We start from the raw sequence: 288,358 nt of genomic DNA, 5'->3' as shown, positions 1-288,358 counted from the left end.
AGTGCTGGGATTACAGGCATGAACCACCGTGCCCGGCCCACAATGTGCTTTTAATGCCTGGCTAATGTGAAAACTATTCAAAAACTGTGACGACTTGGAGAAACAAACTCCAGATCAATAAGAAGACATTTATGGATACTAAAGCTACTTGAGTTTTTATCTTGGTGAAAATAATGAGGAATGTGTGCATCCCATATCACAAGATGAAAACAGCTGAAATTTAGGGGAAGTCATTAATTACATGAACTATTTTTTCTCTTTAATCCTTGAAGCCTACTACTAAAAATGTCTCGTATTTATTTAGTACTATTTTTCAGATTCCAAAACCATTTCACCTCTGTCTCATTTGAGCTCACAGATCTATGAAGTAGATGGGGACATTATTCCCAATTTACAGGTGAGACTTAGCGAGGTTGCAGAGTTGCCTAAAGTCACATGGTCACTAAGAAAAAGAAACAGGACTCAAACCCATGTCTTCTGATATCGAAGCCAGGACATTTTCTATTCTACCTCATCAAAACCACTCTTGCTTGTAATAGTGGCCAAAAGTCCCCACATGATCAATTACAACAGGCTTGACCATGATCCCCTAAAGCTTTCTAAAACCTTCATAATCACTCTGGGAAGGGTTATGGTATCTTTCTCCTCTGGTTTCACATTTCTTAAATTCAGTAAAAACCCATGATAGCTAGTTGTTGTGCAGACTATTCTAGAGAATCCAAAGTAATGGTTTTCAAAATGTTTTCCACAGAGCCCTAAGGTGCCTTGGTGTCTACCCTAAGAATCGGATATAGGGCTCAGGGCCTCTCTCTCCTGCTTAGCCATAAAGTTTCTGCTTATATCTGTTTCATATATTGAATTTCCTTATAGGATTTGATTTGAAAAACTAAGACTGAAATAATATAGAGTCTTTAGCTGCCTATCAAAGGGGCCAAATTGTTCACTTAAGAGCAGTCCTTTCTGGAATAGAAGACAGAGCTTGCACTTGGCTAGCTTGATGAAGATAGCAGTAATCAGTAATAAGTAAAGTGGTCTACTACCAACTCTTCTGGTTTAGTCTGACAAGAGATCCCCAAAGTATTTATCCCATCTAATAAGTATATATTGAACACAAATACTGGGAAGGTTTCTACAATAGGGTATAGAAAAGCACATGTTACACTCTATCCTGTCAGGAAGCTCACAATCTAATGGGAAGACACAGCACACATCCAAACAGCAGCAACAAAAGGAAGAATAGGATGCATGAGAAATGTAAACAATGACTATCAGATCTAGCATACCGGGAAAATCATTTTTAAAATAATAACTGTTATTTATTAAAAGTCAGCTGGGTGCAGTGGCTCATGCCTGTAATCCCAGCACTTTGGGAGGCTGAGACGGGTGGATCACCTGAGATCAGGAGTTCAAGACCAGCCTGGCCAACATGATGAAATTCTGTCTCTACTGAAAAATACAAAAAGGCGTGGTGACAGGCACCTGTAGTCTCAGCTACTCGGCAGTCTGAGGCAGGAGGATTACTTGAATCTGGGAGGCAGACGTTGCAGTGAGCTGAGATCACGCCACTGCACTCCAGCCTGGGCAACAAAGCGAGATTCCATCTCAAGAAAAAAAAGAAAAAAGAAAAAAAGAAAATCTACCCTCACCTAGTTGTTCTACATCCATTAGCTCAAATCTTCACAAGAACTTTGCAAAGTAGAAGTCACTATCCCCATTTTACAGATACAGAAGTTGAGAGGGGTTAAGTAACTTTCTCAGGACCACACAGGTGACATGCAGTAAAACTAGGAGTTAAATTCAGGTATATTAGATAAAAAAGTCAGTGGCCCCCTAAGGCCTTCACAAAGAAGAGAAAAGTCAATATAAGGACATGGGGGTGTCTCATGGAACCTGAAGGGTGTAAGGCTGGTAGGTTCAGAAAGGAATTGAAATGAGGAAGAGGAACATGGTAAGGGACACTGGTAGCCCTTTCTGCCCATTGCTTAACTTCTCTATGAATTCTGTCTTCTCCACAGTTCCCATAGTAGGAGCAGATGACCGTGATGTAGCTACTGAATTTACATGGTTCAGGTTCACTTGCTTGAAGACAAAATGTCTAGCTTTACCTGGGTTCTAATTCCTAACATTCAGGAAAAAAGCACGTTTAGGTCAGTGCCCACATTCATCCAATCAACAGTTGGTGGGGAACAAGGGCTTGGTAGCATAGAGAACTATGTGGTAGCTTGTGGAAGGTAGAAAAATGTATTCTAGAATGTAGGTGGGTTGAAAGCTTTTAAAAAAAAATACACATTTCCTGCAGAATCTGTCTCAGGCTCACAGAATTCAAGAGCTGATGAGGTTCTTATTGCTAAAGGCTGGCTGTATCTCTTCCTGATCAAGGTGACTGAGAAAAAGAAACTTTGCTAAAAGAAAAGAAAATTTGATAAACCACACTCCATCACTGTTCCTCTCTGAAAGATATTAACTTCATGAATGTTTGAGCTCTATTGCACAACTAATTTTACCTGAGGTTAGAATTATACACCCAGAAAGGCCATGTATATATTAATTATAGAGGAACTGGGAAACAAAAATGATAGGTTTAGCTTTGCTATGCTCAGATATATGCATGAATGAAGAATGTGCAAACACAGGATTAAAAATTTTATGAACCCTTCCAACCTTTTCTTTGGGTAACCAATATAATCTAGTTAGGGCATGCCATAGGGCTATGACATCTCAACCTACTCAATTTTCAAGATCAAATTTAAATCTTACGAAGCTCTCTCCAAGAATTCATTGCACTGTAAACATACTCACAAATACACATTGCATCAAACATTATACTTAGTAGTGAAACACAGAAAGCATTCCTTTGAAGACGAGAAACAAGGATGACCACTATCACATCTTCTATTAATCATTGCATTGGAGGTTCTAGTCACTACAGTAAGAAAATAAAATGAATTAAAAGTTATAAGGATTGAAAAAAAAACCCTTGTCATTATTAGCAAGATATATGATTATGTACAGAGAAATTCCAAAAAATTTAAAGATAAACTAGTTGAGCTTTTAAAATTTTATGGATTTCTTTATACTAGCAATAATTTGTTTTTAAAGTAATATTTTAAAAAGAAACCATATGACATCTCCTTTTAGCATTATGGCTATCCAAAAGCACTGAAGGGGTCCATAACTCACAACTACTATATTCTGAGAGGGACATTCTTTTTTTTTTTTTTTTTTTTGAGAAAGAGTCTTGCTCTGTCGCCCAGGCTGGAGTGCAGTGGCACGATCTTGGCTCACTGCCAGCTCCGCCTCCCAGGTTCATGCCATTCTCCTGCCTCAGCCTCCCAAGTAGCTGGGACTACAGGTGCCCGCCACCATGCCAGGCTAATTTTTTGTATTTTTAGTAGAAACGGGGTTTCACCATGTTAGTCAGGATGGTCTCAATCTCCTGACCTCATGATTCACCTGCCTCGGCCTCCCAAAGTTCTGGGATTACAGGCGTGAGCCACTGCGCCTGGCCTGAGTAGGACATTCTTAAGGCTTCATTGATCTAACAAGTCATAGAGAGGGTCTCAAAAGATCCAAGACTTCACTCTCTCCACCAAAAACCTTAAGCTGAGGCCACAGCAACATATAATGAGGAGGGACAATGTTACCCTGAAAGCAATGCCAGCTGAAGCACCCAGTCAAGACATTGAGACTTGGGCCAACAAGGAAAGAAGTTAGGCCTGAGACTTTTGCCCTAAACTAAGAACCCCAAAATTGGAACCAGATTAGAGGCATCTCTTGGCTACAGAAATAAGAACTACTTCTTTTCTGAAGAAGTATATCTATGAATTAGGTCTGGAGGACTCTCAATGATTAAGATTAAAAGGTAGATATCACAATAAGATATCAATAAGCATATTATTATAGGAGGCAAGACATTATGAATGAGAGCCACAGATACAACACATGTAAAAGTTATAGACACTCAAATAATGTAAACACTGCACTTTCAGACACAGAAGACAGCATCTGTGGGCAAAAATGCTTAAAGAAGTAAGAGCACAGTTACAATGACCAAAAAAAGCAACAAGAGAGTATCAGCAATTAACAGAAATTTGGGAAAAAAATGGAACTCTCGACATTAAAATATAGCTTTTGAGCACTATTCACAATAGTGAAGACATGGAATCAACCTAGATACTCATTAATGGTAGAGCGGATACAGAAAATGTGGTACATATACACCATGGACTACCACACAGCCATAAAAAATAATGAAATCATGTCATTTGCAGCAACATGGATACAGCTAGAGGCTACTATCCTAAGTGAATTTACACAGGAACAGAAAACCAAATACTGCATGTTCTCACTCATTAGGAGCTAAACATCGAGTACACAAGGACACTAAGAAGGTAACGACAGACACCAGGGCTTACTTGAGGGTGAAGGGAGAAAGGAAGATGAGGGCAGAAAAACTACCTGTCAGGCTCTGGGTGATGAAATAATCTGTACACCAAACCCCCGCAATACACAATTTATCCATATAATAAACCTGCACAAGTACCCCCAAACCTAAATGTGTGTATATGTATGTGTGTGTGTGTGTGTGTGTGTGTGTGTGTGTGTGTGTGTGTGTGTGTGTAGCTGTTGAAATAGAGTACTTAATGGTTGGGTTAAATAGCAGATTCATTGTGGCTGAAGAGAGAATTTATGAAATGGAAAATTCACATGAAGACATTATCAAGAATTTGAAAACAAAGAGATGGAGAACATAAGAGAAATGTAAAGAGGTATAAAGGACAGAATAATTGGGTCTAAACTATATCTACGTGGAACACCAGTGAAAGAAAATAGAGAAACTGCAGGAGAGGAAATTTAAAAAGATAAGGCTGTGAATTTTTAAGAACTAATGAAAAGCTTGATTCCAGTGATTCTAGAATTATAGCATATTCCAAGCCAGATAAGTAAGAAACCCGCACCTAAGTACAATGTAGTGAAACTGCAGAATACCAAAAAGAATACCTTAAGAGAAACCATCAAGAACACTAGAAAACTAATAAAAGAACATTTAGAATTTACTGACTTCTCAATACCCATAAGAGATAAAGAGAATAATGTTTCAAAGTAATGAAACAATTATTATTATTATTATTATTATTATTATTATTATTTTGAGACGGAGTCTTGTTTTGTCACCCAGGCTGGAGTGCACACTGCAACCTCCATCTCCTGGGTTCAAGTGATTCTCCTGCCTCAGTCTCCCAAGTAACTGGGATTACAGGCACCTGCCACTGCGCCCGGCTGATTTTTGTATTTTTAGTAGAGACGGGGTTTAACCATCTTGGCCAGGCTGGTCTCGAACTCCTGACCTCATGATCCACCCGCCTCGGCATCCCAAAGTGTTCGGATTACAGGCATGAGCCACTACACCTGGCCTGTATAAGGAACTTCTAAAAGTATGCCCTTCAGTCAGGCAAGAGAAAGAAATAAAGGGTATTCAAATAGGAAGAAAGTCAAACTATCTTAGTGAGCAAATGACATGATCTGATATCTAGGAAACCCCATTGTCTCAAACCAATAGCTTCTTAGGCTGATAAGCAACTTCAGCAAAATCTCAGGATACAAAAATCAATGTGCAAAAATTGCTAGCATTCCTATACACTAACAACAGGCAAGCCCAGAGCCAAATCATGAATGAACTCCCATTCATAATTGCCACGAAAAGAATAAAATACAGCTAGGAATACAGCTAAGAAAGGAAGTGAAGGACCTCTTCAAGGAGAACTATAAACCACTGATGAAAGAAATCAGAGATGATACAAACAAATGGAAAAACATTCCATGCTCACGGATAGGAAGAATCTGTATCGTAACAATGGTCATACTGCCCTAAGTAATTTATAGATTCAATGCTATTCCCATTAAACTACCATTGACATTCTTCACAGAATGAGAAAAAAACTATTTTAAAATTCATATGGAATAAAAATAATAGCCCATATAGCCAAGACAATCCTAAGAAAAAAGAACAAAGATGGAGGGATCATGCTACCCGACTTCAAACTATACTATAAGGCTACAGTAACCAAAACAGCATGGTACTGGTTACAGACACATAGACTAAGGGAACAGAATAGAGAACTCAGAAATAAGACTACACACCTACAACCATCTGAAATTCAACAAACCTGGCAAAAACAAGCAATGGGGAAAGGATTCCCTATTTAATAAATGGTGCTGAACTGGCTAACCATAGGCAGAAGATTGAAACTGAACCCCTTCCTTACACCTTATACAAAAATTAACTCAAGATGGATTAAAAACTTAAATGTAAAACCTCAAACTATAAATACCCTAGAAGAAAATCTAGGCAATACCATTCAGGACATAGGCACGGGCAAAGATTTCATGACAAAGACATCAAAAGCAATTGCAACAAAAGCAAAAATTGGCAAATGGGATCTAACTAAACCAAAGAGCTTCCGCACAGCAAAAGAAACTCAGAGAAAACAGACAACCTACAGAATGGGAGAAAATTTTTTCAATCTATCCATCTGACAAAGGTGTAATATCTAGAATCTACAAAGAACTTAAATTTACAAGAAAAAAAACAACACCATTAAAAAGTGGGCAAAGGACATGAACAGACAGTTCTCAAAAGATGACATACATGTGGCTAAACATGTGAAAAAAAAGCTCAAACATCACTGATCATTAGAGAAATGCAAATCAAAACCACAATGAGATACCATCTCACATCAGTCAGGATGGATATTACCAAAAAGTCAAAAAACAACAGATGCTGGCAAGGTCATGGAGAAAAATGAATGCTTTTACACTGTTGGTGGGAGTGTAAATTAGTTCAACCATTATAGAAGACAGTGTGGTGATTCCTTGAAAACCTAGAGGCAGAAATACCATTTGACCCAGCAATCCCATTACTGGGTATATACCCAAAGGAACATAAATCATCCTATTACAAAGATACATGCACACATGTTTCCTGCAGCGCTATTCACAATAGCAAAGATATGCAGTCAACCTAAATGCCCATCAATGATAGACTGGATAAAGAAAATGTGATACATATACATCATGGAATGCTATGCAGTCATAACAAGGAGTGTGATCATGTCCTTTGGAGGGACATGGATGGAGCTGGAAGCCGTTATCCTCAGCAGACTAATGCAGGAAAAGAAAATCACATACCGCATGTTCTCACTTATAAGTGGAAGCTGAATGACGAAACCACAAGTACACACGCGGTGGGGGAAAAGCACACACTTGGGTCTGCCAAAGGGTTGGGGGGTGGGAGGAGGGAGAGCATCTGAAAGAATAGCTAATGGATGCTGGGCTTAATACCTAGGTGATGGGATGATCTGTGCAGCAAACCACCATGGCACATGTTTACCCATGTAACAAACCTGTACATCCTGCACATGTACCCCTAAACTTTAAATAAAAGCTGGACATTTTTTTAAGTTGTATTGAAAAAATGATTGTGATTCTAATTGGGATTGTACTGAATTCATACATCAACTTAAATATTTTTAAGAATCTGTAAAATACTGATTTTTTAAATCCAAGAACCACACTTCCATTTGTCAATGTCTTTTTTAGTATGTTTCAGTAAAATGTGATAATTCTCCTATCAAAAAAGTATGCCCAGCCGGGTGCAGTGGATCACGCCTGTAAACCCAGCACTTTGGGAGGCCAAGGCGGGTGGATCACGAGGTCAGGAGATCAAGACCATCCTGGCTAACACGGTGAAACCCCATCTCTACTAAAAATACAAAAAATTAGCCGGGCGTGTTGGCACGTGCCTGTAGTCCCAGCTACTCGGGAGGCTGAGGCAGGAGAATTGCTTGAACCTGGGAGGTGGAGGTTGCAGTAAGCTGCACTCCAGCCCAGGTGACAGAGCGAGACTCCGTTTCAAAAGAAAAAAAAAAAAAGTATGCCCTTCAAGAAGAAGGAAAATAACCCCAGAAAGGAGGCTTGAGATACAAAAATAAATGGTAAGCAAATAAAAGGAAACATGAATGTAAATGCAAACAAATAATGTCCATAAAAGTATTAATACCGATGATGATGATGTATAAATTGTGGTACTAACAACAAAAGGTAGAATTAAACTATTTCGACAATGATTGTACATGACTTTTGAGGAACAAGATAAGAGTTGTAAGAACAATGACTTGGAGAGAAGATTAAGATATTATTTAACTACACAAATGGACAGCAACAACAAAGTTCAAACAATCAGAAGATAAGGCAAGGAAGGAAGGTAAAAGGAGAAAGGAAATAGCAAGAGAAATACAAAACAGATGATGATAGAAATATAACCAAGGAAGAAAGGGAGAGTTATCATCTTATGGGTATAGACTTTTGGTCTCATAGGAGGAAGAATTTCTAGAGAATAGTTGCACAACAATGTGAATATACTTAATATTACTGAACTCCACACTTAAATGGTTAAGATGGTAAATTGTATGTTATGTATATGTTTACCAAAATTAATTTTTTAAATAATAGGAAACTCTCTTCTGCTAGTATGAATGTTAAGTAGTGCAGCCATCTTAGAAAAAAAAAAAAAGTTTGGCATTATCTAGTAAAGTTGGTGTCCAAACTCTATGATGTAGGAGCTCATTTCTACATATGCCTTAGAGAAACCCTTGCGTATGTAACCAAAAGACACGTACATGTAACTGAATTATAACCAAGTATACTTGGTTAAAAAACTGAATCCAAGATGTTAATCATTAACAGTGAGTAGACATTTTTAAAGATATTTGGAAAAAAATCAACATCTAGAGGCTTCCAGCCATGTAGAATGCTTGTTATCAGACTTGTGCTTCCCTCTACTATATACAACTAGAAACTGGGTAGAACATATGAAGCATTGACATAATGATGGGAAAAAAACATATGACCAGCTCAATGTGAAAAAAAATCTGACAAAATGCAACATCCTTTCAAGATAAAAATATTCAATAAACTCTGGATATAAGGAAACTATCTCAATATAATAAAGTTCATGTATGAAAAGCTCATAGCTAACATACTCAGTGATGAAAGACTGAACTTTTTTTCCTCTAAGATCAAGACCAAGATGAGGATGCTCAGTTTTGCCACTTCTACTCAACATATTAATAGAAGTGTTATGTTGTATATTAGAAGTCCTAGCCAGAGCAACTGAGCAAGAAAAAAAAATAAAAGGCATCCAAATTGGAATGGAAAGAAAACTGTCCCTGCTTGCAGACAACATGATCTTATATGTAGAATACCCTAAAGATTACACGTGTGCACACATGCCTACACATACAAACTGTTAGAACTAGTTAACTTCACGTGTGCACATGTGCCTACACATACAAACTGTTAGAACTAGTTAACTTCAAAGTTGCAGGATATAAAATCAACACACAAAAATCAGTTGTGTTTCTATAAACTAACAGTTGAACAATCAGAAAAGGAAATTAAGAAAACAATTTTATATACAGTAGCATCAAAAAGAGCAAAATACTTAGGAATGAATTTAACCAAGGAAGCAGAGGACTTATACACTGAAAACTCAAAGGCACTGCTGAAAGAAATTAAAGACAACACAAATAAGTGGAAAGTCATCCCGCGTTCACGGATTGTTAAGACTTAATATTGTTAAAACAATCTACAGGGTCAATATACTTCCTACCAAAATCCCAATGGCGTATTTTTTTCAGAAATACAAAAACCACCTAAAATTTATACTCAGGGTCTCAAAACCCTGAATAGCCAAAACAATCTTTTTTTTTTTTTTTTTTTTTTTTTTTGAGACAGAGTCTCACTCTGTTGCCAAGCTGGAGTGCAGTCAGCTCACTGCAACCTCTGCCCCCAGGTTCAATCAATTCTTCTGCCACAGCCTCCCAAGCAGCTGGGGCTACAGGCACGTGCCACCGCACCCAGCTAATTTTTGTATTTTTAGTAGAGACAGGATTTCTCCATGTTGGCCAGGATGGTCTCGATCTCTTGACCTCATGATCTGCCTGCATGGGCCTCCCAAAGTGCTGGGATTACAGGCATAAGCCACCATGCCCGGCCAACCAAAACAATCTTTAAAAAGAAGAGCAACATTGGAGGTTTCACACCTTCTGATTTCAAAACTTGCTAGAGAGCTATGGTTATCAAAACAGTGTGGTCTTGGCATAAAGAGACATATAGACCAATGAGATAGAATAGAAAGCTCAGAAATAAACTCTTGCATATACAATCAAATGATTTTTGACAAGGATGCTAAATCCATTCAATGGTGAAAGAATAGTTTTTTCAACAAGTGGTGTTAGAAAAACTAGAAATCCACATGCAAAAAAAATTAAGTTAGAGCATTACTTTACAACATATACAAAATTCGAAATAAATTATAAGACCTCAAACCATAAAACTCTTAGAAAAAAACAGAAAGAAAAACTTCATAAAATTGGATTTGGCAATGATTAAATATGATACCAAAAGCACAAGCAACGAAAGTCAAGGTAGATAAATTGGATTACATCAAAATATAAAACATCTGTACAAAGGACACAACAGAGTGAAAGACAACCTACCAAATGGGAGAAAATATTTACAAATCACCTATATGTTAAGGGGTTAATATTCAGAATAAAGAACTCTGTAACTCCACAACAACAACAAAACCCACACAACCTGATTTTTAAATGGGCAAGGGAGTTAAATAGACATTTCTCCGAAGAAGACACACAATTATTGAAAAGATGTTCAATATTATTAATCATTAGAAAAATGCAAATCAAAACAACGAGTTATCACCTTACACCCATCAGAATGGCTACCATCAAAAAGAATATGAAAAATTTACAACCCTTGTGCACTGTTAGTGGAAATGTAAAATGGTGAAGCCACTATGGTAGATGGTTATGGCAGTTCCTCAAAAAAATAGAGTTAGCATAGGATCCAGCAATTCCACTTCCGGATATATATCTAAAAGAACTGAAAGTACAATCTGAAAGAGATATTGGTCATCCATGTTCACAGTAGCATTATTTATAACAGCTAAAAGTGGAAGCACCCAAGTATCAGAAGAACCAAGTCAATGGATGAATGGATAAACAAAACATGGTATATACATACAATGGAATATTATCCAGCCTTAAAAAAGGAAATTCTGACATATGCTATAACACGAATGAAACCTATAAAACTGTCACGAAAAGACAAATACTATGATTCTACTTATATGAGGTATTTACAGTAATTAAATTAATTGAAGCAAAAAGTAGAATGGCAGTTGCCAGGGGCAGGCAGCAGGAAGAAAGGGAGAGTTATCATCTTATGGGTATAGACTTTTGGTCTCACAGGAGGAAGAAGTTCTAGAGACTAGTTGCACAACAATGTGAATATACTTAATATTACTCAACTCCACACTTAAATGGTTAAGATGGTAAATTGTATGTTATGCATATGTTTACCAAAATTAATTTTTTAAAAGAATAGGAAACTCTCTTCTGCTAGTATGAATGTTAAGTAGTGCAACCATCTTAGGGAAAAAAAAAAAAAAGTTTGGCATTATCTAGTAAAGTTGGTGTCCAGACTCTATGATGTAGGAGCTCATTTCTACATGTGCCTTAGAGAAACCCTTGCGTATGTAACCAAAAGACATGTACAGGAGTATTTTTGTATGAATAACAAAACAATCCAAATGACTATTAACAGTAGAAAGGATAAATTGTGGTCTATTAATAAAATGGAATAACATACAGCAATTAACTTGAGTGAATTATTAGCTGGATGCAGCAACATCAATGAATCTCAAAAATATATTGTTAAAAAATGAAGCACTTTACAGAAGAATACATGCCATGTAATTTTACTTATTTATTTATTTATTTGAGAAACTGATGTTTATTTTCCATCAACCATTTTTCCATGTTGCTTAAGAGCCCATGCAGGGACAGCTTAAGACCATTCAGTGGTTGCTCCTACCCATTCAGTGGCCTGAGCAGTGGGAGCTGCAGACCAGTCTTCCGTGGCAGGCTGAGCGCTCCAGTCTTCAGTAGGGAACTGCTGAATAGGCACAGAGGGCACCTGCACACCTTCAGACCAGTCTGTAACCTCAGGCTGAGTAGCAGTGAACTCAGGAGCTGGAGCAGTCCATTCACCCTGAAATTCCTCCTTGGTCACTGCCTTTTCAGCAGCAGCCTGCTCTTCTTTTTCAATCTCTTCAGGATCTCTGTAGAAGTAGAGCTCAGGCATGACCTCCCAGGGGTGTTCATGGGAAATGGTGTCACGCATGCGCAGAACTTCCCGAGCCGGCATCTACCACATCAGACCCACTGAGTGAGCTCCCTTGTTGTTGCATGGGATGGCAATGTCCACACAGCACAGAGGAGAATCTGTGTTACACAGAGCAATGGTAGGTAGGTTAACATAAGATGCCTCCGTGAGAGGCTGGTGGTCAGCCCTGGGGTCAGTAAGCACAAGAAGCGGTGGCTCCGGGAAGGCTGCCTGGATCTAGTTCGTGAAGGTTCCAGGAGTAAAGCGGTCAGCAATTGGAATGGCTCCAGTGGCAGCAGCAAACTTCAGCATGGCCCTCTGGCCAGTATTCCAGGAGGATATAACGCTGACATCAGCAGGGTTTTCAATGGCAACAATGGCACGAGCTGCCAGCGGAAGCTTCTCCCAGGTCCTCTTCAGATTTATGATGTAGATGCCATCACTTTTCCTTTTATAGATGTACTGTTCCATCTGGAAGTCAAGTTTGGTGCCACCTAAGTGGGTTCCTGCTGCAAGGAACTGAAGGACATCCTCCTCCTTCATCTGCAGGACATCAGGGGCTCCAGACATTGTGAAAGTTTCCCTTTAAGTTACGACGGGAATCCAGAACAACAATGTATGGACCCCTCTGTAGGTAGTGCGGAAAAGCGTAATTTTATTTATATAAAGTGCAAAAAACCATGCAAAACCAAGTCATACATTGTTTATGGATACATATATGTATTATAAAAATTTATATAAAATCAAAGGAAGAATTAGTGAAAGATAATGGCCACCTCCAGGGGACAGGGAAGAGTGTACACACATAAATAAAATGGATACATGGGTATTTGTTGTATTAGTCATATTTAAGTTCCACATATACATAATTTTATATTCTTTTATATGCATGTTTCACAATTTTAAAAAGTGCTCTTTTCATACTTCATAGTGTGTTATGGCTCTAGTACAGAAAGTTATATTCCCGGTGTTGCCAAAAAATTATGAACTTTGAGATTAGACAAGTAATTATTTAAGATACAATCCCTGCTCTAAAAGAGTTCATGGTGAATAACAAACAGATGCCCTCTAACTATAATACAGCATAAGAACTAAAATAGACAAAGAAACTAGCATAGTTACTGATCTTTAATAGCAGATGCACAGTAAATATTTTGGTGATTTATAGAGGAAATGTTCTTGGAGGAGATGTGTTTCATATGGCTTTGAAATGGTGATGGGATTTTCTCGTTGATTTTAATGAAAGCATACATAAATGGCATTTTGTAAGTTTCCTAGAGCCTTGCTATTCTGTTTGTTTGTTTGTTTGTTTGTTTTGAGATAGAGTTTCACTCTTGTTGCCCAGGCTGGAGTGCAATGGTGCAATCTCGGCATACCGCAACCTCCGCCTCTCGGGTTCAAGCGATTCTCCTGCCTCATCCTCCCAAGTAGCTGGGATTATAGGCATGTGCCACCACAACTGGCTAATTTTGTATTTTTAGTGGAGACGGGGTTTCTCCATGTTGGTGAGGCTGGTCTTGAACTCTCAACCTCAGGTGATCCGCTCGCCTCAGCCTCCCAAAGTGCTGGGATTACACGCACGAGCCACTGCAGCTGGCCAAGACTTGCTATTCTAAATGTGGTCATGGACCAGCTATATTAGCATCATTTGGGAATTTTTTAAAAACGCAGACTCTTGTGCCGCCCCGACAAAACTTACCAAATCAGATTCTGCATTTTCATAAAATACCCAGGTGATCCACATGCACCTTAAATTTGAAAAGTGCTGCTCTATGGTATATTTATGTTATTTTTAAACAGAAATAGCGATCTAAAATGTTTTCTCAAGAATGTCTAAAAAAATGTTCATTTTGCTGCCTTATCTCTGTGATTTCATTACATTTTATTTATATATACATATATGCTTCATATAATGTATAATGTTATTATATATATACATATATACACATATACATTATGGAAATATACTGTACCCAATTTTGACTCCCAGATTCAAACCCTTCCTCCCCACTCTACTTCCATAACCTTGTTTATACTCTGGCTGACCACGAATTTCATTCCTTATTGTTTAAAAGAACACATTCCTTTAATTTTTTTTTTTTTTTTTTTTTTTTGAGACAGAGTTTCGCTCTTGTTGCCCAGGCTGGAGTGCAATGGCACAATCTTGGCTCACCGCAACCTCTGCCTCCGGGGTTCAAGTCATTCTCCTGCCTCAGCCTCCCAAGTAGCTGGGATTATAGGCATGCGCCACCACACCCGACTAATTCTGTATTTTTAGTAGAGACAGAGTTTCTCCATGTTGGTCAGGCTGGTCTCGAACTCTCGACCTCAGGTGATCTGCCCACCTCGGCCTCCCAAAGTGCTGGGATTACAGGCGTGAGCCACCCCACCCAGCTGCATTCCCTAATTCTACAGAACATAGTCATACATTGCTTACAGATAGGAGTATGTTCTGAGGAATTAGTCATTAGGCAATTTCGTCATCGTGTGAACATGTACTTATACAAACCTAGATGGTACAGCCTACTATACACCTAGGCTATATGGCATAGCCTGTTGCTCCTATACTATAACCCTGTTGAATGTGTCACTATACTGAATTCTGTAGGCAACTGTAAAACAATGGTATTTGTTTATCTAAACATAGAAAAGGTAATGCACTACCCTATGACTTTAGGATGGCTAAGACATCACTAGGTGATAGGAATTTTTCAGTTCCGATATAATCTTACGGAACCACCATCACATAGCAGTCTGCTGTTGAAGTAAACATCATGTGGTACATGACTATACACAAGAAGTTGTTGTCTGAGAACTTATTCAGAAGTGACTTGAATATCTCTTCTCTGTAGAGCAATCCATCCATTAATTTTTTTCACTTCTTAAATGTGACATGTCACAGACCTAGTCCAAGCTCTGGGAAAGCAACAACGAACAAGACAGACAATGTTCCTGTCCTCGTAGAGCTGGCATTTGGCTGGGGAATGAAATGCAAAAGAAAGTATTATTATATTAATGTTTTATTCAACATGAAGGCAATATTTCACAACTTAACTTGGCTGAGTTTTCAAAACAGAGAGTTAATAGGTTTGTAGCTTTCTGTCTGACATGAGCTCATAGGATCACAGAACCTTGAAGCCCAAAGGTACCTTAGAGAATATCCAATTCAACAGCTTATTTACACCTGATACTTAGAGATGTTAAAAAGCCAGACTGGGGTCCAAATTTTGTGAAATTACTATGAAGTCCATTTATTTAGATTATTAACTGTATATATTAAAAGTCACGTTCAGCGGGATTTCAAATCATAGCATTAGTAACATTCCAAGAGAATGTGTTTATTTCTTGTTCTTTTCTCTCGAGGAAATCGATTACACTGACTTTGAGTTACTTATATTCACAGCTAGCACCGAACAGATTTAATAAATATAAATTTGGAAACATGACCAAAAGCCAAAGTTTGAAAGAAAAGTTAAAGAACACAGAAGGCTCTTTTGAATTGTCAAATCATAAAGAGGAAACATTGTTTTGTTAATTTAAAGTATGGCTCTTTGGCTATATACCCAGTAATAGGATTGCTGGGACAAACAGTATTTCTAGTTCTAGACCATGGACACAGGGAGGGGAATATCACACACCGGGGCCTGTTGGGGGATAGGGGAAAGGGGAGGGAGAGCATTAGAACAAATGCATAATGCATGCGGGCTTAAAACCTAGATGGTGGGTTGATAGGTGCATCAAACCACCATGGCACATATATACCTATGTAACAAATCTACACTTTCAGCACATGTATCCCAGAACTTAAAGTAAAATGTAAAAAAAAAATTCAAAAAAGAATATTGTGAAGAAAAATAAATAAATTATAGCTCTTTAAGCTGAGCTGTTTTTCCTTCATTTAAGCACCTCTTTGTTTTTATTGGGAGACTAATGACTACTTGCATTAGAGGACCAGACCTTAATGGGGAGAAAAACAGCCTTGAAATACAAACTAAATAAGATTTCTTGGGTCGCAGGTTAAATTCATCACGTGCAAGTTCAAGTTCTGTGGGTAAGATTCATTCAAAAGATTGGATGGTATTTTGACATCATAAATATCTGAATTTCCACCTCATAACCCAAGTCGTTCCCAGCACCTGTCTATTTATCAGTTACTACATAATGCACCCCATTCTTTTTCCTAAAGTGAAATTACTTCAGAGGAACAAAGGAAGAAAATTTACACTAACACAAAAGTTGTGCTCTAGCATTTCTTTTACTCATTCATCACACAAAAAAAGCCACGGTATTCTGATTTTAAGTTTTCCGTTAACAAGAATCTTACATTTTTTATTTTCACATCGTGTGAAACATAGAAAATGTTGAAATAATAATAAACCTCCAATCTTCAAAACAAAACGTTTTTCCATCAGTATGCAGAAATTTTGGCTATTATTAGGTTCCCCAGGAACAGTGAACTATCCTATTTTTATGTGGTTTCTGAAAATATTTATTCCCCTGGTTGGGAAGTACTCAACCCTTGCCATTTTTCTTGGGAAGAACCCATTATATAATAAGGTATTTATCTTTCCCTCGGAGCTGGCTTCCCAAGAAATAAAGAAAACATGCAGAACGCTTTGAAATGATGGTGGAGCACATTTTTAAGAGGAAAAAGGAAAAAAAAAAGAACAGATTCTGAGAACATTAGTCTGAACCCAAAAGAGAGAAACACTTGTAATCAATTTTCTTTTCATTAATGTAATAAATGCCGCCTGCACTTTGTGTGCCTAAAGAGAACCATTCTGAGATAAAGGATGTCTCCCCAACCTTTTATACTGAACCGGTGGTTTCCCAAATTTAATATGCATGAAGAGTGCACGTGAGCCCTCTTAAATCCAAGAGCCAAACCCTGCCTGTGCAATAAATCTCACCACTACTCCACTATTAGACAGGGGATTAAAACTAATCTAGCAATCCCCAAACCAAGCACTGAGTGGATTAAAATGCAAAACGCATGGGAGTAGGAAGATGCTTAATGCTAAATAACAAACATTTCAATCATAGAAATCATTTTTATCTTCTTGTTTATGCTAAGTAGATACTATTAGACTTAATATCTGTATTAACACAAGTGGAGAAAAGAAACAGTATTACCAAGACCCAAGTATTTTAATGCCTTAGAATAGCTGGCCCAAAAAACAAAAGCAAACAAAAATGAGCTTAATAAAAGGACTACACTGTGATCTTTAGATTAATTGTCTACTCCTTTAAGGTCAACTCAATGATGCTTGACCTTTTTAATTTTCCTTTAAGCCAATGCAGTACACACTATAAAGGTTGAATCAAGAAAGACAAAAAAGTTTCCAGGGTTCCCAGGCTGAAAGTGGAGCAGGCTTTCTCTGAGTAATGCCTATGTAATATTTAAGTCAGCAAATGCCTTAACCATCATCTTCTTTGCCAAATTATCACAGCACAACAATAGGAGAGTCCCCATTGCAGTGAACCCAGAAGAGGCCCTTATGAGGCCTGCACCCCGTAAAGCTGTAGCTGATTGCAAATGTAGGAAAGTGAACATGTGCAGGCTCTCATTAGCACTGTCTATCCAAAGAACACAATACACACACACATCTGGCATCTCTAACGGCTGTGGAACCCATTACACACAAAACCAATGACTTCGCTCCAACTGCAATCCATATAATGCTGGAAGGAAATCCATAAAGTTTTATCTGAAACACTGTTGTACCTTTCAACTCTGTCATCTTCCTCAATTTTCCACTCCTGGGTTCTGTTATACCCTCTCTCAGACATCTGCGTTTCAATTTGAATCCCTTCCCCGGGCCCTTCCCTACCCCCACTTCCCTATAAAATATTCTTCAAGTCTCCCCTCCTGTACCATGCTATGCGATTCCTACCAAGTCAGGCTCAGTCTTTCTTACGTAGAACAATTGCTACAAATGGTTATAACACTGACATGGAGGTTGGTCCTGGGACGCTTACCTCATCCCCAGCATTTGTTTCCAAACACAAAATCTAGGAGAAAAATTGGACTATTATACATAAGTGCAGTATAAAATGGAAGGTATGTACACAAAGCTTGGACTAGCCTAGGCATTCATAACTTGTTTTCAGTTTTCAAGTATTGGTATTCATTTCATTTCCTCTCAACCAAGTCCTCATGGTTCAGAAAACTTTACACATTACACAGTAGTAAGAGGAGTTATGAATTAACACTTGGAGTTATAAAATAGGAATAGGAAGATCTCTGATTTCAAGCATTGTGATGCGTAAGTTTCTGCAGTGAAATCGCTAAGTCATCTCATGTTTGTAACAACAGAAAAAAGAAGTTGAGATTCAATGTAATGTGACTTCCTCAAAAAAGCAGGTTTTGTCATATATGTATATATATATAATTTTTTGTCATATATATATAATTTTTTGTCATATATATATATATATAATTTTTTTTTTGAGACTGGATTTTGCTCTTGTTGCCCAGGCTGGAGTGCAACAGCGCAATCTCAGCTCACTGCAACCTCTGCCTCCCAGGTTAAAGCAATTCTCCTGCCTCAGCTTCCCGATCTTTCTTACATTTTAAAGGGTCATAGAATCACTACATCTTAGGGAAACAATAAAAAAAAAACTAGGTACTGGGAAATTCTTCAAGCACGGCTCAGTCAAAATGATGTGAACTTTCATTTATGAGGACAGTTTTGTAAAAATATTCCAATGTTTCTAGTTTCTGATAGCATATCTGTCTCATCAGCAAAGACCACCAACGAAGTCCCAGGGATCTTCAGAAATCACCCCAACCCCTCAAGCAAATGGACTTCTCAAAAAGCAGCTGATTTTGTGGAAGGAGTTCCCAAATCCCAATCAGTTGGCCAGGGCTGGTCCATGATGAAACTTTCACCAGCCTTCACCAAGTTAAATTTGTTTAACATGCAGACAAATAATTGTTTATTCTAAGATTATCTCCTCCCTATACTTTCAGTATTCAAATCTCTTTTATGAAGGGATGATTACAATATGTGACGGTTGATTTATTTTCTGTTTGCTTTCTGCATTTTGTTTTTTCACGGGGACACATCTTTGTTGGAAAAATTTTAATTGGCAACATTTTGAAATTTAATGATCCATGAAGTCCAAATTGCTGGGACTTTGTGGAATAAGAAAAATGTTCTAGGGACGAAGTTTTCATCTTTCTTTCCAAATACTAATCCATCTCATTGGTCTAGTAATCAGATGAGAGGATGAGAAAAAATTGTTGTGTTGGCTTAGTTTTAGCTAACTTGGATTTAATAACCAAGAACAATCACCACGACAGAATAAAGTTTTCTCCTCGAGATCCTGACTGATAGATTACTCAGCTCATGGCGGGATTGATTCTGTGGTAGGAACAGAGAGAACAATAGGAAAAAGGTATGGAATCTGGGTACATAAATCCCCACACACAACAATCTTGAAAATGTAGGCCTGTCATTGCTGATTAGAAAGTTCCCCATCTTCTTGTTTCCACCTTCCTTATTGTTGCTTTGAGAAGCTGGAAGATTACTTACCTTCTTGAGATTGGAGCTGTCTGGCTCCCAAAGGTTTGTAGAATTTCTCCACGTTCCCATCTGCCTGCTGTGAATTTCACTGCACATCCATTGCTGCTCACCCCGTGTATCATGGATCTAGAAAATATTCACTAGAAACTCAAATGCCCATTTCTCATCTTTATGTGATTTTTGTGGGTATGTGTATGTGTGTGTGATCTTACGATGCTGTTTATAAGAAGATATCATTCGTCACTTAGAAGGCACGTAGTATTTTATTTTCAGGATCCTCCGAAAAGCTGGGAAAATCTCATCTCCATTATTTTTAGGCACTGTCACTGTCTCTCAAGACATAGGTTTTAATATGGTACCGTACCAAAAATGATGGCAGTGTAGCAATTTTGGGCCAATGTATGGGCATCCTTTATCATTGCCTAGTGCAGCAAGTCATTTGAAGTGAGGGCATTCAATACCTACAGGCATTCCTAGTTGAAATTCCAATTAGAAAGGAAAATAAAGGACAATTGTACAGCCTGTTAAAAGTTGGACGATTCCAAATAATACGGAGAGAAAGAATGTCTGATGGCTTTTTGGATCTCTTGAGTATTCCAGATGATACTCTACTTGCAATACGTTTTAAACCCCTAGGAAAGACCATTTCTATGACCATTGAAGATGCAGGTAAAAAATCATCCAAAGAAAAAGACATTATACAAAATTGGTCTTAACAAATACTTATTGGCCACCCTCACCATGCCAAAAATGAAATCCCGGTATCAATCAGGATGATCAGAAAGGACCTCTGGAATATGCGGCTCTTTGACTTGGTTTTTAATCAGATGTCCCCAGAACTCGGAGCTCATGAATCACAGAACTGAAAATGATCCTCAGCCATCACAGAACTCATTCGCCTCCCTCTGAGAGGAGCAGTTCAGAAAGCATTGAAATCAAACCACCTGGCCTTTTCTTTCAAATGCCCTGAGAATGTGCCACAACTCTGCTTTCATCCCGTATCCCAGTGTTTCACTGCTCTTGCTGACAGAAGAGAATTCTCCCCGCGAGTGGATGTCTAACCTAAATCCTTCATGCTGCAATGTACGTCCACTCCCTTTGTTCAAAATGACTGTTTCTTCTCACACCTGCTCCCCATTAGGTGACTATTACATACTTCTGGGTAATCATTCTAGAGGAGCGAAAGGCATAAACTACTGCAGCTGAGGGTAGTAGCATATTTTTCCATGCAGATGTGTGAGTCATCATCAAATTGTGAAATCTTTGTGAGTAGGAGCACATGGGAAAGATTGCCTTTTGCCAGCTCTTCTCCGATTACATGTTATAAGGAAATAGACAACAGAAGTGCAGTTAGAAACAGAGTAACATTGGACCTACAAACACAAACACACACACACAATTTATGGGCTTTAGTTGGAATGAAACAAGAATTTATAAGCTGGTAAGTGCCTTCTGTTCTAAGCACTGCTGAGTTTCTGATGCTTGGATACCATTTCTTATGCCTCTGCTATCTAAAGCAGTCTATCATTATGGGTGCATGAAACCAGTCTAACTTGCTAATTCTGCTAAAACTCAAACCTGTCACTCTGGTTGTTTTATGCCATATAGTCAGAACAACCAGTAAATGGTATGCTTCATAGGTTAACTGTTCTGAAACAATTTAGATATAGCCTCGCGGAGAAAACAACATGGTTCTGCTTCCTGAGGCTATGGGGAAGTACTGTTATCTAATACATTGCTCACTAATGCACTGTGTGCCTAGATGATCCACATCTTAGAAACTCCCAATATGGGTCACAGATTGGCAGCATCAGTACCACCATGGAGCATGTTAGAAATATAGTCGCAGGCAGGCCGGGCGTGGTGGCTCATGCCTGTAATCCCAGCACTTTGGGAGGCCGAGGTGGGCGGTCATGAGGTCAGGAGATTGAGACCATCCTGGCGAACACAGTGAAACCCCGCCTCTACTAAAAATACAAAAAAATTAGCCGGGCGTGGTGGCGGACGCCTGGAGTCCCAGCTACTCGGGAGGCTGAGGCAGGAGAATGGCGTGAACCCAGGAGGCGGAGCTTGCAGTGAGGCAGTGAGGGGACGTGGCGCCACTGCACTCCAGCCTGGGCAACAGAGCGAGACTCCGTCTCAAAAAAAAAAAAAAAGAAAGAAAGAGAGTCCCAGACCTCCCTCCAGACTGCTTTTTTTTTTTTTTTTTTTTTTTTTAGACAGAGTTTTGCTATTGTTGCCCAGGCTGGAGTGCAATGGCACAATAACGGCTCACTGCAACCTCCACCTCCCAGGTTCAGGCGATTCTCCTGCCTCAGCCTCCCAAGTAGCGGGGATGATAGGCATGAGCTACCATGCCCAGCTAATTTTGTAATTTTTTTTTTTAGTAGAAACAGGGCTTCACCATGTTGGTCAGACTGCTACATCTTAACAAAATTCCTAGGCATTTCATGAATACGTTTAAATTTGAGAAGCACTGACTTGCTTCACTCCTCAATGCCTCTATTTCCTCATCTATAAAATGGGTATCAGCCGGGTACAGTGACTTACACCTGTAATCCCAACACTTTGGGAGGCTGAGGCAGGAGGATCACTTAAGGCCAGGAGTTCGAGACCAGCCTGGTCAACATGGCAAAACCACATCTCTGCTAAAAATAGAAAAAGTAGCTGGGTGTGGTGGCACATGCCTGTAATTCCAGCTACTCAGGAGACTGAGGCACGAGAATCACGTGAACCTGGGAGGCTGAGGTTACAGTGAGCCATGATCACGCCACTGCACTCCAGCCTTGGTGACAGACTTTGACTCTGTCTCAAAAATAAAATAAAATGGGTATCAACTGACACCTGTTACTTGCTTCGGAGCAAAGGAGGATTAATGTCAGAGGTTTTTTTCCCTCTCCCAGGAATAGTCTCTACATAAACACAGCATGGGGGACTCGTTTCATTTGCTGGAACAGGCAATGACTGAACATGTTTTGGAAGAAGAGCCAGGACTCCTTCCTAGATAATACATCTGTCCTTCATCCAAACTTCTCTTCATGGCCTCATGGCTCCAGAAAGCAGCAGAGCCGTTCAACCCACTGCCTTTGGAGAAACAACCAAGCCTGATCCCAATGAAAACAGCTTTCCTGCTCCCTGTCTTGGCTGTCAAACACAAACACAGACACTCTGTGGGTGAAGTCAGCCCAGCTGGATGTCTGCTGCTGAGCCATCTGCAGAACAACTTGCAGACTAGTAGCTTGACTCTGGCTAAGACAAAAGGCAAGGGGGAAGCTGGGGGAGAAAGGCCACAGCCTGACTCCAGGGACTTTCCCCCTCAGTCCTTCCTTCATTCCTTCCCTCGGAAGGGATAAGAATGGAAGGAACAGATGAGGACTTCATGCAGCTAGCATGCTTTCATGGCTGTCAGGCAAAACCCTAGCCAGATGCCCAAGGGACGCTACAGAGCATTCACATCACACCTACACCCCAAGAGCCATGTCATAGGGACAGAAAGAGGCAACCCCCATAGCATAAAAATTCAGAAATCAAGAGGGCACTGAGGCTGGGCATGGTGGCTCACACCTGTAATCCCAGCACTTTGGGAGGCCAAGGCAGGTGAATCACTTGGGTCAGGAGTTCGAGACCAGCCTGGCCAACATGGTGAAACCCTGTCTCTACTAAAAATACAAAAATTAACTGGGCATAGTGGTGGGCACCTGTACTTGGGAGGCTGAGGCACAAGAATCGCTTGAACCCAGGAGGTGGACGTTGCAGTGAGCTGAGATCGCACCACTGCCCTCCAGCCTGGGAAACAGAGTGAGACTCTGTCTCAAAAAAAAAAAAAAAAAAAAAAAAGAGGGTACTGAATCACTCTCTCCACTCATAATCCCAACCCTTCCCACCCCCGGGTTTGTGCAGACACTAGACAATAAACCTTTTAGACTTACGAAGAAACAAAAACAGATTGAGCCCTTGACCTCCCAGTTACCAGTTCTTTTACATCTAAAGACCTGGGTTAGACAGAGCACATGATTTCTCTGCCAGAGAGGCAGTGGTAGACTCAGTTTCTTTAGGTTGAAGTGACCTGAATAGCAATGTCAAAAAATGTAAGATCAGTCTTGCTGACTTTGGAACCACATAGACAAGATACTGTGAATGTGTCATTTGATTCCACTAGTGGTTAATAAAGGCAACCCTGAATACTAGTAAGGTAGGAGGAAACTAACATTGAATTCTGAGTGTACACACACACACACACACACACACACACAACACAGACCAGGTTTCCAGAGGTGCCAGTTGTTCAGTTCAAGCCACAGAACAGCCCTTAGCATGCTAACCTGCAGAATAACAGCCATCCAGATTCCCTCCCAGCCTGATCCCACTTCATTTATCCTCTTGACCTCCTTACCTCTTACTCTTTCCTTTTCCCTCCTTCGTTTTATCCGATCAGATTTCAAGATTGAAAAAGGGGCAGCTTTGAGAAAATGAATTGCTACAATCAACAACCAAAACATCAACAATAAAAGGCTGGAGATCAAAGGAAAACACCCTCAAACAAAATGATCTGAAGAGTTTCAGTGAAAGGAACTATTTCCAGTCCGATGGGTTTTTAACATAGACAACATCTTGTGTATTTATTATGTACAACATGTTGTTTTGAAATACATATTCATTGCAGAATGACTCAACTAAGCTAACATATGCATTACCTCACATACCATTTGTGTGGTGGGAGCACTAAAATCCACTCTCAGCAATTTTCAAAATAAGACACATGATTATTAATATAGTCACCATGTTGTACAATACACCTCTTGAACTTATTCCTCCTAACTGAAATTTTATGTTCTTTGACCATCTCTCCAACCTGCAAGTAGGCACCATTCTACGCTCCAATGAGTTCAATTTTTTTAGATTCCACATATAAGTGGGGTACTGAGGTATTTGTCTTCCAGGTTCATCCATGTTGTTACAAATCACAGGATTTCTTTCTTTTTTAAACCTGAATACTATTTCATTGTGTGTATATATACATATATATATACATATAGAAAGTATATATACATACAGAAAGTATGGTGTGTACATATATATCCATACCTTCTGGATTAATTTACCTACTGATGGACACTTAGTTTGATTCCATGTCTTGGCTACTGTGAAAAATCCTGCAATGAACAAGGAAGTGCACACATCTCTCTTTAACATACTGATTTCATTTCCTTTGGATATACACCCAGTAGTGGGATTGCTGGATCATATAGTAGCTCTGTTTGGAATGTTTTGAGAAACTTCGTCTTGCTTTCCGTAGTGACTGTGCTCATTTAGATTCCCTTCAGCAGCTCCAGCACAATGTTTCCTTTTTGCCCCCACAACAGGACAGAAATCAAGATATAAAGAGAAACATGGATAGAAGAGATGCTTTCCCCTTTCCTCCCTCATTAACCCATGGCTGCCTCCATAAATGGAAAGAAGACTGGATGTGAGCATTCTATGATGTTTCAGACACTCACTGAAAATTACATAGTTAAAATAAAGACCAGAGTTGATGCTACCACTTCTGCCTGAAGCTTATCCTGAAAGTAGCTCTGGGGAAAGAGTTCTCTCTCTAGGATCCAAAAGTCATGGAGGTAGGCTTGATGTCCTACTATGTCCCACTACTTGTTGCCTCTAGGTTGGGAATTGTCATGTGGTTTAGGTGCCTTAAGATTCTTCCGGTGTGAGATGTGGAAAGCTGCTCCTTGTGACTTGCTCTGCCTTTTTCCTGGTGCCAAATACCATTCTCAACCTCCAACCTCCCACTCCAGGCAGCACATCCTGTCTTTGGACAGCCCGCCATGCTAGTGTCTGCCATCCAATAGTCACAGGCCATCTTCCCTCAGGTTCCCAACAACCTGAGAGGCTTATTAAGGAGACAGCAACAGAGGCTCAAAGAGGTTAGTAACGTTGCTTTCAGTCACAAAATCAATTAAGGGGAGAGTCAGGATGCCTATGCTTTCAAGTTCGGCTGGCTCCAAAGCTTGTCTTCTAAGCCCACAATGCTATTTCCTTAAAAGGACAGAAGGTTCTCCCTTCATCAGGAGCTCATTCATTCATTTTCTTCCCCCTGAGAGCCTCCATGTCCCAGCCTGGAGTTGGGCATGCTGCATAATCTCACCCTGGTCTCCTGGAGATAACGTTTCCTCCTTGCTCTCTTAGAGTAGGCAGGAGAATATGATATTTACAAGAAAGTGCTTTGATGGGGGTGTGGGGATAGCTTGGATTTGAATCTCAGGTCATCTACCTATTTGCTGTAGGACCCTGCACTATACTTCCTTATACCTGTTTCCACACTCTTCAAGTTGGCATAATAATATTCTATTTCATGATAAGATACAAAAATAAGTTTTGATTCTAAACCTAGAATATAAAACAGTGCCTGGCACAAAGAATAATATATATACACCTACTAAATAAAAACTACACTCCTTCTCCCCCAAGATTGTCGTGATAGAAATGCATCATTCAGGGAGCAAGAAAAAAAGACCCCACCACAGTTCAAGATGCCACTCAAAGCATAACACTCAGGCCATGGCCTATTTGGTTTCTACATCGGGTCTGCCCCACCCACCTTTAGCTTTCAGTGGACTAAAGACAAAAAGGGTCTAATGCATTCCTGGCGGTTTTTCAAAGCATGGCAGAAGTGAGTCGGGTTTATAAGATTAATTCTTTTCACTCTAGGCAGTGGGTCGAATCAGAACCTTCGCTCAACCAACTCAGTGGATAATCTCCTTTTATTACTTTCAATCAAACTAAGTGTCTGCAATCTGTACAATGGCCACGAATTTAGTGGGAAACAATAATTTGTAGAGCATGATTATAAAAAGATGAGATAGAACACAAGGTCCAGATAAGCATCCTGTAAGTTTGTTCCTATCTCATTGCATAGAAAGCTTTTATGACCCAAACTACATTAGGGACATACAGCTGTTCTGCTATGCTAAAAATCAAAGAAAGAAATAGACATTGTTCACAGATCAGTTTCTTATTTAAATAAGAGAAACAGCCTATTGGTTAAATTCATATCCTTTGTCACACTCACATGGAGCGATCCATCGCTCGTACAAGTTAAACATGAAAAGATTTCATTGTATAAAAACCAGAAGCTTCTTTTAAAAGATAATAAAATTCTAGTTACACAACTGGACAACATCACAAAGCCGTCTGGATTGTGGAAACCACTCTCTTCCCGTGATGGATAATAAGGCATGGGGTTTTGCTTGCTTTGATTAATTTCAGAATATTGCAGAGAACCCGCATAATCCCTAAGATAGCAAAGGAGAGAAGGAGAAGCGATGGGCAATGATAAAAGCGTAGTAATGGAGCAGGAGCTGTGTTTCCTCTGCTGTAGGAATGCTCCCCTCTGCACTGCCGCACCCACCCCACCCCCGCAAAAAAAGAAACCAATTTCATTTTGGCAAGTACTAACCACAATAAGAGTCGACACACAAAAATGTCCTCTGGCTCTGGGGCTTAAATTATATGCACCGAGGCCGAGCAATGCAAAACAAAAACTATGAGATGTCTCCATGACTGTGATCAGATATATAACATAGCTGGAAAACGTACATTTCCCTTTTTTCAAAGCACAGCAGCCATTATTTATACAAGTACTGAATATGGAAAAGGCTCTGACAAATTTACAGTGGTGTTTGGATGGATGAGGATGGCGGATGATGGATGAGGGAGACGGAGGATTCCCTTATTAAAGCATCAAATTCTTCCCTAAATATCAAATAGACATCTTAGCCACAACTGCACTGCTTCTTGCTCAAAATTACATAAACCAACCCTGTTAAATGTTTTTCTTTAATAGGAAAAGGCAGGATTTTCTCCTAATAAATATTGTTAATTTGGACTCTGGCATTAAGTACCTTTCCTTTTTTGCATAATGTGGACTTCAAAGTGTATGCCTGTCAAACAAGAATAAATGTGACAATTCACAAATATAAATGAATGCCAGCAAAAAACTGAGGCGCAATCTCAAGCATGCTATTTTGTTCTAAAATTTTAGTAAATAATTTCAGTAGATATAATCTTCCAAGTGTATTTTTGGTGTCTTTTTGACAGGAGAGAAGCTCTGAAGGGGCGGAAACTCACCATTCACTATATGATTTTTTTATCCTGTGCCCAGATTTTAAAATATACAGAACGTTAGAAGCACTGCAGTGCCCACTAGTGGACACATCAGAATCACAGCTGCATCCTGGTTTTCAATGAAAACCAGTCCAAAGGCATTCACCATAGTGGAGTAAAAAACAGGAAGAAAGAGTATGAAATAAAAAGCATCTGCTTTAAAACCCGTTTGCGTGACCATTCACTTCTTATTTTATCTTTACAGTGATAACAGAGGCATGCACAAAGAGAAAAACTTTCTTCTGCGAGGCTCAACTTTTCTATCATTTGATCCTATTGTAAAGTCAATGGTACACAGAGCTGTATTTGGCGGCACTGAAGATACTCTTTAAATGAATAAAATGTTCTGTGTTTAATGACTCTTGACCTAGAAGGAGTTAGGATATAACATTTAAAAGTTCGTCTCAATAAAAAGAAGTGCCTCTTTACAAATTCTAACCAATCCTACTCCAATCAAGTTACCCCTTGTTACTTGGGGTAACCCTTGCTCTGCAGCGAATTGTTAGCACCGTCTCTTTTAATAGTGACAGATCCTGTCTACTCATACCCTGTAATGACATCACTAGAAAAAAATCTTTGAGCATTAGCACAATGTACATGTAATCCAACAGCAATCTGATTATAATTTACCAGGGAACAATGTTTACACATTGCAAGTGTTACTGATTCCTTTTTTAAAAAATGAAAAACAAGCCTCATTTTGTATTTTAATGTTTCTGTTTAAAAACAATGGTGATTAAGTCCCATAAAAAATATATTTGACAGATAAATCAAAAGTTATTACTTTAACTTGATTTCTAACTAACTCGTTGATTTTTAAGCAGTCATATGAAGTCTGATTTAGAAGAAATAGGAGACATTTATAAAACATCATCCATAAAACTGTAAAACAACAAAACATTCCTAATTCAATTTGACCCAAGACATCTTATTTAAAAGCATGAGTCTGTTAAAAGAACTAACACAAGCCATGGAAACTAAGGCTATAATTGTTTTTAAGATTCTAGAAGTACATAGAACTTAGGCTAGATATTTTATTCTAACACATGTGAACTGGAGATATTATAGTTTATCAGCAAATCATCTGGGCTTTACTGCTTACTTTATCTTATAGAGCACTTTAATGGGCCTAATCTGCATTTTGGGGAAATGAGGAAACAGTGTAAAGACCAATGACCCTCCCCAGAATTTATTCCTCAGGTCCAGTCCCCTGCTTTGCTATACCTTCTCTAAAAGGTCCCTGCCCTGGCAGCTTTCAAATCCATTAGAAGCCTACAATAAGGTACCATCCTACTGTAATAAACAGTGTCATGGGGTGGTGGGGAGAGGAGGGAAAATTAGAAAGTGGTCAAAGATAGTCTTGGGAAAGCTATCCTAAGAAAGAACCTTTGAGGAAAATCAGCCGGGCGTGGCAGCATGCGCCTGTAGTCCCAGCTACTCAGGAGGCTGAGGCAGGAGAATCACTTGAACCTGGGAGGCGGAGGTTGCAATAAGCTGAGATAGTACCATTGCACTCCAGCCTGGGCAACGGAGCAAGACTCCATCTCAAAAAAAAAAAAAAGAAAGAAAAGAAAAAGAAAAAGAAAACCAAAAAACTAGCATGTTCACTTTTCCTTCAGCCCTGTAAGAGGAGGGAGGACAGTGATCTTATGATCCTGGAAAATTCAATAGGGGGCACGTAGGTGGTGTGTAGCTTCCTCCCCTTTGCCTTGCTTTTGCATTTTGTTCTTGGTTCAAAGCAATTAACTCGTCAGACATTTTCATGGGCTGTTTCTGGTAAGGAATAAGTGTATGGAAATAACAAAATACATATGAGGGGAAAAGGGGACAGGGAAAAGTCAGTATATCTCCTAACAGCATTCCCCAAATTCCCAAAATATCATTCCCAACTACAATTGGAGTTATTTGAAGAAACAAAAACAGACAGTAAATAAACTATGATAAATACCAAGAAGTTAGTCTTCCTACCTTCAGGAAAAAGTCCAACAGGGCTTCTATGAAATGAATCAAATTTTGCCTTGGCACCAGGCTACAATATCAGCACCAAAAATAGGACACTTTTACTTTAAAAAAAACTGCCTCTCCTTTTTCAATGGCTTAAATTACCTGAATGTGTTTGCAATTGGTGGCAGCTGTTTGGCTAACGTATGGTATGGATTTTTTGATATATTTAAGGGATTCTTTTTTAACTAATCAGAGAATTCTTACCAACACCACTGTCTGTGCTTTAGCTAACCTCTGTTTTCAAACACTCCATTAAGAATATACCTTCTTGGGATGTCTTCTTGTACTCTAATTCTTCCTGTACTATATATAATTTTTACAAGGATTGTTCCTCAAATTGTCTTTTATGGAATACTAACTGCAGATTTCAATATGTATTCCTTAGAAAATGAGGGAGCTCAACGGACAGGTGAGTTTGGAAATCATTTGCTTAAACAGTTTGTTTACAGGTAAGAGCCTTGAATACACTAATAGATGCTGTCAACCTCCAATAGGTTAGACAGAGGATGTCCTTGGATGTTCATTTCAAAATAAAGCACAGATTGGAAAATATCAACTTCAATCCATATAATTCAATACCATAGTAACAGTAACAATAATAATGGTGATAATAGAGCAGCAAATAAGCCCCTAAGAGTACAGCACTAGCACTGTTCTCAGCACTTTACCGACTTTACCCCTTTAAATCCTCACAACCACCCCCAGAGGTTCCCTAGAAATGAAGAAACTGAGTTCCAAATAAGTTAAGCTCCTTTCCCTGGCTACTGTGTGGTGGAGATGGGATTTCAACCCAAGCACATCTGGAGACTATGTTCCAAAACACTTAGAACATAGAGAGAAACTGGGCCCAGGAAATAATTGTACACCCACAATGGCTGGAGTTGTCAGGTTTCTTCTCCGCACCTACTGCCTATGTCTTAGCCTCCAATTTCTAGTCCTCTATTCCACTCTCATGTGAGCAGCTGGACTCCAGCAGCAAAACCCTAAGTGACGGCTGACCAGAAGCAGCGTTGAGGATCCCCACATCCACGGTGCCTTCATCCATGGGAAGCAGAACAGAGCATGGATAAGGGAGGATCTTTGCTGGGCTTAGGGAACTGGCAGGAATGGGAGGAACCAGTGTGCACTTCCAGAAAAGCATATTTGACTGATCCCCACATGCAGCTGCTGGAAGAGAAAGTCTTCAAGGTCCAGTGAAAGAGTTGAAGACATGGAGAGCTATAGTTTGCTCATGGATGGCAAGACTCTATTTCAAGATGGAAATGCACCTTCCAATAATCTATTAATTAAATATAATACCAATCAGCGCTCCAGTTAGAATGGCAATAATCAAAAAGTCAGGAAACAACAGATGTTGGAGAGGATGTGGAGAAATAGGAATGCTTTTACACTGTTGGTGGGAATGTAAATTAGTTCAACCATTGTGGAAGACAGTGTGGTGATTCTAGAACTAGAAATACCATTTGACCCAGCAATCCCATTACTGGGTATATATCCCAAAAATTATAAATCATTCTACTATAAAGACACATGCACACGTATGTTTATTGCGGCACTATTCACAACAGCAAAGACTTGGAACCAACCCAAATGTCCATCAATAATAGACTAGATGAAGAAAATGTGGCACGTATACACCATGGAATACTGTGCAGCCTTAAAAAAGGATGAGTTCATGTCCTTTGTAGGGACGTGGATGAAGCTGGAACAATCATTCTCAGCAAACTAACACAAGAACAGAAAACCAAACACTGCATGTTCTCACTCATAAGTAGGAGTTGAACAATGAGAACACATGGACACAGGGAGAGGAACGTCACACACCAGGGCCTGTCGGGGTTTGAGGGGTTAGGGGAGGGATAACATTAGGAGAAATACCTAATGTAGGTGACGGGTTGATGGTGCAGCAAGCCACCAAGGCACGTGTATACCTATGTAACAAAACTGCACGTTCTGCACATGTACCCCTGAACTTAAAGTATAATATATATATATACACACACACACACACACACACACACATACACACACATGAGCTCCAACAGGGCATTTCTTAGCAACTGGTTAGCAAATCCTAATATTCATATTCATATAGAAGCAAAGAGTAAAGAAGAGCCAAGGTAATTTTTAGAAAGAATTAATAAGGGAGATGGTCTTTTCTTCTTACCTCACTAGATGTCAAGACTTATTAGAAAACTAAAATAATTACAACCACGTAATATTAGCATAAAGCTAGACATGCAAAACTTAGAATAGTCTCATACACTTGTGGGAACCTGTTATATGACAGAGCCATGCTGCAAATTGATGGGAGAAATTATGGACTATTCAACTACTGGCACTGGCACAATCAACCACCCATGCACAAAAGTAGAAAATTAGACAACTTTCTTTCAAAATGCAAAAAATGAGTTGTATGTGGATTAAAATTTAAACATGAAAAAGCAAAATCATCCAACATGAAGAATGTAACATGGAACAATAGCCTTAGGACATCTCAAAGGGAAGAATTTCATTTTTTTTTTCTTTTGTAGAAACAGAGTTTCACCATGTTACCCAGGCTGGTTTCCAACTCCTGGGCTCAAGCAATATGCCCACCTCAGCCTCCCGAAGTGCTGGGATTACAGGCATAGCCACTGCAGCCAGCCTAAGAATTTTTATTTTTTATTTTTTATTTTTTTATTTTTGGAGACAGAGTCTAGCTCTGTCACCAAGACTGGAGTGCAGTGGTGGGATCTCGGCTGACTGCAAGCTCTGCCTCCTGGGTTCACGCCATTCTCCTGCCTCAGCCTCTCGAGTAGCTGGGACTACAGGTGCCTGCCACCACGCCCGGCTAATTTTTGTTTTGTATTTTTAGTAGAGACAGGGTTTCACTATGTTAGCCAGGATGGTCTCGATCTCCTGACTTCATGATCCGCCCGCCTCGGCCTCCCAAAGTGCTGGGATTACAGGCGTGAGCCACTGCGCCCGGCCCAGCCTAAGAATTTTTTAAGCTAGACAAAGAAAGTACAAACCATCTTGGTTGCACTAACGTGTAAACTTTTGTATAACAAAACATACCATAAACAAAGTGAAAAGACAAGCCATGGATCAGATGAAGACATTTGCCACACATATGGTTAACACAGTATTGTGCTGCAGAATTTATGAAGAATTCCTACACATTTAGAAGAAAGAAATACTTGATTTAAAAAATGGGCAAAGCAAATGAACAGGCAATTAACAAGTCCACATGAGCAGTTAATTTATGAAAAGATATTCAAACTCACTAGTAATCACAAATTAAAACAAAAATAAAATGTCATTTAAGGCTTAAAGCCCATTGTTTTAAAGAAAAATAAGTATGCCTAATTCCATCAAGTGTCAGGAAGGAGGAAATTTGAACTTTTATATACTAGAACTTCAGGGGGAAAGAAAATTGGGGAGCATTTGGCAATTCCTGTAAAACTAGTTTACTTATTCAGTGGAATACTATACAGCAGATAAAATAAACTATTTCTAAAAGTGTAAACATGGATAAATCCCCAAAATAAAATGCTGAACAAATTTTTATTTTTGTTTATGCATATTGAAAACAAAATTTTTTTATTTATGCATATTGAAAACATGAAAAAATTTTAAAACATGTATTATTTCTAGATATATACGTTGGTAGCAAGAATCAAAACACCACTGGGAATGAGAGAGACAAAATTAGAACAGTGGGGACCTCTGGGGGAGAGAGAGGGGACTTAGATGTCTGTTATGCCTTATTTTTTAAAACAAAGCAATAAATATGGCAAAGATCTACAAAAGCTAGGTGGTAGGTGATATTTTCTGTTTCATATATTTGAAATATTTCACAATTAAAAACTTTTAAAAGTATTAAGATTCAAGGAAGTGTGGACAACACAATTATCTCTACAGTAGGCTGACCAGGAAAATAATTTTGTTCTTCTAGTCTGAGTGCCCAAAGGAAATTAAGTGTGTTGAGTCAAAAACAGGAAATAGCCTCTCACTAAACTATCTCAGGATTTGATGACATTTGGGGGAGTTTTGATGGGGGTCTTTGTTTCTAAGGGATAACTAGGCCCCTTTGAGAACTGCACAGGGATGATCCCAGGTGGAGGGAAGGCAATCATCTTGTTGAGGGCATGAGAGTCAATGTGAGAAGGAACTTTGTGAACTTGGCAACCAGGTGAAGAAAGTGTGCTTCTTAACCCAAAACTGCTCTGTTTCAGCCACAAACTAGCTTTATATGTTTGTGAGCATGTCACTTAAGTTCTCTGAGCCTCAATTTTATTACATGGAACATGAAGGGTGTGGGAAGGATAATAAAAGGATTCACACAAGATTATTGCAAGAATTAAAGAATACTAATATATGTAATGACACTAACAGCAGAATAATTTTCCCGAAGATATATTTCATGCCACATGTTATTCTTACAATGTGACATTGACACTGTGCTGGGAGATGAGGTCTATGTCTCTACCCTCTGTGACTCTGGTGGTAGTGATACTGTATGATATCTAAGACTAAGTTATAAATGGAAATACAGCTTCTGCTTGGCCTTCTATCTCAGATTCTCACCCTTGGGATCCAGCCGCCATCTTGGGAGGAAGCCAAACACCACGTGAAGAGACCATATGTACATATACTGGCCACAACCCCAGCTGAGGTCCCAACCAATAGCCAGCATCAACCACCAAACATATGAATGAGCAAGCCTTCAAAAGATTCCAGCCCCAACCTTCCATCCGTCTCAACTGACATATGAGTGTTCCCAGGAAGCCCTGCCCAAACCGTAGATTCATGAGCAAACTAAATGTTACCATTATTTTAAGCCCCTAAGCATTAGGATATTTTATTTCATAGTAATAGATGACTAGAACAGTGCTCCTAAACCATTATTATTATCATCATCATCATATATGAAAACGAGAAGGACAGACTACTTTAGAATTCTACAGAATTTAGAAATCCTAATGTCACCTTCATGGCTTTGGTATAGCCTATACCATCAAAGTGCTACCCAATATTTCTTCTTAGAACAACTCACTTTTTAAAACAATTATTTTCACTAAAATTAATCTTTAGAAAAAAGTTTTGATGTCAATTATACTTGTCTAACATTTTGTTAAATACTATTAACTATTAAAATTTCCTATTTTAGCAGCATTTTAATACATCAATATTTAAATAAGTCTTATTATGTATTAAACTAAATACTCGATGGTTAAAATTTAAAATGTTCGGCTATAAGCGAGTCAAAATCATCTTGAATCACCATGGACTAGAAGACAGCAAAGGACAGGATTCATTTACCTCCAAAATTCTATGGATCATATCTTGATTCAATCATTCTGTTACAATCTTCCCCGGGTAAATATGTTTTACCTTTATAAACTGCTTTATTCAAGAAGCATACTTTCTGGGTATAACAATGCAGTCAATGGCAGCAAGACTGCAAGGGAGGAAAAAGATTTTGGAGGTGGCCTCGAGGCAAGAAATGGGTCATAATCCCCTGTCTTACCAATGTCAGGAGCTAGCCCAGCAACTACAGGACATGGATTTTTCTCCCCAGGAATCAGGGTTTCTCTGCCACAGCACTATTAACATTTTTGGACCAGATAATTCTCCATAGAAGAGTGGACGGGTGCCGTCCAATGCATTGTAGGATGTTCAGCAGCATCCCTGGCCTCTACCTACTAGATACCAATTGTATCCCCTTTCTCTCAGCTATGAAAACCAAAATGTCCATAGTCGGGAAGCAAAAACAGTTCCTTCTTGAGAATCAATGACTTAGAATAGAGTTGGAGGAGTGTTCCAGAGTCCCACACTTGTCCCTGCCCTCAGTGTAGGTACAAGAGAAACTTTTGATGATGATGTCAATGATGACAGTGACTTTATCTTTCTTTGCTTCTTCAAGGACAAATTCAGTCTTTTTTCTAAAATAAAAGCCAAAGATAATGTTTAAACTCTATCTTGTATTGTCAGCTCTTTTTTCTTTTTTTTGCTTAGCCCTTGGTTAATGAACAGGGCAAGAAAATAGCCACTGAATGATAGGCAGATCTTCCCACAATTGCATACAAAATCTGCATGTGTATCCTATCCACCATCAATGATTCACTGTAGATTGAAGGAACCATAGCAAGGCACATGGGTTCCTTACAGTCCTTATCTTAATTTGCCATACATTGGCTCTGTTGTTTGATGGAACTTTTGATGGTGAATGGAGTTTCATGGCTACAATTAAGTAATATTTTTCAAAAGAGATTGGAATAACCACTTCCAAAGGTACAAGCACCTCCTTGAAATTGTGTATTCAAGGGGAAAATTGGAAATGACATTTAATAAGAGAAGATCATGCCTCCAAAAAAAAGAAAAAATGCCTCGTTCAGAATTGACAGACCCCGGGTCTGGGCTATCCAAAGTGCTGAACACTGTCATCCCAGGAGGTTGAAACAGTCAGGGTAGCAAAATCTGCTGACCTCAATATCCCACAGCTTAGTAGTGACACGCCACACATATGACAATGTCAATGATACTGACAGCCAGCATTCACTGGGTATTTCACATGAGCAGAAACAACACCAAACACTTCACTTGCACTGTCTCTTAGAATCTTCACCCCATGAGTAGATACTGCCATCATCCCTTTTTCACAGATTAGAAAACTGAGGCTTAAAGCGCTTAAGTAACTTGTCCATGGTCACAAGTCTAGTAAGTTATAGAGCCAGTTATATATATACACACACACATATGTACATATACATACACATACAAATACATACATACACATAGATTTAATGTTGACCTACATCAGCAAGTAAAAAAATGTCTCTCTTCCTAGACCGGGGTCAACAAAATTTTTCTATAAAGGGCTATATTAGTAAATATTTTAAGCTTTGTGGGCCATATGGCCTCTGTTGCAATTATTCAACTATCATGTATCTGCCATTTGGTACAAGCACATGCTGCAAAAGTAGCCACAGACAACACAAAGACGAATGAGGACAACTGTTTCAATAAAACTTTATTTACAAAAATGGGCAATGGGCTAGATTTGGCCCACAGGCGGTAGTTTCCCCACCCTTGTCCTAGACCAATACCCCCCCAAGTGTGGCCATAGATCAGAATCACCTGGGCTATGTATATAAATTGCAGATTCCTGGGCTGTAGTCCAGAACCACTGAATCACAACCTACTTCTATTTTAACAAGTCCCCTGAGTAATTTGTGGACAAACAAACCTTTGAGGACCACTGTTCTAGACCCAGTTTTTCCCCAGTCCCCATTAAAGTTGTCCTTCCAGCTATCAAAGATAGAACACCATTCAACGGACAGGCAAGCCAAGTGATACAAACCAAGAAAGGAAAATTGGCTGCTTGTCACAGCTCACCATCTTTATCAAGATGTCAAAATACTGACCCGTGACCATGATTCTCCTAGCTGGAAGATATCCTTTAGTTTTACTGATAGAAAAATCTCATAAATCAGAAAAAAATCTTTTGTTCCCAGTGGAATCACGCTGATCTTTTAATCAACTTTTTGCACACAAACACACACAAAAAAGACAGTTTTGCACTGTGCATACCTCGTTTTAAATCTGAAATTCAGTCGTGCTAAAATGGCTTTCATGTTATTGAGGGGAAATGAACACAGGGCCTTCAGAAATAAGAGGGATGGAATAATATGTGAATTTGTACAGAATTCGCCAGTACACATGCTGCCTGCTTCATGAATACATGAATGCAACTCGTTTTATCTTTTCTTGTTTCAGAACTAAAGGTATTCACATAAATCTGGATCTCCTTTTCTTTGGGGAATTAAGGCTGGCACCATCACTCTGTGCCTTTACCTATATCAGCATGGGAGAGAAAAGGCCAACCCTTCATTGTCTTTTGATAAAGGATTGAAAAAAGTGAACAGGAGTGCAGAGAAATGAATACTAAGGCACACGCTGTAATAGAGCTGACCAGGTCGCCATCCACCTGGGATAACACCCCTCTCCAGCTGGCAGGCACCAGTGATCTGGTTTCAGTCGCCAGCACCCCAAACTTATTAACTCACTCTGATCTTCTCTGTAATGCCAGGAGCCTCCGCCACCCCACCTTGTATCATAAGACTTTAGTTTATAGACCCCTTTGCTTCATCTCACTTTTTATACCTTTCCTCTGATCCTACTCCACCAATGACCCAAATGCCTCCAAGGCACAACCCTGCCAGTGGCGATGGCAGTCCCCCTCTGAATGCTGCGCACAGCTGGGATGTCCAGGCCTGGTTGTAAAGCCTGACTCAGTCCCACCACCAGGGTCCCAGGGGACTGAAACGTGTCTACATATCAAACAGCAGTTGGCTTCTACTGCTTCCTTTTTTTCTCCCACTACTTTGTATCCCATGGCCACTACGGTTATTTTGAAAGCATATTTTAGAGCTGGGTGATGACATTTAAATAAAGTAATCTCAATGAGGAGTTAGGGATTAATAAAAATGTAGCAGAGGGCCCACAAGGTAGCACAACTGTAACAATTGGGGTTAAACTAGCACTGAGCTCATGATGCATTTTTATGTAAGTGAATCATGTCTTGTGTCTACACTGGCAAGTAAAGAGGGCCCTTCAGAGTTGAATTGAACCTGATCTTGGCTGTGTGTCATCATGTGTTAGTTAATTAACCTCTGTAGTACCAGACCATTTGAGCTCCAAGGTTCCTTTCAACTCTAAAATTCTAGGCTGAGGTCAAGTCTATTTGAGTAGGCACACATCTCTTACAACTGGCTTTTCTGGTGAATTTCCAAAACTTTTTTTAAGCAAAGAAACGCTAAAATGGACATAGACCAAGAAATTTGGTGGAATATTTTAGCAGGAGGAGCTACATTATCCTCAGATCTTTTACAAAACTGGATCTTTAAAGTTATCCCAAACTGCAGCCTCTCTTACAAGCTTAATTTTAATTGATAATGATTTTTTTAAATAGACACTGTAATTTTTACCAAATGTTTCAGGACAAAATGGAATCTTTTTCCTAAAATGAAAAGGTGTAGTGATCAAATAAGTGAAGATTTAAAGAGTTGTTAGAGGCAATGCTGATGACCCAAGCTATCCGATTTTCCTAAAATTAGGGCTTCCTGTTAGTTGTTGGGACACCGTGGCAAAGCCACCAGAGATTTTGTTAATATAAATAAATGCAGAATCATTATTCATTGTCACAGAGGGCCTTACTATATTCACTGTATCACAACTGCATAATAAAATGAGGTGTTATTTTAAAAAAAAAAGGCAATAGAGAAAAATCAATAGTAAGTCAACAAGTATTTATAGAATACCTACCAACAGCATTGTGTTAGATGTGGGGTGAGTATAAGACTTGGGTTTTGTCTTCAAGGAGCTTATGATTTAGTTACAACAGCACAACAAATCCCCACCGAACAACACAAGCGTATACACAGTCAAACACTAGTGCAATTTTGTAGACACTGCTCCAAACTAATTCTACAAGTAAGGAAATCACAAGCAAATCTGCCTGCTTTGCAGATTTGGCTAAGACCCTTTATTTTAGTATCATAGGGTCTCTCTTCCATTGCACAGCTTCAAGTACCTGCATTTAAAAAGAGGATTCTGTGGCTAAATCTATAAAATCTGCAAAATCTAGAGAATCTGCAAAATCTAGAGAATCTGCAAAAATAAGCGTCAATACTGCCAGATTCAAATATTCAGTACTAAAAAGCAACTCAGCTGACCCAAAGCCCATTGTTAAAATATCAGATTTAGCCCATATATGAATGGTAACACAACATTAAGGAGACCAAAAAAATCATGAGCCCGTCACTAGTCTCCTGAACTCATACGTTTTAACATTCTTAGAATTCAAACTTACTGGAGCATTTAAACATAGCTATGTTATTTGACCCTTTATTATTTCATAATACCTTGTGATTCCTATTCATAACTTTTCTGTTTCCACAGGCCTTAGATTTGCAAGAAAATTTAACACATTGTAACAAAAATATCTTAATAACTAGAAACTATTTAGTGCTTTTGTGAACATTCTCTTACAGAAACCTCAAAAAAAACCTGTGATGTATCATTATCCACCTTTTGCAGGTTGCCGAAAGAATCCACAGAAACAAAAGCTAATGTTTATGCAGCAAGCGCTCTGTTTTAAACCTGCACTGTCCAGGACAGTAATCACAGCGCCACACGAATATTTAAATTTCTTTTTTAAATTTTTTTATTTTTTGAGAAAAAGTCTTACTCTATCAGCCAGGCTGGAGTGCAGTGATACAATCACAGCTCACTGTAGCCTCAACCACCTGGATGGACTCAAGCGATCCTCCCACCTCAACTTCCCCAGTAGCTGGGACCACAGACATGTGCCACCATGCCTGGTTAATTTATTATTATTATTTGTAGAGACAAAGGTCTCACTATGTTGTCCAACCTGGTTTCAGACTCCAGGCCTCAAGCAATCTTCCCACCTTGGCCTCCCAAAGTGCTGGGATTACAGGCATGAGCCACCATACCTGCCCTAAATTTAATTTTCTATTAATTAAAAGTAAACAAAATTAAAACTTTAGTTTCTCAATCACATCGGCCACATCTTAAGTGCTCAATAGTCACATGTGGCTTGTAGCAACCATATGCGCAATGCAGATATAAGACATTTCCATTCCATCACAGCAGAAAGTTCTACTGGGCAGCAGTATTCTAGTCATTCTACCAAGCGCTCTACATGCATTCTCTCATTCAACTATCCCAACAATTGCCTCAAGAAGAAGGTACTATTAGTAGTACTATTATTAGTACTATCATTATTATTATCCACTTTACAGATGAATAACGTTAAGTGGAGTGATTTGGCCAAAGTGAGAGTGGGGCAGAGATTCCGAGTCTAACCCAGTGCTGCTCAAGAGTTTCCTGCAATAACAGAAATATTCCATATTTGCAATGTCTAAGATGGGTGCCGCCAGCACCGTGTGGCTATTGACCACCTGAAATACAGGAGGTATGACTAAGGGACTGGAAGTTTGATACTTTTAATTAATTTAAATATCAGTAGCCACACGGGGCTAGTGACAACCACCTTGGGAAGCTCAGATCTAGCCCCTTTTCTGACCCTTCACCCCCACTGTATCTAATGCACTGGCCATCTCATCATTCCTACTAAATACATTGGAGAAAAGACGATACAAAAGAAAAAAGAATGAGCCCTGTTGAAACTGTAGCTTGGCGAGAAATTCCCTGGAGCTGAGCCTTCTCTTTGGTTTCAGTCCCTAAGGCAATCTATGCTGAGAGAGGTGGGATTAAATCTAGAATGGGGCCTGGCAGAGTGGCTCATGCCTATAATCTCAGCACTTTGGGAGGCCAAGGTGAGAGGATCACTTGAACCCAGGAGTTTGAGACCAACCTGGACCTGGGCAACATAGCAAGAGCCCATCTCTCAAAAAAAAAAAAAAAAGACTAGGCATGATGGAGTGTGCCTGTAGTCATAGCTACATGGACAGCTGAGGCAAGAGGATCACTTGATCCCAGGAGTTTGAGGTTGTAATGAGCTATGATTGCATCACTGCACTCCAGCCTGGACGACAGAGCAAGACCTTGTCTCAAAAAATCACAATCTAGCGTGGAATCTCTTTTCAGTATTTCCTCGATATTCTGGAATTACCTCTTTACATGAGAGCCGATAAAATTGCACTTGGCCTATGTTTTCCATGAAATGCAATTGTTACAGAGCAACCCAATGAATTATAACATGGGTCAGGCCACAATTCTCCAGCGTGCTCAGAGGATCAGGCCAGGGGAGCTGCAAGCCAGACACACAACTCCACGGTGGTTCCGGCAAGGAAGGTGAGATGGGCTGGCCTCAGTTCTGCAGAGGCTTTCCCCCGCAACTTGAAACCTTTGCTTTCTTATGTTTTAAGGTATCTAGAGCCACTTACTTGGCTTCCCTTGGGTCATTTGTTCTGGTATCCGCTTTTTATCTGCTTGGCATTTCACACAGATCTTCTAGAAAATGTTGCCATGGAATATTTAACAAGAAGAGGAAGCAAGCTCAAAACTTTCCACTTGCACACAGAATTACTGCACGTTTACGGAGTGTTTCTTCCTCCAAGTTTTATGATGGGATTGTGATTTTAACTATTCCTCCTAAGAGATCTTCTGTCTCTATTCAGCAAATGCCATTCTAGAAATTCACATCAAATTCTAATGATAGCTTATGCTCTTCGAGGCTGAAGTCACAGAGCGGTAGCTGGTAGAACTGAGAGGCATAGGCAGCTCTGTCATGTCAAAGGGAATCTGCTCCTGTCTCTCTAGCTTCCTCTTGGGTTCCTCCCTCAGCAGAATTAGCCACCAACATGAATGTTAGAAGTGAAAATGACAGCCATCATTTTCAATTTCAAGCATAATAAGGTTGAAATAATCCAAGAGCTCATTCCAGACATTTGGGACGTTACCATGTGGCTATGATGGGCCCAACCTTTGGAAGAACAGGTCGGTTTTGCCTCAGAGCCTTGGCATAAACTCCATCCTGATTTAGCCAATTCTAGAGAATAAGCTTAGCAACATCTTACAAACCTACCTCACTTCTTAATCAAGAATACCCTCTAAAAGCCAAGATGAGAACAGTTAAATACAGTGACCTAGCTTGCACAGCCTATGTCTAAGTTGAACAGATCAGGGGGAAAAAATATAAAGGCTTCTTCTCCAATCCTACCAGCCTATTACTTTTCAATAGATGCATACACACACAAAGGTTTTCTGAATGTAGGAAAACAAGTTTATAATTACATAATTATGCAGACACACCACAATTTTTCTTTTATGTTACCTTTATCTTTAAAAGGCAACAGACAGGGCTGTACTAAAAAGCAATAAAGCATGGGTAATTTAATACCAAATTACATCCATATTGAAAAGTTTACATGCAGTTGAGAGCAGACAGAGGTCAGGTTTTCAACAGGACTGTCTTTAATTGTGGCCATCAGTTTTAGCAATCCCGATCTGTGGATCAAAGACAGATATAATGGGCTTCCTCAACGCTGAATAGTGAAAGCAGACAGCAGGAATGGCGCTATCTGGCACCCAAAGGTCATAAAAAAAAATTACCAGAAAGGGAACGTGTCTCATTGTAAAATTATATATCCAAGATAAAATACATTTTTAAAATCATTCTCCCTTGCCCAGTTCCCAATGAGCTACTTGAAGTGAAGATTTTTTTTCTGGACAGGGGAGGGTCACTCCATCACAGGTGCAAAGTTTTCCCTCTTTTTCCTCTAATAAATGTGCAACCTTTGCATAAATGCTTCATTTTTTTCAGCTGCTTTCAATCATGATTTTTCTCCAACCTGTACAGCAATCCCTCTTTCTTTAAGGAAGGGTAGGTGAGCTCAGACAGGGTTTTTTCTTCCCCTTTTCCTTCCCCCCACCAAATCAAATGAGGAGTAAATTATCAGCAAATCAGATAGAAACAAGTTTCCTGGATCTGCAGATTTATTCTCTAAATGAGGCAATTTCATCTCTGCTGGCTCTGGGGTGGGGGGGTGCTAGCATGGGAGGGGGGATTTTAAGTAGCCAGGGGGGACTAGAACAGGGATGCCGGCTGGTGAAGCATCCCCACGCTTACGTGAACAGGCCACTCAAATCTGCACCAAGAGAGTACTTGAGAGAATCCATCTTTTTTCACTTAACAAGATACAAAATATAAAACACATTTGCCTCTTATTAAACCTCTGCTGTAAGTGGTTCCAGGTCCACCATTTTTAGAGAGGAGAGGGGAGCTGAGACCCCCTTGGGAATTTCAGCAGAGTGACTGGAGATGAGGCACAGGCTGTGAGCCTTTATTACTTTAATTTTATTTTTTTTTCTAAAAGCACAGAAGGAATAACATTTTAAATCATTAATGTTTGCTTTAAGTAGTTATTTCTTCCAACTGTAAGAATCTGTGCTCCCAGCCTCCCTCCCCATTAGCACCCCTCCCAGATCCTGCACAGAACTGCCCAGATGAAATTTCCCTCCACCGTGCAAATCTGGAAGATGCTTTTAAAGAATTTCAGGTTCTGAATCAAGGCAGCCATGGAAGAAACTGTAATCACAGTTTTTCCTTAAAGCACTTGGAGAATAAGGCTCTTGTATTTGTGGCACCTGAGACTGAAAGCTGACTATGTCATCTCGAAATTACTTCAGTGGCAGCAGTTACTGTTATGATAGAACACGATCTTCTCTGTTAAAAAACAGAGTTCTTAGTAGTTCCCATTCAACTCAAAATGCTTTGTGTGAGTGACATGCAGAGCGCTTTTAAGTGGTAAAGTGCAAAACCTAAATTTTTTTTAGAAATGGAATGAAATCAGCCACCTTATTTAATTTAAGACGATTTATAGTTTCTATCAAGGGAGCAGCAAAAGGTGAAGAAATTTGCAAAACCAGGAAAATAATCTCAATTCTGTGCTTCTCAAGTTCAAAATGGCAGGAGGCCATATGCAGGCACAGGCTTTTTTTTTCTTTTTAATGTTCAGTGTCCCCTTTCATCATCTGGTGGTTGGTTTGCTGCTCATGACCCAACGATATAAAATAAATCACTGATTACTTCTGCATTTCAACTTTGCTCTGCCAAGAGAAAGATCCTACTTGAGGCAAGGTTATTTTCCTCATCGACAAAGAGCATGTGCCACAAGCGCCATGTGACCAGAAAGGCCTTTAGTGATGCTGCGTAGTGAAGGAGTCCTATTCAACCATGTTTCCTGTGATATATAAAGGACATACAAACCAAGCCAGAATTCTAGAACAGGATGGATGAGCTGTGTTCTTTTGGCCAGCAATAATCAGATGCAATAACCAAAAGTGGGGTGTAGTGGTATTTCACACCCATCAAGATTTAACGAATGTAGTCTTTGCTTGCTACACTACCCAAACCACCAGGCTGATGGCACGAATGTGCCTCCTGTACCACCGTCACTCAGCTTCAACACCACGACAGAGGGAGGTGATGGATGGCTCTCTGCTGGCCTGCACATTCTCATCAGCACTGGAGCTTACTTGTTGGGCACCAACAGGGCACCCAGCACCATCCAATATGCGCCTGCAGTCATCAGGCCTGAAGCGAGGCATACCTTCCATCTACCACACAGAGAATGAAGGCCATTCCTGTTGCAAGCAAAGCAGGAGCTAATAAAAAGCGCCAAGCATGAGTACAGATACCAGACCTCATGCTTGCACAATGTGTGGAAATAAAGAATTGTAATTATTGACGGAGTGCACAAGGGAAAAGGGAAATAGTTTCTTACAATAGAAAGAAGAGTAACTTTGTATCACAATTTAACAAAATTGAAGGGAAATGGAACTCAAGAACAAAGAGCCAAGAAAGCTGCTCTGGACAAAGCGGCCAGTGCCGTCAATGTGGAGGACAGGGATCAACAGCCCGCCTTTGTTCCAGAGACCCCCCAGTTCCTAATTGGATAGGATGGGAGGGATGGCCAAATCCTGTCCACTGGAAATAAAGACGTGGGGTTTTTTTCCTTGTTTTAAGCATTCATTTCATGTTTAAATGACTTGGGAAATTTAAGAGAAATCCAGTCTTGAGAAGCTTAATAATGCAGAATATAGACTTACAATTTCATGTGATTACTGAGTCCACGCCTCCACGGTACCTGAATTTCTTCATGTTCTGAACAGAAAGAGATCATGAAGAACCAGCGTGCAGTGATGTCAAGGAACAAGATCTAATGACTAGGATGAGGACGTGGTTTAAACATAAAATACAATCAAGGCAATGAATCAAAGGCAAATGAGCCTGGCAAGCTGGACGTCGGCTGAGGACTCATTTCAGAGAACCCAGCACTGAGTGTGTGGTTCCTGTCTTGGTAGGAGATCCTGCCAGGTTCATCATGGTTTTTGGTAACAATGTCCATGCTGGGATCTGCACTATGTCTGAATAATAACAGCAACAATAGTAGTAACTTATAACAGCTATCACTTAGCATGCATGTCAAATGTTTCATATTATCTCATTTAATTCTCAAATAATCCTGTCAGACCAGTACAATCTTTATGCTCCTCTCACAAAAATACAGCAAAAGCTATGATACCATCTGGAGAATTCAAAGACCTCTGTTAAACCTGAACTGACACAAATGAGATCAACCCATTTGGGGTATTTAGAGCAACAAAAAAGCCAATCTAAATGTATTCCAAAACCTGGCAGATGTTTGTGACACCACTGACTTCCTTACTCCCCACGTCCAATCCACCACCAAATCCCGTTAATTCTACCTCTCAAGCAAGGCTTCTCAACTTCTTTAAAAGACTGAAAATTAATAAGATAAGCATCCAGTTTAAGAAAGTAGAAAAAGAAAAAGCCAAAGAAAGTAGACAGAAAGAAACAATACAGATAAATGCAGAAATTTGGTAATATTTTTAAAAAAATTTAGATCAATAAAACCAAAAGGTGTTTCACTGGATGTTCTATAGGTTAGCAAGGTGATGTAGCTACCTTAGCCCAGCTTCACTGAGCTTTGGAGTGAGCTGGTGAATCAGCTGAGCCCTAATGGTCTCACTCATATGTCTGGTGGTTGCAGCTTGGGACCCCAGCTGAGATTGCTGGTCTCTGCTTCACCTGGTCTCTCATCCTCCAGCCTGGGCTTCTTTGCATGGTGGCCTCAGAGTTCCAAAGAGCATTCAGAGAGGGAAAAGCTTAAACGTCTAAGCACTTTACAAGCCTCTGCCTATGTCACATTTGCTGTCGCACCATTGAACAAAGCAAGACACACAGTTAAATCCAGAGCCAGTATGGGTATGATCATGGGAGGCAGGAATATTACGGCAACCATCTGCCACACCCACACCAGGTAGCCGTACCACTGGTTCTGCCTCCCTGCATAGCTATTCAGAGGTGAGTTAAGATCTCTGACAGTCAGTTATGATCTCTGCCACCAGATCATAACTGTTGCTTTAGTCTAGCCACATTAGAATTAATCATGGTAGGTATTCTACAATGGAGAGTATGGAAAAACAAAATAAAACTAGAACTAGAATTTTTAACTTGCTGTAGCATTTTCAAGGAAGGGATGTTGAGTCCATTGAACAAGAGAAATTGGACCCAAAAGTGAAAAATTCAAAGACTCATGGCTGCAAGACACAAATAAATCTGATACCTCTTTTTAAGGAGGGCTGTACTGGCTCCAACTCTGAAAACAAGGATGAGAGATACAATTATTTACCCTGGATGCTTTAGGTGTTAGTCCACTTCAGTGTCAAAGGGCTAAGCAAATACTTTCTCCTTGACCTTCAATCTATAGCAAAAGGAAGCCTAACCTTTTCAGGTAGAAATAGGTATGATTGCCAAGTCAACCATGTCAATTGCAATATCAAAAGGGTGCTTTTGTTTGCCCTGCATATTAACTGGACTTTCCAACTTCAGTTCCAATTGTATATTAACATGTTATTGAAAACGACGCGTAGCTAACATAAAAACTTTTGTATCTATTCAAAGAGGAGGCTACTGAGGATCTAATTTCCTTTTACAAATACCAATGTTTAAGGTCAAGCACAAGCACAGAGCTCAGAACTATTGGTATTCATTGATGGTGTTCAATGAAGTCAATTTGGAAGGTGAATTTGAGGAATTTTACCAGGAGTTTTCATTCAACCTGAGTAATTCACCCATCTTTACTCATTACTTTATCAACTGTTGAGTCTAGATTTTTCCCCCCTAGTGCTGTCAAATACTGTATTAATGGACTTTATACAGAACAACTGTGACATCAAGTGGCCAGCACACATCTATGTCTCCTGGCAGTCCCATCAAAATGGAATCCAGGTTCAATTTTCTGTACGTAGAAAACTAGGCAGATCCTTGAGTCACCATCAATGGTCTTCTCAACCAAGAAAGAGGGTAACATGATGTTAAAAGTTTTTCCCAAAAATTATTTCAATGGTCAAAAAAAAAAAAAAAACCAAAAACAAAAAGTCCGCTGTGCTCAAAGAAGCAGCTAATTTGGAACATAAATTTTTCTGGCAGATTTTACATCAGAAAGCTTTGAATTTAAATATAAAAAGCGAGGATTTGCTTTCTAGACAGAATGCAATTCTAAAACGTCATGCAAATTTCTTTTGGAGGAACAAATGCAAACATTTTGAGAAGAGCTCTCAGTATGCACATGGCTTTGGGGAAACCATGTGTGAAATACTATTTTGCCTGAGGCAAACTATCTCCCACATTTGTTGAGGAAGAAAATAATAGCCAATATTCTGCATGACTGTTGATGGTATGAATGGTTTTTATCTGCATGGTTCTACAATACATTGTCAGCTGCTTTTCTGGGAGTTCTGAAACATCACAGAATCCACAAACCGTGCACTAGACCATGTCTATTTTTAATATGTACCCTCAAGCACCTAGTATAGAACTAAGCATCCTAGGGACACTCAAATACTTATTCCCTAACTACCACGTTTACCAATACATCCTCCCCACAACCTCCTTCTGCTGCTTTCCATGTGCCGAGATGAAGAGATCTTTCCTTTGTTTCCTTATTCCCTGATTTATACACACTCAATAATTTGCTACCTCCTCCCACATGTTGAAGTACTGGATTCATTGGTATTGCTTTCTGTTCCACTACCTCATTTTCTTGATTCCTTTTTTTCATTCTTTGGCAAATGCACAGGTAACAAAGGTATTAGACACTGGACACAGGCTGTCTAGCTGCCCTGTTCAACAGAACCTCTGCAATGACCGAAACGCTTCACAGCTCCACTATCCAGCATGGCTGCCACCAGCTGCAGGTGGCTATCGAGCACCTGAAATGTGGCTAGGGTCACTGTTAGAGAAGGTAGTTAGGCAGACTTGAGCAGCGCAGGAGAGAGCCTCCCTCACCCCAGGAATGTCAAGTGACCATCAGGAGATGGTCAGGCAGTTGTTAAGCTGTCTCTCTAAAATAATAATTGGTCACAGCCAGCAACAGGGAAAGGCAGTCTCCCGATAGATAGATAGATAGATAGATAGATAGATAGATAGATAGATAGATAGATAGATAGATAAAGAAAGAAAAAGAAAACACCTGAAGCTGCTGATCAGCAACCTCCAGATAAGATCTCAGGAGATGGGTGAGTGGGCTCAAGCATGCGCACTAAGAGGAAAAACGGCAGAGTTTAACTGGTATAAGATCTTCCTCTAGGAACACTCAACTGGTCAGGGAAAAATGCCCCAAACGAACACGTACACGGCCTGGGTAAACACACTGCGCATGCTCCCCTCCCACGTGCCAGCAGGCCCCTGTGTGTGCGAACAGTCCACCCAAAGGGAAGAATCAGAGGAGAAGAGATACAAACCTGGGGATCATGCCAATGTATAAAAATCCCAGCATTTTGGGAGGCCGAGGTGGGCGGATCACCTGAGGTCGGGAATTCGAGACAGCCTGAGCAACCTGGAGAAACCCCGTCTCTGCTAAAAATACAAAATTCTTTGAGCGTGGTGGTGCATTCCTGTAATCCCAGCTACTCAGGAGGCTGAGGCAGGAGAATCGCTTGTACCCGGGAGGCGGAGGTTGCGGTGAGCCGAGATTGCGCCACTGCACTCCAGCCTGGGCAACAAGAGCGAAAGTCCATCTCAAAAAACAAAAAAAAACAAAAACAACAACAAAAAAAAACACCACCTATGTCAAGTACTGAACAGCACACTTGGATCTCTCAAGTTGCCCGCCTGGCCCTCCTCCAAGTGTATGTTACTTCCTTTTGTTCCTGCTCTAAAACTTTTTAATAAACTCTCACTCCTGCTCAAATTTGCCTTGATCTGTCACTCTGCCTTACACCCCCGGACAAATTCTTTCCTTCAAGGAGGCAAGATTCGAGTTGCTACACATGGATTCGCTACTACCAACATGACTAAGGAAATGATTTTTGAATTTCATTTCAACTTAATCAGCAAATTTAAACAGCCATATGTGGCTAATGGGACACCATACTGGACAGCACAAATTTATAGTTTCAGATTAAGAATTTCCAGAGGTTAACATTGATGGTAGCAAGAGTGTTAAATCGGAGACTCTGCTCTGCTTTTCTCTGTATGCCCCTGGGCTGGCCACTTAGCACCTGTGATAGCAGCCTCCTCAGCCATAAAATGGCAATAATAAAATATACTTACATGGTCATTGTGACGGTTCAAGAAATAAATTTTATAACATGGCCAGCATATAGCGACTGAGCAATAAAAATAGTGTCCTTTCCTTTTTTGTAAATCTACAAAATGAGACTCAGAAAAAGATGTTTTTCAGGGTAATCATAATAATCACATGAAATCATGAATATATTTATAAGCCACAAAGCATTAAATATGATGTATTGTTAATGTCCTTAGCTGGAAAAAAAAGTTTAATGTACTTTTTTTTTTAGTGACCATTATTGTCTTAAGTCTTTCTATTCTTTCTAGAATTTTGGCATCATCTTTAAACCCAAACGTTGTATTTCCTTCCGAATATTGTAGGGTGTCACCTTTCCCAGAGACGCCATGAACCCTGGTGTCTCCAGCCCTCCCCTGCATTCATTTGCACCTCCTCACATTCTGCTACTCTGACCTTCCTGTGAGTTTAAGCACCTACAAGTACTAGAACTTTCTCAGTCATGTAAAGAGATTCCATCTCATAACAATTCATTCAATGCCAAAGATGATGGCAGCAAGATTTCCTGGAACTCGTGTACTAGTGTACAAAAGATTAGCATAACATCTCCCCATTTATCCTAGTCTTCCATTATTGGAACACTAAGCATGTGGGAGTTATTTATATCCTACTGCTCAAGGTCATTTCCAAAGTCTGATGGCAAAAATTCAAAAAATTGCAACCTCAGGCATCAATGGGTTAATCCTCATATTTTCCATCTGCTGATTCAAATGTTTCCTCTATTCTTTTCTAAACTTTAGTTTTCTCGTGTGAAAGAAATGGAGCTTCTGAGGTGTACCTCTTAGAAGACGACTATAACAAGGGTATTTTTAAAGCAACTTGGGAAATGTGGAAAGACTTTTTTGCAAATGGGTCTGCGAACATATAAAGAAAAGCTTCATTCTGAATGTGGAAAATGCCCTGCCTAGGGCAGGGAATAAATATCCTAATTGTCTCATTCAGCTTATAGACAGGTAACCATTGATGAAATGGAAAGTCCACTAAGGCAAAGAGAACTATAAAAGACAAAATATGAAACAAATATGGCAAAATGATAAGCTCTGAGAAATCTGATTTTAAAACATAAGAGTTTATGATCCCTTAAACATTTTGGCATATTAGAAGTATTTCACAATTAAAAAGTAGACAAATTTATAATGCATAGCTTCTCCCTATTCTCTCAGAGAGTTTGCTCTACATAATAAAGTAAAAAGAATCTTCATTCTTCATTTATTGCCTGGCAGTTTGAAAGGGAAGGGTGATTAAAAGTGGGCTGGATATTTCACATTTATTAGGATGGCATCAAAAGAATGGAAAACAACAAATGTTGGTGATGATGTAACAAGATTGGAACCCTTGTACATTGCAGATGGGAAGGTACAATGGCACAGCCACTGTGGAAAACAGTAGTTCCCTACAAAGTTAAACGTAGAAATGCCACAGGATCCAGTAATTCTGCTTCTAGGTATATACCCAAAATAATTGAAAACAGGAACTCAAACAGATAATTTTATGCTAATGTTCATAGCAACATTATTCACAACAGCCAAAAGGTAGAAACAACCCAAATGTCCATCAACGATAAGTAAACAAAATGTGGCGTATACGTTCAATTATAACAGATCCTTGCCAGCATTTATTATTTTTTCGTCTTTCAGATTATAGCCATTCTGACTGGGGTGAGATGATTATCTCGCTGAGGTTTTGATTTGCATTTCCCTGATGATGAGTAGAGTTGAGCATTTTGGGTGTTTGCGTGTCTTCTTTTGAGAAATGTCTGTTTAGATCCTTTGCCTATTTTAAATCATGTACATGTACTACAACATGGATAAAACTTGAAAACATTATGCTACGTGAAATAAGCCAGGCACAAAAGGATATTATACAATTCTAGGATCAGATACCTAGAACAGGCAAATTCATAGAGATAGAAAATATAACAGTGGTTACCGGGGCAGAAGATGGGGAGAATGAGGAGTTACTGTTTAATGGGTGTGAAATTTTTGCTTGGAATGGTAGAAAAGCTGGATACTGGTTATGGTTGCCTAACATGATGAATGTCCTTATTGTCACAGAATTGTACCCTTAAAAACAGTTAACATGGCCAGGCACGGTGGCTCATGCCTGTAATCCCAGCATTTTGAGAGGCCGAGGTCGGCAGATCACCTGAGGAATGGGAGTTCAAGACCAGCCTGACAAACATGGAGAAACCCCGTCTCTACTAAAAATACAAAATTAGCTGGGCGTGGTGGCGCATGCCTGTAGTCCCAGCTACTCGGGAGGCTGAGGCAGGAGAATTACTTGAACCCAGGAGGTAGAGGTTGTGGTGAGCCGAGATTGCGCCATTGCACTCTAGGCTGGGCAACGAGAGCAAAACTCCATCTCAAAAAAAAAAAAAAAACTTAACAGTTAACATTGTACATTTTTTGTTACCTATATTTTACCACGATTTTTAAAAATCAACACTCAGGAAGGAAAAAAAGAACTGACAGAGAGGCCTCTCTCCCTCTTTGGGAACCCTGGAATGGAGAAAAGAAAAAAATACAAATGAAGGAATTGATAAAGAAAGAGACAGTGAGCAGCAGCAAGCCAGCAACATAGCTGGGCTTATGGTGAAAAAGCTGGTGACAAATCCTCAGGCAATCTGTGAACATTTATAAAGAGTGAATGTTAGTCTAGAATTCCAACTATTCCTCACTGTGCAATGTAATCACTCTCCCTGACCCTCAAACCTTGACTAAGTCTGCCACACACAGCAGCCATGTTTTTCTGGTGATGTAGAATGAAAGGAGAGAAACAATGTCTGGCAAATAAGCAAAGTGGAGGTAGGAAAAGGGTAGAAACTAGACTGAGGTGCCCCAGAAATTTTGAGAATTAACACTGAGTGTAAGACCTCAAAAGTCCTCAGAAAACTTGAATGGACATGTATTAGTCCATTTTCATGTTGCTGATAAAGACATACCTGAGACCAGGCAATTTACAAAAGAAAGAGGTTGAATTGGACTTACAGTTCCACGTGGCTGGGGAAGACTCACAATCATGGTGGAAGACAAGGAGAAGCAAGTCATGTCTTACATGGATGGCAGGAAGCATACAGAAAGTTTGTGCAGGGAAACTCCCATTTTTAAAACCATCAGATCCCATGAGGCTCATTCACTACCACGAGGAGAGCACAGGAAAGACCTGCCCCCATAATTTAATTACCTCCCACCGGCCCCCTCCTACAACATATGGAAATTCAAGATGAGATTTGGATGGGGACACAGCCAAACCATATCAGGGCATAAGATTTGAAACAGACACAAATTAAGATTTAAGTACAATTCCATGCAACAAGACAATGACAGAAGAGTAGGACAGAGTGACGCAGGTGTCTGGGAAGTCCAGGCAATGAGTAAACATCAAAACATCCACACAAGATGAGTGGAATAAAGCAGAGACAGTAGCAGATTCAAGGCACTCAAAATTGAGGGAATTTGCCCATTCTCATATAAAATGGATTAGAAATGATCAATCTCAACCTCAAGGCAAGAGTTATGCCCAAAGTAGAAAACAGGCAAACAGGAGATTCTAGCTGAGGTGAAAAATACTTTTTAAGATAAAGTCACCCATTTGGCAGGAAGATCTCAGCCACTAGATCCCTGTGCTAAGATATGGGCCTTGGAAACAGAGACCTTGGTGGAGAATCATTGAAAGGAAGCGGATAGTTCTATGATACAAGCAAGTTGCCAGAGCAGCAAAAAGTTTAATAGAAAGAACCAGAGAAGAGAATAGGTCTCTTAGGATCACATCAGCTCTGGGGAATGGGAAGACTATGTGCATGCCCTAGGCTACATCAGCTCAGGGGCAATCAGAGACAGGCAGGAGGCAGACTTGAAAGTACTCTCCAAACTGCATACAGACCCATCAGCTAGGGAGGGAGTCTCACTAGCACATGGGCTTAAACACAACCTTTGACCAAACACTGAATGAACAATCACCTACTGTAAACCAGGGCAATCCTAAGTAGCCAGGCTAAAGGACTTTTTTTAAGGGGTGAGGAAAGGTGAGTCTTAGCAAGGCCATCAGAGAATACACACTACAAGAGAAATAGACTTTGCAGAATTATTTCAGCAAAGTCACTAAACAAATTTTAAAAACGACCAAGTAAACAACAGCAAGAACCCCCAAGATAAGGTGTCAATATCCAGATTTGCTCCATTATCTGATCTTCTCCCAAAAATTATGAGACATGCAAAGAAACAAGGAAGTGTGATCCATACACAGGGGGAGAAAATCAGTAAATAAAAATTGCTTCCAAGTGCCCCAGATGGTAGACTATGCAGACAAAGACTTCAAAACAGCTATTATGAATATGTTTGAAAATTACAGGAAACCAGTCTTAAAGAATTGTAAGGTAAGATGACAATGACTCATAAAATGGAGACTATCAATAAAGAGATAAAAACCATTACAAAGAATCAAGTGGAAATTCTGGAATTGAAAAACACAATAATCAAAATGAAATATTTACTAGGGGGGCTCGAGAGGGGCTGGAAGAAGAAAAAATGTGCAAACTAGAAGAGATATTAATAGAGATTATGCAATGTGATAAGCAGAGGAAAAAAATGAATAAAAATAAGAAGAACTTCAGAGAAATGTAGGATACCACTAAGTGCACCAATATACACGTCATGGACTACCAGAAGGAGAGTTGTGAGAGAGGAGAAAAGAAAAAATATTTGAAGAAATAATAGCTGAAAATTTCTCACATTTTGTTCTGATTTTTTTCATTTTTAGGTGACATATAAAACTTGTATATATTTATGAGATTCAGAATGATGTACCAATACATTTATACAATGTATAATGAACAAATCAGGGTAATTAGCATATCACATCAAACATTTATCATTTCTGTTATGAACATTCAAAAGTCTCTCTTCTAGCTTTCTGAAAATATATGTTAAATTATTGTTAGTCATACTCACCTTACAGTGCCACAGAACCCTTGAACTTATTCCTTCTTTCTACCTGTAACTTGTATCCATTATCCAACCCTTCTCTATTCTCTCCTCCCCCAACCCTTCCCAACCTCAAATAACCACAATTCTATGCTATACCTCTATGAGCTCAATTTTCTTTTAGCTCCCACTTATGAGAGCATGCAGTATTTATCTTTATGACTTATTTCACTAAACATAATGTCCTCCACTTTCATCTATGTTGCCACAAATGACAAGATTTCATTGTTTTTTATGGCTGAAGAGTATTCTGTTGTATATATATATGCCACATTTTCTTTATCCATTAATCTGTTCATAGAAATTTAGGTTGATTCCATATCTTGACTATTATGAATAGTGCTACAATAAACACAGGGGTGCAAGTGTCCCTTTGCTACACTGATTTCCTTTCTTTTGGATAAACACCCAGTAGTGAGATTGCTAAATTTTATGGTAGTTCTATTTTTAGTTTTTTGAGATACGTCTATGCTGTTTTCCACAATGGCTGTACTAATTTACACTCTGACCAACAGTATGTAAGACTTTCCTTTTCTCCACATCCTTGCCAGCATTTGTTATTTTTTGGTCTTTCAGATAATAGCCATTGTAACTGGGGTGAGATGATTATCTCGTTGAGGTTTTCATTTGCATTTCCCTGCTGATGAGTAGAGTTGAGCATTTTGGGTGTTTGCATGTCTTCTTTTGAGAAATGTCTATTTAGATCCTTTGCATATTTTAAATCAAATTATTTAGAAAACTTCTCAAATTTGACAAAAAAACACATTAACCTATACACAAAGAATCTCAACCAGCTCTAAGTAGGAACAACTTAAAGAGGTCCAAGTCAGACATATAATCAAAATATTGAAATCCAAAGATTAAAAAAAATATTGAAAGCACAAGAGAAAAACAACTCCTCATGAACAAGGGAATCTTAAAATGATAACGCCTGACTTCTCATGAGAAATAGTGGAGGCAGAAGGCAATAAGATGACATTCAAGTTACTAAAAGTATGAACTGTCAACCAAGAATCTTATAACCAGCAAAACTGTACTTTAAAAATGAAGATAAGAGATATTCCCAGATGAACAAAAACTGAAATAATTTGCTGCCAGTAGACCTGCCATACAAGGAACACTGAAAGAAGTTCTTCAGGCTGAAAGCCAATGACTGACGTCAGACAGAAATTCAAAATTACAAAAAAATTGAATGCCAGTAGAGGTAACTATGTAGGTAATTGCAAAAGACAATATAATTCCATCTTTCTTGTCTTAACTAATTTTAAAAGCAACTGCAAGTAGTAAATATATAATTGTATTGTTGATCCTGTAACATAAAAATAACAGCACAAAGGAGGCAGGTGGGAAGACTTTATATTGGAGTAAGAAAATAATATCAGATGGTAAATGAAGTCTACATTACAAAGTAAAGAGAAGCAGACGCAGTAAATCAAAAAAATTAACATAACAAGCTCTATAAACATAATCTTGCCATCCCTCCTTCTCTCAGTTTCTTTAAAGGAGATACAATGTAGTGTTGGGTTAATAAAATGTATAGCTTTAATATGTATAATAATAGCACAAAAAGGAGGAGAACATGTTCCAAATTAGGAAAAGTTTTTAGAGTTCATTGAAACAAAGTCAGAATAAATCTGAAGCAGATTCTGATAAGATGTATAATTGTAAACCATATAGTATATACAAAATAACCCAAGAAACAGAATTTGAGTCTTTAATGGAATTAAGATGTTACACTAGAAAATATCTAATAGTTAAAAAGAACACATGGAGGAATACAGAAAAAAACACATGAAACATATAGAAAAACAAAAAAGCAAAATGGTAGATGTAATTTCAATGATCCAAACAGACTGAAGCAAGATAACAGAAAAAGACACATCATACAAACAACAATAAAAGAGATGCAATATGGAATAGCTACCTTAATATTATATCAAACTGACTTTAAAAACAAAAAAGCCGCAGATAAATAGGGATATTTTATGGAGATAAAAGGGCCCAGCCATCAGGAATATGTAGCAATAATAAACATGTGTGCCTAACAACAAAACCCCAAAATACACGAAGCAGTCTTCAATTTTACAAAATTAAAGGGAAAAATGGACAGTTCAACAACAATAAAGGAAATCTTTAATATCTCATCTTCATTTATGCATAGAAGATCTACAAGGAGATAGATATTTGAACAACACTATAAACCACCTAACAGACTCCTATGAACACTCTACCCAATAGCAGCCAAATTCACATTCTTCTCAAGTACACATGAAACATTCTCCAAGATAAACCATATGCTAGGCCATAAAATGTATCTCAATACATTTAAAAATACTGCAATTATACAAAGTATGTTCTCTGACCATAATGGAACTAGATTAAATCAATAACAAAGAAATTTGGAAAATTCAAAATATATGGACATTAAACAGCATGTTCCTAAATAGCCAATAGGCTAAAGAAGAAATCACAAAGAAAATTAGAAACTACTTTGAAAGAAATGAAAACAAAGGCACAACATACCAAAATTTATCGGATGCTGTTAAAGCAATACTCAGAAAGAAATTTATAGATGTAACTACTCATATTATAAAATAAGATAGATCTCAAATCAATAACCTAGGCTTCAATTTAAGAAACCAAAAAAGAAGAGCAAACTACTTTGGGAGGCCGAGGCAGGTGGATCACCTGAGGTCGGAAGTTTGAGACCAGACTGCCCAACAGGGAGAAACTCCATCTCTACTAAAAATACAAAAATTAGCTGGATGTGGTGGTGGGCACCTGTAATCCCAGCTACTCGGGAGGCTGAGGCAGGAGAATGGCTTGAACCCGGGAGGCAGAGCTTGCGGTGAGCCGAGACCATGCCATTGCACTCCAGTCTGGGCAACAGAGAGAAACTCCGTTTCAAAAAAAAAAAAAAAAAGAGCAAACTAAACTAAAACCTAGTAAATAAGTGGATAAAATAATGAAGACTAGACTAGAGACAAAGAATAAAATAATAGAGAAAATCAAGACAGCCAAAAATTGTTTATTTGAAAAGATTTTAAAAATTAACATTTAGCTAGACTTGCCAAGAAAAAAAAGAAGACACAAATTATTAAGATCAGAATGACAGAAGGGATGTTGCTACCCATCTTAAATAATTTTTTCTTTGTTTTAGGGGAATACTATGAACAGCTGTATGCCAAAAGTTAGGCAATTTAGAGAAGAGGGGCAAAGTCATAGAAGGACACCAATTACCAAAACTGGTTGAAAAAAAGATAGAAAATCTGAATAGACCTATAGAAAGTAGAGATCAAATTAGCAATCTTACAACTTTCCACAAGTAAGGCCCAGGCCCACATGGTTTTACTGATGAATTCTACCAAACACTCAAGAAAGATTTAGTACTTATTCTTTCACAAACTCTTCAAAAAAGAGGAGAGAACACATTTTCACCAATTGTATGAGGCCAGTGTTACCCTGACACCAAAACAAAAGACATAACAAGAAAACAAACCACAGACCAACATCCCCTATGACTACAGACACAAAAATCCTCAAAAAAATACAGGTGGCCCTCCATATCCATGGGTTCAGCATCCATGGATTCAACCAATTGCAGATCAAAAATATCCCAAAAAATTAAAACTAATAATACAACAATAAAAAATATATAAATTAGGCCAGGTGCAGTGGCTCATGCCTATAATCCCAACACTTTGGGAGATCAAGGTGGACAGATTGCTTAAGCCCAGGAGTTTGAGACCAGCCTGGGCAACATGGCAAAACCCCATTTCTACCAAAAAAAAAAAAAAAAAAACCTCACAAAAATCAGCCAGGCATGGTGGCATATGCCTGTAGCCCCAGCTACTTGGAAGGTTAGGGTAGGAAGGTCACCTGAGCCCTCTGGGGATGTCAAAGATGCAGTGAGTCAGCCTGGGTGACGGTGAACTACCTGAGGCTGGGTAATTTAAAAGAAAAGAGGTTTAATTGGCTCATAGTTCAGCAGACCTTACAGGTTCTGGGGAGGGCTCAGGAAAGTCACAATCATGGCAGAAGGCAAAGGGGAAACAGGCAACATCTTAGATGCCAGAGCAAGAGGAAGAGAGCAAAGAGGGAGGTGCTACACACTTTGAAACAAACAGATCTCATGATAACTCACTATCACAAGAACAGCAAGGGGGAAATCTGCCTCCATGATCCAATCACCTCCCACCAGGCCTCTTCTCAATACTGGGGATTACAGTTCAACATGAGATTTGGTTGGGGACACAAATCCAAACCATGTCAGCATCTGATGAAGGAGCAATATCCAGAATCTATGAGAAACTTAAACAACTCAACAAGCAAAAAACAAATAACCCTATTAAAAAAGTAGGCAAAAGACATGAATAGACACTTCTTAAAAGAAGACATGTAAGTGGCCAACAAACATATAAAAAAATGCTCACATCACCAATCATTAGAGAAAAGCAAATCAAAACCACAATGAGATAGCACCTCACACCTGTCAGAATGGCTTTTATTAAAAAGTCAAAAAATTACAGGTGCTGGTGAGGTTGCAGAGAAAAGGGAACACTTATACACTGCTGGTAGGAGTTCAGCCACTGTGGAAAGCAGTCTGAAGATTTCTCAAAGAATTTAAAACTGAATTACCATTCAGCCCAGCAATCCCATCACTGGGTATATACCCCAAGGAAAATCAATCCTTCTACAAAAAATACACATGCACTCATATGTTCATCACAGCACTATTGACAATAGCAAAGACATGGAATCAACCTAAATATCCATCAGTGGTAGATTAGGTAAAAAAACAAACAAACAAAAAAAAACGTGGTACATAAATACCACAGCCGTAAAAAAAGAATGAAATTATGTCCTTTGCAGCAACATGAATGCAGCTGGAGGCCATCAGCCTAAGTGAATTGATGCAGGAACAGAAAACAAAATATTGTATGTTCTCACTTATAAGTGGGAACTAAACATTGGGTACACATGGACATGAAGATGGGAAAAACAGACACTGGGACTACTGGCGGGGGATATGGTGAGAGAATCAAGGGTTATAAAACTACCTGCTCACTACCTGAATGACGAATCATTCATACCCAAACCTCAGCATCGTGCAATATACCCATGTAACAAACATGCATATGTACTCCCTGAATCTAAAACAAAAGTTGAAATTATTAAAAAATTAAATAAAGTATACAGAAAGAGGCATGTAGGCTATATGCAAATAATATACCATTTTATATAAGGATCTTGAGCATCTGCAGATGTTGGTATCCATGGGGAGTCCTAAAATAAATCCTCCACAGATGCTGACAGACAACTGTACTGGCAAATCTATTAGGTTGGTGCAAAAGAAACTGAGGTTTTTTCCATAATAATTCAGCAACATATAAAAAGAAATATACACTGCCAGGCGCGGTGGCTCACTCCTGTAATCCCAGCACTTTAGGAGGCCGAGGCGGGTGGATCACAAGGTCAGGAGATCAAGACCATCCTGGCTAACACAGTGAAACCCTGTCTCTACTAAAAATACAAAATATTAGCCGGGCGTGGTGGCGGGAGCCTGTAGTCCCAGCACTCAGGTGGCTGAGGCAGGAGAATGGCGTGAACCCAGGAGGCAGAGCTTGCAGCGAGCTGAGATTGCGCCACTGCACTCCACTCCAGCCCGGGTGACAGAGTGGGACTCCATCTCAAAAAAAAAAAACAAAAAGAAAAGAAATATATACTATAACCAAGTGGAATTTACCCTAGGAATACAAGGTTGTTTTAACATCTAAAAAATCAATTAACGTAATATACTACATTATCAGAATAAAGGGCAAACATAATCATCTGAATAACAGATGCAGAAAAAGCATTTGACAAAGTCCAACACCGTTTCATGATAAGAACAAACTAGGATTAGAGGGAGTTTATTCAACCTGATAAAGGTCATCTACAAAAAATCCACAGCTGACATTGTACTTAATGGTGAAAGGCCAAATGTTTTTCCTATAAAATCGGAAACAAGACAAGGATATCTGCTCTCTTCACTTCTATTCAACATTGTACTGGGTGCTCTAGCCAGAGCAATTAGGCAAGAAAAGAAATAAAGGGCATTGTAGATTGAAAAGGAAGAGATGAAACAATGTGCAGATGACATAATCTTATATATAGAAAATCCTATGAAATACACTAAAAATTGTTAGCATTAATAAACAAGTTCAACAAGGTTGCAGGGTACAAGGTCAATATTAAAAAACCAATTGTATTTCCATACATTTGAAATGAATGTTGCAAAAATTAAATTAAGAAAATAATTCCATTTACAACAGTATCAAAAGAATAAAATACTTAGGAATCAATTTAACAGAAGAAATGTAAAACTAGCTGGGCGTGGTGGCTCACGCCTGTAATCCCAGCACTTTGGGAGGCTGAGGCAGGCAGATCATGAGGTCAGGAGATCGATACCATCCTGGCTAACACGGTGAAACCCCGTCTCTACTAAAAATACAAAACAAATTAGCCAGGCGTGGTGGGAGGCGCCTGTAGTCCCACCTACTCGGGAGGCTGAAGCAGGAGAATGGCTTGAACCCAGGAGGCAGAGTTTGCAGTGAGCTGAGATCACGCCACTGCACTCCAGCCTCGGCGACAGAGCAAGACTCCGTCTCAAAAAAAAAAAGAAAAAAAAATGTAAAACTCATAGACTGCAAACTAGAAAACACTGCTAAAAGAAATATATTTTTCTTCATCTTTAAGAGACATGGTCTCACTCTGACACCCAGGCTAGAGTGCAGTGGCATGATCATGGCTCACTGCAGCCTTGACCTCCCAGGATCAAGAGATCCTCCCACTTCAGCCTCTCAAGTGGCTGGGATGACAGGCACTTGTACCCATGCCCAGCTAATTCTGAAACAGAAAATTTCCCTTGACCCCTTTGTGGGCCTCGTGACAGGGGTGCCTTACGTACTTAGCCTGCAGCTCTCAACCCCTCGCAGGAGAGGGAGCAGGCAGGTGAGCAGGTGCAGGAGTCAGAGTGAGCACTTTTGGGCACTGATGGGAGAAAAACTTCGTGCAGGTCCCACGGCAGCATCTAAGGGGGAGTACCCATGACCCTGGAAGTCCCAGAGGGCATGTGTTACAGTGCTCATTTAGTTTTGCTGTCCACAGATGGCTTAAGTGTTCAATAGCTCAGTGGATGGACCCTCTGCCTTTTTGTGAGGGCAGAAGGTCAGTGTGACAGATTTCTGTATCCTGAGCTTTCTGTATCCCAAGCTCTTGTCCAACATCCAGGAAAAAATCAGGATACACAAACAAATTGAAGTGTAGTGAATGTGGAGGATTTCATTGCCAATGGAAGTGGCTCTCAGCAAGAAGGGGAGTTGGAAAGGGGAGGGAGCCGGAAGCTATTCTTTCCCTGAAGTCTCACCATCAAGCCATTCCTCTGAAATCAAACTGCTTATCTTCAACGTTCAGCTGCTACTTCTCTTCTCCCCTTCTCCGCTCTCTGGCAGTGAAGCCTGGGGTTTTTATGGGTATGGGAAGGGGAGCGGGGTGGGCCAGGGTGGTTTTGGAAAAGGGAACATTCGAGTAGGAAAATGGGGATGTAAAGTTCTCACCTTGGGCTGCAGTTCTAGACTTGAGGGTGGGGCTTTGCCAAAGACCCTGACTTTTCTGCCTAGAATTTCCCTACCGCCTGTCCCTATCAATTTTTCTTTTCTAGAGCTATGTTGCCCAGGCTGGTCTTGAACTCCTGGCCTCAGGCAGTCCCCCCCACCACAGCCTCACAAAGTGCTAGAATTACAGGCATGAGCCACTGTGCCCAGCTCCCGGAAATATTTTAAAACCTAATGAAATGATATTCCATGCTCATGCATTGAACAATACTGTTAAGATGGCAATGTTAACCAAATTAATGTACAGATTCAACATGATCTATATCAAAATCTCAGCTGGCTTTTCATAGAAATTGATGAGTTGATCCTAAAATTCCTATGCAAAAGCAAGGGATCCAAAATTGTGAAAACAATTTTGGAAAAGAAAAAGTTCCTACTTTTTCTTACCTATCCACTTCCTAATTTTTTGCCTACCCACTTCCTAATTTCAAAACTTACAATATTCTAGTAATCAAGATATTGTGATACTGATAGAAAGGTAGATATGTAGATTAGTGGAATAAAATTGAGCATTTAGAGATAAACCCTGACATTTATGGTCAATTGACTTTTGACAAGTGTCAAAACAATTCAGTAAGGAAAGAATGATCCTTTCAATAAATGCTGCTGGGACAATTAGCCACACAAAAACATTCAGAAAGGGGCTGAGTGTGGTGGCTCATACCTGTAATCCCAGCACTTTGGGAGGCCAAGGCAGGTAGATCACCTGAGGTCGGGAGTTCGAGACTAGCCTGACCAACATGGAGAAACCCCATCTCTATTAAAGACACAAGATTAGCCGGGTGTGGTGGTGCATGCCTGTAATCTCAGCTACTCGGGAGGCTGACGCAAGAGAATGGCTTGAACCTGGGAAGTGGAGGTTGTGATCACGCCATTGCACTCCAGCCTGGGCAACAAGAGCGAAACTCCATCTCAAAAAAAAAAAAATCAGAAAGGATCATAGACCTAAATGTGAGAACTAAAAGTACTGAAGAAAAAAAAAAAAACCTCTTAGAAGAAAACACAAAGAGTAAAGTTTCATGATCTTGGATTGGGCAAAGTTTTCTTGGATACAAGAAGAAAAGCACAAGTAATAAATTTTTTATCCAGCCTATATAAAGAACTGTTGCAACTCAATAATTGAAAGGCAGCCCAATTTTTAAAATGGGCTGGGGATCTGAATAGACATTTCTCTAATGAAGGTATACAAATGGTCAATAAACACATTAAATAATGCTCACCATCATTAAGGGAAATGCTAATCAAAACCAAAATTAGAGACCATTTTACCCCCTCTAGGATGGCTATAATCAAAATGACAATAGTAAGTGTTGGTGAGCGTGTGGAAAAATTGGTGCCCTCACACCTTGCTAGGGAGAGTATGAAATGGTGCCCCCACAGTGGAGAACAGTTTTGCAGTTCCTCAAAGGTTATCATACAGAGTTACCAAATGATCCTGAAATTCTACTCCTAGGTATGTATTCAAGAGAAATGAAACATTTCTATTATTCTCTCAAACTTTGCCTCAGAACTTGTTATTTCATGGTCACAAAATGGCCACCTCATTTCTTGACATCACTTCCATATTCCAGGATAGAAGAAGGTAAACGTAAAAGAACAAACTTCAAAAGGTGCTTACTAGTTAGGTAGGCCACTTTTCTTTTCCAGAAAAGCAAGAGGTTTACCAGCAACTTCAGCGTGTTCATTGAGTACAATGCCATGTGGCCACGCTTGGATAAAGATGACTATGGAAAAGAGGGTGTGGGTTCAGATTGGGGCAAAACATCCAGCACTGTCTGCCACTGTAACTCATGTATGCATTGCTTTATTTAGCACTGTCTTATACAGATTACTTCTCCACCGGACCTTATAAATTTATATAGAGTTAGGCTTTGATGACAACCATGTGTGGGGTAGGGTTTTAGATATCATCTGGTCTAATATGCCCCACCTCATTATGGGCAAGGCGTCATTCACATTTCACTCGAATAACTTTATAAATCACCATTTCATTGGGTAGTCCATCCTGGCCACAGACAGCTACCATTACAAAAGTCCCTTTTTTTTTTTTTTTTTCTTTTTTTTGAGATGGAGTCTCACTCTGTTGCCCAGGCTGGAGTGCAGTGGCACAATCTCGGCTCATTGCAACCTCCACCTCCCAGATTCAAGTGATTCTCCTGCCTCACCCTCCCAAATAGCTGGGACTATAGGCATGTGCCACCATGCCCAGCTAATTTTTTGTATTTTTATTAGAGATGAGGTTTCACCATGTTAGCCAGGATGGTCTCGATCTCCTGACCTCGTGATCTACCCACCTTGGCCTCCCAAAGTGCTGGGATTACAGGCTTGAGCCAGTGCGCCTGGCCAAAAGTCCCTCTTTAAGCTGTATCCAAGCTATATCCACGTGGGTTCATTTATCAATAATATTAGTAGTTACAGGGCCAGAGTAATTAAGATATAGTACTATCTCATTTAAACCTTGGAACAGCTATTTAAACTGATAAGCAGGCATCATTCTTCTCATCTACCCAAGTGGGAACCTGAGCCTCGCAAATTTCACAGACTTTAATCCAGATTGTGCAATACTGACTCTAGGCCAGTTTCTTTCTATGAGACAGCACTTCACATATTTTAAACAGGGGTTCTTAAGTTGGGGTTCACAAACAACCCATGGATCAGTTTCAGATGGTCCATGAAGCTCTGAAAATGCTATTCAATATTACATATGTGAGCCTGTTTTTATAGAGAAGGTCTAAAAGAATCTGTGACTGACCAAAGAGTTAACAATTGACTGAAAGATGATGATAAAGCACGTCTTCCTGGAGTTTTTACTTCCCGAGATGAAACATCTCCACTTCCTCCAGTTATACCTCTTGATTTCCCCTACGCTACCCCACTCAGATGTGTCCTTCCCCATTGTATCAAGGGACAGTCACCTGAAAGTCATGTTTGATTCCTTGCCATCTCACACCCTACCTGCATTTTAACACAGAAGCTGCCAATTTTTCTTTTCAGTATATATGAATTCACATGTATTTCTTCATCTCAGCTACCATGACCATTTCCAGCCTGGGCTCATGTAGTCTCTTAATCGCCCCCATTCCTGGCTCACCTTTCTTCAGCCATTCTTCATGTGAGAGCCAAGAACAGTCTTTCTAAAATGTCAAGCAGATCATGTCACTCCCTTGCTTGAAAACCCTCAGTGGCTTCCCATGACACTGAGTAAATTTCAGCCTCCACTTCAAACCTTGAGTGGTATGACCCAAGCCTTCCTCTGTGATGCTACCTCAGTCTCCCTTCTCCTCTCCTTTATTGCATTAGAGTGACAGCAGCCTGCCACTAGGGCATGCCAAATTTCTTCCCATCTTAGGACTGTTACACTCTTCCAGAATGCTCTTCAACCTATTTTTCCCATCCTTCCGCCCTCAGTTTAAATATTATTTCCTTCTAGATATTGCCTCTGACACATTCTAAATTAGGACCCATTCACCCCACCTGTATATCACAGCTCCGTCATGAGTTTTCGTTAGCTAGATAGATAGCTTGTGTGTGTGCCTGTTTAATGATTTCATTTTCCCCTTTAGACTGTAAGCTCCATGAGGGTAGTTTTCATATTTGTCTTTTACCACTGTATTTTCAGTGGTTGGTAGTGTTTGGTGCCTGATAAATATTCAGAACGTCACTGAAGAAAGAGTTGGTTTCAAGTCCTCTCACCATCCTGGACATACACTAATTTGAAATATACAACTTAAAATGTGGTCCCCAATACTAAACTCAAATTTGCAGGTGTATTCTATTTCAGAGAGGTCTAGGCATGCCACATTTACCTAATTCTTTTCTCTTCTCCAGGATCAGAATAGTCCACTTCATGAACCTAAACAAATGATCTAATAAGGTCTGTAGCTGTCTGTCTCTGCCACTGATAGATGTGACCATTCACATATACAGCTACTATAGTCTCAATGTCTGTGTCCCTGTCAAACTCATATGTTGAAATCCTAACCTCCAAGAGGATGAAGTCAGGAGGTGGGGTCTCTGGGAGGTGATTAGGTCATGAGGGGCAGCCCTCATGAATGGAATTAGTGCCCTCATAAAAGAGGCCTGATAGAAACCGCTCACCCTTTCTACCAGGTGAGGACAGAGCAGGATGGCACCACCTATGAGGAAGCAGACCCTCACTAGACACCGAATCTGCCTTGATCTTGGATCCTCAGCTTCCAGAACCCTAAGAAATAAGCTTCCATGGTTTAGAAGCTACCCAGTTTATGGCATTTTGTTATAGCAGCCCCAATGGACTAAGATACCAGCAAATCACAAATTAAAGAAGGATTCTGAATAAAATACCAGCACCAACACAAGTCTCTGGCTCAAAAATCAGCGCTCTTTATGCTGCCTCGCTGAAGTCAGGTGAAACGTCCTCAATTAAACTTTAAGATATGAATAAAGTATTTCAATATCTTAGCCATGGGTATGTGTACAATGAAGAACTCTGTTTCTATGATCTGCCTCCAAGACACATGGATGGCTCATCCCATCCATGTTTCCCCTTCTTTCTCCGTGCTGCAAAGCACAAAGGCACCAAGATTCCCCAGTATCCAGGCTGGACACACAGATTCAGCTTATTTTCTGAGTGACAGGGGTAAATTCAAAAGATGTTCTCTGATTCAGATATGGAAACAAGCTAGAGCTGGAAGAGGCTGCTGAGAAATCGACTTGCCATCTCAGCTTTGTGAGATAAGCAAAACACAAAAGCAAACCAGTCTGCTGAAATTATTACCATCTCCACACTCACCAACAATGATGTGATAGATGGCAGGGGAGCATTCATCACCTGAAAATATCTAATCACAGTAGAGACCTTTCATATTATCATTAAAATTCTTAACTGCCCCCAGCCTGATTTCTTTTAAGCAAAGGCCCACAGGCCTTATACATTTCATGGTTATTTTCTCTGGTTATGGAGGCTGTACTTTTTTCTAGTGTCTCATTTTTGTCCTCCTCCTCCTTTCATTCTTTCAGTTCAAATGGACACAACCTGGTTCCTATCACCTAGAGACGTATTAACCTTTCCAAATCCTGACATTGACTTCCTAGAAAAGTTCCCTGGAGCTCTGTAGCTGTTGGGGAAGAGAGGCAGCTTGGTTTTGACTTTAATATACATTTCGAAATACCTTTTGCAGGACGGCTGGAAATAAGGAACTAATAACAAAGCACTTCTAAAATTACCGGTACATCTGAAGCATTCCACCTGGTGCACAGCCTTTGAGAGTCTTTAATTCATCAATTAAGTGATCAAAGATCTTGTTCAAGATACGATTACATTTCTTTGGTTCTGTTTGCGCAATCGTACTAAAATTGATAGCATTCTGAAAATCAACCGGGTTCCAAAGCTAAAAATAAAAACAGACAAAATGACATCCAAACATTCATCACTTTCCAAAAGCAAGGCTATGATTAGTCCTTAACTATCCTGGAATATGAATGCTAGGACAAACCATTCCACAATGATGATGTCAAAGGAGGAACTTGAAGCTTCCACCCTCTTTAAAGCAGCTACTATGCATTTAGGTTGTAGCCAGGCCCTTTCAGAACTAGGATGTGGGTAAGAGGCTAGACAGAGAAGTCCTGGCTACTGGCCAAAGCCAACTCCAAGAGCAAATAATTTCAGTAATATAGAATAGAGGTCTTTGAGTGACTGCCGATGACCTTTGTCACGTACACAGGATTAGTCTTCCTTATACCACTAAAATCAAAACAATGCCGTGGCCCAAGAATCAGAAGGAAATGTTTCTTAAGTTACCACAATTCTTCTTAATCCTTGTTTCCCAAGGGCCAGTTATTATGATTGCATTTTGTCTGAATAATCTTGATCATCTAAAAGAGGAGTTAGTAAACTATGTCTGTAAAAGTTAAGATAACAAAGAAACTGTGGGCCCCTCAGTCTCTTTTGCAACCACCCCATTCTGCAATCGTTTCATGAAGACAACTAAAGATGACATGTCAATGAAGGGGCATGGCTGTGTTCCAATAAAACTTTATTCACAAAAATAGGCACTGGTCCAAATTTGGCCCGTAGTCAGTAGTTTGCTGGTCCCTGCTCTGTAACATGGTCATGACTGTAATCCACACTTGGAAAGTTTAGTCTACATCACTAAGTTTGCATGGACTTCAAGAGCATTCTTCTTCTTGTGCTGGGTAGTTTGAAGGAGGATGCTTGCTGAGTGTGATGGTTTTGGGACAAAAATAGATTTGGTCTGATAGGGGGAGAAGTTACTGAGCCACCAGTGTAACTTCGTATGATTTCCCCTTCAAAAAGTTCATTTTACTCTCCAAATTTTTAGGCAACATTGTTTCTTTTTAAAGAACATGAGATTTCACATTGCATCCCAGTTATTTACTACCTGAGTTTTGGTCTTAACAAATAGGATTTTGTTATTCTGTCATCAACGGAGCAAGCACATGTGGTTTTGATTGACAAAATTGTGATAAAATTCACTGTATCCTTAAAAAAAAGTGCTTGAAAAAATTTCAGACTGCTGCAGAGAATGTAGGGGGGAAACGAGGGGATTGAATTTCAACCAAAGACATGCCAGATTTTTTTTCTTGCTCTTAATATTCAACATTCTCCCACTACTCAGTATCTAATTAGATACTGGAACAATGCAGGGATCATGTGTTTCTCTTTAAGCTTTTGGCACAGTCCATCACACTCTAGTTAGCATTGGATACACTGAGGTGCTCCTCCAGAAACCAGTACTGAGTGATATCATGTGCTATGTCACAAACAATGGAACATAAATTAAGTGCGCATGCTCTCAGACATTCAAAACACTTGCAGTCATTTCGGTTTTCCCTCTTTTCATTTACTTCAAATCCACATTCATTTTGATGCTTGAAAACCCTCCCTTGTCGTCTCCCAACTTTTTTTCAGAAACAGGTATCCCTTGTTACCCAGAGTATTTTCTGCTTCTCAGAAAAATCACAATTCAATTTATTTTAAAAAATCATATGGGCCACTTAATAGTTATTGTTTGAGCTCTGTGGAAATGATTGGCTTGACTTATGACTAACAACAATAAACACAGTGTATTTACTGCAAACACCATGGCCAGCCACCATATAACATATATAGGTCCTTACATACAGATAGTCAGAAAGTGAGAATGGGTATCAAAGCTGTCTGCTATGTGATTGTTTCCTTCACAGACTGACAATATGAATATCTGAGAACCAACATCCCATCTTCATGCTATACCCTTTCGAATAGAAAACTAGAGAAGGAAACTATGTAACTCATCAATTGCTAGAGAAATGTTGAGGACGCCAAAAAAAATACACAGACATACTCAGACCTTTTTAAATCTGGAAACATGTGTTGTTTGTGAAGAAGCATAAATATCCTAAAACTCTCTTCCATATGTCTGCTTTCCTCCCATTGGGCTACATTCCCAAGAGGCTCTAGTAGTTCCAAATTTGGCTTCTATGCTTGTATCTAAAATATGAAAAATTAATGCTGAGCAGGCTTTATAAATGGTTTTCATCACAGTAATATTAAAATATTGCATATAATTGTGTTTTAATTAAAATGATGCCTTAAAATTTTAATACATATTTGTACATATTTATGGGATGCATGTGATATTTCAATACATGCATAAAATATGTATAATGATCAAATGAGAGTATTTAGGATATTCATCATCGTGAACATTTACCATTTCTGTGTGGTGTGAATATTTCAGACCTCCTCTTGTAGATCTATTTTAAATATACATTGTTAATTTTAAGATATATATTAACTATAGTGACTCAACTGGGCTATCAAACACTAGACTTATTTCTTCTATGTAATCTTATGTTTGTACCCATTAAACAACCTCTGTTTATCTCCCACCCCCCACCCCACACACACCCTTCCCAGCCCCTGCTATCATTCTACTCTCTACCTTCATAAGATCAACTTTAGCTCAGACATGAATGAGAACATGTTATTTATTTTTCTGTGCCTCTTATTTTACATAACGTAATGACTTCCAATTACAGCCATGTTGCTGCAAATGACAGGATTTCATACTTTTTATGGCCGAATAGTATTCCACTGTGCAGATATACCACATTTTCTTTATTCACTCATCTGCTGATAGACATTTAGGTTGATTTCATATCTTGGCTATTGTGAATAGTCCTGCAATGAACATGGGGTGCAAGTATCCCTTTGGTTCACTGATTTTCTTTCCTTTGGATAAATACCCAGTAGTAGGATTGCTGAAATGTATGGAGCTCTATTTTTAGAGCTATTTTATTTTCCATAATAATTTACATTCCCACCAACAGTGTATAAGAGTTCCCTTTTCTCCACATCCTTGCCAGTTTTTGTCTTTCTAATAATAGCTATTCTAATTGGAGTGAGAGGATTATCTCATTGTGGTTTTGACTTGCATTTCCCTCATGATTAGTGATGTTGAGTATTTTTCTATATACTTGGCTATTTGTATGTCTTCTTTTGAGATATGTCCATTTAAATCCTTTGCCCACTTTTTAATGAGATTATTTGGGATTTTGCTTTTGAGTTAATTGTATATTCTAAATATTAGTCTCTTGTCAGATGAATATTTTTGCAAATATTTTCTCCCATTCAACAGGTTATTTCTTCATTCTGTTGATTATTTCCTTTGCTGTGCAGAAGCTTTTTAGTGTAATATAGTCCCATTTGTCTATTTAAGTTTTTATTGCCTATGCTTTTGGGATCTTAGCCATAAAATCTTTGCCTAGACAAACGCCCTAGAGCATTTCCCCTATGTTTTCCTCTAGTAGTTTTATAGTTTTGAGTCTTACATTTAAGTCTTTAATTCATTTTGAGTTAACTTTTGTCTATGGTGAGAAACAGGGATCTAGTTCATTCTTCTGCATATTGATTTCCAGTTTTCCCAGCATCATTTATGGAAGGGCGTTTCCTTTCCCCAATGTATGTTCTTGGTACCTTTGTCAAAACTCAGTTGGCTATAAATTCAATTGGATTTGTTTCTAGGTTCCCTGTGCTGTTCCACTGGCCTTTGTGTCTGTCTGTTTTGGTTGCTATAGTTTGTAGTCTATTTTGTGGTCAGGTAGTGTGACACCTCTAGCTTTGTTCTTTTTGTTCAGTACTGCTTTAGCTGTTTGGGCTCTTTTGGGCTCTTGCGATTCCATATTAATTCTATAATTGTCTTTTCTGTATCTGTGAAGAAAGTCATTGGTATTTTGCTAAGGATTGCATTTAATCAGTAGATTGCTTTGTTTTATGGTCATTTTAATAACGTTAAGTTTTCTGATCCATGAATATGGGATGTTTTTTCATTTGTCTATGTTCTCTTACATTTCTTTCATCAGTGTTTTGTAGTTTTCCTTGTAATGGCCTTTCATCTTCATGGTGACATTTATTCTTAGCTATATTATTTTTTTGTAGCTATTGTAAATGGGATTGCCTTCTGGATTTTTTGGCTGTTCATTATTGGTTACATTTTTTGACTGTTCATTATTGGTACAAACACTACCAACTTTCATACTTTGATGTTGTATCCTGCAACTTTACTGAATGTATTAGTTCTAACAATATTTTGATGGTGTCTAGGTCTTTCTATAGGTAGGATCATATCATCTGTAAAGAGGGACAATCTGACCTCCTCTTTTTCAATTTGCATGTTTTCTTTCTTTTGCCTGATTATTCTGGCTAGAACTTCTAGTACTATGTGGAATAGAAGTGGTGAAAGTGGGCATCCTTGTCTTTTTCCTCTATGAACTCATGGAAGAAAGGGTTTCAGCTTTTACCCATTCAGAATGTTAGCCATGGGTTTGTCATTTATGGCCTTTATTAAGTTGAGGTATATTTCTTCCACGCCTAACTTGTTGACAGTTTTTACCATGAAGGGATGTTAAATTTTATGAAATGCTTTTTCCATATATGTTGAGATGATCTTGTGGTTTTTGTCCTTCACTCTGTTGATGTATCACATTTATTGATTTACATATATTGAACTATCCTTGCATCCCTGGATGAATCCCACTTGACCATGGTATATTATCTTTTTAGTATGTTGTTGGATTCAGTTTGCCAGCATTTTGCTGAGGAATTTTGCATCTATATTTATAAGGGATATTGGCCTCTAGTTTTTAGTTGTTGTGGTTGTGTCCCTTTCTGGTTTTGTTATCAGTGTAATGCTGGCTTTGCAGAACAAGTTAGGAAGAATTCCCTCATTTTAAATTTTTTGGACTAGTTTGAGAAGAATTGGTGTTAGTTCTTGATAACTTTGGTAGAACTAGACAGTAAAGCCATCTGGTCCTGGGCTTTTATTTATTGGGAGGTTTTTTTAAATTACTGATTTAATCTCATTATTCATTATTGTTCTGATTAGGTTTTCTATTTCTTTATGGTTCAATCTTGGTAGATGTTATGTGTCCAGGAATTTATCTGTTTCTTCTAGGTTTTCCAGTTTGTTAGCATATTGTAACTTATAATAGTGTCTGATGATCTTTTGCATTTCTGAGGTATCAGTTGTAATGTCTCTTTTTTCATTTCATTTCTGATTTGGGTCTTCTCTCTTTTTCCTGGTTAATCTAGCTAGTAATTTATAATTTTATTTTTTAAGAAAACCAACTGTTCATTTTGTTATAATAATTCTTTTTAAGTTTCTAAGAAAATTACAGGCCTGCTCTGATTTTTATTATTTCTTTCCTTCTAATTTTGGGTTTGGTTTATTCTTGCTTTTCTAGTTTCTCAAGGTACATGATTAGGTTTTTTATTTGCAATCTTCCTACTTTTTTGATACAGGCATTTATTGCTATGAGCATTCTTAGTATTTTTTTTTCTTTATCTCACAGGTTTGGCTATTTTGTGTTTCCATTTTTAATTGTTTCAAGGCATTTTTATTTCCTTCTTAATTTCTTCATTGAGCCAATGGTCACATTCAGGAGCATACTGTTTACTATTCATGTATTTTTACAGTTTCCCAAGTTCCTTTTGTTATTGATTTATAGTTTTATTCCATTGTGGTCTGAGAACATATTTGATATGATTTCTTTTTTTTATTTTTTGACTTGTTTAGTGGTCTAACATATGTTCTATCCTGGAGACTGTTCCATGTGCTGATAAGAATATGTATTCTGCAGCTGTTGGATTAAATGTTCTATAAATGTCTCTTAGATCCATTTGGTCTACACTGCAGTTTAAGTCTGATGTTTGTTGATTTTCTGTCTAGAATATCTATCCAGTGCTCAAAGTAGGGTGCAGTAACCAACTACAAATGTAGAGAAGTCAATCTCTTTCTGTAGATCTAATGATATTTGCTTTATATATCTGTAGCTCCAGGGCAGGATGAATATTTATTTACAGTTGTTATATCTTCTTGCTGAATTGATCCCTTCATTTTAATGACTTTGCCTTTCTTTACTGGTTTTGATGTAAAGTCTGCTTTATCTTATATAAGTATAGCTACTCCTGCTCACTTTTGGTTTCTGTTTGTGTAGTACATCTTTTTCCATCCCTTCAACATTCAGTCTTACGTGTCTTTACGGGTGAAGAAAGTTTCTTGTAGGCAACATATAAATAGATAATGGTTTTTAACCCATATGGCCAATCTGTATCTTTTAAGTGGGGAATTTAATCCATTTACATTCAAGTCCATTACTGGTAGGTGAGAACTTATTTCTGTCATTTTGTTATTTTTTTAATTGCTTTGTATATCCTTTTTCTTATCATTTTGGTTTAGTTGGTTTTCTGCAGCATTAACATTTGAGTCCTTTCTGTCATTTGTGTGTCTGCTCTACCAGTGAGTTTATAATTTTTTTTGAAACAGAGTCTTACTCTGTTGCCCAGGCTGGAGTGCAGTGGTGCAATCTCAGCTCACTGCAACCTCCGCCTCCCAGGTTAAAGTGATTCTTGTACCTCAGCCACCCAACTAGCTGGGATTACAGGTGTTCGCCACCATGCCTGGCTAATTTTTGTATTCTTAGTAGAGACGGGATTTTGCCATGTTGGCCATTCTGGTGTCAAACTCCTGGCCTCAAGTGATCCTTTTGCTTCAGCCTCCCAAAGTGCTGGGATTACAGGTGTGAGCCACCACACCCAACAAGTTTTATACTTTCATGTGTTTTCATGATGGTAGGTGTTGTCCTTTCACTTACAGATGTAGGACTCCCTTAAGCATTACTGGTAGGGCTGGTCTGGTGGTGATGAATTTTCTCAGTTTTTGCTTATTTGAAAATGATTTTATTTCTCCATCATTTTTGAAGGATAGCTTTGCTGGGTATAGTATTCTTGATTGACGGAGTTTGTTTTTTGGTTTTTTGGTTTTTTCCTTTCAGCACTTATACTATATCATCCCATTCTCTCCTGGGCTGTAAGGTTTCTACTGAGAAACCCATTGTCTGATGAGGGCTCTCTTACATGTGACTTGATGCTTTACTCTTACCATTTATAGAATTTTCTCTTTGTCTTGACTTTTGACAGTTTGACTATAGTGTGCCTTGGAGAAGACTTTTTTGGGTGGAATCTATTTAGGGATCTTTGAGCATCCTGTATCTGGATGTCTATATTTCTTGCAAGACTTGAGAAATTTTCAGCTAGTATTTAATTAAATCAATTTTCTATGCTTTCACCTTTCTCCTTTTGGAACACTCAAAATTCAAACAGTTGGTTGATTTATGGCTTCCCATGTCATATAGGCTTTTGTTTGTTTGACTGGGTTATTTCAAAAGACCTGTCTTCAAGTCTGTACATTCTTTCTTCTGCTTGGTGTAGTCTACTGTTGAAGTCTGACTGTATTTTTATTTAGTTCATTGAATTCTTCAGTTTTAGGATTTCTGTTTGATTTTTTATGATATCTATCTCTTTGTTGCACTTTTCATTCAGATCATGATTTTTTTTCTGATTTCTTTGTATTGTTAATCTGTGTTATATCTGAGTTTTCTTAAATCATTATTTTGAATTATTCAGGCATTTCATAGATTTTTCATTGGAATCTGTTGGAGAAGTTTTTTTTTTCCTTTGGAGGTGTCATATTTCCTTTCTTCTTCACATTTCTTCTGTCTTTACATTAATACATGTACGTCTAGTGTAATAGTTGCTTCTTCCAGTATTTTGGATTGGCTCACATAGGAAAAGACTTTTTTCCTATCAATTTATCGACAGTGTTGGCTAGGTAGGGAATTCCCACTTTGATTCTGGGTGCATGTAGTAGTGTAGTATCCATATGATTTCTCCTGCTGCAATCAGCAGCACTGATATCTCTGAGTTTTTCAGTTGCTCAGGTTTGTAGCTGTTAGTGGAGGCCGTGGTGAGGCTTTGCTGAGAATGGAGATGCCAGGTAGGACAGTTTTCAGGCCCCATTGGTGGCAGTGGTGGGCTGACCATACCCATCCTTTGGCCCCAGGTGGCATACACAGGCATTAAGATCAGCAGGTCTAGGTGGGCTGATTCTTGGGCCTCCAAGTGGCCTGCTTGGGTGCTGACAGTAGCAGTGGTGGGTCATGGCAGGTGGGTGTGTCCTTGGGCCCTTGAGCAGTGTATGTGGCATGAGTAATGGCAGTAGTGTTGTCAAGCCAACCCTCAGGCTTCCAGGGGCACATGTGGGCTCTAGCAGTGGCATGGGCAGGCTGGGTAGGGCAGTCCTCAGACTCCGAAGTGGTGTGGGAGGGTGGGTGGATGCTGGGAGTGGTGGTAGTGGCAGGCTAGGTGGGCCCATCCACAGGCCCCTGGGAGGAATGTGCAGGCACCAATGGTGGCAGGTTGATCCCCAGACCCCTGGATGGTACATTTGGGTACCAGAAGCAAGCAGACTGGGCCTGTTGTCAGACATGTGATGATGACACATGCATACACCAGAAGTAGCAGGCAGGGCAAGTCAATCCCAAGGTTCCTAAATGGCTCACTTGGTCACTGGCAAGGGCGGTACCAATAAGGGAAGACCTATCCTCAGCCCCACCCCCATCCCGCCCCGATGGTGTACATTAGCACAGGCTGTGGTGGGCAAGATAGGGCAATCCTCAGGCCCCTGGACAGTATTCTTGGATGCTGGTGGCAGGCAGGCTGGATCTTCATTAGGCTCCCCAGTGGTGAGGTCACATATCAGAAGTGGAAAGCAAGGCAGGTCAATACCCATGTCCGCAGATGGCATCCTCAGGTACCAGTGGCAGGCAGGTTAGGCCTGCTATCCATGCCCCTGATGTGGTGTGTGTATGCCTGAAGCAGCAGGCAAGATGGCCCAATCTCCAGGCCTGTGGCTAGCATGCTCAGGCATTGGCAGCACGTGGGCTGGGCCTGCTGATAGTGGATGCATGGATTAGGAGCAGCAGCCAGGGTGAGTCAATTCCAAGGCCCCCAGCTGGCATGCTCAGGTACCAGTAATAGTGTGCAGTGTGGGCCTCTCCTCAGCCTTGGAACAGTATTCATCAGACCAGTCTCCAGGCCCACTGGAGGCATGTGCAGGTATGCAGCTGCCCTGCGGCCGAGGGTGGGATGGGTTCTGTCAGTAGAGCAGCCCCAGGCAGGTAGCTGCCTTTGGCCACCTTTATCCAAGGGGCCGTGTCCCCTGTGAGCTTCACTGCCTGTTTTATCGGCTGTAAGGCATTGTATGGGCCAGAATGCTGGGGACCCAGCCACACCATGGGGTCTACCTGGTATCATGATGCTGTAGCACTCTGGGTAGGTACAGTGGGGATGTCAGCAGGGATTCAGAGATATGGAGATACAGGGGCTGTTGGGCCACAGAACAGGATGTGGTCTGGTGTGGGCTGGACTCTCAAAAGGCAACATGCTATAGCTGCTTTGGTCTCAGGGTGGGTGTGGGACTTGGAACAAACTCTCCCTCTGGAATGATGCTCTCACATGGGCATCAGGCAGCTCCCTCTACTAGCCTCGGGATCCTCAAGGGCCGAGGGGCTCTCCCACAGCTAGGATTGCAGAAGTCTGCAGTGAGAATGTGGACAGCTGATGATCTCTCACTTATCCTTTCGCTGTACCGCAGAGCTTCTCCTGGCTCCTAGTCTATCCCAGCCAGACTGGCTACCTCACTTCCTTCTGCACCTCATTTCTTCACTGTCACTTCCCTGCTAAATTCCAGTGTTCTCTCTTAGATGTTCTAATTGATGTGTGATGATCTACTCACTGTTTTGGTCCTTTTTTGTGGAGGAGGCAAATGCCAGGCGGCTCTACTCAGCCATCTTGAAGCCCCTTTCCATTAAGTTCTTTTTAAATTAATTTACCAACAATCGGAATTTCTTAGGTCATTTCTGATTTGAGATATACTTTGAAGAGCCATTTATCAGATGATCTTCACCTACTGGTATTAGGGAATAAGAACTTTATTTATACCACTTAACACAAAACATCTATTTAGTAATATTGCCCTATAGCTACAAATATTGGACTATTAACAAAAATTCTTGACATAATATATTAAACATTTTATTTTTGATGACCTCTTACAAAATATCCTTTTCAGAGTTGAAAACAATAAAGTACAGAACCTTTCACTGGGTCATCACCTATATGCAAAATATCAAGATATATTATGGTCCTGCAATGCACGTGCATTCTGGTATCAGACATTTTTGCTTACCAACACCAGAAGGTAAGCCATATCACTTATTTGGTTTATTGAAAGATCCTAGTAAAGTGACAATCACCCCATATGGTTCCCACAAGCCACACTGAACTGTTCAACTGACCTACCACTAACTAATCAGTTCTTCATTTCTTACTTGCTTTTCAGTAGTTCTTTTCAATTTTCTCTTTTTCTGTATCTTTATTTTGTGCTATTTCATACTATCTCCAAAACAGAAATGTGGGCTTTGAGCATTTAAGAAAAACAATTTCAAAACTGTATGAAGTGAATTCAACTCAAAGGATGGGATGGGCATAGTTTTGGTGAAAATATGAATAATTTCTATTATTTCTAAAGCCAAGTGAAGTATTTAGCCAGGGCCTGATTCAAAGCAAAAACACAATAAGAAAATGATCTCAGCTCATCTTCATCTCTCTGGTTGAAGGAGCAATAATAGCTATATCCAATTTTTATAGGAGTCAAAGAGATGCATGTAATGATTCTTCTATATATATAAATTAACAGTGTTTTAAAAAGGGAATTCATTATGTTATAAACAATTAAAAATGTATATAATGTGGCTTTCTTCGATCCAGAGTTCTGTTCTGTGAGTGGAACTACCAACCTATTATTTTAAAGTTTGCCTTTACATTGAAGTTTCTCAACTGCTTTTAATTATTTTCATTTTTCTTCCCTGAATCTTTTCTAGGTACATTACACTTTTACTCAATTACAGTAAACAAAGTAACATAGGATGGCAATTCTGGCAGCAGATACATTATGGTCTTAAAATAGTATATTGTTATATGTTAAAAGGCGTAATAAGTCCTATATACAAGTCTGCACAAAATCTCAAATTGTTTTCTGCCTCAATTCTCAGCTGCAGGAATAGGTGTAGTTTTTTCTGGCTGGCTCCTACAGTAACTGGCAAGAGTCAAGATGGAAAAAGGTTCCTTTCCTTACTCATTAACCCAGAGAATGCTGCCAACTACTGTTTTGTTTAAGCTATTATTTTGGTCAGCTTTGAAAATTAAAAATATATATACAGTAATAAATGCTTTGGGAAAAAGCATGGTCACCACTTATAGAAAATATATAGAATATATTGCGAAACTCCACCTGAAAAAAATGCTGATGAAAATTAAAATGAGTATATAAGTCATGATTCAAAAGATAGGAAACAGTGAAAATATATTCTAAAAAGCTCCAAAAGAAATCAAAGTAATATAGATTAAGCTATCTATCATAATAATACATATAAATAAGTTAAACACTCAGACAAAAATTCCTAGATTACATTTAAAGAAAAAATACAATTTACCTAAGCACTTACAAAGTGACACAGAAAAGTTGAAAAGTAGAAGGACAGAAAAAGATATGGCAGACCAACATAGACCAAAAGAGAGTAATAGTTCCTATGTCAGTAAAAGCAAAAAACAAGGCCAAAAGTATTCAATGAATAAAGAAAGTATTATGTTCACAAAAGGTACAATATATATAATGCTATAATAGTCATTAACACTTATACATGGAAAAACATTGCCCTGAAATAGAAAAATAAATTTAAAAGAAGGAAAAATTAATAAACATAAGAAACACCAGGGTATAAATGTGACACATTAGTCAAAATGTAATAATACCTTCACACAAATCAAACATTTTAATAACAATGGAATTTAACATTATTTTGCTACATTACCTATAAAGAAATACTGACTAAATTCCAAACAGTAAAAATTACACAGGAAGTATTTTTCATTTTCTGTCCACAGTATAATGAACATTTAAGCATAAGCAAAACCAAATAGAACAAAACAAAAACCTTCAGCAATTTCAACACTTTTTTAGACCTCCTAATAGAAATTCTCAGATTATTTAGGAACTAATCACAATGATCATACCACCACAGCAATGCTTAAGCTGCACCTAAAGCTATGCCCAGAGGCAAATTCATAGCCTAAATTGTTAGCTTATTAGACATTAAAGACTCAAAAGAAATGGCCTAAAATATTCAAATCCAAAAATTATGTAAGTGTGTGCATATATTTAATGCATATGGTATAATTTTAAAGAACCCCATGTGCTAGCCCATCACAATCAACCTCTATACTTACAGGGGAAATATTAATACTTGGTGGTCAGCTGCTATCTACTATCTGTGGATGGAGAAAGGAAGACCTGCCAATAATGCACCACTGATATGCTTGGAGAACACTCTAACAAGAAAAAAAATGAAAAGAAAAAAATACCACTAAAACCAACATGAGCCTACGCTAGCGATAAATACTAAACGACCTGCATCAGAAGTTCCCAAACACTGGTCTATACAAATAGTATCAAAGTATTGGGTACCTATTGTAAAAAGTAACATTTGCACGTCTTTCCCTGGAACTTTCAAATTAGAATCTCCATGGGTAGTACATAAAGGTCTGTATCGTAGTTACTTTTGGCAACCCACTAGATGCAGATCTTAATTTGTTAGTATCAGGCAATAAGGAAAATTTACCTCGTGTTAATGCAGGAAACAATAAAGAACATTTAACTTCAAGTCTCACTGAGATGAAAGAGGATATTTCATCACTGAAGAAAGAGTAGAATAGAAAAAAAGGAAAAAGGAGGGGGAAGAGAAGGACAAGCCACCATCATCTAAGAACAAAAATGAATTCTGTGAAATAAAAAAAAGAATGAGGGTGTTTAATAATGGCAGTGAAGGGCAGAATAAAACTTACAAAAACAAAATGAGTGAATCAGAGGCCAGGAAGAATTCTCCATGCATAAGAGTTCTTAAAAGAGCAATTAGAAGAATAGGACGGCTTTGCAATGTGTTGGTTTGGTGAGACTGAACTACATTTCCCAGAATTCCATTTCTTGTATATACATACATCCTAATTATATACCACTGTTCTAAGTAATTATCCATCTAATCTTCACAGCCATGTTACAAGCTTGATTCCATAACTATCCACATTTTAAAGGTAAGGAAACTGAGGCACAAAAGTTTACATGGTTTGCTCAAGGCCTCACAGCTAGTAAGTGTTGGACCTGGGTTTGATACCACCTCCACTGACTCAAGGGTACATCTTTTTAATTACTACAAATCACAGAGTAGTTAAGCCAGTAAAACTATTCATTGTCTAAATACTTGTTGCTAATGTGCTCCTGAAATTTAATGTATTTAGTCATGAGCCACATTATGACATTTTGGTCAAGGACAGATGTCTTATGGTGGTTCCATAAGATTATAATGGAGTTTGGGCACTTTGGCTCATGCCTGTAATCCCATTACTTTGCAAGGCCAAGGCAGGTGGATTACTTGAGGTCGGGAGTTCAAGACTAGCCCAGCCAACATGGTGAAACCCCATCTCTACTAAAAATACAAAAATGAGCCAAGAGTGGTGCCACATGCCTGTAATCCCAGCTACTTGGGAGGCTGAGGCAGGAGGATCGCCTGAACCCAAGAGACAGAGATTACAGTGAACCGAGACTGTGCCACTGTACTCCAGCCTTGGCAACAGAGACCCTGTCTGAAAAACAAACAAACAAAAAAAGATTATAATGGAGCTGAAGAACTCCTATCACCTCGTGATGTCTTAGGTTGGAATATAACCTTTTCTATGTTTAGCTACATTTAGATACACTAATATTATCTTTGTGTTACAATCATCTACAGCACTCAGTACAGTAACATGCGGTACAGGTTTGTAGCCCAGGAGCAACAGGCTAGACCACATGGCCTAGGATTGTAGTAGGCTGTACCATCTAGCTTTGTGTAAGAACACCCTGTGATGTTCACAGTACACCAAAATCACCTAGTGAGGCACTTCTCAGAGAATATTCCCATTGTTAGGCAACACATGACTGTATATAGCAAGTCTACTGTGTTTGTGTTTTCCAATTCATTAGTTAATTTCTATTGCTGCAATGTAATTAACATGGTTGGTCATTTTCATTTGTAAATGTATTGTTTTTCCTAAATGGAAAAAAAAAAGTATACTCCTAAAAAATCCAAACTACAAAGAAATGAAGAAAGCGAAAACACCCCATCATTCCTGCCTCTGCTATCACTTTGTTGTACGTAATTCCAGACATTTTTTACGCATACCGCTAGAGGGAAGGCAGGGAAAGAATTTGGGGAGAGTTACACAAGAGGCTTCATTTGAATGATGAGTATATAGGTATTCATTTAATTACTACGTATACCCTCTATATCTAACATTCCTTTGTAAGAATAATTTGATTGAAAAAATAAACAAGCTGCCTTTCACCACAAATGGCATGTTTATTAATATAATCGCTGAGTTTATTAAACTTTCTAACAGTGATCAGATATAAAAGTGTATCTTGCTACTCTGCAATTCCCAGGATTACCCTTAGAAATCTGAACTATATGCTATGGAAGTGCTTAAACAATAAGTAAAGAACGCTTGTACTCAGAATTGCCAATTACAACTCCGTAACTTTATGTACTCCCAGGAACAAGCAAGACAACATATTCTTTTCCAGGACATTTTAATAAAAATAATACGAAACAGTCCTATGCTATGATAAAAGCACAGTTACTGTGTGCTCAAACACTGAATATTCCCATTGTGCTGCTTATTTAAAACAAAAACAATAAAAACAGGATGCGACAAGCACAGATCTAAGAACCTTCACACATATTAGCTCATTTAATCTTTATGCTGAACAGTTGAGATGGGGAACGTTGTCCCCATTTTACAGATAAGAAAGCCGCAACTCAGAGAGGTTAAATCATATGCCCCATGTCACATGGCCACTAAGTGACAGCTCCTGTCTCCAACCCAGGCTCCTGCCTGCAAGTCCAGTGTTCCTTCCATTACATCATTGAATAGGTTGGTTTTCCTAGTGGGAAACAACAGAAGCCAACCATGGCTGATGAAAAATGAACAAGGATAATAGGTAATGCAGAGAACTTGGGCAATACAGACAAAAAGACCCCAAATCACACCACAGAGCCAGTGGAGAGAGAGCACTACTGTCACTGCTAAGCACTAAAGAATACAAGCAGGGAACGCAGGATATTCTCACTAACGCACCAGCACTGCCGTTCCAGGAACACAGTCTTCATGCAGCCACTGCCCCTACCAAGGAGATGACCTTGAGAATGTGCCTTCCTGTGACTGTGGGGGTAACCCCTGGACTCTAGATGATGCCCACTTGTACTCCAGCTGCAAGAGGGCAAAAGGTGATCTGGTAGGAAAACAAATAAGTGGCATTTTCAGCAAGAGGTAGACACCGCCTGCAATGAGACTCAGTAAGATGAGAGAGAACACAAAACATAGGAAGGAGACCCAGACACTGGGTGGTCAAAAAAGATGACAAGTGCTCACTGAAAGACCACCCTTTGACTGGTTCACATCAACAAACATTTTTCTTCCTCATACTTTTTCTCCCCACCTCCCAAAATAAAGCTCTTACCTAACATAATACAACCATCCTTATCTAATCTAAAAGCATTCCTGGCCGGGTGGCGTGGTGGCTCACTCCTGTAATCCCAGCACTTTGGAAGGTCAAGGCGGGCAGATCACCTGAGGTCAGGACTTTGAAATCAGCTGGCCAACATGGCAAAACCACGTCTCTACTAAAAATACAAAAATTAGCAGGGCGTGGTGGTGTACACCTGTAATACCAGCTACTCAGGAGGTTGAGGCAGGAGAATTGTTTGAACCCAGGAGACGGGTTGCAGTGAGCCAAGACTGTGCCATTGTACTCCAGCCTGGGCAACAGAGCGAGACTTCGTCTCAAAAAAATAAAAATAAAAATAAATAAATAATAATAAAAGCATTCCTTCCTTCCTTCCTCCAATGATGAAAAAACTAAAGGCCTTTCAGTTGATGCCTCCAGCTACAAGTCCAAGATCTTCTCTGGTACTCTCACTCTTCAATATTCTATTATCTACAGACTCAGCTGTAAAGTTAATCCCTAACATACACAGTGTCAGACAGTAGAGAAAAGAAACAGGAAAAGAGAATAAAATGTGTTAAGATATATAAACAAACATGAGACATAGCAGGTAGGAAAATATGGGCCGATGCTACAGTCATCTGCAGATGGATGTGAGGCTGTAGTGGGGGCTTTGTCCCTCCACTCTTTTCCTTCCACGTTCTCTTCAATTTCATTCTACTACTCAGCTGACCAGGTTTATCTACCCAATATGACGACCTGCCTTCATTCCTGAGGGGTTTGAGATATTGATGTGTTCTTCCATTAAATTTTAATCACTGGAGCAGTACAAGGTGGCATCCCAAAACATCCCTTGGGTTCCATACACCTTGTTGCTATTACATAGCAGTAACCTTATTGACCAGAACAATCTCCCATGCCAACCCAGAACATCCTTTTTCACAGATTTGGCCAATGGCACGAGAAGTCTGCGATAGCTAGGTGGGTTGGTTCACCCTCTCATTCAATGCAATCACTGCTGTTCCCTGATGGAAACCATCTTCCTTTGGGTATTAAGCCTCTAAAGTAGCAGATCACAGGGTTTCAGAGATGGGAAATGTCCCAAATATAATTGCTAGGCATTCACCATTCCAACCATTTCTTTATTTCAACTACCTGACTCCAGAATTTTATCTACATGGGGTTTTCTTGAACTTAACTATTCTTGAAATGACTGATTCTTACTTCTCCAGTATCTTTTTTTTTTTTTTTTTTTTGAGACAGGGTCTTGCTCTATAACCCAGGCAGCAGTGTAGTGGCATGATCATGGCTCACTGCAGCCTTGACCTCCCAGGCTCAAGCAATCCTCCCACCTCAGAATGCTGAGTAGCTGGGACCACAAGTACATGCCATCACACCCAGCTAATTTGTTTTTTTTGTTTGTTTGTTTGTTTTTGTAGAGATGGGTCTCTCTGTGTTGTCCAGGCTGGTCTCATTCTGGGCTCAAGCAACCCTCCCACCTCAGCCTCCCAAAGTGCTGGGATTGCATGCATGAGCCACTGCACCTGGTCTCCAATGATTTCATAAGCATCTAGTTACCTGCATGAAAGCCCTTTCTGCCTAAAATACCTGAAGTGATTTTTTGTCTCCTGCACTGAACTCTGACTAATACAGAAAGTAACTTTTGTGAGTGGGTCATTAGCTGTACTTGTGAGAGATACTATTGCCTTTTTCTCTCTCGGCTTCCAAACTTATACATTCGTTGTATGACTGACACAGGATCACATGCTGACCACTAGTTCAAAGCACACATCATGTCCCACAGGACAGCACCCCAACTTCACAAGGTAGTCTCTAATCTGAAGCTCTAACAGAGTCATCAATAGGCCTTTCTACCATTCTGGATGATTGCATAAATTGTAGGAAATGGTTGATCCGTCCTTAGTATCCATTCCTACCATTTCATATATGTTTTCCTAAGCTACAGAGGTTAGAAAACTACAATTTTATTTCACAGACTCCACTGCAGCTTCTGGGAGACTGCATGAATCTTTTGTGTTATATCTGCTGCCTTACTTCTTTCAATGTAGAGAAACTATGTTTAGAAACTATGTGCTGTGGGACACCATCATGGGAAGTAAAGCCTTCAATCAATCTAAGAATGGTAGGCTGGCTAAAGCATGGCAGGTAAGGAATACAAATGCAAATTCAAATTCAAAATTACTTTTGCTCCTTGATGATCTCTACTGATAATTAGTTAGGTTCTAGATGGTCCCCATTTCGCATGGTACCATATTGGGGGCTACAGCTAGCAAGTTGAGCATTCATTAATGGCAGTTGACAATGGTGGTTAAGGTAAAGTTTACAAGTTGAGGCCAGGCTACCACTGAATGTATTTATAATGCTAAAATAGTCCTCTTTGAGTTGATGCTAATTTATGCAAAATCAGGGGTAATTAAGTGTCCACTTTTCCTCTTAATCGTAGGAACCTCCCTTGAAAACACAAGTGTGAGTTGAGAAAAATCTCCTTGAAGTAGATGCCATATATGGCACTCATATGATTTGGCTGTATCCCCACCCAAATGTCATCCTGAATTCCCACTGTTGCAGGAGGGACCCAGTAAGGGGTAATTGAATCATGGGGGCAGGTCTTCCCCTTGCACTTCTCATTTTAGTGACTAAGTCTCACGAGATCTGATCGTTTCATAAGGGAGAGTTTCTCTGCACAAGTTCTCTTTTGCCTGCTGCCATCTGTGTAAGACATGACTTACTCCTCCTTGCCTTCTGCCATGATGGTGAGGTCTCCCCAGCCATGTGGAACTGTAAGTCCATTAAACCTTTCTTCTGTAAATCACCCAGTCTCAGGTATGTCTTTATCAGCAGTGTAAAAACGGACTAATACAACCACCTCTACTTGAAAACCCATTGCAGTTTAGTATACCCAAATACGTGGCTAAGTGACTCCTGTGACATGTATCATGGGCAGCTCAGATTGAATAGTTATCTAGTAGGTCATGGTTAAGCATTTAGTCTCTGTAAGACCCTTGAAGCAAGGGGAAAGCTGTTTCTCAATAAACTAATTGCTTAACTAAGAGACCATGGCTTCAATCTCAAACCCCAGGGCTTTTACTATGCTTCTCCTAATGAGACTTAATACAGTCTTCATACAGCATCACAATATGTCAAGACACTTAGAGTAATAAGCAATAAGGTATGTTCTGGCAGTCAGAGAAATCCCTCAGGAAAAAGAATTTCAGTTCTGGAAGTTGCAATTTTGAAGTAGCGAGGGGTTATGGGTGAGGCCCTGACAGCACTGGCTATATCTAGTGAGTGGCTTCAAGCAGCATAGCCCAATGTGGGATATGCTGCCTTCAGAATGAAAATAGACCCATCAGGTGCTGTTTCTTTGTTAGTGGTAGAGGATTCAAACTGCAGCATATATTGTGAAATGTTCCAAACCAATGAACCCTCAGAAACCCCTATAGCAACTATATCCTTGTATTTTCAGGAATACATCTCTCATTCTCTAGCACGCATGTGTGTTGCCAGAGCATCTAGAGTGTCTACTGCTTCTATTCTCCTGATCATATCAGCATAGTGTCATTGATGTCCTGGACTAGTCTGATATCTTTTGGGATAATGAGATGATCAAGTTCCCTAGAGATTACATCATGGCTTGAGGTCAGAGAATTTACATAACTCTGAGGCAAAGTGGTAAAAGTATATTGCTATCCATGCCAAGTATAAGCTAAATGCTACTAATGTTCTAAATTTATTGTGATAGAGAAAACAAGATTTGCAAGATCAGTAAAGGCTATGTTCATTTGCTTCAGTAAAGACACCACATTTGGAACACCTGATTTAAGGGAAGTTATCACCTGTTAAGCTTATAATACTCTACCAGAATTCTCCAAGTATAGTAGAGAGTTATGTCAGGAAGCAACAGGAATCAGTTTCTCCACCTCTTTCAAGTGGCTTCTTATGACATTTGTCACTATGGTTCCCCCAGGGATGTGGTATTTCTTTTCATTTACTCTTGGTATTGAGAGGAATTCCAGAAGTTTCTTTCCATTTAGTCCTTTCTAGTATAATAGGTGAGAAGCCAGTATGAGGTTCCATCATTGTTGATTATATATATTCCAATGGTACATTCATGAATTAAAGAAATACAGTATGTATTCAAGGTCCCACTGGGCCTACAATGAGACAGATATGAGTTAGAGCTCCATCACCTGAATTCCATAAAACCCATACTCAGAACCACAGAAGAACCACAGTGTGTTCTGAGTCACCAGGACTTAGTGTTAGCCCAGAGCTAATGTCTAACACTTTCTGAAAGGTCTAAACATTTCACTTCTCCCCACCAAGTTCCCATTTACTCAGGTAAATGGCTTAGGTCACTTTGTAAAAGGATAAGAAGATGTATAGCCACTAATTGAGATGTTATTGTAGCTTACTCTTTCTCTCAAGGGTATTTGACTTCCCCTTTATTTAAAGAAGTCTGGAACTATAAACTTTTATAGATTTGGGACTTTGTTGAGAGGTCGTGACCATTGTGGTAATTCAAGTCAGGCCTTGATTTATCAAGTATGCAATTTCTGTTACTCTTATTGAGTAGAACCTAATTGGGCTAACAATCTATTATAAATCTAGCTACTTCCAAATATTAAAGTTGATCAAACCATTATCCCACCAGCTATGATGCATATTACAATAACCATAACCACCTTGTCTCTAATGGTTTGGAGCTGCCACTTAGCCTCTGCCACCCTGGGATCCAGTAAACTCCCTGAAATCATGGAACCTTGCTGTATCTCTCACCAGCATCATTAGCTTACAGAGAATGGCCACTTTAGCACTCTTCCAAGACCTGGAACACTCTCATTCCTGTATTTCTAAATAACTGAAGAGATTATCTTCTGAATCCTCTTAGAGAACGTGGTACAGTTAGGCAAAGATGATAAATCCATTCCAACGTTTCTAACTTCCTGAGGAGTTGAATGCCTAGTGTGGCATCTAGCACACTCACTCACTTGAGGCTACCATATTGAATCCAGAATCTGTGCTAAGTTAATCCATATCAACAAATTCAGCCAAATTTAAAATTATACTCTTTCCTTGTTCATTTGCCTTCAGAATCCATTTAGCAGATTTTTGCAAATAAAAATTATCAACATCTTGCAGTTTTGACTTTGCAGTTGGTATTCCAAGGCATGCTGAGATCTGTCTTTAAGATAGGGATCTGGGGATGGTGCATGATGTTGAGAATGGGCAATAAGGAGGATGGAATTCCCTTTGCAAAGGGGGTCATTCTGGTTTTCGAGTAAGACAGGCAAGAAGGCTGCTCCAGCCAACAAATGAGACTCATGAGGCTGGGATCTCATCACACTCTGTTCCTTCCCCATATCTCTACCCCAGTTCTGAGGTTCTCCTCTCTCAATCAAGGCAAGAAGGCTGCTCCAGCCAACAAATGAGACTCATGAGGCTGGGATCTCATCATACTCTGTTCCTTCCCCATATCTCTACCCCAGTTCTGAGGTTCTCCTCTCTCAATCAATACACTTTCACACCTGGCTGTAAATTCAACTGACTTGGTAGCTCAGCAACCTTGGGATTCAAGTCTTAATTTACTTTTAATTTCTTCAGCTTTGTGCCTGCAAGAGAGAAGATATTCTTTTGATACTATTATAGAAAGTCTCTATCTAAGCCAAGAATTTAGGACTTCGAGCTTGTTCTTTTTTTTGGATACGGAGTCTTGCACTGTCACCCAGGCTGGAGTGCAGTGGCGCAATCTCAGCTCACTGCAACCTCCGCCTCCCAGGTTCACGCCATTCTCCTGCCTCAGCCCCCCGAGTAGCTAGGACTGCAGGTGCCCGCCACCACATGCAGACAATTTTTGGTATTTTTAGTAGAGACGGGGTTTCACCATGTTAGCCAGGATGGTCTCAATCTCCTGACCTTGTGACCCACCCGCCTCAGCCTCCCAAAGTGCTGGGACTACAGGCGTGAGCCACTGTGCCCGGCCCGAGCTTATTCTTTTGCATTGAACTGTCCAGCACATTAGAAGCAACCAGGCCTAGTACTACTTATTTATTTATCCATTAATGTCTTAAGTTGCAAGTAACAGAAACCTACATTGGCTTACTGGAGCAAAGACGATGCTCATTAAAAAATATTATCTAGCTCACAGAATGGTTGTGGAAGCTGAAGATCCAGGTTCAGCAATACAAAGCTAGGTTTAATGCTAGCGTCACAGCAGAGAACTCTTCCACTGAGGACATCCCTGCTGCCACTGCTGAGTCCTGGTCAGTGCAGTCTGCACTGCAGACATACCCATCAATAGACACTAGATGCCGTGACCAGCACTATCACTTTTGCTCCCCAGGAACTCAGTCTTTCTACAGCTCACCTCAACTCTGAAATGAGGGTGTCCTATGAGCAAAACCTGGGAACACACCTGTATTCTCACTGTCAGACAGCTTTGGAAGTGTTATTTCTCTAGTGGGAGGTGAGCGCCACTAAGACTCATAACATTGCAAAATTCCCCCCAAATACAAAAGAGATTCTGATAATAGAGATTTATCAAAACACCAATTATATATCCCACAGAATAAAATGAAGACAAAAAAATGTTAAGGGGTTTCTAGAATTGAAGATGATGCATCGAAGTAATAATTTGTCCATAAAATTGACAGATTTAAAATGTTAAAACACTCAATGCTGGTAAGATGTGGGGAAATGGCATTCTTACACCCTATAGAAGTGAGAGCTTTCTGGAGTAATAAAGCAGCACAGTGCTCACCCCAAAGCCTTTCCATTTCTTCTTTTGTGCCCATCTGTCATCTCCACAAATTTTCTAACAAGTATTATTTAACCCCAGAGAAGAAAATGTATTATTATTTCAAAATTTAAGAAACATTACCAAGCATTCAGGCAAAACAAAGTTCACATTTGGAACTTCTCTTTTGGAGAAACCTACCAAATACTATTTTTTTCTTTCTTTTCCTTATATTCATGTATGCATTAAGCAAGTACTTATTGAGCACCTGTCCATCTACCTGGTATCAGCACTTGGTGATTGTGAAGATATTGATATTGTTTTGTCAGCTACATTTTTTAAGTTGGTGGAGAAACCAGGATGCAAAGTTGACAACTTCACATTCTCAGGTTGAACTTGAGTTGGCATCTCAAGTCCTTTTTAACATTTTTAATATACTCCAATTGCTCTGCTACAAATTAAAGTGACAATGAGCACTGGATATTTGTATAGCGTAGATCCTCCCAAGTATTAGGAGCTGAAGCCCCAGAGATCTATACATTTCTAAGCCTCAAATTTATTGCCTACAACAGCAAACTCTACTCAGGGTATATCTGATTACAGATCTAGAATTCCTGAGCTATTGTCCTTAGACAACACAAAAGGTCAGTTGCAAGATAAACACTGTATTTTAACAGAGACTGATTTCACCTCTAGCCACCACCCTCCAGGTGTTGGGTTCGCTGGTGTCTAGCGCTGATAGAATAGCTCAACATTAAAGAGCTATGTAAGGAATGTTGAGAGTGTGCTTACCTGGTCTGGGGCTTTAATATTTTTTTCTGTGAAATTGTTGAGTTCTCAATCATTGTTTTTGTTATTTGAAATTCTTTTTGGAGAATTCGAAATTTGTTAATAATTTCAAGGAGTCTTCCTGGCATGTGTTCTAGATGGCTCTGCACATGAAAATGATAAATCAAGAGATTTATTTCCTCCATAGGTCAAAGTCATCATTACCTTCCCCTTGCCTTTTGGAAGAAAGGAACTTTATTCTTCTATGTGATTTATTCTTTTCATGGGCATCCATTCAGCACAGAGCTATTGTTTCAGAACAGGGAAAATGTATTCCTTTTACAGGTTTATTCCTCCAACTGGAATTTGTTTAAGTAGGTTCCACTGCACAAACACAAAAAGCCCTAATACATGCAGACTGGGTCGGCCTCATGCCATCAGATGTCACTGCTGACGGGTGATGGCACTTATATAGATTTACACAACAAAAACTACATTAAAAATGTTAAGGTGATGAGACAAAGGCACAAAGGCCTAGAAATTCACAGCTCAGGATTTAAACATACTATATCTAAGAGGAATGGAGTGCATTAGGGTAATGGGAAGGTGACAGCGGCCCTATTATACCTACAGTACTAGACACTTAATCCCTAACTGAATTGCCTGGTGGTGTTGGCTTTGTCTCATTCTTGGGGGCTTATGTTTTTTAATGACATTATTGTTGTGTAAATGTTCTTGTTTTATAAAGTAATTTCGGGTTGATTATCATCTGTTTATGCAATTAGATTAATTACCCTAATTACAGAGTAGAAACAACATATATAATTAGTTTATTAGAGGCATAACTGTGATATGTAATGATTTTTAAATCTTTATGAAACTTTGTTAACAAATATTCCACTCATGTGAAAGCAAAATATTTAGATGACAAACTCTTTTACCTTATATATTTTTTCATATGCTCAGTAATCATTAGATTTATTGCCTGTCAAATTTAGTGTTAAAAATCATAGTGCCATATTAGAGGGAATACAAATATTAAAACTGTGCTTAAGAAAATTAGAAACACTCCCGTGTTTTCCTTAAGGTCTGGTTTTGTAAATCTCTCTTCCATTAAGATTTCTTACCTACAGAGTGTCACCCTCAGGTGAATTTTGATGGTAGTTAAAAACCTAGTAAAGAGATTTATATATAACATCATGACATATAATACACACATGTTCTATAACATTCCTAACAAACTAAGAATATTACCCCCGATCCCCATATTGGATTTCTTCCTCTGCCTCTGAACCAAAGGAGAACTAGAAGATGAACCAAAAATGCTTCGACATTAAAGAAACAGTGAAGAAATAGATCATGAAATAAGATGATATATGCTTCCAAAATCAGTCAAGAGTGCTATCAAGGAAAGTTAAATATAGTTGCTGAAAAACTAAATTCAAATACAAGAAATGCATATTAATGTAGATTATCACCATTTATTTCCTTATTACATTTATTTCTCTGTTATTGGTAACTTAAGAGATTATTTAACCATTCCTTCACTCCTCAAAATATTGAAACTAAAAAATGCAATATAAGTAAACTGAATGCAGAGATCAGCTGCTTTTGAATTATGCAGCACATTCTCTCATGTGGATAAAAACCATCAAATATCCTCAATTATTGCTTACTGCTGAGACAAGGATTAGAAGGTCTAATTTACACCATTGGAAATTTCAGCAATAATATCAGAAAAGAAACACTAAACATTAGCAGCACATTACTGTAAAAACGCTATGCTTCTTTTGGATACAGAGTAACTTTCTGAACAGTGAATTCCATCTTTATCAGAAGGCAAATACTGTCAGCATTCAGTCTACAAAAAACTTGCATGGAAATGGTGCCTGGACTTCAATTATTATTGAAGCAAAATATCAACTTAAAAGTTTAGTCTTTTAGCTAAGACAACAAACTTTTTAGAATCACTCTAAGCATGTCCAACACATAACTTTATTTAATGAATGGAACAAAATTTCTTAAAAATTCAACTTCAGGCTGGGCTCAGTGGCTCATGCCTGTAAATCCCAGCACTTTTGGAGGCCGAGGCGGGTGTATCACGAGGTCAGGAGATTGAGACCATCCTGGCTAACACGGTGAAACCCCATCTCTACTAAAAATACAAAAATAAAATTAACCGGGCATGGTGGGGGGCGCCTGTAGTCCCAGCTACTCGGGAGGTTGAGGCAGGAGAATGGCGTGAACTTGGGAGGCGGAGTTTGCAGTGAGCCGAGATCGCACCACTGCACTCCAGCCTGGGCAACAGAGTGAGACTCCATCTCAAAAAAAAATTAAGAAATCAAAAAAAAAAAATTTAAGATTGGTGGGAACAGTTGGGCACAGTGGCTCATACCTACAGTCCTAGCACTTTGGGAGGCCAAGGTGGAAGAACTGTCTGAGCCCAGGAGTTCTAGACCAGTTTGGACAAGATAGTGGTCTCATGGTGAGACCCTGTGCCTACAAAAAGTAAAGTTTTAAAAAATTAGGTTGGTCGTGGTGGCTAATGCCTGTAATCCCAGCACTTTGGGAGGCCGAGGTGGGTGGATCACCTAAGGTCAGGAGTTCGAGACCAGCCTGGCCAACATGGTGAAATCCCATCTCTACTAAAAATACAAAAATTAGCTGGCTGTGGTGGCCAGTGCCTGCAATCCCAGCTACTCAGGAGGCTGAGGCAGGAGAATCGCTTGAACCCAGGAGGTGGAAGTTGCAGTGAGCCAAGATCAGGCCATTGCACTCCAGCCTGGGCAACAAGAGTGAAACTCCATCTCAAAAAAAAAAAAAAAAAATGAGCTGGATGTGGTGGCACGCACCTGTAGTCCCAGCTATTTGGGAGCTGGTTGTGGGTGGTGGGAGATCACTTGAGCCCAGGAGATGGAGGTAGCAGTGAGCCATGATCACACCATTGCATTTCAGCCTGGGCAACATGAGAAGACCCTATCACCAAAAAAAAAAAAAAAAAAAGGTAAAAAGAAAAAGACACGTAATAAAAAAAGATCAGTGGGAACTATCATTACTCTGGGAAAAAAAAAAGACAAATGTTTTCATTTGTTTCTTGATCTCTCTGTCAAAACAAAAAAAATCTTGATCCAGAAATTTTAGTTGTTAACATATATGAAAATTACAACACATCCCTGGAAATGATGCATATTAGGGTATACATTTTATGAGGATAAGGACCGTGACTTACAGTTCTTCTTTGTTTATTTGTTTGAGACAGAGTCTCACCCTGTTGCCAGGCTGGAGTGCAGTGGCGCGATCTCAGCTCACTGCAAGCTCCGCCTCCCATGTTCACACCATTCTTCTGCCTCAGCCTCCCAAGTAGCTGGGACTACAGGCGCCCACCACCACGCCTGGCTAATTTTTTGTATTTTTAGTAGAGACGGGGTTTCACCATGTTGGCCAGGATGGTCTCAATCTCTTGACCTTGTGATCCACCCGCCTCGGCCTCCCAAAGTGCTGGGATGACAGGCGTGAGCCACTGCACCTGGCCTGACTTGCAGTTCTTTTATTCCCCCATGATACTATGTATGAACATCTTGCATAAAGGGGGTACCCACTATATAGTTATTGAATGAAAAAATGAGTAAAGGAATAGAAGATCAAAACATCCAACCATTTTTTCACAGAATGAACTAGCTGACAGTAAGCCTTTCTTCTTTTATTTTCTTCCTGCTCTTCTTTTTAGAAGGATCAAGTTGGTATTTTAAAAATCAAATATTCAGACTTTTCTCCCCTCAAGTACATGGAACTGTATAAAGTAAAGCAAAATTCTAACAACATGTCTGGCACAAAACAATCATCCGGAAATGTTAGTCTATGAAAGTTCATAAAGAGATACTGATTCTCTGAAAAGTTCTTAGTCAACAAAAACCCCTTTAAACAAAGACACGATCACAATGGTTAAAAAAAAAAAAAAAATGAGTACCATTTGGTCCTGGCAATGCCTGGCCACTAACAGGTGCTTAATAATTATTCATTTCTTCCCATCCTCTTCGGACTTTACAATGGGAGGCAGAGCCCATGTTTTGGGGACAGACTACCTGGGCAAAGAAGGTAAACTCATTCTGTAAGGGAGCCCACAGTGACTCTCTTGAGCCCTCCTTAGCTCAGAATCTCCCTCTGTACACAGGTGCGCTAAGAAAGTGAACCAGGCAAGGAAACGCAGAGAATCTCTGCCTGCCACTAGAAGGAGGCAGCAAAAGGAGATGAGCTTGGGAAGGAAGGATGAATGTGACCATGGAACAGCTAGACCCAAACATACTTGTTTTTACTTTCCTGCTACACCCATAAATGGTTAAAAATGTAACAATCAACCTGCAGCTGGCATTAATCTATAAAAGTTGACATAGATCAAACCAAAAGAAAAATTTCTTTTCCACCTGGACTTTGGAATCCTAGGGCAAAGTTAGCAGAATAAGGAATGGGGTATGCAAGACCAGCCCTCATTTCTTCACCTGGGAAGCGGATAGTCCACAGTCGTGCCTGGGCCCACCATATAATGCACTACCCTCTTCCATCCCATGGCTCAGACTTGAACCTTGTTGCGCAGATAAAGGAGGTGGCAAATGCATGCTTTTCAGACAAAAGTAACACAGCTGAAAGTTTGCTGACTTGTTTCAGCTGTGCCTAACTTCTGGGAAGGTGGCGTTACCCTAACTTAAAATTTGCACAAGGCCTAAGCCAGATGGGATGGAATTCACAGATAGTACTGACAGCCAGTGATTAAACAGAAGCTTCCATGATTCCCCACATAAGAACTGAATTTAGATTGTGTCTGACCCCTTCAGTGATTTAAAAAAAAAAAAATCTTGCATGATGTCCTAAGAGGAGATGAGGCAAAAAGGGCTAATGCTCACTGGATTACATTAGGTCTTTTTACGCACTTCAGATGACAAATGTATTGCTTATCTTTGTTCTTTGAATTAGATCCCTAAGTGTGAAAATCCTAACAACTTCTGGAAGGTTAGTTAGTTTCTACCTGGTTCTGGAAGTACTGCCCCTTTCTGTCTTGTTCCGTCATTACTTTTTGAAAGATGTCCGTCGCCCAGGACAGCAAGATATTAAACTTTGAAAAATGCCTTTCCATATTTTCTCCCATAAAGGATCAGTTTAAAAATTGGAGATTAAAAATGGAAACATTTTGCCAGCTTTATACTAATGTGGCATTTACACATTCTTCCATACCATTTAAACGCACTCACTAGACTGGCATCCATTCTAAGCACAGTGTAAAGCCCAGAAAGGCATTTTATTCTTTCCAGGTGTGCTTGACTGGTTTATTTATGGTCTGACTTCCTTTCATAGTGTGAGAAACTTTAGCCTTCTGCCAGCTGCAAAGGATTGTTCAGAAGAAGCATTTTTAAGTTAAAAAATAGAGAGCAACACTTTTTTCTCCTGCTGCCCTCACCTCCCCCAGCCCCCTGCCACACTTCATGCACCTTCTTGCATTGGTTAGTCCGTGACATGTCTAAATAGGCATTTAACTGTATTCGCCATCAAAGAAGGTGCCCCATGCAGGCAACAGTATATTAACTTAATGAATACCAGAAAGGATAAGAAGGAGGGTATGGAGCTGTTATCTCCAGCCCAAGTTATCCTTCCTGAGAGCACTCATCACATTCAGTAGAAACACACACGCACACATGCGTGCACATGCACACACACACACACACACAAACACAGAGAGAGAGAGAGAGAGAGAGAGAGATTTTTCTCTCATTCTTCCGGTTCTGGAGAAGCTGGGATGATGTCCCTGAAGCACAGCTGAAAGGCACAGCCCTGATTTGCAAAAAGGCTGTTTGATGTGAGATGCTTCTGTTCTCTGCACACAGCCACACAAAATAAGTCTAAATGTTTTCTCATTCATAACTAACATCAGAAGGTTCCCAGCAGTATTACCATAAGGAGGTCCAATGAAAGACCATTATCTACCTCTTTGCTGGCCACATTATGCTCCAAAGAGGTAGGTATAAAAAGATAAAGTGATTCTGAAAGATCATTTTTTACTGCATAAAAGAAAATGGCATTTCCTAATTTAAATAATTTTCCACTTATTTGCAGAGCTAACTAATTTGGGCTGAAATAACTGACTCCACCCTCAAAAAAATTGCACTCAATACAGACAACTTTCTAAATGCTTCTGAAATGACTAAGGTTTTTCAAAAAATTATTTGACAGAGTCCTTTATGACAACTGTGACTTTAAAAAGACGAAAGCATGTGAATGACAGCAAAGATGAGACAAAATTGACTCTTGCAATAAAAAGGTTGACAGGACTTGAAATTTTTAAATAAAAAATTATTGAATCCAAATGACATAGATCCCAGGAAAATTTAAGTGCTTCAATAATAAGATCACAGAGTAGGTATGTTTCTTGGAAAAGAAAACTTGCTTTTACTGGGTAGGCGTGGTTTTGAAAAATTACCACATAATTTAGAGATCCACGGGAATCTTTGGCATTTCAAAACTTGAGTGGAGCCTTTGGAAAAAGCTCATCACAGCTCTTTTTAATCTTTGAGGAAGCTGGCACTCTGCGATGCAGTTGTTAAACAGCCTGGCCATGCCAAAATTCATCATAGCACTGCCCCAGGGAGGCTGCTAGCTGCCTGACCCCAGCAGTTCAGAGTGGGACTGGAACAAAAGGCTAGCATCCATTTCAAAAAGAACCCCAGGAAGCATCTGCGGGAGGATGAAGAGTGTTGAGGTGGAAGCCAGAAGACAGTGGGAGTGAGGAAAGCACTAGCTAAGGAAGCAGAGAGGGCTGAGGAAGGAAGGAGGCTGAGCCAGCAGGTTTATTGGCAGAAGTCACACACATGATTGCTAGGCAATGGTCAATTTCCAGACAATAACCACAGAGTAACAGCAAAGCAGTAAAGAGGAGAGATCATGAAGAATGCACCTTCACACAGAGAAATGACAAAGAGAGGAAAAGGGAACAGGGAGGAAGGTGTGGAAGGAAGGAAGAAGAAAAAGAAGAAAGGGAGAGAGAGGGAGGAAGGAAAGGAGAGATAAGAAAAAGGGAAGGGGAGGAAAGCATCACGGGGAGGAGGGAAAGAAAAGGGAAGATGAGTAAGGGAAGAGAGGAAGGAACGGAAGGAAGGGGAAGGAAGAAAAAGAACATGAAAGTAGCAGGCGAGACACTTGAAGAAAGTAAAGTTTATCAAAATGAATTAGCAGGAAATCTTTCTATTTACAGACTGTAGAATTTACCTAGGCTGGCAAATGGCCTGCTATTCCTTTTTTTGTGCTGTCAACAAGTGTTACCAATTGTTAATAGCATTAAAATCTTTATCGCTTAATTTATTTTATTAATCCCATTCAGGTTTAACATTACTAGCACAGGACTGTAAATAGCAATAATAATGCCACCGAGGTTGGTATCAACAATGCTAAAGGTTATCATGTAAAATCCAGCCTACCAGCAGCGAGAAAGGCTCTTGCAAACCTTTACATTAAGGAAAAGCCTTGCACAGATCCACAAAACTGTGATCTTAATATGATATAGCATCCCCTGTCCTCCGATGAATTCTCCAATATTTAAAAAACAAATCTCAACATCCAAGAAGCATTTTAGGAAAGGGTTAATGTATATTTAAGTAATGCACAATCTTTAACCCTTTCCTTCTGTTTCTGCTCTTCTTCCAAAGTCGAAGCAAGTTTTTTTTTGCATACAACTTTATCACATACATTTTTAAAACAATAATGCCAGTGTAAAATGGGGTTATTACTTTAGATAATTCTTATTTTCATTTATTTATTTATTTATTTGAGATGGAGTCGCCCTCTGTCACCCAGGCTGGAGTGCAGCGGCATGATCTTGGCTTACTGCATCCTTCACCTCCCAGGTTCAATCGATCCTCCTGTCTCAGCCTACCGAGTAGCTGGGACTACAGGCGCGTGTCACCATGCCCAGCTCATCTTTGTAATTTTAGTAGAAACGGAGTTTCTCCATCTTGGTCATGCTGGTCTCGAGTTCCTGATCCTAGGTGAACCGCCCGCCTCGGCCTCCCAAAGTGCTGGGATTACAGGCCTGAGCCACCGCACCCTGCCTAGTTAATTTTTTTAATTGTTCACTCCAGTATTTTACAGTCACCTAAGTTCATGCGATTAAGGACTTGAACTGTCTTTGGGAGTCAGGGGCAAGGGCTGGGATCCTTTCAGGCCACCTTCAATCTCTAGTCCAAACAAATTGGGGGCAGCCATTTCAGCACAACCATCACCCCAAAAAGGTCATTCTGCTTTTTTCTGCCCAACTTGTGGAACTTCTCTGAATTTTTATACATCTTTATTCATAGATGAGACTTGTGAGTGAAAGCCATTCTGATCAGCTCCATGGGTTTTATCTGATAGGCTGCATTAGGCTGCATCATAGCATGTGTACAACTTCCCCCACTCTAAAAGTGAGGCGGGACGGTGATTTTAATAAGATCAGTGAATCCAAGGGTGGGAATTAAGAAATCAGCATGGTTGAAAGCAATTATCTGGACAATTAAAAACTTCAACTGTGGTGAGGTTTTGTTAAAACACAAAGTTGATAGAAATTCGATTTGGGGAAGCTAGGTGATTTCACTTAAGGAAGGCTCATCTGTGATGGAGAGCAGCAAATAAACCCTGAAAGGAAAACACTCAAGAGGCGTTCAAGGCGGTCCAATTAAGTTGGTCAAGATATCTGAGGAAGCACTACTAAGGAGTATCAGTTTTTTTAAATGATGAATCTGCTATATAAACATTCAGACTGCACTAGGGACTTATTCATTTAATTATTTTATAGTTTGCCTTAGCACTGAGTTTTGGAACTTAGGTTAAATTCAGATGTGACTTCTAAAGAGAAAGGGAGAAAGCTCTATCTGGCCATTTAAAGCTGTTTCAGGTGACTTCTAAGTCAAGTACTGTCATCTTCCAACATACCTTTGAGTAGTTATCCAGAAGTATCTCTATTTTTAGAAGCTTTTCCTAAACCATACAACTCCCTTGAGAAAACAGCTGCTTAGGCTAGGCTTATTGTCATTCACCTGAGGCCTCAATCAACCAATGTTTATGAGTAGAGACTAGAGGAATTACAGCTAACATTGCTAGTTTACCAAGTGCTATGATAGGCTTTTATTTTATTACATTTCACCAGACTGCAGGTGGATTTTTGTCCCCACAATTACAGACAAGTTGAGGCTCAGCTTAAGTAGAAGAGTTATCAATTTCCCTGATGTCACACCAACTCAAGAGGCAAGATTGGACTTTGAGCCGGGCTCCAGCACCAAACCTTTAGATCTCCTGGGGTGATACAAAGCAGTCCAAACCAGGGTTCCAGGCTTTGATGACTAACAACCAGGCTGTGAAAAGAAATATGGTAAACACTACATAACATGAGATGTAAATCACACTTTAAGGCACAATACATGTCAAAGCACTTTGCATCCACTTTGAAACCAAACACCACCACTCACTGGAAACAACAGTCTTCCAGTAAATCTATCTTACTTAAAAGAAAAGGTTGAATAAGTAAACAAATGCCAACGAGCATTGTTTGGCTAATGCAGGGAGGTGGTCTTAGCAATCGCCTAGCCTCTAAAATGTTGCTAATTGTTTTACCAAGAAGAAACGTTAAGTCTCTTTCTAGCACCATCTTGGGTAAGTATTGCCATGGGAAAGCCTGGGTATGCCACTTTTTATAGCGGTTGCATGGCTACTGTAAAATGTGCAGAGAGGAATTCGTGTAAGCAGCTGCCAGCCACACCCTAAGCCCAGGCAGCTATCTCACTATATGAACTACTGGTCATGACAAGAAGTGTGAATGGTGGATAAACCATCACCGTTCAGACAACGCAAAATAAGTTTTCCCAATTGTGGGCGGAGGTAGATGTAGGGTTCAGGAAATTATATATAGGTCTACTCTTGCCACCTAGGAAGATAAATGACAGGGATTCATACACATATGCTTACTTAAATGTTATTCTTCAACAGACTGGTTAATCAAATGCTCCTGTTCAGCAAATAATAATGAGGCACACACATTCCAAGTGTAAGGAGGGAACGAGTTATTTACCCTTCATCCTTCTAAACATGTCCTAAGTGCTGTGGCCAGAAAGCAAAGGAGAGAAACAAGGGTAGACTCCCAGCCACTCTGGTAAAACCTTCCAAATCACCAATGCAACCTGCACCTTCATTCACCAGTCCCCCCCATCAAAGGACAAGGTTGCGCAGGGGGCAACCCCTTGCAGGACTCCAGCAATTAAGAAACAAAGCAGAAATCCTCTGTGGAATTCAGGAAGGCACCTGGGTAAAGCTGTTTGAGAGCCCGGAATTCCTAGTCACACCCTAGGGCAGAGTGCCCAGGGGCCAAAGGGCTGTGTCCGGCTTGGTGCACTTGGGCCAGGTGATTTACTGTCCTCACCCCTTGATTTTCAGGGAATTGGGGAAAAAGAGTTCAGGCTGTGAACTGCCTTTCTGCTCATTTTTCTCTGCTACAACGTCAGAGGTTACCAAAGTCTGTAAGGGCACAGAATGTAAAAAAAAAAAAAAAAAAAAAAAGGTTTCCCGCTGCAGATGTGGAAGGCTGGGCCCTCGAGTCCTGCCTGAGTGGGCCATCATCAGAAGCCCTTCTCCTTTTGTTCCATTTGCTAGGCCTTCCTCGAAAGAACTGAATGAGATAGACAGGAAGGGGAGGGGGTGGGCCAGGGTGGGGGAGGGAAGGCTGGCTGGTGCAAGAATATATTTTCTATGTCTGGATAAGAGAACAGGATTCTAGGTAATTGCCTGGTTTTCTCATTGTTCTCGGCTGCCATGCCGAGATTCATAGAGGGGCTGAAAGGATCTCTTTTTTTTTAATTTCCCCTCTAATTCTTCACTCCCCCAACACACACATACCCTCCAAATCACCGATCCCCCCACCTTAATCCTTTTCCCTCCCCTCTCTATGGTGCTTATTCCAACCTAGGGAAAAAAAAAAGTAATTTGTCTGTTTTATTTATGATGCAATGAAGGTATGCTGCTCTCGTCGGGATAGCCTGACACTGGTCAAACTATCTGACAGCCGAGAAGAACTGCCTTCATACTCCAATGAGTGTATATTTTAACCATTTGTCCACCAAACCACACCACGAGGTTTTGTCAGGATTCACAACATGCTCTCTTTTGTTGTTTAAGTCTATCTTGTTGCATCCCAGTTAAAATCAGAACATGAAGTGTGTGCATGGACTATTGGGTCTTGCATTTGCACCCTAAAATACAGAGATACTATACGTCATCTGGCAAAAATGAAGATTGTCTGAATATTCTGGGGGAAGACAGACCACTGGGGATGGTCTTAGAACTACTCTGAATTCAGGAACCTAGAACAGTCATGCTGCAAGTCTTAAATCAAGACACCCCATTTAGTTATCACGTCCATAAAGTGGGATTAGCGCAAATGAAACTGAAATTCCAAGCTCTTCCTCCCAGAATTAAAAATAAAAGCACAGGTCAAAGAGCTAGGGTAGTTCTGTTATGAACAAGATTAGAAAAAAGCACATGTCCAGGTAAAAAGTCCCCAAGCATATAAAGACTTGTTTCTCAGATGGGACCAAAGTTGCTAAGTAGTTGATATTCCATCTTCTAAGTTTTAATCAGAAAGTTGTACCCACCATTTGTAAATTGGGACTTTTAAGAAAGAATCTGAGGGCAGCAAATGCAATAGCCAAAGAGACCATGGTTTTGTATGTATTCCTTCTCGATTCTCATTGCACTGTCCTCACCGGGTCCCATGATATACCTGCCAAATGTATACTCACTTGTATACACTCTGAAGGGTATTCTCCTTTACTTTCAACCACAAACTCTCAATTCCAGAGGGCCTGCCTCACATTCTCTCTCTCCCTCCCTCCCTCCCGTTGCCTTGCCACCAGCAATTTAATTCTCCTTTGCAGACATAAAAGGACACACTGGGTTTTAACAATTATACTTTTGATTTCCTCATAAAAAAACAATGCTCAGAATTAGGCCCCAGACAATCTGTTCTTGTCCTGCAAAGGCCTGTGAGGCAAGATTTCCAGAAGAACCAATGGGATTTCTGCTGACTGAAAATATTTTTAATAAACTACAAAAGAAAAATGCTAAAAAAAGAAAAAAAAAACTCACAACAGGTTCAGAAATGTAATGTAATGCACACAGCATGAAGCAGAAACAAAGACCCAGCAGACAGAGAGTGTGGTGAATGGTCCTAACCATATTGTATTTATTTATTTTTTAAAAATCTGCATTTGCCTTTCATCTGCAAATGAAAGGAATAGGGAGAAAGTGAGTAGGCATTCCAAGGAATTTCTTCGGTGTAATAAGAGCAAACACAAATATTATAAACTCAGACAGAATTAAAGTCTAGCAGCAAAAAAGATATAGAATGGCTGAAAAAATCAGAGCTCCCACTGTGTTTTTTTGCACTCAGCTGTGGAAGGTGGCAAGAAAATCCAGTACAACGCAGACTCAAGACAGAGCAGTGACCACAGTGCTGGATGCTTCTGCTTTTCCCATCAAATGTGAAAGTTAGTTAAATTGAATTTTCATGAGATGGCAGGGAAAAAAAAATTTTAGAAATATTTATGAAATGCTTTTTCATAATGTAAAGGTATACTTAAAATTCTCAACAGTTCTTTTCAAAAATTAACGTGGTAAGATCACTCAATAACACATAGATATACGAGCTGGAAGATTCTGTAAATTTTCAAGCCATGTAAAAGCCGCCCACCCACTCCTCTGTACACATTGTTCCCAAGGTGTCAGGAGGCACTGGGTGAACCCAGCTGTATTATTTCATAGTATGCATGGTACACTTGATAGGCCATAAAAGTTAACATATTTTGGCAAGGGTATTAATTTATAAATAGTTGATTAAGTGTACTTCATTAGCCATGGAAGAAACTAAGAATATTTTCTGGTAGAAAAGGGTGTTATGCATTATATATGTGCATGCACACATCCCTTCATATAGATACACAGAGTACACCATTTTCATCAGTTGTATCAATATTCATAACAAAATGCACATGAATTTCTCAGGTTGGAAGTCGTCCATTTTTAGTGAAAAATAACCACTTTAACTTTATAACTAAATATCTAGATAACTTAATACTTTACACATTTGTTATATTTAATTTTTCATATTCAAGGAGTTTTAAGCAGTGTTCATTTCAAACAAAAGGATATGGCACAAATAACTTTTTAAGATTCGTTTAGATTAAAGGGCAAAAGCAATGTTTAACTGTTAATGCCAGCACAGGAAAACATACCCCTCAAAGATAAGCTAGTTTGGTGTATATAAACATTTTATAATTATTCTATAGTTCTGGAAAAGAGTTATATGTTGGGCTTGGCAATGATGATAGAACAATGTCAACATCAACATCAAGAATAGGCTAGTTGATCATAATAAACTTGATAAAATGAAATTCTTTCTTAATAGTCGACACTAACAGCCATGATTATATGTGCAATATCCACATAACATAGAATGGGTCATTTGGTTAAAATAAACTTGCTTATATGAAAATTCATGGCAGCAAAAATAAACATCTGGACGGTAATATATGCAGTTCTGACTCTACCTATGTTTTAAATTTTGAAAGGTTTATAATTTATATTTTCAAAATAGTTTCAGAATGGGCTAACAAGATAGATCACATCACTCTATGTAACCTGATTAAATTTCACGTTGGAAACTGACAGAGGCCTCTCTATGATCCTTCCTTACAGTAATTGTCCTGCCATTTTGCGGCTCCTGCTCCACCTGGCTCAACCACAGCCGTCATAAATCGCAGACTACAAAGCTGCATGATTTGAGAGCCAGCTCCAAAAACGCAAGTTTCAAAAATTGAACCACTCACAGTTTCTCCTCTTCATTTTGAGACAATAAATTTTGTGCTCACATTATCTTGTTATATAATTGCCCGTTAATAAAAACTAGGTAGTGAGAGCCAAATAAATAAATGGCATTTCACAAAATCATCTACACACACACACACTCTCTCTCTCTCACACACACACACACACTCACATTTTCTAACTGCTTTGGAAAAGAAATGGAGAAAATGCTTGCAAGTAAATAGGCAGGCAGGCAGCAAAAGAAATTCTCAAAGGTATTTCCAAACTTGCATTCACAACGTGAAAATTGGTGTGAGCTCCAGATTCCTGGAATATTCCCAAGACATAAGTTTTTGAGTATTACCGCCTTATATTAGTTACTGTATTTTTAAAGAGTTATTTTACACATTTCTTTTTTGTTGTTGTTGATTTTCAATAAACAAAAAACGCTTAATTTTGGGGGGGGTTATGAATTTCTGCATCTGGAAGGTGATTTGTTTTGCCCATTGAAGCTGATGTATTTATGAGCTTTTGCAACTTGATCACTTTTTTCGTGCACCCTTAGAAGAAGCCTTAACGATATCTCTAAGCACTTTTTCCAGGGTCTGCAGAAAGTGGGACGTCTCCTTTAAAGTCCTGGAAAACCACGATTGAACTGTTTGGGAATTCTGTTGTCGCGTATTTATCTGTGCCTCTGTTATAGGCGTTTCAGCGCCTCTTCTTGAAAAGGTCCGATTCTCCTCTGGACTACTGGCCTCTATTTAATTCATTCCTCTCTCAGACAGAGACGTACATCAAACAGGAGAGAAATATGACTGGAAGAAATACCTATTTTCTCTCCCTTTTCAGATTAAATATCTCCAGCCACAGATAGAAACCTCCTTAAACTGAAATTAATTTCTGTATTTAAGAAAATACATCAGGTGGTATGTTTTACTTTCATTGCATTTCTGGTGCAATTGGCAGACCCTCAAATTCTTACTATAAATGCATTTTTAATCTACAACCCAGCCTGAGGTTTCTCTTATTCTCCCGATTATCATTTCCCTCTGTGTTTGGGACCTTGTTTGTTATCTCTCTTGCTCAATGCTTATTCAAAAATGCCTTCAATCTTAAAAAACTGGTAAGACAATATATAAAAGGCTGACAGGAAAACACACACATAGAGCTATACACAATCTATAATTTTCTAATATTAGAAGATTTTTTCCCCATAGTCTCATCCAAAAGAAAACGAATTATTTACATTCACAGCTTAAAAAATAATTATACATACTTGTTCTCTACGCTCAAATGCTGCTGGGGACTGGGTGTATTTTATAGAGGCACACTGCCCTCTGCAGGGAAAAACAGCTTTTTGACAACTCTTTGGGGCAACTTCAAAAAAACAGTATCGCTCTGGGGCTGAAAATATAAACAAATAGTTTCTTAAATGGGTTTGCTTATAAGCAATTAAACTGTATGTATGCACCTTAAAATATACTTGCTCACACTCTTACTTTTCTTACGTGTTGGCTTATTCCATTATACTTCTAGAAACACAATAGGAAAAGGGCAACATTCTTTATCACAAGCTGAGCCACAATACTGAATGGAACACAGAATTGCTCCAGCTTCATTTCTTTTCCAAATTACAGTAGACTCGAAAAAATTTAATAGTCATTCAAGTGCCTTGTGAACGGTGTGCAATAGGGCCCTGAATTTTTCAAGGAACCTCTCTAGATTTCTGCTCTGGGTTTGGGCTGTGGGTGGTAGAATTTCAGGATTCTTAAATCCCCAGGAAATTGCTTTGTGGTTCTTGTATTTTCACTTCAATACTTTGGAAAATGAAATGAGCTGATATTGATAAAGCCTCATTGTATGTATTTTGAACAATAAATTAAGATGCTAATCAAGAGAAAGTTTGATGACCCAGTCGTAACTACTCAAAACTTAAGTGTTGTGGTGGAAATTAGCAATAGTTAGGAGCTACTGAGTTAAGTTCATCGAGGCTTTCATTCCAGATTGGGTCTACTTGTCTTTGCCAAATACCTGAAAACCTTTTCCAGCAATTAAATGAGAAGGGTTATCTTTTTTTTTTTTTAAGGAATTTTTTTAAGGTTGTCATGGAGTAGATTCTGTAAATTCAAAATGGGTGAAAAGATATCACCATTTAGTGGCATTTGCCAATTCCCAATAAAGTCTTAAGGGGTAATTCCTTCCACTGAAAAAGAAAATTGTGACTTCTGCCTTCATTGTTCCGCCTCCTTTCCACCACAGAGCTGTGCCGTCCCCACAAGAGCACACTTCCTTCTTCCAGTCTCTAAATGTGACCAGCAGGGGGGCTGATGAAGTGCTCATTTTTTACATCAGTCTTATAAATTGCTTTCCCCATTAATTGTGTCCATGGAAACAATACATTTGGCTGGTAAAGGACTCCTGAATAAAATTTAATGGGATTCTCAAAAAAAAAAAAAAAAAATTGCAGGCTGGGGGGACATGCTATGGCTGGCCATTCTAGCAATCTAAGTTTAGCCCAGTGCAGGACTAATTTCTTGTCTTCAAAAACTGTAATAAACTGAATCCAAATTAAACTGAAGACTAAAAATGTTCCTTTACTATCTGGAAAAGAAATTTAAAGAAAAGGGCAAATAAAAATTACACAGCAGTTCTGGGGAAAAAAAAGAAAAAGAAAACAGCACTGAAAAAAAAAAAAAAAGAATTCCCAATACGTCCCAGCAAAGAACAATCGTCAGTGCTCGCCATTCAGGCAATGTTTAGTACCCCAAGTCCTGGTAATATAAGCATGGTTTGTTCAGGATAATTGATCAGATGTCCTAAGCAATCCTCAGGCACTTACAGTATTCTAAGAACACCCCTGCGATCTCCTCCCTGTTCTCCCCTAAGTGGATATTCTACAGGGTCACACACATTCTCTCTCTGTGGCTTTTTTATTCTCACCTCTCCCTCAGTGCTTGTAATCCTTAGGGCAGTTTTGGTTTTAATTTTTTTTCCTTAGCAGGAAAAGTGTCTGTATTATAGGATCTTAAGCCAAGCCAGCATATACCCATATTTAATTTGGAAAATGTGTGGGTAAATACCACTCGTTATGGGATTAGTCAACAGCTGCAAATCTACCACTGTGAAAAGCCGATTTGTTGTTGTTGTTTCTTTTTAAGTGTCATTTCTTTACATTAAAAAAAAAATCATTCAAACTCCTTGGATGTTTCTCTTAGAATTAAACTGATATGATCTAGATGAAGAAAGATTTGACTTTAAATAGAATAATAACGCATGGATTTCAAATTACCTGTCTTTTTCTATGCCTCAGATCATTTCTGCCTCTGGGTAAATAGGTTAAATTTTTTAAATATATAAAAATTCTATTTCAACATTTCCTTTTATGCAAATTATCCTTTCCCCGAAACCAAACAATGATCTCACTCTATGAAGCCTTTCTGCACACACGATCTGAAAAAAGGTTGGTTACTGCTGTGTTCAATGTTATAGGCTGTTCCTCCAACCAGAACGCAAGGTTAGCCTGTGAGAAAGGATATGGGTGCTGGTTCTTGAGTGTATCCCTGGCCAACTTCTCTGTCCCTTTCTCTTTAGGAAAAGGTCACATGCAAATGAAATTCAGGACATGTAAATCTGGCAAGAACCAGCGATACAAAAGGCCCTGCATGATAGAATATCCAAGCAGCCGAGACCCAAGACAGAGTGTCTGAAAGGCAATTCTCTTAAACAGCATGGTGGCCTGGTCCTGTTATCCACCCGATTTGATTAACCCTAGTGGGTTTTTTGTTTGTTTTTGCTGTCATCCAAAATTCTTTTCTTTTTCTTTTTGAGAAAGAGTCTTGGTCTGTCACCCAGGCTGGAGTGCAGTGGTGCAATCTCAGCTCCCTGAAGCCTCCGCCTCATGGGTTCAAGTGATCCTCCTGCCTCAGCCTCCTGAGCAGCTGGGATTACAGGCACCCGCCACCACACACCCAGCTAACTTTCTTTTTTATTTCTTAGTAGAGATGGAGTTTTGCCATGTTAGCCAAGCCCGTCTCAAACTCTGGACCTCAAGTGATCCACCCACCTCGACCTTCCAAAGTACTGGGATTACAGGTGTGAGCCACCGCATCCGGCCGAAAATTCTTAATAGAAGGATTCGTTTTCTGAGCCATCAACAATGATTCAACTGCAACCAAATAAATATTTCTTCTCCACGATCATAGATACATTTATAAATTTATCTAAAGCAAAAATATATCAAGGACCTTGAAAATGTTTGTTCCTTTAACCTAGTACTTCTTAAGGAATTTACCCTAAATAAATCTTTGCACAGTTGACGTATCATATGCAAAAGCATCATAGTATTAGTAATGCATAGTCTATAAAAGCAAATTAGAAACTACATGGCTAACAATGGGTTACATAAACAATAGTACTTTCGTAAGATGGAATCGTTCACAAAGCAAATAAAATTGGGTTTATTAAAACTTTTTGCTCCAGGTGCAGTGGTTTACTCCTTTAATTCCTGTGACTTGGGAGACTGAGGCAAGAGGAGAGATTGAGCCCAGGAGTTGGAAGCACAGTGAGCTATGATGGCACCACTGCATTTTAGCGTGCACGACACAGCAAGACCTCATCTCTAAAAATAAATTAGATATAAAACTTTGTCACGGCCAAAAAAAAAAAAAAAGTGCCCACAATGTGTTAGGGGAAAAAAGCAGGATTTACAAGTCATTTATATAATATACATGGAGAAGAAAGACTGAAAGGAAATGCAAACTTTTCACAGTGATGATTTTCTTTGTACTTTTCTATACTTTCTAAATTTCCACAATGAGTATCTATTAATCTCCTGCATTAAGAGAATCAAAATTACCATAAATGGATATGAATATATACACTATTAGATCTTAAGACCCACCCTTAGCTTAGTCTTTTATAAACTGAAATGATCAGAATGAGCAGAGAAATATTTCCTGGAATCTGATACAAATTCATTTGGTAGATGCAATGTGGAGGAAGATTGCCTTGGGAAACTGTTGTTCTAAAGATGGGGCAGCCATGTAAAAATAAAACCGAGTGCCTAAATCTAAATTTCAGCACGAGATACAGACATAAATGAGACACAATCCCGGCAATTCAAGAGAGACCGAAAGGTTATCAAATAATTGCTATGTGGTGTGAGAAGTGTTGCAACAATGACTTTCAGAAAGCAATGGTCTTCAAATTCAAGCTGTGCAGGGGTATCTCTGGAGTTACAAAAACTCTTATTTTAATGTCTTCCTTTAAATAGTGCTTATTTCAGAGATGGATGTTTTAAAACATGCATACTCAAGATTATAGGTCAGTCTTAACATTTTTGAAACTTTTAATACATTAGAATGTACAACCCAATTAGCTTGCTTTTCTGCAGACATTGAATGAAGGTTTTTTTCATTCTCATTCAGGATAAGAAATGAAAGATTGCAAAGCAAGCTGCATAAGCAAACAAGATCCTTCAATCTGCAACTACTTATCATGAATTGGAATTCTTTCAATATGGGAATTAAAAAAAAAAATTAGAAAAATCAGTCACTTGCTACAGATGACCTCAAACTGCAACGGACATGCATCTCCAATTATAAATTTAAAGTTCTAAAATCAGCTTAACCTAATATACTATGACTTTTTGGCAGGAGAAATAGGTGTTATTTGGATTTTTTTTTTTTTTTTTTGAGACAGAGTCTTGCTCTGTCGCCCAGGCTGGAGCGCATTGGCATGACCTTGGCTCACTGCAACCTCTGCCTCCCAGGTTCAAGTGATTCTCGTGCCTCAGTCTCCCGAGTAGCTGAGGAAATAAATTTTTTGAAGTTTAAAAGTAAGTGAGGAGCAAGACACAGCAAAGGCACAAAGGGAAAATTTCACAGAAAAACAGCAAAGGATAAAAGCCATCACTTCACATTTGAAAACAAAGTTTTTGCTTTTCATTATATTTGGCCTCAAGTGATTTTTATTGTTTTTCTCCTAATTTTCATGGCAAAGGAATTGAATAGGAAATACATGGATTAGTATTGTGTGCTAGCAATAGTCTTCTTGGTTTAGGTCATTCAAAAATCAGCTGGGAACCCTGTGGAAAATCAGCTGGGAACCCTATGTTTAGGCTGAGAAGGGAGGACTGGAAAGAGATTGTGATAGAAGAATGCAAACATCCACTTATTCCACTGGCTGTCCAAAGGCAATAGACAGAAAAGCAGCCCAAGTCAGCTAGAATCTTTTTTGCACCTCTGCATGAGACACCTTAGTAGGCTTCAGTCATTGTCCTGAGGCCACAGTGGAATCCTAGGGTACAAGTGTGAAGCCTCCCCAGCTTACCTTCTGCATCAGTTAGGAAGATTTTGGCTTTGGGTAATAGAAAATATAATTCAAACCATGTGGGCATTTATTATCATAGTGTTTTAGGCAGGGCAGCCTTCAAGTTCCTCCTTTTCCTCTTAAGGTTGCCTTCTCCCATGTATTGACATTAGCCCAAGACTGATCACAAGATGACTACAATGGTTTCAAACACAGCATCCAGACCCAACAATGGCCAGTGAATAAAGGACCTCCTATCTTTCCCCTCCTCTAACAGTGAAGAAATCTTTTCAAGAAACCCCTCAAGAAACTTCAATGTATCTCTTTTTGGTGGGGGTACAGCATTCAATTCACAGCACAATCTTTTCAGCAAGATTTTCCTCCTGCCTCAATTACATCACGTGTCTCTGTCTAGAACAGTCATGAGCAAGAGGAATGCTCTGTGACTGACTTGGATTCACTGGGACCCCCTAGCAGGGGATGGGCCTAGCGTCCTGTGAAGCATAGAGCCATGCGTAGGAAGATGTTGGAAAACCGGAAGAACTGCATTTTCTGGTGGGAAGAAGAAAGGAGGGGATGACTGTTGGGGTGTGGCTGCTGTCAGGAAGCTAGAGAACAACCTTAGTAGTGTTGCTCTGGCTGTTCACGTGGTGACAAACCATTTGGACTGGGAGTGAGCTCTGGTAAGAGGCCATCCACTTCTACAAGGAAATTCTTGTTGAGATAACCATACTCACAAAATTATTAACAGAGGCAATTATTCCTCCTATAACCATGTATGTGTTCATGTGTTGCCTGAGCTTTTTTTTTTTTTTTTTGTCATTTTAAGGGTCAATCGTCATTTGATAGATACCGTCCCATCTCCAATTTGAGTAGATCCTTCTTTCAGATCTCGTACCACTTTCTTGTGACCTTTAGTAGATATTTATTTATGTCTGCCTTTTTATTTGTTATTTGTAGTTCTATTTATCTTCATTGAGAGTTCACCTTTATTATTCCAAAGAACAGTAAGCGTGACTTATTAATGATCCCCTCACCCATTCCTTATTATACTTGACATAATGTCTAATACTTGTATGAATGAACTAAATGAAAAGAGATATGAAGCTTGCAATGTATAAAGTTCTAATTTGTTGCACTTCCATCCTCTTTTTACCTATCATTTCTTAATGTTTGGAATTCACATGACATATCCATTTCACACTATTACTGTTTCAGTCATTCAAGTTATGGAGATCCTATCCTGTTATATGGTATTTTTTTTCACTTCCAAGAAGATAGCCCTAGCAGAAATGCTCACAAAGATATATAAAGATGTTCACAAAAGCATTATTTATAATAGCAAAAAAATGGAAACAACTCAATATACAACAATCAGATTGCCTAGATAAATGATACATCCATTCTGTGGAAAATAACTACTAAAAAGTTATGGTTTTGATTAATAATAAAAGGCTCATAGTAAATTCTTAAAGTGAAAAAATAACATATATAGTAGAATCCAAATCTAACGAAAAGAAAATAACACGATAAAAAAAATGGGAGGCTCTTCTAGCCAAGATAGCAGATTGAGGTGAGGTATAAAGTCTCTCTTCCCCCTTTAAACACATCTAGAAAGCCTAAATAAAATTTAAGGAAAATTTTCAAAGCCCACAGCTGGACTCGAAAATAAGAAAAATACATTTATAGGGGCCACAAAAATAAGCCTTTGTGTCCTTCAGAAGAAGTAGTGGAGGCAGATTTTAGCATAGACACAGAAAATCAAGATGGCAAACCCTGGCCAGGCGCTGCAGCTCACGCCTGTAATCCCAGCACTCTGGGAGGCCGAGGCGGGCAGATCACGAGGTCAGGAGATCGAGACCATCCTGGCTAACACGGTGAAACCCCGTCTCTACTAAAAATACAAAATTAGCCGGGCATGGTGGCGGGCGGCTGTAGTCCCAGCTACTAGGGAGGCTGAGGCAGGAGAATGGCGTGAACCCGGGAGGCGGAGCTTGCAGTGAGCCGAGATGGCGCCACTGCACTCCAGCCTGGGCGACAGAGCGAGACTCCGTCTCAAAAAACAAAAAAAGAAAAGAAATAAAAATAAAAAATAAAAAGATGGCAAATGCTGGGCTTCCTCCCTGAAGCAAGACAAGGTGGCCACTGTAACTGGAAAGCTTCCTCCCATTATCCTAAAGACGAGAGTTATTTTAAGGAAGCAGAGTCAACTACAACAATTTGAAACTCCCTACCCTGCAAGGCTTGCAAGTACGGGGCAAATTTTGAGCCACAAGGAAACCCCAAACCCATTAACGTAAAAATTGGCCCAAAGCTGGGAAACCGATACATCCATGGCAGAGTAAAGAACATAATTGCCCCACAAGGATTCCTCCCACAAGTCAGCACATAACCTATAAATATATAACTACTACTGAACCCAAATGAAAACATTGCAAAGAAATCCAATACCGTGAGAGTTTGTAAAGGCAACAAAAGGTTATACCCAAATAACCTGTGATAATAAAACAGCCTAAAAATAACTTTAAAATAAATGTTTATAACCATCAAGAAGATGAAAAAGATAAAAGATTATATATAGTGGAGACAAAATGTTACAAAAAATAGAAAATTTGACAAAGAATTGTGGAATTGAAACCCTATCACTAAAAGATAAAACAATGATATATTAAGCATGCAATATGTAGAGGAAAATATTTAATAAACTGGAAGATACATCTAAGGAAATAACCTATAATGTATCACAGGAAGTTAAAATATGGAAAATATAAGAGAAATTTAGATGGAGAGAAGAGAATTAAAAGTCCAACATATGAGTCATCTGAGAAAAGGAGTCTAAAGAGAATGAAGAAAGGGATAAATATTAAAATTCTCCAGAACTAAAGATATAAATCCTCATATTGAAAGAATTCATCAACTCTCATACTAAATAAGACAAAGCCAAAACAAACACTGTAGTGAAACTACACAACACCAAGAAAAAGGAAGAAATAATTGTGAAAGCTATAATAGGAAAAAGATTATCTTCTAAGGAACAAAAATCAAACCAACAGGAGTCTTACCAGCAGCAACAATAGGAACACAAAGACAATAGTAACCTCAAAGTACCAAGTAAAAATAACATAACCTAGAATGGCACACCCAGCTAAACAATCATCTAAGAGTTAAAACAAAAGACTTTCGAAGGTATAAAAACTAAAAGCTCACTAAGTACAGACCCCCTCTGAAAGAACTACTAAAGGATGTAACCAACCAAAAGGAAAATGAATACCACAGGAAGGAACAGGGTATAAGAAATGATCAGAAGAAAAGAAATTGGTAAAATGTGTTGGTAAATCTAAGCCATTAACTAATTTGGGAGAATTTCAAATCGCAATGGAATTCTTGATAATGTGAGATGGGGAAAGTGAGTGTTAGCTTCCAGGACTCTTGTCCTATTTAAGAGCAGATAAAATTTTCAACTCTCTACTTTGTTATGAAAATCAAAATTTAAGTATGCATCTTAAATATTTTAGAGTAAATACTGAAACAATTAAAATAGAATGCAAATTTAAAATTCAGTAAAGGGGAGAAAATATGCAAGAGAGAAACAATTCAACTAAAGGCAGGGAAGGAGAGGGGAAAAAAGCAAAGAAACAACATAAATAGTAAAAAATAGTAAATAAATACTAAATAGTAAAAAATAGTAAATAAAGAGTAAAACATAGTAAATAAAAAGCACTTTTCTGTTTTCTAATATTTCACTAGTAGTAAGATCTGAGAAAGACAACCATATCCAAATAGATTGTAGTTCTAGGCATGCATTTTATAGGCACAATTTCAAAACATGATTAGAAATACCCTAAGTCTTCATTATTAAAAGCTGAATAATACGTTTCAAGCTTCACTTTGCTAATGCCACCTGGAAGCATTACTACTTAGTAAGATAAAAAAAATTTAGGTACAATTATCAAAATTAGTAAGATAAAAAATATAGGTACAATTATCAAAACAAATGCAAATGACTTAAATTGTCTTTTTAGAAGACAGAGACTCTCAAACTGAATCAGAATTAAAGTACAGTTATATGATGTTTACTCGAGAGATTCCATGGCATAGCCTGAAAGATAAAAAATAGGGTGATAAGGAAAGGTGTGTTAGGCAAATGCTAACAAGAAAGTAGAGATGCTAGCAGAGAAATGACTTACAAGTAAATGCTAATAGTGATTATCTCTGTGGGTAGTGCTGAATGATTTCTATTTTTTTGTATCTTTCTGTATTTTTTAAAATTCTTGAATGAAAATATATTTTTATAATTGAAAAAATGCATGTATTTTTAAGTATTAAGGAGTTTACCAATATGGCATAATTTAGAATAAGCAGGACCATATATCATTTTAATCCCTTTAGTAGGTAACGTGTATTAAGTCATTTAATCTTTATAACAATGATTGAAATTGTTATAAAAATGTTGAAATTGTTATAAAAATGAGGGAAATACTACTTTTGCTTTATTTTTCAGATCAGATAATCAAGGCAAAGAGAGCTTTCAATAATATATCTAAGTATGTATCATTTTATAATAGATATGATCCTATTTTTGTATCTTGATTGCTTCCAGGCGGCATTAGCAAAGTGAAGTTTGAAACATATTAATCAGCTTTTAATAATGAAGACTTAGTATTTCCAATTATGTTTGGAAATTGTGCCTATAAAAATTTATGCCTAGAACTATATTCTATTTGGATATGGTTGTCTTTCTCAGATTATACTTCCCTTTTCTTTTAAGCACATATACAGTTTAGAGTAAATTTTAAGATAATACGTAGTATATTTTGAAATAATTTCCACAGCTACAAAAATAGGAAAAAAAACCCCTACATTATTAGAAATTACCTTTTACCTGTATTTACAGTAGCCAAAAAAAGAACCATCATTTATCAGTAATGAATGCATTTCTAACCAAATGGATTTTGAAAGAAAAAGGGACATTTTGCAAGCTCTATCAAAAAAGGCCTTGCAAATAGCATGCAGACAATTACATTTCTGGGAACATTCAATTGGCCACCTATCTTGGCTAAATTACAATAATGTGCATTTTGGCAAATCATATCATTTTACTAAGTCATTTTAAATGGACACTGTACATTTCTTCTCTTACCTCTCAAAATACTTCTCTAGAATGCTTCCAACTTAAAGGAATATGCAGATACACCCTGGATATCCCATCATAACCAGGCCTGCTTTGTAGGAAGCCATAGGAAGCAACAGTACCTTTCTCCAGCTAAACCTCATATTCCTAGAGGGTACTAACTAAGCTAAGACCCACCTCTATCTACACTGTCATTGCCATGGTAGCATGTTAAGCATGTTAGAGTGATGACATCTGTCAGAGGCCCTATTTAATGAAATAAAGACAGTGGTAAATGGTTGATCAACACCTCTCCTTCCGTTGTCTTAGGCTGTCAGGAAATTGTCCCTTCCATGTCAACGAGCTACGTTTATCATTTTCAAAAGCTAAGGGCCTTTTGTACAATTTCATTCACTATATAATACTGGTTCATATTCATTTATGATATCACATTATAATGTATGAAAAAGTGATTTTGAGAAATGGGGATGGAGGCATTCAAATGCATAGCTATAATAGATGTGCATGAGGTCCTGGAATATAAAACTAATGATTTCATTTGTCTACTCTTGATGTTGTTGAAGAGTATTATCTTATGCATAATTAACAAGGTTTTGAAAGGTTGAATATAAAACATTACAGCGTTAGTCAGCTTACATCGGGAACTCTGCTGTGACCGATACAAATAACCTATAAGTGAGCTTTCTACCTAATCTGAAAAAACGATCAATATTATTCTTTACTGGTACATCTTTATTTTCACAGGTACATGCTCTCTCTCCGTGAGTAACTATAAAGAGTGAAATAAGATCTATCTGAACACCATTTTAAATTCTGGCTCACTTATATTTCACAAGTGACACTATCTATTGACCTTAAAATTGTAGAAATTAAATTACTGGCATGACCATAGGAATCTCACGTGCAACTACCCAAAACCATAATCATCTAGCTCACTAGCAGGGGTCTCACCACATATGCCATTGCATCAGTCGAGTAGGACTTGCTAAAAACATCGTAAGCCACATAAAGCATATTTATAATAAATGAGGCGGCTCATGAAGCCTTACCAATAGCCTCACTTTTATTCACAAATACGGTCACCCAAAAATACTGCCTTCTGTTCCTTCCTATTCAAACTAGTCAACGCTTTCAAGTCTTATATTTATCTTGCAATTACTACTCTTAAAACTGCTCATTGTGGGCTAGACAGTAACAAGCAGATTGAATGGTCTGGGTCAAATTGGAGCCGAAGCACCAAGACTGAAACAAAGGCCCACAGAGCAAACAGATGGCCAAGGACAGCAGGAACGAAACTGCTGGATTCTTGAGTCTGGGACTATGGCACACCCAGCATTCAACAAATGTGTGTGCCAGGCACTGTTCTACGTGCTGTTTTCAAACATTTGAATGGGGTAATTTAGGAAAATTAGAATTCCTGTAATTGTACATAAGCCAGGATTTTAAATCAAAACATTTTCAAAACCTGATGTCAAGGATGACTCTAAGATGAAATATGACTTACTCAAAACAATTAAGCCTAAGCTTTTAATTGGAAGAGATGACAAATTTGTAGAAGTGGAAACATTTTGATTAATATATTGTCCCATTTTACAAAGTGAAAAATAGGAATATTCTATAAAAACCATCTTAGTATGGCACAAGGTTGCCTTAAGCCTACTTTTTTTCAAGAACAGGGTTTGGCACAAACCAGGCATTTAGTAAATAGTTGTTGAGTGAATGAGCAAATGTCTTAGCAACTTTTTATTTATCAAAGTAAAAATGCGACATAATGTTCATTTCAACGGACTTCTGAATAGGTAACTATTGGATGTAGAAAACAAATTAGGACACAATTTTACTACCAATGTTTAGGGCAAGCCAGACAGCATAATATCTTTTAATTTCAAAATACCCCTGTAGGAAGAAGGCTGTTCAATCATGATATTGTGAGAACTTCAGAACAAATTTATCTTACCTAAATAAAAGCCATAAAAAGGAAGGATATTTCCTACTTCAGTGAGAAAACATCCATTTTTGTAACAACGTATAACCTTTTTGTAATCGTGGGTGTGCAGAAGATAAAGATTACTACCCTAGTTTTGGACATGGCCCTGGAAAACTTTTAAAAACAACAGGTATACCCCATGAGAAGTACTGAGCAGGCAATGATACAGTAAGAATTCATTCAAGCCACGCATAAATCAGTAGGACATGACCAACTCACACCTTTTCTAAACCATTCACGACAATTTTTTTTTTCATTTTATGAAGACACACAAAGGAAATTCTAGCTACTAACTGCATAAAAATATGAGGTATTTGCTGGAGAGCTGATAATATTGAGGGTGAAAAAAAGTCAAACATCCTTGCCTAGTGAAAAAGCATGAAAAAAAAAAAGTCTGACTCTTACAGTTACCTTCAAGGTAAAATTAATTATTAATTGGAAACGCCGGGATATGGAATGATTGCCATCAATATTTTAATACTTTGAGTGCTAATTTCATTCTCACCATCATAGTTTGTCTACTGAAGAAGAGAGAGCTGTTTACTTTCAGGGAGGCTTGCTATAATGATCACCTTAAGAAGGTTTCCAATATTTTGAAATGCTTTGAATCTTCCTCTTCTTTAATTTCTAATATTAAGCAAACTGAAAAAAAAAACTCACTTCATTCACACAAATGAACAATTCTATCATTCCTAGCTGGCTCATGAAATATTAGATTGTTAATTTCTGAACAACATTAATTTTTTAATTCCTACACACCAGTGCTGCAATTCACATTGCATTCAGATTTCTGCTTTCTCGTAGAGGATTTGCAGTGGTTCATAAAACTTGAACTTTGTGAAATTAGAAGATGAATGTATCAATTAGCTGAATTCAACCTAACTCATCTCCAGAGTCAAGCTCATAGAAAAGCCTAGCTAAAAATGCACCTTTAAATCTAGCAGAATGATTTAAAAGAAACCTTCACGTGTTGAGGATTGGATGTGTCAAAAATGGGATGTGGACAAACAGGAAGAATTAAGCACTCTCCACTTTAGCTCCTCAGGGTCCACTGCTGCAGAGGGAAGAGATGCTGATGAACATCTTTGAAACCTGGAAGTATCAGCCCAAGAAAATCTCACATTCAAGGGTGAGGTCCAATTTTCCTTGGGGATAGAGCCACTACCCTAACTGCTAATACCAACATTCCAGGGCAGATAAAAGGAGTGTCAGAGATTTTTTTGAGACAGGGTCTTGCTCTGTCGCTCAAACTGCAGTCCAGTGGCACCAACACGACTCACTGCAGCCTCAATTTCCTGGACTCCAGTGATCCTCCTGCTTCAGCCTCCCGAGTAGCTGGGACTACAGATGCAAGCCACCATGGCGGCTAATTTTAGTATATTTTTTTTTTCGTAGAGATAGAGTTTCGTCATGTTGCCTAGGCTAATCTCAAATTCCTGGACTCAAGTGATCCTCCCACTTCAGCCTCCCAAGGTGTTGGGTTTACAGGTGTGAGCCACTGCGCCTGGCCTCAACAGAAATTTGGCATTGCCCAGGGCATTTAAAGCCTAGAGGAGCTTTTCTGGGGACAACACTACTAGAAAAGTATCATACTAGGGTTTTTTTAAATTAGAAGGCTGCCTAGTGCTGCACAGAACCCCATCAGTGTGGGGGCAACGTCCTATGCTCTCCTGGACTCTGGCCCCAGATTTGCCTTCATCTTCTATTTTTGACAGCACACACCTGTTGCTTCTACACACCCTCCTGTCCTGCAGCCTGTGACTAAGTACTTCAGTCTTACCTGGGATGCTGTCTTGTTCCAGACAACAGCTTATCTGACATTACTCCTGTAAGCCCATGGTCCCCCTCAATACCCAGCACCTGTCAGGGAGTGAGGCAGTGTCCTGGTCAGCCACTGCCAGCAACCTGGCCGTCAGGTCCAGCACTCATCTCTCTCACCCACCACATCTCAACAACCACTAGTTGCTACTGATTCTACCTGCTTAGTGGGTTTCAAACCTGTCACTTCCCTATCCCTACCAGCATGCTAACCTGAGGCAATCTGGTCACCATCACCCTTGACCCTTTTATTATTTTTTCAATTGTTTTCGGGATACAGGTGGTTTTTGTTAAATGGATGAGTTATTTAGTGGTGAATTCTGAAATTTTTGTGCACTCGTCACCCAAGCAGGTACACTGTACCCAATATGTAGTCTTTTATCCCTTACCACCCCCCAACTTGCCCCCTCTGGCCCCTGCCAAGTCCCCAAAGTCCATTATATCTCTCTGTTTTTGCATCCTCATAGCTTAGCTCCCACTTATAAGTGAGAACATACAGTGTTTGGTTTTCCATTCCTGCGTTACTTTACCTAGAATAATGGCCTCCAGCTCCATTCAAGTTTCTGCAAGACATATTTTGTCTTTTTATGGCTGAGTAGTATTCTATGGTATATACATTCCATATTTTCTTTATCTACTGGTTGATCACCCTTGCCTCTTCACAGCCTCTTAAGTCACTTCCTGTACCTGTCAAGGCCCCTCCAATCCATTTTCTATACCGCACAGTGGTGTTGCAAAAAAAAAAAAAAAAAAAAAAAAATCTCAGCAGATCACTCTCCAACTTAAAATCCTTCAGGGGCCTCCCCTTCTGCTCTCAGGACAGGGCTAAACTCTTTATCATGCATTGAAGATTAGCCCCAGCTTACTTACCTCAACTCGGCACTCCTCAACTTAGAGGCCCCTGCCCCCTCTCAACTTCAAGCTTTTTTGTGCTTAGTCTAACCTCACCTTATGAGGCTAAAGTAAGACTCTTCCAAGACATGAATTGCCAGACACATACATAGCTCAAGTTTTGCTCATTTGTTTGTCTGAGACAGTCTCACTCTGTTGCCCAGGCTGGAGTGCAATGACACAATCTCAGCTCACCGCAACCTCTGCCTCCCAAGTTCAAGCAATTCTCCCACCTCAGGCTCCCAAGTGGCTGGGATTACAGTGGTGTGCCACCACACTCAGCTAATTTTTGTGTTTTTAGTAGAGATGGTGTTTCACCATGTTGGCCAGGCTGGTCTCAAACTCCTGACCTCAGGTGATCCGCCCACCTCAGCCTCCCAAAGTGCTGAGATTACAGGCGTGAGCGACTGCACCCATCCAGCTCATTTACATTTTGGTCATGCACTAATCTTGTTCATTACAGTACTCTACTATTACCATGTCATTGGAGCTAAAAGTTCTCAAGACAAGAATATTCATCATCTATGCATAGAAATTCTAATCAAAATTTATTGAGCACCTACTATATTCTTGTCATGATTCTAAGCAGTTATTTATTTACATTAACTTTTTTATTCCTTCAAGCCCTACGAGTTGATGCAGTTATTCCCATTTTATAGATGAGAAAACAGACACAGAATGACTGAGCAAAGATGACACAGCTAATAAGTGCAGAAACCAAGATTCCAATGAAGGCCAGAAGCTTCCAGAGTTAACTACAAAACTTGACTACTACTCCAGAGACAGTCAAGGAGTACAAACTGTGTTTGAATTCATGATAGGTAATGACAAATGTGTGTCAGCTGACAGTAATAAAATCATTGTGTCCTGGTTGAGGATGGTAATGATGACCAGAATGTCTAGGCTGCAAATCTCTGTAAAAGTTACTTCTGCAAAGCAAACATTACATCCTCCTTCCTTAAGGCACACCTCACCAGGGTACATTTTTCATATAATATTAATTTTAGGCCTATTTTGAAAAACAAAGTAGCAATATCACACTGTAGAATTATGTTGCTGCCCAAACTAAAAACTACATAATTAATGTTACAGAAACATGGATTCCTGGTGCTTTGAAAATCTAAACTATATGTCTACCATTTATAGTTTATTAACAAAATTAGATGCAGCTTTTTTATATTAGCTGTGATACATTTTTCTGATGTTAAATCAATAGTTTCCATTTTTCATCTAACAGAAATTTACAAAATTAAATACATCAGACAAATGGTCATAATGTAACCATAAAATGAAATCTGAAAGATTAAAATGATGGGTATTATTCTTCATGCATATTTGCATCCTCAAATGTAAAAGTCCTAATTGATTGCCTTAGGTTTTGATACGTATAAAAGTAAAATATGGATTAACAAATTGGCCTTTTTCTTCTTCCAGAAAAAAAAAATCCTGGGCACAGAATACATGGTCGATAAATAAATGATTGATTGATTACTGTAATAAGCTTGTTTAGTTGCTAGAACATCTGAGGATATTTTAAGTAACGGGGGAGAGGACGCCAACTACTTATATCTGGTTATAGTGAACCATAGTTAAAAAATTTGAATGTTACAGGAAAAAAAAAAGAACATTTTAGAAATTAACTGAAAAAATGGCTGTGGTAGTACAGAGCAAAACATCTTTATTGAGCACATACTATGTGCTGAGCATGGTACTAGTTGCTTGGCAAACACCAGTGAATGAACAGACTTTGTCTTTGCACAGTTTATGGTCCAGTGGGAGATTTTGCCATCACACTGTGAGAATCTCAACATGGTAGGTCACCACCATGAGGTTAAACTACCGAACCATGAAGTCACTGGAATATGTCTTCCTACCTTCCCTTTCTGAAATTCCAAATTATACTCTAAGCACAGCCTAATCTCCTTTACAGAGAGTTTCTACTCCAAAACCATACTTCTCTCTCTTATTCCAGATTTAAATTCCATTCTTTCAAAGCTCAATTCTGAACTGGGAAGGAACCACAAGATGATTTGCATCAGGGCGTGAGTGAGTGACAGCTACTTGCATTTTTTCTAATGGGGTTTGCTAAGAGGAATGACTCACTAAAAAATGTAGGCAATAGTAGCAAATGTTATGGGCAAAATAGAGCTATTTGGGGAGATGGGTTTTCTGCATCCTACAACAATCTAGCTAGGAATTTTTTCTGCCTCTGGCTACACACAGGTTTACCTTGAAGGGCATCATCTTTATGAAGAGGCTATAGCCCAAAATGTTCAGGGTTTAAAAAAAAAAAAAAAAAAAAAAAAAAAAACCATCACAGAGTGGGAATAAAGAGTGAAATCCCTAATGAGTAAGGTAGGAAATTTGGACAAAGCAGGCCTTAATCACCAGTAACAAAACAAGCCCAGAATAATGTTTCCACTTATTTGAAAATTATGCAGCCAGGCCAGGTGGCTCACGCCTATCATTCCAGCACTTTGGGAGGCCAAGGAGTTTGAGACCAGCCTGGATAACATAGGAAGACACAATCTCTACAAAACACTTAAGAATTAGCTGGGCATGGTGACGTGCACCTGCAGTCCCAGCTACTTGAGAGGCTGAGTGGGGAGGATCACTTGAGCTGGGGAGGTTGAGGCTGCAGTGAGCCATGATTGTGCCACTGCACTCCAGCCTGGGTGACAGTAGGACCTGTCTCGAAAAGAAAAGAAAAGAAAATCATCCAAATATGCCTCTTGGTCCTAAGATCCGGCTTTTCAAGCATCCCTTAAATCCATTTTATTTTATTTATTAATTAATTTATTTATTTATTTATTTATTTTTTAGATGGAGTCTCGCTCTGTCACCAGGCTAGAGTGCAGTGGCGCCATCTCGGCTCACTGCAACTTCCACCTCCCCGGTTCAAGTGATTCTCCTGCCTCCGCCTCCCAAGTAGCTGGGCTACAAGTATGTGCCACCACGCCCAGCTAACTTTTGTATCTTTAGTAGAGACAAGCTTTCATTATGTTGGCCAAGATGGTCTTGATCTCCTGACCTCATGATCCGCCTGCCTTGGCCTCCCAAAGTGCTGGGATTACAGGCATGAGCCACCGTGCCCGGCCCCTTAAATCTATTTTAATTTACTATCAGGGTCTTTTAATCACAAAGATTTTGAAGTCAGTAAGAGAATTTATTTAATGCTCTAAATTGAAAGCATTCTCTATTTAGAGGATAGGTGTTTTTCCTTCTGTTGAAAACTGAACATGTGACTCTGAAATCTTACCAGGTTGACAATGGTATTAAATCTTCAGGTTGCTCAGGTGCCATGAATTCAGGGGATGGATAATAAGTATAAGGTATTTGAGATGTGTCAGCCACAAAAAGAAAGTTCCTTACCTGTCATCCTGTGGTTTCCTGACTGTTCACAACCTTGCCAACTACCACAACACCATTAATTTTATGTCCAGAATTTTCTTTTTCCTACAATAAACTGAGTTTTACTGTAGGAAAAAGTTAGGGCAAAGTCACCCATTGAGCCCAGGATAACCACTGGATAAGCTACCAGCACCAGCTTTTGTAAGACTCAGCTTTTTTCTCTTAAAAAATGAGTTCCAGGAAAATGTTCTATTTCACAAAGGCAGTTTTCCTCCAACTCACTAATGTTTGTTGATCTGAACAAACTCATGCTTTGTTAATAAATTAAGCAAAAATGCTTTTAAAATTCAACCACAAAGAAACATTTCATCCCGACCTCATTATTTGCCATTTCCATGCCTCGTCAGAGTTTCTGAGAACTCCCCCGTGTGCACCTAAGTGACAGCAGAAAAATCTGTTCTCGAGCTACTTTTAGCCAAGTAAATACTTGGAAATTCACTCTGTAGCTAAGAAAGCATATTATTATAGCCTTTCCAAAGACATCTGGTAAACATCCAGCACTGAGCACAGTAGATAAGCTTTTTTAGACAAGAGGCGAGCCCTACTTTCAATTGCAGTGAAAGCATAGCCACTGAAAAGAGCCTCCTATATGTTCACCCTGAACTATCTCAGGGGAATTCTCATCTTTATGTATGTTAACTGCCCCCTCAATCACCTGTATAGTCTACTAGATGGAAAGGCATGGGCTTGAGGGTATGGACTATGTCTTGGTCCCTATCGGGAACAATGTACCTAGCATACGGTGCGCATTCAGTATCAACATTTGTTCTGTGAATGAATACCTCCCATAGGGGCGATGGAGAAAAATTAACATCAGGTAAGATTTAAAGGCATTCTAGAACCCAAGCTCTCTGGACCTCAGGGTCCTTTTCTTATCTTCTGGGGCTGACTTCCCCTTAGGGCATCAGTAAATTAGTGGGGTTGGCTTTCTGAGGGGTCAGAGGCTGGTGGTGACTCTTGGCAAGCGCAGGCCTGTTGGTAGTCATGGTCTTCTTAGCAGATACAAGACGCTGGTTTTTTGGCTAAACCAAGGCCTAGGAGTAGAGATAAGTAAGAAAGGAATAGATCCATTATTCAAAATTTGAATTCTCAAATTATTTAGAGGCCGCATGTGTTGCCTGATTAATTTTATAGTTCTGAAGGGCCAGATAGCCTGTGGGATTGCCACATCTATTCACTTGGGGTTATTATCACAATGTCTTCTTCCTTTTGAATTTATAATCAAGAACTGACTCTGTAACGTATGCTAAGTTAGGAAAGGGTCTAGAAAGATTTTAGATAGGAAGAGGAGGAAGAAGAATAAGAAAGGGGAAGAAGAAATAAAAGGGGCAGGAGTAGGAGGCAGCAGCAGTGGAAGGAAAAGAGGAAAGGTGAGAAAAAGGAGAAGAAATCTCAGTTGCTTAGAGGGTGACATCAGCCATAATTACATTTTTTGCAATGTCCTCCAATCTGGTGCTGAAGATGAGCTTGGCATCTACTTTGCCAAAATCATAAAACCTTAACAAGAGGCCAAACCATGAGCTCACAGAGTAAGAAGAGAGTAGAAAGCTTCTAAGAATATGAACTGTGGTTATTAGAAGATAACCAAAGACTGAATCTTGCCAAGCAGAGGACTGACTGGGTAAAGGAGATGATCATGACAGTGATGGTGGTGGTGGTAACCATGAGCTTACCATGGCCAGGTAACCCCTTCAGTTCTCACAACTACCCCCATATCAAGCAGATTTTATTATTGTTATTCCCATTTTGCAGGTGAGGAACAGAAAGGTAAGTTAAATGTACATGGTCACACAGCCAGCAAACGGTAGTGCCAACCTATTCATCCAGGAAGTCTTGATACAATGCTCTCACACATTGTATTCATTTCTTGTAGTCACTGTAACAAATTTCCACAAACTTGGTTGCTTAAAACAACAAAGCTATTCCCTCATAGTTCTGGAGGCCAAAAGTCTGAAATCAGTCTCACTGTGCCCAATTCAAAGTGCTGGCAGTGCTGTGCTCTCCAGAGTCTCTCTCCAGAGTCTCCAGGGGGTAATCCATTCCTTGCTCCTCCTGGTGGCTGCCAGCATTCCTTGGCTTGTGGTTGCATTGCTTCAATCTTTAAGGCCAGCATCTTCAAATCTCTCCCCACTCCAAATTCACATGCTCTTCTTCTCTCACTGTGTGTGTAAAATCTCCCTCTCTGTCTCTTCTAAAAACGCTTGTGATTGCATTAAGGGCCTACCCAGATAATCCAGGATAATCTCCCCATCCTAAAATCCTTAACATAACCATACCTGGGAAGACCCTTTTTCCAAATAAGGCAATATTCACAGGGTCCAGGATTAGGATGTGCTATCTTTTTAAAAGGGAGGGCACTTTTTAGCCTACCACACCCATTCTACTCTGCTGTAATAGTTTTTAATGGCTTGTATACACTTTTTAAAAAATGCATATGGTTATTGCCAATAAATGAATTTAAGGACTCCATTATGGCAGATAAAAAGGCAAATATGAAGCTGGGGTGATATTAATAGTTTGTCGAATTATGTCAACATTCTAAAGACTCTGTACTATAATGCAACCCTCTCCTTTAGATCACTGATCTGTCCTTTAAAACCTCAAACATGGATGATAGTGACAGGTCTTAGGAAAATGTTATCTTGGCTCCATCCTTAGCCACTGTGAGTCAATTAGCAACAGCCATAATAACACCTTGATAGCATTTATCATATAATCCCAGGGCTCAAAACTCTTCAGGAGCATCCTAGGATGAACAGTGTAGTAAATGCCTCAGTGTGGGAAACACCCAGTGTGATGAGTGACCTCATCAACAGGCGCCACATACTCCCCTCTCTACTACCTTACCATCCCCTTTCCTTCAATGTGATCTGTTTTTCTCCCCATTGATATGTCTTTTTCCCTGTTTTTCTCATGGCCCTTTGCTTACTTTGGGATACCTTTTCATCGGTTCAATTCCATGATCTTCTATAAGCTTAGCTTAAAACTTACTTCATGTGAAAAAATGTTCAATATCACTAATCATTAGGGAAATGCAAATGAAAACCATAGTAAGAGATCACTTCACTCTCATCAACATGGCGGCAATGAAAAAAACAAACAAACAAACAAAAAATAAAACAAAAATAAAATAGAAGCCAGGCACAGTGGCTCACACCTGTAATCCCAACACTTTGGGAGGCCAAGGCGGGAAGATTGCTTGAAGTCAGAAGTTTAAAACCAGCATGGTCAACATAGCAAGACCCCATCTCTACAAAAATAAAAATTAAAATGTTAGCCAGGTATGGTGGTGTGTGCCTGTATTCCCAGCTACTTGAGAAGCCGAGGTGGGAGGATCATTTAAACCCAGGAATTCAAGGCTACAATGAGCTGTGATTGCACCACTGCACTCCAGCCTGGGTGACAGAAAAATCCTGTCTTGGAGGCAGGGGCAGGAAACATTGGTAAGGATGTAAAGAAATGGAGAAATTGGAACCCTTGTGCACTGTCGGTGGGAACGTAAAATGGTATAGCTGATATAGAAAATATGTAGGTTCCTCAAAAAATAGAATTACCACATGATTCAGCAATTGCACTTTTGGGTATCCAAAATAATGAAAGCAGGGTCTCAAAGAGATATTTATACACCCATGTTTATAACAGCATTATTCACCATAGCCAAAAGGTAGAAGCAACCCAAATGTCCATCAACAGAAGAATAGATAAACCAATTATGGTGTATACACAAAATGGAATATTGTTCAGTCTTAAAAAGGAAGGAAATTTTGGCACATGTTCCAACATAGAAGAAACTTGAGGACATTATGCTAAGTTAAAAAACAGGCAATCACACACATACACACAAAAAGACAAATAGTATATGATTCCACTTATATGAGGTACCTCGAGGAGTCAAATCCTTGGAGACAAAGCAGAACGGTGGATATCAGGGGCTAGAGGGAGGGGAGTTGCCATTTAATGGGTATGAGTTTTTTTGTTTTTTTGTTTTTGTTTTTTGAGACGGAGTTTCACTCTTGTTGCCCAAGCCGGAGTGCAATGGCACAATCTCAGCCCACTGCAACCTCCACCTCCCGGGTTCCAATGATTCTCCTGCCTCAGCCTCCCGAGTAGCTGGGATTATAGATGCACGCCACCACGCTCAGCTAATTTTTTGTATTTTTAGTACAGAAGGGGTTTCACCATGTTAGCAAGGCTGGTCTCGAACTCCTGACCTCAGGTGGTCTGTACACCTTGGCCTCCCAAAGTGCGGGGATTATAGGCGTGAGCCACCACGCCCAGCCCTGGAGTTTCATTTTTATGAGATGAATAAGTTCTGAAGATTGGTTGCCTAATAAAATGAGTATACTTAACACTACTGAACTGTATATTTAAATGGTTAAGATGGTAAATTTTGTTATGCATATTTTACTGCAACTTTTTAAAGTTAATACAAAGAATCTTTATTTCATTCAAAAAGCTTGTTTGCCTAATTCAGATGGCTCTTCTTTGTTTATGCTGTTTCATTTTAATTGTAGAGAAGAAATTTGAGGTCAAGGAATTGATGCCTGCCTGAATAGGTTTCCCTCTTTCTCCCTAAGGAAAAAGATCAGGTTTTCTCCTTCATTGTTCTCCAAAGCACTCAATGTGGCCCTCTTCACATAGAAAATTGAAATGTCACAAAGTGATCAAGTCAAAATAAAATGTTATAATGTCTAAAGACAATAGGAGACTGAACAATGACAAAATTGGCCAGGAAAAAACAAATTCCTAGAGGAAGGCAAATGTTAAAAAATGATATAAAAACTAGGAACACTTTTTTTCCACTGCTTACCAATGATAAAAGAGCAAAAAGTACTTGATAAGTGGTTATGCCTACGGAAGTGCCTAATTTGTGTTTACAAAGGAAAATTTGGTTCGGTACTGATACCATTTAGCTCTTTGTCCCCACCCAAATCTCATTTCAAACGGTAATCCCCACATGTCAGGGAAGGACCTGGTGGGAGGTGACTGGATCATGGGGGCAGTTTCCCCTATGCTGTTCTCATGATAGTGAGTTCTTACAAGATCTGATGGTTTAAAAGTGGCACTTCCTCCTTTGCTCTCTCTCTCCTGCCACCCATGTAAGACATGCCTTGCCTCCCCTTTGCCTACCACCAAGATTTTAAGTTTCCTGAGGCCTCCCCAGCCACATGGAACTGCAAGTCAATTAAACCTCTTTCCTTCATACATTACCCAGTCTCAGATCTATCTTTATAGCAGTGTGAGGATGGACTAATACAAATACTTAATGGTATAGTTGAGATCCGTTCTCAAATTTTGCATGCCTCAGAATCACCAGGAAGACTTGTTAAGGCACAGATGGCTCAACCTGATCCCTAGAGATTCTGATTCAGCGGCATTGGGGTGAGACCCAAGAATGTGAATTTCTAGTAAGTTCAAGTGATACTGATCCCATTGGTTCGGGGACCACAGCTTGAGATCACTAGTTTGGATCTGTATTTTCTTGATGAGGACACCAAAAAACATGAAACTGGAAATGTCAGTTCAGACTGGGCTCCATGCAAACTCAGAGGAAGACCCTTTGCATCTCACTAGGCTCTTTCCTCCATCTACATTTTTTCCTTTGGCAAAGTTCGGAATTTTAAAAGCAGCATATATATTTAGCAGTTGCAGTTTCAAGTAAATCAGAGATGGTTTTATTCAAATAAGGTACAATCCTTCACTTTTAAAGGAAACTCAAAACAGGACTTCAGCTAGATTTAATTGCAATGAGACGCATTTAAGTGAGAAAGGATTGCAGCACCTCTCCCAGGATTAAAGGGAGTTCAGGACAGCAGCACCTCTACCAGAAATTAACATCAGATACCTTGATACCCAGCAACTGGTCATTTTCCACTTTGATGGCTCCTAAATCAGAAATCATGCACTTAATGATACCTTTCTTAAAATTACCATCATGTCGGCTGGGCACGGTGGCTCACGCCTGTAACCCCAGCACTTTGGGAGGCCGAGACAGGCAGATCACGAGGTCAACAGATCGAGACCATCCTGGCTAACATGGTGAAACCCTGTCTCTACTAAAAATACAAAAAAATTAGCTGGGTGTGGTGGCGGGCGCCTGTAGTCCCAGCTACTCAGGAGGCTGAGGCAGGAGAATGGCATGAACCCAGGAAGTGGAGCTTGCAGTGAGCCAAGATCGCGCCACTGCACTCCAGCCTGGGCAACAGAGTGAGACTCCTTCTCAAAAAAAAAAAAAAAAAAAAAAAAAAAAAATTACCATCATGTCTAAAATAAGGCTGGTTGTGATAGCAATAAAACAGAATAATACTATATTTAAAAATCAGGAACAAAACTAACTTTGAAGAAACTACTCTCTTCAGCATGAGAAAATAATTCAATTCATAGGTTAAGTGGTACATGAAGTCACAAAATATGGTGCAAATATTTTTATAGAATATACAGTGAGTTCATGGACACCATCATCTATTGAAATCTGTATAGGTATACCTCTACACGCACAGCATGACTTAACAGTACAGTACTGTATATATCAGCAAAATTCCAGTTCATATTATCTTAGCTAGAGACACAAGACTGAGTAGTTTATGGTTACATTAGACTCTTGAGATGTGTCCATCTTTTAGTCACCATTTTCTATGATTACAATGAGTACAAGTGTATATACAAGTTCCTACAGAATTGAAAATAAAATGTATGCCTTCTATTAAAACTCAAGTGAGAAATACACCTGAAACCGACTACATTAATCTTTTAATGGAAGATTTCACTTCTGGGAAACTCTTTGCCAAAAATATTAAGTCTGAAGTTTATTTCCTAGAGTAGTTCATATATGTAAAAGCAAACAAAATTTACAATGTATCTTACTGTTGCAAGGATTCAGTTAGAATGAATCAAGTCATGTGCCACCAAGCTTCCCATTTACACACAGCAACTCTCACACCATAACCCAGCAAGGCCATAATAGAACAGGTGCTACTCATTCACCAGCATTATAATGAGTTTCTACTGAATTCTTATTAATGGAAGGGAACACCATTCATGATGTCTATGCTATTTTCTGCATAGGGATAGAAAAGAACAAAACCCAACTGTTCTAGCAGTCCCGTTCAGGAAGCTGAGTCACAATGACAAAACCACTTAAAACTTACAAACAAGGGGCTGGGCACAGTGGCTCACACTTGTAATCCCAGCACTTTGGGAGGCTGAGCCGGGCAGATCACCTGAGGTCAAGAGTTTGAGATCAGCCAATACAATGAAACCCCGACTCTACTAAAAATTTTTTTTAAAAAATTAGCCAGGTATGGTGGTACGTGCCTGTAATCCCAGCTACTCAGGAGGCTGAGGCAGGAGAATCGCTTGAACCCGGGAGGCAGAGGTTGCAGTGAGCTGAGATCGTGCCACTGCACTCCAGCCTGGGAAACAGAGTGAGACTCTGTCTCAAAAAACAAAAAACAAAACAAAACAAAACATTTACAAACAAGGATGTGAAATACCAAGAGACTGAATGGTTGACATAGGGATCTGGCTAACAAGAATGACACATACTTGCTCTAGAGCATACAAAAATTGCCTAATAACAGCTTCCCAATAAAGGAAAAGGATGACTAAATAGACCAGTGAAGACCAAGAGAATGCCTAGAAACAGATCCGACATTTATGAAAACTTGATAAAAGGGCAGGTTCTACAGGCCAGCAGAGAAAGGATGGAGTATTTAATAAATGGTGCTAGGTTAACTGATTGTCCATGTGGGGGGAAAATGAATTTGGATTCCTACCTTGTACCATACACAGGCACCACCCCCAAGATGATTAAAGATTTTACCACGTGATATAGTTTGGATCTGTGTCCCCGCCCAAATCTCATGTTGAATTGTAATCCCTGACGCTGGACGTGGGCCTGGGGGGAGATGATTGGATCGTGGAGGTGGATTGCTCATTAATGGTTTAGCACCATCCTCTTGGTGCTATACTTGTGAGATTGAGTCAATTTTTTGAGATCTGGTTGTTTAAAAGTGTATGGCATCTCCCCACCCTCTCTCTCCCACTCCTGCTTTTCCCTTGCAACATGCCTGTTCCCCCTTCACCTTCCACCATGATTATAAGTTTCTTGAGGCCTCCCCAGAAGGGTAGCAGGTGCCAGTATCCATGCTTCCTATACAGCCTCCAGAACCATGAGCCAATTAAACCTCTTTTCTTTACAAATTGTCCAATCTCAGGTATTTCTTTATAGCAACGCAAGAATGGCCTAATATACCAGGAAAGGCACAACTTTAAAATATTCAGAATTTAAAACATTTCATAAAATATGGGAGACTATTTTTATGAGTTCAGTGTAGGGAAGGATTTTTTTTAAAAACAAGATACTAAAAATCCAAACCAGAAAGTGAAAGACTGATACATAAGAATTTATTAAAATTAATAACTGTTCTTGATCAAAAGACATCATAAAGAGCATGAAAAGGCAAGCAACAGAATGGAAAAAAACATCTGCACACACATAACTAGCAGAGTTAATATTCAGAATATATAAGAAAATTCTACAAAATGGTAAGAAAAAGACAAATGAGTTGGTAGAAAAATGGGTAGAAGACATAAACAGGCCCTTTTCAGAAGAGAAAACAAATGGCTAATATTCATATGAAAAGATTCTCAACCTCACTAGTATTCAAGGAAATATAACCACAGTGAGATAAAATTTTAAATCACCAGACAGACAAAAATTCAGGATTCTGACGTTTCCAGCACTGGCAAGGACATGGAACAATGACAACTGTTATGTAGCGCTAGTAGGGATGTAAACTGGTGCTACCATTTTAGAAAATAATTTGGCATTATCAAGCAAAGTTGAAAATGTGCATGCCCTACAACCCAGAATTTCTCAGGTGAGACACATGCCCTGAAGAAACACTCACACATATGCAAGAATGTTCCTTGTCACAATGTTGGGAATAGCAAAAAGTAGAAGCAACACCACCATGCATCAGCAGGGGACTGGAAAAATAAACTGGGCTACATTCATTCAATGAAATACTTTCTAACAATGAAAATAATGAAGTTAGCAATATGCAACAGTATGGATGAATCTTGGAAATATAAATTTCCATGAAAAAAGCAAGTTGGAAGACAGTGCCTAAAATAGGATACCATATAAAGTTTCAAGATAAGCAAAATTAAAGGAGGCTTTCAGGAACACATATATATCATCCCTATATATAACATGGTCGTACAATGTGTATGTGTGTGTGCTTGTGTGTGTGTGTGCGTGTGTTAAGGGGCAATATCATAAGAAAAAAGAATTCAGGATGCTAGTTACTTCTGGCTAGGAAGAAAAGATGAGTCCCAAGGGAATTTTTAATAAGCTTCACTTCATTTAGATAGAAAAGGGTTTTTAAAAAATCAAACGTGGTTTTTATAAACCTAATTGCACATATATAAAACCAGAGGTGGTGGAAGACAGCCCTGGGGCCACACAAGGGGAACTTTTCTTGGCTGAGCTGATACCAGCATGAGAAGTCTAGCCTGTCTTCACACTATCCTGATAAATCCATGCACGAGCCCCAGGGATGCACCCTTTGCAGTCCATGACTGAGAGAGAAGTCAAAGCTCTGGAATATGGTTACACTCTGGAATGGTGTCCAGGTAAGAGAGGGAGCTAGGGTCCCTCACTCCCACCCAAGAGTCTCATCATTCTTATCGCTATTGAAATCAAACTTTCAGTCACTGCTGGCTACTCAGAATGTCAAACGCAGCAGGCATCAATGGTTGGAGGAGCTGGAGAGGGAGAGAGAAATACCAGAATACGTACATAGAGATGCTGTGATGGTTACAAGTGAGCAAAGGGGAGAGAGATTAGGACAGCCAACCATGATTAAATGTTATGTTTTCATTCTACTATCCAACCCTTGTCTCTGGCCGCAGAGTCATTTTATACCATTCTTGTCCTTTGTTTTTAGTTGGATCATCTCTCAAACTAGACACCATGTCAAATAGATTTTAGCTCCTTTCACATTGATGCCTATTTTCTTTGGAAAATACTTGAATTGCACTTCAATGTCAACTCTTTAATAGAAATGGACATTTCTGGGATGATGCTGGAGATGCAGAAATGAATCAGACATGGTTCCTGCCCTCAAGTTACTTACTAGGTTAGCAAAGAATGGCAGACAAGTACCAGCGACCAAAGTATTGAATACGGTACCCTAGAAATACACGTGGGGCTGGGGAGGAGTACTCAGGAGAGCACGTCGGGTCTGTATATGAAATATGAGTAGAGAAAGAAGAAAACAGCAATAAAAAGAAGCAAATTCTAAAAGTCAAAAATATAAGCCACTAATGTGGAATACCCTGACATTAGGGATCCCTAAAAATTTCCTGTACCTTTGCTAGGATTTATTCTGTGGAAATGTTAGCTACATTATGTACACTTCCGGATCCTAATACCAACAAACATTTGGTGGATTAAACTTGAGTGATCATCTTCTATCTCTATTAAATGAATGGATCTAATGAAATCAACAGTTTGTGTCTTTATACATCAGACACTACACTAAGTGTATAAAAGCAAACAAGTCATGGTCCCTGCCCTTAGAGAGTTCACAGTAATACACCCAGCATTTTAAGAAAAAGTATACCATACAATGGGGTAAAAACATATTTATAAGAACTACATTGCCTCTACTAGACTAAAGAGGGCACACAGATGACTCGATTATTTAAAATAATGCCTTCTAATTCATGACTAACTCAAGGGGAAGGAGAAACGTGTACACACACACCACCCACACTCTCGTTTCAAATCTCTATATGACATGGCAAACCATCTACCAATTATTACTTATATTTGAACCTGCTTTCAAATGATTAGGTTCCAATATATTTCACTGAATGTATACTTTTAAATGGTAGGTCCCCAAACATATCTTATTTTGAGCTCTATTTTTAATGTTACAGAAGCAGCAGGGGGCAATCTAACTTAGGAAACCTGCTGTGAAAGTGATGAGGAATAAGCAAGCCTGCATCCTAGAGCTGCTCGGGGGGCGGGAAAAAAATCTCCACTTTGCTGAATACAAAATATGGTGTAGAGGGAAAGCTGAAATATACATTGGAGAGAACACATCCAAGGCAGTTAAAAAAACAGCAGGTGAAGGGTCCACTCTGGGATAAAATACGATTTGACCAAATGAAATGAATATAAAGTAAAATAAAATTTTAAAAAACCTCATACAGGCTAAGAGAAATCTATGAAGGCATACAGACATACTGGGATTTTTGTTTTACCTTTGCCTGCAGGCACTTCTGAGCCCAAATAACTGCAGATCTGGGAATAACAGGTGTTTATTGATTTCTTTGTGATTTTTCTCTTTTTTATTTCTTCCCCCTTTTTTTTTTTTTCCTGTGGTACTGGAACAGAAAGACATATGTATTCCATATGTAACACTTTAGAAAATGAAAGGCAAGAGAAACATTGAACAGATGTATGGAGTAGGGACCCACTTTCCCCAGTGCAGCTTAATGTCAATATACCAACTGCTTTCCCTATATTATCCTAAAAAGAAAAGGTACCCAAAGTTCCCCACAAAAATATTAACTGACAAGAAGCTTGCATGTTAGCGTGGACATCAGTACTAATCAGAAAGTAGCAACTTTATCTTTCTCAGTTTAATTCTTCTTTTTAAAAGGCTTACATGAAATACCATGGAATCCTTAAAGGGCCATCACTAGTTTGGTTTTACAAGCATTTGAAGCTTAAAAGAGAAAGACCAACAGGCCTCCAAAAACATCCATTTTTTAAAATCTTTGTTAAGTTGAGCTACAAAATCACACATCAAGGTTGATTTAGTCTGATATGTACCAAAAAGTTCAAAAGATAAGAAGCTCTCTCTCTAGATGATAAATTATCAACCATAATCTAGTCTTTTTAAAATGTATCTGCAGGCTGCAGCCTTCCATCTATCAAATCAAGATGAGTCCCTCTTACAGTTCAAGTATCTGGTAATGTTTAGGGGACAAGTCAACATACCCAAACAAAACACATCTATTTTTATTTTCCCCGAAAATTTAAGGAAAAGCTTTTAATCTCTCTGGGCACTGGGTTTAATTTTAAGAGCAAGGCAAATTATCTATTTTTATTTTCCCCCAGTTTGGGGAAAAACTTTATAATCTCTCTGGTTACTGGGTTTAATTTTAACAGCAAGGCAAATTACATCCCATGAGAGAACAAAAGCTACTGAAACTAAAAAAGAAAGGAGAAATTGGAAGTTTAATGCTGATATTTTGCAAAAGATGAAGAGCTTTGAAATAGAGGAGGGAAGGGGGGAATGAGCAGGAGATGGTGTTTTCTGAACCCAGTTTGGGAGACAAATGGAAATCAGTGTAGAGGAGCTAGTCACAAAGTGAAGAGGCAGGTGGGGGTAAGCACAGACAAGCAGCTCACAGGAAAAAAGGAGGGCAGAGTGCCAGGGGTCCCATGGAGTCAGCAGGAAGCCCCGTGCTTCCAAAGATGAAACAAACTTCTCTAGAGGGAAAAAAAATTTTTTTTTGTTTAAATATTCCTACATATGTCAAATGGTGAACTTAGGCAGCAAATAAACCACAGGGAAGACTAATGACAGACGGTGCTAAACAGCAGTGGAAGAGTACAGTGGCCTGTGAGGAAGAATTCATTGTTCAGGAATTACAGTTTCATAAGGACCCAGATTTTTTTTTTTGTCTCCAAAGGCTATGGCAGCTGCAGTCTGTAGATGTGATTTAAAAAAAAAAAAAAAAAAAACTCTGAGCAGAAGGTACATTCCCTTATGGCATGACCGTATTTTCTATAGCAATAATCTTCTGTCCACAAAAGGAACAAGAGAATAAGAGAAGACCACAGGAGACAGATACAATTTCATTCAAGGGGAAAAGCGAGGGCTGTACAACCAGATTACACAAAGGCATGTGCTGGGGCTCTTGTTTATTATGATTTTAACTGTTGGTAGAGGGTTTATACCCACCAGCTTGTGTTTTGGAATTGGTGGAAGATGCTAGAATCTTCGAGGAGCAAAAGAAAAGAAATTGATTTAAACACACGCACATGCATTCACAATCCTAATCTGGCTGCAGTTTCTTAAAAAAAAAAAAAAAAAAAAAAGCAAAAAGCTTCCTTCAAACTGTTCAGGACCATGCCAATTTCCTGTGTAGACCTAAACATTTGTATGTTTTTTCTGTGTCTCCTAAGTTACCCAAGTTACTTAATACATGCACAGTAAGAAACATTTTTGAATGAGTTAGTCTTTATTGAATTATGATTTCCAGCAAACACTAATAACAAAATTCAAATTGCTCTTGCAGATGAGAATTTTTAGAGGCTGGGACATAGCCGAGATTTTAAGAGAATTCAAAGAGCCACCCACCGAGTGTGTGTAGTAACTGGGTACTGACTGATGAAATACTTTAAATAGTTAATTAGATTTGCCAAGAAAAAAAAAATCAATCATTAAGAGTCCACACTCCAGGAGATACAGACGATAAAGAACTTGTTGGTACACCCAGGGTGTAGTCAAAAGTAAAGCTTAACAAAATAAAGTTTTCAGATTTCCATCGCACTGTCTGCAGTCAGCACAATGCAATTAGCAACACATCAGAAGGAGGGAAAAGTGACTTTTGCCCCATGATTTCCTTTTTCTAAGGAATTTCTTCAGCCTGCTTAAAAGGCATTTTGCAAGCAAGGAATAACAGAGACACTCAGATTCTATCAGGGGTTGCATCGCCTATGAACACCTGCAAACTGAATTTGCTCTGTTTTGCTAACCATTTATTTTGTCTTTACTGGGTTTTCAAAGGGAAATGTGATAACCCCACTGTTCTTTAGATGCTCAACAGGATGTTTAATCTAATAAAGCTATTGCAACAAAATGGATTAAAGCAACATGGCACATTTGTAATTTGGGATCTGTGAAAGAATTTTAACATTCGGGCGCTGTGAGCTCAATCTTAAAAATGTTATTGGTAGATGAAAGCCGAGCATCTAAGTAACGTCTGCTTTTCTTCTTTAAGCATCTTCATATTGCTACTGCTTACATGAAGCCAGGACAAGAACGGCTCCTGGGATACCATTCCCTGTGTCTTTGCATCATTAAAAAAATAAAAAAATAAAAACACTTGAAGTCCTAGAATTATCATCTGGCAGAAACATCTAACAGTAGGAAGAACACAGAAATGAAATGAGAAAAGGAATTTGAATGTAAATATTATGAGGGTATTTTACCCTCATATTGAAAGTTGTCACCCAAAAAAGGTGATAAAATTTACTTACAAATTTTTAAAAATCAGTATTTCCCAAATATGTTTTGCACTGGATGTGTCCCTCTGGCTATAAAATGTATATTACTCATCCCACATCTGACCTCGCTTGTTTAATGTGTTGGAATTTTTATGTTGTTGAGAAGGAAATGGTGATAGCTTTCACTCTTCTTTGTACCACTTATTTCAGAAATGACCAGCTAACATCAAGCAAATCTACCTAGTACAGGGTAGAGACCAGTGATAGGCAACAGGAATATAACACGAGTGTAATGGTAACTTTAGGGGTCAATTGACTGGATTAAGGAATACCTACAGAACTAGTAAAGCCTAGGCCAGGCGCAGTGGCTCACACCTGTAACCCCAGCACTTTGAGAGGCCCAAGGTAGGAGGATCACTTGAGGCCAGGAGTCAAAGCCAGAAAGTCATGACCAGCGTGGACAACAACAACTGGCTAAAAAATTAGCCAGGCGTGGTGGTACACATCTGTAGTCCCAGCTACTCAGGAGGCTGAGGTGGGTGGATTATTTGAGGCCAGGAGTTCAAGTCTGCAGCAAGCTATGATCATGCCACTGCACTCCAGCCTGGGCAACAGAGCAAGACCCTGTCTCAAAAAAGAAAAAAAAAAAAGAACTAGTAAGAAAGTACTTTGGAATGTGCCTGCGAGAGTGTTTCCGGAGGAGACTGGTGTGTGAGTCTGCGCTAAGTGAAGAAGACCCGCTCTCCATGTGGTCAGGCACCATGCAATCTGCTAGGGGCCCAGATAGAACAAAAACAGAGGAAAGGCAAATTGGTCCTTCTCTCTCCTGGACCTGGGATGCACTCTTCTCCTCCTGCCATTGAACCTCAGAACTCCCAGCTCTCTACCCTTTAGAGTCTGGGACTTAAACCCCAGCCCCCTGGGTTCTCAGGCATTTGGACTTGGACTGAGCCATGCTCCTGGCATCCTAGGGTTTCCAGCTTGCACGCAGCCTAATGGTGGGCCTTCTCAGCCTCCATAAATAAATCGCCTCTCATAGATACAATATATCCTGTTGACTCTGTTTCTTTGGAGAATCTTAATACAGTGAGTCAAGTATTAATTTTAAATTTTCTAGTAGCCACATTCAAAAAGTTTGAAAAGTGAAATTTAACTCAATATTCTAAAGTATCTTTTTAACACAATTGACATGAACATATTAGATTTGTATACACTATTTTGCACTAAGTCTTTGAGATTAGGTATATATTTGAGACTTACAGCCTATCTCAATTACAACTAGTAACATTTCAAGTGCTCAAATAGCCAACATGTGACATAGTGGCTACCATACTAAATAGCAGAGCTCTAGATATATAAAAGGGACTGTAAAGGGAAGGAAGTGAAGCAGGCACGGAATGATGTGCTAACTGGGCAGGAACAGCAGAAGACAAGTGCCCAGATCCCCTTCATGTCTCCCTCCTTTCTGTCCCCATCTCCTCCTATGGGGGTTTCCCAAAGCCCCAGGCTTCACCCACTGCCCTTCTCTCTTTAGACGTTTTCTCTTGGGTGAGCTGAATCATTCATTCACTTATTCATTCAATAAACCTTTCCTGAGTGCCTACGATATGCCAAGTACCCTGCTAGGTGCTGAGGTTCTAAGGACAAATAAGATAAACACACATCAACGCACACTCGGGGTATGCATTGTGCTACAGTGGAGGATGCTAACGGGTATGTGTTCAGGCATAGGAGTATGGGGCAGGGGCAAGGAGAGGAGAGGAAGGTGGCTTACAGCTCAAATGTTATCTCCTAGAAGGATTTTTCCTGACTCTTCAATATAGAGCAAAGGTCCTTACACCCTCCCCAGGCATCCACTATTGCATCACCTTCTTTCATTTTCTTTAGAGCACGTATCCCCATCTGACACTTTTCTTCATTTATTATTATCATTGACTCTCTTTCTAGAAAGTAAGCCCCATGACAGTAGGACCTTGTGGATCTCCTTCACCCCATGCCTTCGACAGACTAGGCATAAGTCAATAGTGCTCCATCCATCCAGCCCTTCCTTTCTTTCTTATACTGCCGTCTCCAACTGGACATCATAGAATAAAGCACTCTATGCTGTCTTTCCTCTAATTTGTCCTAAACACCACTAGATTAAGCCACGTGAAACAGTGGTTTCATTACATCAATCCCCGTTCAAAATTCACCATACTCTTTAGGAAAAAGATCTCAACACCCTAATGAAGGCCATCTAAGTTTTCTATAATCTGCTCATAAGGTTTTTCCCTAATTCTGCCCCATTCACACCTTCCCTCATTTACTCTACAAACAGAGACTCTCATTCCAGGGATAAGGCAAAATTGATGGGTGTCAACTATTTCTCTACTATCAACTCATCAACAAAACATAAAAGCAAAAAATAAAAAGGCATTCTTCTCCTCCTCTGCTTTCATCCCAGGAGGATAGCCCGCCCAAAATTCTTTGTTGTCCAGCCTTATTTTACCCCCTGGTGAGAACTGTTTCCAGGACACAGAGCAGGTTCCACGGGTAGCAGCACCTTGCAGGTAACAGAATTCAGATGGCAGTGGCAGTGTGCAGATCTATGATCCACATTCTGTCACAGCCTTGGGAGCCACGGACAGGCTGGGTGTGAACACCACCCAGAGAGTGGACCTCCTTTGAATGGCCCCTGGGCATGTTCTCAGTAGTGCCTATGATGGATCTGACCAAAGATCCCTTCCCTATTTGTCCTAGATGGCAAAGGCATGATCTCCTGATATAATCAAAGGAAAGTTATGTGAAAACTTACATTGAACCTCTCACCATCTGCGGCCAGTAGAGAACCCAATTTGATATGGATGTGAAATAAGTCGTCCTATTTATACCACCCTCTAAGAAGCCATCGACACTTCCAAATTCCAGGGGTTTCCTAATTCCTTTCCCTCTTTGCCCTTGAAATGCCAAGGCATTGCAGATACTCAGGCTTACTATCCTTTTGGAATAAGAGAATAGGAGAGGAAGAATGCTTTTATTTATTCATTTTATGCGGATTATTCAACACTAGGAGAAAAAAGTTAAGACACTAGTAGCCTGTTCTATCATTTCCCTGGCTCATTAGGCAATCCCACATCAAGTACAAAATAAAAAGTAGCTTTAAAAAAAAAAAGCAACACTAAAACAAAGGATTAGGCTCGAGTAACTAGGAGAGAGGTAACATTCCCACCCCTTGCCTGGGCTTTACGCTCTAAGCACAACACTAACATGATTCTAACTGGACTGAATCATGTAAGAATATTAAACTAAGCGGAGGGACTCTGCATAAAATGTTCTTGGCTTCAGTATCTGTAAAATCAAAAGAAGGGACTGGATAATTTCTAACCGCATTTATAATTTTGTTCTACTCACTTCAGGCTCCAGACCCCAGAGGACTAACTTTCAGCATGTATAACCTATTCTGTTAATTATTTTTCTTAATTAAATAACACCTCTAAGAATTACTTAACCACTGAGTGTATGCCTCGCCTCCATAATTAGAATGTAAAGTCCTCCAGCATAATTCAACAAAAATATATTAAGTACCTACTGGGTCCAAGTCATAGTACAGGGACAGGGATTTCTCCCTAGGTGGCTGGCACATTCCTTCACACTTAATAGCAGTCACTTTCAATATGAAAGATTTTCTGACTCGGCTCCATTGCAATATTTTTTTAGCTTTTTTTTTTTTTTCTTATGAGTAGAATACCTGGTGTAACAGACAGACGGCGCTTGGAGAGATTCCAAAAAACAAAAGAATGTGTCTGCCATCCCAGGATATCTCTAGAGATTTCCGAAATCCATGATTTGTTGTGGAAATCATTGGCCTACCCTGCCAGGTGTTCTCCTTATTTTTCTTTTGTAAACAAAACCAAATTTTTTATATATATATATATATATATATATATATATATATATATATTTTTTTTTTTTTTTTTTTTTTTTTTGAGACAGAGTCTAGCTCTGTCACCCAGGCTGGAGTGCAGTGGCGCGATCTCGGCTCAGTGCAAGCTCCGCCTCCCAGGTTCACGCGATTCTCCTGCCTCAGCCTCCTGAGTAGCTGGGACTACAGGTAAGTGCCCCACCATGCCCGGCTAATTTTTGTATTTTTAGTAGAGACAGGGTTTCACCATGTTGGTTAGGCTGGTCTCAAACCCCTCATCTCATGATCCACTCACCTCAGCCTCCCAAAGTGCTGGGATTACAAGCGTGAGCCACCGCGCCCTGCCAACAAAACCAGTCTTTAGCACGCTGTAATGTGATGGAATGTGGCACTCTTGCTTCTGCCTTAAGAGTTCTTTGGAACGAGGCTAGGTAGACACCGTCCTAGCTTGCATTCCCCTGAAATCAAGCCCTGAGCCACCAAAGACTTGAGCACAGGTAGTTTATTCAAGGGATGATCCAGGAGATACAATTGCAGGAATGGGGGAAAATGAGACAGGAAAGACAGAAAAGCCCAAAAAGGTGTGTTCACAAGAACTACTGCTGTGGACGACTGCAGCTCAGTTCCACTGGGGACCCTGTGAGCTGCCGTGTCGATCAGAAGTGCTCCTGCAAGGGATGGGAAGGAAGGTGGGAGCACTCATCCGCTGACTTCTGTCTCTCAGTCGCTGAGGTCACTCCTGGGAAAGTTAAATCACCAGCTCCCGGGCAGCCCTGCATGGAGCTGGAGAAAGCTCATAGGCAGAAAAGCAGAGACACACAGAACTGGACACTGTCACTGTGCACAGGAACCAGCCACGGTAGCCACAAATGACTCAGCTGCCAGTCAAGGGGACACAGGGCACGGTGTCAGCTGCATTTCCCATGTCGTTCATTCTTCTTCCTGAACCATCACAGCCAGGCCAAAAGCCCTTACATCTGGTTTCTACTAGGGGTCCTATCAGCATCTCCTGATTGACTTGGGATTGATGTTACTTACACCCCTCTATCTCAAAGACCTGTTCTTCAAATGGGAGATGATGTTGACTTTTACCATAAGGTGCAAGGAGGCAGAGAGATGTGACTGAGCTCTTATGTTTGATGGGGCTCAGGTCAGGGGTCACAAATGCAAATGCCTTCGATGGCTTTGGCTTTATGAGTATCATAAACAGGGATAAAGGCACAGTGAGAGTGATCCTGATGGCTCCAAGGGCAGGGTAAGAGGAGCCAAAAAAGTGGCAAGGTGGGGAGCGTTGAGGGAGAGTGGGTGGGGGTCTTGCCAAAGGCGCACAGTTCTGGAGCTGCCACGTAACTCCTGCCAACTCCAGTCATTCAACCGACACCGAGTGTCTAGCAACACACCACAAACCAGGCTAAATATTCATCATACAGCTATTCACGATCCCAACTCTGGGGAATGAGAAGCAAAATTGTATGAGAAACGCTCAAGAAGAAAGTCCTTCACCAAGCCTGAAGTCTATTCTTAAAAATCTATTTTATAGTGGAACTGACATGTAAAACACCTTATAGAAGTTTACATATGGAAAAATAAGGTCAGAGAACAAAAGTACCAAGTTAACCTATGAGGACCCTTATAAATATTTCTTATCACTTCTAACTTACTAATAACTGAGTCCCCCAAAAATGTTTAACTTGCAGATCACAGATGGGTCAAACTTTAAACTCAGATAGTTCAACCATAGCGTACACTCCTCATGCATAATCAATGAAACGTGATTAAAATGCAACAAAGATAGAACATTAAATGAACCGAGTATGAACTATATTTCATGTAGCAAAAATATATAATAGAGGTTACTATATTGTTAATTTCTGGTACAGAACAAACCACCTCAGAACTCAGTGACTTACTACAAACATTTATTATTTCTCATGACTCTGATACGGGCTGTGATCTGGCCACAGCTAAATGAGATGAGATGGCCTCACTCATGTCTGTAGCCTCAGCTGGATGGCCTAGATGGTTGGCATCTCATTCTCCAAGAGGGTGGCTGGGCTTGGTCACATGGGGACAGAAGGGTTCCCAGCAACTAGACCTGTTAATCCTAATCACAAGTAATTTTCCAGCCTCTGAATCATCTGTATTATCCCAAAAGCAAGGCACATAGCCAAGACTAGAGTCAGTACGGGAATAGAGCTGGGGAGGCAAGAACAAATTGGGAGTAATCTACCATACAATTCTCTTTTGAGTTCTATGAAATACTTGTCAATTCATTTTGCTTTGCAGCAGACACATGAACTCTATTCCATGTCAGTCATTCATCCAAATAATCCCTTCCCAATTTTATAACTCAGAATAAATTCTTTCCAGGTCCCACAAAGTAATCAAGTTACAGAATGACTGCACTAACAAGGTGATGAGGAAGAGAAATAGGAAGAAGAAGGGGAAGAAGATGAGGAAGCAGAGAAGGAGTTACCGCTGCTGCTACTACTGCAGGTAACATTTATGTAACCTACTCAGCATGGTGTGTATTTCTGAACCTCCTCACAACCCTCAGGAATTGTCCTCCCCGGCTGATTCTGTGCCCTCCTCCCACAGCACCAGGGATGCGGCCTTAAGACACAGGGTACACCCTCCTCAGCTTCCCTTATGTCTTCTAAGTTATACTGTTCACACTTCCTACTCCCAAGCCCCAGTTTCCACTCTTTCAAATGCCAGTAACAAGAATGACTCACGGTTCATATACTGGAAATGCTCACGGTTGCTAGGAGTGATACAGAAGTATAACTCTTATACTAGAACTTTCCAAAGGGAAATGAGAAGGGATGTGTACACAGACTGCTTTAAGAGCAAGGTGGAAAAGCTGCTCAATGCGCCGGGGAAGGGAGGACAGGACTCTCCGGCAGGTTTCGTGACCCGGGTGAAACAAGTCGCACCAGTGTGTGACTTTGGCCAGTGACGCCTTTCTGTGCTCCAGTTTTCTCACCTGAAAAGTAGAGATGATCAGTAATAGGAGGTAATACACTGAAAGCATTTGTCCCAGCCCCTGAAAACAGCAAGGTAGCTGACAAACACCAGGAACTACTACACTTCACTCTGAACTGCACATGGTTTCACATTTAAGTGCCTCCAATTGAAACATCCTTCAATACATACCAAAAGAAACTTGACGGTCAGACTAAAGGGTGAGCTGCCATCAATATCTTCCCAGGCTGTTTGTGCGCCACGTTCATACACAGAACCCTCCGGCAAGGTCCCTAAGCCTAGGTAGCAACTTCTATCCAGCAGCTTCCCAGGCAGGGAAGGATCTCTCTTCCCTTTCCTTCCTCCTCTCTTCCCGTGGCAAAATCCTCTAATACATCCATTTTAAGAAAGCAAAAGCTAGGAAGGAAATCATTAGCACACACATGCACATATGCGCATGCACGCATGCACACGCACACACTTCTCTTTCTCTCTCTGTTTTCTGCCCGTACCTCCAACCTCCCAAGGCAAAGGAGAACAAAGAGGCCTGGTTACCATCCCTGCAAGAGTATAGGGAAAAGGTCTCAACTAACTATGAACTGAGTGCTTATATCCCTCCAAAATTCATATATTGAAATTCTAATCCCCAATGTGATGGTATTTGCAGATAGGGGTCTTTGGGAGGTGATTAGGTCATGAGTGTGGGGCCCTAATGAATGGGATTAGTGCTCTTATAAGGAGTCGTGACAGCATGCCTCCTTCCCTTCCCCTCTCTTCCCCTCCATCCACCCCACCTCCACCGTGTGAGGAACAATGAAAAGACATCTGTCTGCAAACCAGGAAGTGAGCCCTCACCGGACACCAGATCTGTAAGCAGCTTGATATTGGACTTCCCAGCCTTAAGAACTGTAAGAAATATGTGTTTACTATTTAAGCCACCCACTCTATAATTTGTTACAGATGCTCGAGCTGACTAAAACAAAAAACAAAACAAAACAAAATCCAAATTGATTTCTCAAATGTTATTACTGCCCAGGACAAGCCAAGGAGTTTGGACGGCATCCCATGGATGACTGGGGATGATTGCAATGTTTATGCAGGGCATGAACCCATGCATGTTTGCTTTGAAAAACTATTATGTGTAGCAGTGAGTTGAGAAAGTCTAGAGCAGTGGTTCTCAAAATGGGATCCCCAGACCGCGACATCAGCATCACCTGGGAAACTTGTTAGAAGCAATTCTCAGGCTCCACCTCAGACCTGCTGAGTCAGAAACCATGAGTGGGACCCAGATGCTATTTAACAAGCCCTCCAGGTGATTCCGATGCGCTGAAGGCGGAGAACCCAGGGTGTAGAGGCAGGTAGGCCAGATGGAGTTGTATGGAGCATCTCTGATTAAGACATCTTATCTCTGCTCCTGAAAGCCCATTGAAGTGATACTAAAGAAATATTTAATTTTTTTTTCTTGAGATGGAGTCTTGCTCTGTTGCCCAGACTGGAGTGCAGTGGCGCAATCTTGGCTCACTGCAATCTCCACCTCCCGGGTTCAAGCAATTTTCCTGCCTCAGCCTCCTGAGTAGCTGGGACTACAGGCACATGCCACCATGCCCAGCTAATTTTTAGTGGACATGGGGTTTCATTGTGTTAGCCAGGATGGTCCCGATCTCCTGACCTCGTGATCTGCCTGCCTCAGCCTCCCAAAGTGCTGGGATTACAGGCATGAGCCACTGCGCCTAGCCAATAAATATTTAAATAGTTTAAGATACTGATGAGAGCAAAAATAACAAGTAGGGAGAACACACACAAAAATGAAAGATGTCATACAAGTTTGGAAGGTGGAAGGAAAATGGAACAGTGAATAGCACTGTAGGAGCTGAAACAAGGGTCTGCAGAAGCCAAGAGAGGGAAGTGAGATGAGCCATCCCTCAGCTCCCTGGAGAGGTGCAAGAATTGGTGATGAAGACGTTCCTAAAGAGAAGTCATCTTTTAGCATCTGCCCAGTGTATGGAACTTGGGAAAGCAGAGAGATCTCAAAAAACAAGCTTTAGAAAGCTTTGCTCAGGGTCTGTCTATGCAAAATCCTCTATCGTGACCTCTCCAGGAAACATATCGTGAATAAAGCTACTGCAAATACAACATGTGAGATGGAAAACTGTGCAAACAGAAGAAAGTTTTTCTAGAAATGCTTGTTTCAAAATATACCTAAAACACGTTAATTTGTTTTTAATTCTTTTATCATAGACTGCATAATATTTATTTGAATTCAGTTTTGCTCAGGTGATAGATCACGTAGGTTTCCTGTTATATCCACTCCAATTACCTTGGGTTATGCCTAAGATCAGCAGTAAATAGGACTGAGGACCCAGCTGGGGAAGCCTCCAGTTTGCCTTAGGCTTAGGGGTACACAGATGATCATAGAACATATAAAAGACTTATATGGGGTCTTCTCCAGGGGTGGATTCAAGTTTTGTGAAGCCGAAAGCTTACAGAATTTGTTAAGAACAAAGAATACAAAATTATGAATACAAACTGCCCCAGGCCCCTCAATGTAATTTGAATAAAAACATTTAAAGACATGCAAGACCTAAAATGATTTAGCTCCTTTTCACTGGTTCTCAGGAAGCTATTGGAAGTTATGCTCCAACACAAGAAAGGAAACCTAATTGGAGGGAGACACAGGATCTAGAAAACGGGATGACCCAGTGAGATATCACTTTATACCATCTAGAATGGCTAACATTAAAAAGTCAGATAATAACAAATGCTGGTGATGATGTGGAGAAATCAGAACCCTCCTACACAGCTGGTGGGAATGCAAAATGGAGCATGCTCTATGGGAAGCAGTCTTGCAGTTCTTCAAAAGAGTAAACAGATTGCCATATGATGTAGCAATTCCACTCCTTTGTGTATACCCAAGAAAACTGAAAATATAAGTCTACACAAAAACTTGTACACAGATGTTCATAGCAGCATTATTCATAGTAGCCAAAATGTAGAAACCTCAACGTCCATCAACTGATGAATGGATAAACAAAATGTGGTATATCTACACAATGGAATATTATTCAGCCATAAAAAGGAATGAAGTGCTGATACATGCTACAATATGGATGAACCTCGAAAACATGATGCTAAGTGAAAGAAGCCAGGCAAAATAGCACACATTATTATTCCATTTATATGCAATGTCCAGAATAGTCAAATCCATGCAGATAGAAAGTAGGTGATTGTCAGGTGGCAGGGACATCACAGGGAGTGGAACGGAGCAGAGGAGTGATCACTAAAGAGTACACAGTTTCTTTTTGAGGTGATGAAAATGTTCTCAAATTGACTGTGGTAATGGTTGAATGTACCTGTGAACGAATTTTAAAAATTACTTAATTGTGCACTTTAAATGGGTGAATTACCATGGAATACTATGCAGTTATAAAAAGAATGAAATCATGTCCTTTACAGCAACATGGACGCAGTTGGAGGGCCATTATCCCAAGCAAATTAATGCAGGCACAGAAAACTCAATTCCCCATCTTCTCGCTTATAGGTGGGAGCTAAACATTGGGTACTCAGGGACATAAAGATAAGAACAATAGGAATGGGGGGCCTGTGGGGGAGGCAGGGGGAGGAAGAAGGTTTGCAAAGCTAACTATTGTGTACTATGCTCACTACCTGGGTGATGGGATCAGTCATACCCTACGCCTCAGCATCATACGATATATCCATGTAATAAACTCACATGTACCCCTAAAAGTTGAAATTATAAAAAGAAGTTAAAAATGAGTGAATTATATGGTATGTGACTATATCATAATAAAGCAGGAGGAGGGAATGGATGGATGATGGGAGGGAGAGAACGATGGAGACAAGGAAGCCAAGAGAAACAGAGTAGCAGGGGTGAGTGACACCAGGACACGAGAGAATGTAATTGACACGGCACATCCCTCCCTCCCTCCCTCTCTCCTTCCTTCTTTCCCTCCCTCCCACTGCTACTCTAACATTTGCAAAAGCATCTCAACACAGTCTCCCTGAAACATGTTACTCTGCACACCACCAAAATCCAAACCCCCTCCCCATGGCCCCGAGTCTAAGGAAATTCCTAAAAAGGTAGTGAACGCAAGCCCCTGAGCTCCCAGGCTGAGCATCTGGCCTAGAAAACAACGGGCTCAGGTAGGGCCAAGAGAAAGGCCAAGGCCAGGAGAACCACCTCCCTCCTAGCCCCCACTCCTTCCCCAGCCATCACCATCACAAAGCCACTAGACCGGTTGACATGTTTGGCCATGTTCAGAGGAGTTTAGTTGCTCTGAAAGAAAGCTGCTGGAAAGATTTAGTGACACATTCCCCAGAAACAAGCACAAAACAACAACAAAACAGTTAATATCTCTAGGAAAACCAAAGTGTAGCCCCAGAAAGGAAATCCAATTGCTGAACATTGTATGGCTCAGTTGAGAACAACATTTATGTAGTTAATACAAGCATTAAGTCTTATTATCACCAAAATTATGGCACCACTATATTTGGAGAAGAAAGAAAGAAATGAGTGGGTATCAAATGGGGAGGTGAATAGTTTAATAAGGCTAAAAACTCATCTTCCTGTTGCAAAATCAAGGATAACGTCTAAAAGTTGGCCAGAGAAAGTGGGGAGCAGTAGCGATGTATAACAACGATAGAGAAAAATCCTGAACAAAATAGCTAAAAGAGTTGGAAACAGCTGCCTTCAAGAGGTTGAAATGGGGAACGCAGAACTACTTACAGCTGAACAAATTTATAATCCTAAAAACACAGAGTTAGGCTCTTAAAAAACTGTATTCATTATACTCTGAGAATCCAACTAGGAGCCATAACTGGTGGCTTTATTAGCATTTAGTTACAAAACAATAATTACAAGGCATCCTGTAATGGTCACACACGAAAACATCAGGGAGCAAAAACATTACCCAACTGTTTTCCCGTACGTATCTCTCAGGAATTTGCTTTTCCAACTTTGTTGCTTATAGTGGCAACTTTGGAATGTTTAATCCAGAAATCACAGGACTACCAAAGTTAACACATTTTTCAGAGGCTACCTGCACACCTCTGAGTCTAAATAAGAATCCTGGATACGTCTGAAGTTTGTGCTAAGATTTCGCCACGGCAAACTTTCATTGCTTATCAGAGCATGAATCTCAGGAGGCTATTCCAATAAGAATAAAGAACTTGACAACTGCCTAAAAGATTAAATTTCACAATATTAATACTCAATACTCATTGCAAGTTTTAAAGAGAGCAAATATCCTTCACTGCAACTCACAGAAATTTCTCATCAAAAACAATGAATTTCTGTCAGTGTGCAGAACCATAAATCTTCATAATACTATCAACTCTTTAGGGTGATGCAGTATTTAATTTAAGAAACTTTTGTCCTAGAAGGAGGGAAAAATTCTTAAACTCACCCTTCAAAGGTCTTTCTTTTCCCCTGGAAGACAAGGAGGTAACGCTCTTCTTCCTCTTCCTGGCTTTGAAATACCATACTTAAGTTCTCCTAGAGATAAGTGCTTGATACCTCTTCTCCAGTTTGCAACAATTACTAAAAGATGTGGAATTAAACACAAGTGTGTTTCGTGACAGTAAATGCAAGCTGGAAATGGTACAGATGAAAGCAATAACTATCAGCAGTTAGTTCTTTTCCCCCTTTTGTGGGTGCAGAAAGAGAAATGACAAAGTCAGTCTTTTCATTCAGATTACCTCTAGCGAGTTTAGCCATCAAGAATTGGGCCATTAAGTGAAATTCTCCTCGTTAACTTGAGTTAGTTACAGTTTGGAAATCATAAGACATATTACTCTCATCGAAAGCCATCAATGACCACTTAAGCATTAAATTGGAAAAAAAAAATGGTTTGAGAAGGGTGTACTGTATCCATTCCCTCTAAATAGGTGCAAATCCTAATTCTTCAACTATTAAATAACAGTTGAAAACCAGATCCACGACAGGAGTTTCAGAGGTGCAAGTGAACACCGGGGGAAATACTGTGAACGGCAGCTTTTCTGACACCTATTTGCAATCAGAGAACGACTCTTTCAGACAAGAGATGCTCCCACTTTCGTGTGTGTCAGGATCACTGTGGGCTTTTTAAAACACACGGGCCTGGGGCCCACCCCAGAGTTTCTGATTACGTAGGTCTAAGGCAGGCTGGGTAATTGGCATGTCTAAGAGGTATCCCAGGTGATAGCGATGTTACTGATCCGGAGAAAAACACTTTGAGAAACACCGCTTTAGATAAATATCTATTTTAGATACATAATCTTAATCCAGCTCTAATGAGCTTTCAAAGTAATTAAGTCATAGGAATGATTTGCTTTAAAATCTTTTATAAGACAATTCAGACAAATTTTCATGAGCATAAGGATGAGTATGGCTTAAAATCCTTATTTTCAAATGTCATTTTTTGTGAATCATTTTCAGAAAATGAGTCATTACTTAGTTATATATTTCTGCAAACACATGTATTCAAATATCAGAGATCAAAACTGGAAAACTATGTCATTCAGTAACTAATATCTAATTATAAATGGCATACTCATTGTAATGAATACAGTGAATTTGGATTATGTCTGAGACTAGAAGTATAGCTGCTGGTACTTATGGCTTACTAAATGATCATCTTTTCTCTTCCGTAATGAAAAAAACTGTTGTGATTATTCAAATATTGTACTTGTGGAATAATCACTGTAACTCTTGCAGCTTGCAAACTGTGACATTTACATCCTGAATTAGTATTCAAGGCAAGCCTTTAAAGAAGTAAATTAACTCTCTCCAACAACTATGTCTGTATTTAAAAAACTGCCTCCAGGCAAATTTTTGTGACTATTTACCATAATGTGGTGGGTAGTCGTGCTTCAGATATGAATAACTGAAAGTAGCAGAAATACATGAAACACCCCATCAACTCACCAGGCATTTTTCAATGAAAACAAGCCATTTTCCTAAACTAACTGTGTTTTGAACTATGTCTATTTTCACTTATAAATAATTCCAGATTAAAACAAAGATGAAGAGCGAAATCCACTTATAAGTAGAAAATGAACATTCTCATTAGTTAAGAGTTCAGCCCACCTGAACTAAATCTTTGCTGAGTCTTCTTCCTGTTCTTTACTCTTTCTCACTTTTTACCTGTCTCGGGTGTTTTCTAAAACCCCTACCTGACTTTTCCAGCCCATTTCATGACCTCTATTCAGAATGAAGCATCATCCCACTAATACTTTGGGATGTGGTCTCTTTCCATAAATGAATTTGGGAAATTTGACTATCCGGAGATTGATTATAAAAGAATGGGCCAGGGGCAGTGGCTCACGCCTGTAATCCCAGCACTTCGGGAGGCCAAGGCAGGTGGATCACCTGAGGTCAGGAGTTCGAGACCAGCCTGGCCAACATAGTGAATCCCCCATCTCTACTAAAAATACAAAATTAGCTGGGTATGGTGGAGCATGCCTGTGATCCCAGCTACTCGAGAGGCTGAGGCTTGAACCTGGGAGGCAGAGGTTGCAGTGAGCTGAGATCCTGCCATTGCACTCCAGCCTGGGAGACAAGAATAAAACTCCGTCTCAAGAAAATAAAATAAAATAAAAGAATGATGGTACAACCAAAGAAAAGAAAATGATGAAAGATTTGCAGTTCTCATTTTGCTCTGACTTTGGATTTAGGAGCCTCAGAGACCTGTATGTCCAAATACCACCTGGAGGAAAACTCACTAAATGAAAGAGGAAACTAAAGAGGAAAGTTGGGAAAGAGCTGTGGCTCCACAGATGATTTTGACAGAATAAATATGCAATCCCGTGCCCTCACTTTTATATTAGGTTGGTGCAAAAGTAATTGCCATTGAAAGTCATGGCAAAAACTGCAATTACTTTTGCACCAGCCTAATAACACTTAACCAGAGCAATGAATTTTTTACGTGTGTGTGCAGGAAACGCATGACCACGTGAGACACTTCCCCTCTAGGTTTTCTCTTTAGCTTTTCATCTGGTGATGTGCATATAAACACGCTCACTTCACTGCTTACTTATTTACAGTTTCAACTGCCTTCTATCCCCTGACCTTTAGCCAGAATTTTATATAAATATATATATATATATATCTTTTTTTTAGACAGGGTCTCGCTCTGTCACCCAAGCTGGAGTGCAGTGGTGTGGTCATATCTCACTGCAGCCTCGAACTCCTAGGCTCAAGGAATCCTCCTGCCTCAGCCTCCCAAAATGCTGGGATCACAGGCAGCCACCACGATCGGCTTGGATATTTTTAAATGAAGACACCATCCTTTTTAAAATTATGCATAGTTTTAACTGCTATGACTCCAGCATTTCTACTTCTGCCCAAAATGGAGTAGCAGTGACTGGATTTACCCTCCAGTCACTGGAACACAATCTATGAAACAACAGTGTTTAAGACATTGGGCATAAGACAATGAGGGACAGTGAGCCCTGACAAATGGGAAACAAACACAGTGAGTGCTCTGATTGCCCCAACTTAGTGCCTGGGGAGCGTTTCCAGGCCACAGTACAGGAAGAGGGGGACCCAGGACAGGCCCAGTGACTCCCTGAGTTGAAGCCACAGTGCTGAGAGTCCAGGGAGACCAGGCATCTAGAATTCTCAGAGCAGAGACTAGAAAAAAGAGAATTGCCCAGAGAGAAAATTCTAGAGATCTCCAGAGCTCTTTCTGTCACGCTTTCAGCAGAAAATGGACCAGTACACAGTCTGAGGAGACCACACTGAGGGTCTTACTCTGTTACCCAGGCTGGAGTGCAGTGGTGCGGTCTCAGCTCACTATAACCTCTGCCTCCCAGGTTCAAGCAATTCTCGTGCCTCAGCCTCCCTAGTAGCTGGGATTACAGGTGTGCACCACCACACCTGGCTAATTTTTGTATTTTTAGTAGAGACGGGGTTTTGCCATGTTGGCCAGGCTGGTCTTGAACTCCTGGCCTCAGGTGATCCGCCCACCTCGGCCTCCCAAAGTGCTGGGATTACAGGCATGAGCCACCACACCCGGCCAAGAAATCCTGAAGCAAAACAGAACTGAAGCAAATGGAAGCAATAATCAATTCTATTTTGAATTTATACATCATTTTTATTTTATTTTGGTTTTTTTTTTTTTTGAGACAGGGTCTCGGTCTGTCACCTAGGCTGGAGTGCAGTGGTGAGATCTTGGCTCACTGCAGCCTTGACCTCCTGGGCTCAAGTGATCCTTCCAAGTAGCTACAGGCCCATACTACCATGCCTGGCTAATTTTTGTATTTTTTGTAGGGAGGAAGTCTCACTACGTTGCCCAGGCTGATCTCAAATTCCTGGACTCAAGTGATCCTCCCACCTCAGCCTCCCAAAGTGCTGGGATTACAGGCATGAGCCAAAGCACCCAGCAGAATTTATAAGTCATTTTAAAAAGACATAACCGTGAAGGAATATGTGAAGTTGTTTTTCTCGTATTTCATACTCAAAAAGGTAAAAAAAAAAAAAAAAAAAAAGTGAAGTATCAGAATAATATACCAAAGACAGTGCTTAAATCTCCTCTTCTGAACGGTTTTTAGAAAATTCCTATGTAGCAATGAGACAGATTTTGGCCTATGGTAAGGAAGAACATATTAGGAGGAACCATATGAAATTGCCACTTTATAGGTCAAAAGTGAATGCATGCTAGCAATATCATATACCTGTTGGCTTCCTGCAATCTCAAGTGTTCAAGTCAGGTGGTCTCTGGCCAAGGAGGATATGACAGAGTAAAGGAATTCATGCAGCATTATGAGGAAAGTGGACTAAATCGCCTCTAATGCCCCTTCACATCCTAAGGGTTTGTGTTTTTTTGGTTGATGTACACTTCCCTTTCAGGGTGAGTCAGAAGAGGGATTGCTTCCTTGACATGATGTATTTACCTCTTTCACACTTTTGCAAATGTACTCATTCCTCTCTGTGGCTGCAGAATACTTGAGGGCAGGTCATTTGGGTAGAAAGGGAGATGGTGACCCTGAAAGCTAGGCAATGTGTAGATGTGCAGCTTACAGAATGGAAAACTTCAAACTGGTTGCAGGAGGAAATCATTGTTTTGTCTAAATATTGGCTGAGACCAAATGCTTGTGTTTTACTCTGAATGTCTTCAGCGATAGGATTTGAGCAAATATCTGCCTCTGTAATTTTAATATTTATAAGGTTATTATTATAACCCTGACCCTTGTCTTCCTAACAAGTGTGTTATGGGATTAGCTAATTGATCATGATGAAGTACTCTGAGTTCCTTGTAGAAAAATACTACATTAAATAGAGAACTAGTATCCCGCCGAAATGCCTTATCTCCACGTTAAGATTACTAACTTCCCACTTATGAAACTGATCTCTAAATACACCTAACAAGCTGTAGTTAGTAAATTCAAACACCATAAAATAAATGATTGATTTTTTTTTATTTAAATTGCGCTGTTGGGACTAATTTTGCCAATTTGAAGGTCATTCCTAAATAACCAAATCCTCATTTACACTGCTAACTGACTCTTTAGTACATTTGCAAATAGAACATATTACATTCCTATCATCAAACAACTTTCCCATTAGCTACAGTAAATACTCTGCACTTTGGTCACCCATCAGTTCCCCATAGAGTTATGGGTTATAAGTTTAATCGTTTCATTTGCATATCCAGCTGAGGTAAATTAGAAAAAGTCGCCACACTCATTATACTTTATTGCATTGCAAACACAGATGTCTGTTTTTCCAGACCCGCTTAACCTTGACCTAAAGAAAAAGATTAGAGTAATACAGTGGGAAAATAGACACTGTGTGTTCACTTGGCTTCTCACATCTGAACTGCATTGAATTTCCTTGGAAATAAGAGAATTTTCATTTTTTAATTAACAGGGTAACCTTGAAAAAAATCATAATTATCAGATATTGCTTCCCTTAGTTATGAATTATCTGTTAAAAGATCTTCAGAAATAATTTTCCTGGACAAATAAACATAAGCAAACCATCTCTATAAAGAATAACTTCACTACATTGAAAAAAATTCCTTCACTAGGAAATGATAACACTCAGCCACCATCTAGCTTAGTGTTAACGCTGGTGAATTCATCTTACCACAAAAGACCCCAAAGCACAAAAGACCCCAAATGGCCAAAGCGTTTGGGGAAATGCTTTGGAAATAATAACACCCCACCACCAGCTAGCTTCGTGTTAACGCTGGTGATTTCATCTTACAAAATTAGCTTAGTGTTAACACTGGTGAATTCATCTTACAAAATGACAGGCAAAAGGGCCAAGAAATAGATGGCCAAGGGCTCTCTGGAGTTTGTGACTTTCGCTCACTGGATACTATTGTTACCAGAAAGCGGTCCTGATCCAGACCCCAAGAGAGGGTTCTTGGATCTCACACAAGAAAGAATTCAGGTCGAGTCCATACAGTAAAGTGAAAGCAAATTTATTAAGAAAGTCAAGGAATAACTAATGGCTACTCCATAGACTGAGTGGGTCATTCCCAAAAGTAACAGAAGGAACGTGCCCACGCTAGGTACGATGCCTGTTTATATCATGGGGAAATGTGCTCTACTACAAGGGTTTGTGATAAAGGATTAATTTTCTTAATTACTATATTCTGCAAGAATCAATATTACTATCTTTAAAGCAAAATTAGAAATGCTCTTCTTCTCAAGATATCGGGATATCAGGACATTCCTGAGTCTGGATCTGTTTAGTAAATGTTATCAATCTGTTCCCCCAACAGTAAACCCCTAGAGGGTAGAAATACCTAATCTGGGAACGCAGCCGGGTAGTCCCAGCCCTCCCTCAAGATGGAGTCGCTCTGGTTCAAATGCATCTGACACTATCATCTGTCTCTCTCACTGTACTCTGATAACGGAATGAAAGACCCTCTTCCACCTCCCTGGTATTGTTCCAGGAAGGTTTCTCATGCACACCTGTGCAAGCACATGGTGCAAAGGGCACCAAAAGACTTTCTGTGTATGCAAAAGTGACAAAGCTTTAATTAGGGTCTACTATCCCAATTGCCGCATCTTCATACACAATGGAGAAAAGCCATTTCTACATGTAAATTTTGGGAGCTTTTGCTGTTCTTTTTACATTGACAGACACAATTGTATATTTTATCATGTACAACTTGATGTTTTCAAGTATACATACATTGTGGAATGACTAAATCTAGTTAACATATGCATGACCTCACATAGCTAGCATTTTTGTGGTGAGAACACTTAACATCCACACTCTCAGCATTTTCCAAGAATTCAATGCATTGTTATTAATAACTATAGCCACCATGTTGTGCAATAGATCTCTTAAACCTATTTTTTCTACCTAGAATTTTGTATGATTTGACCAACACCTCACCAGCTCCTCTCCCAACCACCTCAGCCCCTGGTAACTGCCACTCTCTACTTGTATGAGACCAACTTTTTTAGATTGCACATAGGAGTGAGATCATGCATTTTTCTCTTTCTGTGCTTCACTTATCTTATATAACACAATGTCCTCCAGGTTCAACCATGTTGTTGCAAATGACAAGAGTTCCTTCTTTCTTATGGCTGAATAGTATTCTATTGTATGCATACCACATCATCTTTATCCATTCACCCACTGATGGACACTCAGGTTGATTCCATATCTTAGCTATTGTGAATAATGCCACAGTAAACATGGAAGTGCAGATATCTCTTCAATATACTGATTTTATTTCATTTGGATATGCACAGCCAATGGTGGGATTGCTGGATCACATGATAGTTCTATCTTTAATTTTTGTAGGAACCTCCATATTGTTTTCTATAATGGCTGTACTAATCTACATTCCCATCAACAGTGTGCAAAGCTTCCCTTTTCTCCACATCTTCACCAACATCTATTTTCTGGTTTTTTGATAATAGCCATTATAACAGGTGTGAGGTGATATCCCATTGTGGTTTTAATTTGCATTTTCCTGATGATTAGTTATATTGAACACTTTTTAGACACCTGTTGGCCATTTGGATATCTTCTTTTGGGAAATGTCTATTCAAGTCCTCTGCCCATTTTTAATTGAGTTACTCATTTTTTTGCTATTCAGTTGTTTGAGTTCCTTATATATTTTGAATATTATTTTCTTTATTAGGCAGAAGCTTTGTAGTTTGATGTAATCCCACTTTCTATTTTTCCTTTTGGTGCCTGTGCTTTGGAGACCATATTCAAAAAGTCATTGCCCAGATTTTTCTTCTAGTAGTTTTACGGTTTTGAGTCTTACATTTAAGTCTTTAATCCATTTTTGTTGATTTTTGTATATGGTAAGAGACAAAGGGTCTAATTTCATTTTTCTGCATGTAGATAGGCATCATTTTCCCAACACTGCTTATTGAAGAGACTGTCCCTTGCCCATTGTTTGTTCTCGGCTCCTTTGTCAAAAATCAATTGGTTGCAAACACGTGGATTTACTCCTGTGTTCTCAATTCTGTTTCGTTGGTCTATGTGTCTGTTTTTATGCCAGTACCATTACCACTTTAGTTACTGTAACTTTGTAGTATATTTAAAATTAGGGGCTGGGTGCGGTGGCTCATGCCTGTAATCCCAGTACTTTAGGAGGCCATGGTGGGTAGATCACCTGAAGTCAGGAGTTTGAGGCCAGCCTGGCCAACCTGGTGAAACCTTGTCTCTACTAATAGTACAACAATCAGCTGGGCATGGTGGTGGGCGCTTGTAATCCCAGCTACTCGAGAGGCTGAGGCAGAAGAATTGCTTGAACCCGGGAGGTGGAGGTTGCAGTGAGCCGAGATCACGCCATTGCACTCCAGCCTGGGCGACAGAGCGCAACTCCATCTCAAAAAAAAAAAAAATAGATATATATATATATATATATATATATATGGTAATGTGATACTTCCAGCTGTGTTCTTTTTGTTCAAAATTGCTTTGGCCATTTGGGGTCTTTTGTGGTTCCATATCAATTTTAGGATTGTTTTTCTATTTCTGTGAAGAATGTCATTGGTATTTTGATAGGAATTGTGTTAAATCTGTAGATTACTTTGGGTAGTGTGGACATTTTAGCAATATTAACTCTTCCAATTCATGAACATGGGATATATTGCCATTTGAGTTTTCCACTATTTCTTTCATCAGTGTTCTATACTTTTTATTGTAGAGATTTTCCACCTCCTTGGATGCTTTTTATTTCCTTCTCTTGCCTAATTGCTTTGGCTGGATATCCTGATCTTAAGAGAAAAAGCTTTCAACTTTTCTCCACTGAATATGATGTCAGCTATGGATTTGTCATGCATGGACTTTGTTTTGTTGAGGTATATTTCTATAAATTATTAATAGCTATAATCAAAAATTCAATGTAAAATTAAACTTGAAGAAGTGCTTTAAAGCAAATATGAAAATCAGCAAAAGCAGTATGTATGTGATGTATGTATACATTGTATATATGTATATAAAGTTGAAAGAAGTCCTTTTAGGGAGCATCTGAAACTCAATCAAAGCATACAAACAAACCATTTTCAAGTGCAACTATAGACGGCATGGAAAACACTTGGCTTCATGCTCAAGTTAAAACTGCATAAGAAGGTACACGAAGTACTTTTATGAGGTATACATATGCCCAAAGAGATGTGCCTTCAACATAAACATGGATAAGAGGAATCGCAAAAAGAAAAACCAGAAAGAGGAGATAACAAGTAAAGTATGCCAAAAAAATTTAGATCCAAAAACCAACTTAGGTAACATATGAGAAGTTTATGCCCAGAAAAAAATTTATATCGATGACCAAGAGAAGACCTCAATAAAAACATACAAAATTGTGTTTTATCTTTACAACTGAGGCATCTTTACAAGGAAGCTAATGAAGTTTAAGCTTCCAGGCCCCTCAATTGCACAGCCCTTTCTAAAGCCCTACAGGAGTCCTAGAAATCTGTTTTTGTAAAATTTTCAAATCAAGATATTTTTAGCCATCATTAGTTAAGACTGTCTCTTTTCATTCTGAATTCTCTGACATCCTTTCCTTTGTGTCAGATGGCATTGCAGCAACTGCAGGCATTTCTGATGTTGGGTAAAGGGGAAGTTGAGTTGGGAATACACTGATTTGGGGGTTATGGGGGATACTGATGGGTTTTGTCATCCTTCCAAGTGTTGTTAAAATACTGCTCACCTTCCCAGAGGAATGCCTGGGAATACTCCTTACTTCTCACTTTGCCCATTCATCCAGCTACCTGAAACGAAGGAGTAGGCTCAGGAGCTATATAATGATCTGCCAAAGTTTGAAAAGTATCAAGCCAGAAACCAGTCTGTAAAAAAGTCTTCTCATCATCAGATATATATAATCGCAAGCAGCGGATTTAGTGCTCATCAATGCATAGTCAAAATAGAGCTCTCTCCTGTCAGAAATGGTACAATGTGTACAATTTGAAACATACCATACATTTATTTTGTCTTTTTTAAATAGGAATGTTTAAACATGCCATTTTTACTACAGTTTTGAAAGATGTCTTCTAAGGTTTTAATAAAATAAAAGATAGATTGTAGGCTTCTGATTTGGATGTATATAAAGAGTTTCCCCTTTTAGACTCTTTAAATTTATTAAAGAACTGAAAGTTCAGATAAAAAAATGAAATATATAACAAAAGAGATAAAAATGAGAGTTGAAACCAGTAGATACTACTCTGACATCAAGAAAAGTATTGTATCAAAAATGTTCAAATCATGCCAAAAGCAATAATTCATTCAAGGAGGAGATCAATGTTGACTAGTAATAACAAATACACTCTTCAATTGTGTGATCATTAAGTTAATAAAGAGGAGGAACTCCAACATGCTGAGAAAAGCTTCAATTTCTTGCTGATTTGACAGGAAGTTCTGACATCAATAAAGATAATCTAAAACTAAAAACGTACAAGGACATTGACAACAAGGAATGTTGTCAATTCAAAGACCAACACTAATCACTGCCTGAGAAAATGTGAAATGCCTTGAAATTTCAAAGCCTATATAAAAAAGAAACTTGGCTGGGCGTGGTGGCTCACGCCTGTAATCCCAGCACTTTGGGAGGCCAAGGCAGGTGGATCACGAGGTCAGGAGATTGAGGCTATCCTGGCTAACATGGTGAAACCCCGTCTCTACTAAAAATACAAAAAAATAGCTGGGCATGGTGGTAGGCACCTGCAGTCCCAGCTGCTCGGGAGGCTGAGGCAGGAGAACCACTTGAACCTGGGAGGCGGAGGTTGCAGTGAGCCGAGATCGCGCCACTGCACTCCAGCCTGGGCAACAGAGCGACACTCCATCTTCAAAAAAAAAGAAACTTGATAATTTCCCCAAATTTGAATCCTAAACAATTTTAAAACTTTACATGGCATTTCCAATAACAAATTAGAATGCTAAAACAAATTTTCTTAAACATCAATAATAAATTAAAATGTTGATCAAGCATGCTTTAAAAAACTGAATGATATTTCTGTCCTCTCAATAGAAAGAAATACTAAAAAATCATCTCAAGACTATGCAACCAAAAACTGTAAGGGAAATAGTACCACGGAGGTGTGTCAGGCAGTTAATCACTAAAAATGGAATATTATTTTCCTGAATCAGATGATATTTGTTGTATTTGTCTGCCTTTTAGGCTTTGTAATTTTGTTTGCTTCTTTCAATCTAATGATTTACTTCTATATTTAATTTTGCATTCATCGTTTTGTATTCTGTTAAAGAGGGCTCTAAAACCTACATAAACTTTAGGCTCTACAAATTCTGGATTTTCTCCTGCCTCAAAGCACTCAATTTCATATATGCACAAGAGGATACAATAAGATGTTCACAATGAAACGAAGTCCGCGTGATGAGGTTCAGAATCCTGATGGGGCAAAAATATTGAAGATCAAAGGGAAATTTCCTCAGGATAATGAAAACTGGCCTTGTATGTCAGTGGATCTCTTCCACAAAGAAACAACAGCAACCCTTGCCTTTGCCTAGAAACAGAAAGTCATTCGTGGTCTCTTGACTGTTGTGATGTTGATTCTCAACTAAATATTACCAAATGCCATGTCAGAAGGACGACGCACAGGCCACCTAGTTCAACTTATGATTCCCTCTCTGAAGCACACCTTTTTTCTTTAATAAAGAATTACTACTGCAGGCCAGGTGTGGTGGTTCACGCCTGTAACGGGAGGCTAAGGCAGGTGGATCACTTGAGTTCAGGAGTTCGAGACCAGCCTGGTCAACATGGTGAAACCCCGTCTCTACTAAAAATACAAAAATTTGCCGGGTGTGGTGGTGCGGGCCTGTAATTTCAGCCACTTGGGAGGCTGAGGCAGGAGAATCACTTGAACCTGGGAGGCAGAGGTTGCAGCGAGCTGAGATCACGCCACCGTATTCCAGCCTGGGCGACAGAGCAAGACTCTATCTCAAAAAACAAAGAAAAAAGAATTATTACTGCAAAAGAAAGAAAAGAATATACAGGAGAGTCAAGCTATGCAGCTTCATTTCCCTAGTTTTATATTTTTCTTTAGGCTAATGAAAACATGGAATTTGCACCAGTCTACCCTTCAGTGCTTCCAAAAACATTATTAGGTCCACCATTGTTTATCAGGCCTGTAAAATTTCCTAAGTTGGCACTCACATTTGCTGTGTTATGCCTCCTTCCTTTTGTCTTCCAGAACTTCCTATCTGGTTTCCTGTATGACAGAACTTAGAGGATACTAACATGTTCTAATAGAAAATTCATTCTGAATTCTTCTGTGAATATAAAATGTTTGGAGGATTTAAAAGAAAGAGAACATAAACTTTACTTTGGGCCAGCTGGTTATCATTTGGCCTGCCTTGAAGTTGTTTAATCCTCAGGAATGAGCCAGTCTTTATCCTCAGAGCAGCAAAAGACTCTCAAACATGAAACAATGGACACTTATGAGTCCCTTGTTGATCTATTTCTGCAAGACATTTGGTTAGTTTTTCCAGCAAAGAATCTTAAAACCACACTACTGAAATGGACACAAAGAGGTCATCTTCTGAGCCAGACTGCCAAAAAAGACTGCACTTAAAATAATGAAAACAGATAGTCATTGCTCCTGTTCTTAAAATCTTTATGGGACAGATGCTTCTCTCAAAGACAACTCTGCGTTGGTTTTAGGAGCACTGCGGCTGAATGAAGAACTATAACGCTGGCAAACTGATCAATACCCCGTCAACTGCAACAACAATGTCAAGATGTCTACATCCAAAGAAACAACTGGCTCAGAGGATTAAGGTAATATATATAACTCCCAATAGGAAGGTTTCGCCTCCCTGAAATGTTTTATCAAAGTAAGCATCAGAAACCATAGTGGCTTACATGGAGAAGGAATTCTTCATCCAACCCTTTAACTAATATCCGTATTAATTATCCATCCAATGGAACTCTGAGTTACACAGATCAAGTTTTACTGGACTAAAAGGAAATCCCCAAAACAAAGATTCCTTTTGATTGATTTGCCTGATACACTGTAAAGTGTCTTTTGTTGTTGTTGTTGTTTTTGAGACGGAGTCTTGCTCTGTCTCCCAGGCTGGAATGCAGTGGCATGACCTCGGCTCACTGCAACCTCTGTCTCCCAGGTTCAAGCAATTATTCTGCCTCAGCCTCCCCAGTAGCTGGGACTACAGGCACAAGCCACCACGCCCAGCTAATTTTTGTATTTTTGGTAGAGATAGGGTTTCACCACGTTGGCCAGGCCGGTCTTGAACTCCTGACCCCAGGTGATCCACTCACCTCAGCCACCCAAAGTGCTGGAATTACAGGCGTGAGCCACTGCACGGGACTAGTAAAGCTTTTTTTAATTGTTTAAAAAGTGCAGAGTAATACATACCACATAGAGTACAGATTGAGAGATTGGCCGCAAATCTTCACCCTTCCTTGCACCTGTACCCTTAACACAGCCTCGCAATGGTAAGAAATGTCAATGGCAATAATGAAGTTGATGTTCATCTCAACACAAGATTTTACAACAGTGCACTTTCTGCCTTCACAACTCTAAGATAATTGCATACATTATAACATACTTAGTTAATGGCTATCATTCAGTGTTTCTCAGGGTTTTCCAAAGAAATAGATCCAATAGGAATATGTTTTATATCTATAGATATCTCTATTTATATCTATATTGATAGACACAGATATCTCTATCTATATATCCATATACATAAGATATATTTCTCTCTTTCTCTGTCTCTCTCTCTCGATATATACATATCTATCTCTAGAAACAGAGAGAAAGGGAGAGAGAGATGTTAAGGATTACACACGTAACTGTGGAGGCTGACAAATCTAAAGTCTGTAGGGTAAGCCAACAAGCTAGAGACCCAAAGAAGCTGATATTTTAGCTCCAGTCTGAAGGTAGTCTGGAGGCAGAATTTCCTCTTCTCAGGGGAGTTGAGTCTTTTCTCTATTAAAGCCTTCAACTAATTGGATGAGACCCACCCACACTACAGGAGATAATCAGCTTTACTCAGAGGCTGCTGATTTAAATGCTAATCTCAGCTTTAAAATACCTTCACAGACACAACTAGAATAATGGTTTGTCAAATATCTGGGTTCCATGGCCTAGCCGAGTCGACACATAAAATTAACCATCCTATATCCGTTCATCCTTCTGTTTATTCAACCAGCTTTCATATGATGCTACCATGCACAAAGCAGCATGCCACATGCCACGGACACACAAATGTTAGCTGCTATACTCATGTTTGTTGGTGTGTGTGTGAATGTGATGGAATCTTGCTCTGTCACCCAGGCTGAATTGCAGTGGCGTGATCTCAGCTCACTGTAACCTCTCCCTCCCAGGTTCAAGCAATTCTCCTGCCTCAGCCTCCCAAGTAGCTGGGATTACAGGCATGCGCCAACACACCCAGCTACTTTTTGTATTTTTGGTAGAGACAGAGTTTCCCCGTGTTGCCCTGGCTGGTCTGGAACTTCTGACCTCAGGTGATCCACCCGCCTCAGCCTCCCAAAGTGCTGGGATTACAGGCATAAGCCACCATGCCCACTCTATACTCATGTTTTTATTTACAACACATAATGATAGGTGCTATGCAGGTTTGCATACTTTTCTGACCAACAATTTTGTACATTTCTTAGAACTCTTACTGTCTTTACATAGCTTTCCACAACATCAATTAGCTAATATGCTTAAGGAGCACATTAGGAGCAGCTGACACTGCTGTTAAGATATGAATAAGAAAAATACCCTCGTGTGTATTTCAAATCACAAACAACTCTAATTTAAATATAAGTCCATGAAATAGAAATACTTTATCTTTTTCTTACTATTGTGCAAACCAAGGTCTAATTTTTAAGGTAATTTATTTACAGTTCTTTTGAAAATAATGCCTTGAAGTAATAATTATTTTTTTCATGATAAACAGAGCTTTGGAAAGCACCAAATGGTATGAGCAGAAAGGGGAAGAAATAGAATAGATTATTTTTAAAAAGAGCAACAGTGACTTAAATGGTCACCTAAACCATGGGCTGTTCTCTTTGTTATTCTTTTTTTTCTCAGGTTAGGAGGTTATTAACCTGTATCCTGGAGTGAATGTGTGCCAATTACATCAATGGGACAGAGCAAGGAAATGCACATTAAAAATTAAACCTATTATGACAACATTTGAGTCCTAACAGCATTTATAATTTAAAAAAAATGTTTTCCGGCTGCGCGCAGTGGCTCACGTCTGTAATCTCAGCACTTTGGGAGGCCAAGGCGGGCGGATCACAAGGTCAGGAGATGGAGACCATCCTGGCTAACAGGTGAAACCCCATCTCTACTAAAAATATAAAAAATTAGCCGGGCGTGGTGCAGAATGGCGTGAACCCAGGAGGCGGAGCTTGCAGTGAGCCGAGATCATGCCGCTGTACTCCAGCCTGGGTGACAGAGTGAGACTCCATCTCAAAAAAAAAAAAAAATGTTCTCTCTATTTTAACTTTTGATACACACTGATGGGGGAAAGCAGCTGAATATATAAGCCAATGTCAACGAAAACAAAAGATGCTGGTTTTATGTGTTTTTCCCTATTCTTATTTCATACACAGCATTATAACAAATCCATTTTGATATCATCCAAGTGGACACACTCCTTCAGCCAGTAGTTTTTCTAAATGGGAAATTATTGCCCATTCTGTTTCAAACTAGAATGGCATATCTAAAGGCCATGCTTGGGTTTTTGTAAACATTTAACCACTAAAAAGCAAAGCAGTACTTTGCACTGATCTTCACCGGTGATATAACTTAATAGTTATATTTTGATAGTGAACCATTTCACTATCAAAAATATTTTCTCCTGGATAATTAATTGGTCCTATGGTCCATGAAAGTCTTGTAGATTCCTGGATTTACCACTCACTAGCTATGTAACCTTGGACACAGACGTCAATCTTTCTCGGCCTCAATTTCCTCATCTGTAAAATCAAGAAACTATGAAGTTGTTATAAGTAACAAATGAGTTAAGATTTGTAAAGGATTTAGGACAGTGCCTAGCACATAATAAGCACTATGGAAGTGTTAGCTATTGCAAGTTTCATCAAACAGATTAAGACCGAAACTAATTACCCACAATGGTAACATGCATTGGAAAGGACCATGTATTCACTATCTTGCCTTCCTTTTTTCACTTCCCCAACGCCCTGCCCTGCCCTGCCCTCCCACTCAGGGCTACTGCCCTTGCTGCTCCTTCTGCCTGGATGTTCTTCCCCAGATCTTCACACAGTTGCTATTTCTCATCAAATTAAATAGCACAGTGGCTCATGCCTGTAATCCCAGCACACTGGCAGGCCGAAGTGGGCGGATCACCTGAGGTCAGGAGTTCGTGACCAGCCTGGCCAACATGGAGAAACCCCCCATCTCTACTAAAAATACAAAAATTAGCCAGGTGTGGTGGTGTGTGACTGTAATCCCAGCTACTCAGGGGGTTGAGGCAGGAGAATCACTTGAACCCAGAAGGCAGAGGCTGCAGTAAGCCAAGATCATGCCACTGCACTTCAGCCTGGGCAACAGAGTGAGGCTCTGTCTCAAAAAAAAAAAAAAAAAAATCCCAAAAAAATTAAATGCCACTTCCTCAAAGACACCTTCCCCAAACACTCTAGCAAAAGCAGCTTCAACCTGCCTACACACACACACAGACACACACACACACAACCTTATCTTTTACAGACACACACACACACACACATACACACACACCCTTATCTTTTTTTATAGCACTTTTTAGGACTGTCTTAGTTCATTCAGGCTGCTGTAACAATAATCCCATAAACTGAGCGGCTTATAAGCAACAGAAATGTGTTCCTCACAGTAAAGTCCTGGCATATTCAATGTCTGGTGAGGGTCTGTTCCTCATAGATGGTGCCTTCTGTGTGTCTTACATGGAAGAAGGGGTACAGCAGCTCTCTGGGGCCTCTTTTATAAGGGCACTAATCCTATTCATAGGGGCTCTGCCTTGATGATCTAATTAACCCCCAAAGGTGCCACCTCTTTTTTTTCGAGATGGAGTTTCACTCTTGTTGCCCAGGCTGGAGTACAATGGCGTGATCTCAGCTCACCACAACCTCCGCCTCCCGGGTTCAAGCAATTCTCCTGCCTCAGCCTCCGGAGTAGCTGGGATTACAGGCATGTGCCACCACGCCCAGCTATTTTTGTATTTTTAGTAGAAACGTGGTTTCTCCATGTTGGTCAGGCTGGTCTCGAACTCCCGACCTCAGGTGATCCACCTGCCTCAGCCTCCCAAAGTGCTGGGATTACAGGCATGAGCCACCGCGCCCGGCCCTCTTTTTTTTTTAAATAGTGATGGGGTGCTGCTCCATCAACCCAGGATGGAGTGCAATGCTGCCATCATGGTTTGCTGCAGCCTCCAACTCCTGGGCTTAAGCCATCCTCCCAGCTCAGCCTCCCTAATAGCTGGGACTACAGCCACATGCCACCATGCCCAGCTCATTTTTAAAATTTTTGTAGAGACAAGGTCTCGCTATGCTGCCCAGGCTGATCTCAAATTTCCAGACTCAAGCAATCCTCCCACCTCAACCTCTCAAAGTGCTAGAATTATAGGCAGGAGCCACCATGCCCAGCCAAGCCTCACCTCATAATACTATCATATGTGGGATTTGGTTTAAACGTATGAATTTTGGGGAGACGCAACCATTCAGACCATAGCAAGGACCTAAATCACGTTAATTATTTGTTCTGTTGCCTCTTTGTAGTTTATAATAGAATGTTATAAGTTCCAACTTGTTCACCAGTAAACAGATTGGCACCTAATACTCAATATGTGTTAAAAAAAAAAAAAAAATTGTGAAGGCCGAGTGCAGTGGCTCACACCTGTAATCTCAGCACTTTGGGAGGCCGAGGCGGGTGGATCACTTGAGGTCAAGAGTTCGAGACCAGCCTGGCCAACAAGGTGAAACCCCATCTCTACTAAAAATACAAAAATTATCTGGGTATGGTGGTGGGCGCCTATAATCCTAGCTACTTGGGAGGCTGAGGCAGGAGAATTGCTTGAACCCTTGGGGCGGAGGTTGCAGTGAGCCAAGATCGCACCACTGCACTCCAGCCTGGATGACACAGCAAGACCCTCTCTCTATATATATTTGTAGACTGAATATGTGCCTGATATTAAACAGTTATGACACATGGGATTATAATTTCCCTGAGCTGGTTTGGATAAATATATGCCTGCAGCATTAACCATGTCTCTTTTTCTTAGAGAGCAAGAGACTAGATACTGTATGCCATTTATAATTAACCAAGGAAAAATGCTAATAGGAATATATGAAATGTGATCAAATTAATGAACCTGATTTTCCCATGTGGATTGTTACATTAGCCTCATTATTTTGTGGTCATGCATTACACAGGGGACTTAACCCTATTAGGTTATCAGTGGTAGAAAAGAAAATACAAGATACCAGCTGGACCCACAACAGCGAAAGGCAACTCCTCTTACTTTTGCTGCCATATCCAAAATTCTGTGTTCCCATTCCAGGAGACCAGAATATGCTGCTCCAAAACATGACTGTAGGAGATGAGAATAGGTCACCCTAAAACATGCCTCTTTGGAATAGGATTATTTTGAGAAACAGCAGCCACAGGAGAAGCACTATGTGTTAGCTACTGTAATTTTCATCATACAAGATTAAGACCAAAACTAATTACCCACAATGGTAACATGCATTGGAAAGGACCATGTAGAAGTTACGCTTTTGTAAGGTAATTTACATCCATAAAGGAAATTTTTATTTGTAAGGCTGTCTCCCTCTCAGTACCAGGAAGAAAGGGATGACCTTAAATCACTAGAGACTCATATCAATGGAGAAGACCTGGACTTAAATCTACAGAACAAACCTTATCCTGTTCACTGTTTTTCCTGACACCTCCCCATAACTGGCCTTCCTCATTCTTTCTTTGCTCTTTCTTTGTTTCAGCAGACAATGGTATTTAAGCCTGAATTCAAAGCCAGCACTTGGAGATTTCTCTGGGTATCTGCCATGTACGCATGAGACACACATGTTATGAAACTTCTGGGGGTTTTTGTTCTCATTTATCTGCCTGTTATGGGAAACAGTACTTTGGAGGCTTAGAAAATGACACCCCAAAGTATGACCCTTTAGTGTGCTGGGTGCTTTGAACGGAAGGAGATTGAATGGCATCAGAAGCAGACTCAGAAACAAAGTCACTCTCTGACCTTCTCTTGCCCTCCTGTCTCCCAACCCGCTTCCTTCCCCACAGTGGATCTTACAAACCAGAATTCCTCTTCCCCAAAGCAGATCCTAGAAATTAGAAACCTTCTCCAGAGTAAGCCATACAACCTAGAAAGGTCATTCTCTGACTTCCTCCTTCTCCCTTGAAGACCCTCATTTTGTTAGAGGCATTTGAACCAGAGCAACTCCATCTTGAGTGGGGGCTGGGTAAAATGAGGTTGAGACCTACTGGGCTGCATTCCCAGATGGTTAAGGTATTCTAAGTCACAGGATGAGACAGGAGGTCGGCACAAGATACAGGTCCTAAAGACCTTGATGATAAAACAGGCTGCAGTAAAGAGCCCAGCTAAAACCCACCAAAACTAAGATGGCGACGAGGGTGACCTCTGGTCATCCTCACTGCTACACTCCCACCAGCGCCATGACAGTTTACAAATGCCATGGCAACGTCAGGAAGTTACTCTATATGGTCTAAAAAGGGAAGGCATGAATAATTCACTCCTTGCTTAGCACATCATCAAGAAATAACCATAAAAATGGGCAACCAGCAGCCTTTGGGGCTGCTCTGTCTATGGAGTAGCCATTCTTTTATTTATTTACTTTCTTTTTTTATTTTTATTATTATTATTTTTTTCTTTGAGATGGAGTCTCGCTCTTTCACCCAGGCTGGAGTGCAATGGCATGATCTCGGCTCACTGCAAGCTCCGCCTCCCGGGTTCAGGCCATTCTCCTGCCTCAGCCTCCCGAGTAGCTGGAACTACAGGCACCCGCCACCACGCCTGGCTAATTTTTTGTACGTTTTAGTAGAGACGGGGTTTCACCGTGTTAGTCAGGATGGTCTCGATCTCCTGACCTCGTGATCCACCCGCCTCGGCCTCCCAAAGTGCTGGGATTCAAGCGTGAGCCACTGCACTCGGTTTATTTATTTACTTTCTTAATAAACTTGCTTTCACTTTACTCAATGGACTCACACTTAATTGTTTCTTGTGCGAGATCCAAGAACCCCCTCTTGGGGTCTGGATCAGACCCCTTTCTGGTAACAATTCCAGAGGGGTCCTGCCCCACACCTGAAAGGAAGGAACGCTACCCAGAGAGGTCAAGAAGAATCCGAATAGACAGGCCTCGCTGGGTTTCCCCCGCAGAATCTATCACAATATTAGATCATTCTCTTTTGACGCAATCACATTTCTACATGGCTGTCAATTCTTCACTGTGCCTATGCATAAAAACAGTCTTCTCTGGGTGTTTGGATCTTCATTTCTCAAGGCTCCTGTGTCCTGTAAGACTTTGATTAAATAAATGTGTTATGTGTTTCTCTTGTTAACCTGTCTTTTGTTATAGGAGTGCTGGCCGTGACCCTTATGATGGATGAGAAAAGGCATCACACCTTTTTGCCCTCCCATTCCCAATTAAGAACTATAAAGTGTAAAGAGAAAATTAATTTTCCTCCGCTACATTACACAATGTTAGCTACAATAAAAAGCACAAGCCGATTATTCAACGATGGAACGATATTAGCTATCAAGCCGTGAAAAAACATGGAGTACCCTTAATGCATATTGCTAAGTGAAAATGAAGCCATCCTCAGAGGGTTAACAAGAATTCTGAACAGAAATACGTTATAATTAAGCATTAATTAGGCTGCACTTTGCTCCACTCCCTTGTAACCAAAAGTCACGTAGTACCACATACTGACCACATGCATCCCCATTGTTCTTATAGATAAGATCTCTGATGTTAGAATTATAAGGCTTTTGTTTAAGAATTGCTTAACATGTTTCCAGATTCTGAATTCCAGTGGCCCCCTTATAGAGAAACTGAATCAGCATGAGAATAGTTTCTTCATCTCCCTGTCCCATGAGATAATGGACTCTTTCCAATCAATGATCGCCACATTCCAGCCCACTCCAAAAACCTTAAAAACCTTAGCCCCAGACTCCTCTGGGAGACGAATCTGAGATTTCCTCCTGTCTCCTCATTCGGCGGCCCTCCAATGAAACCTCTTTCTCTGCAGCAACCTGGTGTTTCGGCGACTTGACTTGTCACGTACATCACACAATGAATCTATCATGTTTACAAAAGAAGCCAATCTGAAAAGGCAACATACTGTATGATTCCAACTATATGACATTCTGGAAAAGGCAAAAATGTGACAGTATAAGATCAGTGGTTAGAGGGGAGAAAGGAATGAATAGACGGAGCGCAGGGCAGTGAAACTATTCTGTGTGATGCTGTAATGGTAGATACATGTCATGCACTTGCTGAAAACCACAGAATATACAACACCGGGAGTGAACCTTACTGTAAACTACGGACTTGAGTTAATTAATGGTGGATCAACATTGCCTCATCAATTGCAATAAATGTACCACACTAACGCAAGATGTTAACAGGGGAAACTAGACGAGGGGAAGGAAAGGAGGGGCATATGGAAACTCTGTACTTTCCCCTCAATTTTTTGTAAGCCTAAAACAGCTCCAAAAAATAAGGCCTATTTAATTAAAAAAAAAAATCGTACAAGCCGTCTTTCTTTTCATGTAATTTGAGAGGATATTTCCTCAACTCTAAATGCATTAAGACACCCAGAGTCTTAAGCATTTTTTAGTTAATTACAACCTGTTTTCTCATCACATTTCTAGATTCTATGTAACAGATGGTGAAAATGTCTATTCTGAAGGCCTAAACAGTATTCCTGTTCAAGAATAGTGGCTATTACCCAGCATCCCCTGCGCAGGAGTTGGAATACCCAGGGCTGGGTGCAGGAAGAGGGGGCCACACATGGGGCACCAGGGTGGAAAACAGAAAGCAAATCCTCAGGGTGCTAACAAGAATAGAGGGAACTCCTAGAGGAATTAAAAGTAACCCCTACCAGGAACCTAGGGAAATAATCTATACAGAGAAAGAAACTACTTGTTTGAAATTCATTCACACTGGCAGGGTCAATAGAAAAATTTCAATGTAAATAACAGGAGGCCTTAAATGCATGTTTGCTGAATGCTGAAGGATCCGGGGCAGAAACTATGCAGAGGTTTCTGCAGTGGCCAAATGTTGCCTCTTATCACAGCAGAACAGCCATTAAAAGGGAAGCCCTGGGAACACAGTGAATGTAGATGGAGCCAATCAGATCCCCTGTGAGAGATTTTTAAAGATTTTTTTGTTTTTATTCTCCTTGTAGTCCATTTGGATCGGATAAGATTTGGGAGACTGATAATTTGCCATTATCTTAACCTCAAAGTTGAAGCAACATTTAAAGGGATTAATGCGGCTTTTCTCCCTCCCAGGGGCATTTTCACCTTCACACCACCGACTCTTCATTCGTCATCAGCAAGCTGGGGACAATTACTCAGAAGACAATGGCAGCAGCGCCACAGCACCGTGGGTTTAATGCTATTTCTGTCTCTATAAAATCTTCAATAATTTGTTTACGACTTCCAAAATTCAACAATAGTGTGCAAATGCAATTCTACTTATGTTAATGTGTACCTCCTTTTCTCATATCAGATTCTGAATAAAAATTAGGCAAGTACTCTGTTTTGAAAATATATAAGATGTGAACTTGCTGGGGGGCTGGGGGGACCTCCAAATGCACTATCCTATCAACCACTTTTTTTTAACTTAATAACTTAAGTGAACTGTTAGTGAAATTACAACCTGCTTGTGACACAATAAATTTACAACAAAATTCATTCCATAAATTATTCAATTCCAAGACTGCAGTCAAGGAGAGAAATATCACCAGGAGCAGGTGATTAGCATGTGAAAGGAAAAACCCATCTCCCTGCAGAAACAATCACTGTCAAAGCTTCCTATTGGAGTTTTGTAAAAATTACTGTTAAGAACACACATTTAAGGCTTTGTAGTTCCTATAAAAGGGCTAAGTATTTGATTTACATTAGATTCATTTGTTCTTTCTTCAACTGTCTCTTTCTCCTACAAACCATAACTGCCTCAATAAATGCTTGCTCAATCAAGTGTGCATTAAAACAAAAGAATTTAACTTCAATAAAAGTGATGAATCAGGGCCAGAAGTTAACTTTTCCCTCCTCTGTGTTTCTTGCTATAAAGTAGGCAAAGCAGAAATTTACATCTGATGCTCCACAGAGGAATATAATTGGTTTCTATTGTGTAGTTGGTCATAGCTGTAGATTCTTGAAGAAATCATTTGAAGCCAAAGTTGCAGGACAAAAGGGTTTCAACAAAACTACATTTGTGAACATGGTCTATCGGCAAACTAGCTCTGTAAATGAGACTGTCTGCTTTCCACCAACTTCACACACAGAAGACAATGCTGATGGACAAAGAAAAGAGTTACAGGATGTTTTCTGAAATCTGGCACACAATTCCCCAACTGGTGGTGTTTTCAGCCAGGTACTAGGAACATTTTTTCCTTCCATGGTGGTTGGTCTTCAATAAAACAAAGTAGATACTATCACCTTTTTTCTTAATTAAAACAGCAACGTGGCTGTTCTCACATATTAATACATACACTGTTACATTTCAGCAAATGCCTTAGAATCTGCTTTTCTTTAGCGGTTGCTCTTTTTCTTATAGGCATGTGTGATAGGCAGAACAATAGAAAATGTCCATGCCCTATTTCCCAGAACCTGTGAAGATGTTACAATGCACAGCACAGAGGAATTAAGGTAGCAGATGGAATTAAGGTTGCTAATCAGCTGACCTTAAAATAGGGAGATAATCCTGGATTATCCAGGTGGGTGCAGTGTAATTACAAGGGTCTCTAAATGTGGAAAAGGGAGGCAGGAGAGTGGGTATCAAAGGGACATGATGTGAGAAAGACTTAACCAGTATAGAGACAGAAAGGTGCAATACTTTTTCATATCCATTATAAAGGTCAGAGCCAACACTCTTATAACAATAAACAGGTTAACAAGAGAAATGCTATATTCATCTGTTCTCGTGCTGCTAATGAAGACATACCCAAGACTGGGTAATTAAAAAGGGAAGAGGTTTAATTGACTCACGGTTCAGCATGGCTGGGGAAGCCTCAGGAAACTTACAATCATGGTGGAAGGGGAAGCAAACATGTCCTTCTTCACATGGCAGCAGCAAGGAGAAGTGCCAAGCAGAAGGAGGGAAAGCTCCTTATAAAACCATCAGATCTTGTGAGAACTCACTCACTATCGCAAGACTAGCATGGAGGTAACCGCCCCCATGATTCAATTACCTCCCACTTGGTCCCTCCCAGGACACATGGGGATCATGGGAACTACAATTCAAGAAGAGATTTGGGTGAAGACATACCAAACCATATCAATGCATAATAAATTTATTTAATCAAAGTTATACAGGACACAGGAGCCGTCAGAAATGAAGACCCAAACACCCAGGGAAAACTGATTTTATGTTTAGGTTCAATGAGGAATGGCAATCAGGTAGAAACATGACTGGACAAAGAGAAGAATCTAATTGTGATAGACTAAGTGGGGAACACACAAGGCTTGTCTATGCAGATTCTTCTTGGCCTCTCTGGGTAGCATTCCTTCCTCTTGGGTATGGGGCAGGACCCCTCTGGAATGAGCGTCTTCAAACGAGAAAGCAGAGAGTGACATTACTAGGTTTAATGAGAGGGTTTCTAATTTCTAGGATCTACCTTGGGGAAGAGGAATTCTGGTTTCTAAGACTTTGGAGGGGGAACAGGGGTTGGGTGACAGGAAGACAAGAGAAGGTCAGAGAGGAGACTTTGTTTCTGAGCCTGCTTCTGAGGGCTTCCAATGTCCTAGTGCTCCAAGTACTCAGTATGCCCATGTGCCATATTTTGGGGTATTGTTTTCTAAGCCCCAACACTGGCTGCTGCTGGCTCTGAAGATGGAGGAAGGGCAGTGGCTCATGCCTGTAATCCCAGTATTTGGGAGGCTGAGGCGGGCAGATTGTTTGAGCTCAGGAGTTCAAGGCTAGCCTGGAAAACATGGTGAAACCCCATCTCTACTAAAAATACAAAAATTAGCTGGGCATGGTGGCACACACCTGTGGTCCCAGCTACTTGGGCATTTGAGATGGGAGTAACTCCTGAGCCCAGGAGAACAAGGTTGCAGTAGGCCAGGATCACACCACTGCACTCCAGCCTAGGTGAGAGAGTGAGCCTAGAGAAAAAACACAGCCCCATGAGATCTTACTCTCAGGCAGAGAGAGCCCTCTTTGTACTTCTGACCTATCACCAGAGCTAACAGATAAATTTGCATCTTTTAAACTCCTAAGTTTGTGGTAATTTATTAAAGCAGTAATAGGAAACTAATACAGAGTATTTAAACAATACACCTGCTAAAAATCTTAGCAAATTAAATTAAGAGAGTTTAACTGAGCAGAGAACCAGACACAAGTCAGGCAGCCTCCCAAGCAAGAGTAGGCTCAGAGAGACTCTAGCACAGCCACATGGTGGGAGAATATTTATAGACAAAAAAAGGAAAGTGATGTCCGGAAAATGGAAGTGAGGGACAAACACAGCCAGATTGGTTTCAGCTCAGCCGTTGCCTGATTTGAACACAGTTTGAACACTTGTCCCCCTTTGGCCATAACTCAGTTAAGCCGAACTTAAAATATATAAGAACTTAAAATATATAAGGAGGCAGCTATAGGCTATACTTGATTTAACACATCCTATTCTGAAAGGTAAAATGGTATGGAGAAAGGAAAGCAATTCTGCAAATTGTTATTGTTTGTTAATAAAGGAAATCACAAAAGGAGAGGCTTAAAAGTTAATTTTACACAACTCTCCCTAAAATTACATAGGCAGGAATATTTGTGAGTTTTTGTTTGTTTTTTGAAACACGTTTCACCCTGTTGCCCAGGCTGGAGTGCAGTGGCAGGATCTCGGCTCACTACAACCTGCGCCTCCCAGGTTCAAGCGATTCTCATGCCTCAGCCTCCCAACTAGCTGGAATTACAGGTGCACGCCACCTCGCCTGGCTAATTTTTGTATTATTAGTAGAGACAGGGTTTCACCATGTTGGCCAGGCTGTTCTCAAACTCCTAACCTCAAGTGATCTGCCTGGATCGGCCTCCCAAAGTGCTGGGATCACAGGTGTGAGCCATGGCACTTGGCCAGTAGGAATAATTCCGTTTGGCAATTATGTTTGTTTTTTTTTTTTTAGTTGTTTTTTGTTTTGAGACAGAGTCTTGCTCTGTCGCCCAGGCTGGAGTGCAGTGGCACAATCTCAGCTCACTGTAAACTCCACCTCCCAGATTCAAGCAATTCTCCTGCCTCAGCCTCCTGAGTAGGTGGGATTACAGGTGTGCACCACCACGCCCAGCTAATCTTTGTATTTTTAGTAGAGACAGGGCTTCACCATGTTGGTCAGGCTGATCTCGAACTCCTGACCTCGTGACCCAACCTCGTCAGCCTCCCAAAGTGCTGGGATTACAGGCGTGAGCCACCGTGCCCTGCCTGGAAGGGCAATTTTGTTTTAATTGCAATTAGCCTTCTACCATTTATCAAAAAGATTCCTTAGTGTTTATGGATAGACACATCTTCCACTGGCAGTGGAATACTTCACCCTACCTAAAGCGATTCCTTCTTTCTTAGATAATGCCGCCTTCTCACCTATTGTCTGACTCTCCAGAGCCATCAGCCATTGCCTGGCATGTAGTTTGTGCTTTGATACACAGAAGCCACCTAAAAACCACCTTGACTTGTAACAGTAAATTCCTATTAGATTGTTCAGCACGGAAGAAAACCAACATACAACTGCAGAATAAAGAGCTGAAAGGAACCTTATGTGATCTAGTTTAACCTCTTTATTTTATCAGAAAAGTGATATTCAAAAACTGGAATTCTCTCTGAAGGTCAGGCAGTCTGGAGTGAAAGTAGCTTGAAATGCCAGCCCAGGTCTCTTCCCATAATGTATGCTGCTGTCCGCATGGTTTGTTCAAATTCAGTCCTTCATTCATCCAATGGCAATTTACTAAGGGCCTACCTGTGTGCTGGGCACTGCTTTAGACACTGGTTATGCAGTGGAAAATGAGAAAAATGAAGGCCCTATTTTTTTTGTTTGTTTTGTTTTGTTTGAGATGGAGTCTCACTCTGTCACCCAGGCTGGAGTGCAGAGGTGTGCTCTCGGCTCACTGCAGCCTCCGCCTCCCAGGTTCAAGAGATTCTCTGCCTCAGCCTCCCAAGTAGCCAGGATTACAGGTGCCTGTCACCACGCCCAGCTAATTTTTTTTTTTTTTTTTTTTTTTTAGTAGAGACGGGGTTTTGCCATGTTGGCCAGGCTTGTCTCGAACTCCTGACCTCAAATGATCTGCCTGCCTCGGCCTCCCAAAGTGCTGAGATTACAGGCATCAACCACCGTGTCCAGTCCTCTATGTTAACTACATGGTGAACAGTCCAATGGGAGGAAACAGACACTACACAATAAATACACAAACACGTAACAAGTGCTATCGAAAATGGAACAGGTTGATGTGATAGAAAAAGACTAGGGGTCCCTCTCAGATTGGCTGATCAGCAAAAACCTCCCCAAAAGGACCTGAATAACAAGAAGGAGACAAGCAGGATGGGAGCAGTGCCTTCCCCACAGAGGGAACACAGACACAGACTATAGCACAGAAGCTAGTCTGACCTTTTGGAGGAAGGTCACGAAGGCCCGTGTGGCAGCAACCTGGCACAGGAGGGTGACGGGGTAAGAGGGGCAGTGTGAAAGGTGGGCGACAGCCCAGGCAAGCTCTGTATACACCTGTATTTATATGCGTGTTGACCTCCATTTTGGAATGTGAAATGCTCATGCGGATGGATTTGTTTAATACACAAAGCACCTAATGTTACCAAGTCAATATGAACTCAGACCTGTCCTGTCTTCATGGGGAAGGATTGGTTTCTTTTTTTAAAGAAATATTTTTTTGGAGATAAGATCTCACTCTGTTGCCCAGGCTGGAGTGCAGTGGCACAATCATGGCTCACTACAACCTCAAATCTATGGGCTCCAGAGATCCTCCCATCTCGGCCTCCCAAGTAGCTGGGACTATAGGCGTGCAACACCACATCTGTCTAATCTTTTTATTTTTTGTAGAGATGAGGTCTCACCATGTTGTCCAGGCTGTTCTCAAACTCCTGGCTTCAAGCAATCCTCCCACCTCAGTCTCCCAAAGTGCTGGGATTACAGGTGTGAGCCACTGCGCCTGGCCCAAGGGTTGGTTTCAAAAACACAAAATCAACAAAATGAGTGAATTGTTGGCACTGATCAATGGCATTGTGCTGGGTTTTATGAAGTGAAGGTTCACAAGAGCACTTTAAGATGGGAATGAAATAATTTCAACTAAAGGGAAGTCAGATATTCCCAGCATGGGGGAAGCTATTAGAAGTTACTGAGTGCACACACTATGTGCAGGCAATCCAGTAGCTGCTTCCCCTCCATTATTCCAGTTAACACCCCGCTCTACAATGTCATGTAAGAAGCACTTGGGGCCGGGCGCGGTGGCTCACGCCTGTAATCCCAGCACTTTGGGAGGCTGAAGTGAGCGGATCACAAGGTCAGGAGTTTGAGAACAGCCTGGCCAACATAGTGAAACCCCATGTCTACTAAAACTACAAAAAAATTAGCCGGGAGTGGTGGCGGGCACCTGTAATCCTAGCTACTCGGGAGGCTGAGGCAGGAAACTCGCTTGAACCTGGGAGGCGGAGGTTGCAGCAAGCCGAGATCACGCCACTGCACACCAGCCTGGGCAACAGTGCGAAACTCTGTCTCAAAACAAACAAACAAACAAACAAAAAGCACCTGGATGCTGAGCAACCAGCTCAAGCCTGCATGCTTAGCGAGTGAGAAAACTGGAAACTACACACTGGTCTCTCTCACTCCAAGGGTCATTCATGCCTTTCCCATTTTGCCATCTACCACTCATATAGACCAAAAACTAGTCTGCACAAGTCATGTCACCTCTAAAAAGTCCACTCTCTTCTTGCATGAGATGACAGGTCAGACCAGATGATCTCAAAAATCCCTGTGCGTCCAACATGCTGGGATTACATGGTTCTAATCTATTGGCAGAACTTCCCTCCCTCATTCTTGCAGGCCTCTGCACCTGGAAATTTCCTCCTCGGTAAGTAGAGCAGTTGCTACCTAACGATCAGAAATGCTTCCTACCGTCCAGAAGCCAGATTTCTTGCCTGCATGGCTAACAGCAGCAAGCGCAATCCTACCTCCCCCTGCTGGTGGGGGAGGATAACAGGGTCATTACTAGCTCGTCTTTCCTTTCACTTCCACCTCCTCAAATAAAAATCAACTTCCAAATCCGTGAGTCAGTCTCGACACGTTTATGTGCCAAGACACTATTATGAGGAAATTGCATTCCCAAATGAACTTTAAGGACAGCTCTCAGCAGCTTAATTTGCAAATGCCAGTATTTTCCCTCTCCATAACGGGCTCACCTTCTTCGGTTCAACGTCAAATAGAAGCAAACAGAAATTTTGCTTCTAAGAAGCACAGATTATTTCGGGGAAGTAAAGTTCTCTGCCTTAAAGACTTTTCTACTTAACAGCAATCTCAACAATTTGGGAGGCCGAGGCGAGAGATTCGCTTGAGCTCAGGTGTTCAAGAGCAGCCTGGGCAACACAGGGAGACCCTGTCTCTACAAAAAATCTTAAAATTAGCCAGGCGTGCTGGTGCACACCTGTGATCTCAACCACTCAGGAGGCTGAGATAGGAGGATCTCCTGAGCCCAGGAGGTCAAAGCTGCAGTGAGCCATAATCACGCCACTGTTCTCCAGCCTGGGGGACAGAGCAAGACCCTGAAAAAAAAGAGAGAAAGAAAAGAAAAGAAAAAGAGAAGGAGAGAGTCACCATCGTATAATATGTCAGTAAGTCACATTTCCAGATTTGGAGTGTGGCTAATCATTTCTTCTTGAATTGTAAATAAATGAGAATTATTTTCATATTCTGGAGCAAAAATTAAATATTTGAATATAGAGTCATTATTTTTAATATATTAAATTATCAAGCTTAAAATATCTCATAATTTGGGCCAATTCTGACTACTCCATAAGGCAATGCTAGGACTAAAAAGACCCAGCCTTCCTATATACACTGCTTTTCTTTATATAGAGAGCAGGTCTTCCATGCCCCAAAAAAGTCATCTGATTCTTCTGAGTTGCCATTTGTGGTAGACAGTTGCTGTTTTTGCCTATCCCACATTCTGCATCTAGGTTTTCCTTTGGAAATTACCCCAGCCCAATCCTGTGTATCTATGGTTCAGGAGTAGTCAAATTCACATCCAGATCCACGGGCAGGCACATGATCCAGGCCTTGTCAATCAGCCTATCCCATCCCCCTAATAGCAGTTATGGCCCATACCACAAGTCTAATCAGAATTAATCCCTAGTTCATTGCTAGAGAGTCCAAGATAAAAATGTTCTCTTTCTCCTGGGAAAGGCATATCAACCTGGAGCTTCTGGGAACCACTTTGCCAACACAGGTAGCAGCCTGCTTGAGAATAAATGAACACAAAGGAAAGCAAATAAAGATGCAAGAGAATAAGTTGAGTCCGATGACACCACCAAAATTCCTGGAACCAAATGTGCCTGAAGCCTCCATGGACATTTTAGGTATATGAGCCAATTCATTCATTTTTTTAAATTAAGTTGGTTTAAGTTGAACTTTCTGTTGCTTGCAGCCAAAAAATTCCCATTGGGTATATAAATATATATAATTATATTTATTATATAAACATATAATTATATTTATTATATAAACATATATATTTATTATATAAACATATAATTATATTTATTATATAAACACATATAATTATATTTATTATACAAACATATATAATATTTATTATATAAACATATATAATTATATTTATTATACGAACATATATAATTATATATTTATTATATAAACATATATAATTATATATTTATTATATAAACATATAATTATATATTTATATATTTATTATATAAACATATAATTATATATTTATTATATAAACATGTAATTATATATTTATTATATAAACATATATTTAATTTTATATATTTATTATATAAATATATATTTAATTACATATTTATTATATATATAAATTATATATTCATATTATAAATATACATAATTATATATTTATATAATAGATATATAATTATATATTTATATAATAGATATATTATATATCTATTATATAAATATATAATTATATATCATATATAATTATATATCTTTATTATATAAATATATAATTATATATCATGTACATAATTATATATCTTTATTATATAAAGATATATAATTATATACCTTTATTATATAAAGACATATTTAATTATATACCTTTATTATATAGACATATAATTATATACCTTTATTATATAGACATATAATTATATACCTTTATTATATAAAGACATATAATTATATACCTTTATTATATAAAGACATATAATTATATGCCTTTATTATATAAAGACATATAATTATATGTCTTTATTATATAAAGACATATAATTATATGCCTTTATTATATAAAGACATATAATTATATGCCTTTATTATATAAAGGCATATAATTATATGCCTTTATTATATAAAGACATATAATTATATGCCTTTATTATATAAAGACATAATTATATGCCTTTATTATATATATTATTATTATATATATTAATATATAAAACATATAAATATATATTTAATTATATATTTATATATAAATATATTTAATTATATATTTATATGTAAATATATATTTAATTATATATATTTACATATAAATATATACTTAATTATATATATTTACATATAAATATATATTTATATAAATACATTTTTATATACATATATTATATAAAATATATATTATAAATATATAAAATATATTTTAATATAATATATAAAATATATTATATAAATTTGTAATATATTTTATTATATATTTATATAATTTATTATATATTGATATAATTTATTATATATTATATAATATATAACAAAATTATATTATATATTATATAATATATAACAAAATTATATTATATATTATATAATATATAACAAAATTATATTATATATTATATAATATATAACAAAATTATATTATATATTATATAATATATAACAAAATTATATTATATATTATATAATATATAACATTATATTATACATTATATATTATATAACATTATTGTATTATATATTAGATATTATATAAAATATATCATATAATATATAAATTTTAATTTATAATTTTATATAAATATATAAATATATATTATATTATATTTAAATATATATTTTATATATTTATTATATATAAAAAATATATTTTTTTCCCATTTTGGGGTTGCAAGATCACAAAAATCCTATGAAAATCTACCAAGTGCATCTATAGAACAAAGACACAAAGTCTTAGAGAATTAGTGGACATCTTTTTCTACTAAGAAAAAAAATCGCTGGTTAGGCATGATGACTCATGCCTGTAATCCCAGCACTTTGGGAGGCTGAGGCTAGAGGATTGCTGGAGCCTAGGAGTTCAAGACCAGCCTGGGTAACATAGGGATATCCTATCTCTACAAATAATGATGGTGTGCACTTGTGGTCTCTGCTACTTCGGAGGCGGAGGTGGTAGGATCACCTGAGCCTGGGAGGGCAAGGCTGCAGTAAGCCATGATCACATTACTGTACACCGGCCTGGGCAACAGAGCAAGACCTGTCTCAGAAAAAGGGAAAAGAAAAGAAAAGAAAATGGGCTTATGAATTATTTATAAGAGAAACAATGTAAGAGGATCTATATTCTTATTTCTAGCAGCAGAAGAAAACTTCAGCAATCTCTTTTTTAAAAAATAAGCTCTCCCTAAAAATAGAACTAGCATTTGATCCAGCAACTCCACTACTGGGTATATATACCCAATGGGAAAGAAATCGTATCAAAAAGATACCTGCCCTTGTATGTTTATCACAGCACTATCCACAAAACAACGTTATGGAATCAACCAAAGTGTCCAACAACAACAATGGAGGATTGGATAAAGACTACATGGCACATACACACCCCGGAATACTACTCAGCCATAAAAACAAATGAAATAATGTCTTTTGCAGCAATATAAATGGAACTGAAGGCCATTATCCTAAGTGAAATAACTCAGAAACAGAAAGTCAGTCCAGGCACCGTGGCTCAAGCCTGTAATCCCAGCACTTTGGGAGGCTGAGGCAGGTGGATCACTTGAGGTCAGAAGTTTAAGACAAGCCTGGCCAACATGGCAAAACCCTGTCTCTACTAAAAATACAAAAAATTAGCTGGGCATGGTGGTGCATACCTGTAATCACAGCTACTCAGGAGGCTGAGGCAGGAGAATCACCTGAACCCGGGAGGTAGAGGTTACAGTGAGCCGAGATCACACCACTGCACTCCAGCCTGGGCAACAAGAGCGAAACTCAAAAAAAGAAGGAAAGAGAGACAGAGAGAGAAAGAGAGAAAGAGAGAGAAAGGGAGGGAAAGAAAAAGTCAAATGGCACATGTTCTCACTTACAAGTGGGAACTAAACGATGGGTCCACATGGGTATACAGAATAGAGTAACAGATATTGGTGACTGCAAAAGGTGCGAGGGTGGGAGGGGGGAAGGGGGTGAGGGCTGAAAAATCATCTATTGGATACACTGTTCACTATTCAGGTAACGGGGACACTAAAAGCCCAGATTCATCACTATACAATACATGCAGGTAAGGAATCTGCACTTGTACCCCTTAAATCGATTTTTAAAATTTTTTTAGATTTTAATTTCTTCTATCCCTGCCCTCATGCTACATTTTTATTTTATTGATTGATTTATTGATTGATTGATTTTTTAATTTATTTTTGAGACAGAGTCTTGCTCTGTTGCCCAGGCTGGAGTGCAGTGGCATGATCTTGGCTCACTGCAACCTGTGCCCCACCAGGTTCAAGTGATTCTCCTGCCTCAGTCTCCTGAGTAACTGGGATTACAGACAAGCACCACCATGCCCAGCAAATTTTTTTGTATTTTTAGTAGAGACAGGGTTTCGCCATGTTGGCCAGGCTGGTCTCAAACTCCTGACGTCAAATGATCTGCCCACCTCGGCTTCTCAAAGTGCTGGCATTACAGGCGTGAGCCACTGAGCGTGGCCTCGTGCTACATTTTTAGTTTGAATAGGTCATCAGCAGGTTATCTTTGTGATGCAACATATCTGCGATGCCACCAGGGAATAAATATAATGTAGATAAATACCTAGGTGATGAAATACGGTTTTCCAAAAAGTATACAAATTATGTGTAAATATTATACATTGTCCCATGCTTGAACCAAAAAAGCCTTCCCTACTAGACCACGTATGCTTTGTCTTTAAATTATTATACAATTTGGCAACATTTGTTTTTCCATTCTTCTAGGGAACAAGAATGTTACAGATCAGTAGTCATTAGCAAATCTAACGGTAAAAGCGATCTGAATTTGAAAAGCGCTTAGTGAGCGGTGAGATCACAAGCAATATGGAGAAAGATGGGCTGATAGAGAAATGAAAGCCAGAACACAGTGCCATGAAGGCAAATCCCACGTAGCCCATTCAGGGAAAGCGTAAGGAGATAATGCAGAGAACAGATGAGGAAAGAAATAGACATAGCCTGCCTTGATACTCCCAGTAACATTAAATAGATCAAGCGATGACAGTGATGACACCATGCATTTATTAGGCAGTGCTTGTTCTCCAAGAATCTCAAAGTACTTTGCCAAACTCTTACATCAAACAGTGACAGTCATAAGAGATACTGGAAGGCATGATTCCTATTTTTCCCGTATTACAGACCCAAGGCACTCAGATTCTGAGAGGTCTGCCTTGCAGGGGCATGCATTGTGGAACACCTCTGATGAGACATTAAAAGACAACCACCAGGATAAAAAGTGATGAAGGAAAAAAAAAAGAAAATATTAATCCACAAAACAGAGGAAACAGTTTTGTTCAACAATTATTATGGTATGATCTAAAACAATTTTTAAATGTACTGTAGTGACCACAAGGAATTGCAAAAGTTTAAGAAATACTATTTTTACAGTCACATTAGAGGTCTTAAGACATTAACCTGCGATGAGATTGGGGTGTCCTGACCTAAATGGCAGTACTTACTCTGGGCAGGTGTGATGGTTAATACTGAGTGTCAACTTGATTGCATAGAAGGATACAAAGTATCAATCCTGGGTATGTCTGTGAGGGTGAGGCCAAAGGAGATTCACATTTGAGTCAACGGGCTGGGAAAGGCAGACCCACCCTTAATCTGGGTGGGCACCATCTAATCAGCTGCCAGAGTGGCTAGAATATAAGCAGGCAGAAAAATGTTAAAAGAGAGACTGGCCTAGCCTCTCAGCCTACATCTTTCTCTCATGCTGGATGCTTCCTGCCCTCAAACATCAGACTCCAAGTTCTTCAGTTTTGAAACTCGGACTGGTTCTTCTTGCTCCTCAGCCTGCAGACGGCCTATTGTGGGACCTTGTGATCGTGTGAGTTAATACTTAATAAATTCCCCTTAATATATATATATTCCATTAGTTCTGTCCCTCTAGAGAACCCTGACTAATACAGCAAGGAAGGGTATAACATATGGAAATATGCAGGAAACCTCATAGAGGGAAAATGTAATTAGCATAAGGATATACAATCAAGTGTCCTTGGAACAAATGTGGGCCACTGTGTCTAACCTGGAGTTCAGAGTATGATAGGAATGCAGGACTCCTGAGCAGGAAATTGTTTCCTTGCAAGCCGATTTTCCAGGACCCATCTTGGAACCACCTCACAGAAAGCAAAATGGAAAAACTGTGTGACAAGATTGAAATGATAAAATCCTGAGATTTCTGCTATGAGGGAAGATTGGAAGTAATGCTCACTGAAAAGAGATGGTTCAAAATGGATTTAAATGAGGTTGTTAAGATGCACAAGAGGATGGCAAAGGGAGGGCCATTACCAAGGAGGGGTATTAGAGGCTATTTGCAAGAGCGGCCCAATTTCAAAATGGTGCGGATGTCAAATTCAATGGCCACAGACAGTGTACCAGAGCCCAGATTTTGAAGAGTCTGTCAATGAACTTAGTTTTGTAAATATTTTAGAGTACTACCTTATGCATTACTTAGTAAAATTCACAGTGACGGTGTTAGAGTTGGGAGAATCTACACATCAAACACAGTAGCAATTTTTATAAAGCAAAAACTATAAGAGATACTAGGAAATATAAATAGAAAAATATTAACAGCAGTATGTTTAACTGACAATTCTCATCGCAAGACAGATCAAATGGTCAAGTTAAAGTAAGACTATAGACAACTTAATCAGTAAGATAACTATATGCACATCAGTCACACCAGGTATTCTGACAATGGAGAATATACCTTCTCAAATGTCCATGAAACATTCATAAAAAGAGACCAAATTGGCACAAAGAAAATAAGACAATGCCCCACAAAATAGAAAAGATACAGAAGTTTCTGAACATAATGCAACAAAACCAATTATTTTAACAACAAAATCAATAAGCAAAAAGGACTTGATTAACATTCTCTCCATTAAAGAACTCAGTTTTGGGGTTTTTTTTGTTTGTTTTTGCTTTTGTTTTTTTGAGACAGAGTCTTGCTTTGTCTCCCAGGCTAGAGTAGAGTGGCACAATCTTGGCTCACTGCAACCTCCACCTCCCAGGTTCAAGTGATTCTCCTGCCTCAGCCTCCCGAGTAGCTGGGATTACAGGTTCCTGCCACTATGCCTGGCTAATTTTTGTATTTTTTAGTACAGACAGGGTTTCAGCATGTTGACCAGACTGGTGTTGAACTGGCCTTAAGTGATCCACCTGCCTCAGCCTCCCAAAGTGCTGGGATTACAGGCATGAGCCACCACACCCAGCCTACTTCACAGTCTTAAATACTTATGTCAACAAAACGGAAAGACTAAAAGTAAATGAATTAAGCTTCCAACCCACCAAACATAGAAAGAACAACAAAATTAACTAGAAAAAAGTATTAAGCTGCAATTACGTTTGCACCAACCTAATAGAATTAATAAAGATTAAAGCAGAATCACTAGGTTAGAATACAGAAAAATAGTCAAAACTAACATAGAAATAAGTAAATAAGGAAACAAGCAAGCAAGCAGGTAATTTGAGGAAAGACAGTAAAATGGATAAGTAGTTAACCTACTACTACAAAGAAAAGCAAGAAAAAATTCACAAAATAAGAAATGACAAAAGAGGGGGTAACCATAACAACAGGAAACTTTAAAAATTATGAGATTTTTCCATAACTCTGTAAATAAATTTGAAAATCTAAATTAAAACATGTCCTTTCTACAAAAGTATAATTTTTTAACTGAAGAGATAGAAAGCCTAATAAATAAATTTCCATAGAGGAAATAAGGGACGTCGTCAGTGACACGATCCTCAAAAAGGGCCAGGATTAGCTAGTTCTACAGAGCAATTTCACAGGGAAGTTCTACCAAACTTAAAGATCAGATAATTCTGGTGTTAAACTGTTCCAAATATAGGAAAAGAAGAAAACACTCCAAATTCTTTTTATGACAGTATAAGTACACTGAAAACAAAATCTGATAAAGATTGCAATAAAAAGAAAATGACAGACAAATCATCCTTAGAAATATCAGTGCAAATATCCTAAAGAAAACATTAGCAAGCAGAACCCAATGGCACGTTATAACCTGGAACAAGAGTTTGAGGAATGGAAGAAATATTCAATATTAGGAAGCCCATTAGTAAAATTCACTATACCAATCTAAGAGGAAAGTTCCTATAATCAAGTCCACAGATGGAAAAACTTGTGACAAAATTCAATGCTAAGTCCAGGTAAAAACATGCAATACAATAGGAATAATTGGCGATTTCTCAGATACCTGGAGTTAGAAATACCATTTGACCCAGCAATCCCATTACTGGGTGTATACCCAAAGGAATATAAATCATTCTGTCATAAAGATACATGCATGCATATGTTCATTGCAGCACTATTTACAATAGCAAAGTCATGGAATCAACCTAAATGCCCATCACTGATATACTGGATAAAGAAAATATGGTACTTACACACCATGGAATACTATACAGCCAAAAAAAGGAAAAAGATCATGTCCTTTGCAGGGACATGGATAGAGCTAGAACCCATTATCCTCAGCAAACTAACAAAGGAACAGAAAACCAAACACTGCATGTTCTGACTTATAAGTGGAAGGTGATTGATGAGAACACTTGGACACAGGTCGGGGAACAACACACACTGGGCCCTGTTGGGGGGTGGGGGAAGCAGGAGCATCGGGAAGAACAGCTAATGGATGCTGGGTTTAATTCCTGAGTGAGAGGATGATCTGTGCAGTAAACCACCATGGCACATTTTTACCTATGTAACAAACCTGCATATCCTGCACACGGACCCTGAATTTAAAATAAAAGTTGAAAAAAAATTAAAAAGCAAAAACAATAGAAACAGTTGTATACTTCTCTGTTAGTTTGAGTCCCCCGAGACCAGGATGTGTGTACAAGTAGTTGATTTGGGAGGTGATTTTCAGGAGGCACCGTGAGGGAGTAGGGAATTGAGACAAGTAAAGCTAATGAGAGGTGCACGAGGGGTTAACATTGTGGGCAACTGAGGTTCAGTTCCCCTTGAGATCTTCTGAGAGCCCATGTGGAACACACAACTGAGTTGTTCCCTAGAAGGGTGAACAACTTTTTTTCCACTGACTCCCAGACCTCATTGGTTGGGAGTCCCTTCTAGAGGCTGTAGTTTCACAGGATACCTTGTCTGCCCACACAGGGCCACGCCCTCCCACTGCTGGAGAATGTGCTCAAGCAGAAAGGGGCAGGAAGTTTGCCGTGTGGATGGGAACTACCTACAGGCGACCTCTGGGGTGGCTGCTGGTATCTGGGTGGGCAGGTGCATGTGTGTGCACACATCTGTGTAAAATTGGTGCAGAGGCCAGCTTCTGACATGGGGGAGAAACATTGGAAGCATTCCTGCTGCTGTTAGACGCAAAGATGCTCACAATTACCACTCTATTTAACACCATATTAAACCAATACAAGTAGACCAGAGAAGAAAACTAGAGGCATAAGACTGGAAAGAGGCAAAGCTATGTCTAGTTTGAGATGATACGATTTTGTATTCATAAGCCCAATAAAGTAACTGAAATAGCACAACAAAATATAAGATAATTCAGTAAAATAGCAGTATGTAAAATTAATTAAAAAGAAATCATGGCCAGGCATGGTGGCCCATGACTGTAATTCCATCACTTTAGGAGGCCGAGGTGGGAGGATTGCTTGAGCCCAGGAGCAAGACCAGCCTGGGCAACATAGAGAGACCCTGTCTCTACAAAAAATTTAAAAAGTAGCCAGGCATAGTAGCATGCAACTGGAGTCCCAGCTACTAGGGCGGCTGAGGTAGGAGGATCCCTTGAGCCTGAAAAGTGGAGATTGCAGTGAGCTATGATTGCACCACTGCGCTCCAGCCTGGATGACAGAGTGAAACCAGGAAGAAAGAGAGGAGAGGACGGGAGGAGAGGGGAGGGGAGAGGAGAAGGAGGGAGGGAGAGAAGACAGGCAGGCAGGCAGGCAGGTGAAAGAGACAGAGAGAGAGAGAGAGAAATCGTTACCCTTTATATAGTAAAACAACAGTTAGAAGATATAATAGGATGGAATACCCCACTTTCAGCTAGGAGCAAACTTAACTAAAAATATGCAAAACAAAATAATATGAGAAAAACTTGGAAGTATTACTAATGGCTTTAAAAGTATTATGAAAAAGAAACAGCATATTCTTGGAAAGGAAGACTCAAAGTCAATTCTTCTTAATTTAAAGCAATCCAACAAAAATAACAGCAGGATTTTTTTTCTAGAACTAGACAAATTGATTCTAAAATTAACATGGAAACATAAAATTTTAAATAGCCAGAAAATGAAGAGAAATTATAGAACAGACCTACTAGGTATCAAAATACACCAATTTAAAATGTGCAACTGGTATCTGAAGAAACATATAAGCACATGGAACAGAATAGAAAGTCCAGAAATAGACCAAAATGTATAAAGGAATGTATTATATCATAAAGAGGACATTCCAAACTACTGAGATGAAGAAGGGCATTTTAATAAATTACAGTGGGACGACTGGATGGCAGTCTGGGGAAAAAAAGATAAAGTAAGTCCCCTACTTCACATTGTGCACAAGTATAATTTCCCAAAGAATTCAATGTTAAAAGGTAGAAAATGAAGTGCTAGAAGTGCTAAAGATTAAAAACGGAGTGGGGAAGGCTTTCGCAAGTAAGACTTCAAAATTCAGAAGCAATATAAGGTTGATAAATTTGACTGAAAAAAAATCAAAACCTTCTGCATGCCAAAAAAAAAAACACCATAAGCAAAATTAAAAGGCAAATGACTAATTTGGAGAAGATGGGGAGGTAATAATTTATATTACAAAGACTGAGCTCCCTAATCTATAAAGATTACCTGGCATGATGTGGTGGCTCATGCCTGCAATCCCAGCACTTTGGGAGGCCGAGGCGGGCAGATCACGAGGTCAAGAGATCGAGACCATCCTGGCCAATGTGTGAAACCCTGTCTCTACTAAAAATACAAAAATTAGCCGGGCGTGGTGTTGGGTGCCTGTAGTCCCAGCTACTCAGGGGGCTGAGGCAGGAGGATCGCTCGAACCCAGGAGGCGGAGGTTGCAGTGAGCAGAGATTGCGCCACTGCACTTCAGCCTGGTGACAGAGTGAGACTCTGTCTAAAAAAAAAAAAAAAAAAAAAAATTACCTAAAATTCAGAAAGAAAATGACCAACAATTTGAAATAAAGATGACAAATGACATGAACAGTCCTTGCAGGGGTTGCAGGCAGGATGCATGAAAATGGCCATCAAGCATATGAAAAATGTCTCAACCTTGCTCACAGTAAGATAAAGGTCAATAAAACTGCACTGGGATACATATCATGTACCACCTATTAGAGTGGCAAAAATCCAAAACTCTGACAACACTCTTGTCAGTGGGGCTGAAGGGAGAAAAAATACCTAATACACTGTGCTGGTGAGAAAGAGAAAATGGTGCAACTCCCATGGAGAGCAATCTGGCCATTTCTACCAAAAATACAACTGCACTTGCCTTTTCACCTAGCAATCCTACTTCTGGAAATCTATCCCACAGATAGATCTACCCACATTAAATGGCATATGTAGAAGATTATGCATTACAGCATTATTTGCCATAGCACAAGATTGGAAATGATCCAACAGTCCATGAATAGATGGTTGACTGAAGAAACTACGGATATATTAACCCAATCAAATACTATGCAATCAAATGAAAGTATGAACACTATTTCTACTTACTGATGTGGAAAGACCTCCAAAATATTTTTTGTTTAAAAAAAAAAGCAAAAGTTGAAGCTAATTGTGTAGTATGCTACCTTTTCAATAACAGAAAGAAATGAATATACATTTATATTTGCTTTCCTTTGATGAAAGATACACTGAAAAAATAAACAGGAATCTAATAGAAATTGTTACCAATGGAGGGCAGAACAATGAGGAGGGAAGGGGATGGAAGCAAGAATTCTGAGTGTAACTTTTAATTATTTTTAATATTGAATTATGTAAATGTATTACCTATAATAAAAAATAAAAATTTGAAATATTCCAGAGAGGAAAACATATATAATCTAAAAGGAAATAAGAAACAGACTGATTTCAGATTTCTGATGGAACAATATAACACTAATGTCCAAAGAGGAAAAGATGTGAATCTAAAATTCTATTAAGAGGTAAAAATATTTTTCAAAATAAAGACCTTTCTGACATGCAAACACTCCGTTTGTCATATACAAACTCTCCAACAAGTTTCTCCTACTCACTGCAGCAGCACATACACTAAAGTGGAAATGAAGGATAACAGGCAAATTTGTGAAACATTCCATAATTTTCCAAAAAAAAATTTAAACCAATAACTTTTAAAAGAATTTTTAAAGAATGCACTCCAGGAAGAAAAAAAGAATCAGAGAGAAACTGGATACAAAAAGCAGGGTTGAGCAAATAAACCAGAAAACTAATTAAATTTAAATAAATGTTGATTGCAAAGAAAAATATCTTTTAACAATTTGGAACTAAAGACTTCAGAAATGTTGGAGAAGATAGGAAGTAAAGGAAGTAAAAATACATCAAAGTTTTCACCTTATTCAGGGACAGGGGAAGGGCAGTTGTCTTAGTCCATCTGTACTAGTCAGGGTTCTCTAGAGGGACAGAACTCATAGGAGATACATATATATATCTCCATATATATGTGTGTGTATATATATCTCCATATATATGTGTGTGTGTATATATATATCTCCATATATATATGTGTGTATCTCTCTATATATACATGTACATATATATGTATATATATATGTCTCTCCACATTCAGGAGTTTATTAACTTGCACAAGGTTCCACAATAGGCCGTCTGCAAGCTGGGGAGCAAGGAGAACCAGTCCAAGTCTCAAAACTGAAGAACTTGGAGTCCGATGTTCACGGGCAGGAAGCATCCAGCACGAGAGAAAGATGTAGGCTCGGAGGTCAGGCCAGTTTAGTCTTTTCATGTTTTTCTGCCTGCTTTATATTCTAGCCACACTGCCAGCTGATTAGATGGTGCCCACCCAGATTAAGAGTGGGTCTGCCTTTCCCAGCCCCACTGACTCAAATGTTAATCTCCTTTGGCAACACCCTCGGGACACACCCAGGATCAATACTTTGCATTCTTCAATCCAATCAAGTTGACACTCAGTATTAATCATCACACCATGTATGCTGCTATAACAAGATATCTGAGACTGGGTAATTTACAAAGAACAGAAACTTATTTTCTCATAATTCTGGAGACCGTGAAGTCCAAGATCAAGGCACCAGCATGCTCTGTTGTCTGGTGGGGGCTGTTCTCTGTTTCTAAGGTGGTGCCTTGAGCTCCATCCTGTGTAGTGGAGAGAAAAGCTGTGTCCCCACATGATGGAGGAGCAAAAGAAAGTGAACTCATTCCCTCCGGCCCTTTTGTAAGGGGTCTAATTCCATCCATGAGGGCTGAGCCTTCAAAACCAAATACCTCTTAAAGGTTCCACATCACATTAGCTATTAAGTTTCAACACCTGAATTTTGGAGGGGACACATTCAAAACATAGCAGTAGTCTACATGATGGTGGGAAGATGTATAATCAATATGTGTATTAAAAGTCTAAGTGTAGAAGAACAGGAATGGCAGGTGTAACTTAGAAACCACCTAGAAGAAAAAATGGAATAAAATAGACGATGGGATAATCCAGTCAACCAAAAATAGGCAGAAAGAGGGGAAACTAAAATGGCACAGTGTCACAGAAAAATAAATAAATAAGTTCAAACACATTGGTAATAATAATCTGTGTGAAGGATGAATTATATATTAAAACAGAATTTTCATTTTGCAATAAAAAAAACACAGGCTAATTTTTAAAGGCATACCTAAAGATGACAGAAAGAGAGAAGACAAGAGTATAAGAAAAGATATACCAACAATTCTGAATATCAGGAAAAAAGATAGACTTTTAGGCAAATGCAGTAAAAGGATAAAAAGGGATGTTTGCCAAGAAGATGTAACATATAAACTTTTGGGTATATTTGACAATTGCAGCTTTCAGGAACCAGTAGACAAAACAGATGAACAAAAAGTAAGAATATAGAATATTTGGCTAATCTAATTAACAAGTTTGATCTAATAGATATAGAATATAACATTGAACACAATGAAGAACATCCTTCTGAAACAGTCAGGACACTCACAAAAGAAAATTGATCATGTATTAGGTCATGAAGAAAAATCTCATCGACTCCCGTAAAGCAGAAATCATATAAGCCATATTGATTGATCACAATGAAATAAAATTAGATTCATCATCAAAAAGATAGAAAAAAATCCATAGACTTAGAAACTTTAAAACGCCCTTGAGAATAACTCTTATGTTTAGGAGAAAAATCAATACAGAACTTACAAACTACATTTAGAAATGAATGATGATGAGGTCATCATGATTTAGGTAAAACAGTATTTAAGGAAAATTTAAAAGCACTTCTGGCCCAGCTCTTCCACTTCTTGGTATTCCTCAAAGGAACATTTTCACTGTGCACCAAGACGTGTACAAAGGTTTTTATTGCACTATCGTTTGTCATGGTTAACCATTCCTCTGTTGATGAACACAGGCTTTTTTCCAGGTCTTTCTAGCACCATGCTATAGAATACCATACAACAGTTAAACAGAATGAAATAGAGTTACGTGTGCTGAAACGGTAATACTTCTAAGGCATTATGTTAAGTAAAATAGACAAAATGCAGAAATAAAGGAGGTGTGATACTCATTATATTATGGTAATTTAACAAAAATTAAAACTATTGTATTTCTACAGGTACATATTCTATTTTACAGAGAAAAATGTCAGGGAGGATAGATGCTGAACAGTGTACTACTTTTAAGGAAGGGAATAGGATAGAAGGAAAGATCAAGGGGACATTCAATTAATTCTACTGTTTGATGGTTTTTTACAACAGGAAGATATTTACTTAATATTTGTGAACAGTGTACTACTTTTAAGGAAGGGAATAGGATAGAAGGAAAGATCAAGGGGACATTCAATTAATTCTACTGTTTGATGGTTTTTTACAACAGGAAGATATTTACTTAATATTTGTGTACTAGCAAAAGAAAAGTTCTCCATGTGAATGATTCTAAGGTGATCATACATGAGTCATCTCTTAGAGACAAATTTTGTAGAAACCACTCATTGAGTTTGTGTAATAATTTTTGCCCGGGCAAGTTTTTATTGATAAAGCTAGCTTCTTTTGATTTAGAACCTGAAGGGAAAGTAAGGCATTACATGATTTTCATTGTGTTTTGTTAATTACATAATTTCACAATTCTAAATTACAGACTAGAAAAATAGCTAAGATAGAAGGGGCAGAAGAACTTAAATGAAGCCCTATTTTACAAACTCTATTTATTGTTTAGGAATTGTGATGCTATCATCTGTAAAATAAATCTTTACAGCTCTTACCTTCACCAGTATTAACATATGTTAAAGCTCTGCATCTTAGGTTCAGCCTTAAACATAGGGGTCTCTTTTAAAAGAAAAACTCATCAATGTCATTAGCAGTGCAAGACAGAAAGCAAAACGTAAACAACAAATATATGAATGAAATAAAATGTTACACGAAGAAAGCGCAAAGCAAAAAATGTGTAACCTATTTCACTAGCTGTACAACAAAATATTAAAATTACTCTCAGATACACTGGTTGTTAAATGGGAAGGGGTATGGGTGAATTAAAAAGTTACTCTAATTTAAACAAAATTAATAAAGAAATGTTCTGCATGAGTTTTTTTTCCTGTTTCTACTTCTAATCATTTATCATGCAAATGAAAGCAGTAATGGAAAATGTAAAGAAAACAAATTCTGCAATATACTGAAACTCGTATCCAGCAAGAGATAAGATTGAATATCAGAAAGAAGGAGTCTGAAAATTAGCTGTCTGTACAATAACTGGGAGGGAAAACGGTTTTATTTAGCCTGGAGGGATTTTTTTGTAGCAAACTGACTAAATTAAAATCCAGTCTATTAAATCCAGTATCATACTAGAAAATGCCTTTTCCTTGCACTTTTAGATAAATTTTCATTGATCTCATTTTACACATGATTACATTTTTAATGAGTTATGCAATATTTCCAGGCTAATTTTAAATCCCCTCTCTCCTCTCCCCCTTCCACTTACTGCTTGCTGGATTAACATTTCTGATAAATTGTTGGACCAGAAAGAAGGAGCATTACCAAGATGAAATAAATTATTTCCATTTTGTTTTGCAGCTCTAAAGTGCCAATAGGAGAATACAAATGCCCACTGTTTAATTATGCCACATCTTCCAATTCATTTCACAAAAACAATTATTTTATTTTTATGTAATAGGCATGTTACCTTGTTTTCATTATAAATAACCCTGCATGGTGTATAGTCTATTAGAATAAAAAAAATTTCACCCTGACATTGATCAGGTAAACTTGGTGTATGGACATCTTAAAAAGGAATGGCCCAAAAGCAACCCATAATATAAAAAGGATATGGAGACAACTGGAAAGCCTACATGCTGATAAATAGTTATTTTTTAAAAGAGTCGTACTGTTTAAAATTAACCTTCAAGCAAAATACAAAATAATACTGCGCATAAGTGTTTTAAAGAGATCTATTCTTGTATGGGATGGGAGGCTGGGGGAGTTCCTTGAGCACAGTCTCCAATAAAAGGAAAGTAAGGTCAATTTTCTCTATCTACACCTTCAGGTCTACACAGCAAGAGGAGAGATGATTTGACGGGAGTCAGTGGAATTCCAGCCTCTGTTCAAGAAAGGAAGTCAGAGAGCAAAACTTTTTAAATAGATTAAACTTTCTAATTCAATGACATATTAGATGATTAAAACAAAATTCAACTCTATGGTGCTTTAAAATTACGGATCTTGAAAGACTGAAACTAAACATATGGGAAAAAAATTTACCAGGCAAATACTAACCAGAAGAAAGTTGGTAGATGGTGTAGTAATTTTAGTAATGTACACACACACCCATATGCACACACATACGCACATGAAAATGTGCACACACACACACACACAAAGCATTACCTTGTGCTCCTAACACAATATAGCTTCAAAATATAAAAATTAAAAACTCACAAAAATTAAAAGGAAAATATGATGGAAGAAATGACAGAGAAAAGATTGAACATAGTAAGTGAAGACCTGAAAGATATAAAGAAAAAGGATACAAATTGAACTTCTGGCGATGAAAACTATAATGTTTGAGATGAACAATATACCATATGAGATTAACAGGAGATTAGACAAAGCAAAAGAAAAGATTGGCAAGCTTCAAGATATAGCAATGTGTCTATAAACTGGAACTATAAAATGGAATACCAATTAAAAAAATTAAAAGACAGGAAAAAATGAACAAAGCATTAGTGAACTATGAGACAGCCTCAAATGGCCAAATACAATGTAATTGGCATCCCTAAAAGAATACAGAGGCGATAAATATTTAAAGAAATCATTAATGACTGAAATTTTTCCAAATTTGATAAAAACTATAAGCCTATGAATCCAAGAAACTCAATGAACTCCAAGCATAACAAACACAAAATTAAGGCATGTCATAATCAAACTGTTTAATATCAGCAATAAGAGAAAAATGTTAAAAGCAGCCAGAGAGGAGAAAAAGAGACATATTGTATATGGAGAAATAGATAAAGAGGAAGGCAGATTTCTCTCTGGAAACAGTATAAGCTAGATAATGGTGAACCAACATCTTTAAAATACTGGCTGGAATATAGGGGAGGAAATCAGTGAAAATTGCTAAAAAATGAAGATGAAATAAAGACATTTTCCAGACATACAAATATTGAAAGAATTAATCACCAGAAGACTGACACTATGAGAAATGGTAGATAAGTGCTTCAAAGAGAATACAAGTGAGACCAGATGTACACAAATGAAAGAAGAATCCTAGAAATAGAAACTACAAAAGTAAATATAAAGAATTATTTTAAATTTAAACCTCTTTAAAAGATAATCAATAGCTTAAGGCAAAAATAATAGCAATGTATTACAGAGATTTTAACGTGTAAAAGTGAAATGTATGATCACAGTAGCTCAAAGGCCAGGAGGGGAAGGAGAAATTAAAATATATTATTGTAAGGTTTTTATACTATAAGTAGCACAAAGTCACTTGAAGATAGACTATAATATGTTAAAAATATATAATATAAATTCCTAAACAACTAATTCTTTAAAAACAGAGCTAATAAGCAAATAAAGTAGAAATATAGAATTATAAAAATATTAATCTAAAAGAATATAGAAATAGAGGACAAAGAGAATAAAGAACAAAAAAGACACACAGAAAACAAGTAGCAAGACTTTAGATTCAAATCAATCATATTAGTTCATCACATTAAATGTAAATGGTCTAAGCAACCAAATTAAAAGGCAGAGATTATCAGATTAGGAGGAAAGAAAATAACACCCACTCTATGCTGCTACATTTTTTTTAAGTAAAAAGGATGGAAAAATATATTCTTACTAATGTAAGTTGAAAGAAAGTGAAAATGGCTATACTAATATCAGCCAAAGTAGATTTCAGAGCAAAAATTATTATCAGGGATGAAAAAGGTCATTTTATAATAATACAGGACTTGATTCATCAAGAAGACATAAAAGTCATAAATATTTGTGTGTTTAATAACAGAGCTTCAAAATACATGAAGCAAAAACTGAAAGAACTAAAAAGGAAAATAGAGAAATCTACAATTATACTGTAAGATTTTCACTCATTTCAATAATTGATGGAACAAGGAGACAGAAAATTAGTAAAGACACACAACTTATGAAAAATGCTATTAACCAACTTTATCTAAATGACAATCATAGAATACTCCACCCAATGACAGCAGAATAGACATCTGTTTCACATGCCTATGGTATACATAAGATAGACCATATTTGGGATCATAAAAGAAGTCTTAATAAATTTAAAAAGCATTCAAGTCACATAAATGTTTCTATGGTCACATTGGAATTAAATTAGAAATCAATAATAGAAAGATTTCTAGAAAATCCTCAAATGTTTGAAAACTAAATTATACACTTGAATATAATACATGGGTAAAGGAAGAAATCAAACAGAAATTACACTATATTTGGAAGTGAGTGAAAACGAAAGCACAGCATATTGAAATTTGTAGCTCTATTCTTCACTGTATTTCTTGGAATCAAAAATTTCTTCTAAAACAATGATGGTAACTAGGATTACATTTAGGAGGCTCATCCAGTATTTGAGTTCTAAGATGCAATATCAATTTCAACGTTGACTAAAAATCTTCACCCTGGCATTGAAACAATAGAACAGTGTCATCATGACTGCCCAACTTTTGTACTCATGGTATAAAAAGATGGAAGTTAATCTACTTATGGTCTTTTTATGATCTTTTTTAGTTATACCTCTATTTGTCTTCTCTGAGAAATACAAGAAAATCATAATAGGATTATAGTATTTAAACAAACACCCAACTCTAACTAATTTCTGGATATATTTGTCATTTCTACCAGAAAAACAGGTTTCAGGGAATTGAAGAGTTATAAAAAATCCAAGCCTGAGACTGAGTAATTTAACTATTTTTAGTGATAGTGAACAGTAAATACATGACCAGAAATATAAAATATTAACATCAAAGTGAAATATAGAAAGGCTCAGAAAGTATTGAGAGCCTAAAGGAATGTAGCAGAGGGTTTAACAGACTATAAAGCTCACAAGAGAACTCGACAAGAATCTAATGTTCAAAATAGTAAAAGTCAATCTTATATTTGTTTAACTCACTGAAAAATTCACTGTAGTCTGGACAGCCACAGTCTAAGACTTCAGCAGTGAAAATGTAATTAAGATATGCTGATATTGGACAAAAAAATTAAGACCCAGGAATGTGGAAATGCCTTCCATACCACTCAAGTGGGCAATATTTGAACATGGAATGGTGAGGTTTATTTGGCATGGTGGAAGAGGACTGTAGAACTGCAGAAGTCCTGAAGTCCTGAAAACTGTTTTTGTTATTAGAGAAGCAATAAATCACAAAGCTTGGAAGCAGTTTCCGTTAATGGAGAAATCTCACAGACCTTGTCCCAGTCTGCATGCTGAGAACAAGAATAACTATTTCAGGGAAATTCTGTGAGCAAAATTCAGAGAAATTAACAAATCTGGTACAGATAAATTTGACAGCAGTTTCAAATACAGACTTCATAGTAGGGGGATGATTAATGCATACAAAAATATAGTTAGGTAGAATGAAAAGGATCTAGTATTTGATAGCACAACAGGGTGACAATAGTCAACAATAATTTATTGTACATTTAAAAATAACTAAAAAGGTATAATTGGAATGTCTGCAACACAAAGAAAGGATAAATGCTTGAGGTGATGTATACCCCGTTTACCCTGATGTGATTATTATATATTGTATACCTGTATCAAAATATCTCATGGGTCCCATAAATATATACACCTACTATGTACCCACAAAAACGAAAAAAAATGAAATAAAACAAAATCAAAAAGAAACTTCATAGCAGACCTAAAAAAAAACAAAACAAAAAAAAACTATCATGTTTCAGTGCAAAAAACAAACAAAAAAAAACAGGCCAGGGAGGGTGACTCACTCCTATAATCCCAGCATTTTGGGAGGCTGAGGCAGGTGGATCACTTGAGGTCAGGCGTTCAAGACCAGCCTAGCCAACATAGTGAAGCTTCATCTCTACCAAAAATACAAAAAAAATAGACGGGTGTGGTGGCGGGCACCTGTAATCCCAGCTACTTGAACCCGGGAGACAGAGGTTGCAGTGAGCCAAGATTGGGACACTGCACTCCAGCATGGGTGACAGAGCGAGAATCTGTCTCAAAAAAAAAAAAAAAAGAAAAAGAAAACAACAACAACTTTAAAGTCAGTAACTTCCGGTTTCCAATGCTGGCTCTGCCAATTTATAAGCTGTAAGAACTTGAACAAGTTTCTGGCTTGCTCAAAGACCAAGTTTTTTAAACCGAGAAAATAGAGCTATCTTCCTCACTGAGTTGTTGAAAGGATTCGCTCATGTACATAAAGAACTAAACTCAGTTCTGAGCACATAGTAAGGCCTAAATAGTACAAATTATTAAGAATAATTAGGAACACCTTTCCCAAAGGACCAGAAAATGATGGCTGGAACTAAAAAGTGAATATAAGATTGTTTTTATAAGGAGAACTGAAGATACATGAGAAAATATAATTTATGTAATTAAACAGTGCTTCTATTCACAATAGCCAAGGTATGATGGACAAGCTAAATGTCCATCAACAAATGAATGGATAAAGACAATGTGGTACATATGCAAATGGAATATTATTCAGCTATTTAAAAAGAATGAAATTCTATCATTTGCAACATTGATGGAACTGGAGGACATTATGTTAAATGAAATAGGCCAGAAACAGAAAGACAAGGCTGGGCACGGTGGCTCACACCTGTAATCCCAGCACTTTGGGAGGCTAAGGCATTGGATCACCTGAAGTCAGGAGTTCGAGACCAGCATGGCCAACATAATGAAACCTCGTCTGTACTAAAAATACAACAATTAGTCGGGCATGGTGGCACACACCTGTAATCCCAGCTACTCAGGAGGCTGAGGAACGAGACTTGCTTGAACTCAGGAGATGGGGGTTGCAGTGAGCCAAGATCGCATCACTGCACTCCAGCCTAGGTGACACAGCAAGACTCTGTTAAAAAAGAAAAGAAAAGAAAAGAAGGAGGGAAGGAAGGAAGGAAGGGAGGGAGGGAGGGAGGGAAGGAGGGAGGAAGGGGAAGAGGAAAGGAAGGGAGGAAAGGAAGGAAGGAAGGAAGGAAAGAAGGAAAGAGAGAGAGAGAGAAAGGAAGGAAGGAAGAATTCACACGTTCTTATTCATATGTGGGAGCTATAAAGGTGATCTCATGGAGGTAGAGAGTAGATGATGGTTACCAGAGGCTGAGGCTGGGAAGGGTAGAGGGGAAGGAGGGACTAAAATGGGTTGGTTAAGGGGTACAAAAACACAATTAGATAGAAGAAATTAGATCTAGTGTTGCATAGCAAAATAGGGTGACTATAGTTAACAACAATTTATTGCATATTTCAAAATAACTAAAAGAGTAGAACTGAAATGTTCCTAACACAAGGGAATGACAAACGTTTAAGGTGATGGAGATCCCAGTTACTGTGATTTGATCATTACGCATTGTATGCTTGCATCAAAATATCACATGAACCCCATAAATACGTATAATTATGATGTATTCATAAAAAATAATTTAAAAAAAATTAAATGGTGCTAATTTAAAGTGAATAATGAGGCTGTAATAGGTCTTCTCCAAAGACAGCCACCCTCAATTCCTCCTCTCCCTGTAGAAGTATGTCACTCTGCCTATCCAGAAGTTGAGTCCACTTCCCTTCCCCTTAATTTGGGTTGGCGCTTTAACTTCAGTGAGAGTGACACTGTGCCAGATCCAGGCCAACCCTTGAAGAGGCATGGTGCTACTGCTTTCCCCATTGAACCTCACTGCAGTGTAAGAAGTCTGACCAACTCAAGGCCTCCATGTTGCTAGGAGGCCCAACCTAGCAAATGACAAGCACACGTGGAGAAGCACCAAAGTCCAGACATTGAGCGAAGTTTTCTTGGAACTTCCAGCCTAGCCAAGATGCCAACTAAATGCAGCAACATGAGTAAACCCAGTTGACATATGAGGCAGGAAAACCACTCAGTTAAGCCCAGTCAACCCACAGACCCACAGAATCATGAGAAAAAAAAACAATTAAAGTTTTGGGTAATAGATACATGAAACAGAGTCTAAACCTGCCAACTATGAACTGTAATTATCTGTAGCCTAAGACCATCAGAAGCTGCTAATCAAATCATCTTTATTCTCTCTCTCCTTCTGTCTCTCTCTCTTATTTTTTAAGAGACAGTGTATCACTCTACTGTCCAGGCTGGAGAGCAGTGGCATAATCATAGCTCAATGCAACCTCCAATTCCTGGGCTTCAGTGATCCTCCCACCTCAGCCTCCAAGCACCATGATACCCAGCTATTTTTTATTATTTTTTGTAGAAACAGGGTCTCACTATGTTGCCAAGGCTGGTCTCAAACTCCTGGCCTCAAGCTATCCTCCTTTCTCACACTCTCAAAGTGCTGGGATTACAGGCGCCACCCATGTCCAGCCTTGTCTTTCCCCTCTTAACAGATTATTATTGGTGTAGGTGCACTAGGAGCTGTGATTCCAAAAACAATTTTCTTTGTAGGACAACCCCAGATTCACTGGTTAGAGGCTACAAGAAGGGACCCAGCCAGTGAAAACAGCCAGAATGCTTCTGGTAAAAGGGCAATTCTTTCTTACTACAGATGAAAGAATGTTTTATTAAAAATCTTTCTGACAGAGCTCATAGAAAAACAACTTGCAACTTATGTCTCACTTTCAGGAAATCTGAATTTATTACCAAAAGCCACTTGGCTAATATTTTTTCTCTCCCTACACAGAACTGATATTTAAGATACAACCACAGTCAGCCCTTTCAAATTCATAACTTCACTGGGATTTGATTTATGGTTTCAGGACATGTTGGACTCAGGGTATTCCTCCCTTTTGTGAATAATAAATTAATTAACTAGCAGCCAATGCCATGATGGCATAAAATGGTTCAAAAACACAAGATTATTCGACAGACATGGAGTCCTTGAAATGCTTGGCCTTCTCTTTTGTAATTCTCTTTCTTTCCTTAGAGTAAAATCATTCTTAGTCTTTAAATGACTTGGCTGTCTTATTATCACCTTCAACTAATTATGGAATATAAAAAAGTTTTTCACCCCTTCCCACAAATTTTCTCCCTGACCCATTTCCCACACACTGTGGCAGGAGATGGTATGAAGAATAATTCTGGGCATAAAAGCTTTTCAGGTCTTTAATAACATGAACTCACCTCCATTAATTAGGTGGAAATATTTCTCTGATTTGCTGCCTGTGACCTTGCTCTTAATAGCCTTCAATGAAGCCACCGCGGCTTTCACTCTCTACAATTTCAAGGCAGTTATTTACTGGTTTATTCCTTTTACTCCATCATTTATCTTCATAAAATAAAATAAGTTCCAAATTAAGCAAATTTTAAATAGCAGTTTCTAATAGCCAGGCCAGGAAGACTTAACTTTTGATCTCACGATGACCTGTTTTTACATTCAAAGTGGCATTTATTTTCACACACATCTTCCAAAGAGAATGAAACAAATGGGCTTGATTTTTAAAATATAGAGACCAAAAATTAAAAAAAAAAAACTTAAGAGAAACTTTCAATAAATATTGAGTGGGAGCCAATTATGTGCCAGTCATATCCCGAGTTGTGGGAATAAAAAGATGAAATAATCCCAACCTTTAGGATGTCCATGGGTTAATACAGGAAATGACTCTGAACAAGCTACGTCAAACACTGTAGGAAAGGAAAATCTGACAAGAAATAAGTGCCGTAAAGGGCTAGGAATGAAAGACTGACTATGCAGAGATGAAGCTGGAAGTGAGGAGGAAGAGAACAGAAGCCTGGAAGCACCACGCACCTTCAGGAAATGTTAAGAATGAGTATGATGATGAGCAGGTCTCAGAAGGTGTGATGGTTAATACTGAGTGTCAACTTAATTGGATTGAAGGATACAAATTATCGATCTTGGGTGTGTCTGTGAGGGTGTTGCCAAAGGAGATTAACATTTGAGTCAATGGGCTGGGAAAGGCAGACTCACCCTTAATCTGGGTGGGCACCATCTAATCAGCTGCCAGTGCAGCTAGAATATAAGCAGGCAGAAAAATGTGAAGAGAGAGACCGGCCTAGCCTCCCAGCCTACATCTTTCTCCCAAAGCTAGATGCTTCCTCCCCTTGAACACTGGACTCCAAGTTCTTCAGTTTTGGAACTCGGACTGGCTCTCCTTGTTCTTCAGCCTGCAGATGGCCTATGGTGGGACCCTGTGATCGTGTGAGTTAACATGGTACTGGTACCAAAACAGAGATATAGACCAATGGAACAGAACAGAGCCCTCAGAAATAATACCACACATCTACAACTATCTGATCTTTGACAAACCTGACAAAAACAAGAAATGGGGAAAGGATTCCCTATTTAATAAACGGTGCTGGGAAAACTGGCTAGCCATATGTAGAAAGCTGAAACTGGATCCCTTCCTTACATCTTATACAAAAATTAATTCAAGATGGATTAAAGACTTAAATGTTAGACCTAAAACCATAAAAACCCTAGAAGAAAACCTAGGCAATACCATTCAGGACATAGGCATGGGCAAGGACTTCATGTCTAAAACACCAAAAGCAATGGCAACAAAAGCCAGAATTGACAAATGGGATCTAATTAAACTAAAGAGCTTCTGCACAGCAAAAGAAACTACCATCAGAATGAACAGGCAACCTACAGAATGGGAGAAAATTTTTGCAATCTACTCATCTGACAAAGGGCTAATATCCAGAATCTACAAAGAACTCAAACAAATTTACAAGAAAAAAACAAACAACCCCATCAACAAGTGGGCGAAGGATATGAACAGACACTTCTCAAAAGAAGGCATTTATACAGCCAACAGACACATGAAAACATGCTCATCATCACTGGCCATCAGAGAAATGCAAATCAAAACCACAATGAGATATCATTTCACACCAGTTAGAATGGCGATCATTAAAAAGTCAGGAAACAACAGGTGCTGGAGAGGATGTGGAGAAATAGGAACACTTTTACACTGTTGGTGGGACTGTAAACTAGTTCAACCATTGTGGAAGACAGTGTGGCGATTCCTCAGGGATCTAGAACTAGAAATACCATTTGACCCAGCCATCCCATTACTGGGTATATATCCAAAAGATTATAAATCATGCTGCTATAAAGACACATGTACACATATGTTTATTGTGGCACTATTCACAATAGCAAAGACTTGGAACCAACCCACATGTCCAACAATGATAGACTGGATTAAGAAAATGTGGCACATATACACCATGGAATACTATGCAGCCATAAAAAATGATGAGTTCATGTCCTTTGTAGGGACATGGATGAAGCTGGAAACCATCATTCTCAGCAAACTATCATAAGGACGAAAAACCAAACACCGCATGTTCTCACTCATAGGTGGGAATTGAACAATGAGAACACTTGGACACAGAATGGGGAACATCACACACTGGGGCCTGTCGTGGGATTCAGGCAGGAGGGAGGGATAGCATTAGGAGATATACCTAATGTAAATGATGAGTTAATGGGTGCAGCACACCAACATGGCACATGTATACATATGTAACAAACCCGCACATTGTGCACATGTACCCTAGAACTTAAAGCATAATAAAATATATATATAAATAAAAATAAAAACCTTTCTGCTTAAAAAAATACTTAATAAACTCCCATATATATATATTCCATTAGTTCTGTCCCTCTAGAGAATCCTGACTAATACAGAAGGGAAGCTGGATTCACTTTCTAGAAAGTGGTACAACAAGTCACCATGTCCTGGATGGCTCCAAATAATAGAACTTCATTCTCTCACAGTTCTGGAGGCCAAGCGTTCAAAATCAAGGTGTTGACACGATGGGTTCCTTCTGCAGGCTGTGGGGGAGAATGTGTTTTGACTTTCTCCTACCTCGTGGTGGCTCCAGGTGGTCCTCGGCATTCCTTAGTGTGCAGCCGCACCACTCCAATCTCTCCTGCATTGTCACATGGTGTCTCTCCACGCGTATCTTCATGTGGTCTTCTTACAAGGACATTCACTGTGGGGATTAGGGCGCTAAGGCCCACCCTAACCCAATAGGACCTCATCCTAACTAATGACATCTGCAGCCACATAAGGTGACACTTGGAGGTGCCAGGTGGAGATGAATGAATGTTGGGGAGACACTATTCAACCCAGGACAGAGGCCATGCTGAGTCTGAATGCAGTGAGGCTAGTGTTCCCAAGTGCCAACTGTCACAAAGCACACTTCACAATTTTTGCCATTTCTATAAGCAACCCACTCTTCTATTTTGCTTCATTGTATTTTAAATTTTTATTAGGTCAGCTTTCTCCCTCTTCTTTTTTTTTTTTTTTACTTATATACATTTAAGAGGAAGCATCATATCACTACCACAAATGGAAAATACTGCTTGCCATTCTATAAAAAAGCGGTCCCCTACCTTTTTGGCACTAGGGATTGGTTTCATGGAAGACAATTTTCTCATCATCTGTGGGGGGACAGGGATGGTTTCAGAATTAAACTATTCCACCTCTCAGAGGCTGCAGTGAGCCGAGACCCTGCCATTGCACTCCAGCCTGGGCAACAGAGCGAGACTACATCTTAAGAAAAAAAAAAAAAAACTATTCCACCTCAGATCATCAGGCACATCAGACATTACATTCTCATAAGAAGCATGCAACCTAGACCTCTTGCATGCACAGTTCACAATAGGGTTGTTCACGTTCCTTTGAGAATCTAATGCCTCTGCTGATCTCACAGGAGGTGAAGCTCAGGTGGTAATGCTCGCTTGCCCACCAGTGAACTCTGGCTGTGGGGTCTGGTTCCTAACAAGCCACAAGTCTGGTACAAGTCTGCAGCCCAGGAGATGAGGTCCCTTGCTCTAAGGTATCCATAAAATGTTTATCAAATTTTTAATGAAAATAGAATTTTAATAATGAAATACACAGCATAATAAATCTGACTGAATTATAAAAATGCATACCCCAAAATAGATTCCTCAGTGATGAGACTGCAACTGTTGAGAATCAGTTAATATAATAAGAGATTTAGGCTGGGTATAGTGGCTCACACCTGTAATCCTAACACTTTGGGAGGTCAAGGTGGGAGGATCACTTGAGGCCAGGAGTTCAAGATCATCCTGGGCAACATAGTGAGCCCCCATCTGTACCAAAAAAAAAAAAAAAAAAAGACCAGGTGTGGCGGCTCACACATGTAATCCCAGAACTTTGGGAGGCCGAGGCAGGTGGATCACATGAAGCCAGGAGTTCGAGACCAGCCTGGCCAACGTGGTGAAATCCCATCTCTATTAAAAATACAAAAGGTTAATCTCTTTGTTTTTCTTGTTTGTATTTCTGCATAATCTCACTTATACATAGAATCTAAAAAAGATGAACTCAGGCCAGGCACGGTGGCGGAAGCATGGAATCACAGCACTTTGGGAGGCTAAGGCAGGTGGATTGATTGAGCCCAGGAGTTCCAGATGAGCCTGGGCAAAGTGGCAAAATTCTGTCTCTACAAAAAAAACAAAAATTAGCTTGGTGTGAAGAAGCCTTCTGACCAAAGCACCAGAAACTTGTTCTACCTAGATGTTTCAAGTATTTGGTAATATGTGAAAAATAATGAACGAAAGATCCTTATATACTCACCCCTGGCACACAATTTGAGAAAATCCTTGCAAGGACCTTCTAGCAAGTTCCAGTGTCTCCTCATAATGTTCACAATTGTTGATGAGTTCTTCAGATGGGTTCTTTTTTTTTTTTTTTTTTTTTGAGCCAAGTCTTGCTCTGTTGTCCAGGCTGGAATGCAGTAGCATGATTTCATCTCGCTGCAAACTTCACCTCCTGGGTTCAAGCAATTCTCCTGTCTCAGCCTCCTGAGTAGCTGGGACTACAGGCTCATGCCACCATGCCTGGCTAATTTCTGTATTTTTAGTAGAGATGGGGTTTCACCATGTTGGCCAGGCTGGTCTCAAACTCCTGACCTTGGGTGATCCGCCCACCTCAGCCTCCCAAAGTGCTGGGATTATGAGCATGAGCCACCACGCACCAGACCTCAGATGGTTCTTTAGATGGATTAATAACCAGGTCTTTCAGAAAAGGCTTTCCATATTGTTGAACAGATGAATGGGGTTAAAGGGTCCAGCTTATAATGATAACTGCTACCATTACTCAGCACTACTATATCTAGGCATTGCATAAAGCCACCAGTATGCATTTTCTCATTTAACTTTCACAACACCTTCAAAGTAGCTACTATTATCTGCTGGGGAAACTGAGGTTCAGAGAGATGGTGAGATTTGGCTGAAGCTTATATTACCCTTAAAGAGAAAAGTGACAACTCCAACCTAGGTGGGAGCTTCTAGCACCTATGATCTCATGAGAACATGAACCAGAATTGGGTGCTACATCTCCATCTCACTTTTCCTATAACACCTTGTCTCCAGATCCCAGAACTGGCCTCAGGCACCAGGCCAGGGCTGCTTCTGCCTGGGGAATCCATGTGGCTGGGCTGCAGGAAAATCCATGGTGGGATGAGGAGCCAGTTGGGGGCTGGAAAGCAGAGGGGAAGGGTGGGTCTCTGAGAGTGAAAGAAGAGAATGCCTAAATTAGGGCCATCAGCCGGCACGGTGGCTCACACCTGTAATCTCAGCACTTTGGGAGGCTGAGGCAGGCAGACCACCTGAGGTCAGGAGTTTGAGATCAGCTTGGCCAACATGGTGAAACCCTGTTTCTCCTAAAAATACAAAAATTAGCTGAGCGTGGTGGCGTGCAGCATAAGAATTGCTTGAACCCTGGAGGCGGAGGTTGCAGTGAGCCGAGATCGCGCCACTGCACTCTAGCCTGGGCAACAGAGAGAGATTCCATCTCAAAAATACATACATACATAATAAAAATAAAAAACATCTGTCATTTCTCAGGGATTTCTGAAGCATTCTGCTTTGTGCCTGTGAAAAGTCTGGGAGTGAGATGTTATTTTCCCTTCTAGGTTTTATCCTCTGCAGCTAAAGACATCTAGAACATTTGAACTTTGTATTTTTATGAGGCTTCTTTCAAAGCATGTTGACAGTGCAGCTCATGGTCTAGTTACAAATTGAGAATTTGTGGTACTTTCTAGAAACACATAATTGTGAGATCAACCAAAACCTGGAAGAAAAGTTCTAGGATAAACATAGAGCGACAGTTCCTATAAACAATTCAGGAAGCATCTTTTTCTGGGCAGTTTCCTTCATAAATGCATAAAATCAATGCATTTACTTGTAAATCATTATTTACAAGTAGAAGTTACATACAAATGCAAGGTCTCATACTCAAGGAGTTTACAGACTCCTCTTATGTACACTCACATACACACACACACACACACACACACACACACAGCCTCTTTCTGCAAATGCCTGGGACTCTGTCTAAGAGCTTTCTCTGGCCACAAGACCTGAAGTCCTTAGGAAAGTAATTCCTTGGTGAGCAGCCCTTGACCAATGACCAGTGAAATACAGTAGAGAGAAAGCCCAGCTTCCTTGTTCCTCAGGCAGGACAACTCTGGGACATATGCTGTAGAGTTCCTCCAAGGTCTTCAGTAGAACTGAGCCCCAGTTGCCCTCAATAGTCACCTTCTCTTTAATGCACCTTGACTGGCCTCTTTCCCTCCCCTGTCCCACTTCCCCATACCCTTCCTGGAGTCACTTTCCAAATACCTGTGATACAGGAGAGTTCCCAGACTCCCCTCACAGGATGTGCAATAGGGGTGTGGCTCATCTCTTTGGCCGCTGCTGCTCAAACCTCTTATGGGAGGGGGAACATGCAGATAGGCAGGTGCAGGAGCCAGGGCGCTGGACTCTGGCCCCATGGCAGCATCTAGGAGTGGGAGCCTGTGACTCCCAAAGCCCAAATGGGAGTGTGTTACAGTGCGCTCTTTTAGCCTTGCCATCTGTGGATGGCTTAAGTGTTAACCAGCTCAGTGGACCCTCTACATTTTTGTAAGCGCACAGGGCCACTATGACAGCACAGGGCCAGTATGACAGCTTTCTGTATCTCAAGCTCTCGTCCAGCATCCTGGAAGAATCGGGTCACACACAGACTTGAAAGATGAATGCAGGGGTTTTATTCAGTGGTGGAGGTGGCTCTCAGTGGGATGGATGGGGAGCTAGAAGGGGGATGGAGTGGGAAGATGATCTTCCCCTGGAGTCTGGTTGTCCAGCAGCCTATCTCCTCTGATCAACCCCAACCAAACTCCTCTCGACATTCAGACTCCTATTCTCTTTTCTCTGCTGTGCCGTCTGCTCTTCCATTTGTCTGATCATCTCCTTGTCTGCTTCTGGAGCCTGGGGTCTGGGGTTTATGTGGGTACAGCCTAGGGGGTGTGGTGGGCCAAAAGGCAGATTTTGGGTGCAAAAACAGGAATGCCTTTCCTCATTTAAGGCCATGGGTATCCAGGCTTGAGGGTGGGCCTTTGCCAAGGAACTGCCCTCTTCTACCCAGTATTTCCCTATCTTCTGTCTGTATTACCCACACTCAAAGTTGGGGACTATTGAGGAAATAAGGTGGGTTTAAAAGAACTGTCACCAGGTTAGTGATGGCAGCAAATTACTAAATATGATTGCAAAATCTCATTAACCAGATACTCTGTTGCTGGACAGTGCTAATAACTTTTGGCTTCTTTCACTATCATCTATACAAAAGAGAAGAAACTCTGGTGGACTGGAGAAAATAGCCTTCACTTTCATGTATAACACAGAGGAAATTCTCAGTCAAGGCTCAATCAAGAAAATAGAAGTCCATGCCTGGAATTTTAATGCAGGATATTTTATATAGGGAAGTACTTATAAAGGGGCTGGAAAAACAAATCGTCAAAGAAAAGAATGAGACAATGGAGACATTTGCAACAGAAAGAAACCACTCTCCGGTTTTTTAGTAAGTTAAATGCAGAGTTGCCATAGGATCCAGCAATTCTGCTAGGTATGGGTATCCAAGAGAATTGAAAACATATGTCTATACAAAAACTTGTACATGAATGTTTATAGCAGCATTATTCATAATAGCCCAAAAAACCCAGAAACAATGCAAATGTCCATCAGCTGATGAATGGCCAGATAAGGAAAATGTGGTATGTCCATACAATGGAATATTACTAAGCCATAAAAATGAAGTATTGGCCGGGCATGGTGGCTCATGCCTGTAATCCCAGCATTTTGGGAGGCCAAGGTGGGCAGATTACCTGGGGTCGGGAGTTCGAGACCAGTCTGGCCAACATGATGAAACTTCATCTCTACTAAAAATACAAAAATTAGCCAGGCATGGTGGTAGGTGCCTGTAGTCTCAGCTACTTGGGAGGCTGAGGCAGGAGAATCACTTGAACCCAGGAGGTGGAGGTTGAAGTGAGGCAAGATCATGCCATTGCACTCCAGCCTGGGTGACAGAGCAATACTCTGTTTCACAAAAAAAAAAAAAAAAAAAAAGTACTGATACATACCACAACACAGATGAGCCTTGAAGACAGTACACTAAGTGAAAGAAGCTGGTCATGAAAGGCCACATGTTGTATGATTCCACAGACAAAATGTGCAGAATAAGCAAATCCATAGACAGAAAGTAGAAGAATGGTTGCCAGGGGCTTTGAGGAGAGGACAATGAGGAGAGACTGAGAATGGGTATGGGGTGTTTTTTTGAGGGGGATGATGAAAATGCTCCAGAATTAGATAGTGATGATGGTTTCACAAGCCTGTGAATACATTAAAACTCACTGGATTGTACATTTTAAAAGGGTGAATTTTATAGAATCTAAATTCTATCTCAAAAGGAAGGGAGGGAGGGAGGGAGAAAGAAAAGAAGGAAAGGGCCGGGCACGGTACCTCACGCCTGTAATCCCAACACTAGGAGGCTGAGGTGGGTGGATCACATGAGGTCAGGAGTTTGAGACCAGCCTGGCCAACAGGGTGAAATGCCATTTCCACTAAAAATACAAAAATTAGCCAGGCATGGTGGCACGTGCCTGTAATCCCAGCTACTTGGGAGGCTGAGGCAGGAGAATCTCTTGAGCCTTGGAAGCGGAGGTTGCAGTGAGCTGAGATCACGCGCCACTGCTTTCCAAGCTGAGCAACAGCGACAGAATGAGACTCTGTCTCAAAAAAAAAAAAAAAAGAAAGAAAAAGAAAAAGAAAAGAAAAGAAGGAATGAGAAAAAGGAGCCACAATCATTGATCATCTCTTGGGAAAGAGAGACAAAGAGATGAGGTTTTACCAGAACTTAAGAGCCAGGCCCCCTAGCAGAAACTGGAGCCACTACAGAAGGAGCATGTGGTGGGAGCTGGCCCCAGGGAGGGGACACAGTCACAGCCAGGCACTCATTAATAAGCAGAACCCCCTGATTTTTCCCTTCCTCCCGCCCACAATTCTCTTGGTATTGGCCAATCCTGGCCACAAACCAGTTAGCAGGGGAATCTGAGAAATGTGGTTTGCAGCTGTTGGCCCTATGATACAGAGAAGAGTAGGGAAGGGCAGTGTATTTGTCTGCAAACAAACAGGCAGACACCTTGCAGAGACCCCTATCACTTCAAACATGAAACTCTTCCTTGTTGAGATTATGAATACAACCTAGGCAACAGGATGGGTAGTGTCACTTGTGAAAACTCAACACAAGCCCTCAATGAATGCTTTTTTGGAGATAACAGAGGAATAAGAGGAGGAAGGGAATAATTATTTCAGAAGTAGTTACAACATGAAAATGGGAGCACAAGCCTTCCTTTAACCCAAATGGATACTCTCATTGGGTCTTACATTTCACAAATATCTTTGAGCACCCTAGGGATACAGTGAAAGTGACACTGTCCTTCCCTCAAGGAGATTATTAAGGAACTCTCAGTATATGGAAGGAAAAAAATATTAACCAGGCCTGGTTAACATAAATCAAAAATTCAGGAATCATAACAGAATGGGAAGTGTTTATTTACATGTCCATTTGAATAGTGCCTCTCTACCAAATACCTCAAAGAGCTTAAAACTGGAAGGACATCCTTTGGAAGTGTGTCGAGGAATCCTCCATTCTCACTGAATTTCAATCTGTCTAAACATCATTACCTCTGGGCACGCTGCAGTTTTCTTAAACCATATTCCCACACACCTATCCCCTGCTAACATAATTGCTGCTCATTTTGGTATACTGCAAGGAATAACCTACTTAAACGCAGAACAGAACTTGTAGCTTAAACTTCCCAATGAGAACAACTGGGGAGAAAACAAAGTCAGACTGAGACTGATCATAGTTTCTGTAAACCCTTCAGGACATTTAACATTCCCAGGCAGATATGGCTCCAAACCAACTCTTGACATTCAAATGGCCAGTTATTATTCTGACATCTGTGAGCTGTTGCACCTTGCTGTTAATTTCATCCCTAGAAATAGTGTTGGAGAAGAATCGACTCTTATAGACATTAATTTGAACTGAGGCTAGATTCCTGCTGACTATACGAATACCTTTAATCTAGGGTATATGTCATACCTTGAAGAAATCCTAAAACAGAATTATTAAAGATGTCTTTCTTTAAAAAAAAAAAGTCAGAAGGTTCTTTTTCCTTTATATAAGCAAGTGTATCACAAAAGCAAATTTCCTTTTTTTGCTTAAGGCCAAAACAATGTCAAATAAAATAAAGCAAAAGATAAACACATACCTCTGAGGCCATTCTTGTCTCATTTCCACCTTTCCTCTTGGATAATTCTCAATATTAACACAGCGTGGGAGGGTGAGGTGACCAGAATTGGGAAAGGGCAAGAGGGAGAATTTAGCAAAAGAGCAAATGGAACTACTACTGCATTGCAAGCTTATGCAAATATTTCCAAAGATAAAATATTTCAAAGCAAATCCATAAATAATAAAGAACCGAGTCACCATTATAGTAAAGTCACACTTTTCAATAGTTTACTAAAACATACCATTTATTTTGGGCTCTAGCCATACATTAAAGCACAGCATAAAGCTAAACGTTTTGCTTCTCAAAATGTATTTATGAAAAGTAGAGCTGTATCAAGCAATAAACATAGCCAGTTTTGTTCTTGGATCTTGCCAGCTGTGTACACCTCAAGTAGAAGCTCATTTGGCTGCAAGACTTTGAAGTGGTTTTCCTTCTTTCCAGAGCTCCAAAGGAAAACTATCAACAATTGATGATATATGCGTACGAATCAAAATTGCTGATCAACATCTTAAAACACAGAAAAGCACTACCAAACATAAAATTTACTCCAAAAGTGACTTTAAATGCTTCCTTTAATTCGTTTCATGAAGACAATTCCCAATTACCAGCTTGTTTTGTTTTCATGTTCTTACTGAAATAATTAACCAGAATAAATTAAAAATTATAGAAGTTGTGGTATTCCTTATCTCTTGATTACTTATACTGTGGTACAGCCCAGCTGGGAGTTTTAAACTAAAATACTTAATCATCTCATTCACACGGAAGAATATGTAAAACAGAAATATAGAAAGAATGGTCCACTCTTCCGAGAGTGTTTTGTGCCTACTTAATATGGAAAGAAAATCATGGGAATACTCTGGGCAGATGAAGAATCATAAAGTGGAAGATGGGCATGTTGGCTGGAGTGTTTGTGAAATTACTAAACGTTGAACATACCTGGTATTCATATGTTCATACAAATGCACAACAGCCAATCATTTTGCATAATCTTTTCCATTAATGTGATAATAAAAACTGACCATGAAACACCACACTCAGGTTACCATTGATTCTAAAATAAAGATGTGGATTATATCTGTGCACCATATCTGAGATTCTCAGACATTACTGTTAGCACTTTCTATTGGTCCCACACAATTTAGTGACAAATAATACAATGTCTTAGGTTATTGTTTGGTATATTGATCCCATCTTGATAACTAGATTAAATATTCCTCTATACTCTCAAATTTCCTTACACATATAACAGGTACTCAAATAAATACTTCCTGACAGATAGGCATGTCTGTCTAAATTAGAGGTTTCTATCCTATAAATATACTGGCTGATATCCAATTCTCAGTTTCATTTTGTTGTTTTAATAGCCAAAAGTTTATGTCTACATATCAGGAACACTCATATCAAAATTATGCATCAATATCATTTTATTTACATTTCCCAGATATCCAAGCACAATTTAAATTTTTGTCTTACTCTAGAAAAAAAAATAACCTGTTGTGTAAATGAATAAACAGTTCAGGCAATTACTAAGGGGAGGGTTCTTTCCTTTTTATTTTGTTCCTCACTTTATTTTGATTTTTATATATGAAATACATGTGTAAAATATTTTTCTCTGTGTGCTAGCTTTGGATGAATTCTTATTTTTTTAATTTTTTTATTTCAACATTTATTTTAGATTCAGGGGGCCATGCACAGATTTGTTACATGGGTATATTGCATGATGCTGAGGTTTGGGGTACATTAGGAGTCATCAATCTCTTCCTTTAGGGTTTGTGTTTCATGTTTAAGAAATCTTTCCCTACCTTGGGGTCATGAAAATCACCTCCTATGTTATTTTCTGAAAGCCTTATTGTTTAAAAACTGTAGCTTAAAGACTCATTAAGGACTGTAATGCACCTGATATTGATTTCTGCATATAGTATAAGATAAAGGTATAATTTCAATAGACTTACAATACAGAGTTAACAAGTTAAAATACTAATAAAATGAATACTAATAAAATGCTGCTCTTCTTTCTATTCAGATTAAGAAATAGAGCATGGCCACTTAGGGACTCCTGTGTCTCCACCATCAAATCACCTACTCTCCCTCAGAAGGTAACATCTATCCTAACTCTTGTTTTGGTTATTGTTTTACCACCTGTGTGTCTATACCCAGACAGCATATTGTTCCATATGGCTACTTTGAGTCTTTATAGAAATAAACACATGCTGTATGCATTCTTAGAGTGAAGTGCTTCTTGCAATGCAAGTCTGAAAATTATATTATGAGTCCATGCTAAATAAGTGTAGAAATTGAGGGTGTTTTGAAATTTTTATGCCTATTTGATAGTCATGTTATGTTGCTTGTATACTTTTTGGAATTTCACTTTTCTTGTAATTTATTTTTATTGTATTTAACAAAAGCACTAGTCTACAACAAATTTAAAATTCAAAAACAAACTGGATTTTCACTGCAGTTAGTGTGAGAAGCCATAGATTTGTTTAGACTTCTCAGCCTCCCAAAGTGCCTAGCCAGAAAGTGGCAGCACCTGGGGATAGCTGTACTCTAAGCTCAGACCCCTGTCCCAGCCCCTCCTCACCAGGCATCACCTTGCTCCATTAGGAGCCTCAAGTGCATACATGTGATCACCCAAGACTACAAATCCAAGCTCCATTCACCCCCAACCACACACAATTAGACACAAACAGCTACCCCTTAAGGCATGATAGCATGGACCACCCTTGAAAGAAGGAACTCAGGGTGCTTTGCATGGGGAATGGTCATGGTTCAAGGCTACCCAGGCCACAACAGAGGGCAGGCAGGACAGATTCCATGTAGCCACACCCCTTTGGCCATGCAGACACCTTGTCCCATCATTAGGAGCACAGTCAGAAGAGGTCGAGGGGAGGGCCCTTTAATGCTCAGGGCTCAGCACAGAGGAACCCTCTTGCCCAGTTCAGGTAGGAGATGGGACTTGACTCTGGAGGTGGGGCTCAGACACTGGACCAGATTTAGGACTAGGTAAAACAGGGTAGAGGTGAAAGCACCTCTCCATAAGACAGGCCCACCGGTGTGCCCTGTCAACTTACCATTGCCATGGCAACACTTGGAAGTGACTGCCCCTTTCTGTAGCAATGAACCAATGACATGGAAGTTACCAACCTTTTCTAGAAATGTCTGCAAAATCCACCACTAATTTGCATGTAATTAAAAGTGGGTATAAATATGACTGCAGAACTGCCCCTGAGCTGCTACTCTGGGCAAACTGCCTATGGGGTAGCCCTGCTCCACAAGGAGCAGTACCTCTGCTGTCACTGCTATATACACTGCGGCTTCAATAAAAGTTGCTGTCTAACACCACCAGCTTGCTCTTGAATTCTTTCCTGGGGAAAGCCATGAACCCTCCTAGGCTAAGCCCCAGTTTTGGGGCTTGCCTGCCCTGCATCACAGTCAAAGGGCAGTCATGGCTGGAGGTACTGAAAGAAGCTGGAAGCAGGTGCCAACTGTGGCAAGAGGAAGAAAACAGAAAGGAAATACTTCACCCCCTCCTCCTCCTGAGCCTCCCAGCAGGTCCCCATCTGCAGAAACAAACTAGAAACCAGTTGCTCAGAAGTCTGAGAAATGTGGTTTGTGAAATGTCAGCTCCAGCATCACATAGGGCTTCTCTAAGGTTTCTGGATACATGTTCTTTGACAGATTCTGCATTAAAATACCTTCTCCAAGTTTATAGATCTTTGTGTCTGTGGCTGTTGTTCTTTTTCTCTGTGTGCTAGCTTTGGATGAATTCTTATTTTTTTTAATTTTTTCATTTCAACATTTATTTTAGATTCAGGGGGCCATGCACAGATTTGTTACATGGGTATATTGCATGATGCTGAGGTTTGGGGTACATAAGCAGTCATCAATCTCTTCCTTTATGCTTAGGGTTTGTGTTTCATGTTTAAGAAATCCTTCCCTACCTCGGGGTCATGAAAATAATCTCCTATGTTATTTTCTGAAAGTCTTATTCTTTAAAAACTATAGCTTAAAGACTCATTAAGGACAGTAATGCACCTGATATTGATTTCTCCATATAGTATAAGATAAAGATACAATTCCAATTTATTTTCATATCCATACTCCAATGTCCCAGCACAATTTATCCTGCCCTCCACTAATCTGCAATATCACATCTGTCATGTATCAAAGGCCCTCATATGTGTGGATCTCTAACTGGGCTACCTCTGCTCTCCTGCTGCTCTATGCCTATAACACCACCAAAGCATCTCAATTACTATAGCTTTGAAATCTTGATCTTGGTAGGCAACTTCCTGAATTCTGTTCTTTTTCATGAAGAATACTGGTGTTATTTTCGGTCCCTTGCATTGCCATATATACTTTATAAGTAGCTCATCAAATTTCACAAAAGAAAAATAAATCCTGTATGAATTCTAAACAGAATTACATTGAATCTACATCAATTACAGAAGAATCGACATCTTTACCATATTGAGTCTTCTGATCCACAAGCAGGGCTTACTTATCTCTCTATTTAGTTAGATCTGCTTTAATATCTCTCGATAAAATTTTACACTTTTTCCATAAAGGTCTTGCATATGTTTTGTTACATTTCTTCCTCAGTGTTTCATATCTTAAGTTATTACAAGCACCTTTTATTCATTTTCTAAATGTTTGTTGCTGGCATGTAGAAATGCAACTGATTTTTGTACATTTTTTTTTATTTAACTACCTTTCTAAACTCACTTAATTCTAATAAATTATGCACAGATTCCTTTGTGTTTTGTACATAATCATATCACTTGTAAATAGTAACAGGTTTCTTTCCTCCCATCCATTCCTGATACCGTTTATTCCTTGCTTTTCTTTGCTATACTTGAGAACCTTCAATAGAGCCTCCAACCTCAGCCTCCCGAGTAGCTGGGACTACAGGCACATGCCACCACACCTGGCTAATTTTCTGTAGAAATGGGTTTCCGCCATGTTGCCCAGGCTGGTCTCAAACTCCTGAGCTCAAGCCATCCACCTGCCTCTCCCACAGTGCTGGGATTACAGGCGTGAGCCACCATACCCGGCCTTAATAGATTGTTGAATAAAGTAACTATAGGGACATTCTTTTCTTTTTTTTTTTTTTATTACACTTTAAGTTTTAGGGTACATGTGCACATTGTGCAGGTTAGTTACATATGTATACATGTGCCATGCTGGTGTGCTGCACCCACTAACTCGTCATCTAGCATTAGGTATATCTCCCGATGCTATCCCTCCCCCCTCCCCCCACCCCACAACCCTGTGTCCATGTGATCTCATTGTTCCCACCTATGAGTGAGAATATGCGGTGTTTGGTTTTTTGTTCTTGCGATAGTTTACTGAGAATGATGATTTCCAATTTCATCCATGTCCCTACAAAGGACATGAACTCATCATTTTTTATGGCTGCATAGTATTCCATGGTGTATATGTGCCACATTTTCTTAATCCAGTCTATCATTGTTGGACATTTGGGTTGGTTCCAAGTCTTTGCTATTGTGAATAATGCCACAATAAACATACGTGTGCATGTGACATTCTTGTTTTTCGCTAATCTCAAATATAAGGTCAAAGTTTTACTAGAAGTATGAAAGTACTTCTTTTTTTAGAAACCCTTAACCAGTTTAAGGAATTTCCCTTCTTGTATCAGTTTGCTAAGAGAATTTCCTAATTGTATTGAGTTTCATTCAATGCTTTGCATCTATTAAGGTAATCATATGATTTTTATCTTTAATATACTAATGTGGTAAATAACAATTGATTTTCTAAAGTAGAACCAACCTTATATTCCTGTGACAAGAACAGTTTGCTCATGATTCTTTACCCTTTATATATATATTACTCTTTTGGGTTTGCTAATATTTTGTACAGGATTTTTCCATGTATTTCATTATAATATTGGTCTATAATTCTTTCTTATCTGTTTCAGGTTTTGGTATCAAAGACATGCTAATTTGTATTCTATGCTCTGGAATATAGTGAATTTTGAATTTTTTTCTTGAATGATTGATTTTGCTGGGATTGGAGGGGGTTTGTGGAAATATTTTTGACTATGGAGTAATTGTTTTAATGATTTTGTTATTGCTTGGGTTTTCTATTTGTTCTTGAGTCAATTTGGGTCCACTGTATTTTTCTAAGATTTTGTCCATTTCTTAACAACTTTCAAAGTGATATGGTTTGGCTCTGTGTCCCCACCCAAATCTCACCTTCGACTGGAATCCTCATAATCTCCATGTCAACAGCAGGACCAGGTGGAGGTATTCAGATCATGGGGGCAGTTTCCCCCATGCTGTTCTCATGACAGTGAGTGAGTCTCATGAGATCTGATGGTTTTAAAAGCACTGTCTGGCATTTCCCCTGCTTGCAATCATTCTCCTGCCAACCTGTGAAGAGGTGCCTTAAGCCATGATTGTAAGTTTCCTGAAGTTTCCCCAGCCATGCAGAACTGTGAGTCAATTAAATCTCTTTTCTTTATAAATTACTCAGTCTTGGGTATTTCTTCATAGCAGCATAAGAATGGGGACTAATACACAAAGTTACAGCTTGAAATTTATCATAATAATCTTTAGTCATTGTAATATCCAGAACATCAATAATTAAGGTTTTTTCAGTCATGATAATGATTACTATTCTTTGATCAATATCACTAGGGGGTTGTCAATTATATTAGTCTTTTCAAATAACTTACTTAGCTTTGTAGATTATCTTTATTAAAAGCTTAATTTCTATTATATTGATTTCTGTTTTTACACTTATTACTTTCTTCCTTCTACTTTCTTTGCATTTAATTAAGGTGGAAGCTTGTTGCATTAATTTTTATCCTTCCTTCTTTTCTGTTGTAGCTTTCAATGCCATAAAATTCCCTCTAAGTTCTGCTTTAGCTGTCTTCTACCAGATTTGACATTTAATATTTTTATTATAAATCAGTTCTAAGTATTTTCTAATTCTCATTGTAATTCATTTATTGAATCTTTAACTGTTATTTTTTCATTTCCTAACACAAGCTTTTTCTGATTTTTCCAGTTTCATTTTAGTTGTTGATTTCTAAATTACATTATATATTTAGTTATTATACATTATACATTTAGTTTCATTACATTTAGTTATTGATTTCTATAATTACATTATAACACCCAAGCATATTTTCCTTACTTGTATCTACATATTTGCATATATTCATCTGTCCCCCTCATCCTACCCACATCTACCTCCCTTTCCGCATCATTTTATTTCATGTTAAGTGGCTAAATTTACAATTTAGTCTTTATGTTACAGAATATCCAGGAGGAATTGTTACTGAATTAGAAGAAACATTAACAACATTCTGAGATGGATCCAGTAATAGGATCACATACTTCCATTTTAGGGAGAAAGCGGCTGCATCTTTGTATAAAAGATATTTTCACATTGTAAGTCAGAAGCATAATGTTATTTTTATTGTTGTTTTAAATATAAGAGTGTATATATGGGTGCTGAATAGCCAAAGGAGTGGATTGTGCTGAACAGTGTCTACTGTCCTGCACTTGCTCTTCAGCCATGTTCTTTCTAATGCCAGGACTGGAAGCCTGCAATTACACTTCCCAGACTCCCTTTCCAGCTGTCCTCCTGTTGGGTCTGCCAGTGAGAGGCACTAATAAGAGACTGGAAGGCAGAGGAAGGAAGAAGCTACTTTCTCCTGGCTGAAACTACTTTCTCCTGGCCTCTACCAGTGCTTCTGGCTGTGACTCTGGCAGTGATGGCAGTAGCAGCAAAGGCATGACAGTGGCATCCCAAAAGCACATACATCATCGATTTTGTATAACCATATATTGTATTTTGTTTTTCCAGGTCTTTCAACACCTTTGCAACACATTTCCTGCATCCTGTTTGAAATACCCAAAATGGTTCTTATTAAACATTGATAAATTTATGCGAGGTAATTTTAGTTATTTTTTATTATGGATTACATTGAGATCAGAGAATGTAGACTATATAATTTAAATGCCTTCAAATATTTTGTGACTTCCTTCAAGATCCAGAATATGGTCAATTTGTATAAATATTCCATATGTATTTGAAAATATATGTATTCTGGAGTTGTTGGTTAGAGTGTTTTACATATGTCTATTAGGTTAAGTTTAATTGTGTCAATCAAATTTTCCATACCCTTACAGAATTTTTGTCTAATTGAGCTACCAATTTCTGAGAGAGATTATTGTGGTTTTATCTACTTTTCCTTATAGTTCTCCAATTTTTGCTCTATATATTTTGAGACTTTGTTACTAGGTCAATAAAAATTGTAATTATTGTATTTTCCTGGTGAATAAGACACTTTATAGTTACAAAATGATCCTCTTTATCTTCAGTAATATTAGTTGTCTTAAAATGTATTTCATCTTATATTAACATAACTACACAATCTTCCCTTCATTTCAAATTTTCCTGGTATACCATTTCCCATGCTTTTATTTTCAGTCTATTTGCTTATGTTTCACATGTCTTTCTTATCAATAACACATTGTTGGATTTTGCTTGTTCTTTTTTAACTCAATCTGATAACTTTTGTCCTCAAATTTAGACCATTTACACTTAACGTCATTACTGACATATTTGTATTTATATCTACCATCTTATTTCAGGTTTTCTATTTATGTAGTCTTTTCTCCCTTCCCCTCCCCATTTTTTTGTATTCTTTTGGGTTTTTGTTTGTTGTCTTTCCATTTTTCTCCTCTACTAATTTAAAAATTATATATTTTGTTTTTATTCTTTAAGAGGTGTACAAAAACTTATCCAAGTCAAAAGCTCGCCAATATATTTACCTCCTAAAAACACCACAAGAGCATTAGAACACTTGACTTTTAGTCATCTACTCCTAACTTATATATACTTAGATTAGGTTACAGTTTCTTCACATTTAGACAGTATGAATTCAGGCTACAAAACCCTATGAGTATTGACTTGTGAGTCCACATAGACTACTCTGATCAAAGCACTTGACCTTCCAACCACCCTCAATAATCTTCACTTCTCACAGTGCTCCATCTTCTGTCTCCCTGATTCTTTGTATATGTTCATCCTTTGCCTGGGACACACTTCCTTATTTGTCATCTGGCTCCTGGGTCTTACATATCACCTTTTCTAAGATGACTTCCTTGACCACCCCCACCCCATCTAATTCCATGTTATTTTCCTTCCTTAAATATTCTCATCTTGTAATTCTTCCCATTATAGCGTCTATCACACTATTTTGTAATTGCCTTTTTTCTTATCTACATAGGTTCTTTGAAAATAGGAACTATGTCTGCTCTTTCACTTGTGAATCCCCAGTTCTTAGCACAATGCCTGATGCTATTAATATTTGTTAAACAAATAGAGTCCCTTACTTGAAATTCTTCACTGGTTTTCCATTGCCTTCTTACAAAACCTCACAGCACCTGGCAATTATGAAAGTCCCATTTAAGCTTTTATGTTTAGTTGACAGGATACTACTTGTATTGTAGAAGCTGGTCTGGTCACTGATCAATGCAGATACCCATATAACTGCCTGGTAATGTATCTCAAGAAAAAAATTGTGATTACACTAAGGTGGTCCCATGGCATCCAATGTGAATTATCAGAAGGTGGTCAGAACTGAAAGCAGGCTTAGACACTGCCATTTGTCACCTCTAAAGTCAAATGACAAACCAAAGGACCTAGTATACCATGCCTTTTAAATGTAGCCAGACCGTGCTAAGCTATGAGGATGCAAAGGCATAAGAATGACATAATGAACTTTGGGGACTCAGGTGAGGGAAGGTTGAGATGGGAGTGAGGGATAAAACTCTACATATTGGGTACAGTGTACACTGCTTGGGCAACAGGTGCAGTAAAATCTCAGAAATACCGCTAAAGAATGTATCCATGTAACAAAAAGCCACCTGTACCCCCAAAAACTATTGAAATAGAAATAAAAATTAAAAATAAATGTAGCTAGACCAACATTATCTTGTACCTGAAAGGGAAAGAAAAATCCACTTGTGTGCTTAAGTAATACCATTCTTACTAATGAACGGACATTGTAATTTGAGACTGCTATGACACAGGATTGTCAGTTCTAGAGCAGAGGGCATTTAATATTTTTACAGCTGCTTAAGAGTACTTCTATTAAAAAGATTGCTCAATATATGCTTCCTGAACAAGAAATTGACCTTGTATACTCCAATAATATACTATAAAAGACAAAATCATAGAATTCTTGAAGCCAGAAGAAATGTCAGTAAGCTAGTAATTCAAATTCCCACCTATGAGTAGGACTTCATCTAAAGTCAGTTGTTCAGCAAATGTCTAGGAAGGAGTTGTCTGATATTCCCTTGGCTGGTCTAGTACTTCATCAGATCTATTGTTAGAAAAGTCATCCTTGTTATTCCTCAGCTTTGTCTCTGACCCTTTAAACACCCTAGGTACTTTCTGGCATTGAACAAACCAATAAAAGACAAGGTAGGCCAGACAAACTCATGTCTGTATTAGGATAACCCAGGTGACCCAGGGCCACTTGCCTAGAGGTGGCCTTTTGCCACCTGTTTCCATAGCCTGGTTCCATGCTTTGGAATTTGGTCTCTGACTCTGATTTCTTCACTCATTCAATGATCTATTTGGCCTACGAACCTTGGATTTCTGATGAAATCTTACTATGCACACTCCTGATTTCAGCATCACCTGCTGCTTTACAGGAAATAGCCAATCCATCAGCCAGCCTCTTTCTATGGCTCTCCCATCAGCCAGCTTAGTTTTCTCTAAAACCTTTATTCTTTTCTTTGCCTACCCACCCTGCAGAGCTGATTCTGCCCCACCAACCAGAGACAGGTACTCAGACAATTTGTCAGCTTAGTGTCATTACTTCAGATGAATTTTGCATTCTCTGATTATATATTCTATTAAGATACAGAGTATTTGGAGATCATCCTTCATATAATCACATGCCTTTAAAAAAACTTAATGTTTTCTTCAAAATGACAATGTGTTGGAAACATCACTGACATTAATTATATTTCTGTGGATTATAACCATTCAAGTCAACTCAACTGAATGACAATATTTGGAGTAGCAGACCAAGGACATAACAGAAAGAGAAACATAAACTATAATTTTTCTATCAATATAGGGAAATCTAGATAATACCTTTTATTCTAATTAAGGACAAACCTACATGCCACAAAATAAAGTAAAAGACTATGTAACCACCAGGCAAAACATACATGACTGAGACAGAAAGAGAAAAAAAATGACAAAGACCTCATTCTCCTGCCCTCCCCCACACAATTTGATAAATAGGATATCTGGAGAATTAACCTAAAAATGGAAACCTATCAGAAAATAACAATTATATGGGTAATGGATGAAATTGCCATTTTAGGCAGAGAACATAATTAAAGTCACAGAAATCACAGAAAAGGTATAAAGAATTACTTGAACTCAGTAGGAAATGATTCTAAAAAAAAATAAACAATACTTTGCCAAGAACAAAAAAATACTAAGCATAATATAAATGTTTTGTGTCTTTTTCAAGAAATGACTCTCTGTCCTTTTATTCTTTTAATGGCTTCTATTTTCTATTCACTCAGAATCACTCACTCAAAATCCTCTTCGTATGGGGTTGTTAATAATGTTGTCTATCTGCAAGGAAAAAACCTCCACATACAAATACACACATTTTGGCTTTTCCTCTTGGTCTTTGTTGGATACATTATAGGTAGATGTCATGATGCTGTGCTGCTGGGATCTAACACCAAAGGATATCTTTGTTCGTGTACATTTTTCTTTTACTTATTCTTAGAGAAAGACAGTAAAACATGCTGGAGCCACTATAGTTTGTTTGTTTGAAATTATACATAAAAGACAGAAATGGAAAGTTGGAAACAGCTGTGTTAATTAAGAAACATGAATGTAAAGCATTGGCCTTACAACCTACAGAGATACAAAAATAATGCCATTTATCACTCTGTTTTACCCAGTATTTTAATGGGTTGCATTAAAAATATCAATCAAAGACTACTACCTGTTCTTTCATATTAATTGCCTCAGGATTCTACATTTAAAATTACTGTTGAACAGATGGCTTCCTGTACCCTTACAGGAGTGTGAGACTGAGCTTTACTGACACATCTGTTAAGCTAAACATGCATGTAATCCATAAGAGATTTAGCACTTACTGAAACTAAGCATGGTTTACTTCCTGTGAGTACTATCCTAAGAACCTCTGAGTATTTGAAGTTTGTTATAAGTTAGCCTTTTCTTCACTTTTATTGGCCTTCCTCTTAGGGATATCTCCTGATCTTCTTTTTGCCTGGGTCCTACAGTAGATTAAGGAGACGCGGATGGGCAGCGGTGGAAGGAGACACACACACCGACTCAACTTCTCTCCACCTCCACCATCACCTCCATAATCCAATCTGCCATTATCTCTTGCCTAGAAACTAGCAATCATTTCCCAATTTCTTCTTACTTTCCCTCTTGAATCCATTCAATGTTCCGTCATGTATCCAGAGGGGTCTTTCTGAAGCACATGATCTCCCTGCTTAAATCCCTTCTATGGTGTCTCTCTGCTGCTAGGATAAAGATCAACATCCTCAACAAACCAACAAAGCCCTCTGAGTTCAGTCCTGCCTTTCTTATCCATCTCCTTTTATTCTCCATACTCCCACCTTACTGGCCCCTTATACTTCCTCATGTGAAACAGGCTCACTGCCATCACAGAGCATTTGTTCTGTTTGCAAGAAAAGTTTAATACAGACTGAGGTATACAAGAGTCCTACCAGCATTAATACACCTGTTCAGTGTGCCCAAAATTCGATGATTAAATTTTATTTCCTTCACGTCATTAATTCACTCACACATGTGAGAATGAAAACAGGGAATGGGGCACCAGCTTCATAGCTGATATTTCTGTATAACTTAGTATAGAAGGAGACACTTTGGGTCCATGAATTCTTCAAATACTGATGTAATAACTCTATTTCTTTAGTATAAGAATTTAAGATATACTTTTAAAAATATAAGAAGTGTTATCTTAAGTAGTTATCATAAATTACACCAGCAACTTATGCTAGTATAATTTTTTACAGATACAAGAAAAGATCTGGGCCAGGTGTGGTGACTAACGCCTTAATTCCAGCACTTTGGGAGGCCAAGGCGGATGGATCACCTGAAGTCAGAAGTTCGAGACCAGCCTGGCCAACATGATGAAACCCCGTCTCTACTAAAAATACAAAAATTAGCCAGGCATGGTGGCAGGCACCTGTAATCACAGCTACTCGGGAGGCTGAGGCAGGAGAATCACTTGAACCCAGGAGGTGGAGGTTGCGGTAAGCCAAGATCGCACCATTGCACTCCAGCCCAAGCAACAAGAGCGAAACTCCGTCTCAAAAAAAAAAAAAAAGAAAGAAAGAAAGAAAAAACAAGATCTGAAAGACATACTGACAGAAGGGTAAACACAGCACAGGGAATTTTGGGTAACAAGTAAAATAGAATAATACCCCTGGGAGAGCTAAAGATAGATATTAACTGTTTTGCTATTCTGTCAAAAAGCAGTCAATTTAAACATGTCTCAGGATTAGTGATCTTAAAATAATTTTATGGGATTTCTTATTATAAAAGTGTTATCAGCAGAACACACATTCTTTTCAAGTCCACGAGGAAAATTCACCAAAACAGACATGCTGAGTCATAAAACTAGTCTCAATAAATATCTTAAGATTGAAATTATGCAGAGTATATTCTCTGACCATAAAAGTGTTATATTAAAAATCAATTATGAGTAGCTATCAAGAATATACCCTCAAATATTTGGAATTTGAACAGTATACTTTTAAATAACAAATGACCAAAGAAGAAATCACAAGATGAGAAAATAATAGAAACATAGTACTTCAAAACTGTGGGATACAGCCTAACCAGTGCTTAAAGGGAAATTTTTAGTTTAACTGCTTTTTTATAAAAAAAATTTTTAAAAAGAAAGGTAAACCATCATTCTCAGCAAACTATCACAAGGACAAAAAACCAAACACCGCATGTTCTCACTCATAGGTGGGAATTGAACAATGAGAACACTTGGACACAGGAAGGAGAACATCACACACTGGGGCCTGCTGTGGGGTGGGGGAGGGGGGAGGGATAGCATTAGGAGATACACCTAATGTAAATGACAAGTTAATGGGTACAGCACACCAACATGGCGCATGTATACATATGTAACAAACCTGCATGTTGTGCACATGTACCCTAGAACTTAAAGTATAATAATAAAAAAAGAAAGGTATAACGTCAATAATCTAAGCTCCATCTTGAGAAACTAAAACAAAATAGAGAAAATTGAATGCACAGTAAGTAGGAGGAAGGAGAGAATAAAAATTAGAATGGAAATCAATGAAATAGAAAACAGACAAATTAGTAGAAAAAATAAATAAATCAAAGTTGGTTCTTTAAAATAATTAATTAAGTTGATAAACCCCTAGCAAAACTTATCAATAAAAGAAATAGAAGTTACCAATATCAGGAATGTGACTATAGATTCTAAAGATATTAAAATGATAAGCTTTCAATAAATTTAACAACTTACATGAAATGAAAAATTCCTTGACAAGTACATATTACCAAAATTTACATGAAAAGAAATTGACAATCTAAATAACCCGGTATCTATTTAAAAACTGAATTTAAAATAAAAAACTTCACTATAAAATCTTCCGAACCAGATAGCTTCACTGGTGAATTCTACCAAATGTTTAAAGAAGATGTAATATCAATCCTATATAAACTCTTTCAGAAAATAGAGAAGACGAGAATACTTATCAACTTGTTTTACATAGCAGCACAGAAGCCTGACAAAGATATTATAATTAAAAATATATAGATCAGTATCCTTCATGAACACAGGTTAAAAAAATGTTTAACAACATGTTAGCAAATTAAATTCAGCAATATATTAGAACAGTAATACACCATGACCAAGTAGGGTCTATCTCATAAATTCAAGGTTGATTAACTTTTGAAAATCAATCAGTGTAATATGCCACATTCATAGAATAAGAAAAAGATCATACTATCATCTCAAGAGATGTTTAAAAAATCATTTGACAATATTCAACACCGCTTTATGATAAAACTTCAGCAAATTAGAAGTAAAAAAAGAACGATCTCAATCTGATGAAGGACATCTACAAAACCCATGCCTATCATTGTACTTAATTGTGAAACAGTAACTCTTTTTCCCTGAGATCAGGAACAAGGCAACGGTGTCCACGCTTACCAAATCTTTTCAATATTGTACTAAAAGTTCTAGCCAGCACAATAAGGAAAAAGACGCATAAAGATTGGAGAAGAAGAAATTAATATATTAAAGATTTATTGCAAGAAATGTATGAAAATATAGATATGCAAGCATATATTTCTACCACCCAACCTACCACTGTTAATATTTTGTTATATAGCCTTCTTTCTTCTATAGCTTCTATAAAAATATATATATGCTTTTTCCCCAAAAAAAATCATAGATTTTGTAGCCTGCTTTTTCTACCTAATAACACATAGTGAACTCTTTCCCACGCCCTTAAATATTCTTAATAGCATCATTTTTCATTGTTAAATAATATTTCATTGTATGAATATTGACTGTTCAATACACAATTTCATCAAATCCATGCAGTTAGACATTTAAATATTTCCAAATGTTTAGTTACTATAAATGATGCAGCTTCAGTTACATAGTAGCCAGATATTATTGTATTATATATCCATAACTATTTCTCTGATATAAATTCCAAGAAACTGAATTTCTGAATAACATTATAAGCACATTTTAAAGTTTTTAATTCCTATTGCCAGTTTCATAACAGGAAGTATATGTCAATTTTTATGTCCAGAAGCAATGCATGGATAGTAGACATTTTATGTGCTTCCCCAAAATCTTTTGTCTGTCTCTTGACAGCATCCCCGATTTTCTATGCAGGCATTTTCGCCTCTTCTATCCAACACAACACTTTGAGGGAAGGTGGTCCCACTCTTGATCCCAGATGGGAGATGTAGCTCAAGACTTAGCTAAGTAATGTAACCACATGGATCCAGCTGTTGTTTCAGGGATGAGTATATGCCTCAAGTTGGGCCAAAAGGATCTAAAAAAGAAATTGGGATTCTGTCAAAGGAAACTGCTCCCCTTCTAAGAAAGCTTCCAGAATAACCCTCTCATTTACCCTGCAAGTAAGAAGCAGAGAGTCTCAGGAAATGTTGATAATCTATCTTCTGGTGACAGCAATGAGAAGCCAGTCTTAGGATGAAGCCAACACTTTAGAAAGCAGAGAGGAGAAAGAAAAAGAAACTAGGTTCTAGATAGTATTGCTGAGTCCCTGAAACAAACCAATCCTCTGGAATTCAAATAACAAGAGCCAATAAATCTCATTTATTAAGTTATTCGAATTGGGCTTTCTATTACTTGTAACCAAATATATCCTCACACAATAGGAGAGTATCTATATTACTCTTCATAATTAATGACAATAATCTTTTTAAAATATTGTCATTTTATAGAAAGTTATTTGAATTTGCATTTCTTTGACTACTAGTGAGGTTAAAAATGTTTTCAGAAATTTACTGGTTATATGCATTTCTTCTTCAGCATATTTTCTGCTAATATATTTTTTCAATTGATATGGTTATCTTCTTGATTTGTAAAAACTTCATATATAGAATACTAGCACTTTGGCACATGTATTACAGTTATTTTATGAATTTATTTTTTGTCCTTGTTTTATATAGACAAAGCTACCAGTAATTTTCTTTCTAGTTTTTTTTTTTTTTCTTGAGACAGAGTTTCACTCTTGTTGCCTAGGCTGGAGTGCAATGGCATGATCTTGGCTCACTACAACCTCCATCTCCTGGGTTCAAGTGATTCTCCTGCCTCAGCCTCCCGAGTAACTGGGATTACAGGCATGCACCACCATGCCTGGCTAATTTTGTATTTTTAGTAGAGACAGGGTTTCTCCATGTTGGTCAGGCTGGTCTCGAACTCCCAGCCTCAGGTGATATGCCCACCTCAGCCTCTCAAAGTGCTGGGATTACAGGCGTGAGCCACCACAACCGGACTTTTCTTTCTAGTTTTATCTTTTAGTAATAAGCCTAGAAAGCCCTGCAGCACATTAAGATTACATAAATAATAATTACATTAATGGAAGGGTAAATAGTCACTGTTGAGCCCTGAAATAATGGCATATCAGTTAAAACAGAAGAAATGTTTTAAAATCTAGATAAAAACAGAGATTAGCATCAAAAAGGAAAAGATCCAAGGCCTGGGGAAATAGACACTGGAAATCCAGGAGGTGAATAATAGCAGTTACACAAGGAGAAGAGTAAAACTGTAGAGGAGAGGCAATAATTAAATAACATGAAAAACTGTCCCTGAGCTAAAGCCTACCGAGGGAAAAGGGTTGTGTAGTTTCAGGTAAGAGTAAGAAGCAACACACACTCAGGCATCCTGAAAAATTTCTGAACTCCAAGGATAAAAAGAAAATATGACAATTTTCAAGACAGTATGTGCAAGTTACAAATAAAGAAAAAAGAAATGAGGCTGACATCAGACATTTCATCTGCAACACTGGAACCTAGATGATAATGGAGTAATATTTTTAAGATTAGTGTGAGGGGGCAGAATGAACAACAAGATTTGGGTACCCAGTCAAAATATGAAAGAAAAACATTTGTAAACACGTAATAAGTCAGGGAAAATATCACCCAAGATACAATAGAACTTCTGATCATAAACTTGGATAAAGTAGTAAATTATCTCAGCAAAATGTAGGACAATGAGAGTAGAAGAGGAATGAGAAGAAATAAAATATTCCTTTTTGTTCCTTGAGAATGAGAAAAAAGGAGAAAGTAGAGAACTGAAAATGTTCTTAAGAGTTGAATTTATTGGGAGAATAGTGTCTTTTGCAGATATCTAGTTTTAATTTGAAATAATAATGATGAAAGTTATCTATATACTGTGTAATATGTACCACACGCTGTTGTATGTGCATTACATATATTGTCATTTAATCCTCATGAAAACTCTATGAGTAAAATTAAAAGAAACCAATAAACATAAAGTGAGATGTACAGAATATAATTAAGCTAACTGAGTGTTGCACTAAGAGACAGACAATATCAAAATGCATTAAGAAACAATAATTAGTTACATGGTATATCATATTTATATTTTACATCTGAAAATAAATTAGTACTACAAAGTATTTGAACTGGAAAGCTGTCAGACTAGTAGACTCAGCTGATCAGAGAGAGCAAAACCTAGTCTAGTCATAGCTGCACAACTTCAGAAAGGCTCAAGAGAGACACCACACAACTCTAAAGTTTGGGATTCAGGGCACTTGAAAGTTTGTATAAAGAGGAATTAAAATCCCTACCCCAATTCAGCACAGCCAAGGTTTGAATCCCAGTTCCACTATGTATCACCTGCATAATCTGAGACACATTGACCTCTCTGAGTTCAATTTCTTCATCTGGAAAATGAAGATGATAGTGATACCTACTGCAACCTAATACAAGCAAAGCCATTAGAAGACAGTCTGCCACACACAGTAAATTCTGAATAAAGTTTAGATATTCATATGAGGTCCAGAAAGAAAAAATAGAGGGAAGGAAATTATCAAAGTTATGATATTTAAAAAAATTCATAATTAAAGGACATGAGTTTCCAGCTGGTGTCCAATATAATGAATGTAAGGAGACTCCCTCCACAGCACATAATCTGTTTTAAAAATGAAAAGATCTAAAAACTCTCAAAGTGAAAAAATATGTCTCACACTAAGTATAAGAACTCAGAATAGCATTTGACCTCTCAACAGCAACTCCAAAAGCAACTATGTCTCACAAAAATTCTAAAAGAAAAATGAAAGGAGACTAAAGACATTTTCAAATGTGCAAGATCTCAAAAAAAATTACCTCCAATGTACCATTTCTCAGGAAGCTATGAGATATGACAAAACTGAAAGCTTAAAGCAAGGAAGAGGAAGACAGGATACAAAAATTAGGCGATCCAACACAAAGGATTGGTGACAGGAATTCCCAGGATGGTGCTGAAGGAAGTCCCAGGTTGATGACTCTGCAACATGCTTGGAAAACAAGCAGTCCATAGTGAAGCACAATGATAGAAGGTTCCAGGAGAAATGTCTATGAGAAAATAAATATCATTGAGAAATTATCTGTAGCTTTTAATTACATTTCACAACTTGGCAAAGAATGTGAGGCTGAATTGGTAATACATATTAATATATAGAAAATAAAACGAGAAATACAAAACAATTACCAAATCCAGGAAAAACAAAAGGTTGAACATGCAAGATAACGTTTACATAGCACACAAAAAAAGATACAGTTGTATATGTTTCTGTCATCAGGATAATAACAATTCTGGTTATTGACTTAACCAAACATGACATCTCTATAATGAGAGGACAGAAGGAATAGAACTGTGTGTGTGGTTGTGAGAGGGGAAAGATATAAGAAAATTAAAACTCATCAACACTAATAGGAAGTCCATTGATAATGTCTAAAAATGAAAAAAATCACTCAATGCAGTATTTTTTCATTCTAAAATATCCAAGAAAATAACAGAGAAAACACCAAAAATTTTGAAAGTAATTGCCACCAGGGAATAGGACTTAGGACTAAGGGCACCTGCAATATTATGTATCACAGGCCTTGTAATATTCTGCATTCATTACATGATATTATATACTTTGATTAAAATAAAATGTAAATTTAAAACAATAAAACCAAATGATGGGATGATCAAAGAAATTCCAAACAGATAGAAAACAAAATAAAGCAAGAGTAGCAATATTAATCACAAAAAAAGAAAAATAAATTTAAGTACTAAATAAAAAGGAAAATTATGTAATCAAAAGTTGAATTTTTTTAATGATTCAACATTTAATGATTCAACATTTATAGACCTGCTTGCATCAAACATATGGGAGGTAAATATACAAAGAAAAAAGTTTAATGCGAAGGTCATTTACAATCCAATTACAGGGACTTCCACTTCTAACAAAGATGGAGTAACAAGAACTAGATATACCCTCCTGCCAGAAACAAATAAATAATGGTCAAAATATACGAAAAACTGGACATTTGGCAGTGGAAAATGGTGATCCCTATGAGATACAAAATGAATAAAATGAACCCTAAGATTACCTCAGCTTACAGCCTTGAGAAAATTTCTAGGCCATGGCACAGGAAGGGGAAACTGAGCCAGAACCCAGAAAATGCCCTGATGAGGAGATATAGAGCTCTATGTACAGTGAAAACATCTTTGAAAAACAAAAGTAAATAAAGACTTCCAGATATATAAAAGCTGGAAGAATGCATTACCTGTAAGACCTGCACTATAAGAAATGTTAAAAGAAGGCCTTCAGAAAAAAGGAAAATAATACCAGATGGAAACATGGATCTATATAAAGGAATGAAGATTACCAGAAATGATAACACATGGATAAATATGTAGATTTCTTCTTATTATTTAAATCTCTTTAAAAGATACTTGACTGTTTAAATAAAAATAACTACAATATAGTATGGATTTGTAACATATGTAAAAGTTAAACATGACAATAGTAGCACAAGGGTCAGGGAGGGAGAAATGGAAATATGCTGTTTAAGATTGTTATACTACTCATGAAATGATTTTATGTCACTTGAAAGTAAACTGTGATAAATCAAAGATGTACCAAAATTAAAATGTGATCAATTAAAGATGTAAAAAAGCAAACCAGAGTTAATAGCTAATGAACCAAAAAAGAAGATAAAATGGAATTACTAAAAAGGTTCAATTAATCCAAAAGGAATAAGAAGAAGAAAAAATAAAGAAAAATGGAACAAATACAAAACAAATAGCTAGATGATAGATTTAGGCCTAACCAAATAAATAATCACATTAAGTATAAATGGTCTAAATCCCCCAATTAAAAAGCAAAGGTTGTCAGACGGAAGATAAAACCAAGACTTAACTATATTCTGCCTACAAAAACATACTTTAAATACAGTCACATATAAGTTAAAAATAAAAGGATGAAAAAAGATATACCATGCTAACACTAATCAAAACAAAGCTGGAGTGATAGTATTATTATCAGACAAAGCAGATTACAGAGTAAAGAATATCACAGCTCTATGGGGATCAAATTGTCAATACAACATAATAATCCCAGCCTGTTATGCACCTAATAGCACAGTGTTAGAGTATTTGAAGCAAAATTCAGAGAAAAATAAACAGAAAATGAGTAAGATATAGAAGAGTTGAACAACATCACCAACCAACACATCCAAATTGACTCCACTCAACAATAGCAAAATACACATTGTGCACCTGTGGTCTAAGATAGACCATTTTCTGGGTCTATGTTGTTTTATTGAGATAGGACAAATCTCAATAAAGTTAAAAGGATTTAAGTCATACAAAATATGTTCTCTGATCACAATGAAAAGAAACACACAAAAATAGGATGGTTGTGGTTAGTTGTAACAGTAAGTTCTACGCAACTTAGTCTGACATAGGCCCAAGTGTAAATTAGCAGTGAGTATTGTACAATGTTGTACCTGGTATATATGACAGACTAATATTTTCCCCCCAACTCCCAATTTCTAAAGATCACTCTTGCCCTCAACCCCCTGACTCTTCAAGCTTACAACTGGGTTTTTCTTAGGGTTGTTCCTCTTTGAAAGAAAGGAAGGCATTTCTTTCACGTGCTAGTTGGCTCTCCTCATAGTTCAATCTTTTCTACAGTGTATTTTGCAAAAACCTCTCCGAGTTCCTGAACGTCAGTAGCATTGTAGCCTAGTTTCTAATATTGGCTTACCTTTTTCTCTAATTTTATATTCCGTTGGTTATTTCAATGAGCAGTTAAAAGGAATTGTTAAATGCATATGCTCAAATAATTTCCTTAAATCATAACCCACATGTCCTTTCTAATAAAGGTTTTTTTAAATTTCAAAGCATACAGAAATACAGAATTTCACAAACGTTTCTTGCCTCTTGAAACTGCATATTTAGTTTTTTCTCTAATTACCTCCAAACATCTAGCTAAAGTAAAAAGGCTTCCATACATATTTTTTTCTGAGACAGAGATATATATATCAGAATAAAAAATCCACACAATTAATATGCATATTATTCCTGCATTACCTTCATAAAAATGGAACTGAAGGATTTTCAGAATCATAATATTGTCTGGGAAGCTGAAAAGTAAAGAAGGAGACTTGGGGAAAGGAGAGAAAAAAAGGATAAAATTAATGACAGACCAAATAGCTAAAGTCCTTGTTCAATCATAGCCATAAAATGTGTGCAAGCGCACACACACACACACACAGAGCCTACTTCTTTATTAAAATGCATAAAGCAGCCAGAAGCAGGAGCACCAATAAATTCTTCTGTATAAGCAGAATTTTTTAATGGTTCCCTGAACACTAATAACCACTGCTCTCTTATGTGTACTTGACTCTGTTTAACCTTTTTCTGTTGCTTTTTAACTTCTCTAAGTCAGGTACTAATATGGAACTAATGTGGGGTTTATTTTCCCTATAGGAATAGCAAAAAGAGCAGTGCACATTATCGTAATCATACGAGTCCTTCTAGCAACGGTAGGACTTTAGATCAAAGCCTATGCATTATAGCCCAGGAAAAGAATTTAATAACAATTGCAAAGCTAAGCAATCTTGTTTTTAACCATCAGATATTTTACTGAATATTAGTCATGGAAAAAAATACTCTTCGCAAGCAAGTGACCCAGCAGGAGAGAATATGGACATCCTTTCCGTCCTAGTTAAGTTGCTGTTTGCCTCAGCAGCAACGATACCCATGTAATGACCGACTATCACAGCCTGACATTGATGAAGGATGGCTAGAAATGTGAACCCATTTTATCTTTGGAAGATGAATTTTTGAGGTGGTTTTCACTGCTGGAAATAATACAATATAAGTGGATGGGGCAGGAACAATGTCACATTTCTAGCCCTATCAAGCATGTGCCTCAATATTCCAGGTTCCTTGTGAGTTGCTAATTTGAAATGTATTAAAACATATCCCAGACTCAGCATTTCTGCCTGACCACTTCATCTTCATTTAAAGTTTTTGTGTGTATGTGTGTATGTGTGTGTGTGTTTATGACTTTTCTCTCACAAGATACCTCGGAGATGCAGCAAACACTTCCACAGTGGAAATGAACAAGATGCATCAAGATTTTTTCCCCCTGACTTTTAGCTGCTGGATACTTTTCAATTCTTTTATTTTTCAGATAACAGAGGTCACCCAGCATCCTGACACTACAGTAGTTGTGTTCCAGCTGCATTAATCCATTTCCAGCTGAGCTTCTGCAGAAAGAGGAATTCATTTGACACCAGCAGGGAGAAGACAAGGGAAAAATTAAGACAGAATGAATAAATATATAATTTAACAAAAGAGAATAACAAGAACGAAGTAAAGGAATACATGTGGGTATGTGTGTATCTATGTAAAAATGGAGAGCCATGAGTGAAATTGTATACCAAAGGAACCAACGTATATTCTTAAAAAGGAAAAAAAAAAAAGAAATGAGAATGCATTGGTCTTCCGTGAAATGTAGCTACTGTAAGGTTTTTATCTCGGTCCACTTTAAATACCACCTTGAAATAAGAATTGGGTTCACACTTCTCTCAGCTGAATAAAGACACGCCTACTGAGCAGTCCATAGCAATAAAATCAGTGGTTTCCAATATCAACCCAGTATTTTCATCAAAGCTGTAGTGAGACATGGCTGAGTCAATGCAGTTTTAAACCATCACTCTGACACCCTAAATATGTTCAACATATTTGGAAATGCAGAATGTTTGCACCCATAATTATTTTCAGGCACAAGACCACATATAGAAATGAACTTGGGTAATGTCTATTTCTTTTATCTAAGCTTAGCTAGGAATACTAAAATACCCTGTCCTAAGACACATATCTGCAGAAGGAAAAGTTGAAGCACACTTCCTTTTGATTTGTGAGATAACTAAAACACAAGGTAACTAAAATGACTGGAATAAGCAGATATACCTGGTAAATAAATGCTGAAATACTGCTAGAGTAGTTTTGAAAATATGGCCCTAAAGAGATTATTTACAACATGACATCCAAGAAAGAACTTGTAATGCAGCATTTATAATGATGCAATAAAAAAAGATGCAGGTATCTGGCTAATTAGCCAATATGCTTTTAACTTGCATTTCTCATTTCCTTAAATCATATTTATACAGTGAAAACTTACATCAAAGCCATATATTTATTTTATGAATAAGTTCCCTCTCACTTTCAAAACTGGAGAATTAATGTTTTCTGCAACTTTTTAAGTTCTGGGATACATGTGCAGAATGTGCAGGTGTGTTACATAGGTATACATGTGCCATGGTGGTTTGCTGCACCTACCAGCCTGTCATCTAGGTTTTAAGCCCCGCGTGCATTAAGTATTTGTCCTAATACTCTGCCTCCCCCTCCCCACACCTCCTGACAGGCCATGGTGTATGATGTGCCCCTCCCTGTGTCCATGTATTCTCATTGTTCAACTCACTTATGAATGGGAACATGTGGTGGTTGGTTTTCTGTTTCTGTGTTAGTTTGCTGAGGATGATGGTTTCCAGCTTCATCCATGTCCCTGCAAAGGACATGAACTCATTCTTTTTTATGGCTGCATAGTATTCCATGATGTATTTATGTGCCACATTTTCTTTATCCAGTCTATCATTGATGGGCATTTGGGTTGGTTCCCGGTCTTTGCTATTGTAAATAGTGCTACAATAAACATACGCGTGTATGTGTCTTTATGGTAGAATGATTTATAACTCTTTGGGTATATACCCAGTAACGGTATTGCTGGGTCAAATGGTATTTCTGATTCTAGATCCTTGAGGAATCACCATGCTGTCTTCCACAATGGTTGAACTAATTTACACTCCCACCAACAGTGTAAAAGCACTCCTATTTGGAGAATTAATTTCTATGACCTCTCCTTTCTCTCATTCCCTAAAGAGAGCAATGGCAGAAAATAAAAGATAGCGACCCGAAGTGTGCAGACACTATATAATTATCTTGGTAACAATTGAGTTAATAGTTATAAGTATAGTTCTAGGTTAACCTTAATTGGAATGATGGTAACATTTAATTGAAACAATGGCCTCCATATGTGAGAACTCATCTATGTGCAAGGCATTGATTTTGATGTGGTTTCATCATACCTAGTTTATAGATGAAGAAACTGAGGGTTGAAGAAATTAATGACTTTGTTAAGGTCACATGACCAGAAGTCAAGATTTGAATGGAGGCTAGTTAAATGTCAGAGCTGATCTTCTCGGCCACTACACTTATGGCCTCCCTAATACTGACACATCCTCAGCTAAGGTACAGAAGTATATGATTCCTATTCACAGTGTTCCAATATTAATGTAAAACTGTAAATTCTTCTGTATGTCTGGGAGTCTGTGTTCATCTGAATCCCAAGGGCCGATGTGTTACAAATTCTAATTTAAAGGATCATATTTTCAGTTTGACCAATAATACCCCTAAGCATTGAGATTTTCACTTACGTGTTATACCTGGAAAATAATCACCGACACCATCGGCTTCAAAAATGAAGAACAACAGTAAGAAATCTACGTAAGCCATTTTCTTAAAGGAAAAAATTTTTTAAATTTTTTCTATTACTTAGTTGTGTACATTTTTTTGAAAATGCGAAACTCACAGCTCATTCTATGGCAATTCTGCATTCCTTCTTAAATGGCTAGCTTTTACAAAGGGCAGACAGGTTTCCAGCTCCACAGAGCAATAATACTGATAACAATACATTGTGTTTCTACAGAGTCTTTTCTCTAAGGAACTCCAAGTTATTGGATTAACTCCACCAGTTTCCCTTGCCAGCACACTTCCAAATATAATATTACTTTTTATTGCTGTGCATTGTAAGGAGAGAAAAAAAATTTGAAGTGCAAATAGTATGCTGAAAAATCAACAAATATAAGTTATCCCTAATGCAAACACATTTCAGGAAAAATATATGTATTTTAACACATATTTAGGCCTATTATTAGAATTCTTTATTTTTCTTTACATTTAACTGAATTGTATTCCCATAACTAATGGTTACCCATAAAGTTTTAACTACTTGAATGTTTGGTTAAATCATAAGGAGATAACCAATTTGGCATTTTTGTGCCTACCTTCATTATGAAATGGAATATTGAGAAATATTTCTGAATGTAGACAAGCACTTTTCTCTTTCAATTCAATGGCATCTTAAGAAAATATCATTTAATTAAAAGACAAGAAAAAAAGACAACTATAGATTCTGGGGCAGCTAATCAACTGTTTTCTTGCTGTAAGCCAAGATTGTAACTATGAACTTAATAATTACGTGTTTGTTTCTACCACAAGTATCCCCATATCATACTGAAATACTCCAACTCTTTAATTTGCCTACATTGTACTCATTCAAACACCACGACTGCCCACATATCATGAGAGTGAAAGCTATTTAAAGAATCAACCCCCCAATTTTTTTTTTACTTCTTAGAAAATATTATAATTATGTGGACAACATGATGCTGACTGAGCCACATGGCTTCTTTCTTTCTTTCCAGAAATATCCAGGCAAGTAAGAATCCAGACAGCCAGATGTGGAGTATTTACTTTTGTGATCTCATTGTTTATGACAGTCAAGTCAAACAGAAACTTTTCTGCGAATCAACCCCCGTTTCCCAGTTGCTTAGTTTGAATGCTCCTGTGGACATTTGCTGTAAATAGTTTGACCATATTTGTCACGTGTCTGGAACTCACTTCAGAAGCAAAATGGGAATATGCAGCATATGGGCATAGAATTCACAGAAAGTTCTCTCGTGAGGGGAAAGATTAGAATTTCACGATCACAGCAGAGGAAGTTGTTAACTCAGCAATTCCAGACGGAGTGTCCTGCCAAGCAGTGGAGAGTGAACTGCGGGAGACGGGATACGGTCAGAAATTAAAACATGAGATGATGGTGTCAAAAATTAAAAATTATAGTGATAAAGTAAAAGTTACAACAATGGCTAGATAGACTATATTTATATAGTTTACATATGCCTGTAAGAAAGGCGGTGCCTGGTAAGACCACAGTTAGAGTTCATCACATTGTCTCTCTTTTGTTTTTTTGTTTTTTGTTTTTTGTTTTTTTTTTGAGATGGAGTCTGGCTCTGTCACCCAGGCTGGAGTGCAATAGTGCGATCTCGGCTTACTGCAACCTCCGCCTCCCAGGTTCAAGTGATTCTCCTGCCTCAGCCTCCAGAATAGCTGGGACTACAGGTGCCCACCACCATGCATGGCTAATTTTTGTATTTTTAGTAGAGACGGGGTTTCATCCTGTTGGCCAGGCTTGTCTCTAACTCCTGATCTCAAGTGATCCACCCACCTCGGCCTTCCAAAGTGCTGGGATTACAGGCGTGGGCCACCGTGCCCGGCCTAATCACATTATTTCATTTGTTCCCCATAAAAAGAAGTTTCTAGAACAAAACAAGCTGATTTTGGAGATATAATATCCAACAGTTGCAAAAATTTATTCAGGGTTTCCCATGTGCCTAGAAATGTACTAAAAGTATTTCTTCTTTTATTTTTATTTTTTGTATCTTTTAGAGACAGGGTCTTCCTCTGTTGCTCAGGCTAGAGTCCAGTGGTGCAATCATAGCTCGCTGCAACCTCGAACTCCTGGGCTCAAGCAATCCTTCCACCTCAGCCTCCTAAGTAGCTGGGACTACAGGTGCATGCCGCCATACCTGGCTAATTTTTTTTTCCCCCAGAGGGACAAAGTCTTGCTATGTTGCCCAGGCTGGTCTCAAACTCCTGGGCTCAAGCGATCCTCCCACCTCAGCCTTCCAAAGTGTTGGAATTACAGGCATGAGCCACCCATGCCCGGTGGCAAGAAGTACTTCTAAATGCTGAAGAGAAATAACAAATGTATTTAACCCCACTGGAAACAAGAAAAATAAATAAATAAATTTAAAACCAATGGTATAGTTATTACTTTTATAATTAGAAAGACAACTATACCCTAACAACAGATCAATTTCTAGATTTAGCAGACATGGTAACATCATGTATTAGTAACACAGATTTTAATATTCTCTTGAATTTTATTCTAATGGAAATGAATGATAATAATTGCTCTACACATTGTTGTCAAAGCTTCCTTGTGACAAATGGTATAATACCAGTTTCACTGAATCCTGTTGCAAAGTACAAATATTAGCTACCTATATAAAATTTGGAGAATTCAGCGAGATTCCACAATTTGGTTTTTATTCTTGCTTTCTAAAGTGTTATCAACATTGCCACAATTAAGAGGAACAACATTCCCTTGGACCTACTGGTATGCCCAATGAGAAGGGTACTAGTCAGAGGTGATGCCTTTCTTCAAAATCCAGTACACCAGCAGGGCCTAGTGGCTCATGCTTCTAATTCCAGCACTTTGGGAGGCCAAGGTGGGCAGACCACTTGAGGCCAGGAGTTCGAGACCAGCCTGGCCAACATGGTGAAACCCTGTCTCTATTAAAAATACAAAAACTAGCCAGGCATGGTGGTGCATGTCTGCAATCCCAGCTACTCGGGAGGCAAAGCAGGAGAATTGCGTGAACCCAGGAGGCAGAGGTTGCAGTGAGCCAAGATGGCGCCATTGCACTCCAGCCTGGGCAACAGAGCAAGACGCTATCTAAAAAAAAGAAAGAAAAACTCCAGTACACAAAAGAAAGCCCACAATTTTCAACAGTGTGAATCTCATTGTCATCTTATAAAGCTCTCTATTATCTCCTTGTGATGCAATTATGATGGTTTTTCAGAATGATTTTTGGGGGTAGGTTGTGTCTCCAAGGCTGGCCACAACATACCTTTTGCAGTGTGACCTCACCACCTCTTTGTCAAAAGGTAGAGTCTACTTCACCTCTCTTTAAGTCTAGCCTTTCCTGGGACCTATTCTGATTACAGGACCAGTCTGACTGTGATGGATGTGACTTTGTATAACACCACAGGCTGGGCCTTAAGAGATCTGCAACTCTTGTCTCACCTCTGGAATGCCCCTTCTTAGAACGCACCTGCCATGCTGTTGGCAAGTGGACACAGCCCAACCCATCCTCAGAATATGCTCTTTCTACCTTCTTTCTTGCTAGAGATGGTTTTAAATAACTAGGACCACTTCAAATCCCAGTGGCTATAAGCTTTAATGCCTAAAGTAATTCTTCACAAATAAAAAATGTCAACTTCCTTAAAATGCTCAAAAGGCTATCTAGATTAAAAAGAGCCCACACATCTTTTTATTTGTTTGAAGGAAGCCAGAAGCCCTCTGCACTTAAAAACCTGGGTTTGAATTCCAACTCTGCCACTTGTGAGTCTCTATTTTCTCACTTCTAAAATGAGAAAAATGGGCAGGTGCAGTGGCTCATGCCTGTAATCCTAGCACTTTCGGAGGCTGAGGCAGATGGATCACCTGAGGTCAGGAGTTCGAGACCAGCCTGGCCAACATGGTGAAACCCCGTCTCTACTAAAAATACAAAAATTAGCTAGGCGTGGTGGCGGGTGCCTGTAATCCCAGCTACTCGGGATGCTGAGGCAGGAGAATCACTTGAACCCAGGAGGCGGAGTTTGCAGTGAGCCAAGATTGTGCCACTGCACTCCAGCTTGGGCAACAAAGTGAGACTCTGTCTCAAAAAAAATAAAATAGGCCGGGAACAGTGGCTTATGCCTGTAATCCCAGCACTTTGGGAGGCCGAGGCAGGCGGATCGCCTGAGGTCAGGAGTTCAAGACTAGCCTGGCCAATATGGGGAAACCCCTCTCTACTAAAAATTAGCTGGGCATGGTGGCGGGTGCCTTAATCCCAGCTACTTGGGATGCTGAGGCAGAAGAATCGCTTCAACCCAGGAGGTGGAAGTTGCAGTGAGACGAGATCATGCCATTGCACTCCAGACTGGGCAACAAGAGTGAGACTCTGTAAAAAAATTAATTAATTAATTAATTAAAATAAAATGAGAAAAATAATTGTGAGAATTCAACACAATCATATGTGACATCTTAGTCAACTTGAGCTACTGTAACAGAATACCATAGGCTGAGGGGCTTAAACAACATTTATTTCTTACAGTTCTGGAGGCTAGGAAGTCTAAGATCAGACAGCCAGCCTGGTCTGGTTCTTGGTGAAGACCCTCTTCCTGATTTGCAGACAGCCGTCTTCTTGCCGTGCCCTCACATGGCAGAGAGCACTGGTCTCTTCATCCTTTTCTATGAGTACCAATCCCATCCACCCTCATGACTCATCCAAATCCAATTACCTGCCAAAGGCTCACCTCCAAACACCACCACAATGGGGGTAGAGCCTCAACATACGAGTTTAGCTGGGATACATTCAATCCACAGCATGTGGGAAAGGTCTTATAAATCCTAGGACCTGGAGCAAATGTGAGAAATTATTATTCAACAGGCCATTCTGCACACTGTAAGATGATAATCCCATACAGAAGTGGCTCTGGCTGGCTCTAGCTGGCTTTTCAGAAGCATGAATGTGGGTTGTGACTTTCTCAGAACTAGGGCACCAAGTCCAAGTGCAGGAGACTCAACAGACACTGACCTTCATGTATGCATTCCACAAACATTGACTGAACATCTATGATGTAGCTGGCACTCTCCTCAACATGGAAATGCAACATGAACAAAACATAATCCATTGTTTTTGTTTTGTTTTGTTTTTGAGACAGAGTCTATCTCTGTCACCCAGGCTGGAGTGCAATGGCACAATCTGTGCTCACTGCAACCTCTGCCTCCCAGGTTCAAGCGATTCTCCTGCCTCAGCTTCCTGAGTAACTGGGGTAACAGGTATGCACCACCATGCCAGGGTAATTTTTGTATTTTTAATAGAGATAGGGTTTCATTGTGTTGGCCAGCCTTGTCTCGAACTCCTGACCTCAGGTGATCCACCCACCTCGGCCTCCCAAAGTGTTGGGATTACAGGTGTGAGCCACCGTGCCCAGCCAATCTATGCTCACTTATAACTCTTTTTTTTTTCTTTTTTTTTCTTTTTTCAGACAGAGTCTTGCTCTGTCAGCCAGGCTGGAGTGCAGTGGCAAAATCTCGGCTCACTGCAACCTCCACCTCCTGGGTTCAAGCGATTCTCCTGCCTCAGCCTCCCGAGTAGCTGGGATTTCAGGCGTGCACCACCATGCCAAGCTAATTTTTGTATTTTTAATACAGATGGGGTTTCATGATGTTGGCCAGCCTGGTCTCTGACTCCTGACCTTAGGTGATCCACCCTTCTCCATCTCCCAAAATGCTGGGATTACAAGCGTGAGCCACCACGCCCAGCCGCTCTCTTAGAACTCTTATCTTCATGACTAGAGACACACTATCATACTAATAAGAGCTAAGAATAACTGAATCCAAGTAAGGAGACAGACAGTAACTAGGCCATTTTAGGAAAGGCCTCTCTGATAAGGTGACATATGTGTGGACATCTGAATGAAGTCAGGAGCAAACCACACATGTATGTGCAGGAAGATTTTCCAGGTGGTGGGAACGGCCTGTGCAAAAACCCTGAGGTGGGATCGTGCTCACTGTGCCCAAAGATTAGCAGGGAGGCAGGTGAAGCTGGGGTAGAAGCAGCCAAGGGAAGAGTGGAGAGATGAGAACAGAGATCTAGAGGTATCTAGACAGATTCCAGCCTGACGGACCACGGCAACAACACTAGATTTTATTCTAAGTGAAAGGAGACAGCAAAGTAGGCTTTGAGCAGAGGAGAGGCACGGTGGATTTACCTTTCTAAGAGATGGCTGTGGCTGGCTGTAGAACACACTGGGGAAGGGAAGCAGGAGCAGGAACCTTGATAGAAGGCTATTGCAGCAGAGTCCAGGCAAGAGATGCTGCAGCCTGGACTTGGCTGTCATAGCCAGGAGGTGAGGAGTAGCTGCCTCCTAGATCTATTTCAAAATCAGAACCAGAGGATTTGCCGATAATTGGGGTAGTGGGTGGGAAAAAAGAGAGGAGTCAAGAAAGAGGCAGAAGTACACGGTTTCCAAGAAAATAAAAGGATAATTTGGGGGTTCGTTTTGTGAAACGATAACCCCAAAATAGGTATTTTCTTAGCACCAAGTTTCCAATGTCTTGGCTAAAAATAATAATAATAATTTAATGCCAGTAATCTTTTTAGAAACTATTTTACTGTCATATAAATGTACTAATTTGGGGAAATATTATGAGATGCATAAAAGCAACTCCAATTCTATTTGCTTTAGTTAAAGCTTTATAACTAAGCACAGCTGCAGACTGCCCAGGCATAATTATAGCTCCACCTGGCAGGCAGGCCCCTGGGTTTGAAGCATAGTATTTCATTAATAAAATGAAAGAATGTGTGAAATTGTATTTTTAAACAGTTGAAATGAAAGGAAACCTCATAGGTGGCAGGCTGTCTTTGCTAGGCCACAACCATGTGTTGAAACATCACGTGAACACTGCCTGTCTCACATCTCTTGTTGGCACGAGTGAGGCTGTCCTTACCATGGATGTTCAGATAATGCACTGGGCCTTCTGGATGCAGACACTCTTGTAACGTCACAGCATTCCAGGAAAGAAAAAGGCACAGCCCACAAGCATCCTTATTGCACTCAGGTTCTGAAAATCTCTTTGTTTTCTTGAGACTACCAGGTTACCAAGGACTAGCATTCAAAGAAAATGTGTACAACCAATAATAACTATACTGGTCACTCTCCAGTAATTTCTCCTTTATTTATTCAACCAACTATTTGCATTTCACTATACCATTAATTATTGCATACATGAACTAGCAATCCAACTCCCATAAAAATGACACCTCCAATTCCTCCTAGAGCTACCAACAAAATCCAAACCCTTTTTTACAAGAGCAAAAAATCTAAGTTTGTGCTCTGTGCGATCTAATCCTTAATAAAGAGAAGAAAATTTAATTTTATATTGTTTCAAATTATCCAACTTACAGATGAGAATAATTAGATTTTCTACCTGGACCCTAATGTTATAAACCCAAATAACATTCCTTCAAAATAAACAAACCAAAATATATTTTTAGAAATAAAGGAATTGGGCACAGTGGCTCACGCCTGTAATCCCAGCACTTTGGGAGGCCAAGGCAGGCCAAGGAGGTCGGGAGTCTGAGGCCAGATTGACCAACTTGGAGAAATCCCGTCTCTACTAAAAATACAAAATTAGCCAGGCATGGTGGTGCATGCCTGTAATCCCAGCTATTCGGGAGGCTGGGGCAGGAGAATCGCTTGAACCCAGGAGGCGGAGGTTGTGGTGAGCCCAGATCATGCCATTGCAAATCCAGCCTGGGAAACAAGAGCGAAACTCTGTCTCATAAAATAAATAAATAAATAATAAAGGAATTGAAAACCACTAGAAGAGCAATTGTTTTTAACACAGCTCTCTTAAAATTCTACAGAATAAGTAAACAAAAATGAGTACTGTTTATGAATAATAATTAAAGAATTAATTCAATAACTCTATGGAATTATTGTCAACCTTTTATTAAAACCCTTTTAATTAATCTAATAATTTATAATAAAAATCATGCAGCCACATTCTTTGATCACAGGGCAATCAAATGAAGAAATTAACAACAAATACAAATCAAAAAAACTAACCACTTAGAAATCTTAATACAGGCCGGGTGCAGTGGCTTACTCCTGTAATCCCAGCACTTTGGGAGGCCAAAGTGGGCAGATCACTTGAGGCCAGGAGTTCGAGGCCTGCCTGGCCAACATGGTGAAACCCCATCTGCACTAAAAATACAAAAAATTAGCCAGGCATGGTGGTCTGCACCTATAATCCCAGCTACTTGCGATGCTGAGGCAGGAGAATCGCTTGAACCCGGGAGGTGGAGGTTGCAGTGAGCTGAGATTGCATCATTGCACTCCAGCCTGGGTGACAGAGCCAGACTCCGTCTCAAAAAAAAAAAAAAAAGAAAGAAAGAAAAGAAAAGAAATCTGAAAACATCCTTCTGAGTAACTCAACATCTAAGAATGAAATTACAGACTACTTAGAAATTAATGATGTCTCCCACTAATAAGAACCAGAGCATCTTGGGGAAACAACAGATCTGGATCTGGGGCAGGAACTGTACAAGATAAGCCTGGGACATCTTCTTGTACCAGAAAGCAAGAAAGCTATCAAAGACCACAAAGGTCACATGGAAAGAACCTAAAGCCCCCACTGGTCAAAGATGGGACAACATGAACATCAAAAAAGTACTGACTACAATGGACTGAAACACATCAAACACATTAAAATCTATGTATTTGTAATAATACTTTAAAAGCGGTCTGTTCTAGAGGTTTCTAGAGCACCAATTCATTATACTGAAAATGGTAAATAAAATATTCAAAAATTTATCCTGCCCTTCTCTGTGAAATTTATTTTTGGATAAACATTTAGTTGCTATAAAGAAATAATAGAATTGGAACTCACCATTTTGCAACCCTCAATGAAATAAACTATCTGGGCAATGATCAAGGATGACTGATAAAACCATCAGGTAAGACTGATGAGGAACCTTATAATGAATGAATTAAGCTCAAAACATCTGCCCCTATTGATCAATGTTAATATCATAAGAAGAGAAACAGGCATTGTGGGTCTCTTGATATGATGTAAGACAAACTGCACTGCACAGCACCACCTATGAGAGATTCTTGCCAAAAATCTTCAACTCAAATCTGAGTCTGATCAAGTCTTTAGTTGTAACCACCAGTTTACAGGAGACACAGGGATAGATGAACATGTTAAACAACACCATGAGGATACAATTAGGCAGGTCCAGAACTGGGAAATTTTACAGTACAAATGCCTTATTTTTTCACACAAAAAAGTAAAAACAGAATGAGAAGGAGAAAGAAGGACTGCTACAGGTGGAAAGAGATGTGTCAACTAAATGCTACATACAGGCCTTATTTGAGTACTAATTCAAACAAACCAACTATTAAAAAGACATTCATGAGATAAGTGGGAAATGTAAACACTGACTGGCTATTAAATGATATAAGAAATTTTGTCACTTTTCCTTTGGAGATAATGTTTACTTAAAAGTCTGAATCTTAGAGATGCAAAAAGAAGTTCCTACAGATAAAATGTCTGGCTTTGCTTTAAAATAATCCAGAAAGCTAGGGATAAACAAAATTGACCATATTTGTTGAAACTGGTAGAATAAAACTAGGGCTTCATTATTCTAGTGTTGTGCACTTTCTATTATGTCATTTCAAGAGATCCACAATTTCTGATTGTGTATGTCTACTTTTGTGTATATTTAAAATTTTCTATAATAAAAAGGGCTTTTATTTTTAAAGAAATGAGTAACAGTGAAAGTACCACATATCAAAATGAATGTCACTTTGGCTTTCAGAGGAGGATGCCTTAAATTAATTTTTTAAAAAACAAGACATACCAGAATGGCTACTATTAAAAAGTCAAAAAATAATAGATGCTGTCGAGATTGTAGAGAAAATGGAATGTTTATACACTGTTGGTGGGAATGTAAATTAGTTCAACCATTGTGGAAGACAATGTGGCAAGTCCTCAAAGAGCTAAAAACAACCACTGTTCAACTCAGCAATCCCATCACTGGGTATACACCCAAAGGAATATAAATTGTTCTGTCACAAAGACATATGCATGCATATGTTAATTGCAGCACTATACACAATAGTAAAAACATGGAATCAACCTAAATACCCATCAATGGTAGACTGGATAAGGAAAATGTGGTACATATACCCCATGGAATTCTATGCAGCCATAAAAAAGAACAAGATCCTGTCCTTTGCAGGAACATGGGTGGAGCTGGAGACCATCATCCTTAGCAAACTAATGCAGGAACAGAAAACCAAATGCTGTATGTTCTCACACATAAATGGGAGCTAAATGATGAGAACACATGGACACAAAGAGGGAATCAACAGACACTGGGGCCTACCTGACAGTGGAGGGTGGGAGGAGGGAGATGATCAGGAAAAATCACTATTGGGTACTAGGCTTAATCCCTGGGTGATGAAATAATCTGTGCAACAAATCCCCATGACGTGCATTTGCCTATGTAGCAAACCTGCACATGTACCCCTGAACCTAAAAGTTAAAAAAAAAATAAAGACATATAATAAAATAAACATACAACTCTAAAAGCTAGAATTAAAACCAAAATTAGCCAAAATAAAGAAGGGAATAATTAATCAAGATAAAAGTAGAAATTAGTTTTTTTAAAAGCACACTTGAAAATAAACCCAAAATCTGTCATTTCAAAACACCAATAAAATAAATCTCTGCTAAGTATAATTAAGAAAATAAGAAATAAAACCGAAATAAACACGTTGAAATTGAAAAATTGGCCATACTCACAAATATGAAAGAAATTTTAAACATAAAATAATCAATAATATTAGGTTGCAATAAAACCAAACTCTAGATAAAATGGATGATTTTTAGGATAATAAAAATGATTCAACTTAACTCAAGGACATAAAACACAAACCTACTAATAAGCACAAAATAAATAGAAAGCGTAGTTTAAGATCTAATCCCAAAAGTCATCAGTCTGTATTATTTTACTCATTTATTCTTTCTTTTATTGATTCAAAAATATAAATTGAAAACCAATATAACCAGGCACTATTCTTATTCTTATTCTTCTCAATTATGAGGATTCAAAAAGAAAAAAACCGTGCCCTCTTGGAATTTACATTCTAGTGATGATTGGGATGAAGGGGGAATACAGACAATAATAGCATAAATAGGCAAAATATATCATATGTTAGATGGTGTGGAGGTTAAGTAATGCCCTCACCCTCACCCCCACCATTCCAAAGATCTCCCAAGTTCCAGAACCAGTGAATATGTGACTTTACATGATAAAGGGAACTTTACAGGTGTGATTAAGAGTCTTGAACTGGGAATATTGTCCTACATTATCTGGGTGCACCCTATGTGAACACATGTGTCCCTTATAAGAGGGAGGTAGGAAGGTCAGAGTCAGAGAAATTTAAAGATAGAGGAAGGGGCCATGAGCCAAAGAATGCAGGCAGCCTTTTGAATCTGGAAAAGGCAAGGAAACAGATTCACTCAAGAGCCTCCAGAAATAACCAGCCCAGTGGACACCTTGATTTTAGGACTTCTGATTCCCTGAACTGTAAGAGAATAAATTTGTATTGCTTAAGCTACTAAATGTGTGTTAATCTGTTACAACAGCAATAGGAAACCAATACAGATGGGAAAAAAAATAAAGCTGAGTAAGAGCAGGGCTTGCCAGAGGGTGCAATTGACCTAAGTTAGTTAGGGTTAGGGTGCAATTGACCTCAGTTGGTTAGGGTAAGGGTGTAATTGACCTAAGTTTGTTAAGGTAAGTCTCACCTCTAATAAACCTTGTTATGTAAACTGTGCCAGGGGAAGCAAGGAAGGAAGGAAGGAAGGAGGGAGAAAGAGAGAGAGAAAAAAGAAAGAGAAAGAAAGAAAGAAAGAAAGAAAGAAAGAAAGAAAGAAAGAAAGAAAGAAAGAAAGAAAGAAAGAAAGAAAGAGAAAGGAAGAAAGAAAAAGAAGGGAAGGGGGGAGGAAGGAAGGAATGATGAACTACTTCATGAGCAAAATTCAAAGACAAACAATAGGAAATTAGGAAAAATGAGATACCAATGGCAAATAAGCATATGAAAATGTATTCAATGTCAATATTAGTAAACTAAATGGGAATGAAAACAATCAAATGCCACTTTTAACAGACTGGCAAACATTTCAATGATTGTTAACATCCAGCACAGGTGAGTATATGGGGAAATGGCAATCTCTTACATTCTTGAAAAAATTTTAAACTAGTGTAATCTTTTTAGAGGGCAATCTAGCAATTTCTACCACAGTTTAAAATATGCCTACATTTTTTCCAGTAATACATTTCTAAGAATTATACTTTTAAAAGTTTGCACTAATGTCCAAGAAATATATGTGGTATTCATTGTAAAATAATAAAAACAATTTAAATTTTATCTGGTGGAATATTATTATATAAATTGTGATACATCCATACAAAACAATTAAAAAGAACTTAAGGCAGATCTATATATACTAACTTGGAAAGATATTTACAGCACATCATTTAGTGAAAAACTCAAGTTGCATATCTGTATATATACCATGATCCATATGGGAGGTGGTCTCTATGATGGCCCCCAGTGATCCCATAGCCATACCTTTGTGTGATCCCTTCCTCTTGAATGTAGGCTGAACCTAGTGATTCACTTCTAACTAATAGAACATGGCAAAAGTAATGGAATATCACTTCTACAATTAGGTGTACAAAGAGATGGCAGTTTCTTCTTGCTTATTGTAGTGGAGGCCAGAGAGGCCTGTGTAGCAAAGAACTGAGGGAGGCCTCTGGCCAACAGGTAGCATATAACTGAGGCCTTCAATCCAACAGCCTCACAAAGAACTGAATCCTGCCAACAACCACATGAGTGAGCTCATAAACCAATCCTTACCCAATAGAGCCTTCAGATGAGACCACAGCCCTGGCCCATACCCTCAGTGCAACCTCATGAGAGATCTTGAGGCAGAGAATTCAGCTAAGCTACAGCCTGATTCTGACTCAAAGAAACTGTAAGACAATAAATGTTTGTCGTTTTAAGCTGCTATATTTTAGGAAAATTTGTTACACAGCAGTGGATAACTAATACAGTCCCATTTTTATCCCAAAAAACCTGTTAAACTATATTATTTTATGTGTATGTGTAGAGAAGGTTGGGAACAAGGATACATAGATAGGTGCCTGGAAGGAAAACTTCCAGCTGCTGATGGGGGTCACTTCTGGGGCACTGAATTAGCAGAGAGAAAAAATTGCAATTTCTACTTTCATATTGTTTGAATTTATTATAGCAAGCCCTGATTACTTAGTATAAATATCTATTTTCTTAAAATCTTTCTGCATAATTTCTTTTATATTACATCCTCAACTTATTAGCAATAGTAAAGTACTGCTCTGTGTTGTCAGCCAAGCATAGTGGTGGATTTTCACCAACCCATTCACACACTTTTTCTTTTGTAACAAATGGGAAGTTATTTCAGAGACAGAGACCCTCCCCCATCCCACCAATGAAATAGAGCAAAACTAAGTGAGCCTTCTAGGAACTGAACCCATGGTTTTGCCAGATTAAGGAATAAACTTTTGTTTAAAAAAAAAAAGGAGTAGATCATAACTACCATTACCACCAACTCCACTAACCTAAAACCTCAAATGATCAGAACTACTTCTTCCATATTCTGAATAACTTTAATCCTCCCAGCTCAGGTAATGCATTACCATAGCAAAGAAACCCCAGGGCCATATATTGCTCCTTTCTTTCCATTACCAACCACACATACTCATGAACAAGCCCAAGGAACAATCTATATCATGAATCTGACCACTTTCCTCTACTTTTGTTGCTACTGCCTGAATCCAAGCCACTCTCATTGGTCCTCTAAACCACTGTACAGACCACAGTATAGCTCTCTCACTGGTCCTCCTGCTTCCACACTTGCCAGCCTATAAATCATTCCTCACACAGAGGCCAGGATGATTTTTTTTTTTTTTGAGATGGAGTCTCACTCTGTTGCCCAGGCTGGAGTGCAGTGGTGTGATCTCCACTCAATGCAAACTCCACCTCCCGGGTTCAAGCAATTCTCCTGCCTCAGCCTCCCGAGTAACTGGGATTACAGGCATGTGCCACCATGCACAGCTAATTTTGTATTTTTAGTAGAGATGGGGTTTTGCCATATTAGCCAGGCTGGTCTCAAACTCCTGACCTCAGATGATCCACCCACTTTGTCCTCCCAAAGTGCTGGGATTACAGGTGTGAGTCACCATGCCTGACCAGTAATTATTTCTTTCTATCTCCAACAAATTAACAGCATAAAAGAATATGCATTATAACCCAAATACGAGATTATCTATAAATAATTCAACAATGAAGTTCTTCTGATTACAAGATGTGATTGTAAGGACATGAATCAAAAATTTTAACCAAATATAATCAATGTTCGTGGGTACTGAATGCATCTGTATAATGAGGTATGCCCTCAACATTGCTCAGAACCACAGCAGCCACCTAGAATCATGAAGATAGTGCCACAGAAACTCTAAAATCATGTGAACTCTAAAAATGAAATGACAAGAAGAATGATCATTGCTATTATTTAGGGCTTTATGTCAATTCTCTGTAGTGCCATCCTGTATTGCCCCTACTCCAGGTAGCAATCTCTCTCCTTCCCACCCTCAATGACAAGGATTACATGTTTGAATAAAATGTCAACATCACACATTATGCAGGGTAACAGGAATCCACCATCTAAATATCATTACAATCAAGAACTGTCATGTTCAAATTCTCCCTCACTATTCACAGCTGAAAGAAACAACATCTTTAAGACCTTGCCTGAATTTTCAGCAAACACCCACTTGATTTCAAGGTGACAGAGTGTGTTCTTAAGAGCTGTTACCACCCTGGGTAATTACTAGGTTGGTGCAAAAGTAATTGCAATTTTTGCCATTGAAAATAATGGCAAAATATAAAGCTAGAGAAAGGCTGCAAGAGAGAATAGAGGAAGTTTAACATCTGTGCCCACCCATGTAGCATATCTGAGTCAGGGCCACCAGCCACCAAGAACAAAGAAAGCTGCTACAGTCTCTGCCAATTGGGAAGAAAATGGAAATAAGGTGGGAGTAAGGAAACCTTTCTCAACAATTAAAAATACAGAGTTTTAAAAATAACTAAAAGAGGCCGGGAGTGGTGGCTCACGCCTGTAATCTTAACACTTCGGGAGCCCAAGGCAGGCAGATCACTTGAGGTCAGGAGTTCGAGACCAAACCTGGCGAACATGGTGAAACCCTGCCTCTACTAAAAATACAAAAATTAGCCCAGCATGGTGGTGGGTGCCTGTAGTCCCCACCACCTGGGGAGGAGGCGGAGGCAGGAGAATTGCTTGAAGCTGGGAGGCGGAGGTTGCAGTGAGCTGAGATTGTGCCATTATACTCCAGCCTGGATGACAGAGAGAGACTCCATCTCAAAAAAATAAAATAAAATAAAAATAAATTTAAAAAATAACTAAAAGAGTACAATGGGATTGTTTGTAACACAAAGGATAAGTGCTTGAGGGGATGGCTACCCCATTCTCCATGATGTGCTTATTTCACATTGCATGCCCGCATCAAAACACCTCATGTACCCCATAAATTCATACACCTACTATGTACCCTCAAAAATTAAAAATTTTAAAAAACAAAATACACAAAGTTTGCTTCATCTTTCTGAAAGCCACAGATATTTCTGGCCAAGAACAGAGAGTTTTGAATACTGTCAAGGTCACAACTGCAAATACTGAGTTGGTAGGCAATATTAAAAAGTACAAAAAGCAAAGGGATAAAAGCAAACAAAAAGATTGCTGAAATGCAAAATATAAGGCACTGGGCACAGAATTTCACATTTGGCATTGGCACGTGCATGAGGAATGGAGACACTGGTTAGTAAAGCGCTGGCACTATGTTGCTGTCATTGCAGAAGGTCTTGGCTAGTGGAATTCAGAACTCCTCCTTTCAGTTTAGTTCAACTCAGGAAACACATTCTCAACCAGTGACCTCTGAATCCTAGCCCCCAGGATTCAAGAAAAAGACATCTAAACTTTTTACGCTTTTTCCTTTTTTAATTTTTTTGAGACAGGGTCTCACTCTGCCACCTAGGCTGTAATGCAGTGGCGCAATTATGGCTCACTGCACCATCGGCTTCCCAGGCTAAAGCGATCATCCCACCTCAGCCTCCTGGGTAGCTGAGACCAAGGCACATACCACCAGACAACCACACCAGCTACTTTTTTAATTTTTTGTAGAGACAGGGTCTCACTATGTTGCCCAGGCTGGTCTCGAACTCCTGGGCTGAAGTGGTCCTCTCACCATGTTGGCCTATACTTATTTTTTATCTCATTCTTTTTATTTTTAAGTTCCGGGGTACATGTGCAGGATGTGCAGGTTTGTTACATAGGTAAATGTGTGCTATGGTGGTTTGCTGCACCTGTCAACCCATCACCTAGGTATTAAGCTCAGCATGCATTAGTTATTTTTCCTAATGCTTTCACTCCCCTCACCCTTTGCCAACAGGCCCCAGTGTGTGTTGTTTCCCTCCCTGTGTCCATGTGTTCTCATTGTTCAGCTTCCACTTATAAGTGAGAACATGCAGTGTTTGGTTTTCTGTTACTGCATTAGTTTGCTGAGAATAATGGCTTCCAGCTTCATTCATGTCCCTGCAAAGGACATGATCTCATTCCTTTTTATGGCTGCATAGTATTCCATGGTGTATATGTACCACATTTTCTTTATCCACTCTATCACTGATGGGCATTTGGGTTGATTCTATGTCTTTGCTATTTTCTCACTCTTTTTAAATGTCTATCTTGTGTGTGTTATAAAATGTATAAACTACATTCAAACAATATGCAGATTACTAAATACACGAACAAGCATAGGGAAAGTAAATATCAGAAACCTTTTCTTTATGACGAGTAGTATGTGATGAAGAAAGTGCAGAGATTTTGATTCAGTAGCTCTAGAGTGAGGCCCTAGAATGTGTATTTTTAATAGACATGTTTTATATATATTCATTCATTTTCATCTTTACAACAATTCTACTATTAGGTGGTGTAATATACTCAGGCAGGCATTATATTAATAACTGTCCCCATTGTACAGATGAGAAAACTGAGGCATAGAAAGTTTAGGTGATTCCCCGAGTTTTCACAGCTAGTAAGTTGGGGAGGCAGAACTCAAATCCAGGCAGTCTGGACATATTCTCAATGACATATTCTCAAGAAGTTAGGAAACTGTGATTGACCAAAAATAAAGTTAAGCAGGAAAGACTGGAGAATTTAAGATCTCAGGTACAAGAGATGGCTGAGCATCCAGGAGGGTGCTTCATCAGTCTGGGTGACCCTTAAGGAAGGGTCATTCCACTCATGAGGGCCAACGTAGACGCAAAAAAGAAAATCCCTCATGTACATGAGTCACATTTGTTTAGCTGTGGGAGATGAGACTATTCTCAAAAGAAAAAGATAGGAAATAAGACACAAAGATTGCTTCAATAAAACATCACCCAACCAGAGCAGCTCGTTGTCATTTTTTTTTTTAATGGAAGCCTTTTACCATATGGAACTAATTATCGCCATCTGCCGTTCCATACTTCTATTTCCTGTCTAGCAGCTCATTCTTCAAAAACTCAGTAGCTTCCTCTCTTTACATTTGTAAATGCTGTTGACTATGGATAAAATCCATGTTTACTTTCTATTCAGAACCCCATAGGAAAGCGTGTTTTAATCACCCACAGATGTTTCATTCAGTTCTGCTTAGCTTGGCACAGAACTTCAGAAGGAAATAAAAGAAAAATCTTTATTTTATATTTCAATTGTAGATTGTTACAGACTAAATAAAATGCCAAATTGTTATTGGAAACAACACAGCCACTGTAATAAGGATAGTCGACATCTTATTTTTACAATTATAATTTTTTCTGGCATTTGTTTAACTCAAGATGGTTTCCATATTTTACAAAGGGCTTTTCCCCCTTCTCTGAATGAAACTCCATTGAAGCCATAGAACTTCGTAATTTATTTTCAATACATTCTTGTACATTTGAGAAAAATGGAAACTATTGCATGATTTATAGTGATTAGGCTCTTAAATACTTTTCACCCTTCTGGTGTCATGTTTTGATATGTGTTATCCTTTTGGATTCCTTTAAGCCAACTCCAAAGAGCATTTCGTACACATCTAGTATTATATGAATCAGTTCTTCCTTATTTCCCTTTTATTTTTGATTTCTTAACTAAAAAACATTAATGACATATAAACATTCACTGCAAATTACATTTACACTTTGCAATTATTAAATATAAGGGGAAAAGGCAGATTTCCTGGTTGAGCATTTCTATGAATTTTTGGTAGACTCTCTATCTCTAAAGCCTGTGACATGATTGCTAAATATCTCATTTCCTTACAATTCTACACTTCCATTCAACCCAAAGCTAGCTCACCAGATTCACTGAAACCCAGAAATTTCTAATGAGATTCTTTTGAATTTCTTTTTATTTCACTAATGTCAAGAATCAAACTACAAAAAAAAATAATCAAACTATACTTTATCAGACTTAAGTCCAAAATTTCCCAAACGTTTGCTTCTTCCTAAGTCTAGTCATTCACATTGCTCCTTCAAAAAGCATTTTACTTAAATTATATTTACATGGCAGAACCCATTTTCAACTTTCTTCTCATCCAATGTGTTAAAATATCACGGGTATTAACTCTGTTTTGTTTTTTATTCAATATATGTGGTTCACATTGAAGAATAAAAAAATCTTCTCAAATAAAGATAGCCCCAGAATAAACCTACTGGCTTGAAAAGAGATCCAGTTATGGTTCCTGATATAGTCTGGATGTGTTTCTCCATTCAACTTTCATACTGAAATGCAATCCCCAATGTTGGAGGTTGGGCCTTGTGGAAGGTTTATTATGCCATTCTGGCACTTCTATAAAGAAATACCTGAGACTGGGTGATTTATTTAAGAAAAAATATTTAATTGGCTGACAGTTCCACAGACTGTACAGGAAGCATGGCAGCATCTGCTTCGGGGGGTGGGAGTGGGAAGGTGGGGCACCCAGGAAACTTACAATTATGGTGGAAGGAGAAGGGGAAGCAAGCACTTCTTACATGGCCAGAGTGGGAGCCGGGGGGCGGGTGGTGCCACACACTTTTAAACAACCAGATCTCACCAGAACTCACTATCATGAGAACAGCACCAAGGTGGAAATCCACCACCATGATCCAATCACCTCCCACCAGGTCCCACCTCCCACACTGGGGACTACAATTTGATATGATATTTGGGCGGACACACAAATCCAAACCATATCAGGAGGTGTTTGGAACATGGGGGTGGGTTTCTCATGAATGGTTTAGCACCATCCCCCTTGGTACAGTCCTCCTGATGGTGAGTGCATTCTCGAGAGATCTGGTTGTTTAAAAGTGTGTAGCTTTTATATGACTGTAAGTTTCCTGGGGGCCTCCTCAGAAGCCCAGCAGATGCTAGCACCATGCTTGCTGTACAGCCTGATGAACTGTGACCCAATTAAACCTCTTTTCTTTATAAATTACCCAGCCTCATGTATTTTTTTGTAGCTATACAAGAACAGACTAATACAGTTCCTGATCATTGTTTCAATATACTTGTTAAAATTCTGGTTCGAATGTGCTTATTTTGCTCTACGTAATTTTATCTTGTTGCTCTTCTCCATATGTCTATTCAGAAAACCTCGAGGTCAAAGAACTTGTGTAATACTGGAGAAAAGAGTGCATACATGAAAGGGAAGGACTGAGATTGTGTCTAAGAGAAGCTACCAGATCAGATTTTTGAAGTCCATGTATGGAAGGAAAGAGTTTTCTTCGCACGGCCGTATTTTCCTCTGTCAGTGACAGCTCTTCAGAGAACAGCTCTGAACTCTGTGTTGATAGTGAGAAAGAATATTTACTTTCCCAAATTATTTGACCCTACCAGCTGTATACATTGGTGATCCAACATCAAAGACAATTAACAAATCCACTAAAGACACAAGGACAGTTTTTGAAGTCAAAGATGTGCATATATTTTGTGTAACCAGGATCCTCTACCTTTAATTAATTAAAGCTATTGGTGGCTATGAATGGGTTTTTTAAATATTATTTTACAAGTCTTTCATTTCAGAGAGGGAAATAAAGCTTATTCATCCTTTGATATCCAGACACTGTAATCAAGACAACTGGGTTCCTACGGGTCAAAGACAACAAATTATAATTTACCACGCCATAAGAATAAACAAAACTTTAATTTATAATGTAGCTAAAGAGTTCTTCCTGTTGCAGAATTATGCCACGATTTACATGGTGATGACATCAAAGTCTTGTCCTCCAGACACACTTGTCCCCTTTATAGAAAGGGGAGAACCACAGGACCTAATGCTCACCATTTCTCTTATGTAATATTGGGTGACCCTTATACAAACAGCAAATACAGGCACTTAGTTGCTGAGAAATTATAGAGGGAATAAAAGCAGAGTGGTCAACTTTCTAAGGAGATTATAACTAAAATGAAAAGCAGAGGGGAAAATAAAAGTATTATACATATATTCCAGATAGCCTCTTCCCACACACACACAGCTACTGCTGTAGTTGCTGCTAGAGCCCCCATCAGTCTCTACAGTGCTTACCCAGCTTCTAGAGCCTTTGCCCAGTTTGCAGTGGGAGACATTCAGCCTCAATCCTTCCATTCCATTTGATTCCTTTAGAGGAGGGAGGAAGGAAGAGGGATAGGGATGGGTTCGAATTTTAAGATATTAGGACTCTGGATTCAGAAATAGCTTCAGGGAAGTTCAAGGTTAACCTTAATACCGTTTCAACTATTTCAACTACCTTACAGATACTAAGGAGAAAAGAGTGGTTATGTTTCTCTTCCAAGTTTTTTTTTAGTGCTTTCTAGTTGATCCCAAGATTTCATTTTGATTAGCGTGGTAATACCAATGCACACACATTAACTAAAAAACTCAGAGTTCCATTGTTACTTAGGATGATGAATGCCATAAAAAGAATATTGCTCCCACTCTAAAAACCACAAAAGAGTCAGATGATCTACAAAACTGTAACTATTCTTGAGCCCATCAGAGGGCTGAAATCATAACACAGCCAAGTAACCTGAATTCCAAAGAGGGACAAGCTTCCAAAGTTAGATTGCACACAAAGCTTTTTGCAGAACAGGGGAGACAGAGGTGGTCACCATTCAACTAGGCAAGAAAAAAAATCAGCCAAAATTTGAATGAATTCTTAAAGGGCAAGTGTGGGCTGGCATGTCAATTTGGAAGAGCTAGGAGCCCCAGACACAGGGGAAGTTTCACTCACAATCTCATTTTCAACCTCAGTTTCATAAGCCTCCCCCTGGGTACACATACTGAAGACAAAGACAGGGACCAGAGCAGGAAACCTGAGAGAGCCATCCTTCAGGGACACATCTGCTGCTGATGGAGACAGGCACTGATGAAGACCCTTTCAAGCAGACACACTTGTCTGTGGAACTGGGCAGGAAATCTTGGGCCCAAGACTCTGCAATGATGCCAGACACAGGTCAGCTACTGCTAGGAGAGAGACAAAAAATTCTCTCCCACCTAAGACCAACCACAGATACAAGGCAGAATCCAGCTGACATAGAGAGGAGATGAAGGAATGCTGAGAAAACCCCAGTTTCGAGGCCCAGGCTTACAGGGCCTGCCTAAGACTGAGGTTGGAGCATTAGAAGAGAGAGTCCCCTCTGCCCCCACCCAAGCCCAAAACCAATTAAAAGCAACAGTAGTTTAACACTGGGAAGGCAAGAACGTGAAAAGAGACCCTCTGTGTTTCAGGCAAGCAAGGTAGAATGGGAACACTGAGAAAAGTCATCCAGTACTCCAGATCCCACTCTAAACTCAAGGGAATGGCAGCCATCACCAAGGGATTTGAAGCCTGTTCAACTCAGTCTCTTCATTTCTTCTCCATACAACATCCAGCATTCAATAGAAAAGTACAAGGCACACAAAAAAGCAAGATAAAGCATGCTATTGTCAAATGATTGACCAACAGGAGCAAACACAGAGATGACTTCAATGCTGAAACTACTGAACAGAGACTTTAAAATAACCATGATTACTGTGTTAAATGATTTAGTGAAAAAGTTAGACAACATGCATGAACAGATAGGAAATTTAAGCAGAGAGATAGAAACTATAAAAAGAGTCCAGTGGAAATGTTAGAAATTAAAACATTTTTAGAGATGAAAAATTCATTTGATAGGCTTATTAGCAGACAGGACACAGTGAATGTAAAGATAGATTAATAGAAATTTCCAAACTAAAACAGGTAGAGAAAAAAGAATAAAAAGAATTTTTTTTTTTAAAAAGTAGAGTTATGGGGCAAATCAAATGGCCTAAAGTACATGTAACTGAAGTTCAAGAATAGAGATAAATGGACAAGAATTTTCCAAAGTTAATGAAAAACAACAAACCACAGATCCAAGAATCCCAGAGAATCATAAGCAAGATTTTTTAAAGGAAAACAAAAATTAAAAACACTGATATATTGCATAGTCAAACTGCTGAAAAAATATTTAAGACAGGCAGAGAGAAAAAGAGACATTGCATTTAGAGGAAGAAAGTCAGAATCTAAAGTAGCATCACTGATTTCATTTAAAACCATAAAATTGTAACCCTCATATTGGGCAACTTAAATTTTATGTTAATATATGTTAACATAAAGTTTATGTTAATTTAACATATATTTTATGTTAAATATATGTTTCCTCATGTATTTTGTCTCCCTTATTTGACTATAGACATTAAGGAAAGAGACCTAGTATTAACACTGTATTAATATTACATTTATCCTCTTCTACGTTGCTTGACAAAGCATGGGTATTCAATAAGCACTTCTGACTTTGGAGCAGATTCATTTTTTACATGATTTTTTTTTTGCATAGGATCAGTAAACTTTTTCTTACAGGCCATACAAAGTCTTAAGGTATAAAAGTACTTTTAGATTAGCTTTATGAAACTTTTAAAATTTATATTCTCTACCTTTTATTTTTCAGAAATAAAAATTTTTAAAAATGTGTGAAACTGGCTCTACATTTAGCAAAATGAGATCATGGAGCCTCCCCACTCTGATACTTCCTTTCTCCAGCATTTACATATTGAATTTTAGATAATATTGTTACCCACACAATGGGTGGGTTTTATCACTTGGTGGGTGACAGTCCAAAGACCACAACCAAGGAGGATTTAACAAAGGGATTTTATTACCTACCACAAGTAAGGAGGACAGCTGGGGCAGTTTCCCAAAGCAGTACCTCCCAAACAATGGTGAAAACAGCTTTGGTTAGGCTAGTTAGCTGAGCCATTGTATGCGGAGGCAGAGTAAAGGCAGAGACTGTGAAGTAGCTGATCATGCTTCTCCATATGTCACATGTGTAGGAAATGGCAGATAAGCTCCTTCCTGGGTGGGGTTTTTAGTATGGTAATGAGGAAAGTTCGCAAGGTTCATCTCCAACTCAGGCATCTCCGGACTCAACCAGGTTTTGTTCATCTAGAGCTGAGCTTCACTCTGGAACTTTCTGAAACTCAAGATGCAACAGTTACAAGTGGGTGCTTTTTCAGGGTGCATACCCAGAAACCTGGGGATCTTGGGTTACGATATCATATTCATCCACGTATTATTTTGTTATCTACAATTCTCCATGTGTAATTTGTCTTTTCCTCCACAAACAGATTGTCGATCCTTCAAAATAAGGTCTGTAATGTCTGTATTTTATATCTCATACACAACAGATGCATAACAAAATATTCGATTACTAATGTTTAAATAATAAAAATATCTAGGAATGTCCAGCTCTGACTTGCTACGTTTAGGTCCCAGGCCCAAGAAGAGGGAGCCTACAGTAAAAGATGTGGAGTCTATTGCTGAACTCAACCTTGACCTTCATCCACACTCTCCCCACTGGGCTCAGCTTCACCTTTCAGGCCTCACACACCTGTAGGTGGGGCCAGGTCTGAGGTTCCCTGACATATTTATCTCTCTGGTTCCACAACTATCATTTTATCCCCTTCTCATAAGCTTCATACCCAGTTCTAATTCCAGCCCCGGGAGTCAGGCTCTGAACAAGAAGTAATCTTGAAAGGTATGAAAACAAACAAATCTCTATATAAAGCCACAGTAAAAAGGTGATATGATCGGGTATGTAAACCATTCTTCTACTAGGATTATATTTAAGAGAAATGCAGCACATTTTCACACAACAAATATCTATGAAATCAAAGAACATAATCCCCAAATTATTAGTTTAGCAGAATGTTTAAATAAATGGAATGTTTAGCCTGCCAACTTCTCATACAAGTAGAATAATTATTCCACAAAAACGTCACACTCTAAAGCCTGGGATTTGCTGGTGTGCTCTTGCAAATACGTTTGCACCCAAGAAAATTCCAAGTATCGGAGCTTCAAAGATGAGAAACACTGAAGTGTCCAATCAATTTCTTTGACCCACCCAAGGTGTTACAATCTATTCTTGGTAGTTATGTTCTACTGAACATAATGGAAACACTGAATTAGGGAACACTGAACCATGGATCCCAGGAGAAATACAGAGTTGGGTTCCTGCAAACGTCGATCACAACATTTCTATCAATCAAGACATAACCTTGCTTTATGTGTTTGTTTAAATAAACCTTATTTAATATATTATTGATTCATTACCATTGAACTCAGAACTAAAGCACCTTAACTCCTACCTGAATGAAGCTTATCTAACACACGTATTTTCTCTGTAAGGCACTTCACAGCCTTCTGCTTAGGAATACTGGACACTACTTCAATACCAAGCTTCGGAGGAGGGAGGCATTTTAAACAGCAAAATCACTAGGAAATAGCACAAAAATGTGGAAAATATGGCACTAAGCAGACTGCAAATTTAAAAACACTTATTTACAAGAGCTGAAACAAGAAGACAGAGCGTTACCTTATTCAACATCATCTGGGAACATCCATGTCGGATAATTCAAATCCTTCATCACTCTACGCTTATCCACAAACGACTGCAAAAGCACCATAAGTACAGATTTGGGGGTTCTCAGGGATAAAGATTCTAGTGGGATGGCAGGAAAAACAACATTCTAATAGAGCTTTCTAAAAATGAAATGGGCCGACCCAGGAGAGGACTTTCCAGTCTTTGGCGTGGTTGTTTGTAATTCAGATCTGCCACTCCCAAATCAGGTACACATCAGAAAATCTGGGTGGGAGGCTTGTTAAAAAGACTCCAGTGTTTCTGACTTAGTAGATCTAGATGGGGCTCAGAATCTGTATTTTTATCAACAAATTTTTCATCACTCTACGCATGTCCACAAATGACTGCAAAGGCACCATGAGTACTGATTTGGGGGTTCTCAGAGATAAAGATTCTAGTGGGATGGCAGGAAAAACAACATTCTAACAGAGCTTTCTAAAAATGCAATGGGCCACCCCAGGAGAGGACTTCCCAATCTTTGGCGTGGTTGCAAAAAGGAAATTTTTGCAAATAGGCAATTTCACAAATACAGAATTTGTCACAATAAGCACAGACTTTATCTCCATCTCAAATGTCCTCCTCAATAGCCCAGTTTGATACTTACCTTGCACATCCTCTGACCTCTCTCAATTTTCTAACCATTGATCTTGTTACTTACTCATCAACACCCACCCACCCCCCTTGGCTCCAATGCACATTTTCATCCTTCCTAATCATAGAAGTGCTATGCTCAAGTCTGTACATTTCATTGTATGTAAACTTCATCTCAGTATTTATGTGACAAAATAAGTATAGTAAAATGTTAATAAGAGAATCTAGGTGGTGGGTATATGGGTATTCACCGTAAAATTTTTTCAATTTTTTGTGTGTTTGAAAACATTCCTAATAAAATGGGAAAAGAGAAAGGAATCACATGTTCCAAAAACATTCTAAAAATATATTTAATGAAATGAAATTGAATCTTTCCCCAATCTTCCACCCAATGCCTCACTTCCCTTCATAATGTCTTCATCAGGTGGTCATATGGACAAGTGATTTCCAAATGCTGGTTCATGGACCAGCTGCCTCAGAATAACCCAGGTGCTGATAAAAATACAGGTTCTGAGCCACATCCAGACCTACTAAGTCAGAAACACTGGAGTGTTTTTAACAAGCCCCCCCACCCAGATTTTCTGATGTGTACCTGGTTTGGGAGTGACAGATCTGAATTACATACAACCACACCAAAGATTGGAAAGTCCTCTCCTGGGACAGCCCATTTAATTTTTAGAAAGCTCTATTCGAATATTGTTTTTCCTCCCATCCAACTGGAATCTGCATCCTTGAGGTCTTCCACTCATCTATTCTTTTTATTTTTGAGGCCATAGACTGAATCCCTCTTCCTCTTTATAATAATCACAGTTCTCATTATTATTATGTTTTTGTAGACATAGGGTCTCACTACATTGCCCAGGCTGGTCTCAAACTCCTGGACTCAAAAAATCCTCTGGCCTCAGCCTCCCAAAGTGCTGGGATTACAGGCATGAGCCCCCACACCCAGTCCACAGCTCTCATGATCAGTGCTGATTACATCGTATGACGGTACACTCTGTGCTACGCTCTGTGCACCCTCTCACGGTAGCCTTGTAGATGTCATGCCCCACCCCATCTTCCTACCCTTCCCAATACCAAGCAGTCAGAGCACCTTCACCTTCTGTGAAATCATGACATGACCTTCTAGTGTCTTCACCAACCTTTTCTGAAAACAGTCAAAAAGTAAACCTCAGACATTCTACTCTGCGTGAATGAATTTATCTAATCCTCTTTTTTTTCTTTTTTCTTTTTTTTTTTTGAGACAAGAGTCTCACTCTGTCACCCAGGCTGGAGTGCAGTGCGGCGATGATCTCAGCTCACTGCAACCTCTGCCTCCCAGGTTCAAGCGATTCTCCCACCTCAGCCTTCCAAGTAGCTGGGACTACAGGCATGTGCCACTACGCCTGCCTAATTTTTGTATTTTTAGTAGAGCTGGGTTTCACTATGTTGACCAGGCTGGTCTCGAACTCCTGACCTCAGGTGATCCACCCGCCTCAGCCTCCCAAAGTGATGGAATTACAGGCGTGGGGCACCACACCCAGCCTTAAAAACAAACAAACAAACAAACAAACAAACAAAAACCGCATCTCACTCTGTTGCCCAGGCTGGAGTGCAGTGGTGCAATCTCAACTCACTGCAGCCTTGACCTCCCAGGCTCAAGCGATCCTCTCGCCTCAGGCTGCCAAGCAGCTGGAACTACAGGCACGTGCCAACCTGCCTGGCTAATTTTTGTATTTTTTGTAGAGACAAGGCTTCGCCACGTTACCCAGGCTGGTCTTGAACTCCTGGCCTCAAGTGATCCTCCCATCTCAGCCTTCCAAAGTGCTGGGATTACAGGCATGAGCCACCGCCCCCAGCCTGATCTTCTTCTGAAAGTAGATCTTGACAGAAGTAGACACTAAACAACATAGAAAGGAGAGCCTGGAACCAGCTTGAAAATAACCATTGCCTACTTCACAGTTCTGCACAACACTGGCCCCATTTAAAGGGATATAATATGTTTCTCTATTCAGCTGAATAAAAGATTTCAAGTGATCTAGAAACCAGTTTCTACTATTTACAATTTAGACATGTTTGACTGAAATTTAAAATTAATCCTTTCAGCTGCCATATCCCATGAGCTAAAAAAATATTTGTATAGTATCTCAGTGTAAAATAATGTCACCTTGAGGTCTGTTTAATTTTGCTTTTTTGAATAATATGTTCAAACATGCCTGCTAAATGCAGAACTTTAAACAAGCTGGACTGAAAGATTTTTTAATAAGATTTGGGTGATGAAATCACCAAGTCACCTGGTGTTTTTCAATAAAATTGAGATTTCTCAATTTTATAATTTTTAAATGAAGTATCATTGTACTCTGCTATGAATCAGATGGACACTAACTCTTTAGTAGCCTTTAGTCTAACCTTTACAAATGTTGGTATTCTGGGACGTGACACTTTTTTTATGAATGTGATGTCTGTGTTAATGTATTCATAATGTGTCTTGTTAATATAGCCATAATGTTTCTGGGATTATAGGTGTGAGCCACCATGCCCGGCCCCACTGGTAATTTTTAAATTGGTGTTTTCTAAATTTCCCGCATATTTAGCCACTGTTAGGTTGACCATAAAATTGCCATTTTTCTTGGCCAAAATGATTCAATCTAATGCTTACTTAATTTGGATTTTAAAAGGTAAAGCAGAAGTGCTGTCAGTTAGCAATTTTATTTCTTCTGCCTCCCATGGGAATAATTTTCAAATGTTTTCCTCTCTACTGTGAACTAAAGTATAATTTTCTACTTGTATGTTCTTTCTCATAATTTTGAAAACTTTAGACCAGATGAGATGGCTCATGCCTATAATCCCAACACTTTGGGAGGCTGAGGTAGGAGAACTGCTTGCGCCCAGAAGTTCAAGACCAGCCTGGGCAACATGGTGAGACTCTTTCTCTTAAAAAAAAAAAATTAATAGCTGGACATAGTGGCATGCACCTATTGTCCTAGCCACTCAGGAGGCTGAAGCAAGAAGATCACTTGAGCCCAGGAGGTTGGGGCTGCAGTGAGCTGGGTTTGTACCACTGCCCTCCAGCCTGAGCAGCAGAGCAAGACGCTGCCACTAAATAAATAAATAAATAAATAAACTTCTATCTATTTCCAAGACTATCTTGTCACCTTTTTGACTCAGTCATTCTGGAATAGCCAGCACCCATCCCAACTTTGGAAAACCACATGTTTACATGCAAAGTCAAGGATGACACTGAAAGACAGAAGAGAAATAAAGATATTTTATATTCTTCTAAATATTCTTTAAATTCAAGTGACTTTTATAATTTTTATATAGAAAGTACCTAAAGTTATCTCATGATATGGCAGAGAGCCCTAAGGAATCCAGAAAAATTCAGCACCTGTAAAGATCAGAACTTGATGGTACAGAAAGAATTTTAAATAGTAAGTAAAATCTTTCCAAAAAGATGTTTACTTTTTGAATAGCATCCAAATATCACAAAGAGGATGTGGACAGACGTTGCAGAAAAGAGTTCTATTTCTTTGTCGATATAAAAAATAAGAAATACTGCTTAATATACAAATGATAACTGCTTATGATGATGGCCATCCTAAATGCCCTGACTTGACCATTACTATGCATTTAAAAAAATATCACAGGCAGCTGGGCGCAGTGGCTCACACCTGTAATCCCAGCACTTTGGGAGGCCCAGGCAGGCAGATCACCTGAGGTCGGGAGTTCGAGACCAGCCTGACCAACACGGAGAAACCCCATCTCTACTAAAAATACAAAATTAGCCGGGCTTGGTGGTACGTGCCTGTAATTCCAGCTACTCAGGAGGCTGAGGCAGGAGAATCGCTTGAACCTGGGAGGTGGAGGTTGCAGTGAGCCGAGATCTCACCATTGCACTCCAGCCTGGGCAACAAACTGTGTCTCAAAAAAAAAAAAAAATCACAGGTACCTCATAAATATGTACAAATATGATGAATCAATAAAACAAAAATTTTTTAAAAATACCTCATCTAGAATAATTTATTATGAAATATTTTTTAACCAAGGCTCATGACTTACATTTTCCAATTTGGATTAAATATGTATTTTGAGTCTCCTGTCAGCTAATTCCTTCCCAGAATTCACCAATATAAAATATTTTTCCCCTTCTGCGTTCCCTGCTACTGCCATTCACTCAGCCCTCAGGCTGCCTTATTTCATTAATTAGTTTTGATATGTACATTCCTGTCACCTATGTACACTCCTTAAGAAAAGAGAGTATGTCTCGACTATCTTTGTTTCTCCCGCAGGGTCTTGTACACTGGAAACATTCTTGTACACCAGATCTCTCTTTTTTGTTTAAATCAACTGTTTTTTCCCCTTGACTGATTTAATTACCCAAATCTGCATCTTCCGTCATCCATCTCTACTGCTATTTCTAGAAAGGCAATGGCCCAACAATATACAGTGGTCTAGGCACAGACACACAATAGTTTTATTTCAAATCTATAACTCAGGTGCTAAACAGATTCATGCACTTGAAGCAGCTGTGCTCCGTGTACTGTTCCCAGAATGTAAATAAGTACTGCGTTAAAAATTAATTAGGCATTTGCTCAAATACCTAATGGTCAATTCAGACATTTCAGGCTTCAACTTTAATAATACAAAAATATTTAATAATGTTAATCTTTCAGAACTGTGTCAATGGGATCATGGATGAGCTGACTCACTTCACCGAAGAAATTTACTCTCTGTAGAAAAATGTAAGCCTAGCAGATTCAAACTGTTTATACAAGATCTAAAAGAATCTCAGAGATATCTTTCAAATATGCATACAAAATATTTTCTGCCTTAATTCCAGTATATTACTTTTGAGTAGAGTGTGGACAGACTTCTAAGGCTCAAATATAAGGCTATTGTTTAGATACTATTTTAAAAGCACAATAATCACCTTAGTGATTGAAATAGTCTAGTTATTATCTGGATTTGGAATCAAGGGCCTAGGGTTGAATTCCTGGTTCTTTGACTACCTTATGTTGGGTGGACTTAGATAAGGCATTTAATCTCTCCTAGTGTGTTTTCTTATATCTAGAGTAAAGAAACTTCTGCTACCTGTTTATCTATTTAAAATAGATATTTTGAAATCAAATTAGAGCAGAGTTCCCCGAACTTGGCACTGTTGGTGTTTGGGGCCAGATAATTCTTTGTTGTGATTCTGAGCATGGTACGATGTTTAGCAACAGGTCCGGCCTCTACCCACAATGCCAGTAGCACACATGCACACACACATACACACACACACACTCCCCAGTTCAGTTATAACAGCCAAAAGTGTCTCCAGATGCTGCCAAATGCTGGGGTAGTGGGGAAGTGACACACACACCCATCCCTCTGCCCACTGAGAATGAATGAATTAAATGACTTATATGGAAACCTTCATTAATACATTGAATATATACTGATCACCTACTATATGCCACACACTGGCCAGGTCAAATCAGATGTGATTCATGCCCTCTAACAGAGCAGATGAATAAATCAGTGTTTGCGGTGACAGGAGTTTAGGAGCCCTTGGGATCAGGAAGGGGGAAGGGAAGTGTAACATTAAGATATCAAAGAGTAGAAGCCACAGGAATTGGTGATTAAATGGATGCAGGGGAATAAGTAAAGGGAGGAGAGAAAAACAATTCTTACAACATCAACAACAGTTCATTATTATTTATTACCTAAGTCATAAGAATTTTTCCACAAAAACAGGGACATTTCCCAAAAGAAAGCTCATACCACATAAATGTTCATAAAAATAAATATTGACTTCACTGTGGCTGCTTTAATTTTAACCAGTGGAGAGACACACATAGACAAATGACTCCGTTCTTCCATTCCATTTGCACTTCTATCTCTAAATTCTCAAGGCCAACAGAGGTTAGTTAGTCTCCATGCCATAGTTAGACTATCAAGGTCTACAAAGATTGTAGGAAGGGGGTGACGGACAACATGCATCACTCATGGGTTTTTTATTGCATCCACTGAAGAACACATTCTTTTAACATTGTCTAAGAGTTCTGTTAGATATCAACTTTGAAAACCCAAGTCAAATGCATTTGTGCCATCACCAAAAGAAAATAAGACCTAAACCAGGGTAAAAAACAGCCTTTCCTTCAGGACCCTGGAGATGTATACCTTTTCAGAATATTATTTGCATGTGAGGTCCTCAACAGAGGTGACTCTATTACCTCTCATCCCTGGGGTACAGCAAGGCAACAGCTATCCCATTATCTCATGGCACTTTCTAGTTCGTGTGAAACCAGTAACGTGTAGTTTCAAAACACAGAACATCGCCTTCATTAGAGGAGAGCTAGTTAAAGGCTGCAAATGGGGCCCTTCGGCTCCTCGTCCTGCAGAGGTATTTGGAGGAGGGCCATGTGCCTAACCACATCAATTTCAGATGAAATTCTCATTGCAAATGTATATTACCCAACACCTCAAAATGTATGAAGGCCTTCCTGGTTTTTAGGGCTTACAAGCCCCCTGACAATAGAATTCTTTGTGGAAATATCAAAATTCAAGTAACAGAGACAATTTTTGAGAGGATCAAAAATAGAAACCATTATTGGAGTATAAAAACAATTTAGTTGCTTAAGAATCCATATTTCTAAGAAAAGCAGCCTTGTTAACTGACATGTGCTCAATAGGCAATTTTCCCCATTTAATTTTCACAAATAGATCACTCTGAAATGTATTTCCCCTAACAAAGACTGCACATTAACGACAAATGATACATCTTCAGATTTTAATTAATGTCAAGAGCTTTATTTTGCTTCCAAGCAACTTATAAGAGACATGTTATTAATATAATTTAATTTAAGGGGACAGGCATTTGTTTTCTATTTTTAAAAAGGTGGTTTGAAATTCTGGCCCTGTCAACATCATTTAAACATTCCTGTTCCATGCTTCAATATAATAAATTGAATCAGCATTTTAATTGTGCCCATGCTTTGTGGTTCCTGGCAGGACAAAAAGATTCTCTGCGAGTGCATGACTCCCCCCAAGAAAACCCCACTGAGTGATTAATTACTAGTCTGGAAGATATAAATATGTCTCTCAATAAAGACAGTATGGACTGCTGGAAGCTCTGGCCTTATACATCTCCATGGGGTGCCTTAACTAAGCAGACATCCTCTTAATTCAAACAAGATTCTGGCTCCAGCATTCACGGCCGGCTCCCTCATCATACACTGTTCCTTTATTGAACAGCATATTTCTTTTAATTAGCATCATTTTGTATATGTATAAGAATCAAAGGAAATCAGGCTTTTATGTACAAATATATCGAATTTTCAAGGTGCCTCTCTTCCTTAAGAAAGAACTGAGGACAATAGTAAATAACCTTGCATTTTCAAAAACGTACCATCTTTGTATAAATATATTTTAGGTTACACCCAGACATTACTCATGCTTCATTCTGAGTTAAAGGTTTGGCCAAAAGACCATAAATTTATAAACGAAAACACGAACCGGCAGGTCTATAAGTCTATTCCTAAGCCTCACACCTATTGTATGAACCGAGAAGCCTCATGATTGCTAGAAGGGAGAGGAGCTTAGACAAAGGACTCATTGCCACCTCCCCTTACTCCATATAGTAAAAACAAGAATTGATGGAATTCCTAGGACTGTTCCTACAAGGCCAGAATTAGGTAAGAAGAGTTTATACTAACCATTTAAACCAGAAATTGCAAGCAACGTCAACTAACTTGAAAATAAAGATTAACACAAGAAATCAATACTAGAAGTTGGCTTTTTTAAATTGGAGAATTCTCACGTATAAATTTTTAGTCTAATACTTTGCATTAATAATCATGGCATTTATTACTACAGTTGAATAACCACATCCCAACACCTTTTCATTATGTTTAAAATGAGGGGGTGGGGACAGGGGAACAGGATTATCGTAAGTCATTTTGACCAGTCTAGAAATCCAGACATCGGGCTGGGCGCAGTGGTTCACGCCTGTAATCCCAGCACTTTGGGAGGCCAAGGTGGGTGGATCGCTTGAGTCCAGGAGTTCAAGACCAGCCTGGGTGACAGCAAAACCCCATGTCTACTAAAAATACAAAAATTAGCGGGTTGTGGTGGCACACACCTGTAGTCCCAGCTACTTGGGAGGCTGAAGTGGGAAGACTGCTTGAGCCTGGGAGGCAGAGGTTGCAGTGAGCTTAGACTGAAAAAAAAAAAAAAAAAAAAAACAAGGAAATCCAGACATCATGTTCCTAACCACCCTATTTGAAACAGGATGAAAGAAAGGTTTTCTAAAAAGCCAATATGCATTCTGCCATGGGAAAATATTATTTGTATACAGACTTCGACTCTCTTACTATTCATATCTTTACCTGGCCTTGCCAAAGATATTTTTGAGCAGGATCATCAAACATAAATGCAAGCATTAAATCAGTAAGCAAACATGAATCTGAATTGGAGTTCTGCAGTAGACTGCAAAAATGGCCATAATATTTAAGCTCCTCCCATCAAGAGGTAGAGTACATTTTCCCACCCCTTTAATCTGAGCTGATCTTATGGCTTGCTTTGACCAGTAGAATGTGCACAAATGGAAGCATATCAACCCTGAGCTGAGGCCTTAGGAGACCCTACAGCTTCCATTCTCAAATTCTTGGAACTCTGTGCTCACCATGGGAACAAACAGAGTGGGCTGAAAGAGGTTCAGAGCCAATGTGGTAAAAGGTCCCAATCATCCCAGCTGTCCCAGATGTGGCTCTGATAAACCAGTCAGCCCACACAATCTATCAGTTAACTACAAGTACACAAGCAACCTCAGACAAGATTAACCAGGTTTGGCCCACACTAGAAGAACCACCCATCTGGCTGGGCGTGGTGGCTCACGCCTGTAATCTCAGTGCTTTGGGAGACTGAGGCAGGTGTATCACCTGAGGTCAGGAGTTCGAGACGAGCCTGACCAACATGGTGAAACCCTGTCTCTACTAAAAATACAAAAATGAGCCGGGCATGGTGGCACGCACCTGTAATCCCAGCTACTCAGGAGGCTGAGGTAGGAGAATCGCTTGAACCTGGGAGGCGGAGGTTGCAGTGAGCCAAGATCACACCACCACACTCCAGCCTGGGCGACAGAGCAAGACACCATCTCAAGGGAAAAACAAAAAAAAAAGAAAAAAAGAACCACCCAGCTGAGCCCAGCCAAAATGGTCAACCTGCAATATTATGAGCTACATTAAATGGGTAGTTTTTTTAAACTATGAGTTTTGGGGTGGTTCATTATGCAGAAATAGAAAGCTAATATAGGTTCTATAACCTCATAACCCAATATTTCCAGGCTTTAAGCTCCAGTTTAAGTTTCCCATTATAGCCTTTTTCAGGTACTAGCATACATACTCTTTTGACCTATTTCCTTTTGAATTCTAATGCCACTTTTTTCTGTAACAAAATTCAGCACTTAGCTAACCAATTCCCTATATGATTTTCTAAGGTGTATATAACTATTATGCTTCACATACAATTAGAGGCAGAGACCATGTTTTATGTTAATTTTTATTATCTAACACATTAGACACATAGTAGGTATTCAATAAATGCTTGGTTTGATGTGAAAGCAGCTAGAGTTTGCAATAAGAGTTTTAAACTTCATGTGCTAAACTTTTCTTATTTGTTACATGTAAATAATATTATCCTGTGTTACCACAGGGGAGATTGAGTAATTTTTAAACTTTTACACTCCTTTACAAATATAAAATAGAGTAAATTTTATAATAAGAAAGCAAAAAACAACTAGATAAAATTTAAAATTTCTGTATATAGCAAAAGTCACAAAAAAGCAATTAAAAGACAGTGACTGGAAGAAAGTACAGAGAAAAAAACTAAAAATCCATAATATACAAAGAGCTCCTATGAAGCAATGGAAAACTGAGAAAAAGATATAAACTTATGGTATTCAGAAGAACCAATGAAAAAACTGAAAAGATGCTTAATCTCACAGATAATCAGCAAAATGCAAATTAAAATAAAGTGTTTTATCATTCAGTAAAAAGACTAAAGAAGATATAATATTGGTGAGTATATATGGAAATGGGCCTTCTTGCATACTGTGGATAGGAATATAAACTGGCTTATAGGAGGAGAGTTGGGCAATATCTATCAAAATGTTAATAGGCACATCACTTGTAACCCAAAAATATTTACCGAAACCTTGTTTTTAGTATTTAAAAACTGGAAAGCTAAGTATCCATCAATACTCTCATGGTATACATTGATTAATCTATATACAGAAAACTATGCAAAAATTTAAAAGAATGTGATGAGGTCAGGAGCAGTGGCTCATGCCTGTAATCCCCACACTTTGGGAGGCCAAGGCAGGGGAATCACTTGAGTCCAGGAGTTCGAGACCACCCTGGCCAACATGGCAAAACTTCATCACTACAAAAAATATAAAAATTAGCCAGGCGTAATGGTGTACCCCCCACAGTCCCAGCTACCTGGGAGGCTGAGGTGGGAGAATTGGTTGAGCCCTGGAGGTCAAAGATACAGTGAGCCGTTACTATGTCACTGCACTCCAGCCTGAGCAACAGAGCAAGACCCTGTCTCAAAAAAAAAAAAAAAAAAAGAATATGATGAATTTTATGTACTGACATGAAAGATCAAATAACATTAAGTTAAAAAGGCAGTTTGCCGGCCAATATGGTGAAACCCCATCTCTACTAAAAATACAAAAATTAGCCAGGTGTGGTGATGGGCGCCTGTAATCCCAGCTACTCAGGAGGCTGAGTCAGGAGAATCACTTGAACCTGGGAGGCGGAGCTTGTGGTGAGCCAAGATCGTGCCACTGCACTCCAGCCTGGGTGACAGAGTGAGACTCAATTTCAAAAAAAAAAAAAAAAAAAAAAAGGCAGTTTGCCAAAAAGTGTGCATAGTGTAATACCATTTTTTAAAAGAAGTATATAAATGCATAGAAAAAAGTCTAGAATGATACACACCAAAATAATACTAATTTACTAATTATGTATTTGTATTATTAATAATGATTAGTAAATAGGACGGGTTGAGGGCCATTGGGAGAGTAAAGGAAGACAATAATTTTTATATGCTTATGCATTATTTGGATTTTTCACAAGCATGGATTTATGCGATATGTGTGTAACTTGTTTATACTGCACATACCTGGGCAGCAGAGGAGAGCAGAGCAAAGATGGCTTCAAGAAAGGAGCCAAAGAAAGAGCTGGGTCTTCACAGAGGAAGTCTTCACTTTTATCCTGGTTCAGACCAGCCAGATGGTCGGCATTGCCATAGACATGAATATATATTAGCACCAGGTGCTCCTGCCACATGTCTTCTTCCGTGGCTCAGGAGACACCGAGCAGTAAGCTGTGCTGGGTACCCTGTGTTCGGCCTCTCAGGAGCACGGAGGAGCCTCTCCCTGCAATCTGGAATCAAGATAAATAAGATGAGCTCCTGAAAGTTAAACTTGAAAAACAGCACAAACTGGATCAGAAGAGAGAGATGAGAGATCACCTACATCATAATGAAGCTAGAAGTTACCAATTACCAGGCAACCTCCCCGTGCCAAACACCGCGGACTTTCACACCGTATATCTCACTTCATCTTCACAACGCACCTAAGGTTGCTTATTATTATTGAAAGGAAAAATAAGGTTAGAGGAGTTCAAGAAATTGGCAAGGGTTCCATACAGTCTAGGTGGCAGTGCCAGGGATTTGAACTCAGTTCTGTTTAATTCCAATGCCTATGTTTTTGGGGTTTTTTTTGTTTGTTTTTGTTTTTTTTTTTGAGACAGAGTCTCACTCTGTTGCCCAGGCTGGAGTGCAGTGGCGCGATCTCAGCTCACTGCAAGCTCCATCTCCCAGGTTCACACTGTTCTCCTGCCTCAGCCTCCCGAGTAGCTGGGACTACAGGCGCCTGCCACCACGCCCAGCTAATTTTTTGTATTTTTAGTAGAGATGGGGTTTCACTGTGTTAGCCAGGATGGTCTCGATCTCCTGACCTCATGATCCGCCCACCTCAGCCTCCCAAAGTGCTGGGATTACAGGCGTGAGCCACCACGCCCGGCCTCCAATGCCTATGTTCTCAACTAACATGGTATGCTCTCTCCCTTAACAGACACAGAAAGGCTTCAGGGTTGGCAATACTTGACTATATCCTTGCTCTATGTGTAACAGGATACAATGAATCAATTTTAAAAAATCATATTGCTTAGCCATGGAAGTACAGAGCCAACAGCTTCAGAAAAGCACATGGTAATAGTGCCGACTCAAATGCTTCCCGGGCAACAGGGTCCCTGGCTCAAGCAACAGGCCAACTAAGCCACACGATGTGTAGACAAAAAGCAAAGTTCTCAGCTTGCCAGGAAAAAGGCCAGTGGTTAGACTGTGGATTCACTGAGGTAATGTCATCCCAAGAAGCCTCTTAAGAAAAAAAACAGCTCATCCATGAGCCCCACGTGAGTTCTTTTCCTATTTGGAATATCTATGGTCCAACTGGGATATTCCCACTGTCTCATGTTACCTTAGGCCTGTTTCAAATTCATACAGTCTACATGATTGACACAGGCAATGTCGAAGAACATGTTTCCCACAAAACTGTCACAAACCCAGGTCAACTGGATTCCCCTACAGACCCAGAGTTAATATATAAAGAACTAGGGCAGCCAGGTGCAGTGGCTCACACCTGTAATCCCAGCACTTTGCGGGGCTGAGGCGGGAGGATTGCTTGAGCTTAGGAGTTTGAGACCAGCCTGAACAATATGCAAAACCCCATATTTACCAAAAAAAAACAAAAAACAAAAAAATTAGCCAGGCATGGTGGTATGCACCTGTACTCCCAGCTACTCAGTAAGCTGAGGCGGGAGGATCACCTGAGCTCAGGAGGTCAAGGCTGCAGTGAGCTGTGAGCTGTGATTATGCCACTGCACTCCAGCCTGGGCGACAGAGTAAGATCCTGTCTCAGGCTGGGCGCGGTGGCTAACGCCTGTAATCCCAGCACTTTGGGAGGCCGAGGCAGGCAGATCATGAGGTCAGGAGATCAAGACCATCCTGGCTAACACAGTGAAACCCCGTCTCTACCAAAAATACAAAAAAAAAAAAAAATTAGCCAGGCATGGTGGCAGGTGCCTGTAGTCCCAGCTACTCAGGAGGCTGAGGCAGGTGAATGGCATGAACCCGGGAGGCAGAGCTTGCAGTGAGCCGAGATTGCGCCACTGCACTCCAGCCTGGGTGACAGAGCGAGACTCCGTCTCAAAAAAAAAAAAAAAAAAAAAAAAAGATCCTGTCTCACAAAAAAAAAAAAAAAAAAGAACTAGGGAGGCAGAGTGGGAGGGAGAGTGCTGTGTCTTTATGATTGAGAAAGAGATTTGGAACAATTCTGGTAAGGCACACTGATGGAAAATTCATGTCCATGTTTATCTGTTTTATACATTGAGGGTCCGTGTGAATTTTTTTGAAGAATGAGGACCATAGCTTTAAACAAAAATGTCTGGACACCAGTGAAGTAAAAGCAAGGGATGGCTGATGCCCAGCTATGTAATGACTATTGGAAATAGTCTTGGAATTGTGTGGAAATCAATTCCACACTTTCGTAGCTATGGCTGATGGAGACATGTGGTTGGGAGTAGTTTCCAACGAGTTTCTCAGAGTGGCTCCATCCAGCGTTCTCTTAAGGGTCTAACTTATAACCATACAAGAGCCCTTATAATAAAAACCCTCACTCTTAACCCCAATCCTAAATAGAGGGAGGCCTTTTAAGCATTATGATAGACACAAAGGGAATGTGGGATTTTCTGGAAATGCTGATTAATCCCTTTGGAATGGAGACCCAGATCAGGAGGCAGAGGTAGCTATCAATACAGCTCCAGACCTAAGCCATCTGAGTTCAAACCCTAGAGCTACTCCTTTCTAGCTATGTGGTCTGGGGGAGGCTACATGTATTACTCTGTTTTCATGCTGCTGATAAAGACATAATCAAGACGGGGAAGAAAAAGAAGTTTAATTGGACTTACAGTTCCACATGGCTGGGGAGGCCTAGGAATAATGGCAGGAGGCAAAAGACACTTCTTACATGGTGGTGGCAAGAGAAAATGAAGAAGCAAAAGCAGAAATTCCTGGTAAGCCCATTAGATCTCGTGAGACTTATTCACTATCATGAGAATAGCATGGGAAAGACTGGCCCCCATGATTCAATCACCTCTCCCTAAGTCCCCCTGCACAACACGTGGGAATTCTGGGCCATACAATTCAAGTTGAGATTTGGGTAGGGACACAGCCAAACCATATCACTATGTAACCTCTCCAAGCCTCAGGATTTTTATATGTAAAATGGAAACCACATAGGAGTATGGTGAGAATTAAATGCCCAGAAAGTGCTTGGTACTGAGGCTTGCACAGAGTAATCCTCCTCAAATGTTGGCTTACATATTATCCCAAGAGAAGCAAAGGCATGAAGATCAGATGGAAAGTAGTGTGGAGAAGAGAAAGCAGTAGGCACAGTGGGGGCAGGAGAGTGAAGAAGGGTGACGAGGAGGTGAAGGAGCTTTCATGATCTGCTAAGGTTTGTATTTCACTGAATAGGGAATAGGGATCCATCAAAACTTGTTAACGGCAGGCCTGGTGGCTCATGCCTGAAATCCAAGCATTCTGGGAGCCCAAGGCAGTGACATGGACAGGAGACAGGGAAACACTGGTTAGAAGAGGGCAGTTCCCTGGCAAAGGCCCCACCCTCAAGCCAGAAGACCTGTGACCCTAAATGAGGACAGGCATTCCTGTTTTTGCATCCAAAAGGCTGCCTTTGGCCCACCACACCCCCTATTCTGCACCCATATAAACCCCAAACCCCAGGCTCCGCAAGGAGACAAGCAGGCGAGGAGACAAGTAGACAGACGGCAGAACAACACAGCAGAGAAAGAGAGAAGAGGAGGGACATCTGAACACCAGTAGGAGTTCAGCTGGGGGCTGTCGGAGAGGGGTTTGGCTGCTGGATGGCCAGGCTCCAAGGGTAAGATCAACTTCCCACTCCATCCCCCACTTCCGGCTCCCCATCCATCCCACTGAGAGCCACGTCCACCACTCAATAAAATCCCGCATTCATCCTTACAGTCTGTGTGTGATCTGATTTTTCTGGGATGCTGGACAAGAGCTCGGGATACAGAAAGCTTTCACACTGGCCCTCTGCCCTTGCAGAAAGGCAGAGGGTCCATTGAGCTAGTTAACACTCAAGCTGTCCGCAGATGGCAGGGCTAAGAGGGCACACTGTAAGACATGCTCCCTTGGGCTCCCGCACCTGTCTGTCTGCGTGCTCTCACTCCCGTAAGGGGTTTGAGCAGCCACAGCAACCAGACAAGCCACGCTCCTGTCACATGTCCTGCGAGGGAGATCAGGGAACTACCATTTCAACAGAAGGATCACTTGAGCCCAGGAGTTCAAGACCAGCCTGGGCAACATGTCAAAACCCCATTCCTACCAAAAAAAAATTTTTTTTTAAGTTAACTAGGCATGGTAGCACGTGCCTGTAGTCCTGGCTACTAGGGAGGCTGAGTGGAAGGATGGCTTGAGCCTGAGAGGTTGAGGCTACAGTGAGCTGTGATCCTGCCACTGCACTCCAGCCTAGGTGACAGAGTGAGAACCCGTCTCAAAGAAAAAAAATGTTCTAGTAATTCACTTGTTGAAAAATACACAGTAAGTGCTTACTCTGGGTCAAGCACTGTGCTAATGAAGGAAATAATAAGGTAAATAAGTCAAGATTCCTGCCCTCAAGCTTTAGTAGGAGACACAGAAACAAATAATCACAATCCTAAAAGATGGAGATTGCAATAAAAGAATGCACAAAACACTATGGGAACACAGAGGATGGAGTAAGTAAGTTTGGCAGAGAAGGGAGAGATCTTCCTAAAACCACAGTCAGTTGGTGAGAGAGGGGATCACCCAAAAAATGAGGAGAGATCTTTAATAAATGCAAGATGAAGAGAGTAAAGATCTGCACCCAGTGAGGAAGTTTAGAATAGCTGAGATTATAACATACGTGCATCTCCAAGCCTCTGGCTGAGCCTGAAGTGATGAATTCTAAAAATCTACTTCCTCAAAACTCCACAAGCCTCTGAAAGACACAGAGAAACAGCCTCAGTTGCTTAGGGAGCCAGCGTTGCAAGAAGTTTGCTCCCCTGAAGCTGTTGACAGTTTTGACTCTTAGGTGAATCTTTGGAGAGGATGCAAACAAAACTCTCTCGTGTGCATTTAAGAAGTTCTCCTGTCATAGCCTGGCGTGATGGCTCACAACTCCCATCTCAGCACTTTGGGAGGCCAAGGCAGAGGGACTGTTTGAGCCCAGGAGTTCGAGACCAGCCTAGACAATGTAGTAACATCCTCTCTGTACAAAAAATTATGCAGGTGTAGTGGTGTATGCCAGTAGTCCCAGCTACTCAGGATGCCAAGGCAGGAGGATTGCTTTAGCCCAGGAGTTCAAGACCAGCCTGGACAACATAGTGAGATCCCATCCCTACAAAAAAAAAATGTTTTTAATTAGCTGGGTGTGATGGCATATGCCTGTAGTCCCAGCTACTAGGGAGGCTGAGATGGGAGGATGGCTTCAGCCTGAGGGATTGAGGCTGCAGTGAGCTGTGAGCACACCACTGCAATACAGCCTGGACCACAGAGCGAGACACTATCTCAAAAAACAAAGAACAAGAAGTTCACTGTCACTGCCATTTGAGAATGGAATGATCTGCACATCCACAAATGGAAAGAAATAGAATGAAGATTACAAAAATTTTATTTAGTATAAAGTTGAAGGGCACGATGGTAGGCCAAATAACGTGCCCCCAAAGATGTCCACAATCTTAATCCCTAAAACCTGTGAATACGCTCCCTTACATGGTAAAAGGGACTTTGCATATATGATTAAAGATCTCAAGAAGAAGGGAATGGGATATAGAAGCAGGGGCTGGAGCAATGCACTTTGAAGATGGGGAAGAGGCCATGAGCCAAGGAACACAGCCGCTACAAGCTAGAAAAGACAAGGAAACAGATTCTCCCGGGGACTCCCCCAGAAGGAACACAGCCCTGCCAACACCTTGAGCCCCATACGACTTCTGGCCTCCAGAACTGTAAGAGAAAACATTTGTGTTCTTTTAGGCCACTAAATCTGTAGGAATCTATTGCAGCGCCAATAGGAAACTAACATGAGGGAGGGCGTTTTCTCCAAAGTCCTCAAAGCCCAAATAAATAGTGTTTTATCAATCCTCTCAACATCAGACAAAGGAGAAAGAAAATGGAGGAAGAGGGAGGTTAAAGTGAGTCATCCAAAATGAAAGCAAACAGCAGAGCAGGCCCAGGCATTTCATTTTGATGATTTATCAAAATTACAGAAAAAGGCCAGGCGCAGTGGCTCACGCCTGTAATCCCAGCACTTCAGGAGACTGAGGCGGGTGGATCATTTGAGGTCAGGAGTTCAAGACCAGCTCGCCAACATGGTGAAACCCTCTCTCTACTAAAAATACAAAAATTGGCTGGGCATGGTGGCACACACCTGTAGTCCCAGGTATTCAGTAGGCTGAGGCAGGAGAATCGCTTGAACCTGGGAGGCGAAGGTTGCAGTGAGCCGAGATCACGCCACTGCACTCCAGTGTGGGCAACGGAGCAAGACTCCATCTAAAAGAAAAAAAAAAAAAAAAAAACACAGGAAAAGAAGATGGGGCTCTGTATTTGGTTATCCTCTTTGCCAGTAGGATAACGTCTATCTCACAGAAGTGGTACAAACTGACTCCACAGCCAGGAGGGCCCGGCAAACTCCCAAGATTAAACAAACAACAACAAAAAAAGCATATTAGTATTAGCCACAGAGATGCAGAGAGAAAACTCTCTTGCCCTGCCACAGCAGTCAGAGTTTGTGCTAATGTTTGCGGGAGAAAAGGGAGAAAACAAAGTGAGGAAGAAAACATATCCGCATCATTCATATCCCCAAGCAAACAGACTCAGGACGCTGGGGAGTGCCAAATTTAGTTATTTGCAACTTTCCCCACTTGCAGATCCCTTGCAAATACATTTAAATGCAATCATCAATAACATCACCTCTTAAAATAAACATCTTTTCATTTATGAATTTTCTCCCCCGTTTTGACCATGTGAAACCTGCAAATTTAACATATGCCAGGAGAGGATGTAACAAGGTAGACAATCTCCAGCTAAGAAATTTGAAAAAATATATATATAAAGAATACGGGGGGAAAATCAACCTTTGATGAAATAATTGCTTCTGCTGTTATTTTTCACTATTACTTCAGAAATGTTCTCTCTCTCTCTTCCTTTCTTGTCCCTATAGCGAGGTGCCCTGCTGTTGTGCAGATGAAAGGTCCAGTCTCTTTAAAATTTCATGCAGAGCTCTTCACAACATTGAAGGTTTAAAGGCCCATGGCAAATTCAACATATTGTTACACTTGATGGAAGGAGATAAAAATTACATGCAAAATTTACTGTATATTCATTGTCTGGAAATACTATACAGTTACAGCTTCCTCTGTTTCACTAACAGATATGGACATGTATTCTGATTTCAATATTTAGAAATACAAAAGATGCACATGGAGTGAGTATTGTAGCAAAAATAAGAATGAAACTTGAATCTTCTGAGGTTAGATTAGGGTCCTAGGATGTGTGAACAGTTTTGTTCATAGTTTTCCTAAATTGCTTTAGATATGTGAAACATATTTAAAAGACAACAAAAGATACAAAGGGAATAAAAAAAGATTCTCTAAAACTTGTATATAGCATGGGGTTCTTTGCACTAAGTCGTCTTTATTTTTGTATCTCTATGAGAAGAATATGGGAATGGCTAGGCTTTTATTTTTATGTATAAAATTATCTCAAAAAAAATGAATAGCAAGAACTGCAGACGTTGGAATGAAGAACACGATGACCTCAAAAGCAAGTTTGTCAGTCACTAGTCTTTGAGCTTTAACTGTCATAGGTAAGCCTTATTTTAAAGTTGTTTTTAAATTCACAAATTGGACATCACTAATTTTAAATCTAAAGTTTAGGTTTGTGCTTTATTGTAGCTGTTTTTATGTAGACCCATTTAGTCAAACTCATTCGTGTTCATTCATCCTCTTCTTTCAAACATTTATCAGATATCTACTACATGCCAGGCACACTGTTAATTATTTGGGATGAAAAAACAGGCCAGGTGTGGTGGCTCATGCCTGTAATCCCAGAACTTTGGGAGGCCGAGGCAGGCAGATCACTTGAGTTCAGAGTTCGAGACCAGCCTGGCCAACATAGCGAAACTCCATCTCTATCAAAAATACAAAACTTAGCCAGGCGTGGTAGCACCTGCCTATAATCCCAGCTACTTGGGAGGCTGAGGTGGGAGGATCACTTGACCCTGGGAGGTCAAGGCTGTAGTGAGCTGAGATTGTGCCACTGCCCTCCAGTCTGGGCAACAGAGCAAGACTCTGTCTCAAAAAAAAAAAAAAAAAAAAAGAATAAAAGAAAAAAAACAGGAAGATGGGATCCCTGACTCCAGGGGGATTATAATAGGAGGAGGCGAACACAGCAAAGGGTTTGTGCAATAAAGCTTCAGGGGTCCTATGGAAGTAGATCTGGGAACATCATGGTGGCACAGAGAGTGTTTGATTTGTTCTTCCCGGAGGAAGAGGGGAAAAAAAACACATGCAGGGATCAGTCCTTGACCAGTGACTGGGAAACTATCTAGGTGCTGATGGAATAAACCAAGGCAGTGGTAGTAGCTGGGAAGTGGAATAGAGCTCAGAAAAATCAAGAATACAAAATGAATAGCACCTGGCTACTGAACAGAAAGCAGGAGCACAGGAGAGCAGGGTGAATCCCGGGTTTCTAATACTGGGATTGTCCACTGGCCCATTCACTGTTTCCAGTCATTTACTACCTAATACGTGCCAGGCACACTTCTACAAATACTGGAGACACAACAGTAAACAAATCGCAAAAGAACCCAACTCCCTAAATGTAGAAAGGACAAATGGAAAACTAGTAAACGAGGAAGCAATATTAAAATAGATTAGTGCTCTGAAGAAAATAAAACAGCAAGATGTGAGAAAGAGTAACTCGGGGAGGGCGGCTACTTTCTATTTGGGTGGTCAAGAGAGATTTCTCTAAAGAAGTGACCCTCGAGTCAAAATCTGAAGGCTGGAGAGGAGAAAGCCATGCAAAGACCCAGGGGAAGGGCACTCTGGGAGAAGGAAGAACACGTGCAAAGCCTCTGAGGAAGGGACAAGGTTGGCAGGTTCAAGGAACTGAGAGAAGGCCGATTTGGCTATGGCACAGTGAGTGAGGGGAAGTTGCAGAGGCAGGCAAGCAGGGCTGGTCTCGATCTCCTGACCTCGTCAGATCACATAGGTTTTTACAGCCCAGGGAAGGAGCTTGGATTTTAAATATGATGGAGTTTAATGTTTATTTTAATTTCGAGACAGGGTCTTGCTCTGTCACCCAGGCTGGAGTGTGGTGGCACACTCATGGCTCACTGCAGCCTTGACCTCTTGGGCTCAAGCAATTCTCCCACCTCAGCCTTCTGAGTAGCTGGGACTACAAGTATGTACCACCATGTCCAGCTAATATTTTTATTTATTCTGGAGATAGAGTCTTGCTATGTTGCCCAGGTTAGAAATTGTGCAGGTTTTATGCAGCGGAGTACCAAGAGATCATTAGAGAAATAGATAAGCAAGTAAAAAGGAATCAGGCCAGTTTAGAGGCTTACAGTGACCTGGGCTGGAGATAACAGTGGCTTGGACCATCAACCAAGAAAGGCGGCAGTGCAGGTGAGAAAATTCAGACACTTTCAGAGTCCCTTTCAGACTGACAGGTCCTATTAAAGGATTGATAGTGCAGAGTGAGGAAAACAGATGAAATGGATCCCTAAGCTTTGGCTTCACGGACTGAGTAGATAAAGCAATGAACATGGGGAAGACTCCAGGGCAGAAGCCAGGTAGGGGAGGGAGATCAAAAATGGTTTAGGACATGTTAGGTTTGAGACGCCTCCTATACATCAAAGCGGAGGTACCGTGTGGGCAGTCGGTTATATGAGACTGAAACTCAGAGGAGAAGGCAGGGCTAGATAATCCTTTAGGAGTCTGTCGGTATATAGATGAAAAGTCATGGGACTGAATGAGATCAGCTGGGGAAAAGTGAATAGGTTAAGAGACCCCAGAGGCTCCCCCACACGCAGAGGTCAGGCAGAAAAGACTAAGATCCACAAAAGAGCCCAAGAAGCCACAGCCACCGAGGTAGGAGGGAAACCAGGAGACAGTGTGATGTCACAAAAGCCAAAGGGACAAATAGTGTTTCAAGAAGGGGGAAGTGGTCAGCTACAGGGAAAGCACTTGAAAAGTCGAGGAACGTGAGGACATAGAAATAACCACTGGGGTGGAAATCACTGAGGTTGTTGGTGACATTAGAATTTCAGTGGAGTGGAGAGGACAGAAGATGGACAACCGTGTTAAGAGAATGAGAAGTAAGGAAGTAGAAACAGCTGGCATCAGCAACTTTTACGATTTAAATTTGCTGGTGAGGCCAGGCACCATGGCTCACGCCTATAATCTCAGC

At 39.2% G+C, this 288,358-nt stretch overlaps 1 long non-coding RNA gene and 1 pseudogene across 3 annotated transcripts; both read right to left on the bottom strand.

Annotated features, from left to right (window-relative positions):
- Nucleotides 1–11,880: 11,880 nt before the first annotated feature.
- On the bottom strand, nucleotides 11,881–12,871 carry LOC100969137 (small ribosomal subunit protein uS2-like; annotated as a pseudogene).
- A 55,063-nt stretch (nucleotides 12,872–67,934) lies between these two features.
- LOC103783442 (uncharacterized) lies at nucleotides 67,935–285,029 on the bottom strand. Of its 3 annotated transcripts, XR_008621477.2 has the most exons (8): nucleotides 284,313–285,029; nucleotides 277,946–278,208; nucleotides 106,375–106,502; nucleotides 91,257–91,396; nucleotides 87,588–87,882; nucleotides 77,846–78,019; nucleotides 70,061–70,200; nucleotides 67,935–68,098 (listed from the first exon to the last, which is right to left on the bottom strand). It is a non-coding gene; the product is annotated as an uncharacterized LOC103783442 (long non-coding RNA). The 3 variants fall into 3 exon arrangements; XR_004666907.3 differs by lacking the exons at nucleotides 67,935–68,098; nucleotides 70,061–70,200; nucleotides 77,846–78,019; ... (1 more) ...; nucleotides 91,257–91,396; nucleotides 106,375–106,502 and adding an exon at nucleotides 230,909–234,680 and having other exon boundaries at nucleotides 284,313–285,013; XR_008621478.3 differs by lacking the exons at nucleotides 67,935–68,098; nucleotides 70,061–70,200; nucleotides 77,846–78,019; ... (1 more) ...; nucleotides 91,257–91,396; nucleotides 106,375–106,502 and adding an exon at nucleotides 264,432–266,067 and having other exon boundaries at nucleotides 284,313–285,014.
- Between the last annotated feature and the right edge of the window lie 3,329 nt (nucleotides 285,030–288,358).

Source organism: Pan paniscus, chromosome 18, assembly GCF_029289425.2.
Source record: "Pan paniscus chromosome 18, NHGRI_mPanPan1-v2.0_pri, whole genome shotgun sequence".
Classification (NCBI taxonomy): Eukaryota; Metazoa; Chordata; class Mammalia; order Primates; family Hominidae; genus Pan; species Pan paniscus.
The sequence above is the reverse complement of the archived record's forward strand: the minus strand, read 5'-3'. Positions and strand labels throughout refer to the sequence as shown.